Source organism: Lepisosteus platostomus, chromosome 9 (assembly GCF_059453375.1).
Source record: "Lepisosteus platostomus isolate fLepPlt1 chromosome 9, fLepPlt1.hap1, whole genome shotgun sequence".
Taxonomy (NCBI): Eukaryota; Metazoa; Chordata; class Actinopteri; order Semionotiformes; family Lepisosteidae; genus Lepisosteus; species Lepisosteus platostomus.
In genome coordinates, this window is record NC_142619.1 from 28,475,937 (window position 1) to 28,709,573 (window position 233,637).

The 233,637-nt window shown below is 41.0% G+C and overlaps 6 protein-coding genes and 2 long non-coding RNA genes across 16 annotated transcripts; 3 read left to right on the top strand and 5 right to left on the bottom strand.

Annotated features, from left to right (window-relative positions):
- Positions 1-7,853: 7,853 nt before the first annotated feature.
- cpm (carboxypeptidase M) lies at positions 7,854-49,422 on the top strand. 2 transcript variants are annotated; one of them, XR_015941121.1, is made up of 10 exons: positions 7,854-8,304; positions 12,727-12,911; positions 20,033-20,130; positions 31,368-31,537; positions 36,212-36,396; positions 38,643-38,813; positions 39,720-39,872; positions 40,304-40,452; positions 41,195-41,297; positions 45,152-45,291. XR_015941121.1 is itself a non-coding variant. In XM_088644597.1 (9 exons), exons 2-9 carry the CDS (start codon positions 12,746-12,748, stop codon positions 45,395-45,397), a joined length of 1,338 nt encoding a protein of 445 aa, XP_088500723.1. In that variant the 5' UTR covers positions 7,857-8,304; positions 12,727-12,745; the 3' UTR covers positions 45,398-49,422. The 2 variants fall into 2 exon arrangements, 1 of the variants encoding a protein (XP_088500723.1); XM_088644597.1 differs by lacking the exon at positions 41,195-41,297 and having other exon boundaries at positions 7,857-8,304; positions 45,152-49,422.
- A 7,690-nt stretch (positions 49,423-57,112) lies between these two features.
- On the bottom strand, positions 57,113-73,710 carry mdm2 (MDM2 proto-oncogene). 3 transcript variants are annotated; one of them, XM_088644599.1, is made up of 11 exons: positions 73,244-73,710; positions 71,754-71,825; positions 71,590-71,664; positions 70,040-70,173; positions 69,679-69,728; positions 69,168-69,226; positions 66,808-66,910; positions 64,855-65,009; positions 64,281-64,436; positions 62,914-62,988; positions 57,113-60,981 (listed from the first exon to the last, which is right to left on the bottom strand). In XM_088644599.1, exons 1-11 carry the CDS (start codon positions 73,283-73,285, stop codon positions 60,403-60,405), a joined length of 1,500 nt encoding a protein of 499 aa, XP_088500725.1. In that variant the 5' UTR covers positions 73,286-73,710; the 3' UTR covers positions 57,113-60,402. The 3 variants fall into 3 exon arrangements, with proteins under 3 accessions (XP_088500725.1, XP_088500727.1, XP_088500726.1); XM_088644601.1 differs by lacking the exon at positions 73,244-73,710 and adding an exon at positions 72,812-72,930; XM_088644600.1 differs by lacking the exon at positions 73,244-73,710 and adding an exon at positions 72,335-72,745.
- A 1,122-nt stretch (positions 73,711-74,832) lies between these two features.
- Positions 74,833-79,971, top strand: LOC148654719 (uncharacterized). The gene is made up of 3 exons (XR_015941123.1): positions 74,833-75,241; positions 75,620-75,761; positions 79,781-79,971. It is a non-coding gene; the product is annotated as an uncharacterized LOC148654719 (long non-coding RNA).
- A 13-nt stretch (positions 79,972-79,984) lies between these two features.
- On the bottom strand, positions 79,985-87,269 carry slc35e3 (solute carrier family 35 member E3). The gene is made up of 5 exons (XM_088644602.1): positions 86,584-87,269; positions 85,002-85,112; positions 84,678-84,836; positions 81,708-81,790; positions 79,985-80,575 (listed from the first exon to the last, which is right to left on the bottom strand). The coding sequence occupies exons 1-5, from the start codon at positions 86,983-86,985 to the stop codon at positions 80,389-80,391; spliced, it is 942 nt and encodes a 313-aa protein (XP_088500728.1). The 5' UTR covers positions 86,986-87,269; the 3' UTR covers positions 79,985-80,388.
- Positions 87,270-88,778: 1,509 nt separating this feature from the next.
- nup107 (nucleoporin 107) lies at positions 88,779-115,259 on the bottom strand. The gene is made up of 28 exons (XM_088644598.1): positions 114,969-115,259; positions 112,963-113,051; positions 111,368-111,469; positions 110,746-110,855; positions 110,176-110,308; positions 108,966-109,069; positions 107,631-107,758; positions 105,836-105,884; positions 104,902-104,973; positions 104,287-104,375; positions 103,751-103,829; positions 103,006-103,119; positions 101,967-102,057; positions 101,352-101,428; positions 100,369-100,428; positions 99,277-99,422; positions 98,738-98,786; positions 96,661-96,730; positions 95,971-96,089; positions 95,653-95,691; positions 95,380-95,530; positions 94,277-94,389; positions 93,754-93,856; positions 92,667-92,827; positions 91,596-91,721; positions 90,473-90,586; positions 89,922-90,089; positions 88,779-88,999 (listed from the first exon to the last, which is right to left on the bottom strand). The coding sequence occupies exons 1-28, from the start codon at positions 114,974-114,976 to the stop codon at positions 88,892-88,894; spliced, it is 2,772 nt and encodes a 923-aa protein (XP_088500724.1). The 5' UTR covers positions 114,977-115,259; the 3' UTR covers positions 88,779-88,891.
- A 6,615-nt stretch (positions 115,260-121,874) lies between these two features.
- Positions 121,875-181,388, bottom strand: LOC148654722 (ras-related protein Rap-1b). The gene is made up of 8 exons (XM_088644610.1): positions 181,233-181,388; positions 144,223-144,312; positions 131,976-132,044; positions 131,096-131,152; positions 130,023-130,163; positions 127,100-127,243; positions 124,356-124,471; positions 121,875-123,278 (listed from the first exon to the last, which is right to left on the bottom strand). The coding sequence occupies exons 2-7, from the start codon at positions 144,280-144,282 to the stop codon at positions 124,385-124,387; spliced, it is 558 nt and encodes a 185-aa protein (XP_088500736.1). The 5' UTR covers positions 144,283-144,312; positions 181,233-181,388; the 3' UTR covers positions 121,875-123,278; positions 124,356-124,384.
- A 22,415-nt stretch (positions 181,389-203,803) lies between these two features.
- On the bottom strand, positions 203,804-204,876 carry LOC148654723 (uncharacterized). The gene is made up of 2 exons (XR_015941130.1): positions 204,790-204,876; positions 203,804-204,205 (listed from the first exon to the last, which is right to left on the bottom strand). It is a non-coding gene; the product is annotated as an uncharacterized LOC148654723 (long non-coding RNA).
- Positions 204,877-205,157: 281 nt separating this feature from the next.
- On the top strand, positions 205,158-227,505 carry saxo6 (stabilizer of axonemal microtubules 6). 6 transcript variants are annotated; one of them, XM_088644604.1, is made up of 16 exons: positions 205,456-205,520; positions 205,950-206,024; positions 206,376-206,478; positions 207,754-208,079; positions 209,611-209,745; positions 213,528-213,713; positions 214,459-214,595; positions 215,165-215,261; positions 215,683-215,721; positions 217,361-217,539; positions 218,824-219,109; positions 219,422-219,566; positions 220,101-220,243; positions 220,608-220,842; positions 225,107-225,175; positions 226,605-227,505. In XM_088644604.1, exons 2-16 carry the CDS (start codon positions 205,950-205,952, stop codon positions 226,712-226,714), a joined length of 2,265 nt encoding a protein of 754 aa, XP_088500730.1. In that variant the 5' UTR covers positions 205,456-205,520; the 3' UTR covers positions 226,715-227,505. The 6 variants fall into 6 exon arrangements, with proteins under 6 accessions (XP_088500732.1, XP_088500734.1, XP_088500730.1 ...); XM_088644603.1 differs by having other exon boundaries at positions 205,459-205,520; positions 218,824-219,105; positions 219,403-219,566; XM_088644606.1 differs by lacking the exons at positions 205,456-205,520; positions 205,950-206,024 and adding an exon at positions 205,158-205,344 and having other exon boundaries at positions 218,824-219,105; positions 219,403-219,566.
- The last annotated feature ends 6,132 nt before the right edge of the window (positions 227,506-233,637 follow it).

Here is a 233,637-nt window from a genome sequence, read left to right on the forward strand (position 1 = left end):
CCCACATAATCAAATATACAAAATAAGGACCATTTTTAAATCAGTTTTACTAAAGCAATAATACCACAATGCACAGGGACAGATATTATTGTATACTGTATGTAATGGGCTCACGAATTCTCCAGCAGACCTAACAGTAAAATTCCACACAGTCGTATAAACACTATCGTGTGGTACAGTTCCTTTCTGGGGTACAATAGATGACGATTCTTAAAAAAAGGTTCGGTTATTTTAATGTTTCATAATACATGAGCGCAGTGGATTAAAATATTGATCGAATTGTTATGGAATATTGGTGTCAAGACTTTACAGGCAAATTTATAATAATCTATAATTATGCACAGCGGTGTGTAGTGAAGAGTGTCGTACAATCTTGTGTCCAGCGATTGTAGGATCGATTCTAAAAATACATCTTCAAAGAAGTAACGAGTTTAAGTAATTTTTCCACAAGGTGGTGCACGGTAATCGTGGACATCTACGGCCAACATTTTCACATTTGTTCGTATGTTCATAAACGGACCCCTTTCAGGGCTGTTTTTTATAGGATCACTTTATTAGCCATATACAATTTCTTGCATTACGAATTCATCTTTTCGCATACCCCAGCTTGCTTTCCATGAGACACACAGACAGGGAGAGAAGCGTGGGGTCAGGGCTTACTGTTTTAAACATGACAGAGCGAAACTCTTTGTATTTTGAAGACGGCTTTTGTACATTTCACCTAAAGAATTTATCGTGACCTAACTGCCCATGGTATAGTTTCACAGAGACTAGTTACAGAAGACCCTAAACCCTAAAAATTATGATCAAGAAATCCAGGAGTCGAGTTAATTTGCACCTGGGAAAATATCGGTAAATGTAGCACAAAACAAAAGAGGTGTAGTCCTGCTAGGAATCTCAGAGCAGTTCCCTGAAATAAGTGCCTCACTATTTGCAAAATGCAGATTTTGACAAGTGTGGGATTATCTGAATAATTTCTGCAATGGTGCTTTGTCTGTCATATACCGTCATTTGCTGCTGCAAAGCCAAAGATTTGTGCAGAAGGGGGTATCTGTATCTATATTAGATTGTAACAGAATCCACAGTCACACGAATGGGTTACAACAATACAAATGCACTAATTAAAGTGTAATACATAATATGTATAAGAATAGTGTCAATAGTTATTGACAATAACATTTCTTTCACGTTAATTAAATACTGTACTTCTTCATCCTGCCAAGGTTTCTTGTTAAATCAATCTAAAACTAATCTAAAATAGAGGGTGTGAAAACTTATTTCTTTTAATTCTATAGATGATTCTATAGATGCTCATGTACACCCTATATTTTAACTTGGGCTAGTAAATTAAATATAAAACTGTATTTTCTGGGATGACTGGTTATTTAGTATCTTTATAAAATATATTATAATCAAAAACTTTAAGAAATTTAATTTGATACACATAAACGATTAGCACTGAACACTGTTAAATAAGGTTAGTGCCAATACTATGTATTCTATTGAATACAACTGTAACTGTATTCTATATAGACCTACAATGTATCACTTGGAAATATCTGTTAATTTGACTATCCATTGTGAAAATCTCTTTGACGTCATACGGTACATCTGGGATTGAGATCATTAAGGTTTGATGCATTTTGCACTAACATCATGTAGAGCATTGGCTCAACAGTATAAAGAATAAAGCAAATTAACTAGATATAGAAGAAAGTGTTGAATTGGACGGCATGTAGTTTTTTTTACAATAGAGAAGCAGATGAGGTAGTCCAGATATCTAGATTGAATTCAATTCTGTCTCACACCAAGCAAAAATCGAATTCTGGTTAGGATGAGATTCAGATGGGTGATGTATCAAACCCACTAGCAGTTTTGAATTAAGAAAGTATAAGAAAACTGCCAGGAACATGAGTCATCCTATTACGGGAAACATTTAAACCACAGTGAGGGAGTGAAACTGGAATTATATCAAGAAATACATGACATGTAACGGGAACAAATTCACAATTACCAAGCAAATGACAAACCCCAGACATTAAATAATTTTTAAATAATATATATATAAGTGTATACACAGCATCCAAAGAGTCGCAACAAATTCAGAAAGTGTCAGTTAACTGATAATGTTTCTGTAGCAGCTGTACTAACATTTTATTGAATTTTATTGACAAGACAGGCAAATTCATTCTGCTGGTTAACACTGGGCATCAGCAGGACTGAACACCAGGAGGGTCCTATTGTGCATGTTGTAGTCTAGTAGAGTATGTAACCACTTCTGATGTGTGGCACATACACTGCAACAGGCTGCAGATGTTGTCTTGTGGAATCCTGTCCCATTCCTGTCCTAGAGCCTGAACAAGCGTGTACTTTGGTCTCTCTGCCCTAGACGCCCAATGTCATCTCTGTCATCATCCTGCAAACTGCCAGTGGGGCTCAAGTTGGCAGTAGGGCTCTGGAGCACAACGGTCACATTATGGTCAGGAAAGCCATTATCACAAGGAGCGTGGGAATATGTTCTGCTGGAAGTGCTGTCACTTTGGGATGAGCTAGCAGGAAAGGCAGCACGTGAGGACCCAGGACTTGATCAATATAGCGCCTTGCAGTCAGGTTGCCATCAACTACTGTGCCACACTCACAGACATCCATCAGACATTGTGCTCTACGTAGAACCTTGATTCATGTCTGAAGAGGTCTTGACTCCACAGCTGCTGAGTCCATCTGAGGCACAAAATCAGCTCATCACCTGTGTCCAATAAACTCTTTCACTGAAGAGGGGATTTAGTGATTATGTAACAAAGTCACTCAAAATAAGATCACTTTATTGGCCATATAAATTTCTTGTATTAGGAATTTGTCTTTTCGCACAACCCAACTTGCTCTCCATGAGACACACAGTACAATACAATACAGTACAAACTCAGTGAAAAACAGGTACACTAACACATCTCCAGAATGGAAACGAACCCAGGACTGCGCTTTCTTAAGGGTTTAATGGCTTAATGGTTTAAAAAATAATTGTATTAATATCCCCGTTAAAGATAGCACCTGTCTTTTTCAGTTCCCTTTTTTTCCTTTGTAAACAGACATGGTTCGCAAAAAGAAGCTTTTTTTCAAACAAGTTAAAGCACTTGACCAAATGCAATAACGTCCCACGGACAATAAATGTTTCTCCCTTGAAATAAGGTGACGTAGTGTCTGCCACTATCACTGCAGCCACCGTCATAAAGAAGTTCTTTTACAGGCTGTCGCAGACTGAAACATTAAATTAACCGGTGATGAATAATTCTAGCAAAGCAGTCTATGTGATTTTGGAAGACCGTCGCCTCTGGTACCGTGGCTGCAGATCTTTGCACATATACTCCACACAGACGTAACGTCAAACGTCCAGGACGTTTCTCATTTAATTGTTTAAAAGCAGAACAAAACTCAAATTTTTCTTCTCCAAAATGAACTTTTCTAAATCGTGTCCACTGCGCCCTCTAGTGGTGTTCCGCCTGTCACCACGCAGCACTACAACGGTCATTTTTAGAACGGGTATGAAAACAGCAAGACTTCAATTTACGGAAAAGACAAACATCAAGGAAATGGTAGAAACAAGCCCTTTCGTCGCGTGATTCCATTTGTATCACACCCTAAAAACAGTGTTCAGAAAATAACCTCATGTTAAGAGGACAGAACTGTAGAATTGAGTGCAAAGTTGGAACACTGAGTCTAGCCCATCCGAGGATCTCCTTCCAGCTGTTTCTTGTCTTCTGTTTTCAGTACACTTTCACCTAGTTTCTAAGCACCATGTAGAATAATGTGTGCATGTGTTCTGGTACAATTAATGAATTTTACTAATGCACTCTTCTTTTTTGTTGTTGTTGTTCTTTATTGCTATTTAGCTAGTCATCTTTGCTTTAGGAAATTCTATGCCATGTTCCTCCAAATACATTTTTTTCCAGAAACCAGGACTCGATGTTTAATGCAGCATGGGTACATTTTCATCTATAGCTGGAGAGGAGGTTGATACCCCAAACATCTGCTGGATAACATATGAAAATAACAAGGCATTAAACAAAGCCAGCTACATCACTGATGGAAATGACAGCACTCCAAAACCAAACACCAGACCTGAGACGGGACAGGCATGTCTACTTTCCCATAACAAGTAGAGTAATATTTCGATAATGCTTTACTAAATATCAGCGTCTACTGTAATTGAGTGCTTTGCTAAGAGGTATACTTGTCCTTGTGGTACAAACAGGCCTGTTAATTCACATAGCAGGTTGTCCAATGAATATACCCTCCCAAACAAAAAAGCAGAACAACAACAAACAGTTTCAAAAAGAGTCTCAGAGATGAGCTAACAATAACCGACATCACAACCTCAAGCAGCCTACTTCGAAGAACAATAGGATCTATGACTTTTCATAGCTTCAGCTGAATGACACACACAACTGTAGAAAAGTTTAACATTCATGAAATAAAAAAGAGGCTCATTCCCTTCCCATGTCCAGCATTTTAAATGTTATCTGCTCGATAACATACTAAAATAGCAAGGCATTTAACAAAGCCAGCCGTCGATTGTAAGACTGCAGTTGATCTGCTTCATCACCATTACAGTAAACTGGAGCCTTTCTTGGCAATCTAGGGTGGCAGTATGAACAGGACTGAGACCAAACGACTGCAACCCTTGTTTCACCCCATTCTAAATACCGCTGCTGTGTTAATGTTGATGGGACTGAACAAGTTCAACGCCACCACGCTAAATTCAGCCTCCTGGAACCTAAAACGAGCTTTTTCACTCACGAAGAACTAAGTCTTCTCTCCCGATTTACAATGATTACCTGATTTTTTAATCTCAAGTAAATTTTATAGTTGGCATCAAGAACAATTCTCTGTTTTTGCCTAAAAGCTTTCCTTAGCCTATAGCGATATCGGGAACTGTGTCATTCTTTAACTCAGGTTTGCTACCGAGATGTTTCTTTCCCTGTGAAGAGTCGATGAGCTCCTGAACCAGGGCCAAACCTGGATTATTTGAGAAAAATACGGACAAAGAAAGTCTTTGATGATCTCATGCATTATACATAATAGAAAACGTAATCTGAGAAATCAGCGACAGACTTTTGAGTTGCTCGGTTAATTTCCCTTGACTGTTATTATGGTTTCAGTTGGAATTTTTTTTTTTTGCGCAATGTTCTCTCTGACTCTTGAGATGTTCACGATTATTTTATCTGAAGATACGGTGTTTTCGAGAAAAAAATTGCGTCAAACATCTAACACACGTCCTGGTCATGTTTTGCAAGAATTTGTTCATTTTCAATCCTACCCCCCTCTCCCCCCAAGCAAAATTGTCATTGCATTGTATTGCCAGATTACGCATTTAGTAAATCCACTAATTGGTGGAAAGTAGTGATTCATGCTTGTTTCGTAAACGAATGTGGGACTTTTTTTTACAACGGAGGTCACTAATGACCAAAAACAGATTTGGTTCGGTGTCTATAAACACGTGGCAAACCCTACTTTTCTCTAGGAGGTGAGTTTGTCAAGACTTTATCCTGAATTCCTGGAGAGATTTCAATTCCCTGTCACCCCTAAGGAATATGCAATAGTTTTTGATGCCATTCCGGAAGGTGTAGTGAGCTTGTTAAAAGCAAATCAAAGCGCTATTAGGACTGACTTCCTTTCTGGTCCTACAACTGATTTATTCTTGGATGGCGTGGAAATAAAGGATAAGAAATGTAACAATACTCATATAAGGAATCTTTGTAAACCCCATCTTATCCCCTCTTGTTTATCTTTTTGGAATGCAATGTTTGAAAATATAAATTGGAAGTTAGTTTGGACAACTCCTGATAGATTTGGTATTACAAATAAAGTTAAAGAGATATCGTTTAAAAGTGTTCATAAGTTTTATCCAGTTAAATTAGTGCTCTCTAAATTTAAGCATGAGCAGGATGATCTGTGTGTATTTTGTCGGGCTGAAAGGGAATCTTTGGTACATTTATCTGTCGGTGTAGGTTTGTGAAGTTGTTTTGAGCGGACTTGCAGAGTTTTGTTTGCAGGCGGTTAAAGGTGTTTTTTAGATTTGAGGATTTTGATATTTTATTGTACTGTTTAATAGAAAATTTGGAAAAAGAGCGTTTATTTATAGTCAATTTATTAGTCATTCTGTGTAAATTTCACATCCATAAATCAAAATGATCTAATAATACTCCCCTTTTTAGTTCTTTTGAGGTGGAGCTGAAACACTATTTAAATTCTATAAAAAAATTGAGAAATAATAAAGCAAGGAAAACATATGATATATGTAAAAAATACAGTCTGATCACATAATTTACTTCATTACCTCTGACGGTTAAATGTTTTTTTTTCTGTTTGTGTTTTTTCTCTTGTACCTGTTTTTGATCCTCTGGTTGTATTTGTATTTATAAATTCTTTATACGTTTAATAAAATTTTTTTTAAAAAAAGTTTGTCAAGACTCGCTTACTTCCGCTTGTATCGGCAACGCAGTTTTCACCGATCATCAGAAGTGTAGCCGGATCGCACCCAGAGGTGCCTTAAGACGTTTGTGCCTAGACTTTGGGATTCAGAGCACTGGAATTTTAGGACCTGACCGTCAAACAAGTGACTCATCGAAGCCAGCGCCCGAAAAACAACGCTGCTACAGTAACAAATTGCTTGAACGTCTGCCAGATCAGATGCCCCAAAACTGTATCTCACACTCCATCAATCACAACGAATGAGCAGAAAGATTCGCTGGGTACCGTGTTTCAATGTAGGAGGTTGAGAGCAGGCTTTTAAAGAGGGAGGCTCTTTCCAGAAGGTAACCAAAGCAGCCAACCCCATTCGATAGTCTGTTGCCAGGTACTGTATCTCCTATAGGCAACCCCATGTTCAAAGCCTGGAAGTGTTTATTCTCTGTAACACAGCTAACAGTCTCTGGTGATAAAACAGAATGGCAGGAAAGAAAACTGCATTTAAAAGTCTTGGAAACAGTAACAGTAATAAACCTAATCATTTGGTTGTTATTTGCAATAAATGCGCGTCTCCTTACAGAAACGTCCTGGTGTTATTCGAAAATAAGGGAGGCATACCCTTCCTACTAAGATGATATGTGCAGTTGATAATGCACGTTCTGTTAGTGACCAATATAATATCAAGTTGATTTAATAGGTTCCTGCATATTTTTTTTTGCTACAGCTTTCCTGCCAGCTATCTTCTCTCGGTTTTTATCATTTGTGATGAAGAGGAATGGTTTCTTCTACGGTCTCAGTCCTGTTCAGGGGTCCGTATGCTTGTTGTCCAGGTTTTGTGACAACTCAATTGGATGTAAACCAGCCCAGCACAGTACAGTATTGGATTTATTTGGTCAATTTACCATTTTAACCCTCTTTTTAGATGTTGGTGCTTTTAAGAGACGTGGAAAAAGTTGAAAAATATAACAATATACATTCAATGCACAGGCGTGCTGGAGCGGAGAAACAATGCCCCTTATCGGTTATTTGTAATACTACCACTCCTTGTTTTAGTATTGCAATTATCCATCATAATTCATCATTGATTAGTTATATTGTGTGAACTATAGAATTTTATTGATATTATTGCACCTGCATATTTTATAATATCACGGTGCCACTGTATTATAGTCATTAGATACATACTTCGTTGAAAACACAAAACGTAAACTTCCTTTTTTATAAATGACAGTTCATGAGCTGCTGTGCTCTTATTTGCTGTTGCTCAGCGCGAGCCTCTCAGATTAAAGTTCCCGTTTCTCAGGAACAAACAAATGATGACGACAACATAGTGTAAAGTAAAAAAAAAACACTAGAATATTGCTCTGGCATGACAAAATGTTTACTAAACAGGAAAAGTTTCAAAAAAGCTTCGTGCTCTCCAGGGAGCGCCACTTAGTCGAGAAGATTTTGTGGGCGTTGGAGCTTTAACTTTTTAACGGATCGCCCGTTGGGCTTTCATAAACAGATTAAATCTCACAAAAATACGCGTCGGCTGCGTTTTCTCCAAGAGCCAGCGGAAGTGTCTGAGTGGTGTTAAGAGGAGTAACTGGCAGTTGTCGGGGCTCAGAGGCGGAGTCTACAGTACGTGGACACTGAACAACCCCGGTCTTTAAAGAAGACACTCGTCTTTCTCAAGAGCTGCGGCGTTGAGGCACCAGCCGAGAGCTTTGCGGTGCGCTGGAGTGTCACCGACAGTTGCCCCTTCGCTGAATGAAAGAACACAAACGACTTTGGAGTGTTTTAAAATTAAGGACCGAGAATTTTTTTTTGAAAAAAAAAAACGGCTGATTTGAGAAGGTAGGGATATATTACATTTAATATAGCACATATGTACCCTAAATTGGAAGAAGTGGTTAGGAGATGGATGTACAGTATAGCAATCCAGTGATTAAATTATAATGCTGTAAAAGTGTATCAATTTTGTGTAGAAGCTCATTATTGTCAAGAGAAAAGTTTGGAGACGCTTCCTCCTTTGGCATATGTCAGGGAAGTGGGAATATAATCGATATTTAGTTTTCTAGGTTTGTTCATACTTCTGAAAACCTATGGTTCTGAATCGCTTTTAGAACCAAGTCTGTAGTTTTTAATTAGTTTTGATTAAAACCTAATGATTATTTTTACTTTTTTATTAGTTTACCATCAACTACTAATAAGGAGATTTAAAGCATTTTATAGTGAATGTGCAAGCTGTATTCCACAACCCTAGCTCTTTCTGAGATGTCAAAAGGCTTTTTGTAGATTGTGTCTAGCCATGAATGATAAGGAATTTGACCATGTATATTTTTATTTTCTATTATTATCCGCACATTCCCATTAATTGTGGTGGAAACTGTCCCTGGGTGTATACAGTACATACACACCAGCACACAGAGATAATTTAGAAAAACAAAACGCTGAGAGAGGAGAACATGCAAAATCCACACAGAAGGTGCCTCAGTCCAGAATCAAACCCAGGGACAATATCTAGGACCAGATCGTACTTTTCTGCCACTGTATTCCCCACATTTTGATGCACTACAACAAACTAGAAATGCAATATTATCTTGATCTGCTAGTTTGGATCTCATATCATGATACTGAGTGCATAGTGCATAATCGTTCTTTACAGCCCAAATGCAGTAGAACAGCTGTGTCCATCCTGACTCCTATTAGTCTCACACACCCCTCGCAGATCCACTCTCCATTACAAACCACAAGCTGGGGCTCGTTCTCAGTCCCACCACAGCTGCTGCACTGCGCTTCCACTTGCTCCCAGCAAGTACTCCCAGATGTGATCACTCCAGGCTCCGCAAGGCAGGAGGTAGCATCTGCTTCGGCTAAAGGCTCCGCTCACCGAGTCCTTTCTTGGAGCCGCTGGAAACACTGGCCCGGCTGGGATCTTTGGAAGAGGTCTGGCCGTGTTCTTGCTGCTCGGCAGGCCCCCAAGTTACCTTCCTTCGGTTCTTTGGGAGGAGGCTGCTTCTGGGGGACGTTCCCTCTCACCTGGGCTCCAGTTCGCACAGAGCCACTGGGCCGCAGCTTTTGGGTGGTAGCAGGCCTTACCTCTCCTCCCCTTGCTGTGAGAGAGTGGGATAGTCTTCTCCCCCAAGAAGGAGTGTATCATCTCCTCGGGTCTAGTGAATCTCCTGTTACATGAGGGTCTTCATTGTCCAGACCAATCACACCCGCAAACAGAAATCCTGCTCCACCGTGTGACTGCCACTCAACTTGCAACAGTCCCCAGCTCATTATGAGTGTATCTGCCCTGTCACTGTCCTCAGCTTAACCCCTGATCCTGCCCAATGTCCGTGTTCTCCCTTTCTCTACTGACAAAGCAGAGAACTGATTAAGAGTCTCACAACACATTCCGTTGATACACTGGACATGAGGTCAGTTCCGCTGACCGTGACGATTAGCCTTCTGGTGCTGCTCCTGTTCTCACTTGGATGCAGGAGGCAACTGGGTTCCCAGAAAAAAACACCCCCCTGTCAGTCATCTCGCGCTCGTTTCCCTCCTCTTTCCAGCCACTGAAGATAGCCCAGCTTTCCAGATCTTCCCGGACGGCTGTCCCTTGATTGTCAGGTGGCAAGTCAGCTCACTCTCTGTCGCTTAGCTGAGCAGCCTTCTGCAAAGATGGCCTTGACTCACATGGCTTCCTTTCTTAGGGGTTCAGTCCTGCACATCTGCTGCAGAAGATTCTTGGCTTTCGGTCAGGCCTGCTTTGTTCAGTCAGGTGCTGGAGCCAACTTTCCGCGCTCAAGGGGTGGAACAGAACCTCAGCTGATTCGGTCTGTTTCGTGTCAAAGTCCAAGATCATCTGTTGTGTGTCACGACAACCAGGCAGTCAAGACCAACTCGTAAGCGAGCTAATCAGCCCCAGCAGCGGGTGATTATTAACAAACGCCGCCGCACGAGTTAAACCACCTGCTCACATTCCACCTGCTCGGTATTGAGTCTACTCCTTGAGAGCTCTACCTGGCGTTTTTTCCCGTACTTCGTTTTTTCTGGTTATTGGACTCCCCTTCTGCCTTTTCGACTTTGCACCTCGCCTCTCGCCTCGGACTGTTTGCTACCGGAGATCTCCCTGGATTACTATTTGCCTTTCGCCTTTTGACCACGACCTTGCCTCTCGTTTTTGGATTGTTCGCCTGCCTCATCTTTTACCCGTGCCTGCGTCTGCACAGGATCCTTGTTTCTTCCCACCAGGGATTCCTAACATTGTGCTGAGCGTGGTAGAAACTCATCTCAGAGCTCCAACCGTTGACACTTGCTGCCTGCTTGAACTACAGCTGGAAAGCACACACCCTCTGAAACTGAGCTGGTTGTCTCTCGCGAGCCAGAGTCCATCTCCTGAGAAGCAGCTCACTGGCCGCAGGGGCACTCACCTCTCCTTTCCTTGGCACCCCTGGGCCCAGGTCTGGGAATGGAAAGCAGCCACATACTCTACACATCTCTTTACAATCCACTGTAGACTTTGTGTTACTCAGGTCCTCTCGTGCTCCTGCTACCAGGAATTACTTAGGGTTCATTTGTCACCGTTAGGGGACGTCCACTGCTGATTCTGTCCCTCTAGGTGGTACCAAGTGTCAGTGTCTTCCACGAAGCTGAATATCATGCGTGTCCTTCCCTAACGGTGCCTCTAGGTTTACCCCAGCTGAGTGGTCCTTCTGCTTTAGAAGCACTCCACCAGCAGGAAAATGACCAGCTTCCACCTCTTGCTTTCTTGCAAAATGTCATTGCGGTTTATCTTGCAGCTCTGCCTCACAGTGGTTTGCTCAGACCAGATCACAACCACGGCGCTGCAATGATTCCCCCCTTTCAAAAAATCCAATTCCCAGCTCCCACCACCAGGCACACAGTATCCTCTAGCTCAGGGGTTCCCAAACGGGGGTTCGGTGAACCCCTAGGGGTTCGTGACGGTACTGCAGGGGGTTCGTGAGATTGTGATGGAAACGTCAATGTCAAATTAAATAGTCCTATGAATAAATAACAATATAAGAATAAGAATAAGAAAAAGGTGAAAAGATGCATGTTAAGAGGGTTGCTGTAGGATTTATCTACATTTATTGAAAGGTTTGATTTAGTTAAAATCTCAAGGGGGGACTTATTATTACCAAATAATTTAGGTTGAAGGGGTTCAGCAGACAAAAAAGGTTGGGAATCCCTGCCCGAGCTCAGTGGTCCCCAGCCCTGGTCCAGAAGGAACACAGTGTCTGCTGGGTTTCATTCCAGCTGCTAATTGACGACTTCATTAATTTGCTTGCTTGTTTAGATTCTTAGTTAACTTGTTTGTTCAGTCAGTCCTGAGTGTTTACAAATACCCAAGGGTTCTGCTTCCAACAACATCTGCGCTTGACACAGAACTTGACACAGCCTCTCGTCAATGCGCTTGCCATTATTTCTGATTCAACAGATCGAAACTAAACTGGTTGATGAGCAGACACAGGTGGGAATGACACGCTGTATCAGACATTCCCACGGCGAGTGTTTCTTCCTTCACAGAGGACTGATTAGTTACCTTTCATTAATCAATTAGAGGAGTTCTGAAAGTAAGAAATTATACAGGGTTGATACCAATTATATATACCATTCAACTTCTTAAGAGCTTAAAATTGACCAATATGCCTTCAATTAGAAAGCTGAAATCAATTAGCTTGTGATTAAGAACTTGTCTGGAGCAAAAAAGACAGAAGGCAGTGTGCCTCCAGGACTAGGGCTGAGAATGCCTGCTCTAGGTAAAGGCTCATATGGATAGAGGCGCACAAAATTAACACACACAGTACTGATGCAACACATCAACAATCAAACTAATTTATCAGTCCCTTACAGCTTCCAGCAAATAATTTGCCCTCATCTAAATAAGGTACTGAGTCCAAGGGCACCTCTTTACAGCTGTGTATCAGCTCCATGTGCTGGTACATTGCCACTTCACTACAATATAAACAAATTAGAAACAGATACACACAAGATGATCGATGCTTCTAAAGAACAGGCACAAGACTGTGGACAGCACACTGTGAGCATCTGTGAAAGCGTCGCTCACTGTCAAGAAGGACACTCCACATGTTTTGCAACAACATACAGCCATGCAAATACGACTGGGGATAATACTTCCTCCTTCAGAAGTCTGATGACCAATACTAGAGAAAATACATGACAGAAGAAGAAGTTTCCAAGCCATTTGTAGCACATTGTAAAATGCAAACACCTCCTTTTGATTACACTATTTAATGTTTCTAGGATTGCACGCATCTGGGTGATGTTTCTCCTCAGCGTGTGCCTGTTCTGTGGGACCTTGGTGTCATCGATCTGGGGGCTGGAATTCCGTTACCATGACAGTGCCGAAATCGAACAGTACCTGAAAGCAGTCAACAAAAACTATTCTTCCTTCACACACTTGCATAGTATTGGAAAATCTGTGGAAGGTAAGAATGATCACTGTTTGTTTCTTTCCCTGTCTTCTCCTTCAACTCCTGGGATTTATATATTTGACTGTTTAACAGCCAATGACTAAAGGAGTTTGAGGGATTTGCTTGCTTTTCATTTCAAGTACAGTGTCTTGCCGAAGTATTCAGACCCTTCCTATAGTTTCCCATTTTGTGAAATTCTAAAATGGTGCAAGCAGATTTTTAAATGTAATCTTCTGTTCAAAACCGGAATGACTTCTAGTGGTAAGATAAGAAACAAAAAAGTAAAAACTGAAGTACTTGGATTTCATAAGGATTGGCACCCATGAATCAACTCACCTTTGGCGGCAATTATAGCCATAAGTCCTTTAGGGTCAGTCTTAACCAGCTTTGCACACGAGATTGCTGCAATCACTACCAATTTGTTCAGTAGATTTGCTCAAGTTCTCTTGCATGGGGCTCATTTACTTTTATTTAAGTAACTGTCACTTATTTCTGGTATTTTTCAAGTGTTTCCACAGATTCTAAATATGAATAAAGTCACAACGTAGTAAAGTCAGGCCACTCAAGGACATTCTCTTTCTGATTTTTAAGCTACTCCTCTGTACTCTGTACTCCTCTACTACTCTGGCCTTCTGGTTTGGATCATTGTCCCACTGAAAGGTGAATTTTTGACCTTGTTGTTGGTACTTTACTCCATCTAGGTTCCCATCAGTCTTGACAAGCTTTCCAGTCCCTGGTGGTGAGCAGAGCTGTAACCTAGTGATGCTATCACCAAGCTTAACAGTAGAGATGATGCTGACTGAGTAATTCACTATATTGAGTTTGCATCAGATGTAATGCTTTGCATTTAGACCACAAAAAAAAAATGTCCGACCACAAAACCTTTTGCCTCACGGTTTGCAATGTCACTTAAATTCTTTGTTGCAAACTCCGTGCAGGATTTGGATTTTCCATTCTGTCATAGGCTAGCTTTGTAGAGTGACTGGGATACCGTTGACCCAGTGGGAACAGTGACTGACTTCACAAAGCTTGCTTTTATACACCTTTGTCCTTGAGTTGTTTTGAAAGCTCATTGGTCTTCACAATTGAACCTGCCTGACTGAGGAAGCTTACAGAGATGGGTGTAATTATTCTGAAATAATGTGAACCACTATTATTGCACACTGTCAAAGGCCACTCAATTGATTATGTGGCTCATTAAGGGAATGATGTGCAACTGGACTAAAGTAGGTTTGCCATGGCAAAAGCTTTAAATACTTTTGCATTCATAACTTGAAGTAGGTAATGTATATAACAAACATGAATTGCTGCTTTAGAGTGTCATGACTGCAGACTTTAAAGCAACAACATGTGAAAGATATGCAGGGGACTGAATACATTTGCAAGGTGCTGTAGGTGTACTCGACCTGTATTCAAATCCCCTCAGAACTGAAATACCCATTGCTTGCTTTGGGATTTAAGTGATTTGAGTATGAGGCTCAAAGACTATTGTCAGTTGTTGTGATGTATTCTATTTCCACTTATATCTTGGTTTTCTCTCTCTTTTTTTCAAATCCCATGTCTTTAATTTACAACTTCTTCTTCGGGAGGCAGGTTGTGAGTGATGGGCAGTGACACAAACGTGCATCTCCCAGCGTGTATCTTTCTAATCTGTGTTGCCAGGTGCTCCTGGATTCAGGTTTCACAGCCTTCTTCTCCAGTGTCACTAGAAACGTATTTCTCCATGGCAGACCTTTCAGACAACTTTATTCCAGACAACCCTGCCTTTATTGACCACTCTCCGACCACGCCACAGAGCCCTTTCTGTCTTTCTTTTCTATGATGCTGAGCCTCACCTAAACACCTTTTCATTTAGACACCTTTTCTGTTTTTATGGTTTCAAGAATGTGACAGTAATGCGTTGTCCCTAACTCCCCCAATCTCCTGCCTCCTGAGAGATACTACCCTGTATTTACACAGCAGGAAAGGGCACCTCTTTATAATTTCCCCAGTCAAGACAATTTGCAATGTTTTTCCTTTCTACATTTCAGATGTGAGATTTTTTTTTTGATGCGCTCAAAAGCAAAATCAAACAGATGAAGAAATTATTAAAAAATGACACATAATTTCTCTGAAAAACGAGGTGGCTCCTGCTCTCTGTAAGGTTGTGCTTGATTTCTGAATAGCGCACTGTATTGACAAGTTAGCCCAGCTAATGCTGTTTATTTTTAAAGATATTTGTGAAGACTGTGGGAGTGTGGTGCTGGGAAGCCTTTCACAAGGCAGGTCTGTAACTCATGAGTGAAGTCATTGTGAAACTTCCTGAGCTGCATTTACATTTGCTTACTGAAAGCAGCGAGCAAGGGAAAGGGAAGCCTTTAATATTATCCAGCTCATTCCACCAATTTTTTGACACTGACAAATGACCAGTTCAAAAGCAAGGCTTTTGGAGGCTTCATTCCAATCAGTGGCATTGTGAAACAGACTATTTAAAAAAGTTTTAAAAAGTAAATATTAAATATGACTAAATATCAGTAAATATATATAGTATGTATATATTAATATATATTATAAATATGAGTATATATACTAAATAAAAGTAAATATCAAACCACACTTAGTAAATATTTCTATCTTTTATCATTGAAGTATTGGATTACAACTGGGAAACTGCTACAATTAGCACCTTGACAAATGTGAAAAACACAACCATTTTATCACATGGAATTAGAAACAAGTTTTCAACAGCCCATCTCAACTTATTTTTTTAATGAAAAGAGTCGTTGTTTAATCAATTTCCAAAATACTGCATTGATATACCTCTGGGAGGAAAGGTGTTCTAAAATGCTTCCCTGGTGCTTTCCTGCCCACTAAGACTTCCAGTTGTTTTTTTTTTTCAAGCCCGGATGGGCTGCTGGGTTACGAAGCTAATGTTTCCACCTTTTCATAGTGAGCAACTATTGAAGTATTTAGACAGTTGCATGGAGATCTGTGATGCTTCCAGCATTCCAGATGGTTTAATTGATAAAAACAAACTGTCTACAAAGACAGTCGAAAATGGATAGGCTTTTTACGGTGAAACAATGGAAAACTACACCTACAGGTGGAAATGAAATAAAAAGCACCTTTGTCTTTCCTACTCAGGGGGATTATTCGCCTTTTAATAGAAATGGGTCACCATAAAGAATCTTTTTACTACTCATTTTACAGAAGCAAAACATTCCTTCACAAACATGTGCCACTGTAATGTACATTGTGTTGAACAGGCCCTTTCCTATCAGCTCATGTAAAGGGCCAGATTAACAATTTAAAGATTGGACTGTCTGTGCAGTATTTAACCTGTCCTGTGCTTGTAATTCAATACTATTTTTGTAATGAGATATTATCTTGCACACATCTTCCCAAGGAAGGTGTGAATGTTCAAAGAACAGGGCCTCAAATGTATTTTACATTTCAAATACTTTGGTAAAGATGCAAATACAAGTCATTTGCTTGGTATCTGAAGTTATCATTCTTTTCTGTCCTGGAGACTGTAGCAGGGCTCCCACACGGTCTCAAATCTACCTCTGTCTACATGAACAGTCTTATTTAACAACATATCCCCTTACTTAGAGAATTTCTGGGACATGGACATGAACACATAATGAAAAGCTGAAATGGTTAGTGAAATTAACCCTCCTTGACCAAACATCCCTCTTTGTTGCAATATTCAAAATAAATACTTAATACCTGCAAGGTGTTAAATTGCAATTCAGAAGTTATAAACCATGTTCTAAGTTTTCTGTTCTCCTTTTGTAGCTTGTTTGATCGCAAAGTGTGATAAATACAGTACATCAGTATCTCTCCTGTATTATGTATGGTATACAAAACAATGTGTACTACAGTACATTCAATTTGCTACTTTCCTATAAAAGTACCATCTTTACTTCTGGAAAAGTTTGGCTTTTGTTACATTTACAGACACAACTGCTGATAGAATATCTCCCGCCAGCATGAAACTGAACTCCAGCGAGCAGGAGAGCTATCGTACAGAACAATTTACATGGCAGTTTAGAGAAACAGCCACCATCGTAAAAAATACAGTTGATAAAAGCAGCCCATACCCACCTGTCCTCATACCGGTCTGTTTCTCATGTTCAGAATAACAGGTTCTTTAGCTGAATAAACTATGAATGAGCCAAATATAGCTAAACTGTGTTAATTTCAAGTTAGCTTACAGTGTGATAGCAACTGTCTTTCTCAAACGTCTAACCCCCACTATCCCACACAAACAAGTCATGCACACACTCACTGTAAAGCCCAGCCTTATGTACTGTACCAGTCACTATAATGGTAATATGCCATTCTTCAGTAGCGAGTGTTAATTAAAAAGAATGAATACCTTAAAAGATAGTACACGCCTCTTAGGTCTCCAGTTTGAAGTAGGAATTAATCACGGTGCTTCATTCGTGAGGTTCTCAGTGATTCAAGATTGTTAATCAAAGTAGTTGGGAAGAAGACTGGGTTAAATGATAAAGGTGAGAGGTATACGATTGTTAAATTTGTGATCCAAAGCTTATAATCCATACACAAAAAATACTTGTCTAATCGCCTATAGATCTACCAAGTTCCTATTGCTAAGCCTCAACTGACATAGGTGGAAGGTAGATGTCCTATATTTCTATGTTCATTCAGTTATCCTCAGGTTGTGGCTTTGGACAGATAATATTTAATTTAATACCCTTTTTCTTCCTGTAAAGGTTTGTTATAAAAAAATATATAGTTTGAAAGCTTTGAGACGGTAGTTTGCCAATACTCCCGTTGATTTAAACTTAAGGCTGTATGAGTGAAACACTAATGCGTCCAGCATTAATGGAAATGAATAAAGAAACATGATATCTTTACACATTTAAAGAAGGCTCCCCTGCCCAAAAACATTGTTTTTTTATTTTCTTTTTACTTTTCGGTGTGGAATTAACCCCCAATTTTTGCTTTGCAGCCTTCCCCTCGTCTGTTCCCCTCTTGGTAATTAGCAGTGCAAGTCTTAATAGATGAAAATAGAAAAAAAATGCCTTTTTTGCAATGCCTTTTAATTTTCACTGGAATTGAAGAAGTTAATTTACAGTTAGTCAGACATAATACCATTTCTGCCTTAATGCTTCATTTGTTTCTGTGTTATTATTTCTGCTTAAGATGGTTATCATTCCTATGTCAGTGTTAACCGGGACAGTCAGACACATACTGGACGAGACAGAACTGGTTAGACTATATTGCAGCAGCTGGATATTTCAGTTTTAACTAGATTTCTAAAGCCCACTCCAGCTCCTCCTGATTTTCTAATACAGATCGCACAGGGCCTGTAACATGAAACACATAGGTACTGTATGAGCAACGCCCTGCTGCTTGACACATTGCGTTAGGAGTTATTCTATAGAAAATTCCTGTTAAGCCAGCAGTTATACACGACTTCCAAGGCTCATGCGATCCCTATTTGGTAATCTGGCCTTCAGCTCCTGTTTGACAGGAAATGCAATTAGTGCAAATATTAGATATCATCTCCTGCTCTCCTGCCAGCTTGAACTGAAGAGTCACTAGCGTCCCGTCTCTGCCATCCTGTCTCTGGCTTGCCTATAAAGCTCTGCCAGATTGTGCACTTGTGAAATGGACCAATGTCCACTAGAGAGCTAAGCTAAGTACCATGTAATCTCCTTCAGGGCCCCCGTCGCCCGAGGTGAATGAGTATTAATCTGGGAACCACCTGTCCCTGTGCCTCTTCCTCTTGATTAAATGCCTCTCATTCTCTCTTCTCCATGTCAGGGAGCCCGGTATTCCACAAATTTCAGGTAGAGCTGGTACTTTAGATCTAAGAACAGTACTGGCTGTAGCTTAGAACATTACAAAGCTACTACTGCTTGCGAATGCTCCACCACAGTACCCAAACAAGGGCTGTACTTTAGTGGAGTCCCCTCCTGTAAGATGCTTTGAGAACATTTGGATCATACAAAATACAAGGGATTCTTACAATTATTTTCACAAATGTTTTTCTACTTACGATGTATTTAATAACCAATTTAACATTGCTGTTTTTGTCCTCAACAGAACCTTTTCTGTTCTAAGAAGCAATTGCTTCACAGAACTCCTGTCTGTTATGCAGTGTCCTTGTCTATAAAATATTATTTTTTCATTGGTTTCATGAGAGGGATTTTTTTTTTTAGTTGAGGCCAAGATTAGCTTCTCTAGGTTCCATTTTACATGATATTTTATGTGATTTGAATTCTGGTTTGCAGGTGAACGGTGGTCGTGTGGCTCAATGCTAATCCTCTTAATAATGGGAAAGAATGTGTGAAAATACTTGCATTTTACAAGCACATTTTTTATTCCATTCTGCCATTCTTATAGCTTATTTCAAGGGATGCTTCACAGTTTAGTTTAACACGCACTTCGGCACAATTTCAGGACCCCTGACACAGAAGTGTAAAATCTGTAGAAGTTTAAATTTAATGGCAAAAAACTGCCTCAGTTTATTTTTCTTTGGTCTAGAATTAGTGTTTTACAGTTCAAAAGTAAGAAGTCAGTAGGTTTCAAACAGCTTTCAAAACTCCTAAAACAACTCGTAAAAGGAACATGGACACATCCATGAACCTGAACCGAATAAAACACTGGCTATACTATCTTGTGGTATTGTTAAACTTCGACTAAAGTCTTTTTCCAGGTTGGAGGAAACAGTCATAGCTGTTGTTCCACACTTGTCAATTTAAATAATGAACAAGCAGAATAAGGTGCTTTTTCCCTTTGGCCAAGCATACCAGCATGTCTCCGAAATTACCTCCGGCTGACATACACAGTATAGCAAGCTCAGACTCGTCACGTTCAATTGAAGTGTACAGACATTCTTCACACAGTCTCAGGAGAGATGAGGATTGATGAAGTAGAGTGTTGGGTCTTGGCTCAGTTTTGGTGTGCAGATCATACCTAATTGCAAACATCACACAGTGCAGAGTCATCCAAAAGGAAGTGGTAAAAGACATTCTGGGTTCTGCATTCGCACGTCTAGAGAAATTCTTTTCAATATACTGTAGAGAATGAGACAATAATGTGTCAGTGTTTTCTAAATGAGTATCCTGACTATATCTTAAAGGGCAAGGTCCGATATCTGGGGTGTTTTTCTTGTTTTTCAGGAAGGGACCTCTGGGTTCTCGTTCTTGGAAGATTCCCAACCCAACACAAGATTGGGATCCCGGAGTTCAAGTACGTGGGTAACATGCATGGCAATGAGGTAGGCGCTGTGGACGTACTGAACATTTTTATAGAAAAGGTCAGAAGGAGACCAATGTTAAAATGTAAATGCTTACATTAACATTTCTGCAAAAGCATATGAACGGGCTTACAAACATCAAGAATACTAGCAATATGTTAACCAGAACATGGGACGAAAGACAACTATACAGCAACACATTTGTCAGAGACAGACTGTGTAAGGCATGCACCGGCACAGGATTTGTGAAGGGATGGCTGTGATAACAGTCTTATAAATTCTCAGTTAATCCTGAGAAGGACTGCTGTTGAGAACTGGTAATGCGATTACTAAACAACAGAGCACAACTCCATTTCTCTCATCGTCTGACACCTGTGAGGCTGCAGACCTTGTCTCTTGAAAAAATTGAATGAAGACGCATGTAAGATTGAGGCGGGCTATAATATTTTGGATATTTTGAGTTTTATTAGCTGTATCAAATATCAAAATAGCCACACTGAAGCTGAACACTTCCTCTTTAGAATTCTCAGCATTCAAAATAGGGTTGGAGAATCTAAAGGAGACAGAAATGATTTCCAAACTCCTAAAAAATGTGGAAACTCCACATCTGTGGTATAAGAAACACAATCTTTGTGCTGTGCTGGGATTAAAAGGATCACGCATTGGATTTTAAATAAATAAGACCCTGATCATACTTCCTTCCAACATACAGACCAGAATTAAAACTGTTGGAATGATCAAGGGCAAAAAATAATATCCCTGACACCAAGGAGTGAAAACAGACATACTATTTTTAACCTGCCAAGGTAAACTACTCTCCTCTGAAGTCTCCAGAGGGAGCATAGATACACAGGAAATTAATTTATTAAGAATTTGTGGAGCAATAATTTATGTATTACAACATCTATTATGTAATAGAATTAGCTAGATTGAGTTTACTCAATGATACATTTTTTGAGCTCTTATGATTTAAATTGGTTGCACACATGCATCTCTTACAATGTTATTTAAATGTATGTTACATTGAAATGGGCCTATTTTTCTTTTTCTGCCTTTTGTATAATGAACATAAAACTAATGTTTGTGTTTCTGGAGGCAAATATACTAACGGTAATAAGTAAGGTGTTTTAGAACTTTGATGTGGACTAGGCCAAGAGCAGTAAGAAAAACATAAAATCTTTTTTATTCTTTGTTTCAGTACACACATAGATGTAGTTCTAGGAGTCAGTCTGCCTAACAGGAAAAAACACAGTTAAATTAAAATTATCCAGCTCTGTGCGACCTTAAGATATGAAATTGAACACTGAATTCTAATACTCTTCCTTGGCATTACTGCAAGTTCGTTTATATTTGAGTCTGCAGCGTGATTCCAGAATTATTTTGTGTCCACTTTCTGAATGAACTGGAATCATTCTAAATGTGGATTAAGCTCTTTCTCAAAATAATGACTGCAGTTAACAGGTCAGGAGTGATAACTACTAGTGATAACTTGTGGAGACGAAATGCAGGACTTGGAAAAAAATACAGTCTGAACAGATGAAGGCATTTTGTTTTCTGTCTGAATAATCCTCTATATGACCTGAAGGAGAAATGTATTTCTGTCAGTTTTAACAACCCCTGTGCATAATCTTCTGTTGTAAGCATGATAATACCCGGCTTTTCAACTTTTTGTATAATAGTTACAGTTTGTTTTTTTAGTCAAATGCGTTACTTTTCAGGAGTTGCCTGCATAAGGGAGCTATTTGTCACGAAGAATAATCCTAGCTGGTGAGCACTTAGAGTGGTCAGTGTAGCTGGATTAGGAGTTCAAGGTGCTCTTAACCCTGACAGTAAGGAATGCCTTGAGTATGAGGGCATTTTCCCTTTACAAATCAAAAGGTGATCTGCCTTCTGGTGCAGACGCCTTAAGAATTTCAGACTCTCTGTGTATATTTCAACATATTTCAAAGTACTTCTTGCTATGAAACTTGCATTACAGTATATCATGCTTTTATACTTTTTTTGGCTTATAGTTACATTTTGTTACTAGTTTGAAAGTGAAATATATTAAGAACATCCTATTCATCCTATTTAGTGGCACTAGCCAGTAAATCACCATTATTTATTGTTTCATTTTTGTAAAATTAACCAAAACCATAATCTGATTTACAGCTTAATGTACACTAAATAAGACCAATACATCTTTACATGATTACAAAACACTAAAAGAACTTTACAGAGTGTTAATTTAAAGGTATAATGCCAAAAACAGTAACAAACACAGCAGTAAGAATAGAAACACCCACTTTATAAAAAGCTAAGCTATAAAAATAAATCTCGAGTCTAAACTTAAAATGCCCAGCAAAGTCTTTGAGTTTGTGCGTATGCACTAAAACTACATTATTCACCTCACCCTATGGAATTTGGAACACCACAAATCACAGGGGGGAGCCTCTTTTGTCATTAATTTGAGTACCATTCCATTAAATTCTTCAAAAGCAATCAGAATCTTAATCTCAGGCAGCCAGTCACCAGTGGAAGATGCCAGCATGAGAGTAAACTTTTTTTGTTCTAGCAAGGGCTCGAGAATTCTGTAGCACCTGCAGCCGATAGCGCGGCGTGGCTTACACACCCAGGGGCGAGTGGATTTCTAGGGACGTTCCACACACAGCCGTAAGGTAACAGCTTCCAGGGCCAGGGATCACCAACCACAAACCACAAAAGAAAACTTACACTTCTCAGAGTGTCACACTCCATAAAGGGCTGGACAGCTAAGCACCTTGAGGGCAAAGTCTCTTTTCCGGAAACGTCCGTGTCAAGTGGCCACAGGCTGGGCTGACCGTCCCCTCCTTGCTCTCCTCTCCCTCTGGTGTGGCACGTGACAGAGGCCCTGCTAGCAGAGGTCAACAGACAACCTGAAAGCCTCTGCCGGGTTTCAAATGGTTTCAGATCCCAGTTGAACATGATTCCTAAAGGATGTAGCTTTACTTAACCTTAACTCCCTTCAATCCTCTGTTCTTGAATGAAAACAGGAATAGTTCAATTTTTCCTTAACTGTGATAAAACCTCTCTTTGAGAAAACTTAACCTGGTTAGCCCTTACTGTACCTTTCTCGCTGAGGTACTGTATTTGAAAAATTTAGTGCTTAAATAATGGAGTATTTGGTAGCTGATAATATCCTTGAAAAAGTTCAATCTATAGCATAGAACCACCTAACAAATGGACTTACTGATGAATGCAGATTCAAAACTGCCTCCATCCTGGTTTTGTTGGATCTTAGTAGATCATGCTACTGTAATAATTCTTCTCAGAAAATTTAATTTAATTTTCTCGGGTGAGTCTGCATCATGTTTAGCAAATATTATCTGTGGTGTCCAGCAATATTCTTTTCTTGATCCAATTAATATTATTTATGTTACCTCTATGATCTATGATGGATTATCTAGACCAATGATATACAATATACAGGGGCTAGTTTGATCCAAATTCTATTCTAATACATCATAGATCTAAAACATTGTTATATCTTCAAGAAAATCTCAATAAAATACAAAGATAAACTGATTATAAATGTCTCACTAGATATTTTAACACAAAGGCGTATGATTCAATTCTAATAAGACAGAGCTTGATAGTAGGTTCTAGGCAACAAACTGACATGTCAGGAACGACGTACTGTAGGAGCCTTAACTGCCCATTGTAAAAAGTGAAGTTAGAAATTCAGAACTATTTTGCGACTTGCGTATTGATAAAATACAAAGCTATCATGTCAGGAAAGACATAGGAGCCTTAACTGCCCATTGTAAGAAGTGAAGTTAGAAATTCAGAACTATGTTGTGACTTGCATATTGATCAAATACAAAGTTATCCCTAATTACTTTGGCAATACTGTTAAAATGAGGTTTGTGTCACTGGCAGATGACATAAGCTTATACTTTTATTCAGCCTGGATTCTTGTAATAACCCTTTTACTGACCTGACACTGGTGGTAAGTGAAAACAAGATGGAGTCTCTTGTCTGAACCACATTCTCCCAGAGAGCAATGGAGAATAGCTTGCTGGTTGCTAGTAGCTAATTAGTTGGAGTATAAAGCTGTTCCTTGAATGAAGCCAGGGAATTGTCTTCAAATACTTCAATAATTCACAGTATTGTCTTCAAAAACATGGTAGCTTGTTCTAGAGTGCCTTAACCCTTTGTGTAAAAAAGCATCTCCGTTTTAAATGCATCCCCTCACTATTTCTACTCGTGCCCTCTGGTCTGTATTTCACAGAGCATACTGGAGACATTTGCTGGGTTGATGTCGTCAAAAGCCTTGGAGGACTTTGAGTACTTGAATCAGCCAGAACCCACATAGACTTCTGTGTCCAAGTCTAAAGTCATCCAGTTCTTTTAGCCTGTCAGTGTAGGACAGTCCTTTAGATTTCTTGTATTTGTAGTCTTGAAGCTCAACGTTTCTGCTGTTTTCTGACTTTCCCTTTTCATTTGACAGATAGATTCATTTATCCAAGGGGCATGTAACATCATCATGAAATCAACTATTTGATGATAGATGACATGATATTGTGAGGCCCCGTGTTCTTGGGGGGCATGAAGAAAACTTGCAAAAAATAAAAGTGATCAGAGACAGTAAAAGTAAAAGTGTGCACGTATAAACGTTACAGGTTTACTAGGTGTAAAATATGCACATTATTAACACTTTATTATAATTACGAGTGGACCTAATAACCACCACAAATCCAGAGATTCCAAAAAACCAATGCCCCTTGAATGTATATACCAAATTATAAATTCAAATCTCAAAGTAAAAGAATACTGTTGGAATTGTTATGACATAAAACAGGAAGGTATTCAGCAAATTCTTTTAGGACTAATTGACCAGACTTAGGTGAGCAGTAAATTATCATTGGAAGAAATAGCATTTGGTTTTTTTTTTAACAATAATGACATATGTTCAAACATAGAAAACTCTTCAATGTACACAAAGTCTGTTTAAAATTGTAGCAAAACAGAAGCTAGGAAATGCATAGAAATGAGCTCTTAGTGTGCCTGGAACTACTGCATGTATGAGGTTAGGCTTAGGGTTGGTGAATGACTGAAACCAGATGGCTGTAAAAAATGTGAATGCGTTTTTAGATCAAGGAGAACTATTTTTTTAATGGAACCTTTGAGTTTCTTTGACAATTTTATTTTTTGACTTTTCCTGTGACTGACATTAGGTATTAGGCTATGCAGAGTACTACAGAAAAAAAAAAAACTTTAGCAAAATGTTTCAATTGTGGCCAAAAAACCATTGAAACATGCTTATTTTGGCCATTTTAAAGAACTTGGTAAGCTTCTTTTCTTTTGAACTTTGATAGAAATTTTAACCCTAACCCTAGGCAGACTCCTTTTGGTCCCCTATATTCATTACTATAAAAATACTGATTTTGCCATATCAGGACATTTAATGTGTGAAATCTTGAAAAGTCTTGCTTCAACCATTCCAAAATCACCACAAAGTCACAATCTATTATCTTGATATTTTTCCTGTATGTGAGTTACTGATTGAATACATCCATTGAATTAAAGTGTACCTGAAGCGCTAGCAAGTTTTCAGCACTCATATGTACTGTATGGAGTTAGGGTTAGAGAAAGACTGAAACCAGATGACTGTAAACAACGTGAAAGCGTTTTTAGTTCAAGGATAATTGTTTTTTTTATGGAACCTTTGAGTTTCTTTGACATTTTTAGTTTTTTGCTTTTTCTGTCACTGGTCTTCACATATAGCAGATAATCACATTCTTATTCTTATTAGTAAAACGAATTTGCAGTTATTAAAATTATAGCAAAGTTTAGTTTCCAGTAACACCTTTGATATTGTTTAGCTAATTCTTTACTTTGTTTTGAGAAAAAGCACTCAGAAAAAGCTGTCTGACTAAAACTTGTTCTATGTCAGTGTGAACAGCCTCTGCCCTTATTGACCTCCCCTACTGTATGTATCACTTGCTGAACAAAGATCTGATAATATTCATAAGTGGTAGAGCTCCGAGACCATGCAAATACCTAATAAGAAGTCTAGCATAACATTACTTATCAGAATTGTATTTAATTGTCTGCTTACAAAGTTACCATGAAATGACCTCATTCTAAATAAAACCTTAGCACTGAGCTCTGTGTATTTGTAGGTCTCATTGTTTTTGTATATCCAAATGGAATGAATTGTAGATGTAGTGCCTCAGAATAATTTTTTCCTGCTTTATTCAAAAGTTCCCTATCATGAGAGGTTTGCTTCTGTCTGAGTGGTAACTGGAGCAAAGGACCAATGAAGTCTTCTTCAAGGGCACTCATGGCCATGAAAATCTGGTCAAACGTCAGTCAATTATGTTTGTGTGGATTTTTTAATCTAAGGGATGAGCAGTATAAATCTGCAATCTAATGCTGTGGAATGAGTTTGATACTCATTTCTACTGTGATTGGCGATGTCTAAAGTTAACTTGCCTGTTGATGATTTATTCCTGATCCTTGAGCTTGGAAAATAGGTTAAAAATTATTACATGTCCTTCAGTTAAGTCTTCAGATTGTTTAAACATAGTTTCATTTAGCTTTGCTGTCTTTCATTAATGTGCAACTCTGGGGCATGGCAGTTGGCACTGCTCGCTTGGAGTTCTTGAGTCAAGGGGTCCTGGCTGGACTGGAGCCGTGTCTGTCTGGACTGTACATGCTCTCCCCAGCTTTGCATGTGTTGTTGCTCTGAGTGACTCAATTTCCATTCACCTTCCAAAGATAGGGGAAGGTGACTCCTATAAATTACAGTTCATCAATGTCTGTAATTGCCCTTGTGTGCTTACAGTACAGTCTATGAGTAAGTATGTGTTCATTTACATTTGTTCCCCTAAAATGAGAGGACTATGTACACACAGTGCTGTGATTCCTATATGGTTCACCCAGTATAGATGTAAATACCCTCGTATTAACTGACATTCTGAACTTTAACCTCATTGTTTCATTTCAAATCCAATGTGCTGGAGTACAGAGCCAAAACAACAAAAAGTGTGTCACTGTCCAAATACTTACAGACTGCACTGTACAGTATGTGCCCTGTGATGGACTGGTAACCATCCCACTCTTAAACCTATACTTTTTGGACCCTTAGCAGAAAAAAAAGTGAGTTTGTGAAATGAACGATGGACATCATTCATGATATGTGTCCTGTGTAGGTAAACATCTTGTTTCAGACAAATTAAACTATTATTCATTTTATACTTTTGTAAGTCATACTTCCTTTTAATTTGCCTGTATAGATGTACAGTAGGAAGTGGCAATAGTGGCACCTTAATTCTGCTAATTTCATTCAGATGCCTGATTTTTTATTTGTAAGAGGGCCGAAGTTTCAGACAAAATGAACATCCTTGTCGGAATTACAATTCCCAGAAGGCTGTGGGGAATAAGATAATGGCCAAAGAATTGGTCAGGTGGTCATTGGAAAGCCAGAAAGCAGAAGCTTCCAGGGTCGGTCTGTCTGCTATCTGGGGACAGAGGGCAGGTCCTCTGCAGTGCAGATTCACCCAAAGAAAGAAGTCTGAAGAAGTGACTGACCAAATGACCACAAACTGAGCATAATCTCAGTAAACATCTTAGCAGCCTGGTAGTATTTTCAGAGATCGACTTCAAAGAAATCTAAGTACAAACTTAAAGACAGTCTCATGTTTTGATTTGTATTGGTTGTTTATTTTCCCGCTGTGTAGATGAAGGACTGTTTTTGTACCTTACAGAACTTGAGTGTTTATTTTCCTGATTCTGCCTATTTTAAAGATCCTGTTATGGCACTCCAACCCCTGGGTGTGTCACAGCTTATACTGAAAATTAACAGGCCTTCAAAGACATACAGTATAGTATGATTCCACACAGCCTCAGCTCAACAAAGGCACCTGAAGAGGTTTTCTTAAATGCTCATTTCTGATCGATTACTTAGCACTTTTCTAAAGATAACATGCGATTCAGTCTTAACAAACAAAAAACAGTGAATGTTTTTTTTTAGTTGTGTCTGAAGATCAAAAGGAATGTCTTTACATGAGACAGACACAGATAAGTACAGTATGTTCATTCAGGATGATCATATACCATTTCAGGTTTGTCTGTTAGTGTTTGTTTTTAATTTAAAACTAAAATAAAAGTGAACCTTCCTTTATGAGTCACTATCTGGTTAATGATTTTTCTGAAAGAGCATGTTATTTTCTTTGAACCTGGCTGCACATTTCAGTGTTGGGATGGGGAAGATGCAGAAGGTCAGTGGGATTCAGAACATTGTTTCTTGGCTGCTATGTCAAGAGCTACCAAGTAGGCCGGGAGGGTCTTGCAGATTTTAACCATGACCTACAAATTCAGAAGGACTCAAATTTAAGAGGAAGAAAAATGAATCCATAGAAAATCTGAAACAAAATGTCAAAGGACCAGGTAATTAAGTGCTTATGCACATAGAAGCTACTGGATTCACAGGAGACTGTGATATTGTAATGACTGAAACATGGCTAGCAGAGAGAGATGGTGATGAATACAGCTTTTGTGGATACAAAGCCTTCCAAAGAGACAGGAAAGATAGAAGAGGTGAAACACAGAATTATACCTAAAAACCTTTTACTCACTGGATTTCAACCAGGGGTCTCCAAATCTGTATGGATCAGACTTATAAAACAGTTCAAAGGGCTCTATGTAAGGAGTGTGCTACAGACCATTCAATCCACATATTAATATTACTGTAGTTTTACATAGTAAAATCAGGGATGCATATAGAAAGGAAATGTTATTTTTGATGTGTAGACGGGGAAAACCCATCAGGAATGTCAGCGGCTGAAAGTGAAATGGTAATGGCTACCATTTGCTTCCGCGCCTAATTTGTCAGTACACCTACAAGAGGGAATGATTGTATTGAAGTAGTTTATGTCAAAACGTCTAGACAGAGTAACCAATACTGTGGTGAGAACCACTGGGGAATTGTGACTGTGTGTTAGTAGTCTTTGAAGTGTATTCTGAAACGGTACAGTCAGGGTCCAAAACAACGGTTACACTTGCTAGTAAGTGGCAGACTATGAAGCACTGAGTTAAAACAACAGTACAACAGAATAGGATAGTAAAAATATGGTATATTTCTAGAGCAGAAAATGTATACTGATAATTTAAAGACATTCCTTGCAACAGGGAGCACATTTGTCCCAGGAGTAAGCAAATCAAAGAATAGGAAGCACAGGCACAAATGGTATAATAAATCATTTAAGACAAATGTACAGAGAAAGGGAATATAATGAACTATAAGCACAAGTCAAAAGTACAGTAGAAGGGCAGAGAGAGAGAAAAAATGTTGCATTGTGGCTAAAGTCAAAGTCAAGTTTAAAGGCTAGTTTTTTTTTTTTAACAAGTACACAAGCAAATGACCAGTAAAGGATTAGGTAAAGTGTCTCAATGATGATAAAGGGAAGTGGGTTTGACAATGAGAGGGAACTGGCAGGTGGATTACATCAATATTCACTCAGGAGTCCAGCTGACTGGACAGTTGCTATTGTTCTCATCCAAAATTGAACTCTTCCAAAAATGTAATTATAAATTGATAAATGTCACTTCTGGTAAATGTAACGTTATAGAAATGATAACTAGAAATAAACTAGAGGGTCATTTGTAGGTATAGGATTCTGGTCTGTGTGGATTGCCTAACTAATTTGTTATAGTCCTTTAAACAAGCAAAAGCGGGACCTGTAATGGGATAGGAGCACATGACTTGGTATATGTAGATTTTCAGAAGGCTTTGGACAGAGTTCCTTATAAAAGATTTATGCAAATTTTAAACATCGAACTAAATGCATGTATAGTAATCAGTCTAGAGACGAGTGGCTGGGTACATTCTTAGCTCAAAGAAATCTAGAAGGCTAAAAGAGGTAAATCTTTCTAGTCTTGAACAGAGAAGAATATGAGGCAACCTGATTCATGCTTTCAGAATCCTCAAAGGCCCTGCCGAAGTCAAGCCAGTGGACTGGAGCAGCAGTTAGACACCAAACAGAGGAATCAAATGAAAAGTACAGGGCAAGCCTATTTAAAACAGAGCAAGAGGCACTTCTTTACCCAAAGGGTTGTCTGCTATGGCATGGTAAATATGAGAAATTGCAAAGGAAGATGTTTAAGTTATAACTTGACAAAATGTGTTTATCATTTTTTCATTCCTTGTTGGACATTTTTCCATGATTCTTGGTTGTTTCTCCTTAAATTATCAGAACCCACTGTTCCAACACAAATACCACAGCAGACACATGGAAGTCCAATTGCTTTACACATAAGTACTCAGCTGTCCATGTGCTTGACCTTTATTTCTACAAAGGAACAGGTAATGGGTTTATTCCATGCTGAAAAGAAAAGAAAGGAAACATAATGTTTCAGCTATGGAGTCTTCTTCAGGTGTGAGCTAGACACACCTCACACCTCACACTTGAAGAAGGCTCCACAGCCCAAACGTTGTGTTTCTTTTCTTTTCAGCATGGAATAAACGTTTACTTGTTCCTTTGCAGCCTACACATGCTGACACAGCTCCCTTCTTGGAACTATTTATTTCTACATATTGCTACAGATTTCCGAGACCCTGTGAATCTGCAAGGCAGTTAAGAATCTAAGGAAAACATTAAAATAAGCATCAAATAAGAAGCAAAATAACCACAAGGATATGCAGTTAGACTACATGAAAACCTCTTCATTAACTTGGTCCATTGAACACATTAGCCCAGCATTTTCTTGGTGACCAGACCATGCTTGCTTGCGCTCAAGCAGAAGCAGAATATTGGTACAAATTAACTTGCTGGCAGAAGGAAGAGACAAATTTGTACCAGATCATGGTCGCATAGTGTCTTTTCCACTTGATTATCCATCTATCCATTTTCTAACCACTTCATCCAATTTGGGGTGGCAGGGGAGCCCATCCCTGCAATCAACGGGCACAAAATGGGGTACACCCTGGAAGCCACTTAACCTACCAGTATGTCTTTGGACTGTGGGAAGAAACCAGAGCGCCCATGGAGGAAACCCACGCTGACATGGGAAGAATATACAAACTCCACACTGATAGTACGACAGGAATTGAACTCAGGGCCCAATATTGCAAGGCAGCAATGCTAACCACTGCACTGCCATGCTGCACCGAAAGGATTACATGAATTAAAAAAAAACTAACAGCAGGTGATTGTACTTGGCTTTTGGCAGATGGCATGTATTGTATAGGCCTGTATTGTTCCCCCTCTAACAGCTCTGTGTGTGTGCGTGTTCAGGTGGTGGGGAGAGTGTTGCTGCTTCATTTGATAAACCATCTCACGTCGAACTACATGACAGACCCCATCGTCACCAAGCTCATTGACAGCAGCCGCATCCACATCCTGCCTTCCATGAACCCTGACGGGTTTGAGGCCTCCAGCCACGACTGCGTGTATTCTGTGGGAAGGTGAGAAACGCCATGTGCAGCGCGTAGCTTCCACTGAAAAGCTGCTTGGAAGATGCCGTGAAGTGGTCTACAGTGAAGTTCTATGGCTGTTACCAAGTGCCATTGGTTTGATTCTAAAGCCTTCCACTGGGTTCATGCCTGCTTCTGGACAGAGCACAAAAAATACTTTTACACTCACCAAACACACATCTTTTACACACTCTATAGTTATTATGAGCCATTATCTGAAGAAAGTACCTAGTAATAGTTTAAATGTCAAAATGCTCCTTGGAACAATTTGTTCTGATTTGGGGATCTCACTCAAGGCAAGAGCAATAGGGGGCTGGAGGGTGAAATGGTGGTGAGCAGTGAGCTCAGACGTTTCTGAAGAGCTGGGAACTGAAGGTACCACAAAGTCTGCCGGTGTTGTGATGGACTGAAACCAATTACCATCATACCTGTTTCTTTCGTGAACGTCATGGAAAACCTTAATTGAAGGAAAAATGTGGCCATGAAAAATGAAAGCACCTTTGGCTTTGATGATATATTGGATTTACTGGCATGATTTATGTACCCTACAGCACCCTACTCTGTGACAACAACACAAACTAGAGTTCTTTAGGTTATGAGAAAAGGCTCATCTTAAACTGAAGGCAGCTTACAGGTATAACACGGAAATAACAGAAATGAGAAGATTTAGCAAAACCAAGGCTGAAAACATAATGACATTGGATAAACAACTATTTTAAAAGTCTCTGGCTTTGTACTTTATGGTTTACGCTTTCTAGCTGTTAAAGAGCACATCAACACTATTCTGTTTTCATTGAAGTCAGCCAGCCATGACTTCAGCTCTTTGCATGAAAGCTATAGTAATAACAATGGTGACCCCAACACAAAAGTTTTTGTATTACCTTAAACACAGTGAATGCTAAAAGCTTTATGTAGGTGTGTGTCAAGGCCAGCTGCTGAGATCAACCTGTTTAGAAGCCTGATAAGAACTGACCTGATAAGAGGATGCTGTTTTTTGTCACATGCTGGTGTAAACTGTGCAATGTTTACATCTCATTGTTTATAATAGTCCTGTACTGGAACAAAAATGTCTTGGTTGGGATGCAACCATGTCTATCAGGATATTTCATTAGGAGTTGATAAGCTTTCTTGGACACGATACACAAATGATACAAAGAGAGCTGAAATTACATTTTCCCATTGTCCACACACACGTTTGTCAGGACATTTCTTATCCTGATGTGGGACAAAGCAGGCCAGAGTCTATCCCAGAAGGCAGGGCTGATAGCACCACAAAAGCTCTCCCACTGTTTACAACAGCAGCTGTAGCTAGCTGTTAGTTATTATTGAACACAAACCATCTTGTTCTTCCCACCTAGATCAGCCATTTGGTTTTCATGCTTCTCAGTGCTTGACCATCAAATCACAAACCTCATTTCGATTGTTTTCAGGCTGAAAACCGACAGTTAAGACTCCTTGTAGACAGAGACTAATCTGATTACAGAGTTAGTCAAAATGATTTGACATAGTCCTGCACAAATTCATTTGTGCATTACATGAACATTACGTTCGAGGCAGACATTACAATCTATACTCATCCCTATGTTTTGTTGCAGAACAATTTTTTTTTCAGCTAAATCCTAGACATTCAGGTTTTTATGTACAACTACTGATCACCTTGGAATGAAACTGGGATACAGTGTAACAGTGACTCTATAATGATTACATTTTGCTTCAGCATCAAATCTTGCACTTGAGCAGAAGCAGATTATTGTATAAGCAAAGGCTTATGCAAGTTCCAGTCTCTAGTCTTGCTAAAAAGACGTATCAAAAGTAAATAATGAGATTTGTATCCTGAAGAGCTGTTACAGTTTGAAGAAATGTCATCTTAACATCTTAAACCCGGCTTCAATCAATCACTTAATTAATCAATGACTAGTGCCAGCTTGCATCGTTCTGTTCGTCTGGTCCTGTTGACAGCTGTCATCCACAATGAAAAGGAGTGGTTACACTGAAAGGACACAGTGCACAACCCCACAGGTCAGGGCTGCTAACAGATGGGGCAACCCCAGAGGATCATGTACTGTTCTCAGTAGCAGCGCAACAAGGCTGTGTCCTCGCACCTGAGCTGCCCTTTGTGCTTCTGTGATGAGCCATTCAAACAGCTGCACACAGAAAAGCACATGGTCCTTTGGAAATGTTGGAATTTCTAAATGATTCTTCCTGTCACATACAGCCAAAGCCCTGACAACCTAATTTAGGGAATTTAGAATTACATGAAAAGAACTGTAAAAAAGTATAGGAAAAAGACTGACTGACGAAATGCAGAATACCACTTTCAGAAAATACTTTAATTCGGCAAAACCTCTTTCATAAAGTGATCTGGGGGAGTCAGGAAATATATTTTCTTCTCTTCTTCAAGTTCATTCAGTGAAATAGTCTTACCCTTCAATAAAGTCTTTTTGAATATAAGCAAGATATATAAGACATCTAAGATATGTAGAAAACAGAAAGCTGTAGGTTCTTGGTTTCTGCTATGAGGTACTTCACTTAGAATTTTGCTGAGCGGTTTTGATTTTTGATCTGAAAATGATGGTACCCTATAATTTGGAAGCACACAATAAACCTGCAACAGAACATGAAATTCACCACAACCACAAGAAGTGGGCTCACATGTGGTGGGTCAATTACAGTTTCTTGTGGAACATAAAATCTTCTAATAATCATTTAAACACACTATTTTATTTTTGTGCAATGTTGTCACTGGGGAAACAATCTCTCTCTCTAACCATGGAAAAACACATCAGGGAATAATTAGATAATAACTGTGAGTATGATATTGTCCCCTCTCTGTACGTAACTACTACACATGAGCTTCTGAACCACAAAAACACACCCAACAGCCTGCCACATAAATACAGAAATAGACATGCACACACCACACCCAGTCTCTTGAAATGGTTTAGGTTCTCCTGCTTAAAAGACACTGAACTGTCTAAGTAAAAAAGTTCTTCACCCTTTATTTCCTATTCAAGAGTTGGAGTTGATAATAATGATGATAATAACAGTGATGGTATTTAGGATAATAAGACCAATTTTCTAATCAAAACGTGAAACAGAAGTTCAAAAATATTGTATACTGACAAAATTAACACAGTTAACAGTAAAATGAAATTATATGTTAATAGCTGTAATAAAAAGATTATTAAGCAGGTTTTTAAATGTTTGCAACTGCAAAGACACACAAGAGAATGCTCTGATCATTGTGCAGAACATGTCTTAGGTAAAATAAGATGACCTGAAACAAAGAATCTCAGATTAAGTGCTGGACTATTCTGATGCAGTAAGTCCTTAGGGTTACATGGAGTTAATTAAAATGAGCTCTTAAATAATGTCATATGTTTAAGATTTACAGTGTTGATGTTTTCTTAATGGCACTGTCTATATTCATTTTGACATTCACTGCAGTAAATCAGTAGAATTTTGTCACTTTCTATAAACAAGCATTACTGAGCGTGAACACTTTATCACTCATCTGACTTCATAGTGTTTAATTCATCCATCTTCACATATACAGTATGTCTTAATAGAAATCTTAGCAGAGGGGCCTATGCCACATGAGAAGGATTTTAATTGTGGGCCTGTAAGAGATTTTAGTAAAGTTCAAACCTATAACATATTAGAAAGGAAAACTACCATAAAGCTGTTTATGGCAAACAATAAGTAATTTAAAGGACTACCTGTTTTCTATTTGTTTATTTCCATCTCCTCTAAAGAAATACCTGCTTGTGTCATTAATGATAATTGATATAAATTATGTAAATTGATCTTTTGCTCCTCTACTCAAGAAAAATGATGACATTTCCGAGACAGAGTACAAAACAAACAAAAAAAACGTCAGTCATTCATTTGGACAAATCTTTTAATTAAACAGACTTACATTTGTATTCTTTCATACTTCTGGTGGCTAAAGTATATATGTCACCAAAACCTGAGCAAGTACTTTGCTCAAGCGCACAACAGCAGTGCTCTGCCTGCAACCACAACCTTCTAGTTACAAATCCAGAGCTCTAACTACTCCTTAACGCAGCAAGTGCTGAAGTGAGACATACTGTCCACTACCTCCCCAGGAATTTGGGTGCAAGCTGCTCTGGTGAAGAATGAGCTGCTTGCTGATCCTGATTAATACAGATCCCTCTATTGTGTATTAACCTTGTCAGGCAGGAGCACTGAAATGGAACTAAGTGGAATGGAAATGGGTATTTACTGCTCTCATCTTTTACTCAGCACTGTCAACCTTTAAATATAATGGAAAACGTTCTTACTGCTTTCCTATACCTTCTGCTATCAAACCCCAACAATCTGAATTAGGTGAAAATAGTAGGGCACATATTTTATGCCATATTCATATCCACTTGGATACCAGGGACAGTTTAGGATTCCATAAAGAATTTCAAAATTATATTTAAATCCTTTTAACTGCTCAGTGTCACTCTGGTATTTCCAGCTTTGAATTTTGAGGTAGAGTTGTTGATGTCAGCATACCGACATAAACAAATTTAGGTCGGTGAGACATTCTTACGTTGGTATCGGTAAATTTTCGGTATATCGCCAAGCCCTACTCACCAGGCTTTTCAGCCCCAGTGCCAGTGTTGCTTATGCTCCTCTCCTTTGGCGTGCATGCAGGTTCAATAAGAATGGCATCGACCTGAACCGAAACTTTCCCGATGCCTTCATGGAGGACAGGCGACCCCGGGAGCCCGAGGTGCAGGCAGTGATGAACTGGGTACACTCGGAGCCATTCATCCTGTCGGCAAACCTGCATGGTGGAGCAGTGGTGGCCAGCTATCCCTACGACAACAGCAACGGAGGTACTGGTTAAAGTAGATAAAGACTCACACATCTGCCTAGGGGTGCGAGCTGCTGTGGAGGTACTAGCTAACACAGATCGAGACTTGCTAGTCTGTCTAGGGTTACAAGCTGCTCTGGAGATATTGGTTAGCATAGACTGAGACTCACTAGTCTGTCTAGGGGTACGAACTGCTTTGGAGATACTGGTTAGCACAGATCGAGACTCGCTAATCTAAGGGTACGAGCTGTCACAGATTGAGACTCGCTGGTCTGTCTAGGGGTACGAGCTGCATCAGAGGTACTGGCTAGCTCAGATCGAGATTCGCTAGTCTGTCTAGGGGTCAAGCTGCACCAGGGGTACTGGCTAACACAGATCGAGACTTGCTAGTCTGTCTAGGGGTACAAGCTGCTCTGGAGATACTGGTTAGCATAGACTGAGACTCACTAGTCTGTCTAGGGGTACGAGGTTCTTTGGAGATACTGGTTAGCACAGATCGAGACTCGCTAATCTAAGGGTACGAGCTGTCACAGATTGAGACTCGCTAGTCTGTCTAGGGGTACGAGCTGCATCAGAGGTACTGGCTAGCTCAGATTGTGACTCGCTAGTCTGTGTAAGGGTACGAACTGCACCAGAGGTACTGTTAGCACAGATCGAGACTCACTAGTCTGTCTAGGGGTACGAGCTGCACCAAGAGATACTGTTGACACAGTTTGAGACTCGCTAGTCTGTCTAGGACTACAAGCTGCACCAGAGATACTGGCTAGCTCAGATCGAGACTCGCTAGTCTGCCTAGGGATACGAGCTGCACCAGAGGTACTGGCTAGCACAGATCGAGACTCACTAGTCTGTCTAGGGTACGAGCTGCACCAAGAGATACTGTTGACACAGTTTGAGACTCGCTAGTCTGTCTAGGACTACAAGCTGCACCAGAGATACTGGCTAGCTCAGATCGAGACTCGCTAGTCTGTCTAGGGATACGAGCTGCACCAGAGGTACTGGCTAGCAAAGATCGAGACTCACTAGTCTGTCTAGGGTACGAGCTGCACTTGTTTTTGTTTGGATGTCTGACATTCTCTTCCACATTCAGAACACAGCTTTGTGTGGTTATGTACTTCCCCTCAACCATTGGTTCCCACCCCTGGCCCAGGGAGAGCCCTGCGGTGCCTCCGTTTCATTCCAGCTGAATCTTTGATCCGTTTGCTTGTTTAGAATTTTGTTGGAATATTCCTGCATGCAGTTCTTGCTTTCCAAAGTGCCCAACATATTGTTCTAGACTCGTACAAAACTTCATGCAGTCTCTCCTCAAAATGTTTTAGTTTTCCCCTTTAGCCCTGTCTTAACTGCTCTTAATGTGTTAAGTACAATGTACTGTATGATATAAGGGTACAGGTGGAAATGACAGTGGACTCAGACACTCCCACAGTGACCAGTTGGTTGCGTTAAAGCTAACACAAATAAATACAGGGATTTCTTAAACTCAGAAATTGGTCAAATAATACCAAGTATAAATCCCATTTAATGTTGTAAAACCTGAAAGCAAATCCAAAAGTATTTCTCAAATAGAAAATTAAAATCAATCAGCCTGCAATCAAGAAAACTTAAGAAACTTAAGAGAGAGGGATCCCTCAGGACTATGCTGGGACCCACTGTACTGTTCTGTGCCAAGAGGTTTTATACAGATGCATGGGAAATTTCTCAAGAGGGCTTTAGATTATATGAGTCTCAATAAATATATTGGGATCCTCATCCAGAGGTATACCTAAAACCCTGGAGGTGGGGATGAAAATATTTTTTTTTCAACAAAATTATTTTAAAACGGTGATTTATTTTGTGATTTAAAAAAAGACTTACATGTATTGATGACATGACACCATCTAGCAGCAGCTCCTGAACTCCATAGTGTTGATAACTGTACAGGACTGGAATATATACTCCCTATTTGAGTATAATTGACAAAAATATTTGTATGAAACCCAACTACTGAAGGTGTTTCATATGTCACACCTTGTAAAAGAATGTGCAAACTTTTTGAATTTGTACAATATCATCAATTATATTTTTAGGTTTCATATATAAGAAACTTTTGAGCATAAAAAAGGATGACCATAGCTTAATTTCTAGAATCAGGTTTCAGCGTTTCTGGAATTGGTATACTTGAATTGAACTATTAGACTTTGCTGACTGGTGTTGTAGACATGTTGTCATTCATGAAAAGTTCTGAACCAGTTCAAGGCTGAAGTTCTCTTTTGTTGCCGTTCAAATCAGGAGCTGAACTGCAGAAGGGGTTCAGTATATCGCCAGACAATGACATTTTTGTCCACCTTGCTAAAACCTACTCCTTTAACCACGCTTTGATGCACAAGGGCAACAACTGTGATCAGACGAAGGCTTTCAAAGACGGTATTACTAATGGATACTACTGGTACGCCTTACCAGGTCAGTGGTGATTTTCACATTTCAAAATCTTCACAGAAACCAAAACAGGGAGGTGCAGCATAAGCACCCTGATTTAGTACCCTGATCTTTGGATTTCTATGTAGTGTAAATATATATTGGTTAAATATAGATTTAGATATAGTCAATGAGAGATGGTTTCATTTGATATGCATCAGATTCTATAATGAAAGAAATAAGATAATAAAACATACTCAAACAGTGGCTTATACTCAAAAACAAGGACAATGATCAATTCTTTTCTTGATTAATAATATCCAACTATCATAGAAGGTCCAGCCTTTAGATAAAAATTTCACTTTTTCTTTGTTGTCTCCTCTTATGCTCTTTTCTTTCTGGTATCGTCTGTTACCATAGTGGGATAGAAGATACACATTATCTTCTTCATTTCTACTCTTTCTGAGAATTCTTGTTCCTAGCAGCTGACAAAACAGTAATTAAATGGAGACCAGGCTGCTTATTGAAAGTTGACACGCAAACTGTAATTTATCTAATTGCAGAGTCATGGGGTTGAATCCAGACTTGGTCCTCTTACATGGCACAGTTCCTATAGGTTGTCAAATAACCCATTTTGTGTAGTAACTGGTGAAGATATGTCTCAGTTTTCACCTGCTCTGCTCTCAAAGTCACCTCTATATCTCACAGGTCCTTCTATGAGATTGCAAGGAATTATTTTATTTTTTGACCTGTACTCAAACACTTCTAAATGTTAATATATAAGCACAGATCTCAGGATGAAGTTAGAATGTAATGACAGACAGTTATTTTTATTTTATGTATAATATTTAACAATTGTTTTAAAACCAAATAAAACAAATAAAGTACACCAGATACAAAAATGCCAAAACGTGGAGCTCAGAAGAAAGAACGCCCTTTTATATTGTATAGGGGGTATGCAGGATTACAACTACGTCTGGGGGCAGTGTCTGGAAATCACTCTGGAGGTATCATGTTGCAAGTATCCCCCCATAACAGAACTCCCAGGACTCTGGGCAGCCAACAAACCTGCACTGCTGGCCTACATGCAACAGGTCCACCTGGGTGAGTGTGTGTTTCCGCAACCAGGCAAAGATAGGGCACCAAAACCCCTATTAACCATGTGTTAATTCCTTGGCCTGATGTTTAGTTCTGGTTTTAAAGAGGAAACTGTCTTTTGGATGAGCAGTGACCAAGACTTTCTAAGCTGAAAGTACAACATGTAATAGTTGGACAGATTTCTGGCAGAAGTGGAACTTAGCATAAGAAACGAATACCTTGTAGACTCTGACATGGGGTAGCCGATTCAAATAACCCTTTCAATGTACAGACCTTCAGCAGACATTGTTAACGGCTCAGCCAGACTGGCCTCTGCATTAACTAATTAATAGTAATAACTAATGAATAGATGCTTACAAAGGCTCATGTGACGTGGTGATTAAAGAATAATATGCTAAAGATCCTTTTTGTCATGTTTTAAATCAAACTCTCAACAGGTGTGAAGGGGCAGGTATTTGACTCCAATGGATCTCCAATACAACATGCTTTGGTGGAAGTGGAAGGGAGGAACAACCTCTGCCCCTTCAAAACTGACAAGAATGGGGAGTACTACAGACTCCTCTTACCTGGGAATTACACACTGAAGGTAAGGAGACTACTACAGCAGGGAAGGATGCTGAGCTCAGATAAGAGCCATCGTTTGGGAAGAGCGTAGGATGCACGAATGCAGCAGTCAGTCGTGGTGGTAGACCCCGATAAAACAAGAGGAGGAGGGTGCAGCAGTATTTGCCTAACTTATGGATAGTATATCTGTTAAAAGAGACATCCCCAATCACTCTTTAGATGAAAGACAGGGAAATGAGACTCCGAAGGAGGGCTGAAGTGTGATTGGAAGCTCAATGCAGATACAATGTCGAAGCAGTTGTGCACCCTCTTGGGTGATGTCTGTCTGCTCCACCTGCATTGACTCATTGTATTTGAGTTTAACCACTAGAGAATATACAATAAGCCCACATTCAGCTGTGCGGATTTAAAAAGATTCCCAAAAACATCGCCTACAGTACCAGTAGCCAAAAGAAAACGCACAAATGACAGAATACCTGTTTAAACATTTATATAATTTCTCTGTAAAATCCATGAGTAAAAGAAAAACCACTAACAACATCCACCACCACATAATTTCTAAAACTTTGCATCCATCATCTCAAGGCCATTTGCAAGGGAAGTTTCCGTAACACATCAGTTGAACAGGAGGAAAACCACCGCCATAACTCTCTCATAAGCACCTTACAGCACAATATAAAGATATGTATAATCCTTTACAAATGACATACAGCCTTACACTTAATCATAATTCAGAACAAGTAATATTTTCATTTGAAATCTAGGAGCCAAACCCCAGGTAGTTAGAAGTCAGGTGAAAATGATGGAAGACACCATTAAAAACTTGAGATCTGACAAGGACTCTGACGTGCAGATATAGTAGTCCTGGTATGTTCATTTGAAATTCTATTTTGCTATGTTTTTTTATATATGTTGTTTTATTGTGTTGTAATTATGTCGTTTTTTTAGTCCTATTCAAGAAACAAAAACATTCTCAAGTTTTCCTCTCCCTTGTTCAGTCAATAGATTGTAACAGGCTTTTTTTTTCATGGTGACCGTTTCAGTCCACATACCTAACTCAATCACAAAATTGTAAAAGCTAAATTTTGCCCCAGAATACAATTTTGCAAAAATGGTTTTGTGAGGAAAAATACAAACATGCGTTTCTCCACATGCATTTTATAGAAATAAGAGGTTCTGTCACGGTGACAAAATAGGAGTCAATATTACATAAAGTCCAAGAATGGTGATATTGGTGACATTACAACTGTAAACCTTCTCAGTGCAAACAGAAGACTTATAGCTGTGTGTAGTGGAATGCTCTGTCAACTGATTTTTTAAGAAAAGAAGCCCAAACCTGCCAAGCCAGTTAAATGTTTCCAGTACTGACATACTCAAATCAACAGGTTTTCAGCTCGACAGTGGGGTGTCTTCCAGAGAGATTGCTGTTCTAAATGTTTCCTGCCGCCTTTTTGAGAGAAAGAGCACAGAACACAGCACAGATCATCATTTGGTTTCTTCCTTCTATATGTGGAAGAACTAGATCCTTAAAGACAGCTCATATTTACTACTATAGAAAAGTATCTATTTAAGGCCTCTTTTACAAAGTAGACAAATGTGTTACATATCGTTACAGTGGTCAGGCAGATTCAAGGCAGCAGCAGAACAAGTGGTTTATTCGTCTGACCCATGTCAGAGTGTACTGCAAATTTACCACATTTTATTTTGTGAAGTACAGAGGAGTGTATATTCAGCATGTTGTGATAAAAGGGTAAGAATTACCAATACCTGAAGACTGATTATTTGCTTTGTATTATTCCACTATTATAACCACGTTTAATGGATTAATTTCAGCATGTACAATACATGCCACTCACATTGCTGTATAGCCTACTGCAGCCTTATTTCTCCGCACAATTAACAACATGACCTGAAAAGACAGAAAAGAGAATTTCTTTAAATAATTCTATATAGAACAGAAGCACCATTTAAAGATTGGTGCATTTACATTTTTCAAAAACTGTTTCAAACAATATGAGGACAAGTGTTATGATTAAATGACTGAAAAATAGATGGAAAAAAAGACAAATGTCTTTTCAAAAATAAAAATAAATACATCTACCAGAATTCTGTAATAGCTATGAGGTACAATATATACTGTACATATGTGCTTGTTGTATTCCTACATATGTTATGAAATCAAAGCTTAAATGGAACATGTCCAATACATAACAAAGCCAATTTCATTTAACTAAATAAACAATTGCCTTGCCTGCTCCACTTTATTTACTATTAAAATAAGCAAAGCAGAGCATAATTATAAACAGTCTTGAAGCGGTCGCCTTAGTGTGCTGAAAACATTCACAAACAGTAAGCAGAGCACTTATGTGACCTACAGTGTAAATAACAGAAACAATGCATATATTGTCTAGCTCTTCTGACCTTTTTTTCCCTACATTGAGCCTGAGTTTTTATTGGGGACTGTGAGGCCCAGCTGTTAAACAAAATATTTTGTAAATCAGGGGCAGTCAAACACTAGACATTCCAGTATCCCAAACATTCTTCTAGGCTGTAACTACAGATAATTAAACAAATATTGATGTATGGAATTAAGGAGTTGCACCAAATAGCTCCATGGAAACAGATAAGAAGTAGAACATCGTTGTAAATAAATTAACCTTTTTTCATTCATGTGCTTTGCGTTATAAGGATGTAAGCATGAAACAAAGTTCTGTTTTAGGTTGAACTGTGCTTTTACCACTGCTGAATATCAGCTACAGGTGGTCCAGTCCGGAGTGTGGAAAATGCTGTTATTTTTAGAAGACGAAATATGATTTTTAAGAAAAAAAACTTTAGATAGATGAACTCCAGATGTCAATTAGTTTGCCTGTTTAAAGGTTAGCTAATAAACAAACTTAATAGTCATGAGATGTTAGTTTATTAGTATAATCGGAGACAGAGACTGCAGCTGTAGGACAAAAACAAAGATCAGACTGAATTAAAAGGGGTTCTGTTCTCATGTGTTGCTGCTGAGAGTTTCTAATGCCCCAGCAGTAATAAAACCTGAGACTGGCTGTACTTACCTTCAGGGTCTTCAGCAGTACCGTTTATATGTTCTTGATTAGACGTTTTCTGTGTTTTGCCACTTGCATAGTATTTGATTTCTTTATTTTTTCCTAGCAAGCTAGGATGTGTAATTGCACTATTTACACTACGCATAGTATTTTATTGAGACTAATCCTACATTTCATTTTGTAATTTATAAGTTTAACATGACTCTTTGACATGAGTATAATATAAATGGAGTACAAGTGGAAAGTGCAGATGACTGGAACCCTGGCAGACACTTCACAAGAAGCACATTCTTGTGTTTCACATTGGGCTTTCATTCCGAACTACATCCACTGGGCCACTAACAGAGACCTGCTCAATAATCCTGACTATGCCAGACACTACTGTCTTCAGTTCTGGTTTGGATCATTTTGCTACAATATTACACAAGAGATCATCCTGAATTTGCAATATTTATATGTTTTGAATTATTTAGTCTTTAAGACGGTTGTAGTCATCCTTATTTGTGTCATCCTAATTCATCCCCAAGTGCCGTAACTCTGAAAAAACTAAATTACGTTTTGGGGACACTGGAACTGGAATTAAGAATATATTCTCTGGATCTAAACTAGAAACTCCGAGTGGTGTTTGAAGATTATGCCCCTGCTTAGTTCATGTTATTACTGCACAGGAGCCCTTTTGGTATTTTGTATATTGTTTCTTTGCGCTTAATTTTTATTAGAATTTTGTAATTAGTTATTCATGTGGATACATTTAAGGCTTATAACTACTGCAATCCCCTAGTTTACCTCTCCAATATTACTAATATTGATTTACTTCTGCAAATAATATCAAATGAAGCACGGGTCAAATGTCATTAAAGGAAGAATAAAATAACTCTTGAGTTATTAAATCATAGGCTCTGCACAGTTGAACAATATACATATGGGCATAATTTTTCACCAGTGCTAAACAGTAGTCAGAACTTAAGAAAAAACAATTAAAAGCTTTGCAAATTAGAGAACTTCAGTATAGTCTGTTTATATTGAATTAATGTTCTACTTAACCTACAATAATACCGTTTTGCAATGTGACTGAGGGCTTTGGGGATTCACTGCTCCACACCCTCACCCTTACAGCTCCATCACTCAGTAGTCCTCACGCAGCCATAACAAATACCAGTGCTTAAAGAAAAAAACCTCCAGGAGTTCATTTCTCCTGTGTGGAAGAGTTCCCCTTTTCAATTTCCACAGTGAAATAAGCCAAGATAAGAGGGGTATTTGTGTCCCATAAAAGAAACTGAATGTTTCTTTTTCTTCACTATGTCATGTACTTACCCATGTGCCTTGAATTCATGAAGTATTTTTCTTTTCTGTTTTCTAAGTAAGTTTACTTTTCTGACCCCAAAGTTTCAGGTCGGGCAGTTTGAAAAATTAACAAGCACGACATCAGTTAGGTTTCTTTCATAATCCTAATTTTGGCTTGCTCATTTATTAAATCCTGTTTCACATCACAATTTCTTTGGACACTGAATTGGTCTTGCTAAATTTCAGTTACAAAAGGATGAAATCCCGACAGGATTCTAGACAAATTCTGTGGAACATTTTCAAGTAGATTTCAGTTCTGCTATTGCATAAGTCCCTAAAAAGAACAGGAAATATTTGACTAAACTCTTACTTTCTTACTTTCAGGTCACCGTCCCCGGCCAGGAGCCCATAAAGACGACGTTACACATCCCAGACGGGCCTGAGAAATTCTCGGCCCTGAGATATGATTTCATCGCTCCACGGCCTGTAGTCAGCGCTGACCCCTCTGACCCCACGAGAGCATGCACCTCCTGCATACGGAGGCTCCCTGACTGCAGCAGAGCTGCCGCGGGGCTGCACTCCGGCGGCCTCTTCTTGCTCATACTGGCACTCTGCAGACTCCTGCTGTGAGACATGCCCTGTTACCACGGTCTTTCCTGTGCTTCACTTTATCCGAGACCCTCCCACGTACAGAAATCACCTGCAGCACTCATACCTTAATTCATGCAGGTATAGGGTGCTAAAAGACTTCACTGTGGGAGCACGTCTTTAAAGTAACAGCCTAGGATCCACAGGAGCTAGACATCAAACCCCAACAACAGCACGAGTGTTAAGAGAGTTACCGGTCAGAACAGACTGAATAAGCTGCAGTAATATTCAGCTACTGCTTCTGACAACCTGCTCTTTGGAAACGTATTTCACCCCAAATCAAGGATAGTTTTCTAACAGGGCTTAATGGCTTCAGGCTACAGCGTTCTCCATGATGCGAGTGTGTGCGGTGCTATTCTTTTTTTCCCCCTGTGATCCTGGCTGTAGAAAATGCTGTGTTCAGCTAATTATTGCCACCAGCTGAAAAGGGCACTGAGGGCACTAGAGGACTATGGAAATACACAATAAAACACAGCGCAGATCCTTTGAGAACCTTGAAGAGTACAAATCTGAAACATCCCACCAATATGCAATGAACATACATTGGAATCAAGCAGGTTGCTTTTCAGTCATATTTATTTTAGTAGACATTATTAGAGACCTTCATTCTCGGATGCCAATGTGACTCGCAACCAGATATTTTAAATTTGACTTGTGTCACTTGAATCCCTGGTAATTCAGTGCTGAATTACTCAAGAATACTGGATTGAGAGCATGTTACCCCATGGTTAAGAATTTGTTAATAAGCTTTTCCACCTACTGCTGTTAATTACAATTATTTAAAATTTACTACCTGTTTTGCTTACATTTTGTCTAAAGAAAAATGAAAAATAGCATGAGCCTCACAATAAAATATTTGAACAGTTTTTAATAAGATGATGACAATGATTTTCGTGAATAGAAATAAATCTGAAATAGAATAATATGTAGTCCAGGTCTGGTTATAACATGGAGGCCAAACTGCAAATAGTCACCCCACAGGACTAAGCGGGAAAAAAACAGTAGATCCTTTTTGGAAAAAAAAGGAAGGAAAAAAAAAACAAATTCCTGAAGTGATTTGAATTTTAAAATCACAAACGGGGATCTCAGATTAAAATGCAATGCATTCCCAACAATATCTACGAGGTAAAGGCTCAGTGATGTGATAAGTATGATAAGGTTTTCATCTGCAATACCTCAAAACTAAAAATAAGGTCTGTGCTGATGTGTGGCACTTTACTAGCACTGTACGCAGTGCATTACGTTTAGAAATGAAATGAGCCCCTTAACAGTAGTATAGTGGTCAGCATTGCTGCCTTGCAGCACTGGGGCCCTGGGTTCGATTTTGGACACGGGGTGCTGTCTGTGTGGTGTTGCTGTGTTCTCCTGGTGTTCATGTGGGTTTCCTCCTACAGTCCAGAAGTGATTTGAAATTGGATGGCTGTCTTAAATCAAGATTCTTTGTGAAATGAAAGCCTTTTATATACCTGTTGTTCACATATGGATACAGTAAGAATGATGTATTCCCTTACATTAAGTATTAATTCTAAAAAAGCATCTAAATGTTATTCGTCTAAAATGCTGTGTAAAGATGACCAAATAATGCATCTTAATCATATCTGCCTTCATGTATTAAATATTTTGTAACCAACAAATTTCCATACCTTCAATGTCATCAAAGATTGCGGTGTTACAAACAAATAACTACCAAAAAGTGTGACTGGAGCACAGGTTCCCTCACCTCAGTTTAATTCCAGTACACACCAAATGTTGGTAAAAAATGACAGAATCTTAAATGGTCAGTTTTCTCTTTGCCAAATTTTTTCTACAGGTTTAGCCAGCAATGGGTCCGTACTTGGCTTTTCTGGGCCAAGAACCATGCTGACCGACTCCTAAGGTTTCTGGATTAGTGCAGAACAGGAGCTTCAGTCTGTCTGAATCCTGATCAGTTTGCACACAGAGTGCTTCCACTGGTAGTTTACCTATGTGCAGATAATTGTCCTCACTGTGGTACATGAACAGCAGTACAGTAAACTCTACTGAAAAATCCATTAGATAATCATTCAACAATTTATAGGATTATCATCAGATATTCACAAAAACAAAGGCCTGAGTAAATTATTTCCTTTAAAAGTTCCTTTATAGTCAAATAATTTGCTAAAGAACAGAATGATTCTTAAAACCATAAAATATGTAATAATTTGGGGTAGTACCAATTGGCAAATGACTTGATAATTCCTTGGGCATAGTGTATATAGCGCTTTTTAACTCAAAAGATGAATCAATCTCTGAAGGGTTGCAGCCACCAGGGTGATTATATGCCAACAGGCCCACTACTCAACCAATAAAGTGACAACCTGCTTCATCAACTGAATTAAGAGGGAACTTTGGAAAAGCAAGACTGGACAAACCCAGAGTAGAACTGAGCCAGGACACCTATTTTTTCTAAAACTGCAAAGGACCAAGGAGTCACAAACTTGGTTAATGTCTAATCTGGAAGACAGCGCCACCTACAGCATAGTGCCACTATACTGGGGGAAACTGAGAATGGTGGCCCAGAGGAAAGAGCACCACCTATTGGTCGTAACAGCACCAGCAGCAGTTCAGCTGTTGCAGTGGACTTGATTTAAGTTTTTAAAAGTTTTTCATTCATTTATATGTAATATTTCATCGTGATCATTTAAAACTGAGATATATATATAGTTTATATATGCAAAATGACTGGGAACATACCAGGTTTGCAGGCTTGATTCATTATGAACCATATCGAGGCCCTGATCAACATTACCTTGTTACAATCTCAGTATAATGAATGTAAAAAAAACAAGGATGAAGAACAGTTTGTTATCAGGAGCTACCTTTTAAAAAAAGAGGCAGTTAGGCCAAAATAATACTAGTAAACTCTTATTGGATGATTTGTTACATGTCTTTTAAAGTTAGAAGATAACACTTCATTCAGGGGCTACAGATAATAGTCTATACAAATATAGGGATATTATTTTGTTTTTGAATATTTTAAAATTAATACACACCTGTTAGCAAAACGTGATAAAGACTAAAGTGTGGGCGACATTACAGCCACATAGCAAAAATGTAAATCAATCGAGGGTCAATAAAAGCAACGCATGAGAATTACTGAGAAGCAGTTTTTTGCTTTCAAGTAATCTTTTCTGTGGAAAGCCTGCTGGAGAGCAGGATTATCCCCTGCATGTGCTGTAATGCAGTGATTATGGCAAGATAACAGTTGTATGATTTGTAAAGCATACACATGTGTTGTCTTTAAACATACCCAGATCTAAATCCAAGGACTGCAATGTAGACGATAAGAACATAAGAACAGCTACCAAGGAAAGGAGGCCATTCAGCCCATCTGGGTAGAAAGTAGCTAATTGATCCATTAATCTCATCTGCCATTTACTGCAAGAAGCCAGGGAATCGGTTTCAATAACACAGCGAGTTCCATTCTCCCACAACTCTCGGGGTAAAGTAGTGTCTTTCTGTTCTCAGTTTCAAAAGCACTGACGTGGTTTTCACTAGTTCATTTTTCACAGTTCATGCCGAAAATGATCATGAGTAATTTTTTTTTACCCATAACATATTTAGCCTATTCAATTTGGAGTTAAAAATACAAGCATTGTGAAACATGTTGGCTGGTAGTTTACGAGTTTCTGAAATAAGCTAGTCACTAAGTTTAATGCAATAAAGCAGTTGTTTTTGGCAATTTATAATTCAGTTCACAGGCGTTTTTACTTGCAATTTAAGCATATTAATCACTTTTATTTTGTAGTGTTTGTCACTGTCACTGTATCTGTCACCATTTAACATTTGTTTTTGTCACATTCACCAACGAAAAAAGCAAGAGCACTCTATAAATAGCACACTGAGAAAAACACATGCAAACAGTGCTCTACCAGCTGTATTTGTTTATGACTCTACCTCACCATGTCCTCAGATTGTAAAACTTCCCAATGTGCCTTAAGGACAGCATTAAACTGTTCAGAACAGAATAAACTCAGCTCCGGCTTCAACTTTTCTATGTTCGACTTTTGTATTCTAAGTTTGCATCCCAGGATTGTGTTAGAAAATATTTATTTTTTCTTTTCAGTTTCAATATTTAATTGAGATTTAAGATCACAAGATTCTGGATCACTGAACCCATCTCTGAATATTCCCCCTTTATTGTTTTCCGCCAAGACCCTCCAAATCTCTTCTTGAATTGCTTGAAACTCTTACTGACTTACACCTTTGAGTCCAACTGTTTTCAATCCAGACTTAAATATAGCAGTACCTTTCTTGCTGGTGTTTCCTGCTAATGTAATAAACTACAATTCGTACAGAATGTGTACTGTAACATGATCATCCAGACATCTGCACTCTTCTCTCTGCCCTAGTTCCCCTTCAGATTTATTTTTTGGCAGTGCACAAGGACCTGAATAGTTTGGCTTGATTCTATCCAAATGGACTTGATCTAGAGTTACAGTCCTCCATGTAGTCAACAATTTGCCCTCTGAACTAGACTTCAAAAATCCCTGTCTCTCGCTTCAGGTCTTCAGAATTACTTTCTCAAAGGGCTACAGAATACTCTTATTTTAACACTGATCGCTCTATCACTTTATTAGAACAAATATCTTGCGTCCATGTGCTTCGGTTATTGCATTCTGGAGTGCAGTTCGCAACAACTGAAGTCATAAAAATACCAGAAGATGCATCTCAACTTGGTCCAAGGAAAGGGGACATGGGTTGGCACTTTCTCAGTCTCTGCTGTCACCTGTAAGTGACTTCCTATTTCCCTCATGAACCTTCCCAAAGAAGCAAGCGGCACATCTCAGCGATAACACTGCAGATGTACAGACACACAGCAACCTGTAGGGGCTGCGACTACACAGCACGCCAGGAGCAAAATATGGTTACACTGCCAGAGTCCCGTAGTGTTCAGCCCCCTGGGTGCTATCCGCTGGGGAATTAGGATAGGATTCATCAGTCTCTTTGGTATCTAGATCTTAAATCTAAATTTTAAGAATTCGTTTCAGGTTAAACTAAACATTTCCTCAGTTTTAAAACTGTCCCCCTTCATATGCTATATGTCTTGTATATAATAACCTATTACTTGTTCATATGTTCATATGTCTTGTATGCCTACTAAACAAAACAACATTCAGAGACATTCTCCACAAGCTACTAAATGGAACGAGATTTCATCGCAGAGAATGTGTGGGAACAGTTTATAAATGTCGGTAGTGGTGAAATACAGACATGTTGCAATGTTCCACATTGAGCCAAACAAAACACCTGTAAAACATTTGAAACTCCCTTCTGTAATATAATCAAACAATACAATCTGTGCTCTCAGTTTATAACTAAAGATCAGAAAAGGCTTTAACCTCATTTTGTTTATGGGAAAGCTGTCAAAAGACAGATGTTCAATATTAAGTATGTCATCTTAAAAACTAAGCTTATTCATCTAAAAAAATGGGAGCCATTTTTTTTCTCTTCAGGTCAGTGTAAGACCTTTTGTTTAAAACTCTGCTCAACGTTGGGGGAGTGAAGGAACTATTGTTAAATATGCATGAATTCTTTTGATGGATCTGAAATATTGTGGTTTCTGCTTTATGCTCAAACAAAGATTGCATATGGAACCATGTCTGTGTAGTTTAGGTTAACACCACAAATCTAGAGTTGTCTTGACTAATGATTCCTAAACTGAACTACTATTGGACGTGTGAAATTAATTGCAATGTGTTTTCCTCAAGTATGTTTTTCTTGGTCGGTGCTGCTGCCTTACAGCTCCTGCGTCCTGGGTTTGATTCAGGACAGGGGTCTCGTCTATGGGGAGTTTGCATGTTTTGTATGTTCATGTGGGTTTCCCCAGGTGTTCTGCTTTCCTCTCATTTCCCTATGACTCTCAGATGAGGATTATCTGTCTCTGAGGAGTCCCCCTGTGAATGTACCCTGAGATTCTCCTGCGTCCTGATTTAGGCCTTGTGCTTTGTCCTACAGACTCCAGTCTTGATCCTTACTAGTAAAAAGTGTTTTGATAATGGATGGACAGATGTTTTTTGTTGTTTAAAGTTCACCTTCCTTCCTTGGTTGAAATACTTCCTGGTAACTTTCGCAATCTTTCCTCAAATGAGCTGTAGGCTAGGATACAATTCTCAATGAGACAGGGGGGTGACAATCTTATCCAGTCACTTTCAGGATGCTCATCTAGAAATCCTAAACTTGCACAAAAACAGGAAATAATAATTGCAGGGAAGTACAAAAAGCGCTTATAAAATATGTGGTATAAAAATGATTCCCCAACCTTTCCTTAATCATATTTGCTGCGGATGTGCTATCGCATCAAGTTATAACAACAGAATACTGACATCAGACCAGTACAACAACCATCTGCACTCTGGATATTTTAACAGCAGGAGCCCCAGAATAGATCCCTGAGGGACACCAGACACTTGAGAGCTGTTGTGAGATGTAAAACGTAAAGCAAAGTGGGTCTTACCAGGAGGATATACAGTGCATGAACACACAGCAGCTGTACAGCACTGCGGCATTTCTGCTTACACTCACAGTCCTGTTTATCAGGGATCCAGCGGGCTGCAGCAGAGATGCTGAAATCAGTCTACCATATCTCAATTAAACTTATCGGCATACTGTAGGCGTCTCACAAACGAAGAAAGGAAAAATCAAATGAAGAAAATAATGGGTTCAAATATTTTTTTACAGTTATACTGATAGAGGTTCAGTAATAAAATTAAATACTGCAAAGTTACAAGTGACTGAGACTTTTTAAAAATGTGTTCAGTTGGAAACATGGGGATTCAACATTTTAAGCGGTTAATATTGGTTAATATATACTAACTTGCAAAGCAGTTTGCTCCTTTTAAAATATTAAAAAACATCTTTATAAAAGAGATCCCTGGGGGAAAATGCAGTTTACTACTTCCAAGTTTATCATACACATTTTTACTATATTTAATAAACTGCAACACAGTATTATTGTCTTATTATTGCCTGTTATAAGAGAGATAATCTGAATTAGTTGTATCGTTGCCATCATATATTGCAAAATACCTTTTAACTAAACTGGAAAGTATTAAGCGTATGCAAAGTGTCCAAGTAACTGTTTTGTGTTCCGTGTGGAGAATACTTCACATTTCCACTTAGTCCAGTTATGCGTCACGTGTTCATATTCACTATGAAGTTGATTTTAATTTGCATTCTACAATACTTCGGAAAAATAAACTGGACCCAGTTCTCCATTCTCGCAGTTCACAAGAATTCACACCAACTTGCACCATACCAGCGGCTATCACAATAAACCATGAATTTGTCAAATCTCAGTCAGAAGTATCTCAGCAATGCCGGGCCTGGCCAGTACTTGGTTGGGGAGAACCAGCTCGCTGATTGAAGTGGACACTCTGCTGTAGGAGGTTCTTCTGTTTGATACGACACAACTTAATTGTCATTTAAGACCTTGCTTCGCACTGTTTGCACAAGTCCAGGGTGACATTTATGACATGTCTGTTCAGACAATCTGGTCTCCCCATCTAAAGTTTTCCACTTAGTTCAGCTGGTGATGCGGTTTCTCACTTTTCGAGTTTTTGTACTGTATAATGGGGCTGCTAGCGTATAGCGCTCACCCAGAAGGTTGCTGTGCTTCAGCTGTGGAATGGAGTGGGTCCCCTCCCCAACGAGAGGTGTTTTGAGTTCCTATATAATAATATAGACTAGGAGAATACTAACATTTCAGTGAATTTAAAACAAGCTCAAAAAGGCTAAACACTGAAGGATTCCACTATGAAACTATGTGTTTGGCAATGTTTTCTTAGCTACATAGATAAGCTAATTCACACTGAAGATGTATCCTAAGTATTACAGCCAAGGGCAACTGAGACTTTTGCTATTGCCTACTCTCTTTCTATACTTTCTTATCCCTGTTTTATTTTAGTTTGGTTTTCCTTTGATTTTTATCTCTGTTTCAGCTTCATCTTTATTGTTGGTCTTTTTTTAATTGATTAATTGTACTTTCAATGTTGTCTTTTGCCATATTAGTCTCTGTGGTTCGCAGGGTGGGGGGAGGTGATTTTAAGGTCAGTAACTTAGAGGATTTATAGCTTGGAAGCTTTGTTCAGCTGTTTATGTGGATGTTTTGCTCCCCTTGTAAAACTTCAATAAAAAGATTTTAATTAGTACGATGCAAAATGCCACAGTCAATAAAGGCAAAGATGTTCCTGTTCTTTTCAGTAGACACTGCCACCCAGTGTTCAGATAGTTGCAGATCCTCATTCAGTTAACTTTAATGCCAAGACGGTAATAACAATCAACAGTATACAACAGTATCTAAACCAGTATCTAAACCCATTCATCCTCCTATTTTTTAACTGCTGTTGTGGAGGAGCCAGAGCCTATCTAGCAAGCAAAGCAATAAGAACATTGCATGGCACACTTTGGACAGGATGTCCGTCTATTGCAGGGCACACAAGAGACACAGACACAAACACAAACACACACACTCACACCAGGGCCAGCTTGCCCAGAAGCAAATTCTCCTCGACTCACGCCTTCAGACTAACGGAGGAAACTGGAGCACCAGGAAGAAACCCACACGAACACTAGGAGAACATACAACATACTCCGCGCAGATAGCTCAGGGTCCCAGTGTTTCACCACCGTGCCCCGTATTTACAGTATATCACTACAAATATCAACTTTGCATGTTACAACTTGGCTTAAAAACTATTCTAGGCCATGAAATGTTAAAATCTTCCATTTAATTGAAACTAATAGAATACAAATAGAGGAGAGGCCCATATAGTAAGATTTGCCATATAATTCCCCACCTAATATTTCTATTTGAAATCCAGAGCCAAACAATTTACAAGGGAAGGATTCTAGCTCTTTCCCAGCTATACTAAAAGAATTGTGTTTTGGATGCCTCTTGCATGGCCAGTGGATGTGGGAAAAGACAGCAGCGCCAGCTGTTACATACCAAGAGATAGTGCCGCTTACTGGAGTTTCAGCTGAACTGCAGGTAGAGCAAGTTCCACAGCAGGTGTTTGAGCAAGCTGTAGAGAGGACATCTTTCCTGTTAACACAACGCCGTTTCAAGCAGGGGACCTTGAGGACAAAACCAACCAAACAAACATTACCAACAATAGGACACTTTGCACCACTTACCTGAGTAGATCCTACATCTTGAATTGAGAAAGTAGATTGTGGATAGTTATCTGAAAGTAGTTGGAAATCTAACAAGCCAGATGAATGTAGCAATGTTAAATACTTTTTTTACCCCTGGAAGCAGGCAACATACCATACAGAGTCAATACACAGAATATAAAGGGGTGGGAAAGGAGCTGTTTTAATGCTGTGTTTAATTTGGGCTTCAGCCTTTCAATATTGTAAAGCCTGGCATCATCCAACATCAATGCTTTCCCACCAACTGTACAATGTTTTTGCATTTCTTAAAATATAAATGTTGATCTCCAGACACTGTCGAGCATAATCCTCCAAATGGGATCCAAACATGATTTGGTTTTAACGTTAACGTAGTAGCGGGTGTTAAGTGTACTGACAGTGCTCAGTAAGGGAATACAACCTCAGGAAGATGCATAACAACACTCGATAGAAATTTAACAACCAGAAACTTAACTGTTTTGATTACAGCCATGCTTGAAAGTTTGTGAACCCATTACATAATTTGAGATTCTTTTGTTTTTTTTAACCACAAAATGCATATTTAATCAGAATTTGCCATTTCCCAATTGAAATAAAGTATAATTATTCACCAATTTGACTGTTTGGAAAGAAAATGTCCATGCAGCAAAATACACACAGTATGCAGAAATTGTGCAGGTGTAAAAATAAGTTCTATGACTTGCATCATAGGTAAAGCAGGATCAGGTGGGTCAATGACAGAGTGTTAACCAATTAACCAAGATAACCAATGAAACTGAAGATGTGAAATGATGTGTTAGGGAGGAGCAAACAAAAACAATTGCAAGAAAACAGGTCACTCTTCCTACAAATCTAGTATCATGCCTCGAACTAAGAAAACAAACAGAACTGAGGAAAAAAGTAATGGATGCTCATCAATCTGGACAAGGTTATAAAAACCATTTCAAAAAGATTCGGACTCCATAAATCCAGATAGGCAAAGAGTATACAAGTGGAGGGCATTTAAAACAATGGCAACCCTGCCAAGATGTGGACATTCTCCTGCACTTTCACCCAGGGCCACAAGGAGAATAATAAGAGAGGTAAAAGGTAATCCTAAAATAACATTCAGAGATCTACAAGCCATAGTGGCGCATATATCAACAATTAAGAAGAACCCTGAACAGAAATGCCATTTATGGAAGGGTCACTAGAGAGAAGCCTCTTCTGTCAAAAATGAACAAAGCTGCCCATGTGAAGTTTGCCAAAATTGAACTATTTGGGCACAACAAGAGGGCCCATGTTTGGCAAAGAGCCAACACAGCCTATCACCAACAAAACCTTACCCCTACTGTCAAGCATGGTGGTGGGAGTGTCCTTGTATGGGGCTGTTTTTCTTACTCTGGCCCTGGGCAACTTGACATCACTGAGGGAATCATGAATTCTGAGAAATATCAAGGAATTCTTGAGAAGAATGTCAGGCCATCAGTTCGAAAACCTCATGCTGGGCACCAAGTGGATGTTTCAACAAGACAACATGGAGGTTCCATGTCCTGGAATGGCCAAGCCAAAGCCCTGACATGAATCCTACTGAAATGCTGTGGCAGGACCTGCAGAGGGCTGCTCATGCAGGACATCCTTCAAACCTCACAGAGCTGGCGAAGTTTTGTAAAGAGTGAGAAAAAATATCTCCAGCAGCCATATCACTCTGCAACTCACAACTGGTAACCCACTGAATCTAAGCAGATGTGAGCTTGGTCAGTATCTGGGAGACCTGTACGCTGGAAGAAGTGTTGGTGGGGCCAGCAGGGGGTGCTCACCCTGTGGTCCATGTGGGTCCTAATGCCCCAGTATAGTGACGGGACACTATACTGTAAACAGGCGCCGTCCTTCGGATGAGATGTAAAACTGAGGTCCTGACTCTCTGTGGTCATTAAAAATCCCAGGGCATTTCTCGAAAAGAGTAGGGGTGTGACCCCGGCGTCCTGGCCAAAATTTCCCATTGGCCCTTACCAATCATGGCCTCCCAATAATCCCCATCTATGAATTGGCTTCATTACTCCCCCTTCATTACTTGCTCTCCTCCCCACTGATAGCTGATGTGTGGTGAGCGTTCTGGCGCACTATGGCTGCCGTCGCATCATCCAGGTGGGGCTGCACAGTGGTGGTGGTGGAGGGGAGTCCCCATTACCTGTTAAGTGCTTTGAGTGGAGTGTCCAGAAAAGCGCTATATAAGTGTAAGCAATTATTATGAATTATAATTGGTTATAGGAGGCGACTGTGTGAAGTTATTGCTGGTAAAAGAGGTGCCATAAGTTCTTGACCGAACATGGTTAATTTACTTTCGCACACAATATCTGGTGATTTGTTAAATATCACAGCCTAATTATCTGAGTTTTTATGTGTGGGAAGTCTTTATTTTAGAATATTAATTCCATATATTCATTAAGAGTTCAGGTTCGTATAATATCCCTATAATATCTAAAATAATGACTGCCCTGAAGGGTTCACAAACTTTCAAGCATAACTAACTACACCGCAGGTAAAAACACCATGTAGGAAAAAAGCTTCACATATAAATCAACTATTTTATTTAAGAATACAAATTTACATAAGAACATGTTTACATTAAAAACCAGTGAGGGTCATTCAATGTTTAACAGTAAACTATTTGACAATCTTTAGTTGAAAAGGACATCAGGCCTACACAAAGCAAGACTGAAGCCATCGTTAGCATTTCACGTGCTGCTACAGCGAGTACAGAAACGTCTGGCATACACACAGCAAGGCATCGTCCTTAACTACAGTGTTTAAGACCTCGCTTAGTTGCAGTGGAACAACTCGGGCACTGGAAAAAAGTGAGCATGTGTAATATTTGTATTTTTCCTGCCTCCTCACTGTCCTGACTTGGACAACGAACCACACATTTAGATTATTTATTATACTACATTGCAAATGTACAATATTTGTAATGACAATTAACATTCGTAAATAAAAACTAAGCCTATATGGGAGCCTCGTAAGAAAATGCAATTTGTCTACTTTTGCTTATAAACACAAAATTTAGGTCTAATTAGCTTTTTTTGCACTTAATGTGTAAACTTACTCTGATAGACAAAGAAGGTACAAAAAGTGAACTCTAGTGGAAGATTATGTATTGTTGATACCATTTCCTCATTGGCTAATTAAGCCTCTTAATGGAACTGTCCAACACTATTAAAAATATAAATATATTTTAGATTGTTACAAAATGAAGACTGTAAATGTGATTAAACTTTGTTCTTCTGATATGCACAACTCAGTTTTGCTTCTAATCTGGAATAAACATCACATTTAAACTGAACACTAGTATCTGGACAAATATTTTCAATTTTCCATTAGGTGGGAAAATGTCAGAAATACGAAGCCACAGACCACAGCCAGTTTGTACATGCTTAAAGAGTATGCTCACTTTCCAGGTGGCTTCGGGTGACTAAGTGCACGGGGAGTTACCATAACTAAAGGTAACATCCAACATCTGCCCTCAGATGACACTTCGCCACCTTCCCAGGTTTTTCCAGCATTTGTCCCATAACACAAATAAACAGAAACAGTTGGACGAGGGGTTCCCTTTGGGCACAATCTTAATTATCCATTCCCTTCACACAAAGGCCAAAAAAAAAATACAAACAGCTAAATAAATTAGAGGTATATCATATAATTAAATTAAATAATAGTTACCTAACTCCAACCTGATACACTGAATATACATTTATATATATATACACAATACTTTCAAATTAAGTTACATATAGTACACACACAGAATCAGAAATACATCTTAAAACCGTATTGCCTTGTACTTCACAAAGAACGCTGACAGAACTAAGGAGTGCGTAAAACTGAAAACATCAGGGGAAGTTTTTTTCAACATCAGCCACCTGCTACTTCTTCAAATATGCACATTTTCTCATACTGGGCTCATTTTCCTGCTACACATACATATAGTATATCCTACCACTGTGAAATGCCCAGTTCATATCCACGCTCCCCTCACCAAAAGCTATGGCCCTTTCCTTTGCCGACAGCATACTTTAATCAAGGAATGACAAGATGCCACACACAAGGATGTGAGATTTCAAACTCTCCCAGACATTCATAAACTTGAAATGAAATAAGAACGACAGCAGAGTGCCTCTTTACTAAAGGGAACGCCACCAGCTAGGTCTTCAAATGAAGGAAACTGTACGCAATAATACAACAAAGAAAAACCTCCTTGGTATTTAGAGAGTAAACATGCTCATTACCCAAGTACATTTCTTTTATATCTTTTTACACTTCTAGACGGCGGGCTTAAATATTCTCAGCATCTTACTTAGACCGATCCACTCCTCACCTATTTACATGAAGTCATCAGTTCAGTCTTCAGTTGTGCACCCTACTTCAAAGGCACAATTTGCTTAGTTTTCACACCATGTGTGAAAAAAGCATAAATTTTATAAAGTGCAGAGTTAATCTGAGAACAAAAGTAAGTGGCCTTCTTGGGCCACTAGGATTTTCATGTTGTTTTCTTACATGTATTTCAGTCAAGACATTTCTTGGGGGTCCATTCTGAAAACAGGCTGGAACATGGTGTTGCCCCTCTTCACTAATTGTGCGCTTTTCTTCCTGAGTAGATATTGTAAACTTACACAACTTTTTACACAAGATAAAGGTAAATCTGTATACTAGTTATAAACAATATATAGATTTCTAAGTTAAGAAAATCTTGACAGCAATGAATTTCCCTCTTAGGGGCCATCTAGTAGTGCCAGCAGCAAAATATCGTGGAGCAATGAGAAATCCAAACCCATAGGCTCAGCCTTTTGATTATGCGAGACTGCATATTGCTCTCTAATCAACTACAACTTCTGTCTGAAGGACAGCAAGCAAACAAGTCCACAAACACCACCACCACACAGTAAAAGGTGCTTAATTTTGTTTGGAATTGCTTTTCTTCTCCAACAACTGTTAGTGTTCTTTTGCTGTAGAAAACATTGATAAATTTGGCCGTGGGGCAACTTTAATACCCAAGTTTACTTATCTTGACTCCGATGGAAATTAAAAAGCAAATACCTTCTGTAATTTTTGCAATCTGTTGGGGAGAGTCATAAACACTTATCTGTAGCAAATTGACAACCAGCTTGAATCTTAGATGAATTAGAGAAACATGAAATTTCATTTAAATTTGCCTTTACAAATTAAAAGGTTTATTACAATATTAAGGCTAATCTGTAATATCCAGATCTTAGCTGAAAAGATCAGAAATGCAGTCGGACAGTAGATGCCACTTATTAGCAATTCTGAACCAGGCTATTTGCAAAATTTTACAATAAACAATCTATGAACTCCAATTTTACACAAATTCATTTAACAGAATATAAGCAGTCAAATTTGCTTTAAGGCTTAAGTGCACAGACAGATGCCTGACTACAAAACCTTAAGACATTTTCGCTGCACATGCTTTGTATTGTGATTTCAGAAAACAGTTTTCGCCTCTTAGTAACCCAGACTAGGAAAGTGAACAATGACGTGGACAATGAACTCTCACACAAAACGGCCCCACAGAAGACTTAACTCTGTGCTTCAGAAAATAAGTTCTTTAAGTACTCGTTTCTATTCCATACTAGTTTTGGAAGTCATAACTGGAATTTTACACCAACATAAAAATGTAGACTTCTATTCCATGTTCCTTCAACGTTGTCGACGTCTCTTCAACATCTGAAGGGAGGGGGATTCTTTGTCTCATTGATAACCTGAGTGGTCATTAGCAAGTAGCACCTACTGTATTTTAAAACTGCTGAGCTCTAACTTTGACTTGAAGGGACTGTGGCATCCTTTTAGCTGAAGTACGTCAAGACCACCGACTGGATGGGCTGCCTGCACACCGGACACTGCTTGTTGCGCTTCTTCAGTTTCTTGGCGCAGGTGTAGCAGGCCATGAGGTGGCCCGTCCGGCCGTGGACGATGCAGCCGTTCTTGGGTCTGCTCTGGCAGATGACACAGGGGTCCACGCAGCTCTGGGGGAGGCACGAATCCAGGCTGCTCTGACGCTCCAGCTCAGGAACCTCCTCCTGGCTGAGCGCAGTGCCGCTGCTCGAGGTGGAGGGCTGGGAGCACAGGGTTTCCTGGGATTCGCACATGGACGTCACGCAGCTCTTCATCACCAAGACCTCTTTGCAAGAGTCCTGCTTAGAGTCGCAGGGAGGCTCGGAGCAGGACCTCTTACCATCGGGGACATCCACGCCCTCCTCCCGAGAGCACTTATCCTCCGGTGCGTTAGCAGAAGATTTGGATTCCCAGGACTTGGGATCAGTGTCTGACTCTGGGAACCAGTCTTGACGGATACCCCAACACCTGTTGCAGTGGCGTGGGAGAGGAGGGTTCAGCTCATCACAGCGCGCGCACTTCCAGTAATCCTTCAACAAATAAAACACTAATTTGAGAAGAAAAATACCAGTGAGAAGAAAAACCTTAAGTACGACAGGCCTTGAAATGAAACGTGAGGTTATTAATGTTTCTGGTCATTTGGTTAGGAAATATTCAACATGGTTTACTCGTGCTTTTTTAAAGAAACAAACTCCAAAGTATAACATTTTTGTAATACCTTGTGAAGCAACCTAAGTCGGTTCAGAACACAAAAAAGAGTAGAGAGTTCTTGACCGATTATTAATACATTAAACCCTCAAGAACCATTTTACTGTTTTGTGCCTTTGCAGCTGGTCTAGGTTTCATCACTTGCTAATTTCATTCAAAATTAAGACCGCATACTATAAATATAGCCCATTTCCAATTTTGTATGTGCAATACCTATGCAAATTTTGTCATTAATATGATTTCAAGCCACCATAACTAATATCTGCAAAGGAACAAGTAATAGGTTTATTCCATGCTGAAAAAAAGAAGAGAGAAAACAACGTTTCGGCCATAGAGCCTTCTTCAGGTCTGAGAGAGACAAGGCAGTAGGCAAAGGTAATGTAGCAGGAGAACAAAGGCTGGGAGGGAGGAGGAGTGAGAGGCGGGAGCAGGGGACAGAAAGAGAGGCCAATCAAGAGGTGTGAAGTCGGAATGGGTATAGAGAGGTGTAAAATGAAACTTCCAGTGAATGGAGAAAATTTACAAGAAGAGTAGTCTGTCGTTAAGGAAGGTGGAAGGTGTGAATGAGAAACAATGGGCTTGGAGAGATCTTTAATCTTCAGAGCCCTGACGTGTTCTCTGAAGCAGTCTCCGAGTCTCCTTCCTGTTTCTCCAATGTAGATGGCTGGGCATTTACTGCAAGAGATATAGTAAATAAGGTTGCTGGAGGTACAAGATGCCTTCTGGGTGATCCGGAATTGTCCTGAGGGGCCTTGAATGAGTGTGGTGGTGGATGTGTACTTGCAGGTGATACAGCGAGCTCTGTTGCAAGGGAAAGTGCCTGGTGTGGATGGTTGCTGAGGGCGGTCAAGGGAGCTGTGAACAAGAAGGTTGCGCAGATTAGGTGATCGGCGATATGAAATGATGGGGCGGTCAGAAAAGAGGGCCCCAATGGAGGGATAATCGTGTAGGATGGAAAAGTTGTTATTAGTCCTGGGGATAGGAAGTGAGTTGGGGTGGTAGGGAAGCACCAAAGGAATGCGGTTGTTATGGCGGGAGTTCCCGATTGGGTTGATGGTCCGGGGGGTGTTTTTGGCTCGGGCAATGGCCCTGTCAATAACACTGCTGGGGTATCCTCTGTTGATGAAACCTCTCTAATCTCTCCGTCTGTGTTCTCAAAGACGGTTTTCTGAACTCATACATCAGAAAGACTACCAAAACCAAACTTATCCTGCAGCTAGGATCACACCTCCTACCTTCTCTTAACGACAGACTACTCTTCTTGTAAATTTTCTCCATTCATTGGAAGTTTCATTTCACACCTCTCTATACCCATTCTGACTTCACACCTCTTTCTGTCCCCTGCTCCCGCCTCTTACTCCTCCTCCCTCCCAGCCTCTGTTCTCCCGCTACATTTCCTTTGCCTACTGCCTTGTCTCTCTCACACCTGAAGAAGGCTCTACGGCCGAAACGTTGTGTTTTCTCTCTTCTTTTTTTCAGCATGGAATAAACCTATTATTTGTTCCTTTGCAGCCTACGATTGCTGACGCAGCTACCCACCCGAATAACTAATATCTGTATTTATATATCTGTATAAAGAAAAGGGTTTCTGTATGAATTACCACAGGCTGTAATTTTCTAAATTAAAAAAAAAACTGCACAGAAATAAAAACATACAGGCCATGCCCTCTATTAGCAAACCCAGACCACTTCAAGCCAGGAATTCAGATCAACCAACGTCTACAAATAGTCTATTTTATTGTAGGTCAACGTACTGCTTCAGATATTTCGGTGTCCTCGTCAAAGGAGTCATCGCCATTATCAGCTTCAAAAATGGTGACTTCATAAACCTAACAGAGAGACAATATGTAAATTTCCAGTCAAAATGTAGGGAATGACATCAGCATGCATCATGTCTATAAGACATCCAGACCACAGAATCACACAAAAACTTTCACTCACCCATCCACTGCATTTTAAAACCTGAATGCATATTTATTTTGCAAGTGTTTCTTGTTTCTACTCTATTCTAACCAGCCATGAACTACCAGATTTGATCTTTGCAAGTGGGTTAATTCATGTCATTAAACATATTTCCTTGTTTAAAACTGTAGAATTTGATCTTCCTCTCCCTGACCCTTGGAATTGAAGTGGTGGTATTGGTTAAATGAGGCACATCACATTTAATTTAAGCAAACAGCTTCCACACAGGTATGGCTTCTTCATTAAGCAAATAAATGCCCAGCATGCTTAGAGTAATTTATGAAACACCTAGTTGCCTATACGTCTGGCCATCACGGCTGCAAGAAGAGACTTAAGTGACTTTGAAGAGGGGTGACTGCTGGAATGAGCTTGGTATAAGCTTCAGTAGCCAAGACAGCTCAACTTGCTGATGTTTCACAAGCAGCACTGTCTAAGGCCAGGTCAGCATGGACCTCCCAGGGAATGACATCAGCAAATTGCAACAGTGTGCAGAAGGGCAGATTTGAGGAATGATATGTGCATTAATTCAAAGTGCAGAACAAGAGGTCAACTACAGCTCAACAGACCCCACATTCCATCCTGAATTTCACTGTGGGGCGCATTTCCCTGGCATGGTTTGGGTGCATTCCTCCAGAACGGTAATGATCCCATCCACAGAGCGCATGTGGTCACCCAGTGGTTTGATGAACTTGATACTGATGCTTTTGTCAGTCACGAGGTCTGAACCCAATCCAGCTCATAGGGGATATGCTGGAACAACACCCGTGACAGCGTTTTCCACACACATCAACCAGACTTTTTCATGGAAGAGTGGTGCCGCACCCCTGCTGCAGAATTCCAGATGCTGGCTGACTGTATTCCATGGCACGCAAAGGGTGCATGTGGTGGCTCAACACCCTATTAAGTCAGCTGTAGATTGCTGTTTCCATTTCCCATATACACTACATGTATATGGCCCTGATTATTACTTGAGATTTCCCTTAGTACTGTCAGAGGCAGTATTACTTTATATGCTTTTTCTAAACAGTGCACTAGTTATGTGCTGGACAATCTCTCATACCGGTACATCTACAGAAAAAAAATTAATTGTCCACATGTATGCCTAATTTTGGATCTCAGCAATTACAGGGCATCTCTCTTTAAGAAAATAATTAAAAACCTCATCATCTGCATCCGTCAGCTCTGAAGTCTCATCATTGAGGCTGTAGGTATCAGAGTATATCGATTCCACCTCAAACTCCACACTGAAGTTGTCTGAATCAGAATCGTGACTGAATGAACTTTCAGAGTCTTCACCTGTAGAAGTGTTTAAGTCCTGTAAGAAAAACAATGATCTTAAATAACAGGAAATCGTTTCTTTAGCATAAACAGGCCTACCAAGTTGGATTCTCCCTGATTTTGTAGTCACAGTAATGTTATTTTGTCAATAAAATTAAAAAGACCTGATCATAAAATTGCTTTGGTCAAGAAAAATTGGAATATCAATGGTTAATAAATCGAATAAAATCTCCTCCTTTTTTTTAATGAAGGATGAATAACTGAAAAATTGTAGGGATGAGTACTGAAACATGGTAGTTGAACCATCTCTTACTTCATTACTTAAAATTAAGTAATGTTTTAAGCTTTGCAAATTCTACATTACAAAAACAATTTTTCAGAAACACATTCTGACATTTCCAGTTCTATTTAAGACATTAACTCTAAAATGATTATAGTGAAAATACTTTACTTACAGCATTATCTCGAGAATCTGATGATTCACTGCTTACACTATCTCTACGCAAACCTCCAATGATGCACCAGGACAAGCTTTCATCAAACGTGAGAGAGATGCTGTCAGACTTGTGTCTTTTCCGTCGGTCACACAGCTCTTCATCAGTGGATGTTTCTTGTTAACAGAAAAAAAAATCACAACTTAAAGGCATACCTCCCAAAACAAAACAATTCCCGCTGCAAGCTTCAGAGATCGACTTTGATGTTTTGGACTTTCCAGCGAATTCCATTTGGATTTTAAAACACTTGACTTATTTTTCCTTCACATCTGTTGTTATTTGTTGAAATAAAGTGAGATTTTATACAAGCATTTTATCACTTCCTCCCAACTTTGATGACATCTCAAAGTGAAATAAACATTTGAAAAATTAACACTCAGCCTCATACAATACATTATATAAAAGCTAGCGTGTAATTTGAACTTTTAAGACAGGATTTCTGCAGAACCGAAAGCAGAAAGCTTTTCATGGTTTCAGTAAATTACTGGACTGTATAGGAAGATAACCGTAACTCATTATATAAGCCCTCAAAGGGGAACTGTAACACTTTTTACATTTTGGGGTTAGAAAGAACAGGCATTGGCGAAGGCATTTTAAACCACAGTGAAAGTAAAATGTACACAATAACATTTTAAATCTCCTATTCACATCACAAAATAGAGCAAATATCCAGGTATGTGCAAAACCATATTCTGCGATTCAGAACGAGGTAACAAAACCTCCAGAGACGGGAAGAGGGTCTTATTGCATTGTAAGCAAGCAGGCTTGTGACGAGTTAGCAGGAAAAGCCACTCCACTTCATAATCTGTGAATACTCTCGTTCCCACCTGAGGCGAGTACAACAAATTGAGGAAAATTCAGCATTTTCATAAAGTTAATGATTTTGTGCTTAATTCAGAATTAAAATTTGGCAAAACAGTCAATGTATTTTGTTACCGAGATCTAAAAACTAAATTGGAGAAATTGGTATTGCAGTTCCCTTTTAAAAGTGAGAAGGAGCTAATGTGGATTTCAGAGTAAAATCTGCATGAAGCCAGTTCAATGAAGCTAAAACAGGAGTAAAATCCTCATGCACTTTAGCTTTAGTTCAGATCTGAGCATCTAAGTTCTGAATATACTGCAGCTTGAACATGTTTGGATACATCAGGAAGCACTGCAATAATCAAGTCAAGAAAAGGCAAAACAAACACTAGCTTCTCTGCATATGACTGGCTTCAAACACAAGGCTCACATGAATGCCAACACCAAGATATCAGTGAAATCACCTGTATGAGAAACAGTTTCCACACACAGCGGATCACACAGAGAGTTGAAAAATCATTTCAACTCTTAAGGACAAAACTCAACATAGGCTGAACTATGCATGGTCAAAAATGGAACTTAACCACAGCATTCTGGTTAACTCCCCTGTTCTACAGAAAACTATATTAGGATATTTAACAATCAAGTAGGACGGTCCTTCTGTTACTGTCTCCTTACCTTCCAAAACATTTTAGCCCTCGTCACCAGCCCAAAACATCTCCCAACTGGTCTATGAACACCACTTAAGATGCTGCCTGATTTTCCTTACCAGCCTCCCCCATCCCAGTAACGAGCAGACAACCTTGACCAGCTTCTGAGAGAACTGTCAAGGGTGGGCTACAAGGTGGTAATGCTGCCTTCATTACAAGTGATCACAGCACTCCGGGGAATATCAGCAATGTAATTATTTGTGATAGGTACTAGTTTGATTACTGAACAACTTTATATGCTGGGACTAAAATCCAGTCCCTGCTAATATGTTTAGAAAGCCCCTACTTCACAAGCCCAGGATCACCCTGTGGGCATAGTATTAAGTTAACCAAGCAGAAAACTCCTTAATGCTAGTTTAAATAAGACGTAAAAAAAGAAAAAAAAACTGTCCGAGGTACCCACCAGGGTCACTACTTCTCCGCCTTCTTCGTCCAGCGGTATATGAACAGGAAGCATCGGCTGATGCTCTGTTACTTTCTCCTTTTGTGATTTCTGAATCAAATTCCTACAAAAGATACAAAATAGAACTGCTAAGAAAAATAATCAAAGTAGGCTACCCTACCTTACAATACATAAGATCTCTATCTGCAATGCTTTTAACCTCCTACAGTCTGAAAAAAAAAGGACTGCTGCAGATTATCACTGTAAAATGTACTGCAACAAAGGTTTCTGAATATGTTAAACATGCATACAATTTCACACAAACTAAAATTATACAAACCTTATTTAGAACTTGACTAACAAAATCCATTTCAGCAGTCTGAGGAATCAACCGAGGAATAGTGTACTATCATACTGCGCTACAGGTAACTGCCCAAATAAAAGAAACAAAGTATCTTAAAAGGGCACTGGACCACCAAAAGTCATCAGAAGAGCTTCAATGCACCTTGGCATATATTCTACAAGTGTCTGGAACTCTACAGGAGCGAAGCGACACTGTTCTTCCTTCAGACATTCCTTCACTTGGCGTTCTGTTGACTTTTATCCTGTGGATGGGCTTACCGTCATCCTGGAAGGTTCCAGTACCATCAGGATAGAAATGCTTCACCATAGGATGAACACAATCAGAATGCATCCATTTGCATTTGCCTTGCCCTCTAATGGGTCGAGTGGACCTAAACCACACCTTGAAAATACACCCCACACCATAACACAGAGGCCAGAACTCTTCATCTTGAAAAACTAGCACTCAAGCCTGTAGGCTTCTTCTGGTGTGCACCACGTACTCATCTGCATTTTGAGAACATGGTGGAGGATGACTCATTTGACCATGACTTTTTCCCCACTGCCTATATTCTCTTCACCACTTCACTCACAAAAGTGCATTTTTAGTTGTAACAAGGGGTTTATGCGCTGCAACTCAACTCAACCTCTTTTTCCGAGTGCTTTTTATGAAAATTCAATACTACAAAGGATGTGAATCGTTACCCACTTTAACAGAGTGGTGATAAGTTGAATAAAAAAAGCAACTTTGAAATTACTAAGCGAGATGAATAAAAATTGTGAAGCCTCCGCCAAATGTGGAGTGGAAAGGAAGGCGTCATCCAACTTGTTTTACATGCTGTGTACACATCACGCTTCATGACCCATGTTGTCGTTCAGTTTTCGTCCTGTACGTGTACGATTATGTAATGAGAGTGCAAAATCGGACGTCAATTTCAGTGTCCTTACTCACGTTTGTGCAGGAGCATTCCCTCAAAAGGCTCCCTTATTTTGTTTCTCGTTTTCCTAACCTCAAACACAATGCCGAAGTGAAAGTCTAAATTCACAGCAGAACTAAAAAATAAATTTCTGTTTTCTAAGCTAAATGGTTGGTGTGTAAGCCTGGCACTTTTGTCTTCATGGCAAATAAAGGTGTACTTGACTTGCAAGCTCATGTTGACTTAGACAAACACAAAAAGGCCCTCCGAGGAGAGAGTTCGTCAATCAAGTTAACAGATTCTTTTGTAAAATCTGGCAGCAAAACAGAAGATACTGTATTGCAGCAGAGGGGACTTATGCATTTCACAGTTAAACATTACAGTTACTTTACTAATGAACATAAAACATGGGATATTTTGAGAGCCCTCTCCATCCCGACCCCCTTCCCAGATAAGACAATAGGAAAGTTCCTCAGGGTGTACTCTTTTTTTGATGTTCAAATATGATAAAATCCTAGTGGAAAATATATAATCCTCCTCGTTCTCAATGGGTGACCGTGATCCACCGGTTCATAATACTTGATTTTCGAGGTATTCATTTTCGATCATTTTCGAATTTGGCCCCAAGGTGTCTTTCTCAATGGACGAGAGGAGTATGAACACTCAAGTATTAGAGCGCGCTGTATCAACGTAGCTAAGTATGTAGGCTGCGTATTTTACACAAACTAATTTGATTAAAATAGAAAACATGAAATCCTGTCTCAAGCTTTTTGAAACTGATTAAGTAAATTACATGTGAAAAATTTACATAATTTTTAATTATTCGATTTTTAATTCCCAATACTTCAGTGCCCACAACAAATTTCCAGGGTCATTTGGCGTACCGCAGTTTGAGAACCACTGGCTTAAGTAACTCGGGATCCACTGTAGAAGCACCCGTGTTCAATATTCCTCATTTACTTAAGTGTTTCCTTTATTTTGGCAGTTACCTGTACATACCAGCTATGAATTACTTTTGTTTTTGTGTCAGTAGGGCATAACTATATGACTACTGGCACCAATAATACTGTTCTTTGTATATTACTAAAAAGTCAATATTTGGAGTACTCTGAAGTTAATTACCTGAGGTCCTCTGTCAGGTTCGCTTTGACTTCTGAGTTCCGTGAATGCAGTCTGTGAATCTTCATAAAATAAACTGATATTAGGCATTTAATAACAGTATCAGAAAAGATCAGCTGGTGTTGCTTCATAAATATTCGGTCATTTCATTAATACAAGCCTTCCCTAGATAATGGCAAAGCAAGAATTTAGGACAGTATGTTGAGAATTATTGGTTACCATTAAAACAAAACACATTAGTTTGTCAGTTATCTCTTCATATACCTATATGTTGTTAATCTTTCTATATGCATCATCTATAGAAAAGGCAAGCTTTTTCCCTCACATTTATAGAATCAGAGTATAGGGGATACAAAAACTATATTGTTTTCAGATGACCATAATAGCACAGCACTACTGCATCTGCTAGTCCTTCGACACTTGCTGACCCCATATTTCACACAGCACACCCACTGCATACTTCAAGAGCCAGCAGAAAAAAAGTTGAAGGATGTTGAAAAACACACAAATATACCTTCATTTTTGACTGCAATCAGGTTCTTGGAAATCAAAGCGTAGAGATTCCTAAAAGAAAAAGAAAGTTACAGTCTATAGTATTGTGGAAGATTGGCCTAAGGTTTTGGGACATTCTGAAAAATGACTGGCACTTAAGGGGCAAACAGCAACAAATTCCTGACAAAGTCACAAATTTTCTACTCTGGACATTTATCCCAAATAAGACCATTTAAACATATTGTAATAGTTAACATCCCTGTGGGATTTGTTACTGCCCAAGGTGTCGCTGTAGCTTGCCTGAGACAGCTGCTAACTCTCATTGAAGGCCAGCAGCACTCCAGGAGAGTTATTTACTTACACTGAGGCAAAGTTACACGTACCGAGGCTCTTTAACTGAGAAGCTGTTCACTCCCAGAACGTCCCCCAGAAGGTCATTTGTACAATGGACTATGTGTTGCTGCTTCTTGTCATAAAGCTGCTTATCCATTATATACTGCCCGAGGTAAAACATGATCTAAAATGCAAAAATATTCATCAAAACATTGAGAAAACACTGTTTCTGAGCAACTGCAATATTATGTTAACATTAATTTGGAAAATATTTACAAAAGTTCTGTAGGCTATTCCAAACTGATGGGCTGCTAAACTTACCTGTAACAATACCTAACTGGTACTTTAAGTAGAACAGCTCACACGTCTCTGCATCAAGTCATGAAGATGAGGAAAGAAACATGCCCCAGCATTGTCACCACAACACTATTGACTTACTGCTTACAAAATCAGCTGCTTTCATAAGCAAACCTCTGAAGTATTATTAAAGTACACCCTCCCTCTCTCAGCTGACACTACAGTCAAAACAAAACCAGAAATATTCATGTTAATGACCTTTAAATTTGCTTTGAAGAAGAATTGGGTTTCAGGTGACCTGCAGTATCTACAGTATATCATGTGTCATTTGTAAGGTCTCTTTTCACATAGCGCTTAGAAACAAGTCTCTGTTGTGCATTACTATTATCATCACCACAGTCTGTGATCCAACTTCACCCAACAATGGAAGTTGTAAGGTTCCACTTAGTCTTAATCCTTTTTATTTTTTGACCCGTCATTTAAATGACATCAAGACCTGTTGTAGCTGACAAACCCCTGAACAAGATTTTTATTAAGATAAAGAGGCACTTTTACATCAAGGACAAGAGGCTCTAATTTTAACAAATTTACAAAGTAGTTTTACGGACAATGTGATATTTCATAAACTGAAACAAATACTGATTTTTCAAATGACAGTATAATATTTTCTTTTTTTTAGGTTAAATAAAACTTCAGATCACATGACCTCCACATTTTGTTTCCATGAGTAACCTGTAAGCAGACATTTTTAAAAAGTCTCAGGCCATATCCATTTGGTACTTCCCACCAGCAGTACATGAACTATAGAGCCAATATCCCTCTCTTTTCACTTCATTTGTAGAACTGTGATTTAAAAATGTAATGTCTTGCATTACAAATAAAGGTTCAGATTGATCACATCTGAAGAGGTTTATCTACTTTAGAAAAAAAGTCAGCTGTAAACAGGGTCAAGTCCCTGGTAAAAAGAATAATTTCATTCCGGGGAAAGGTAACACGCCAATTTAAATTGTACACTTTGATTAGGAAGCAGTTGTTTTAATGCAATGCAAGAGTCGATGGTAATGTGTTGAAAGCTCAACCCAGCCCAGGGAAGTGCAGCACATTTAACCAGTGGCTTCCCTGTGGCCACTCCCTTGTTACAGCAGAAACACAGCACAGGACTTCATAAAAACTGTCACTAACCACCTGGACTCTCTGGGTATTTCTGAGACTCAAAGAAGGCAAAACGCCACTCCCGTGTCTCCCTTGAAGAGATTCAGATGGAGAATGTTATCAAACTACATACCAGTAGACAAGTACTTACCTCCTTCATTGTGAAAATATCTTTATCGGCTCCAGCATGCTGTAGCAAAGCGTGCAGTTTTGTTTTTGGTTTAACCTGCATATAGAGCAATTCACATTTAGTTATTCCCCAGGGCTGGAACATTATTTCAAACTGTGTGACAAAAGGCCAAGGAAATGACTTACGAGCTTTTCATTATCTGTCCCATTTATCTGTGAACTGCTTAAGCAGTTAGCAGTTGCCATTCCGTCAGTCATCTGCAACGGAGAAGAAGAAGAAAACAGTAAAAACGATGGGAACAAGCTTTGGAAAGAGACGCAGCCCCGTCCACTTCAGCAAGGGTCGCCAATGCTGGCCTCGGTGTGCAGGTGTGGAAAGCCAGTCTCAGAACCAGCAGCAGCGGCACCTGGAGAGCTGGGAGAAGCGGTCTGACCCAGTTAAACCAGTAGCCGGCTAGTTAAGAGCCCAGATGGAATGAACATCGCAGACACACCGGCTCTGCAGGTCCTGGATTTGACAAGTCGCGCTTAGTATTTTCAAAGGTAACAACCGCACATATCAGGAATAATCGAACCAGAAACACGACAGAGCCGCGACATACGCTTCACCTATTGCAGCACACAAACTGAAATCAAACAGACACTAAAGTAACTTCTTTTATATTAAACCATCCACAGTACCCCCATCTCAAAGAGCCGTACAACAACCAGTGACGGTTTCCAACAACTGCTAAAAGCTAAAACAGGCCGGGCACAAATAACCGTACCTTTCCGATGCACGAAAAATAAATACGAATTTCATAGGAGTTATTCACAGTACATAAAGTGCTCAGTGGCTGGTCTCTCGGCGACGCGGAGGCGCTTCCCCGGTGGCGAGCGCATTTAAAAAGCCTGGCCGGGACATGTCGGGGCTAGACCCGCCGGCCTCGCTGATGCGGCTCCGAGAACAGCCTATGGGCGCCGAGGGCCGGACATGTCGCAGCATGACTGGCGCGCAAGTGCTGACTCACTCACTCACTCGCGGCCGCCGCGCAGCGGCCAGATGTGCCCCGACATGCCCCGGGCGCACGACCCTGGAGGCTAATCGCTCTTCTCCGCGTCTCGCCTCGCCTACGAGATTAAAAGGGCTTGAGACGCCACGGCGGTGTTCGTCAGATAAATAGCAAAAAAGAATAAAGGGGAGCCCTGACCTTTCTAAGTCAGGTATATGTACCTGACTTATAAAAAATGTTACAAGGCCATACCAAGTAAACGCTAAATGTCGTTGTTTCCCCCCGCTTTGGTGCAGCTTTTCCGACATTATTAAAGTTCCAAGTCGCCGAAACGTGAAATGTCGCTGTTCCGCGCTTGGTCACGTGGTCCTCCCCCACACGTGACGGGTTTCATAACCGCAACGTCATGTTATTAACGTTTAAAAACGAGTATGTATATTATAAAAGCGTGAGACGATCAAAATCAGCGCACAAGACGAGAAGAAGAAGAAGAAGAAGAAGAAGAAGCGGGCTCAGTGGTGCAAACGAGGCAAAACTTCTGTACACAACTTTTCAGCAGAACACACGCGGTTTTTTTTAAATGCACGGAGAGCAAGAATTGTTACACGGTCCTCGACAGGAAATAAAACCAGTGCGGAAAATTATATTGCACTTCACATTCGCTATGAAATCTCTCCTTATTACCTGCTCTTGCACTTCGTCGGTGTCAACTTCTGTCCCGGACATTGCCTTGCAGGAAACCCCCAGGCTTCGTAGGCCTGGGCTGTAGCACGTATAATACAACCGCCTCTTGTCAGAATGAAAGAGCTCACTTCACTCGAGTAGGTTATTTCCACCAGAAAGAGAAAAAAGATTAAATAACAATATCTGTAAACAACGTCCGGTACCACTACAACATCAGACTTTACTCTAGTGGTGGCGAAAAGCGCCACTATCAGCGCTCACAACTCAGAAAACCACAAAGACACCGTCAGGGTTTGCAGCATGGGCATCATGCTGAAATTGACGGCCGTTACTGTCGTCATTAAAAATGAGCACTAAATTTAGTTTTATATCCGAACCCCAAACTTCACTTTTTTGCACAACGCGTTTTTTTAAAAAACATCAGTTCCGCATGCGCACGCACGTCACAAAGCCGCGCTTCTCAGGGCAGTGACGTCACAAGTAGGCCAAGTCCAAGCGCAAATTGTGCGCGTGCGCTTCGTGCTTTGCGGTTCTCGGGAAGAGGGATGGTCTCTTCCTGAATATGCGACTTTTCGACTTGTTTAATAGTCTTAGTCTCTTCTTCCCTTCTTCACACCTTCGTCTTTTGGCGTCCTGCCTGTTTTTTTCCCCAATATTCCTATTTTAATATGCTTAAGTGTCTGAAACTGGAACAAGAGCAAAGCTAAAGACCATGGGGACCAACTATTAGGCTTGTAATCTTTCTTGTGTAAATGGAAAGCACTAGATTAATAACTTTTAAGAACGTTATTACATGAAAAACTAAAGTCTGGGGACCACAACTGAGGTTTCCTCCTACTAGTTGATTTTACAACAGAGTTCAGGCACTGAATTCACAGCAATCCTGTAATGTTCACACTGCAGGACACCTGCATATCTATGTAATATTGTAGGGGTTCGGAATCTGTAACCTCAGTTTAGCATGAACAGCATAATGGAAAAGCAAGCCTGACTTGTAATTTTTCCTCCTTGAGAATATAGCACATCACTGCTCAGCCCTCAGGTGAACACATGCCACTCTGTATATAGTTCCTTACTTCCAAAGAACAGTTCCAGTGCCTTTGAAAAAAAAAGCATGCTTCAGTTACAGTTGTGAGAGTCTTAATCTTAGGACATCGCTTTGATTAGTCTTAAATTTTTTAAAGTTCCACTGTATATAAAAATGAATCTCATCTCTAGCATATTGGCAAAGATCAGAACTGGTGATATGGTACCACCTCACAATGAATTCATCTTAACATAGATTTAGTGCAGAACGTTTGACGATATGCCATTCTTAAAAGCGATAAATCTACATTCTACATCTAAAACTCATTACATTTGTCCCTCTGAAACACAATAGCAGACTTGATTTCAATCAAACTTTGCTGGAACTTCTAATCCTAACCTTTGCTGCAGCATTTTTTAACATCCACTATTATATGTGCTGTTAACATAGAGTTTCACAAGAGGCCATTTTCAAACTCCAGTTACCAAAGTTTTCCATTCTGCATTTGCAAAGTTGTCTAAAGAGCAGTGATTTTCTATTTTAACACTGCAGTCAACAAAACGCTTCTCAATCCCATGCAGTCATATGGACTATTGCTGATTCTCCACTCGTTTCTCAGTATTAAAATGTATGGAGCTAGGGTTAGGGATGGAGGATAAGACAAAATGGACCTTTCTAAACATTATGAATGTGAGTTATTTACTCCTAGAACTAAACAATGGATTATATTTTTTCTGTTTTTTTATATTTTAGTGTTTTTTTAGGGGCAGTGCGGTGGCTAAGGATCTGTGCCTGTGGCTGGAAGGTTGCCGGTTCATATCCCGCGGCCAGCAGAGGAATCCTACTCTGTCGGGCCCCTGAGCAAGGCCCTTAACCCCAACTGCTCCAGGGGCGCCGTATAAATGGCTGACCCTGCGCTTTGACCCCAAGCGTCTCTCCCTGTCTGTGTGTCTCATGGAGAGCAAGTTGGGGTATGGGAAAAGACAAATTCCTAATACAAGAAATTGTATATGGCTAAGAAAGTGATCTTATTACACTAGGTGTTTGATGATGTGCCCATCTAAAAGGTGATAAATCAAAACTAACAAGCTGAGCCCATTCTACTTGTGTTACTGCATGTCTGAAGGCAAGGACACTTGTTGGCTCAGTAACAAAGAAGTTTTTATTTAGACTGACCAGGGAAGATAAGGCCAGTTCATATCACTAAACCTAGGAAAAATTAGGGACAACTGGACGTCACATGGTTTGTATTTCTGAGAATGAGAAGTATTATTACCACGCTGCTGTTTAAATATATATGTCGTTCCATATATATCCTTGTTTGAACACAGTGTTTTATTTTTTTATAGGGACACACAGGATGCTGTTCATGACTGTGTCTAACATATTAAAAGCACTCAGAAAAGGCCTGCACTGAGATTTCATGCCTCCCTACAGTTCTGGATCCTTCATAACTTCGAACACAAGAGACAGAAGGGCATTGTAATAGGGGTAAAAGCAAAAGAGACCCCTTTTGATACCTGACATTTTAAACAAGGCAGTTTCGGGGACTGAACCTACTGTATCGGAGCCATGGTTTCTCTGCTAACAATTTTGGCTGCTGGGGTTTGTTTGTTTTTGGGAAGGGGTGGGAAAGCAAATCGTCTGCCCTCCTTGGTTTTCTCCTGAAACTCGCCTGTTTGTTTTGTTTTACCAGGAAGCTGCTGGTAAAATAAAGCTAGCGCCGAAAATAGCTGCTAACAGAATTCTGAGTTTTGCAGCAGGCAATGAGTATTTTCCTTGACAGCTGCAGTCTGAGGCAGGAACTGTAGGATGTCACAGAGCATGTGTTGGTCAGTCGTCAAGTGTCGTGGTAAAAAAAAAAAGTAGGGAAGTTAAGTCATGTTTTCGAGGTCTGGTATTCAGTTCACACTTAATCACAGTTCACCTGTTCACAAATAAACATTTACAGTACATCTCTCCCTCTGTATGTTCTGGAGTATTTTTTTCGAACCCCTTTCAGAACTGTTCCAGGAAAGGAACTTCAGCAGGCGAGTCATGGGTCGTGAGTCAGTTTATTCCGGAAAACATAGTGCTTCATTTATGATTCTCAATGCTGAACATGTTTAGACATGTTCCATGGAGACAGCATCTCTGGTCAAGTCATGTGTTTTGGATAAAATTTACCTTCCTTAAGTTAAACACAGTCCTGACAGCCATGTGCATGCATTTGTACATCACTAGAACTATACAGAATTCCATATAAAGGTTATAATACTGTATATAGAAAAAAATGGTACTTTTAGTTTGGATTATTTTATTTAGGGCTACCATTTTGAACATTCAGACCAGAGGACACCCTGTTGACAGGTGTGTGTGGGGGGTGTCCTGGTGGTATTTGTATCAGTGGGTATTAAAGTGATTATCAGTTGAGGTGGAAAATGAATAGGGCAGTGAACTAGACACGTCTACGACTATCATCAACACATAGTCTCTGGGCAACGCTCTCTTAATCCCTAGAACTATTTTGAATCTAAAGTCTTTGGGGGGAAAAAAGAACAAGGTAAAAATCCTGAACATGTCAAGTTTTGAGATGGATGGAGATTCAAGAACTAAAGAGGACATGTCCGGAAACTACTGGATGTGTGGTAACCCTGATTAGAAAAGTCTGACTGGTCAAATGGATTTTGTAATTTCTACAGTTTTTAGGGCTTATCTGTCAGAGAAAGCAGACATAATTGTGAGCTACACTGATAGTGAGGTTTTTCAATGACACAACAGATTTTCTCCAAGGAATGCAGAAATATCACAGAAGACATGCACACAGTCTGGAACTTGAGTCAGTCTGGAATTTAGGTAAAACCCACTCTAAGGTGGGTGTTAAAGATGCTTTTCTCAATGAAATATGCCCCATTAGAAATCCAGTTAAGAAACATAAAATCCCCGGCCACAGATCTAATATTGTCCACCCTTGTCTCTGGGCAACGGACACATTTTCACTGAAATAGCATGCAAAAGCACAAATATGACATTACGAGGCATTTCAAATGTTCAAAATTGTTAAAAAGAACAAAAGAAAAACTAAAACCGTAACAGGAAAAAAAAAACCTTTTTTTTTTAAATGTTAGTTCCATTTGTTTATAATTGCTGAAATTATTAAAGAAATTAGTTCATGCTTTATTTTTAAAAAGACAAGTAACAGAACAACAGTACAGAATGGACTTCATTGTTGAGCTCGTCTCAGTCTGGCGTAGTGTGAATGAATTCATGTGAGGGAAACACTGGCCCAGTGTGAACAGACTCAGATCACAACAGCAACACTCTTCGTCTTTACCTGTGCCCCAAACCACAGCATTTCTCAAACCTCAGGGGAGAGTCAGCTACTCAAGAGCTAGGAACCAAGCAGGCCGAAGAAACAGCTACCCGACATAACAGTGCAGCCTCTATCTACTTGAACCAGTTCTTTTTTTTTTCCCTCAAGCCTCTACATTTCATGGGAAGTTCCAAATTCTTTACTGAAATTTCACTTTTCTAAAAAGCTTTGAGAGATTTACAAAATGGCTTAGAACATACTACAAAATACACCTCTCCCTTCAGGTACTATTCAAATTATACTCAATATTGTTTCTTCCATCCTTTTCAACTGCTTTTTCCAATACAGGAAGCAACACACAGAAAGGCAAGTCATTTATGGATCTTGAGTGCATTCTACTTTGTGGAAATACTGTATTTTGCCCTATACTTCAAGACTGATACTTGACAATATTCTTTTATCTTTAAATTTATGGAGTATAGCACGATAGTTGTATAGCACGATAATTTGAAAAAAAAAAAACATAACTTAAGATGCCATCTGGTTTAAATTGGACCTCAAAACCCACATCAAAACTTTTTTGTTCATTTTTTATGCTGGGGCTTTGTGACTGAAAACAACAGCAGTTTCTTTTTGGGACTTGTTTTCAAAGTAGTGAATTCAGCAACCCCTAAAATTCCAGCCCTACAGATAGATTGCGTAAGGTCCTACTTTGACGTGACTCGATTTCACCCCAGTTTACACAAAGACTACTTCAGACCAGTGGAGATCTGCTGGCATTTTTGACCATAGCAGCTAGGAGCGTTTCTCCAATTAAGAGGAATCAAAATCATATGACTCTGTGGCTCTGCTCCTCTTTGTGCGCAACTGGAGTTGGATGCTTGATAAATGGGCAAAAGTAAAGAAGACATTACATATTCAATGTACTGTAAATAGGAATGGAAAGGATATAACAGGCATTCAATCAGTTGAAAAATGGCTTAAACATTATACTGATAATAAATCAGAAGGGTTTAAACAAAATTTCAGACCCTGGAACATCTGACAATGGGGATGTTGAGTCTAAAAATGTGGATGGTTTATCAAACCATCCAGAAACTGCCTAGATCAGGCTTCCTCTCCAAACGTAGCAGCTGGCCGAGGAGGAATTTAAGTTTAAGAATGCTACAGCAGTGACTTTAAGAACTACAGGCTGAGATGAGAGAGTCAAAAATATCCTGGTTACTCCACAAAGCTGGCATGTCTAGCAGAGTGCAAAACGCACCACAGATCCCGTGTTTAGTCTTCAATGATGTATTGAAACAATACTGCAGATATATGCCAAAAATGTTTTTGGGTCTGAGAAATTTTAAAGAACTTTTTGGTTCTAAACACAAAAGTGTTGCTTAGCACAAAGCTAACAGTTTTCAGTTTTATCGAGAAGATGGATGGAGCAGGGCAGCGGTGTGGCACAGTGGTTAGCATTGCTACCTCACAGTGCTGGGGCCCTGGCCCAATTCCTGGGGTGTTCTCTGTGGGAAGTGTGTGTGTTATTTCCCCTTGTTTCCCTGTTTTTCCTCCCACTGTCCAAAGACATAGACTCATGGGTTAATTGGCCCTGGGGTGAATGGTGTGAGTGTGTTTGTGTCTGTCTGGCCTGCGATATGATTGCATCGTGCCCTTTGCTTACTGGAATAGGCCCCATCTCACCCACACCCTGTATTGCGTAAAGCTGCTAGAAAAATTGATGGATGGAGCAAAAGTACATGCAATTTTGCAGGGAAATCCTCCTTCAGCTTACTAAAAACATAAATGAAATGGGATGAAAATTCACCTTTTAGGAAGACAATGATCCAGAGCTGTAGGTATGGCATTACAAGAAGACTGGTCAAAACCCTACAAGAAGAGAGTGAATATCCAGTCATTAAGGACATTCACTTTCTTCTTGTAGGATTTCGACAATGTCCTTCAAAATTGTGACTTGAAATTCGAGAACATCTGTGGCAAGATCTGAAAACTGCTGTTTCATCCAAACCACTCTGTTAGCGCTTGAGCAAGTTTGCTGTGATGCATGGGTGGAAACAGCACCATTCTGGTAAGCAAAATTTGTAGTCTTCCCCCAAAAGCAACTACAGCTGTAAATTGCTGCCAAAGGTGCCTTCACTGGGTATTGACTTAGGTGCTCATTGACATAAGCAATTAAAATTACGTTTAACACTAATTGTTTCATTTTTTTCAGGCTTTTGCGGACATTCAACTTCTTCATCCATAAAAATGTTCAGTTTCACCGTTCAAATTTTGTGCTCTTTAACAACTGTGTAGATCATCTGTAAATCAGAACAGGACATCTTTGGTAACAGGATAAATGCTTGTGGAGGCCACTGTACATCTACTGTTTTCGAGCAATCCTAGAATATCTGAATAAAAAAAATGATATTTATTGAAAACCTTTTATTGTAGAATACACCATATGAAAAAGGCTTGCAAACATTAAATAATAAAAACAAATGTACATCTTGCTTTTATCTATTGTAATTATTCTGTTCGGATGCCTCTTTGTACTTGTACCATGTCTGCAAACAACAGAGTTTCAGTGAAGAATATTCTTTGATCATTAGAAATTCTACCACAAATTACATCCCTTCCACAGCTTCCTTTGGGCTGTAAAAATAAAGAATTGTGCTCATTTCCTTTATCGTCATTGGACTGCTGCTCAGTTTCAGATCAGCATATGAATCTATCGTTTCAGACTGTGTCACAGTTTCGCATTTCGGTTCCAGGAGTTGGTCAGTCTAGGCAGCTTCGCTTGCGGCATTTATACCCCTGACTGCTGGGCATGCAGAAAGGTCAGGGTCTCTGGACCAGCTTGCTCTTGCTCTCTTCCTGCTCCGTGATTTTAAAGTGTGTGTAGGACAGGATCCCCAGCAGGGTGCACATGATCCCAAAGCCCTGATTTAGGGACAAGGGATCCTGAAACAAAACGTAGCCTCCCAGCAAGGTAATGCAAAACTTAAAGTGTCCGAACATGTTGTAGCTGCAAAGATACGTTAAGGCTTAAAACCAGAGGATATGTGATCTGTGTTACATCCTGAGAATCAGACAGTTCTTATTTCTGTTTTAGATTGGTCTTTTATGGTGACTGTAGGTAATACAATTGTGTAGTCTTTTATATTGACAGACACATGTTTTTGCCCTTTGCACTGTAAAAACACTGACGTCTTGTGCTCCAAGCAACTGAAGATCTCTGAATAAACAAGAGATTCTAGTCATGGTCAATATGATCTCCTTTTTCTTGTGTCACGTTGCACTTAGCCATTATTAGGGTGATGTTCACCAGAACAAATGTCTTTTAATTAAAAGATGTAACATTCTGGAATTCTATTCCAGATGACAAGGGCACACATGATCTTCATTTTAGACCTTGTTTAAAATCTAACTAGGTCTCTGATCATAACTTGATAGCTTAAAAAAAGCAATGTCATGCCTTAAGCAATAGATTAGACAGTAACACATGACCAAATTTTAAAGATGACAGCTAAACTGATTATGCTTCAGGTATAGCAGAGTATTACGGCACATCAAGCTTACATTAAAATTATTTACATTAATATATACCTTTGGAATTAAGTAATATGACCAAACAAATACAGAGTTAACTTATTGAATTTCTGTATTTAACCTTTCCAGGTCTTTGCTGGCACAATGTTGGATATAACACTTTATGTAAAGTTTTACTTGTACACTCTCTCATCAGTAGTTAAAAATATTTCTTTGGAGGTCATTATATTTAGAATTAAGGACTCTATTATAAGCACAATTTCCGAATGCAACTGTGCACTGTTATTTTAACTGATTTTCATATTCTACACTTGTACCAGTATGTGCAGAAACAAAGTTTCAACACAGGTAAACTCAAAGGATCTTTTAAAAAAGGCACAGTTCTGAAGATAAATAACTAAAGGTTTTAAACGTGACAAAAAGAGGCCTGAAAGCTTATTGACTTTGTCCTGACACTTAACTGTTCACCCATTTGCTGCAGTGCTGTGCACGTCCTATTTCATTTTCAGAGCAGTGAAAACAGATAAAAGGTGTCAGTATGATGAAGCAGTTGCAAGACAAACATCTGATTTATTTCGCTTTCCCTGACATGAACGAGAGAAGGATACGTAACAGGTGAGGTGTTCCCAATGATCCAGTAAATGGACAAATTCACCAGAAAGGCAATGATTCCAGACAGCAGCACCATTCCCTGGAAAAAAAGCAAAAAGGCGCACAACACATCACTCCAACTAAAAAAAAAAAGAAATTGGACAGTTTCATTCATTGTTCAGGTTAAAACTCCGATCCCGCCAATAAGATGAAATGTCAGGCACAAAACAGCCGGAAAGATTGTGAGCTGATAGTGTTGAACATGTTCAGTCTGGACTCATGAAACAGGCAGCACATACAGGGCTGTGACACTACAGGGGTGGCAGGAGTTCACAAACACAATGAGCAACGAGCAAGGTTTTTAACTGTCCCACAGCCTTGTGCACACAAACCTCGGCAAGTGTCTAGACTTCTACACACTATAGGCTTCCTGACAGCAGAGTAATCTTTCAAAGAGGACCATGAGATTTACCTGTGATTGGAAGAGAGTGAGTTTCAAAATCTCCTAAAAGAGGAAATCGGACACAAAACAAAAAACAGACTACATCTTCAAGGAGTATTGTGTCGCAGTATCACATCTGCGTATTACAAGTCGCTGCCTTCCACGATAAAAAACACTGCTTATCTCAAAGACCAGTCATCTCAGTGTAGCCTTCTGGGCCTCAACGTGTTCCTTTCTCTTGTGCATGGAAGACGGGTACGTGTGTTGACGCATCACAAGCATGGCAGTGTCCGTTAACAAGAAACAAGGCAGGGGCAGTGTCTCGAAATAGGATTCCTGACAAGAACTGCAGATCCGTTAGGGTGCTCAGCTTTTCACGTGAAAGGACCTCGGACTCTGCCAGCAGCTCTGATCTCCCATCCCTCTAAACCTTCTAGGCTTCTACAGCGACAAGCTTGTGAACTTTCAACATAATGCAGGGCATTTAAATTACCATTAGCCAAAATGGCTCTTATTTTAAATAACCAAAAGGATTTGTGACCAATTCAATGTTTTTGATAGATAACGGTTTTTGAATAATTAAGAAGCAGTATGTCATATACTAAGTAAACCCCTATTTTATACAATAAAGGGGGTAATTTACACCCGGTGATTACACTTTTGGGTAACCAATAAACTAGCACTGAGGTGGGGCAGCCTTGTCCCATATAACGGTCCGAAATGTTGTGAGTTTGGTGATCACCTCACAGGTTGGTGGAAACACGTCACGCCAGAAAAGATGATGATGAGTAGCTGATGCTCATCAGTCTAGAGAGGGTTTCCATTTCTAAACATCCGGGGCTCCATCTGTCCCATGTCAGATAGTCTACAAAACGTATTCAAGACCACAGTTACTTTACCTTGGACCAGCATTTCTGTCATAATCTCCCAGGGAGTCATCCAGAACGGCACAAAGAACCTGAGAGTTAAATCTAAGGATCTGAAGGCCTCTCACTTAAAAAGAACTCCCACCTCCCACCTTAGGTTTACGAAATAGCATATAGGCAATCCACAGGACTACTGGAAGAATATTCTCTGGACAGACAGATCAAAACTGGACTTTTGGCCATAATAAGAACTGTTTTGTGTGGTGAAAACCAGACACTACTTTCCAGAAGTCAATCCCTACAGTCAAGCACGGTGCTGGGAGTGTCGCGCCTTGGCTCTGCTTTGCTGCCTCAGGATTCGGATGTCTTGCCAACCTAGATGCAATTATGAATTCAACATTGTATCAGCAAATTCTGGAGGAGAATGTCAGGCTATCTATCCTTCAGCTGCAGCTGTGCCAAAAGTGGGTCATGCAGCAAGACAATGATCCTAATCATATATGCAGATCTGTGACGGAATCGCTGAAGAAGACATTTTGTACTGGCCAAGTCCTTAACCCTAACCGCAATGTCATGGCATGTCCTGAAGCAAGCTGTTCATGCAGAGGAACCCTCACGTGTCAAATGTCGATTTGAAGCAATTCTATAAGGAAGAAGGGGTCGATGTGCGAGGCTGATAAACAGTTACAGGAAACATTCAGCTCAAATCACCGCTGTTCAGGAAGGAGCCAGCCGCCAGTCACTGAACCTACGAGTTCACATTGGTATTCACACAAGGATATTTACTGTTGCATCAACATTTGTTAATTAACACGTCTTTGTGTTATACGTTTAATCGGATCATGACCGAAACAGATATTACATTATAGGCTAAAATATATCAGAATATGTAACAAAACAGGGGATACACAAACTTGTTCTAAGAACTGTATCTGGCTGCTCAGAGCCAGTAACTCTTCTTAGCCCAGTCTTATGCAAGTATTTTTCTTCTTTGTGATTTCAGTATACTTGTGGATTCTACTAACTGCTTGGCTGCTGCTGATTCCTAAGGTACCATGGACTACTGCGTTTCAGTGTGACTTGCCATGGCAACTTTTCAAAACATAACTGTGGCCATGCACTGGACTCAGTTCATTCTTGGGCTTCTCCGACCTACAGTGACATGAAGTGTTCATTTCTGAACACTAACAGTTCCTAACATTAAACACACTGTGGTCCTCTGTCGACTGATTTGTTCCGTTCAACCAGATAAAAACACTTAATGCAACACAGCCTGTTTTGCTTCAGGATCCTGCTGCTCTTTACAGTCAGACCTAAACACGAGTTATTGATAGTCCAGCTTCCATGAAAACTCATCTCGTTTCTTTTGCTCATTTTCCCCCTCAGTACTCAAATGATACAAAAGTTCTCTGTGAAGGCAGCAGGATGAAGTCTTGGGAGTTTGCCGAGAAAGTTGGGGCTGACTATTCACCTGCGGGCTTATGGGCAACATCAGCAGCCTGCATTTCTGCTGTGAATGCTTCATTATTAGCAGCGGCAGGATTTCTAAGAGCTATAGCCTTCAATGTGATTTTCGGAATCAACTGGGGATATTCCACAGAGAGGCATTTGTTAGAAAAAAAAGTTCCAAACCCCCCCCGTCTACAAAATGAGGGGGGGGGGGTGAGGAGAGGACCTACCAGTGCAGTGAAGGACCACGGGCCGTATATACCCCCTGTCCCAGTCAGGGGTTCGAAGAAGGGCACCAGGGTGAGCAGGAAGAGCGACGACATGGGAGCCTGGTAATAGAGCAGCTGCATGGAGTTCACCTGCAGCTCCTGCTGCTTGGCGCCCACCCACTGCGAGAGACACAGGGAGAGACAGCCAGTGCCGAGGGGTGAGCGAGGGGTGAGCGAGGGGTGAGTGAGGGGCGGCGCGGCGCAGCGGGGACGGGCACGGGCAACAGGCCACCGCCCCCGTCTCCAAGTCACGCTGCCAGTACTGAAGGAGGACGGCGCGCTCACCACTTGATACAGGGAGGTAACCAGGACTCCCAGCGTAGCGAAGGCCATTCCCGGGACGTTGAACCTCACATCGTAATAGGAGTTCAGGATCACGCCGAGAGTGATGGGGATCTGCAACACCGAGAAGAAAGCAGTCGCCATGGCGTCCACCCCCCCCGCACGGATCTGTACGGGTGGGGCTGGGGGGGGGGGGGTAATTGGACTTCGAAGACCAGACACTCTCACAGCCCTCACTACCACTTCGCGAGCTGAGCACGGCTGGCTTAGGCCTAATTAAAAACCAGACTAGGACAGCAGAGACCACATTGGTTAAGTCACATTGCTTCTGTGCTTCAGCTTTAAGCGAAACTGGAAAAAACACAAACCCTCAAAACAGCTATTGTAAGTCCAGTGCTGCAGATGCTGGCTTTTAAGGCGATCTAGGTCAGGGGGTTAGCGAGGTTCCTATTTGGACCCTCAATTAAAAAAAATCCTAAACGATTTGCTAAATTAGGCATATACTGTATAGGATTTTACATTTAATTACTCAATACATTGGCCAGCAAAGGACCATTTACCTATAAAACAATACTTAGAAGTCTGGATGCAAGTATTACAATTGTGCAGTTAATTAGACCACCTATGGAACTGAGAGTTCAGGTGCACAAACACTAGAAGACACCAGCCTCTCCAGTAAGTGAATGTGAAACCCCTGATCTAGCTCCTGTTATTGGTTTGAAACGGCAGGTCATATTTCTTGGGTAATTCTCAATGTCCTGTCATAGGAAGGTAAGGCTTTGGAGACTAAACACTTTCTTGCAGTCAAGGTGCTCTTATGTACAGTATACAGGACTGGATGGGGCACTGGATTTAGTATATCTAACTCATGTTTGTCAGGTGGTCTTTAAGTCGTTTATTAATCTCCTGGCAGTAAAAGCTATTTTACAGTATTTAAAAGTGACAATCTTAATCACTCAGAACTAGTGTAATAATTAAAATATATTATTTTCTTATTTAAACGAACTGTCAAATTGATTCGAAATCAGATGTAAATCTAACAATACTGCCAATTTGAGTACTTGGACGCGGGCGAGGGTGTAACAACAAATTAAACGTTTAGAACATCACCCAAAATTAAGCCATGGTGCGACAAAAAGTACAATTATGTAACGGAGTGGTGTCAATGACTCACACTTTAAATATAGTGACTCGGTGTGTATGATGGCCGGCTCTGAGAGTGCCTGTCCCGATACCGAATTAAACTTCCTGCCGCAGAGGCTGGAACCTGCCATTCCAGAGTTCAGGCAACCTGCTACTATCACAGGAATACAGTTAAAAAATAAACCTCCTCGTTCAGTTAAAAACGAGATTTAACCTACTTCCTTATTTTGACAGCCGCTCTTATTTTCTTAACAAAGATAAAAGTCTTTAGCGAGTCATACGTCCGGGGAAATTGAATGCATATAACCAGACATGTGACTCGTAAGTTTTACAGTCCGACTAAATACTTAAAGATAAAAGGAAAACGCTAATGGCACTCCTACAGGTAGAGACCTCTTCGAGGCAGTTGGCTGCCGTCTGTTTGTGGATTTGTGGTACTTACCAAAGTCAACTTTATCTTAGTGGAAAATGTTTTCTTGTAATACACCGTTTGAATGACGATTATAACGGGTGTCGTCATGGCTTTGGCAAGCTGGTAAGTGCCTATGGTGTTGTTTTGAAGGGAAAGATTAGTGAAAACGACGAATCCACAAAAACTTAATGCCAGCAAGAGGATTTTGGTGGGCTGGAGACTTTTTGGAGCGAATATGTCCATTTTCTGGCACACGTAAAGCCCTAGCCATGTCACAACGAAATGAATTAACGTTAGAGTCATGTTTGGGAAACCATAATGCACATAAATCCATTTGTTGATGAATACGATGCAGATGGACGACAGCAGGTTGACCAGCAGTCCAGTCACGATCCGACCGTTTCCTAAAAGGCTTGAGAAACGAGTAGCCATCGTTGGGTCCTGTGCCTGGATACCACTAAATCAACACGTACAAATTTACTGAACATCCATGGTAGCGCAGAACATTTTTAAAAACGAAGCCGCTGGCCCTTTCATTGGGGGAAAAGGCGATTCTTCCCTTCACACCCCTACGTGCTCCAGTCCAAAGTTATCCCTTACACACCCGTACCGCAGCCCGGTCTGCATCGCCTCAGCCCCGCTACCTAAGCGAGCGCCGCGTTCAGAGACTCGGCTCGCCCCCAGCAAATGAGGCTCCCACACTCGGAGGTGACATCACACAAAGCGACGCTCGCTAGCAGCGACTGCGCCGCTCACAAGATCGCCACGTCAGTGCTCTCTGGCGCCCGCTAGCGCCCCGAGATTGGCAGTCAGAGAGTAAGAGCTCGGTATGGCAACTCGCGGTCTGCACAAACTCCGTATAACGTACCGAAACCATCATCAGCAGAGACGCACTGACATTGTTTTAATTTAAATGTTTCCTACGAACAAAATGCAAGAGAGCAAAAAGAAAAATGACACTGTCTCCACTCCACACAAACTCCCCTCACCTGTAGCCTTTATCCTTCAATGGTACAAGTTTCCTCGACAAGCTCCAACCTGAAGACCCTACAATGGAAGCCCCATGCAGCAAGGCTTTGACTGCATCAACAGCAGCACTCAAAGCCACCAACATCTCCCCAACGGCACCACGAACCCTGAAGATATTCCTCTCAGTCGGGACTCCAGGACCATCACTCAAGAGATTCTAACACAGAGACTTTTGTATTTCATGACACAAATGAATTATATATTCAGGTAAAGAGGAATGTAATGAAATAATAAGGGCCAAATATTACATAGTTTGTAATTCAACTATGACTACTACAATGTAATAGTAATATGTTATAATATGTAATGATGTAATTCGTAATTGAACAGTTGGGACAAATTTAAAGAGGTGAAGATAAGTGGCCTGGTGCATCTTTCCCATGTACTGTATGTTGTGTAAATCTAGTAATTTACCATTTATTTCAAATTCATTTTTTAACATGGATTCAAACAAGTACTCTTACAATAACTTTAAACCAGCTTGTAGGCTAACTTATCCTACTTAAAGGATAAGTTCGTTCCCAGCCCTTCCTTGGACGTTCAGCATTGACCAGGAGGGAAAAGCAAGCCGACTGTGAGGCTCGGTCACCGAGGTAGAGCTCAGGATGACTACTGAGACAGGGTGTTCTAGGGAAGGCCTCTGCTGTGCTGACTGGAGAAATACAGCCCTGAAGAGCCTGCTTGACTCCTGCACCCAGTCTGCTGAGAAAAGCCCACCGACAACCAATAAAAATCCAAAATCAATACCAAGAATCAGTCATACGACGTCTGCCTCGCTGTCTTATGGTGAACTCGAAGGATAGCACCAGGGTCATCAACCACTGTTCATGGAAAAGTTCTTAAAAACATTTTATCTCCCTTAATTAAAACAAATGGATCTTCTATGTAAATGAAAAAGAAGAAAAAAGCACAAAACCTAAAACTTTAAATATGTTACAAGGTGAAAAGCAGCAAATGCCATGAAGTATACATCTAAAAATGACCTGGTTAATAACCATCACACAAAGGCCTATACAGGTTACACAGGGAAAAATGAGCCTTTCAGAGTAGCAGAGCTGGGCTTATGTAATCTGGGGCTTTGTTTACAGAAAATACAGAAAACTAGATTCATGGTACCAAAACAAATGAAGCTGAAAATTAAAACATTGTGTGAGCATCTTAAACAATGGTTGTTTCAATCTCAGTAAATTACAGCCTTTTTACATTGGTTAACATCTTTATTCAATAGAAAATGAAGACATGGCTTGATGACTGGTTTTCATATAGTTCAAAAACATTAGCAAAAAAAAAAAAACTAAATGCAAACAATTTAAGACTGGATCTCGTATCCCAGCGGATCTAGGCCTTGGTCCAGCAGGAGCAGGGAAGATTCCCGCAACTTCTGTAAGAGCTTCTGCAGTTCTTCCTTGGAAAAGACCTGGCAGGGGGAAACAGAGACACGCAGCATGGCTCAGCGTCCCAGCACATCCAAGATAGAGAGGACACGAGGTCAATTAGCTTTCCACTACCACCTGTAGGGACCCCAATGCACCCACCTGCAAGGCAATGAGCTTTGCCTTCCAAAACACCACACACAGAAGCCTCTGCATCCTAATCACTTGATGAATTACTGAAAGACTGTAATAGTGGCACACAGTACAGTACCTGTTTAAACTGACGAGCAAGCTTGGGGCAACATTATGTGCAACACTGTGTTGCAAGAGGATGCTGTACGTTATCGGTTCAGTTTCTTGTACAAAGTACTGTACAGCCAATGCCTTTACTTAGATGACAGCGTGTAAGATTCAGCAAGGGTCTTTTATTTTTTTGCAAAGCAAGCCAAGACACTGTTCTGAGGTTTGCACTGCTGAAAGCAAGTCAGCTCACGTCCATGCTGTACAGTGGAAGCCAGATTAATAACATCATTTGAGCTGTGCTCCACTGAGCACCTCCTGCAGTTTACGGATTAACAAACCTAACTAAATAAATGAACCTGATGCTTACTGGGGCGAACTAGTGCAGTGGTTGCTATACCCCTTGGGATTGAACTTCAGTATTTCAAGAGAAAGAGGTGAGCTTGCAAATGCATTAAGGATGTCTGCCGGGTCTTAGTGGTGTTAAAGGGAGGTGGTTTACTCAGTACTGTCTCGTGTGCTCTTTGCAGTCAATGAAATAGTATTCATTCAGCTAAGTACAGGTAAAGGTCCTCAGCACAAGCTCATGAATGATCTGTTTTAAGGAGCAGAGGCTGAGCATACTAATTGCCTTAAATGCAGGGAACTGCATATCTAATAGCTTTATGAGTGTCTGGTTTATCCCCCGCAGCCCGAGGGCAGTCTGAGGGCGACGGGTCGGCTCACCTGGTACAGCCTGTGCTGCTCGGAGGCGATGATGTCGGCCAGGCGCAGGCTCTCCTGGTGCAGCTTGGTGCTGTGCAGGACGGTCTGCAGCAGGAAGCACATCATGGGCAGGCACAGCCGCCGCAGCAGAGTCATCTGGTGCGAGCGCTCGGGGTCCTCCTCGGCATCCTGCACACGCAAGAAGCCATCTCAAGCTCTCCCCCCGACAGGCAGCGCATCCCCGGGGTTACAGGCTGCCTCTACTACCACGTCTCCCCAGTCGCTCTCTCCATCTGTGGTGAGGCGCGGACTGCTTTTTTTTAATTAGAAGCTGCTGCAGCCTTTCACACAAACATCCCAAAACAACACCTGTCCGTGTGTCGGATGTTTAAGCAGGGCTGGGCGTCGCGGCCCCTCTAGAGAGAAGGATAGTCAATCCTCCTTTTTTTCTAACACGGTTGCAGAGAGTGCGACGTCTGCTCGGAAACGGCTTTAAAAGTACCTCACGGTTAACCGCATTAGAAGAGAAAAGGTGTCCGACCTGCCCCAGAAACGGAAAAGGAGTTACTCACCTCCCGGACATCCACCATCCAGCCCCCGTCGACAAACAGCAGCACGTTGTAGATTCGTTCTTTCACATCTTCTGTCAGCGCTTCCAGACACTCCTTCCAGTTCTTGTAATCCATCTGAAGTGAAGAAGATTTCATCAGTGCCTAAGGCTTTATGTCCTGCCCTGTACCACTCTGATGCTTTTCCATCCATCTCAAAGCAGCAAGCACTAGCTTTGTAACAATGAAAGATGAGCAGTATGAGAACAGGCATTTCTGTCTTCTTTAAAACTAGAGCTCACTATTTTTTTTCTTTTTACTGTCCCTTAAAACGTGATAGAATTGAATTTGTACTTCTTAGCATACCTGTTTTGAATCCCCCCCCCTCTAGTTTCCATGTAAGAGCTCCAGGCATCAGAAATAAGATGGATGGTGCTCTGACCAACAACTCTGTGAACTCAAGGATGGCCGGCAAGCCAAAGTGTTTACTGTTGATCCACCCCTATGGCTGACTGCTGGGGTTGGAAACTCACTCGGCTAATAATCAGAACCAGTGATGGGAGCTCTGCAGCCCAGCCTGAAGTCTGAACGGCCATCTGTGTGACTGAGCCACCCAAGCAAATACTCTACGTGCATCAGTCTGTAGACTGATTTTTCTGTTAAGTTCGTCTTGGCTTTATTCATACTAATTCTGTCATGTTTGCCTCTGCTGGAGCGCTGTAAAATGAGTTAGCATTGCCACAGCGACTTGTGGAGTCTGTACTCAGCCGAATCTCGTGGTTGTGTGATCATACAGGAAGCCTGCTCCACCTCTACTACATTTACGACCACAACCGTCTCAGGTGGAACAGGTTATATATGATCTGCCTTAGCTTTACTTGGAGCTCTTTGTTTTGACTGCTTCAGATTTTCTGCAGTGTCTTGGATTTGAATCTTGCTTGGCTGGATGATGACGACTCTGGATCGTATCTGCCTACTTGTATTTACCATATTGCCTGGTCCCCTTGACTGTGTTTCCCTAGCTTGCCATTGGGTTCACAAAAACAGACCACTGCTCTCTCTAGCATGTCCAGCAAGTGTCATTACAAATTATGTTTAACATAACTGGAAAAATCACTTAGCTGTCAAAATAAGAAAAAAAAATCACCTTGTATTCCGCCTCCTTCATCTCATGAGCCACGGTCTCTGTGTATTTGGCCTGTGAGGAGAGGGTGGGTTTCTGAGGTGGCGCGTTCATGTGTTTGAACCACTCATTGAATGCCTCGTGAGCTTCCTGAGGAAACAACACACAGCTAATATGAAACACCAAGGAAACTGAAGGCACAGCAGAGGGCGTTTAAATCATATGTTGCAGTCTTCATTCATGTTAGGCTGCACTGATACTTTTGTGAGCAGGCTGGGAATGTAATTAATAATAATAATAATTCCATTAATAATTTGGCCAGGACGCCAGGGTAACTCCCCTACTCATTTCGAGAAACGCACTGGGATTTTAACGATCACAGATAGTCAGGACCTTGGCTTTACAACTCATCCGAAGGATGGTGCTTTTGTACAGTATAGTGTCCGTGTCACTATACTGGGACATTAGACCCCACTCAGACCACATGTTGAACACCCACTACTGGCCCCACTAACACCTCTTCCAACAGGAACCTTAGCTTTCCCAGGAGGTCTTCCATCCAGGTTCTGACCAAACTCACACTTCAGCGGGTAGCCAGTTGTGAGTTGCAGGGCGATATCACTGCTGGCTAATTAAAGGTTCTTTGATTTTCTTCCCACAGATTTAAGACCACAGGTCAAAGGACTGCACAAAAGGGTCAGCCAGTCAAATGTGCCCATGGAAATGTCTCCTAAAAGGTCCCATTTGTAAGTCGACCAAGTTCTCATTTGAAACAGTTGTCTGACTAGACTCCGTATCTTAGATCAACAAAAGGTCAAGCTGTTGCCTTCTGATTTTGCATGCTGGCTGCTCATCAGATCAAGCAACTGTCAATTAGTTGTTGCAGCCTTAACAGACCACTGTGGATCTGAACATCTGCTATTTAACAATTCAGGCTGTCCAAAACGAGACCCTGAAATCAGACCAAGCTATACTGGACTGTGAGGCAGAAGCCCATGTGAGAATTTAAAAAAGGTCATCAAGCCACTAAAGAGAAAAGTCTCTGAGTGTCTCCAGAATGGACTCTTCAGAGTGATGAGGGGCCGGGCCTCTCACCAGGTAAGCACGTATGCACAGGTGCTCCCGAATGGCGTTCTCGTCCTCGGCAGGGAGGGGCATGTCCAGGCCTTGCTCTTCCCACTGCCTGTGGATTTCTCTGATGGAGTCCTCGGGGATCTTGGCAAATACCTCTTTGGCAGCGTCGTGCTTCTTTGAGCCTGTTAGGGAGAAAGGGGCATTAATGGGGAAAGACTTTCATCCTCTTTTCACACTTCCTTCTTTTACTTGGCTCCACGATCGTTAGCCTAGACTGATCCTGGAATATGTGGTTACAGGTAGAAAACCCGGCTCTGCCACAGTTTCAGAGAAAAGCAATTATACAAACTCTTTACAAGAATAAATAGAAATTAAATATGTATTTTCACTTATAATTATGAAAGACCAATTAACTTAAAGAGTATATTGCACGATATTAAGAGTTATTTCCTAAAGCAAAAAGTACATATGATGCTAAACAGGTACTGTACATGTAAGTTTTCATACAAACTTGAGGTACACTCATTTTAATACTACTCCAGCAACGCTCCTACTCAGTGACAAAGAAAGAGCACTCTGGGAATGCAGCTGGCAGGAACTAACATGACTTTGCCAGAGAATTCAGCATCAACCCATCCAACGTCATTAGAAAGACTAATTGAAAAGTTGTTGCAGCATGACAAAAACTATCTCTGTAAACAATCTGGTGCCATGAAAAACCCTTGACGTTACAGCTATCAGGCGAGTCAGAGAAAAGTAACACTGTCGTGGACTTCTGCCAGTTCCACAACAGCAAAAGAACCATTGTGGATGAAGTGAAATATCCTAAGTGAGCATTTCACTTTGGTGTTCAATAAGGAAGAAGTCAACAGTGTGTCAGAGGCAGTGGTAGGACAAAATTTTTCAAAGTTAAACAAGGAATACCATTTTTATCTTTAACAAAAAAATCTATCGTAATAAAAGGAACAAAAACTCTTGTGGGGATCGCCTTTAAAAGTGAAGAAGCGCGCAGAGTGATAAGGGGAAGCAGGTTCTCTTTGGGACGGCACTTTCCTTTCCCCTTGTCTCTGGTACCTCTGTCTACCCCTGTGCCGCACTCCGGACTCACCCAGGAACTTCCTCATGATGGCGTTGCTCTGCTTGAGCGCCTCGGCCCTCTGCGAGGAGTCAAACACCAGCCAGTCGATAACGTCAATCTTCCGCATGTCCTCCTGAACGACACGAGAGAGAGACACCCGGCTCAGCCCCTGCCTCGCCATGGCCTCGACTGCCCACTCCGAGCCCCCCCAGAGAAAACGACAGCGGGAAACGCGCTAGATCCAGCTCATACCAGAAAACCCTAAAACGCCACAGGAGAAATGACCTGTATGTGACAATCTTTTTGCATCGGACTCTATCGCTAAAAATCTCTTAAAAAAATAAATAAAAAGGTGTGAGTGAATAAGAGGGCTTAGTAATGGATTATGTGCGGACTGAATTCTTCCTTGAAAGAATCACCTCTGGTCTGTTGCTTTTCTATGCAAGGGGGTTTCCTGTTATGTCACCAGAAAAACCAGGTACCAGCTATGGTACTGTAACCTAGAAACAAAAACCCACACCCTTCGGGCAGTGAGCCAGCCGTCCTCACACACCTCAGAGGTGCCCGTGAACAGGGCGAGCGTCAGGTCGTGGTGAGCGAAGTCCTCCGTGTCTCTTTCACGAATGTTCTCCACCACAGTTTTGGTTACAGCTGCCACTTCGAGGCCTGTTAACAGTAAAGACATCAAATAGTCATACGGTGCAAGACAAATCAGTGATTTTTTTATAAGTGTATGTCAGAGTATATTTCATAATTTGCTGGCTGAGGCCAGAAAAAAACCTTAGTTTTTATTTTTTTCCTCCAAATTTCTGGTGATTTGAGATCAATGCAATTATACTGGATTAATTACTGAATCGACGTGGCACAAGAAAGCACAATAGAACAGGTGGGATGGCATTAATGCACCGAGGAACGGGCAAAGTAGTTTTCATTCACTGTACAAAAGCATTTACTGAAGTAAAGAAAATCAGTACAGGGCACTTAACAGAACAATGGGCACCTCAATATGAAAAGAACGAAGAACATCTCAATGACAAAACTCCAGGAGAGCAGAAATTAAGAAGTAATATATTGGTAAAGACATGACTATGGACAACAGAGAGCTTTATGTCCTGACCTTTATCAGTGTCTAAGTCCAAAACTACATCAGCTACAGTGCTAATCCCTGATGAGCACATACGTCAAGTGTACTTGGTGAGAATTAGCTGGAGATTGAATTTTCTTCTATCACTTTCTAAAACCTTCAGATTTATTTTAATCCATATGTCTAATAACCTAATTGTTGGTCTTGTTATCTGTGTAGTGAGGCCAACACAATCAAAGCTGATTTGTCTTTAGACTGCATTGATGCTAACATATAAAGAAGTAACTTTCAACAAAACGTCACAGTCAGAATGTTTTCCAGTTGGAATAAACATTGTGCTTATATGCTGAAACTGGCAGATACCACCATTATTTAAAAGAAGAAAAGAAAGACAACCAGAAATAGAACTCGCAATGGCAGAAGAGAGCTTTTAACTTGGTTAAAAACTCTACCAAGTCAGTGAGCTACACCTGGTGAAGTGTGTGAGTGTACACACAAAAGGAAAACTCCAGATGACAGAAAGCATGTCGGTCCACCCTGCTCACAGGCAGAAGAGCCTCCCCTCTCCTCACCTGCTTCCCTGGCCAGGTCCAAGCAGTGTTTACGCTGCTCCGTCTCGGTAACGGACTCCAGGAACTGAGCGTACTGAGCCACCGCCATATCCTGAGGCAAGTGACTGACATAGAAGGCAATCAGGTCAGTGTGTTTCTCTTTGATTAAAAGCTGGAGGGAGAAAGAGAACAAACAGTTTAGCACTCAACACAAAGAACCCACACAGCTGAATAGGAGTTGTGTCCTGTATGCTTCCCTTATAAGTCTATAGCTGGATTATTAATTTGACCTACCTGGATATAAGCCTTCAGGACCTCTATAGCAACCTCCTCCTACAAAACATGGAGATTAAAATGTTTACTTCTGGAACTCAAGAACCAGATGTAACACTTTGCTAATTCCTCGAGAGCTCAACCACACGAAGGCGTGAAAAAGTAAGACCTTCCATGAAACACTGGGGGAGATTTACCCTCAGTTCACCACGCACTGTGAAAGCAGGTTTAGACAAAAATGTGTTTTCCGACCCCAGAGAAGGAAGGAGAGGAGAACAGGGACAGGAGGAGGCAACATTTCCTGTGCTGAGGCGCATCGTTCCCTGGGTCTCGGCCTACCTTGAGCTGCATGCCCAGGCTGCGGTAGAAGAGGACCAGGTGACTCATGAAGCGCAGCAGATGTGAGGGCAGGGCTGGGCTCTCCCGACCAAGCCACTCACTCAACTCCTCGAGCAAACCTGCGCACAGCACACACGTCACATCCCGTTACTGCACACTCACGGAGCACAACGCGCTGTGGACTAAAAACCCCATTTTCGCACCAATTAACGATCTGACCTACACTGGTTTCCATTCAGGCTGCATCAATAAAGATAGGGTCTTGAGTAGTGAAGCTTAAGATCAGTTTACAAATGAACAGACATAAGACGTTTAAACAAATCATCTATTCAGAGAGACAACATTTTAATCTATCAACCTAGGGTGATGTGCAACCCAAGTATTCCAGCAAAGCAAAGTAAAAACATCTATAGTGAACTAGAATATTTGTTCTCTAAACGAGAGGTCGGTTTTCAATAATTTACTCTGCTGACATCCTCTCTCTTTCTGCTCAAGAGTGTGATGTAATGTAACCCCTCATTTCTGACTCTGATGGATGTGAATAACCACTGGTTATATCATTTAAAAGTAAAGCAAAAAGTCATCGTCCCAATGTTTGTTTGCTGTGATCCTTCTCTGTGCCCTCTGGGCATTCAGAAACGGGCCAGTTTCTTCTATACAACAAGGCTGAGAATTTAACCTTGAACGTACCGTCCAGATCTCCCAGGATGATGAACTTCTGAATGATGTGGTAGTGTTCTTTCGTTTCGTCCAGTACTCTCTGCAGATAACAACACCATTCACATTTGTACAAGAAGTACATCCTACATCTTAAGAATGTAAGAAGTGCATCTTAATAAAGAGTTAGATTAGACCAGTGGTTCTCAAACTTTTTGGACCAAGTACCACCCCTGATCAAACCAAAGCATCCAAGTACCACCTACTGTACAAGTCATCTTCTCATAGGAACCCCAGAAATTCTCATTGACCAATATGAGCATGCATGCGCGAACACACTCACATACACATATAATAAATATTATAAGAAACTTTAATTGATATAGTGTGATTATAGGTGGCTTCTCAAAGCACTTTACAGAAAAAAAAACAGGAACAACAATAATTAAAAATAAACAATAAAAAAGCACTATTCTGAGTGGGGTGAGCCTGTTTAGTCGAGCAAAGCAGATGTGAATTCATTTTTCAAGCCTTGATACAATTCACAACAGAGTCTAGCAGATTTTAAATCGTCAGGCATTTTCTTGACGACAAAGGTCTCGCGGTGGATGTTGCAATGCGTCCATTCATTTCTGGAGCAACCTCTCTAATTCGTGCAACTACACCGCTGTGTCGGCTTGTCATCTCAGCACCGTCTGTACAAACTCTGACGCACTTTATCCAGTCGACGCCATTCTCTTTGACAAATTCATTCAGAAGCTGAAATATGTGCTCTCCTGTAGTTCCTGTTGGTAGCGGCTTACAGAACAGAAAGTCCTCATGGGACGTACCCTCAAACTCGTATCCAACGTAAATGAGCAAATTGGCCAAATCGACAACATCTACAGACTTCTCTAATTGCAGTGAAAAGCATCTGCTCATCTTAACGCACTCTATCTGCGTACTTTTGACATCATCTGCCATATCAATAATTCTATGAGTGACAGTGTCTTTTGGAGGGGGCAGCAGGTCAAGCTGTTTAGCAGCTTTTTCTCCACACATAATACGTGTCAGCTCTTTTAAGCCATAATAATGCTCTTAAAAAAAAGTGTGGGGCTTACCTGCTTTAGCAATCCACAAGCTTGCATTTTTCCCCGTTTGCGTTTCAGAAGTCCATCTCAGAAGTTAAAAGAAGTTTTTATTTCATGTGCATGGGAGCGAAATAGAGACGCTTGGTGTATTTTTCTCAAATTAACCAAGAACAACATAAATATTTTTCTGTTATCTATCACTCTTTCCTGTGCTCACAAGATTGCCAGCGTTTGTAGCACGCATTTCTATGCTTTCCTGTACTTACAAGATTGGCGGTGTTCCAAAATCACGCATATTCACCTACATCCCTATTTGCTGGAGATAACTTTTTTTAAATACAACTGGTCACTTACATTCGTAGCACACATTCCTATGCAACGGTATAGAATTACATAGTAGCACTTGTGTCCACTCAAGTATTAGCGAGCGCTGTATCACAGTATGTAGGCTGCGTATTCGACACGTATTAAAACAGAAAATATGAAAACCCGTCCCGATTTTTCAGTGCACACAACAAAGTTCCAGGGTCATATGGCGTACCACCTGGCGGCGCGCCACGTAGTTTGAGAACCACTGGACTAGACAAACATTAAGCACACAAGGGGAACATATATACATGGAAGTTGATAGTACCATGTCTAATGTCTGAAGAGCTAACTTTCTAAAATACAAGGGACATTACTGGTCCTGAGGGTTGTCTTATGTCGGTGAAATCCACAAATACACACTCCATTCCTACTATGCTTTTCATAAGCACTTATAAAGTTATCCTCATGTTGCTATTCTGACATTAGTGTCAGTGACAAATTGGTTTGCTCTTCGTTATAGACCGCTATTCTCCGACAACATGCTAAAAGTTAGCCCTGTTGAGACTTTTCCCCACAGTGCAGCAGATAAGCAATGGAAAACATAACAGCACATTCACTTGGCTCAACAACTCCAAATTAACTGTACAGTATACTTCCAGCCAAAACCATCAGGAAGGATCTTCAATTCAGGCTTTATTTCATTACACCCTAATAAGAACAAGAGCACTCACCTTTGACTCTGTTGCCTGTAGCTCCTCAAACACCTTCTCCATGGTCCAACTACAAAATAAGATGTACCTTTACGATCGGTCTCTGGATGAAAAGGGAGAAATGTCTGACAGGTGGGCTTATTTCAGTTCCTTTATGTTTGATTTGCTAGCATGTGGCGTGAGAAGCTACCCTGTCTACACAACGGTTCACACTCAGACATGGTTACCAAGCTATCATCCGACTCCACACAGACTAACAGTCCTTGCACAGGAGGGGACTGTCAAGCAGAGAGAAGTGAAACCCACATTCCCAATTGCTCAGATGAAGAAGGTTAGAGAAGGGCAATGCTTGACGGCCATAACCGCCAAAGACAAGGAAAGGAGTTTAACCATCAGCCATGAGGCAGGGAGTTGAAATGGAAAAGGATTTCGACTGACGGTAAGACATCAAAGAATGACTGCCAGACCATACTTTCTTATATCTTTGCAGAACAGCCCCTGGACTGTGATCACTGTGCGCCCCAGGGCTGATGTCCTCCAGCAGGTGCAGGTGGTCTTACTTGGCCTCCAGGTACTCTCTGGGCAGCTCCTCCAGTTCGTCGCTGGACGTGCCCAAGGAGCGGATCTCCTGCTCCACCAGCGTGTCCACCATCACTCTGAAGTAGGCCCACACCATGTCCTCCCACGTCTCGCAGACGGGGAGCAGCTGCACAGCAGAGGGGGAGAGGCGGTCAAGTCAGCGGCACGCTTCCAGCAGCTTCGCGAAGACCAGCTCGGTGGATAAAATTACCGTCTTCTGTGAAAACCCCCCGAGTTTCCAGTAAAACACTTATTATAAAATGTGTCTTGAAAATTAAGTAGGACTCGGTGCTCTTGCTGGGCTGTATTCAAATAATTAACACCTTTTCTTAATTACAAAACAATGAACAATGAGGTTGTAAAGCATCGCATACATAATGTTTCAAGTTGCCAATTTAAGTCTCACGAGAGGCTGGTTTTTTACATTTTGGAACATTAGGACTTTTCACTTTGAACAGAAAGGACAGTAGAACAGCCCTGGCAGAAGGCTCTTTCTGAATTTGGCCCTGCTTCTTTACTGCCTACATCCTTTTAATCCTAAACCGCACGTCCAAGAATTTTTATTGTAACGTGTCACACGTGGAAGATGGTAGAAGCATTCTGTTGGGATTTGTATAGCAAGGTCTAAATGAAGAAATGCAAACTCCCACACACTCTACTTTAAAAGATTCATTTTACTGTTTAAAAGAAATTTCAGCCAACAGAGCTTCATCAAATAAAGGACTGTTGCTCCCTCAGTTGCTAAGACCACATATTATTTGTTCTTATAGGAAACATTCCCCTATATATATTGTTTCTCCATAAAACTGACAACTACCGGGGGAGAACATGTATAAATGTTTCAGTTAAGAGTACTCTTGGATTTCTTATGAAGGAACAAGGAATTTCACAGTCAGGAAAGTATAACAAGTCATTTTTTAATTGAGCTGGAATTCACTTTAAGAGCATGACCCCATTCTTAGAAACAAACAGAAATGGCAACAAACAGCAACATACGCGATGCATTTCAGTGGTCTAACAGCTATAAACAAAAATTTGTATAACTTGTGCCTGGGCTGAAAAAAAGAAAGTACCTGTTTAAGATTTCCACTCAGAGCAGCGTAGATCGCTCGTTCATATCTGTTGAATCTCTCCTGTGACAGATAACAGGGTGCAGACGACAAATTAAAAAATGCTAATGTGCCAAGTAAAAGATTACATGCAATTACACATTTACTGACTTAATACTGGACTCCTGGAAGGAGTCCCTCCAGGAGAGTCATTACAAGGACGAAATTAAGCAAAGTCTGTTATGCGGTGACACTCTAGGGAAAGATTGCAGTTAAAAATCAGATTGAGAAAAAATGTAAAATGTACAAAATACAGAATAACCTTTTACATTATCCATATAAAAGTAATTAAAGGGTATGGAAAAGGTGTTATTTAGAGAGAACGCTGAGAAAGTCAGTCTGACCTGGTGGTCCATCCCACAGGAGCAGAAGTTCCAGGGAGGCACAGAACATGTTATTATACACCGTTTACTCCACGCTGAAGTTCAGGTGTTTCTGAATATCTTAGCTATTAAATCGGCACTGCACCTCCTACTCCAACTGTGGAGATTCACCTGCAGGCAGTCCAGTCCAGAGGGGAGAGGTCAGTTCTGGGAGGAATACGGACAACATACTGCCTCCCAGACTCCTTTTACTGGGGGCAGGGCTAAGAATCTACGCTATGGTCCCTTGAGGTTCCAGTGCAAAAAACAAACGAACAAAAAAAAAAATCGACGCTTCTCTAAAAATTAAACTTCATGTCATCCCAATGCACAAAATACTGCGCACTGACTTGAGCGAAACGATAATGGCACCCTTCTTGCAGGGACCCGTCCAGAACGAAAAGTTTTGCCGACTTTTTACTCTTTACTCTTTCCCCTTTCTCACATGTCTGTTACTCTTTCACATATTGAGTCTGGTGGTGGTGGTGGGGGGAGACAAGCGTCTGAGACTGGGGACCCGGGGACACCCGTCCTCAAGCTCTGTGGCCGGTGGAACGGGGAGAGGACAGTGCGAGCAGGCCCTACCTCTTCGGCCATCCTCCAGCAGCAGGCCTTCCACACACAGCGCTGCGGGTTCCCCTCCACCGGCTGCAGCTCCAGCCCTGCGACACACACGCACACACGCCCGCACCCCGCGGGGCACGACGGATCAGGGATCGCACGGCAGCGGCCCACACCCGAATGTGACAGGGTGGGCTGCCGCCTCTGGAGCTCGCTTCATTTTCACATTCCCCCGAGAAACAACCTTATAAGTCTTCCTGCCCAACATCACCACTAAAATGTTAGCAACTGCTGCCATTTGAAATCGAGAGGCGTTAAAAACCCAGCAAAGGAGGTTTGAATCCAGCAGGATTACTAGCGTTGTAAATACTTCTTAGTACATTATACAAAATGTTTGATAGTCATGGAGTGGCTATGTACTAAAATGTCAAACTACAGGTGGACGAGCCTTCAGTTCTCATCTTAAATGTGTATCTGTTCTGCATAAAGCTTGAAAGTCACGAGAAGTAACAAGGTCTTTTGAGCTTTTAAAGGCTGGTCTGGTCAATGAAAGACCTCCCAGCAGGGATACCGAAGTTGATTAAAGAAACATGGATGTAATCCACATTTGGCGCAGGGAACATCGAGATCCGGTTATACCTCCACCGATGTTGGGATCATGGTAGAGTTTCCAGCCCTCCAGCGTGGCCGCTCTCCAGGCCTGACCGCAGCGCTTACACAGACGCTGTGCCTTCAAGCAAACCACACCACAGGGAACGTCAATACACAACCTCCTTTGTCCAGGGGTCACCCTGCCCTTTCCAAATGCCACCCACAGCAAGGAGAAGCTCAGCTTCACAGTCAAATGTCACAGATCGTTTGGGAAGATGGCTTAGGTTAGAGCAGTTCCCCTGTAAATATATATTATACCTGACGGATTTTGCTTTTGAGGAGTAACATTATCTTGTTGAGGTCCCCCTAGAATCAATCCTGAAAATAAATAAGGATGGTTTTACACCTGAATATGTTCCACAAACACACCAAATAATATGGAGGTGGTGAAAAATAAAGAGAACAGCATGTGGCTCATCCAGCAAAGGTACACGCCTGAGTGCAGGTTGAGCTCTGTGACCCTGGTGTTGCGGGTTCAAGCCTGGGTGATGTCACTAGCCAACTGTGACTGGGATTGCCCACACAGCAGTGTACAACCAATCACAGCTGAGGTTACAGAGGGACCTGGCCAGTAACACTGCGACTGCCTGTGGCGTCCCAGGCACTTGTAGACCCGAGGCGCTGCTGGTGAGGAATGCGCCCCTCCTCCGATCAGCGCTGAACCTCCAACACCGGTCCGTGGTGCCCATGCGTGTTAAAGACAAGCAGCTCGAAGGTGGGTGGGCCGGAGGAGTCTTCCTACACTTATTCTCCCTTGCGTGTGGTTGTGGGGTTTGTACAGTAACTGAGAACCGAGATGTGCGAGATGTGTAAAACACACAGTTGGCTATTGCGAAACATTGTAAAGTAAAAATAAGTGGCGTTTCTGAAATTATTTTTAAAAACCTGTGAAAAGACCGTGCCAAGTTTTTTTTACATCAAAGTAAAGCTTTGTGTAATCATGCAGAACAACACACTAATAAAAACTATTAAAAAGCTATTTTCTTACAGCTGCACAACAGTGTAAAGCGGAGCGGTGTGAACTCACCTCGTCGGTCATGCCAGCCCGCACCAGAGTGAAGAGGTACTTCAGCAGCCTGGCGTCGTCTTCGCGGTCAAGGTCCGCCAGGGGCCTCTTCTGTCTCAGTGGGGCATCTGGGTCCTTGAGACACACAACAGTAAGAAAAACTACCGTCGTCCTCTTCCAGCCCATGCCCCTCTGTCGTAAGATCAGTGCTGGGCTACTGAGTAATGGCACACTCAGGCAACGACTCCGGCAAGCAGGTCGGAGAAACCAGGCCAACTCAAATGCCAAAATGAGCAAAGAGGCTATATTAAAGCGAACGTAACTTTGCTCAGGTAAATAGTATGTAAAAACAACGTTGATAAATTGTCATGTTTCATTTGCGCAGCTTAGCAAAAAAGAAGTGTGCAATTTAACATTTACGGTAGAGAAATGTGCCAACATTTGAAAATATTCAGGTGGACTGAAATTTTATGAGAAGTCAAAAAACTGATCTTGATATCTCTTCATAAAAAAACAAAACTTAGCCGAAAACAGCAATCGATTCCTCTCTCACACATGGCGCAATGATGTTAAATCAGCATACAACAGAGAGGATTGGCCCGTTCCAGGGTTTGCTCGGCGCTCAATGCTAGCCACCAGAGCCCTTTCCGGTCTTTTGCGGGCTTAGTCAGCGCTCTTTCGGGGGGGGGGGGAGTTCTCTGATCTTCCTCCTCCCGGACAGCCTGAAGGCTCACAGAGACCCCTCTCTGTCCACAATGGGCCTCACCAGCTCGGTAACCAGGGGTCGGCTGAACCCAGTGTTGGCTGTTGTCCTCCTCAGCTTCAGCGTGTGCAAGGTATTCTCCCTGGGAGACAGGGACACAGATACCACTTGTGTGTTTCACGATGTCCACTGTTACCAAAATAAATCAAATCATTCAAGGCCCTTTCCACGGTCAACACATCGTGAGCTGAATACTAGCACCGCCACTCACTCAAGGGCTCAAGGGAGGAATCAGAGAACCAAAAGCTGCAGATTCCAGTCCGCTGACAGTGCAGATGCATAGACTGGGCTACGAGTTCAAAAAAGAACAAACCTTCTAATCTTTGAACAACATTCTCCAGTGTCCTGGAAACATCCTGTTTAGGAACACAAAAATGTTCTTGCTACACATTTTAAAATACACTCAGTGATATGGGAAAATTTCAATTCATCCCTCAACAAGAACGTCACTAAACACACGGATTGAGCTACTCAATAGGATTCGGCTCTTAGGCAGTGTGAGACACCGCGTGATGAAAATGAACGCAAGCGTCGCTTACCAATATACTGATTTTGCGTAGAACTCTATGTTATCGGAAAAATCCCCTATTTCATCTTTGGCGATACTCTCCAGCCAGTCCACGACAAGCTAGAAATAAAAACGTACAAAAATCATACATTTCCCCGGGATATGACAGACAGGCTTCATCCATGACTGTATAAATGACCAATGCCAGAATTTCCACATAATAGTGAAGAACACATCAAGCTACAAAACAACCAGCTATCACAAACTCTCAAATTCTATCACACATAGTTTCTCACACATTGGAACTGTGCACAAACATCTGGGACAGAAGCCAATATTATGACCCGGTTAATGAGAGGTTCCATGTGTCCTCTCCCATGACCTCAAGCACAGAGACAAAAAATATCTTATTCTGGGGACAAGGACAGGAGCACAGGCAGAACTGTTTGTGCTGTTGGGTGGAATCAGGAATAATGCTGTCCTATTTCTGCCCCATGCTGTACGCTTTACAGAGCTGAACTTTTAGAAGGATCTTGCTCACATTCTGTAATCATCAGCGGTTCTTTTACCAAGGCACTGATGAATCAAAAGCGCCGCTCATTTCAGTGAGAACTGTGTCAACCCAGGGACACAGGAGGACCAGTACCTGGCTCTGGCGCACCATAGAATCCCTCTGAAACAGATGTTCCATGAGCAGCTTCTCACTCTCGTTCGGAGCCTGGAACAAAACACATGCACACAGATGGGGGGCGAGAGACCCCACTCTTTAATAAGGTGACAACAGGGATCGGAACACACAAAAGCGATACTAGACAGTGCAGGAGGCTTTATTTTAGATATCTTGCAGGTTGTACCAGAAACACTTTTCTTAGGCAAGTTCCCAAAACTGCTACCAAACACCCAGCCACCACCCGGCACTGTGAGGCCCTTTGCAAACACACTCATCACACCCATGTGTGTGCATTTTGAGAGTAAGCATTTTTTAACACATCACCAATAAACTAATTATCATCCTGTGGCTCCATTTAAAATGACAGGTTGGCTGTTATTACAGTATCCACAAAGAGCAGCCTGTTACTTTCATCTCACGTCACACTGAAAGAAGGCAGGAGAAACTGAAGGTATTATGCTGGTAACGGCTCTTTAAGGAGCAGCATCAGGTAGTGTGTTAACAGTTGAAAAGGAGGGAAATCACTAAACACAGATTCCCGTCAACTCCTCTCATTAGTTGACTTTAAGAAGTCTTTTTCATATCTTCAGGGTCGAGACAAAATGACTGGACAGATGACTTCACAGACCTAAGCAAGGGTTATCATAACAGATTGTCTGCGCATCTTAAAAGGGATTTAGTCTGTGAGATTTTGCTTGGCCACAATACACTAAGTCGAAGCTTTGCTCATGAGAAAGGATCTTTTTAAAGTTAAAACATTAGCTAAACATCTAGACAATTAAACTTAACACAAATTTCCAATAAGCAGGAAACAGTAATTTTGAGCGCTGGCGACGTGGCTTTGGAAACTCCATCCTCTCCTAGTTGCAGAAGTCACACAAAAGTACAAATTCACTTGAGTTCCACTTACAGAAACATCAATCATGATATCATCCTCCAGAGCCGACTGGATTCTGTCCCTGAAGAAGGAGGCAAAAGACAGTACATTGGAGGCAGCTGCTGAGTCAAACACTGTTGGCCTTCAGAGGTACTCAATCTGAGGGCAAACAGCAAAGGCCAAGGACGTAGCCTTCAGCTAATCGCACACTGACCAGCTTCAGCTCCTTGACATAAACAAGCTGAAGCAGTATCACATGACTAAATGTATCATAGTAGTGCAGGGAGTGGAGAAAAAATGGAAACAGCAATGTCAAATTAATTAAGACGTCATTTAGCCACCATGTGCCGTCAGTGAGGCTTGTATGCACTGGGGTGTAAAGTTTGCCCGAGTCTAGGATATGTGTACTGCCAGCCAACGATGGCATCCCACTCTATGAAGTTCTCAGTGGACAGTTTTGGATGAAACGGGATGCTCGCGTCCCAGCTTGACATTTGCAGTCTGTGACTCTGCAGATGCTCGACTTGTGTTTTACTTTGAATTAACATACAGATACCAGGATCCTAGAGTGTGCCCTTTCCCTGGGAGTTCCTTAGACGCCGCTGCTCTTGAATCATCAGCAAGCTGAGCTGCTTCGGTCACTAAAGTTCTGTCAAACGCCAATAGTCCCCCTCTTTCTAAGTCACTGAAATGTCTCCTGCTCCTAACTTTGCACAGGTAATTCTGTGCACTTAAAGTATCGTCAGATGGATGTGTAAGCATGTGATGATTCGATGGCACAGGAGTCAGGAATAAGGCCCATGTTCAGGCGAGCTGTGAGATCCTGCAGCTTGCAGTGCTCCTGACCTGTGAGTACTTCTGGAAACCTTCCCATGATTTTTTCTAATTTCTGAAGTAAGACCAGTAAACCTGAAATAATAGGACTTTTAAATGCCTATAGTTTTATGTTTAGCAGTGTCACTGTCTCATTTTTAAAGGTTTAAGTGTTTATTTTTGTTTCAACTATGTAAAAGGTGTATTAAGGGGCTGTGCGGTGTCAGAGACAAACACTGAACTGTTAGCTAGATGTGCTAAGCTGATAGGTTAAAGGTGTATGTTTGCTGTGACTTAAGTACATTGTAATTGTGATGTAAAAAAATAAGTTTTGCCGTGCTTAGAGGTGTTGTAGTACATGTAAACGTTTTAAATGGGGGGAATGTACAAGGTGAGTGGTGGGACCCTTGCTAGCATCTTGCAGTACTCCCAGCCTGTAAATACATCTGGAAACTCTCCCATGTTTTTTTCTCATTTTTTAGACTTTTACAAAGAGACACCATGCGAGTTCCTCCTGCATCTGCCACCGACTATCTATGAAGCTGCCAGAACTGGAGGGACCAGCTAGACGTCACCACAGCCAGGAAGCATAGGGACTGTGACGTAGACGCTGTCAGGAAGTTGCCCAGTGTGTTTTATGGGAATTGTAGTTCTTAAAGCCAAACGCTGCTGCTGTGAGTGACCATAACCAGTTTTTACACCCAGCTCCCCAGTGATTATTGTTAACCCTTGGCAGGCAGTGTTAAAAATTAGCTACTGCCTGGCACGGATAAATATAGAGACAGGACAAAAAAAAATCACTGAGGACTTGTCACTAACAGATCTAAAGAAACTACTAACGGTACCCATAGCTTATGGAAAAAACAGCCAAAAAGAGCATCAATTACATAAACATCGTCAAGGACAATCTTCTGCTTTGGATAATGATTAAATTGAGTGCCAGTGTATGCGAAAACATTACCAGCCCAAAAAACCTCTGAAGCCATTGCTGGCTTTCTTCTCCAAACAGGCCTACCTGTAGAGCGAGGTTAACAGGCGCCAGGTCACCATCTCCTGCTGCAGCAGCCACAGCATGCTGGCCGTCTTGGAAAACTTGTTCTGCCCCGGTGCGGCTCTCAGGACGATCTTCTGCAGCATGCGCACCTGGAGAGAGCCCCCAGCTGTTAGCACCTCCCCTCCCGGCCACACTGGGCTCAACACAGCAGCCGGGCACTGTCCTCTCTCCGACTTCACAGCTCGTCCCCGGACTCTCCAACACTCTCAGCGTTACTCACCCAGGAGTCTCCAGCCCTGCTCCTGGAGAGCTCCTGTCCCGCAGGTTTGAGAGTTTGACACTAAACCAACCTAGAACAGCTTATGTACGATCAACTTAAATTGTTAAATTAAGCCAAGGAGCTACCTGAGCCCTCCAGGAGCAGAGCTGCAAGAAATTGCAAGTGTATATAATTCACAAATAACACTCAGGTGGTTTTAGGGTGACCCATCACGCTAACAGAGCGCAAGTCCCAGCGGAGATGGGGAACGCTGCTGTTACTGATCTTGGTCAGTTGCTGCACTTGACATTTTCCTTCAAAGAAACAACTATAAGATGCGTTATCTACAGTCACTAAGTCAATAAATAATAGAAAAGGGAACAGAAATATTAGTTTGTATTAACAGTAGTTAAATTACTTAATAGGGTAAATCATTTCCAGAGCTTAGTTATTTGGCAGTTTTTTAAAACAAGAAAAGTAGATCTCAACATTTTAGGTCCTCATATATTGTGCACAGCGAGAATGTTACACAGCACCTAATGGGGACGTCACCCGAGACTGCAGCACACAGCCTGCAATGAATTCTGAAGCAGGACGTCTGAAGAAGAAGGACTAACCAGATGGGCAGCATGTTGTGTAGTTTTAAAGGGCACCAATGGACTCCGACTAGTGACACTGATGACTTTACCAGAACACTTGAGTCTGGGGGTTGTGTTGAAATCAAACTGAGTCGTTTGTTTTGCTTTCCATGTTGCTACAAGTATATTCACTGAGCTTTGGCATCGTTTGGGAATCTTCTGCATGGAGGTATGTCAGCCTCCAAATTGTCTCGAGTTCAGGGTTCAAACCCAGATTGCAGTGCAACTATGTGGCATCTCCCTGCCTGACCCAAGTCAACCAAGGGTTTTCACCCAGGTGCGCCGGTTCCCTCCCACCCCCCAGAAACAGCAGCTGGCTATGTTCACTGACATCCCTAAATTGCGCCGGCGTGTGTGTGAGCCCAGAGGTGGACTGGCGCACTGTCAAGGCTGGGCTGGGTCTTCCTACTTCCCCTTCTAGGAATAAAAGACTCCCTGATCCTAGACGGATGGACGTACCTGCTCTCCGCAGATGGCCTCATACTCCTCCAGCAGGTCAAAGATGGCACTGGATGAGTGCCTCAGATACGACTGCAGGAAGTCAGGGAACAGGCTCATAGACGCTGTGTGAGACAGAGATAAAAAAAAGACAATACTTCCAAAGGTGGCAATAGGAGGAATTGTAGAAAAAATGGCGTAATACCCTGCTTTATTACCAATCACAATGTCAGCATTTGAATAAAACCAGGAGGCAGTTTTCAAAGATAAGACATTAATTGCTGAGAAAGATTTTCAGATTTCAGAACAAAAGAATACGCTGACCCGCTGACTAATAATTGAAAGAGAAAAACTGTGACAGGTTAACTGCTCTACACAAATCTAAGAGTGACTTTTTAGAAGCAAGTGCCTTATTCCAATACAAAGAAAAAGTAGTGATCGCAATACAATTTTGTCATTGATAGCACTTTAGCAGCAATTTAAAAAATAACTTTTGCACATGGCAAAATTGTACTTCAGTGTTGAACCCTTCCCATTACTTACTATTGCATGCCTCCCTCACTGCTCAGTGCAGAGAGACACAGTTCAGCACTAAGGAGAACACAAGGCTATGTTTATAAAAGCGTGTCAGTCCAACTTTAGACCAGCATCACACCATAAAGTCTAGCTTTAAAGATATAGCACTAGTGGGTAAACAGCACTCTGTAGATACAGCAACTGTATCTATGAGCATGGAAATGTTTAGGAGGTGCAGGATAAAAAGATTCATTCCATCCAACAAACCACAACTACAGGTAAGAGCTTGGATGGTGTTAAAACTAACAGGAACCTGCGACTTTCTGAGATCAAAGCTGCACACACCTGCCACAGGGGTGGCAGGGAGACAGTTTGACAGCTCAGAGTTGATTCTTCCTTGTCTCAGGGGTGTGGGGTGTCTTCAATCCAGTACACCCTGTAATCCCATGTTCACAGAGAGGTTCTAAAGATGGCTGGGCTCATCTCAACACATCTGTGCCACGGAGCAGAAGAAACCTGCCACGCTTACAGCTGAGATCATGGCTGACCTGCTCCCTGGAGAACACTAGACACTTTCATGCAGGGGTGGACCATGTCCTCATATGCTAACCATCAGGGACATAAACAGTGGATGGACATGGAGTTTTCAAAACACAGCTGAGCAAACAGTCCTCCTAATGTTCTAATCATCCTGGATAATCCCTGCTGTCCTCACCTGCCTCTCCAGGGTCTTCTTCCTTCAGCAGGACAGCACTCATGGTGACGTCCTCTGTGAAGCTCACCTCTCCTGTGGCGGTCTGCTGGGGGGACACGTACAGCGTGTTGGTCCAGTCGCTGTCGTCCAGGTTCTGCGTTTTAAAAGAGAGAGAGCTATGAGGACACCTTTTCACAGCTTCTGCTTCCAGGTCAGTAACTGGACATGTAACTATGACGCCCACTGGATGGAGCGTCATAGGAATGACGTTTTTTCTAGGCAGTTTTCACCTTCTCTTTGCAGGGCATCACAGCTTTCCCAAGTCCTCCTTTTTTCTTTATCTCCTTCAAAACTTAAAAGCGAACCACTTAATGTGCAAGCGTGCACCTTTTCAACCGAGTCATTACTTGTTTATGGACAAGAAAAAAACAATAACTAGCATGTGGGGGAAACATTTTTAAAAAAGCAGAAAAGTTTTCCTTTAACTGCTTTCAAAGGTACCCTGGGTCTGTTTGGCAGGAAGCAACAGAAGCTGAATTACTAAGAACTAAGACCCTTTGTCCAAAACGAAAAGTAACGGTGTCTCCTTACCCCCGCGAAGCTGCTGAGGCGACTCGGCGTCTGGATGTAACGAGGGGATCTCCCCCCGGTTCCCAAGATGGCGGACACGTCTGGATTCCTCAAAGCACTCCTGGGAGTGACTGCACAAACAGGACTGGTGTTATTGTCGTTGAATGGCGGGGCCGTTTCAGACTAACGATGCTTAAAACGGTAGAAGTTCCATCCTAGCAGCCCCGTTACTCTTCAGAATAAGAAGACACACACAGGCTGGAGACACGGAGAAGAGGCAGAACACTGTCTCAGACATCTGGGGCTTGAGTGTGGGATGTATTTGCTACTGACGACCCAGAGTCCCTTTCAACTTCGAGAAGAAAAGTGCAGATATTTGAGGACGATGTCCTTTTAAATTTGATCATGCTTCAGAATTTAAATGGCCTGAAACAGACACTAGAGTTTCCTTATGTTTCCTATGCCTCTCCTGCTTAGTATTTAGTTTAGCTTTCAACGTCAAATAAAACCTTATATTATTTTTTTTTTTTATATGAACTTGGGCAAGTAGGCAGCGAGCAGAGCATCGTCTCCCTACTCCAGACGCACACGATTGATGTCACCATTCTGGACGGAGGAGAGTGTGGAGGCTCGAGGGACTTACAGGATCTCTTGAGGAGGGAGCCTGGCGTGCGCAGGAGGGACCTGGCAGGGGTGGTGGTGACCATGGCGGCAGCGCTGGGGCTCTCGCTGCTGGGAGAGGGAACTGGAATCCCGAGTCAAGGAAAACCCAGTCTGGGCTGAGGGCCGGCCCTGCACAGCTGTGGAACCCTGCGTCGTCGTCCCTGCAGGACGTCCCACAGCTCGCAGGAGCGCGGCCAAGAAGAGGGCAGGCAGCGGACCCTGCCACTCCACTTCCCCTGGCCGTCAGTGCCGCACAGAGCTGCAGACCCTTGAGCTCCATTCCCGACCACCGTAGGCGTCTTCCAACCCAGTGCAGAGCCTTCCAGTGTAGTACAAAAGGTCTTTAAGAGTTATCGACCAATATACGGCAAATCCTTAGGATTTCCCTCAAAGTCTACACACTTCCACATAAGCGATTTCTACTGCTCCCTCATTAATACCTCAATTATTTTCGCTACCTCTCACCCTGCACTGAAAATGTACAATCCTGCCATCACCACCTAGCACTCCGAAACCACTTACCTTAAATTCCAAGTCAGGCATCTGTCTAAGTCAGGGGTGCCCCAACCAGTCGATCGATCGCAAGAATATCTGGCAAATAATAAATGGGCTATTTGACTATTTACTTTTTTTGATAGCCTACAAATTTATTCAGATCTGTGCACAGAATGTCATTCATTTGACTGCCCTTGTGTCTGTTTAACCCTTGTCGAATGGGTTGTAAAAGTCTCTTCCCTGAGTGCTGGCTGCCAGTGGGAGAAAAAGGCTATAGGAGCTCCGACTTGACTGAACTGCTGAATGAGCTGAACGTCGAGCTGCAGGGACAAAATAAAAATGTCATCGACATGATCAGCAGTGTCAACACGTTCCAAAAAAAAAGTACAAGGGTTCTCAAGAAAGCTTCTCAGCGCCAATGCTCTCATTAAGTTAGGAGATTTTTTTTCCCCCCAAAATGGGGAACATTACTTGTTCACTGTAGCGTGAGTCACTTGCTTTTGTTGGCTGCCATTTTAGCGATGGGTATCGTTATTGTACTGATGTGCCCACAGTCTGTTTTTCCTATATCAGAGCTTCAAATTCACACTGGTAGATCGCGCTGGACTGGCAAACGAAAAAGTAGATCTTACATTAAAAGAGGTTGGGCACCCCTGGTCTAAGTCCTTTGGTACCCCCTTACTGATTTGACATCATTCTCTGCTGCTCCTATTTTGGCGTCCCAGACAAACAAATCTGACAAGTCGACGCAGGACGCTTGTGCAGAACGAGCACACGGGTCCGAACTATGCTTCCTCTCCCTTCGTGATCCTATTTTCCGCTCACTAACAAGTTCTCCCATCATGCAGACCATGAACTATCTTGGATTCACACAGCTATCCATTGCATTTTTTATTCTCACGCAGGACGTCACAAAACAAGCTGGAGACAGCACACTGCTGACTCTGCCTGTATCCTCCACTCTAGGGTCCAGCAGGAAAAGGCAGCATCAGGGTGTTTATCGGCTGTCTCCCCGGGCCCACGCTGCGCGTTTCCCGCCAGCTGCAGGACAGGGGGCCGGGGGACACAGGGAAAGGATACAGGCCACCTTCTTCTTCAGGCTCCTCCGGCGGGCCGCGCGCGTCACCTCCAACTCCCGGACCACCGGCGACATCAGGTCATTGCAGCCCCTGAGACAGACAGAAATGTCAGCCCCCCTCGCTCTCCCTGAACCCCTGGCGGCAGATCCCCTTAGGCAACATGTCCATTTCCAACCGCATGCTGTCAGGTGTCTTTTTAAAGAAAAAGAGCTATGGTGTTTTATCTTGCTGTGGGTAACGGTAGGCAAGAACAGAACTGCATCTCCCGCCATTAAGAGCAAGTTATTGCTAGTTTACTTCCAACACCGCAGCTCGGGGAGGAGGGTCTTCGCTGGGGACAAGGAAGGGGTGTGACAAATGACATAAGGACATTAAGCCGGCCAACAAGGGAAGGTCATTGAGCCCATCCAGCACATCTGGTAGCTAGTAACTAACTGATCAGAGGATCATCCTGCTGTCTGGGCAGAAGCCACAGCAGGGATCAGCTTTACAGTATGTTCCAGGCTCCCACAACCCTCGGCGTACAGAAGTGTCTCCTGTTTTCCCCTTACGTTGTGCCCATTGATTCATTTCAGGACTTATTCTGAAGAGGCCCACAAGGCTGACTGTGGCTGTACCTCAGGGGATTCGGAATATCTCAATCAGGTCCCGTCGTAATCTTTTCTGTTCAAGACTAAAAAGATTTCGTTTGTTTAGCATGTCAGAAGAGGACATTAATACCAGGACTGTACTCCCAGAATATAGCTATTTTCTGAACAAAAACTGAGTGCTGTTCTAAAATGAGCTCTTATTTGTGCTCTGTAAAATTAAGATCCCTGATTTAAATTCTGCACTTAACTATATAACCTCTTTGATTTTTGGATTGCTTTCACACATTATAAAGAAATAAAAAGATGCTACCATAAGCACCCAATTATTTCTAAATTTGTGTTTCCCGTTTTGTACTTCGTGCTAGTTCTACAATCCGCACGTAACGCTCTGTCTAGATTAAATGTCATCTGGCAGGTGAGGTGTTTGCCCAGTCTGGAATTCTAAATCTTGAATTTACTTGGCTGCTTTCATAGTGTTTGTTCATCCTCATAAACTGGTAGCATCATATGAACTCGATTGTCCTCCACGCCAGAATCTAGATCACTGATAGAAATCCGGTAGAGCACAAGTCCCATGTCCCATGGCACACCACTAATTACATCACAACAGTTAGAGCATTCATCCCTTACCCATGTTTTCTATTCACTACCCTTTAAATTGCAACTCCTAATAATAAAACAAACATGTATTTGAATACTTATCACCTACAATGTTAGAATTAACCTTTTATAATTAACTTTATCGCGTTAATCTGCCGCCGGTGCTCTTGCGTGTTCGGAGAACTCTAGCAAGTGTGTTTGTTAAGCGAGAACTACCCTTTTCCAATCCATGCCGACTATTCCCTAACCTTTTTCTGCCATATGGAGGATCCTCTGCTTTCAACTGTCGTTTCCATAACCCCACATACTGTACATTGACAGTAGTAACCCTGAACTCCCTAGACATATTTTGTCCAGGCGTTCTCGGTCTGCTACTTTCCAACAGCAAAGTAAAAAGCTGATGTGCCGTTAAACGCATTATATAGTGGAATTGCTAAATACCTTCATATAATGTTCATTCTTCGAATTAACTCTGCCTACATCCTTAAATAAAGAGCCCAATATATCGATCTCAAAATGAAAAAATAACCGTTCAGTTCAATGTGTTCATATTACGGGCGCCTGGAGGGTCGAGTATCGAATCCATTTCCACTCATGTACATCACAAATGTTCACAAATCAACGTCGGGTACCCGTCCCACAGGCCACTGTAACAGGTGAGATGTGTTTCACTAGTGTTGTACCCCGCGGCCTACCCTCCAAAACTGGCATGCCACATGTCTCCACACTGCTACGGTACAGTGCAGAACACGGGTATAATAACCATTAAAAACGTGCCACAACTAGGTCGGGAAGAAGAGAATATGCAACATCTTACCACTCCATCGCTGCAGCATTTATATCGGAATAGTCAGTAGTGGACAGAGCGACTTCCCACTCCTTCTTCCCGCTCGGCCAGGGGACTTCTGTCGAGTCCAGAAGTAGTCGATTTCTAACTCAAGAACGGTTTACCCTCAAGACCAGGTCTTCCTTCTTAACTTAAGAAAGGATGGATTTATAGAACCATCTTTACTTTTCGTCCTCTATGGTCACAACAACACGGAATATCTCGAAAAAAGTTGCTGTCTGAATATTTTACCGGTGGGCTGGCCGATCGGTGAAATCGGAGAGCGTGTAGGATGCCTCGTCAGTTGTGGTAAAGAGGGTACACCGAGGAGTCCGCTAGGCCTGCAGACATCAGAGCGCCACCTAGTAGTTGAAACACGAACTACTACCCATCCATTTTCGCTCCTCTAGTGTCGTTGAGGGGCTCAGTAAAAAAAAGTAATTTCTTACATTATACTTACAAAATGAGTAATAGTGACAGTAATAATAAAGACCCAGAAACCTTATCCCAAAATTAAATTATTTAAGTCTTTAGTGATAAGTTTTAAGATTAATTAACTAATAAAAGTATTTAATGAGAAAGTGTAATGAGTTTTTTGGACCAGTAGGACTCTTTCCCCGATAGTGATGAACTGTTTAAAACATATGAATAAAAAATAATTCACAATACAAATACGGTTTATTATTTTTTTCCAGCTCAAATTGCTAAACTTCTTTTCGAGGGTTCGCACCAAATGGTGATAAATTCAAGAAACCGTATTCTGCACCTTTCATATCAAGCAATAACCGACTTAGGGAATGTCCCAGGAAGCTTTTTACAATTTGTACGGCATGTAGACTACATCCAGACTTCATGGTCAAAATCTAAGTTACTTCGTCTTATAATTAGGTTACTATTCGGTGATCAACAAATGTTAAAAAAGATCCAGAAGCGCTGGGAGAAAGAAGAAAATCCTGTTCTTGGTTTAAGGACAGAGGTGGGTGTCTGATTCAGAATACAGTAGACATTGGGTCCTACTGTAGAGATTCACAGCGGCCTTCTGTTACAATTTACTAGACCCCTTTCAGGACAGCTGTAGCCTTCAAATCATTGCTCGTGGCAAGTCAGCACGCACACAAGTTACACGATTGCCCTTGAAGTGCTGTCTTTTGGCCACAGTGCTTTAATGTGTAATAATAATAATAATAATAATAATAATAATAATAATAATAATAATAATAATAATAATAATAATAATAATAATAATAATAATAATTGCTTACACTTATATAGCACTTTTCAGGACACTCCACTCAAAGCGCTTTACAGGTAATGGGGACTCCCCTCCACCACCACCAATGGCAGCCCCACCTGGATGATACGACGGCAGCCAGAGTGCGCCAGAACGCTCACCACACATCAGCTATCAGTGGGGAGGAGAGCAGAGTGAGGAGAAGAGCAGAGTAATGAAGCCAATTCATAGATGTTATTAGGAGGCCATGATTGGTAAGGGCCAATGGGAAAATTGGCCAGGACGCCGGGGTACACCCCTAGGCTTTTCGAGGAACGCCCTGGGATTTTTAATGACCACAGAGAGTCAGGACATTGGTTTTATGTCTCATCCGAAGGTGTAGTTTTCTGTTAGACTTCAGTGCAGAAAAGCATGAGATTCAAGTGTTCCTATTGTCACAATAGGCACGAACGGTATGCAGAGTTATTTCTAAGAAACACATTTGTGCTGGCAAACTGCATGAAGTCCATGCACCACGCTGTCATGTTGTCCTCTGACACACACATGGGGTTTAGTCATTGTATGAAAAGGGTGGGTAGAAAGAAGTAATGTGAAACTTCTGTAGACGAAGCCAGCTCTACAACTAGGCAGGCACAACGTTGCATGTAGAGGCTAACGAAGACAATCTAATAAATAACACACACACACACAAAAACAAACAGAATTCATTAAAGCTCTGTAAAGTGAAAATAGAGAAGAAAAACTCAATGTTTCAGGTGTGGAGTCTTCCTGTGACATTTCGGGAGTTCTGTGCTTTTTTTTTAACCTTTTCAGCACGGACTCGTTCCTTCGCAGCTCCTAAGCCTATAGCTGCGCACGCATTAACACTACGTTTAACACTAACATGTCCAAAATTGTCTTGTTGTGCACTTGTCATTCCCCCTCTAGGAAGGTACCAATCCATTTTGACATTTCCATTTGGCTAATAATGGATGGGGGGAGGGGGGAGAGGGAATCTTTTTAAACTTCTGTAATGGCAGTTTTGAGAACATTTCTTCAGAAAATAAATATTTAGGCTACACTGAAATGCTGCTTTTCAACTTTTCCTCCACAAAATATTTATTCTGTAAACTTGCATAAGTTTATCTTGAAATGTGATGGTGAACGCGATGGTAAACGATACACTGAATGGCTGCATGAATGTAATAATGTTTATAAGCGTGTACCACTGTTTAGTAGAAAAGGTTAATACAGTATGTCACTCTTTGTGGGCACTTTTCTGAACAAGGCTATTGTCCTAGTTTAAAAACAAAACAAAATAACCCAGACGCAACCCTTTATTCTTCCAACTCAAAATAGAACACGACTCCTACGAGCAAAACCTATTTCAGGATGTCACGTTGCACAAGAAGTGTCCAGACATGCTTTAGCGGCCTTTTTGCTCTCTGTTTAGAGGGGGAGTAACACCCAGCCCAGCTCAGCTCGTCTTTGGGACCGATACACAGCAACAGGCTCTCCATCTCGTCTGAAGAGACACATCTGCTGTCTGCCAGCTATGCAGGCTCCAGCACACAGTTGCAGACTGTTTAATGAATTGATTTGTCAGCTCCGTGTTCTTAAGAGGATTCAGACTGATTAAGAATTTTTTCAATTAGATTCATTTGGCGACTCCAGCATTGCCAGAGGAATGAGATCGGGAAGGGTAATACCTAGGAATAAGCTACACGAAGTATCGAGTAAAGCAGAAATGGACATATGCATAGTTCGCAGTCCCTTATTACCAAACATCCAAGCCACACGCCACAGCAGTGCTGGGTGTATTTGATTTTCGGCTGAGTTTCACATATTTTTATGGTAGCAGCCTTCGGTAAAGGGATTACTAGACAAATCAAAGAGTGTTCCTCTTTGAGGAACGCTGAGTACGTTTTGCATTTTTGCAGTCCAATTTTGTTTACCTTACGCATTCCGAGATGCAAAGAAAGATTAAAGAGCGTTAAGAAAAGTAATTTTATAGGTGCAGAATAAGATACCAATCAACAGAGGGGTGGTTTGTGATTAAAATAATTGAATAGAACTAAAAATAGACCCCCCATCGAGAAAATAATGAGGAAAAAAGTAAGACACCAATTTACGTAAATCATTCGGTGTAGATCCAGATGGTGTAATTGACTGCAATAGCATCCAACTACATTTCACGGCTGTTTTTTTTTACATATAAATAAGCTTTAATTTCATTTCAGCATAAATTAAATCAATCTAAAACATTATGTATTAGGGAATTCGTGCTTTCTAAAGTAATTCTTGGTGGAAATACTCTACTCACTGGAAATGTTCCAAATGATATAAATTGAAAGAAACGTGTTTCCATACCAATACACAACTTTCAGGACTAGAGTCGGAATATTTGGCGAGGGGTTGAAGTAGGCTTCATGTATATTTAATATCTTCGATATTTTTCCCAAGTGCGCCTTATCCGTTACCACGGTGGTGGTGGGAGTAGATGGGTGGGGTATATGTGCAGTAAAATGAATTTCCCCAAATGGGACGATAAAGCTAGCATTGAAAACAGGCGACTGGCTCCTCCCAAAGGCTGAATGACAGAACTGCCAGTTGGGGGCACTACAACACCCGGAGACACTAAAGAAAGCCACCCGCTGAGTCGTCGAGGAGCGCTTGCTCAGCACGGGAAGAGCAGATCCCCATTGGAACCGAGTTTCAGACACGTCTGAGCTCACACAAGTCATGCGATCGGATTCCTTTTGAATCACATCTCAATACAAATATAACCAAGAGGAGGTTAATAAATTAAAACGGTCATTCACTGTATTTTAACAGCACCAGAACAGTCAAGGAAAAAGGAAAGTTCCTCACAAGGTGAAATGGACACCAATTAGACACTGAAGGGAAATGACTCATCTAATTAAACAAATGTTTCACTCAGGTATTCAGTGAGGAAGAATTTGACCTCATGCCTCAGGCTGAGCAAAGGAAGTCGCATGTTAAATGGTATTCACAAGAAGAGAGTGTAAGCAGTACTTAAAATCTCTGGGGCCTGAATGTATTCGATAAATTGTACTTTTGAAATGAGAGATGTGACTCACAGGCTGGTAACTCCTCCAACAGCCACAGAGGAAAGGGGCAATACCCACTGACTGGAAAATTGCTCACAAGGCCCATCCTGTCATCCTTAACAAGGTGACTAAACTGAGCTGAATAATTATAGACCAATAAGTCATACTTCTGTTATATGTATGGGTATGGAAACTAAAACTGAACTAGGTGATCTATACAGCAATAGGATTCTAGCTATTAAGCAGTGTAGATTAAGAAAAGATGGGTCATCACACAAGCCCTTTTCATATACTGTATAGCATATTTCAAACATAGGAGGGGTCCCTACATCCAGCACCAAAGTGCATCTCCCACCTACTTGACAGACGGCAGTTCCACCACACAGATCATTTGAAGAAGAGAGAAAGTGATTCACCATTTGAATTACAGGGGAACTTTAGGGAGGCTGTCTGTGCAAGTTCAGGGTGCCAAGACAGAAGGGTTTACACTCCTTTTCTGACAAGCTCTGCCACGGATTCTTCAATGACTAGTCAAGACATCAGTTTAATGTCCACAGTACCTTACAGCATTACATAGTGTCCCAATACTGGTCTAGAGGAAAGTGTGCCACCTACTGACCCCCACCCCCTGAAGCAGCAATCAGATGTCCCTTGAAGGTATTCCACCCCAATATTAAATATGTTCAGAAGAGTTCTGAAACAGATTCTGAAATTATAAGTAACAGGCATTCAAGAAAATGTGTGTATTTGGAATAAGAACTAGGCTGTGGATAGAAGAACTGTATCCAGACTTCCCACAACACTTTGTGAAACTAAGGTTGCTGCTGGAAGAGGTGTTAGTGGTGGCAGCAGGGGGCGCTCACCCTGCGGTCCATGTATAGTGACGGGGACACTATACTGTAAACAGGCACTGTCCTTTGGAAGAGACATAAAACCGAGGTCCTGACTCTCTGTGGTCATTAAAAATCCCAGGGCGTTTCTCGAAAAGAGTAGGGGTGTAACCCCAGCGTCCTGGCCAAAGTTCCCATTGGCCCTTACCAATCATGGCCTCCTAATAATCCCCCTCTATGAATTGGCTTCATTACTCTGCTCTCCTCCCCACTGATAGCTGATGTGTGGTGAGCGTTCGGGCGCACTATGGCTGCCGTCGCATCATCCAGGTGGATGCTGCACATTGGTGGTGGTGGACAGGAGTCCCCATTACCTGTCAAGCGCTTTGAGTGGAGTGTCCAGAAAAGTGCTATATAAGTGTAAGCAATTATTATTATTATTAAATAAGGATGCTCCATCTTTAGTAAAAGGTGAATGAGATCTTTGGATCAATTAGCTACTAGCAACCAGATTGTCTAGATGGGCTGAATGGTCTTATTTCAATTCTAACTTTTGTTTCTTAAAATCTAAATCTGTTGCCTGTTTTTACATGGATGACATTGGATGAGTCAGTGCCAGTTTAGTCAATCTTGGAAACAAAATGTAACATGTTTGTGTGACTATAAAGTTAAATTACCTCTGAAATAAATGTAAATTAAAAGGAATTATTTTGCTCTTCTGTTGTTAACAGAAAGATAGTAAACCATTTGTTATTCCGTACTTCGTTTTAATATTTTTACAAAGAATAACTGAGTCAAAGGAAAGAATGTAGTTGGAGTGAGAAAGGACAGAGGCATCAAAAACATACTCGCAGACAAACCCAGAAGTTTCGTTTTTAGCAGATTGATGCTAAGATCAGTGATGGTAAGTCACGTACTTCTAGGTTTTAAAACTACTAAAAATAGGAACTTATAATGACTTGCAATCATGACTTTAAAACCATCAAACATGAATGATAATTAAGTGATGGCTTAAGTCAACAAACATCAAAATGAAAAAAACATTTACATAATACTGGTTTTGGGCCTTATGTTCAAAGTCCTCATACCTCTAGTTCAAAATTATAAAACAAAAGACTTGGCTAGAACTGCCATAAAATATACACAACCACATCAAAAGGATTTGATACAGAACTAAGGCAAGGCAAGATAAAGCTTACCATAATACATTTTGTACATGACACATGTCTTTGCATTCTGACCTAAAAACACCATGTTCAAGATGAGATGGCAAACATAAAATACTTATAAGGAACAAGTCATAGGTTTAGTCCATGCTGAAAAGAGAAGAAAGGAAACACAAAGTTTCAGCTGTGGAGCCTTCTTTGGGTGTAAGCACTCCACACATGCTCCACAGCCGAAACATTGCGTTTCTTTTCTTTTCAGTATGGAATAAACCTGTTACTTGTTCCTTATAAGCTGCATCAGCAGCCTACGCCTGCTGATGCAGCTACCCACCATAAAATACTTATGGAACACTGTGGTGACATACTAGATTAATACATTAGTTCTATAATGCAAAATGGAACACTTAAGATCTTAACATTACTATTTATATTATTTTTGTGCGTAACTGGAAATTGTTCAGGACATGATAAATGAACCATGGAAAGGTTAAATCTGAAGAGGTTTTCAAACTTTTATTTACAGGATGACTCACTCTTACCTGTTCATGAGCAGCAAGATCTTGACTTATACTGAAGTGCCTGTTGGTCATTCCAGAATGCACACAAGCATTACATTTAAAAAAGTTAAACCAATATTTATTTACTAGCACTGTTAAAACAATACACAAAACATTCAAGTGGCAGATCATCTTTACTGCAAGCCCTTGCATGGCAATCCAATTTATTGAACTACAGATGCTAGGTTATACAAAATTGCACCACTTTAATTAAGGCTTTTTAGTTTACATTTGGCCACCCCAAAGCAGATGTTGCATTACAAATACTGTGGCTCTTGTATTGGACATATACACATGATCTTTACATCCAGGAGTTAATGCATACAAAGCAACAAGGCATTCTTAAATAAATCAGCAAAAGTTACGCATTGCAACTTGCGCCCTGTAACCAATTACACTTGATTAAAATTAGTTCCAACATTCACTACTGACATCCACAGTACTTGTCCACCAAGAAACATCTCAACCCAAATATTACACAGGTGAAAACAATCACTAACAGGCAATTTACTAACGGGATTGAATATTTGGTTGTTTTTTTTTCCTCAATTACAACATATGCATGAGCAAGCAAGGGGAATACAGTGAGAATCTACAGGGGCAGAAGCATGAAGAATGACTAACAAATGAAACGGTCATTTTTATTTCCTTAAAAAAAACCCTCATTTTAAAATATAGTCTTCCTGTTGTAGATCCCCACTGTACAAACATCTATTAACATTGTTCCCTATGTAAACAAACATACACAGAATAAAAGGTTGACATGGTTTCAGTTGGTTTCTCCTGAAAACTAACAGATATTTGAAGGCAACATCTTAGGCTAAAGACAATGTAATAGTGACAGAAAACCATTAGATATTTTTTCCATACACAGAAATCACTGCTTCCACAGGTTTTCCTAAGATAAAATCATATTAATAGCTGTTGCAATAAAGCATTTTGGTAGAACCAAACAATCTAGTAAATCTTTAAAAAAAAAAGAAAAAAAATAGAAGAAAATACAAGGGAAAAAAAGATACAAAATACCAAAGGAGCAAAGTTAACTGTATGAAATAGGTTATATGGGAGCTCTTTGGACTTTCTCTTTCTTTTGCTAAAATAGTGGTGCTTATAAATATTACATCGTTATACCTGCCAACGCAAATGCGGGCAATGTATACAGTATAGTTATACATCAGTTTCTTACATTTACAACATTGGTTGAAGGAGGGCGTCTCCGTTAGCAAATAATACTGTGTGTAGGCTCTGGATCTTTTTCAGTTGCATACAGTTAGAATATATATAAGAAAAAAATCTCTTTCTTGCGATACTGGAGAGTGATTACAGTTATCTATGTGCAAAAACTGACGTAGTAGCTTTTAATCCATTTTTGTTAAAGGGCATCACCACGCAGGAAAGTCCATTCGATGTTAGGTTTAGTAAAGTTGGAATGCTGGCACTGCTGCAAAAGACAGCAGTTTATCAGACCTGCAATGGAAGGCAAAGGAGAATTAATGTGGGGAGTTCATATCTGAGCATTGCAATGCTGATGAAGGCACATGATTGACCAAATATTATAAGCCGTATATGGATGTAATAGATAAGATTGGTAGAAGATTTTATTTCCAAGGAGGACTTCGTTGCACATCAATGTTTTTACTATGGTAAGCAAATGATGGCCCAAGGGTGACACTAGGCCCTTCAAAAAATTCTGATGCATTACTTTTCATGAATTGCGAAGAGAGGAGCTGTATAGGCTGCTGAGATGCCAGACGTTTTTCAGCGTCTCACCAAAACACTGCATCCTTAAAGGCTTGCAGGCCTAGAAGTGGGCAGGGATTTGTGTTCCATTTAAACAAACACTTGGGACTTAACTTTGGCAGCACATACAGGTCACCAGAGGCAAGAAAAACACAGGATGATTACTCTTAATAGGAGGAAACAGTTTCCCATTCTTAAAGTCGCCTGAGCAGAGATCTATCAAACTTGAAAGATTTGCTTTTAATCTGACAGAGCTTTAAAAAATTCCAATTCATTGACGAAAAAAATCAGCACGTTCAGCTATTGATGCCCTAAGGCCACATACAATCTGTCATAGAATTAGCATAGATGTACCACTTTTTATGCCAAGAAACAAAATGGAAATTCATGACAACCTTGTATCGCTGGGCTTTCTGGAGGGTGTAACGGGCTTTTAGTACACAGTATTTGACACACAATACTTAGGTTTCTCAGTAACCCTTCCAGAGTGGCAGTCCAGCACTGTGGTCACTTCCAGAACTGAAAATGACCGGACCAAAAAACATGCTCTGCAGGTATCAGGGGGCTCCCTGAACACATGGCATTGCAACCAGCAGAGGCAGAAAAGTGATCCTCAACTGTCAAAACACCTGCTGTAATATTAAGATTTACAATTCACAATTATGACTGTTACACTAAGTATTTTTGTAGACTCATTAGAGACATATGGCTATCTGCCATTCTAAAGGGTCTGGTGTGATGATGTGCCACATGCTCACATAGCACCTGCCTGACAGTACAGCAGCACAGTTATTCTGCACTCACCTGGCTCAGAGCTACAGTACACCTGTGTATTAAAGCAGCTGGCAATTTGACTTTTTGCGTGCTTTCCCAGGTGCTGGGGTTTTCCTGTTGATTTGTCGAACCAGGTCATAGAAGATCTGTAAACAAGAGCATTTATATTAAAATACTGCCGAGGTAAGAGATCTATAAAGATCTAAGAAGCGAATTCTCACTTAGGGTAAGGGCTTGCAATGCATATTTGTAATTACCCCCTCATGCAGCAAGTAATCCATAGTAAATAAGGATCTGTCCATTACCAAGTGGTCTTGTGTATTCTGAACAGCATCTGTGTTTAACCGACAATGTTGCCGACAGCCCGAAGTCCTCTTATCCCATTAAAGACTCTCAACAAAGCTACCATTACATTTTTATAGGCAAAAGAAAATTTCCTCATTTGCAGAAAATACACAAAGGTGCACATAGTTTGCATTTAATAGTTTTTCCCTACGCCAGAGTCTAGAGGCTCATCCCAGTTTCTTTAGTTAAGACTCAGTACTGTGTGCGACTCCTCACCAACTGGAATTCCAGTCTAGTGCAGGATTACTCTCCAGCAATACTAGTACCCATGTATACAGCTGGAAGGAAAAGTGCAATTCGGGACAAAGTTCTTTGCTCAAGTGGTGTCGTAGCATACATTTAAAGCAACAACCTCCCAGTTTAAAGTCCAGAGTCATAACAACTAATACACACACTGCCCCTGCAAATATAACCGTTGAATGAAAAATATGAGTGCAACAAATGTAACGAGATGTCAGTAAAAAATAAATGTATTTCGTTTACTAACATTTTATTGAACAAAGTTGATGTTGATTAACATTTGTCAGCAGCAGGGCCGATCCAACAGAGGTCTACTATGAAAGGTAAAGCCAACTAGTGTGTACGACCACCTCTGGAAGCAATACAGGCTGAACAGCCATGATGCACGTTTTACATCAGGTTGCATATGTGGTCTTGTGGGATTTTAAAAACCTTGTGCCTGTTCACCGATCTCTACTCGACTTTGCCATGTTGCTCCAGATCATCCCACACAAGCTCAACGGCACTTAAGTATGGCAAGCTGACTGCCACAGTGTAACGGTTACATTAGCAAGAAACTGGATGCTACGCAAGACACATAATGCCTTACAGTCTCTTCCTGGAATGGTTACATGTCTGCAGGAAGGCCAGCTAATGAGGTCCAGGTCAATACAGTGCTGTGCAGTCAGAATACTGTCAATCACTTGCTGCGATGGCGTTTCAGATGCAGTAGATCCCGTGGTGTGAAAATGATGACAAAAACAGAGCAACAGAGCATGATGATGTATTGAATCTCGTGAGGTACCTGGACCCGTGGTTTCCCAGATCACTGATGGGCTGTGGGCACCCCAGACTGTGAGTAGCAGGACGCTGGCTCAGTCCAGCCTTCAACACATCGGTGGCACTGAGACACCGTTTGACTGATAAACAGGCATATGGGTACCTTTCTGTGTTTTTTTCTTAATTTTCACCAAGCTTAACATTTAACAGGTTAAACCGCCTCATCAACAGTACCCAAATCTACTTTCACTAATTTGGTGATTTTATACTTATGCAGCAATGTAACTCAAGTGTATCATGGTCTGTTATAGATGATCAAATAATTTAAAGGATGCCAAAAAGAATTAAATCGTATCCCTGCTTTTTAAAAACACACATATAAAGTGAGGTTTCTTTTTCATGTTAGAGTGCATTACTGGCCTGAAATTCCACAAAGGGCAAAAATCATTGGCAAAAAAAAAGGAATGATCCCTTTGTTCCAGCTTAAAGGAACTTCAACTTGAGCAAAGGATATACTATTCCAGGAACCATTCACCTGAAGGTCTGAATTCACATAGAAGGTTTTATCACACAGAAATTACTCTGGGAGAGATTTTTTTCCTAGTCCTGGCAGATGTCAGAAGGAGATGAGACAACCTTAAGAGGCTTTTTGCTCTCTAATAACAGAGAGATCAGAACACAGCATGAACCTAGCTTAAGAACATTAACCTGGACTCAACAAAGTCTAAACCCCACATTCCCCGAGTTTCCAGATGGCCAACTACCTCCTGATACGCTGGTAGGGACAACACTCGTGAAGCCTGTGCTGATTGTATCTGGAGAAAGCAGGTCTCACAAGCAACGATGAATTATTTTTGACGTGCATCAGTATGATGTTAAACAGGTCAACAGAAATGATCAACTGACAAACTAGGGGGCAGTCAAATACATTGTTTTTTCATGTCGGGCTTGCAAACAGCAAGTGAAATGTTCCATAAGCCTTCCTCCCTTGCCAAACATATTCACAAACGAAAAGAATTGACAGTTCAGTCCTGCGGCATGAAACACGCCTTTATAACAAACGTCTTCTATGCGCGGACGAAGATGACTCAAGCTCGCTCAAGGGACGTCGCTGAGAGACAATGGAAGCCACACAGAACTGTAGGCCAGGCCCTGTGGTGCCACATGCAAACAATAGTGAGCCTTATTTTAACATGAACCTGATATGACCACAACTTGGTCCAATTTCAACCATCCACAAATCAGTCCAAAATCAAAAAGAACGTTCAGCCTCACGCAGAACAAAGTCGGAAGAGATAATGTGAAATGCAAAAACTTCTGTTACTGTACAATTTTACCAGTATCCTTGACAGAACTGTAAAACGCGCAAGCCTTTACTTTCTAGGCTCAAAAAGAAAATGATGGAGGAAACTATCTCAATCAGGCCTCACCTCATTAACATTAATCTTGGACTTTGCCGAAGATTCTAGGAAGGCGCAGTTGCTCCACTGTCGGGCCAGGTTTTGTCCCTGTTCCTTGCCCACCACTCGCTCGTCTTCCAAATCACACTTGTTGCCAACCAGGATCATTGGCACCTGAAACACCACCAAGAAATAACACTTGTGAGTACAACAGACATATAAAAGCATGTTATTCAACACCAAAGAAAAAATGAGACCGAAAGCACATGGAATAGAAAATAAGTCAAAGAGACATCATGGCAGCACTATAATACAGTATGGAAGTCCATACCAGACACTGTCCTAGTTCAACTTGCATTCTTTAATTTTCCTGTCATCTTGGTCTTAACCTTCCCCCGATATTCGTTGATGTATATCAAGCTATAAGATATACACAAACTGTAAAAAGAAAATCGAGATTGAATAAGCTCTTCTTTTGCTTCACCTCTGCATGAGCAGTCAGGATCTGATCACCATCTGGCACCCATTATTAGATAGGTAGAGTGCAAAATTGCAGTGGAGCAACTTAGTCAAGAGCAAAACTGCAATGACTGCACTGAAGCAGGAAACCCATGACCCCGTGGTGATCCAGATGCCTAACCAACATTCCCTGTTGCCTCCTGCTTTCAAATGAAAAAGGTGAGGATGCAGGACAATAGTACTAATTCTTAGGCCTTCACTGTCCATCGCAAGAAAGTTATTGTTAGCTGTGCAATTCAGTCAATCCAGGTGGTTCGCTTCAAAAGATTTTGCCTTAGCACAATAATTCATTAGCCACCCTGCTTGAAAACAGCCTCCTGCTATTTACCTCACTTTGTCAAGTGAAAATACAAGACGGTACGGAAACTGTGATCCCTAAACCACTGTACATGCAAAGTGGACTGTGTTGATTACAAGTTATCAAAGTAATAAAACAGAATTCTCCACTTCAAGTATAATTTACTTTTTCATTGATAGTACCCAACTAGTACAAGTGCTGCAAAAGATTCACTGAAATTATAAGCATATGGATTAAAACAGTGACTGTGATGTGAACAGATTTTAACCAGCAATTTTAATCTTCTGTCTTATGGCAGTGCAGAAGTGGTGTTATAATAGCCGATTACAACTGGCATTACGATTTTAATGATTACTTCGGTTTTGGATAGTTTCAGTTCGGATGCTGAATTAAGAACAGCAAACCAAATCCCTCTTTTCCTCTGAGCAGAAGGGTACAGAAAGTCATATTAGAGCAAACTAAGCATGGAAGCACTTCTGATTTAATAAAAAAAAAGACAACACAGACGTCTGTTACTCTAAACAGCAATATATAAGAAAAATGGGTACATTAACACAAGCTTAAACCAATTTTTTTTCCCTAAGTTTTTTTTATCTCCAGGTTTGACTATGTCTGTCTTGTAATTCAAAGAGACACTAGCCAATATTATCTTCAAAGCTGTACACAACTTGCCAGTGCGACTGCTTCCACAGTGTGCAGAACTCATTCAGAAATATCAGCATGTGTCAAAATGTCGGTTGTTCCGTTTCGAATATTTGTGCCACAAGATGTCTGCGTCACTGCCGTGTTTTAATATAGATTTTAAGAACTGTGCAAGATCCTGTTGAATACAACCCCTCCCATTTTGGGAAGCCATTTTGGAATTGCCGGAGAGCCAGGTCTTAAAACTGCTTGGTAGAGAACGAGATATGCAGACGTGCTGCTTCTACACGCCCAAGCAAGTCTTTTGCCATTTGACGCGCCGCAGGCCCCACAGCCCCCGACAGGAGGGTTAGTACTGACTGAAGAAGTGCGTCTCTGGGGGCGCCAGGCTCCTGGCAGTCACAGGAGTTACTGTTTACCTGAAGGCTGGCTAACCCCAGCCCTAACCTATCAGCCCTGCGCGGTCACATGAGGAATCCCAGTCGCAGTGGCTGAGTGACGTGTCCTAGGCTCAGCCTAGTGACCTCTGGGTCACGGGGCTCAATAGGCGCTCTGGGTTGATAGTGCCACCCAGGAGAGCCTCCCCTACGTTTATTTTGATGTTCTTTGGGTGTCAACCCAAGAAACAGAAAATCCCCTGAAAACAAATCAATAATAGTGCCTTTAAAGTGATAAAAGGTTTGTTGGCAAAACACACTCAATGGGTTCTATTTACTGGTACAGCTGATATGGGAAAGGAAACTCATGTGGTGAAAAATGTTCACAGTCATGCTGCACAGGACAACACCCACCACAAAGGAAATCAAATGCGAGGTTAAACTATGTAATATTCTGGCTCATCGTACAAAACATTTGATGTATATATGCTGCAATATCTAAGGGCGTGCACGTTATTGAACATGGTTAACCCACTTTATTGCTTTACCAGCAAAGTTCAATAACCATTAGGCAAACTGCAACCTAGTTTTCATCTTTACAGATGTCTTGATATCATTTGCTTTCAGTGAAAGGCATCTGTAAGAGGGAAGACAAAAATAGACTGAACTGAACTGACAACTATTCCACCCTCTTCCTGTTATGAAACATTTTCAGCTCATCTGCGTTTTAACCGGACAATGGGCAACGTTACAGCTTCACAAGGTCTATTTCTGTTGGCAACCACACAATAGACTTTACACATTAGTTAAAAAATACAAAGGAATGTTTAATTTGATTTTTTATTTTATGAGGCAAATATGCACTGCAAAATAAAAACTAAAAATTAAAATGAACCTAAAAAGAGTTCACAGTTTTCTTTTTTGATCAGAACTGCTGTTACTAGCTGTTGAACAGAGGGAATAATTATTTGCCTTTCTAAAAGGACTAGAATGGACTTGGCCACTGTGCTGGGAGATCAAACAGGAAGCCTCTTACAGAACATTAACCAGAATCACTTCTTCCTTTTCTCAGGTACTGAATAGCTTGAGGACAAGGCCTTTCCAGGCATTGACTCACATCGTCAGTGTCTTTGACTCGAAGGATCTGTTCTCTCAAGTCCTGTAGGTCATTAAACGTGGACTGTGCGGTTATAGAATATACTAATGCAAACCCTTGGCCATTCTTCATGTACAGGTCCCTCATCGCTGTGAATTGTTCCTGTGGAAGAAAGCAGAGAGTCAAGAGCAACCCAACGTCTGTGTGTAATAGAGAGCTTGCAGGGGTAGTGCAGCTCCCAAGGGAAGCATTCTGTTACTCAGCTTCATGCTGTTTGCCATACAGGCACAGACAGGCAAAATACACAGCTAATAAGATACTTCATTAGCAGAAGAGCACCTCAGCGTTCAGTGAATCTTGTTTTACAGATTTCAATGTTAACAGCCCACATAGGCCCACAACATTATTCTACTCATTACTAGTTACTGTAATTAGGGAGCGACAAACTAACACTTCTTAGAAAACATAGATCTGAAACTCCATTCCAGTTTATTAACCTCCTACTGAGTGACTAAAGGTAAAACATGGAATAAAGGACTTTAGTTTATGAGGAGCCGAGATTTAACAACAAAGACAGGCAGAATAAAAGTAATAAATCCTGTTTAGGTATCCTCATTTTTCAGTCAAAACTCATCATTATCTCCACCACTATGTCCTATTTGACAAATGTGCAGACCTGCCCTTATAACAGAGAGATCCCTTTTGTGCCAGTAGCAGAAATGCTCTGCCTTAATGACACTACTCAAAGCCTCAGTGCAGACATGATATACAGGTAATGTGCACTAGCTTTAATATCGCGCTCTACCATCTGACATGCTGTCTGTCCCCTTGCCAGGAAATGTCCATCAACAAAAGGGAACAGGATATGATCAGGACTTCTTCCTTCACAGTTCTACAGATCTCTGGCCAGGTTTCCTCTTCCGCCCACTGTCAGAAATGGCTCCCAGCGTCCCCAAGACATCTGCCAATTTCCAAACTTCATGCGCCTCGACTTCCACTTCAAAAACTCCGGCCCTGTGACTTTCTGGGCACTGCAGTCACTACAGCCTAATCCTATTTCCATCAGACCAGCAGCTCTTTTCCCTTTCTCTTACCGTTCCTGCTGTATCCAGAATTTCAAGCATACACTGCTGTCCATCTACTTCAACTTGCTAAAAGAGATGTAAAAAACAAAAGTTAGCAACAAACTAAGACAGTGTTGACATCTGATTAAAAGGTGTTTTTTGTCCTTCTCAAAACAAGCCATTAATCTATCTTTTAAGAACAAAGATCTGTTTAAAGCTAAATAAAGCTTCAATGAAGTGGCATATAATGAGGGTCAGTAGGAGTGATGGAGACAGGGCGGTTGTGAGTCAGTTGTCTGTTATTGCGACTAATGATGTCTCTCTGAGGGTAATAAAAGGCACAGCCTCTCACATACTGTTTGTCTGCTATGCAGCTCATTTTAAACTTGATTCTGGAGGCTTCATCTAATAAAGGCAAATAAAGGCCTGAGAGCAGGTTCGGGAAACTGTTTCAACATATAAGAGACCTGCTCCCCTAGAAATTCCACAAGAACTGTTTGGTCTACCCTCAATTGTTTTATTATATACACATTAACATACGCAGCAAAACAACAGTTAAAATACCCAATACCCTTTTGATTTCAGAACATGCTTATTAACTTCAATAGTAGGTAAAAATCAGTATCTTCTGTCACCAGACCACAAATACAGTGAAATCGTACAAATACAATTTCTTTGCAATTTCCTGTAACCATAGTTACGTTGTGCACAAAAGTGAAACAAATTGTATTAAATATTTGTATAAGATTCATCACTGCAGATTTAAAATATAAAGGTCGTTTTTTGTTTAGATGATTAGCTGTACTGCAACTGTGAATGTGGCAAGTTGACTAACCTTTGACCTTCCACCTTTGAGAATACTTGCAAATACAAACGACTGATACACAAACCGCACTTATATTGCACTTGCCTTTCTGTAGGAGTCTTCTATTGTGGGATCATATTTTTCAACAAAAATTCCTTGGACAAACTGTACAGTCTGAAAGGAAAACAAAAGAGAAGTTAAACAAAAAATAAAAAAAACAAAAGAATCTTTAAAATACATTCAAAACAGACAGAAAACTCCAGTCCATTACCGTTACCATACTCTTTTAAGGTATGCCACAGAACCCCCTGCTAGCAGCTAAAAACTTTCACAATGCAGAAATGCCCAATAAATGCTATATAAAAATTAAACATTGAAAACTGGGCTAATTAATTGTATAACTCATCTAATTTTGGAGTGGCATTTTAATTCACTTGGATTAGTAAAAGCAGCCCTTAAAAGAGGCAGATACAAATATGATGATCTGCAGATACAAATCTCATACTGTATGCTGATTTCATACAGTATGTGAATGCAAAGCTCAAAAAGACTATATGAAAAACAGCATATGGGACTGTTGTATATACTGTATTACACATCACAAAGAAAATGTGATTTATCAATGTAAAGCTGTAATAATTTTTCATTCTGTAAATTTACTCAGAATAAGATTCTGAAAAGATCTCTGATGAATAGTTACAGTATGTACCACTGAAAACAAGTTAATCAGACGAAACACCAGAATAATGCAGACAAACTGTTTATTCAGGTAGTTTATTAAGATATTTTAGCTGAAGTTAAAAACCCTTCTGTTGGTAAAGTCAGCAAAAGGACAGCTTGAACCTCGTACAGCAAGCTGCTACAAGTCACACTGTTGCTATAGAAACTTAGTTTAAGAAGCAGATGAGGAGGCTTCAGTTTTTACTTTCGCTGCCCTGAAAGGCCTTTAAATTAATTTTAAATTAACAATTCTGCTGAAAATGTTGTTGTTCTAATGGAAAACTATATAAAAATTAGAATGGGAATTAGTATTAATTTTTACCTGAAAACATTTAAAACCCTGACAAGGAACACTGCAAAACTGCTTGAAAAATACTTCAGAAAGAAATGCACTAGCTGGAATTATGGCAAAAGTTTGTGCAATTGAATGAGATTTATTAAGTAATGACAAAACCGCTGTTTCCCAGCACATAGGAAATGAAATCATTGAGGGTTTTTCATGCTTGCTAAGATTTAATGTTTATATGTTGTGGGTTCAGCAACTTAAAAACCTAGCTTTTTAAATTCATTGCTATAAGATGACTCTGACATTCTCACACTGACTGGAAAGCAGGAGCAGAACAGAAAACATGCCTTTATCTTTATTAAAAGGTTTTAATCCTTTAACAATATATACAGTACACAGAAAAACCTTCGGCGGCCAAACTGGGAGAGAGACTCAGACATAGGTTGTAGACTGGGATAAATCAAACACTAAAATTTGTTTCTACGAACCAGTGCTATAGTTTTAGTTTTAACAGATTATAAAATTAATTGCTTAGTGGTGATGAAGAGATTATCACTCAAACAGATGAAGACTTAAATGTCTTTAATAGTCATAATGTATTCTAAATCTTAAAATTTACACAGGAAAAAAAAAGTACACAGGAAAAATGCAACTTTTCTGTTTAAAAAATATTTGTGAGGTGAACTGCTACACTGGACCCAAAAAGTGCTGTTTTAAATATGTAAAATTAATCGTAACTCTTAAAAATCCTATCATTTTCCACATCACCAATGAAAGTTGCTGAAAGTTGACTTTGCTATCAGAGACCATAAAGTCTTTCCCAAAAGAATTAGTGGTTGGTGGTTGAGTGCCTTCAGTATCGATTCATGGCAACCCTCCGGACACTTCCCCCGTCACTTTCCTTTGAGTTTTCATGGCAGGAAGTAGATTGCCAGACCTTTCTTTCGCGAACCCACTACACTAAGATTATGAGTCTCATGCTCTACCAACAGAGCTAGTTGGGGGACAAAGGATTCGTACTTACACTCGGATCAAGTTTGGGAAAAAATGTGATTTTTCTAAAGCCATCCAATTTGTTATTGCCGGTTGTTCCAGATCACAGTTATGACTCCTCTATGCAAACTGTGAGAATGAGGACGAGCAGATGTACTCCTCTGAGCTAACGACCCATCAGAGCTACTTCTCCTAAGACAGGCCTCACAAAGCCTTTACAGGAGAGGTGGCACTGAATGGATGAGTGGTCTCTCTCCTGGATGTCACTGCAAGTCACTGTTTCACAAGACGAGTGAAGACCTTGGCCGATATCAGCGCTGAATTAGTGACATGACCTGGGCTGAAGCTCACAATGACCAGGCCGCGAAGCTCAACCAGTGTGAAACCCTTCCGTTGATCAGCCGTCCTGAATCTCTGTCCTGCGGTAGATTTAAACCGCAAGTTTCTTTGCCATCATGCAACAAGACTGCTAGATTTACACTTCAACAGATATTAATAAATGCAGGGACCGGAGAAGTGGATGTATACTACTTTACATTTTACCCAGAAAAAGTGGGAAAAGGCAACAGCACCTGAAAAAATATTTCAATGGTCTCTTGTTCAGGTTCGGTTTAAAATTCAGGCAGGAGCAGATCTGTACTCCGGAACATCTGGAGCAGTCTACACTGCGTTACGTACTCCTGACACCTAAACATGGGCTAGTCACAATGTAACAAATCAAAGGGGCAGAGGCTATCAGCTGGGAGCCAGGAATTAGTTTTTGGTCTGGTAAACGCAAGAAGATGACAGTTTTCCTGCATGGGGCTGGATTGGGAAACTATCTGGGTCAATTAGCTCATGTGATCATTCACAGGGATTCACTGTCATATGGATCTCATTGTCAAAAAAAGTCTGTGATCTGGAGTTTAAAAAAACAGGAACATAAAAGAAACCTTCAGACAAGAAACAGGGAGCCGACAACGTTCACAAACGAGGAGGCTGTTCTCGCAATACAGATCCCTTTAGGAGCCAGTCATTTCAGCTGTTGCAGATTAATATCCTTGTTCCATTAAGTGTCCTGCCTCAGTGATGTACCTTTTTTTAGAACAAATTTGACATGAACAGAATGCACAAAAAGATACAAAAACAGCCACTCACAAGAAAGGAAAAATGGAGGGAAAGAGGGCAGTGTGATACATCATTTGATCTGCTTAAAGTGGAAAAGTGGAACATTTTTTACATTCAGTTTTCTAAAAACATTGTTTACGATGGAAGTGGGTTATAATATAGATGTTTTATTACTTAACTTCAAGATGGGTAAGCAATTAATGTCATACGAAGATAAGAACAATTTAACAACCTGAGAAAGGCCATTAGACCCAGTCCTCCTCCACCCCAACTTAAAGAATCAGATTGTACTCGTCATCATATTTCCTCTTTAATCTGCATAGCGAGCAGAATAAAGATGGCATTTATTTCATATCCCACAGACTGCTTAAGGTGACAAACCCCGTTCTGCTACGTCTGTTCAGAGATTGTTCCATTATACCTGGTCATTTGTACTTTGGGGGTTTCTTCATAGCAATTTTGATGCAGGTTCTTAAACCTGTCGTTTCTTTCTTTGATTTTCCAGTTGTCCAGGTCCTTTGTGCAGTAACCATGGGTGTAAGCCTGATTACTGTGATAAGGTCTCAAACATGAACAAATTTGACCTAATCTAATCAGCCAGTGCCTGTCGTCAGGGTGTAATTTACAGTATAACATGGTGTACACTTAGATCAGAGCTATTGCAGTTACCAATGTGGTTTTAGAAGCCCTTAATACTAGGAGTCGGGCCTAGAATGCTTTTCTTTCTACATTATGCAGTCAAAGAAGAAAAACAAAACAATTTACAAACAACAGAATGATGAAAGCTAATGATTCATAAAGAAGAATCAAAGCAAGTAAGCTTTGATGAAGGAGAGTGGATGTGTTCTTTTCACGCCCTGAGCATGTTTCACATTCTCGAGAGACGCTTCGATGACACTTTCTGAAAAATCACAGCATCGTCTCTTAACTCCAAGGGAGACCCCCACACCACTCCCCACCTCGAAAAACCGACACTGTCACTGTAATTGATGAAGCCCACATATGAGCTTAAACTCCATCTGCTAACGAGCGGGGGCTACGTGAGTTTCAATGCAATTAGACACTGATGCGAAGTTGAAAATGTTAAACTGAAGTCTTCTAAGCCACAGACAACCACCGAGAATCACTTTAGCATATGGAGCAGCTAGTGCAACGTGTCAAAGAGCTACCATGGAAGAGCAATTGGATGGGTTACTGCTTACATTTGGGCACACAATCCTGCTTCCCCATCAAAACATGTTAATTCCTGTCTAAAAGACAAGAATAATGTGATGTCATTAGAGCAGGAGCAAAACCTGAGACTACAGCCCACACAATGAATGTGTGTGCTTCAGTCCTGAAGGCGGAACACAGTCGCCAACCCCCTGCTCTACCTACATTCTCCTCACAAACACTGGATACAAGGCGCAAAGTGGGACTATCTTAAGTTGCTGCACGTAGTTTTATCTGAACTTAAAAGCACTTCACATCTTAACCAGTCATCTTGCAATTATTTACTGCCACCACTGTCTTTTTGTGCCCTCGCCTGTAACACAGTTAATGCCACCCTCCTGGGCATGGCATATGTTTTTTCTGCAGTGCCTGACATACAATACATTTATATTAGCAGCACTGACATAGCTTCAATAATGTTAAAACTAAATTCAAAAGCTTAAACAATAAGAATCCATTATTCATATGCCCATCTTAAATATCTGAAAGGCTCTAATGCCTGGCATTAATCCCATTTAAATCTTCTGCCCTTCAAAAGGTGAGGAACAGTGTTAAGGGCTGTGGTTTGACTCAATACACAACAGGTGCTGTGGGAACGTCTGGGCTGTGCAGCAAACATTTACCACGCTGGAGACAGACTATTCTGTGTAGCTGTTTGCAGACCCACAATCCTGACTGGGACATCCCCAGACATTCAGGGCCAGACCCCCTTCACGTAAAACTGTCTTTATTTCTTATTAGCAAGTCAGTTATTTTTTATACTCTTTTTGCGCACGACACAAACATTTAATCTACTGAAAGTGGCCTGAGAATGTTTCAGAATAGTTATTCACAGAATTAAACAGCACAACAGTGACAACTACATGCTGAACGGCGAACGAGTCTGTTTCAGAGCTGCTTGAGGACCACAGAGTAGGAAAGAGCCTGCTCCAGACCGAAAACACAAGAACGCCTAACGGGTCATTCGAAGTGCAAGAGACAGATACCGCCAGGGAGAAAGAAAATAAGAACATAATCTTTTAACATTTCTGTTACGCTGAGATGTTAGGGAAAAAATACTTAGGTCAAAGTAAGAAAAGTTCATTTATTTTGGACCATCTCATATCCATAACATACTTTTTATAAAAAAAAATTTAAAAGTCATATTAAGCAGAATAAGAGGCATTATCATTGTACTAATCTTCACTGCTTTCCTGATATGTTGGAAGTTAACCAAGCTGTGTCAATTACCCATGTGTATAAAGAACCTGTCTGTGTGAAAGATCGAAGCATGAATTGTTAAAGAAATGCACAGATAACATGTTAAACTATATTACTAAAAGTAAGGTCACAAGTCACAGGAGACCATTCAGCCCACCTAGCATGTTTGACTGCTAGAAGCTAACTGATCCAAACATCACACCCCGCCATTTTCTGAAGGATCCTAGAGTATCAGCTTCAACAATATGGCTGGAAAGCTGATTGGGATTCTAATAACCATTTGTGTAAAGAAGTGACTCCTATTGTCCGTTCCAAAGTCAGCTCCCTTTAGTTTCCATTTGTGTTATTTCACGTTTAAGTAGTGGTACACAAAATGAGCAATGCATATTCCAAACCTTTTAAAAACGTATAAATAAGTAGGCTTAAACATTAAATCCATAAAGCAAAATCTAGTTATTTTCCCCCCATACATACACTTTCGGAAAGATAGCTGGAATTCATCTAGGGAAAAAAATGGGAAAAACACCGCTATGGGGCAAACGGCTCCGGCTGTCGTCCCGTTAGCAAAGTGATCGAGCTGCCCTGTGAAACGATCTCTCCTCTGAAATATTTATTGCCCTGCTACACGTGCCTGGCCGCCTGTCAGAACTACAACTCAGCAGCCTGCATCTGCTGGATAAGCCTCAGCTTGTGTGCAGAAGGGAACTTCGCGCCAGCCTTGTAAAAGATTCCTGCTGCCTTCGTCATCCATCAAGTGGCCTGCCACTGCAATAAAAACGGTTCGGGCCTTCGCTGCATCTTAAAAGTGTCCACTGCCAGGCACGCACTCAGCATACCTTTCTGCAAATGAGAACGACTGCATTTTAAATGACGTTCTGGAAGGCAGCCTGCTGCACATGGTCTTTCCTCTCCATGTACTATGCAACGGCCTAATAGCAAAATTTTAGAAACTCTCTTGCAACAGGCTAGCAAAAAAGAACAACTTTTAAAAGAAAAGATGTCCAGTTTTCTAAATCATCGCAGACTGCAATCAGGGCAGGGCATTATTAGTTTTACTGGAGAGGGCATGCTGTGTATTACAAATTTCTAACTGATGCTGTAGGCAGATCAAATAAAAGCCTGCTGTATTAGGAGTTAATTACAGAGGACATTTCTCTAACCTCTTTCCTTAATGGGTTAGCAATTATGTTTATTTTATTCACGAGGAATAAAATGTCTCTAAAATAAGCACGCAGCTGTTTCTTATATTTGTGGAGAAAAGAGCAAACTGGTAACATGTAGTACAAGGATTTAAGCTTAAAATAAATCTGCATGCTAGCTTAAAAGTAAAATATACAATACTCAGATATTCAATACGCATATCTAAACCTACTGTACATTTTGATTTACATCTCTTTTTCCAAATTTACAGTTTAATATAAAAAAGGTTTGCAGATTTCTACTAAAACGCTCAACCACTAAGTCGTGTACTGGTAATGAAATGGCAAGAATTAAGATATTGGTTTTATTTTTGCAGAAGTAACTTCTCTGAAAAAAACCCAAACAATTGACAATATTATTGCCACAAATGTAGATCAACCATGTTCATCTTCAACACAAGCACTTATGCATCTACTTACTACCGTGTTCATTTTGACACTGGACCAAATATTGTGGACCTTTTATTGCATCTGTCTGAACTATCACTCCATGTCAACCTTCCACCTCATATCCATACTTTAAATCTTCAAAGTCACATTCTGCAATTAAGACTGATCCATTTAATCACTGAAAGTCAGGTGCATTTTCTCCAGCTCCGAGATAGCTCAAAGTTAATTTATGACTCCATAGCCATTAGTGCCGTTTGGCATTGACTTGCAGAAAGCTGAATTTCTGAATGAGGGAAAAAAAAAATAATTTAAATGGAGAATTGCCTTTTCTTTCTAATAGCGCTCCGATTTCCCTTCATCACATGTCACAAGTTCAGCTTCAATGAACAATATCAGGGCAGCACAGACCCCTGTTTAACAATATTCTTTTCTATTGCTACAGTTGTGCAAATTCCCCAACACACATCTCAGAACTGTGTGTGCTGAAAGATAGAAAACAACAAGGCTGCAAGAGTTTTATTGCTTTGCTACACAGGTGTTTATTGTATTTTAATGACTTATCATACTCGATTATTATACCAGCAGATGTTGGTTCTGATAAGTGGAACACTACTCAATGGGATTCTGGAGAAGACTAAAATCATGGCTGCTCTGCTCTTCTCAATTCTCACATATTTAATACATCCATTGCAACAGATCTTGGGATAAGTGACTAACATAACAAATCCTAGTATTTCAGGTTGTGAGGATGCTGCAAATCCAGTGTCTTCAGCCATGCAGCACGGGGAGAGAGCACTGTTTCATATTTGAAAAAGATGAAAGAGATTCAAGCAAACTTAGAATTATAGAAGCCTTAAATAGCATTTTTTCAATTACTCTATATTTTATCATCAGCAGAACTGTAATGTAAAACAAACTCAAGTCAGACCCATGTCAAACATGTCAAAGTTTCACAAAGCATGCAGCAAAGGTGTGGGGGTGTCTTATAGGGACCAGATGTGAGAAAATGTCCACACAAAAGAGTAACTTCTGACAAACAGATCACATAGGGCTATCTACAGAATGAAAACATTCCTTTCTTAACTAAAAGTCATGATGTTTTTAATCTTGAAAGTGTGTAAACTGTTTTGGGTCTACTTCCAGCTTGCTTCAAGTTTCATTTTGGCAGGAGTAGAGGACAGTGAATAAAAAAAATTGACCACGCGTCAATATGGATTCCCCAGAACAATGGATTGCTGCTTTATTAATCTCAGTTTTCAGCTCTCACAGGTATGTAATCACACATACAATCATGTGCTTGTTTCTCTACCTCTTAGCTTTTCAGCTGCATATGAATCAGTTATACTAAGTTCATAGGCGCTTTATGTTGCTTTTCTGATTGATGTACTGAGAGTAACATGCTCCAGTGACGTTAGGAAGCATTTTTACCTTGCAGAAATTGTTTAACAGTTACCTAGCAACTTGAAAGGGGTTACCATGCTGCGCAGGGTAAGAAGAGATGAAGTAGCAGACTAAAGTTTGTAAGACTAAAATTAGCTAACTTGCTGGACATATTTCAACCTTTTCTTTTCCCTCGCAGGATGAAAAAAATGAAAGCAAGAGAACACAGTATCCTTTGATGTGGCTTTCAGGCTCTCCAGAGACACAAATCCCATGCATTATCAAGCATAGCAGTCTAATGCAAAAGGAGTTCCAGTGTTAATATTCTCGAATAACTTTAAAGCCTGACAAATGATCTTAGAAAAGCAATAAAACGCACCAAACATTTCCTGTAATAATACCAAATACCAAAATAAAAATACCAAAATGAGCCAAAATAAAAAAACCTTTCATATTTCAAAATTAATTTTGCACATGTACAGTATTTGCCTTTAGCACTAAATGAAATCAATCTTATGATGTGCAAAAAGTTTTGTCAGATTTTAACAGTGTCCATGTCACAAGGAGATATTCTTTGACACCCAAGGGCTTTCTGCCAAATCTGCCAAAGATTACATGTTCTATAAACAATCCTGACTTCTTATTGCAGTTTATTAGCTGGCATTATTATAGTCCTTATTCAACAGAGGCTGCCTGCCTCTACCAAAACAAGAGAGATAATTTGCTGCAGTAAAGTTGCTGTGTTTGAATGCGAATTAATTGTATTCACTGTGATCCGGTTAGTTAAAATCAACAATTCATCTGAAATACGGTATGTTAAAATGGTTACAGCCACATTCCAGTCATGCAAAGAGTTCATAGCACCAAAGAGGAGAAACGGTTTGTTGCTTTAAACCTCACTGGAGATTTGCCTGGAGGTCATTTCTTTTTCATATTTACAATCTCCAGTATCATTTGAAAATTAAACATGTCATATTAGAAAAACATTCATTATATGAAATAACAGAAAAACGGTCAGCAAAAACATTCACCATTGATTTTTGCAGTGCATAGACTGTTCAAATCTGGAGTACCGAGTTGCAAATGTTGTGAAGCTTTAGATTTTCTTGTCAAAAACATTTTAGACCTCAAAATACAAGGAAACACTATCATATTAGGTATAATTACATAGTGAAATGGGAATCTAGATTGTGTAGAATTAAACCAAGTATTCCACAGAACACTAAGCATCCATATTTTCCTTGAGCTGAACAGGATGTGGTCTCCACGAATGTATGTAATTTAGAATCGTTTCGATACCAGCACAGTATGTGGCTTCCGTTTAATGATAATATGGTGTGGTAACCATCACTGGTTATTTGACATTTTCATGAAGAACCATGCTACTGCATAAACTTGAAAAAAAAATTGTTTCATAAGGAGATCGAATGATAGCTAAAATATTTTGAGCTATTTAGCTTAACTATGAATATAAAAAAGTAATTACCTACAGGTTTCATAACTGAAAAGGAAGAACCCAATTTTTTTAGATTTTTGAAAAACATGCAGCTGCACATATCTGATATGAATATACTCAGACTGTTAATATAAACCTCACAATGAAAGCACACATCTGCATTGTCCAACAGGGTTATCTGCTACAGTAAATGTAATTGTTTCTGGATTTATCAAACCAGTTCTGGACACGCAGGGCTTTGGAGCTGCACAAAAACAGTGCAACACACTGCAGCGTGGGGAGAGAGGGGGAGCAGGTAAGGGGAACTGTTCTGTCTCACGCCTGCGACACGCCTTAAGACTGTCAGGGGAGACGTGAGAGCTTCCCTACTTTCAACAAAGCATTCTTGAACCCAGAATGTTGTTTTGATGAATGCTGGTTATGCAGCAGTTCGACAAAGCAAAGAAATGTAGTATCTGGACAATACCATCTCCTTTTCACACTGTACCAAACCTATATATCATGCACCAATTCTGAGGAGGCTAACCTGACTTTGATTCCACTTAACCAATAAACAGAGTACACTTGGTTATAGACAGAAGCATCCTACTGTCACTTTGATAATAATTGTAATGCTTGATTGACCCTGGGAAGCTATAGGAACTGACAGTTGTGCACGTGTACGCGTCCATCTGGTACTCACATCTGAGAACTACGAGAATTTACTAGAATTGCCTAGCAAACTAGTCATGCTTAAGTCTGGAAAACATTTGGCAAATAACACTTAATTTACACAAGTGCAGAATGCTGGCTTCATTCAAGAAAAGACGATATGAGATCACTGGATCAATTAGCTACTAGCAAATAACCTAGTTGTGCCAAATTACCTCTCTTTTGTAACCTTATAATTTAATGTGCTGTTAACGGGCTTAGATACATAATAGAAACATAATTCATTAAAATACTATTATGTTTGTTCACTACTGTTATATCTATGTTCAAATTTCTTTAGTAGGTTTCAAAGCATCAATACAGAAGATTGTAAATTAAAAGGATACAGTACACTTATCAAGTGCACCCAGTGATTTAAGAAGGGAAATGTCCACAGATCGTTTCCCTTACACTCAAAGGACAGAGAGCACACTCCTGTCATTTCTGAATATACCAAGAACACTTTCCGTTCAAACTGTTCATTCGCAACAGCACCGAGAACAGTTATTTTCTTATTTACTGTGACTGTATGATACTGAATGCAGGATAGGAAAAAACCTGCCACACCACTCCCACGTCCTATCAGGTATACAAGATTGGATCCACTAAAAATAAAACTAGGGCATCATTGGGTCCATCATTAAAGAAAAGGCCCAACATAATGAAATTATGAGGGAAGAAATAAAATGAAAAACGTTAAAAAGAATAAGGAAGTTAACACATATGGCCTCCTAATAATCCCCCTCTATGAATTGGCTACATTACTCTGCTCTCCTCCCCACTGATAGCTGATGTGTGGTGAGCGTTCTGGCGCACTGTGGCTGCCGTCGCATCATCCAGGTGGATGCTGCACATGGGTGGTGGTGGAGGGGAGTCCCCATTACCTGTAAAGCGCTTTGAGTGGAGTGTCCAGAAAATTGCTATATAAGTGTAAGCAATGATTATTATTATAACATATGGAGGAGTACTACATTTTTGTAATGCATTTCAACAACCAAGTATTGCTAATAGCAGGGTATAAAAATTTGGATATGCAGGATAACAAGGGGCGATGTACAAAAAGGTGTTGGCTTACTACATAACTGTTTTCAGCAGGAGTACATTTTCTCTCCAGCTGAAGCAAATAGGAGTGAAATGCACCCTGTTACGTAAGCATCTGCCCTGAGTGCATCTTGAGAACGGCCTCCACTGAGGTGTTTTCCCTGTGGTGTGATTTTTCCTGTCCTCTGCCATCAGGAAACTGAGTAGCAGCCCAGTGTGAAGGCGCCACAGAAGAAAAACTAGCATTTCCCTTGTGTGCTGGGAAGAGTGGAAGGGGTGGGGGGGAAGAAAAACAAATGTGTAAGATTCTCACAACCCTGTAGTGACCTCTGTGGAGCATCTCTCCAGAGGTCCCTGGGGACTTGAGGCTCCCAGACAGAAAAACGACGCTCGGCACAATCATGGCTTGTTTATTTTCCGAAGCTGAGGAAAACCCCGAAGCTCCCTACACAAACCTCTGAGAAACATTCTTCTTGAAAGGGCGTTTCTGGTTGCTAGACCACTATGACTGAATTCTCATTATGAGATCTGTACTATTGCCTGTGTATTTTCATTTCTCCTTCCCTCATTTTGAGCATCCAGTATCTACTAGTTGTTACCTCCATACAAGGCAGATCTGAGTCAGTACAATTCAGGGAAGAGCTTAAAAAAAAAAATCAGGTGTTAGAAAATACTTACCAGAGCAGATTTGCCAACACCTCCTGAACCAAGGACTACTAACTTGTATTCACGCATCATGCAGCACTTCAGTTATCAACGTCAACACAGCTGGAAAAAAAGAGAAAAAAATGGAAATATTAACAGGTAACCAATAATTGAACAAGCTGACACTTCACAAACAACCGACAGTCAACAGTCAACAGTCAACACTTAGACGACAATGTCTTTCTGGGGCCCTGGGTGCAATTCCTGGGGTGCTCTCTGTGTGGAGTTTGTGTGTTCCTCCTTCGTTTGCGCGGTTTCCTCTGGGTGCTCCGGTGTCCTCTCTCAGTGCAAAGACATTCTGGTAGGTTCACTGGCTTCTGGGAAAACTGGCCCTGGTGCAAGTGAGTGTGTGCATGTCTCTGATGGACTGGCGTGCCCCGTCCAGGGCGTGCTCTGCCTTGAACCCCTTGCTTGCCAGGATAGGGATCCCCTGTGACCCCGAATTGGACAAAGTGGTTTGAAAATGGATGAATGGACCTGCCATACAGAAACTAAAACCAGCTTCATGATCAATTCCAGCTCCAAGCTAGTGAGACACTGGAATTAAAGACTGTGGAAAACAGACATGCACATCAATAAATGTAACTAATTAATATTCGTTAAATGGAACTCTTAAAATGCTCTGATATGACTAATTTAAATCATACACCTTGCAAATGTAATTAATTTCTTGCACAGATACCACACGCTTTAGTAATAAGCTACTTATTATTTCACTCCTGTTCTATGCAATGCAATAAAATTTCTTCCAGCTGAAACCAACTTGTTTATTTTTTTTACGAATAAAATGGGAGAGTGGGTTACACGAGAATAGAAGCTAGAGAAGTGTTATACAGCTCGGCCAGGCTACTGAAGCATGGAAACAATCAGAAAATCTTAGATCAGAATGCACCCGAACTGAAGCCGTATGATCTGCCGGCTTCTGCAGGATAATGACAGTCAGATGTCCAACACCTCCACAGCTGCATTTCTTTTCAGATGGGTGTTGGTCTGTGTTTCACTGTTCCCCTCAGTAACTTCCTCTTTGCAAGTGCTTATTCTTTCAACTCTACAAAGATACTTATTGGTATTTAAACTTCCTACTAAATTTACCTAAACAAAAAGCATCAAGGTACCATTCCAAAAGAACCGAATTGAAAACCAGTGATGCCACCAGCCTTCAGTTGTAGAATTTAACATCCTCGCCCAGCTGGAATACTTGACACCCTAAACTGGTCACCAATGTGCATTTTGAGGAAGACAAACATTCCCAGAGCCCCGTTTCTTCATTCAATGGTGTAAAAGCACCTGAGCCTTAGAAATGGGCAAAGCATTAATGTATAGATGTTTGACTCTTGATAGTGACATTTTTCATACTGTTTTTACCACATACAGAAAAAGAACTAGAAAGTACTGCATCAGTACTCCAAAGAGTTGACAAAATCTGTGGGGTAACAACTCCACATAATACGCATTTTTCCTAATGGAACAATTCAATAAACCATCACCGTAAGAGAGGTTTCAGTACAAAAGACTCAACGTATTGGGACAGACCACACCAAGGCTGATCTCATACCTTACACGTAGCACACACCCCTCCATACTGCCCACACAGCCCTGAAACAGCCTGAACTCCAAAGCAACCTTCACTTCCTCTTTCATTCTGCTCATGATCATTAGGCTAACATCCAGATGAGTGGGGGGGGGGGGATATGATAACAGAAATTAAGAATCTTTTTTCTGCACCCCCCCCTCATTAATGGTAACCTAGCAGTTGGTTGTAGGTCGGGGGGGGGAGAATAAAAAGATCAAATGGATTTACAATAAAAAGGAAAAAGACTACATTTACATTCAGAAGGCCACCTCCTACATGGCAGCACCTTCTAAGCTGCGGCACAAAGTTAAAACCAGGAGAAGCTCAGAGAGCAAGCCATTCAGATACATCCTGTGAAGATGCAGTGCCGAACACTAAGACCCTGTATTAAACATAACACTGCTGCATCTACGAGACTTCAAGCGTCAGTCCCAGAGGAGCTCGGGGAAAGCTCTGGGAACAGACAGCGCATCCAGAGCACAGTCAGCACAGCACTCCTCACCCCACCCCAGATCTCGCACTCTGCAGTGCGCGAAAAGATCACCACCACTCTTCCGCAATCCAAAAGCATACAGCTACTGAAAGAGCTCAGTTTTAGCTACAATTAAGTGACTGAGCTTTCTGCGTGTATAAATTAGGGACAGTAACCATACAGTCTGCGACCATGTTTTTAGCTCTTGCATGGGATTGTGTTCATTCTGCTTAATAGCGTTGAATAGCTTTGAACCCCTTTCAGCTCATGAAACAGGTGTCACTCTAACAGGATATGGTGGGGTTTTCTCACAGAACGCAGATAATAGCAATTGGGGATTGCACCGACATGGACAAAACGTTTCAAGTCTTATAAATTAACAAAATTAAAAGATACAGGGTGGTATAAAGGAGGAACCTAAAGTAAGAAAAAATATTATTAGTAGCTCAATTTCAGGTTTAACACAGACTCAGATGACTGTCGAGGAAAGAGGCACCTTAAAACTGTCATTTACTGCAAGTGGTTTAAGTACATCTCAGGCAAGAGAGAAATAAAAAGTAATTGATTATTCACGAGGGAAAAAAATATTTAAGTAATCATAATGACCACAATTTATTAAAAGGCTTGGTAGGAACAGGTGTTCCATCATACAAGACTTTTCCGAACAGTGCAGGTTCATGATGCTGCCTGTCCTACAAGAGTCCAATACAGAATCCCAGTCATTTTGACACAACGCATGCAATCCAGTTCTTAATGCCACAGCATTCTACAGAGCTAGGGACTGTGGTGAAACTACCATTATTTTTTCTGCCCCTCCCACCCAGTTGCTAGGAAGCACCAGCAGCAGCGGTGTGCAGGTGTGTGATTCTGTGCATTTTACTGTGCCAGGAGTCTGCTTTAAAAAAAAAAAACACAAGGTGAAACATGACCTCCCCTTAGAGCCCATTTCTGCCATCTCCCAGTGCACCCCTGCGCGGGAGATCTTAACAAGGCTCAGCACTACGTCCACGACGAAAAAAAAAGAAAACCCTCCTCAACAGCACAGAAAGCAGAACTGAACAACCAAACAGTATGAACACACAAGAACTGAGACTTCAATTGCAATAAAAACAGAAGTACTCCTAACACAAAGACAACACACATGGGTAAAGGGCTGATACAAGTCAAAGGGAAAGCACGCTGAAAATATTTAGCTTATGATGCCGCCGCTTAACAAAAGTACCAAAAAAAATTACAACGTATGCACATATTCTAAAATAACACTGGCTTAAAACAACCAACCAACCAGCCGGCCACGCCTTGAGCTGCTGCATTTCTAACATCTTGGCTTTTCTAAAACCGTTCATCAGGAAGTGGCCCACTGAGCTGTGACACTGAGGTGTCTCGGGAGAGACAGGGCAGACTCGAGGTAAGGTGTCATCTTTCCACTTCAGTGAAATTAGCAATCTGCCTTGAGCAGGGGCGGTGGGCTCAGAAATGCCACTCTGGTATCGTGTTTCGCAGTCAAGAGCAGTTGATAGTGATGCAAGAACCCTGCTAGCCAGTTGTCATTTTCAGTACCCTGGGAAGGCTACTGCAGATCTGCTAAATATGTCTTCTCAAATAATTAGGGCAAATGATTGCACCATTGTTCGGCCTGAATCCACTGGTCTAATTGTTAAGAAGTAATTGGGAAATCGCTGCTCAAAACAGTTGCACCCACACTGGAGTTGCATACTCTTAAAGAAATAAAACACTACTAAGTAGGTCAACTATGTGACATCAGTGATTTACCTTTAGGGTGTGTTACAGACCAAAAAAAACCACAAATGTTTCAAAATCAGTCTCGCAGCAAAAAAAACTATTTTGATCAGTTAGCCCATAGCTTATTTTAAACTCCATTATAAAGAATCTTGGCGTTTTAGATAGTATAAATGTTTCAGAATTATACTGAAGCAACCTGTAAAGCTCCGTAGTGTTGGGACGGTTCTTAACTAACTTTTGAAACTCAGTCGACTCGTGTTTCTCACCGAGAAGGTGAAAAATAGCAGTCGCATTAATTAAAATTTCACTCTTTGGGACCATGTGTACAACTCTGCAAAATAAGAAAAATAAACAGAGTGATCGGGAAATCACTCAATTTATGAGGCATTTAACAGTCTAGTTGCACAATACCGATTAGTAACTCTGCAAGTTCCATTAACAAAACACAGATTAGCCCTTTCAGAAAAACCTAAAAACAGCTCTCAAAAGTATCAACTTCACTATCTTGCCAAAGGAAACTGTTTATAATACAGGTTGGCTTCGGTACACTGCAGAACACTTACGAAATGATTGCTCACCAGAGTCAGTTTCTTTCATTTCAGCTCGGAGTAAGAGGCCTAACATTAACACCTTAAGTGCTGCTTCAACCGAAGCAGGCAGGGAGCACCAAACACTGCAGCCTAGACGCACTGAGCTCTTGTACTGGTGAACTGCATATGAATTTTAGCACCTTGTTCTGTGCTTAATTCCAACAGTTCACCCTCATCTTTCCATTTAACTTCTGCTCTGCTTAAACAATCAGCAACAGTGCCCAGGTACAGCTTCTGAATACGGAAAGTTTTTTTCACTATCAACACTGCACTGGTACAGACGAAGTGAAACGGATTACTACCAGCTCACTGTCACTGTAACACTCGAAGTTTATTAAAAGAACAGAAGAAAGTGACCACGTGTAGAAATACATCCATAGCGGAAGTTCAAACGGCTTCTGTGTACTTTAGCTGCAAGTAATCTCAGTACCCTACACAATTCTAGAGGCAAACAACACAATAACATGCAAAACCCTCTGAACGTCAAGGTGCGTTTACAGCAGCTGCTGTTCCCCGAGCCCTCCCCTTCTTCATCCTGCTCCTCTCCGCTACAGTGAAGAGACCGGGCTTGGTGGAGATTTCTAAATGCAGAGGCTGTTGAGCTCTGGCAGGTTTTTGCTTTTATTACTAAGCTTACCAGCACAAAATAACTTGTGCACATAAATGCTTGGAAGCCTTCCCTTGCCACAAAGAAATGCATGGAAAAAGAGTGTGGAATTGATCAGCGCATTAGAAGCTCTTTAAAGACCTGACTAACCTGGCTGCCATGCATTGTCTGGCAGAACGTTTCCCTACGAGGACTGTAAGAAATGATCAACAGATGCATGAAAAAGGAGACCTAGTTATTTTTTTGGTCTTAAGTTAATACCAAGGGCAATATTGAGCAGCAAAGCCACGACATGCTGAATTGCAACCCTGAACATTTGCAGGGTACTGGGGAGAAAAGAGATTAGGGAGGGAAGGGCTTTCTCAAGCTTATCAGCAGATGGAACAAGGTTTGAGATTTCCTTACACAACTGCCAAGAGTAAAAAGCTCTGAAATGACTTTAATCAGTGGGAGGAAACCTGCCAGATTTTATAAAGTACAGACAGGGTTACATGCCGATTTAAAGAATGACTGCAGGAATAACATGCGCTACTTGATCTGGGATGCTTTTCCACTTGATGTCCTATTTCACCATATGCTTGAAAAAAGCTTTTAAAGCTTTTTTCAATGAATGAAAAAAAAAAATCAAATACATATAACAATAATAGAGCCTCATTTTATGAGAGCCCCTTACAAAAAACAAACTGCTAGAACTACATTCTGAAACCACCTGAAGTAAAGAAAAAATATTTAAATTCAATAAATCCAACTTGTTTTTTCCAGTGGACAACAATCTGCGCATGAACCCACAGAAAGGTCTCCTCCTACTAAAAGCTCCGGAAGGTTCTGTATACTCTTAAATGAGATGATCCACATCCTTCTGGGTTCCTTGAAATAAAAAAAAAGGTCTTCTTTTAAAGTGTTCTCTGTGGAACAAAAGCAGAAACATTTAAAGGTTCTGGAGAAAACGCGGCTGCTTTTCCTGTAGGGTCTCCCCTCTCCGAGCGGAGAAGGACACCTGCTCGCTCCCGCGTATCTTTACTCGGGGTGGAAAGCGCCACTTGTTTGCAAGAGGCTTTGCCTGCGGTCTTCACCAGAGCCGGCTTCTCCTAATGAATCCCTGCTCTGTCTTTGTCTCAGCGCTTTGCCGCAGACGCGGAGAGAGCATCCTTACTGCTGCTGTTCTTGGCATTGTGTTAGCCGAGGCTTGGTAGCCAAGAGAAAGAAATAAAAAAAAACCACACAAACATTCGAACAGAAGAGATGTCAATTGAGCAACGTGAATGCACTGTATTACAAATGCAGGTGATCTACAAAATACTGGGTGCAAGTTTTTTTTTCCCCACCTGAGCTCTGAACAAAGAACAAAGCAACTCATGTCTGAAGAACAGGAAGGTGACTGGAGGCTGGGGCAAAAATCCAAATGTTTCAATTGTAATGCAAATGCTGTTATCTTGTACTTCACCTACAGAAGGGTAAAATTAGATTGATACGACATTTAAATACTTTGATAACTGATCTGAAGATCTAATCCAGCCATTTCTTGAAAAAAGCTGGTAGCTTGTTCCAGACTCTCACTCCTATAAAGCAAAAATGTGCCACCCTTTCGTCTTTTTTAAAGCACCTCCCGTTTCAATTAAAGGTTTCAATTTATGTCTCACTGCCAATTCTGAAGAAGTTCACAAGACTGACGTTTTCAATGCGTTCAAGGCTAAAAAGACTTCTCTACCTGGAATCATCCATGTTCTGCACAAACTGGCATTGACAGGGATAGTTTTTATTAAAAAATAAAAAAGCTACATTTAAGAAGGTTAATTTTTTAAAAAGTCTCCTCAATTTTTAATGAACTTTTGTAAAATCACATCTTTGTGGCACGTTTAAATTAGTGCATCCTAAGTTTCTGTTAAAGAATTACTCAGCTTCCTTCAAATGTATTATGGTAACAAACAAGTGATCCATCAAACTTTTTTTGGCCGCAGTGTATTTGGAGATAAGACCTGACAGGAAGAAATGCTTCTGTTTCAAAACGTGGGTAATTGAGGAACTATGAGCCCCATTAACAGATCAGAAATAACGAAAAGCAAACAGTTCATGTGCTTGTGCAACTGACCAATAATTCTAGAACCACTGGTATTTACCGGTATCTTGACAGTCATGTCCAAGGGCCCCAGCTCAGCCTCATAAAAGGTCAGTGCATAAAAATCTTTTATTTTATGTCCGTGCCAATGTTACAGAAATTCCAATTAAACCTCCACACAAGACCAGTAGTAATTTTCAAACGAATCTGCTCTTCAACTCTGGAAAAAAAAGGGGGACTGCCCAGAGGTCATATTTCATATGCCAAGAACAATCAAGAACCACTCCAAGTTATGTTCCACAGAGCAACATTAAAATAGAAAACCTTTCTGCACTGGCTTCCAATAGAATAAAGGAAATAAGTGCACATGCCCTGTGGCTGCTGGCTGTCCCAGAATACCACTTAACACAGAAATGTAGGTCAGTTAACAAAAAAAAAAGGTCTATGGTCTTTGTTTAGACCCCTTTAAAGCATGACCCTCCTTAGGTTTAAAGCAGGAATTAACGTAGTTCCTCCTAAGATCCTCTTTCTCAAGTTGAGGACACGAGTCATGTAAGGTTAAGGAAAATGTAGTCTCCCTTAGTTAAGGGTTGGGGAAAAAAAAGACAGCAATTCAGGATCTTTGTGTTCCAAGTGAAGCAGCGCTACAGCTGGGCTATGAGGCGTTCAAAGGCAGTACAGTAGAGCCTTTTATCAGACATGGCATGAGCATCCAGTACACTGCAGCTGTGATCAAGCTGAACCTTGCAGTTGCCTCAGCCCGGCAGCAGAGGTGAAGAGATGCTGCTTCCCAATACGTCGGATAAATGATCCGAACAGGTTTATCTGTGCGAGAAGGTCAGGTGATTAATGATGCGTTTGAGAGAAGAAAAACACACGGCTAATCCAGTACTGGGTCTCTATTATACCCTAATAATGAGGGCTGTGAGATTATGGGTTGTCAGAGGGCGATACTCACTGTGGAAAAGGAGAAATGTTAAAATTACAAGCACAAACCACATGGAGCATTCTGATACTTTAGGAAAACAGAGAAGGCAGAGTGTAGCCAAAAAACGGCAGACTCACAGATCTGTCAATGTGGTGGCTTTTGACTTAAATGTAATCTGGAAGTAGATGGAAGATTCTTTTAATTAAAGCTGAAAAGCACATTGCTGTGAACTGCAGCGAGATCAGCGCGTTATCAAGTTAAAGCAAAGACGAAGCCAAGCTCTGCAGAGCTGGTGTTGCTACAGAAACTGTCAAACTCAGCTGACTCTTAGGTGTTCTGCTGAGCTTTGTGAAATGTGAGTGAAATACAGCCTTAACTAAGTGCGTTACAGAATGCCTTGGCATCAGCAGGTAACACTGTTATGAACCAGGCCAAAAGTACTTCAGGACAAGTTAGTTTAACCTTTACTGTTGTGGGGTACGCCAGAGCCCCAACCTTCCCAACTGGATGATCGCTGCCGAGGGCGGAATGGGATTAGTGGGCAAGGGCTCTACTGACGCCCTGTGACACAGTGACACCGGTAGCTATCTGGGCAATTGTAGGCTGTAGGTGAGGGATGCATTTCTCTGAATCTCTGCTGAACCTCTGGAACGCTGCTGCCAGGGCCGCGGTAAGGTTTCCAAGTCTTGAGCTGATGCATGAAAAACACACAACTGGGTGGCCATGTGAGATATAACCACAGATTCTCAATTGAGAAACAAAATTCAAATCACAGTACTATGATGATGATGAATAAAATAGTGTATATCTTTTTTTTTAGAAGTGGTGGTATTTTCTCTATATCGAACACTGCACATTCTGTCTGTACTATATTAACTGTAACCATACCAAACCTTTTATAGATAACTACTGCAAAAGGGACGGTTAGAAACAGAGGCCACAAAATTACAGAGAGAGCAAAATTTAGGGAGTTTTGCATTATATTCACACCTTTAATGCTACTTGATCTATTCAAAAAACAAAATGAATACCTTAGTTTGAAGAAATATGCTGAATGATAGCATGTGGGACATGAGAGTGTTATTTCAGCGTACAGTGCAGGACACAGGAAAATCTAATCATTGTTATACTCTGCCCAATGACATTAAGCTATGGAAAAACGAATTATCGTGTCCCTCTGGACTGTTTTTAAAGAGTTTCAGCCAACTTCTTAAAACATCCTCTGTTTTAGCCAAACACAGCACAAAGTAAGCTTCATCTTGACGTAACTGGATGAACTCCCTGATTTTGAAACATACATGATGCAAAATATCTAGATAAGAACAGAAAGACTCTGTTTAGCTTGCTCAAGGAAGATTAATTGCTTGATTTTCAATGTATTGGAAGTGTCTCTGTTCCCAGTCATAGAAGAGTTCCACAAAACACATGAAGCGTGAGATGTGGTTGCACTGTCCATATACCAGCTAAAAGAACATTTATGTTGAAGTCTGTCACCTCATTAGTCTCCAACATACCATAAACTGTAGGAAGCTGATTTTAAGGCAATCACTAAAGGAGGAGAACAACGTGATATTTATTGCAGAAAATGCTGTGTAAATCAAACCAGCATGTACATATAAAGCAGACTGATGGGCTTATTCCAGAACTAGGGAAAAATACTGCGCAGCAAGAGGCGTGTACATTTTCTAGAGCCCACAGAAGAAGATTTATACTTCATTAGCTGCCACACTGTGACATCTGTTATTGAATTCAGAAGAGTCAATGCATTTCTAAATTGTCAAAGGAGAACAGTGAGCACACGCTACCAAACACCCCCACACACAAATCCTCGCGCTAAGACTGGAAGCGCTAACCTATTCTTAGGGATTCAAGCAACCCTGCCTGGGGTTACTGCAGTACCAATTCTCGCAGCATACCCCTCACGCTGTTACAGTAGATTATGCCAGACTAGAAGATAAATTGTTCTGATTGAGCATCTCTGTGCCTTTCCTGAGCTGAAGAGCAGAGCCTGGAAAAGATTCCAGCTGTTGTACGGGAGCAATTTCCCTGCCAGGCTTCCAGTCACCTGGGTTGTAATCAATGCAGAACTGGCACACCCACAATGCTGTTGCAGAAGAAAGCATCTCGGATTATTCCTGCTTTTGGTCCTTCATTATTAATGCAGGAGCGGGCTCGGTTTTACTCCTACCCAACTCTCTATCTCCAGGTTGTACTGCAGTACACGACTGCCTGTCTACAAGTGAGGAAAGGGAAGCAAAGCTTTAAGACTTGGGTCTAGTGGCAAAGAGTACCATGAAGTAACTTAATATTTATATAATACTATGTTTTTTTTTATAATGACTTAAATAGGATAAACTACTCTCCTACACCCTTAAGCTCAAGGAAATCTTCAAGGGAAACAAAGGAGAAAAAGTTAAGTCTTTTGCACATAGGAGGACTATAATTAAACTCTTCTTCTGGGTGGAAGGAAAAATTCGCAGTCAAACAGAGGGAAAAAAACGGTTAGTATTAGAGAAGGGAGAGGGTTACTCAAAGCACGCCTACAAGACCTGCTTCCATTAAAGTTGCTTTAACGAAACTTCCGATTACCGTGGCACCACAGGCATCTTGGTCCCAAACGGACCGGGCATCACCTATTTGCAGTGCGGCCCCCTGCCTCTTCTGAGCACTCACCTGCAAGCTCAAGTTCTTTTTTTTTTTTTTTTTTATCGGCAAGGCAGAAAGGAACAGCTAAGGCACACTTTAACGGGTCTTCCTAACCAGGCAGGTAATGCAAAGGTCAGGCCGTGGAGCAGAAGACGCCAGAAACCCGTGTGGGGAAGAAAGGGCCGAGGGCAAAGTTGAGAGATCTTCAGTGGAGCACGCGGTGGGTCTACTACAAGGAGGTCTACCCTACTGTTAATGGATTAATACCCTCATACCGGCCTCGCTAATGAACGAGCCTCTCGCTGCTCGAGGCAGCTCATTACAGCCTGGCTGGGAGCTCAGCCTGAGAGAGCGGCATCTTGAGCTAAGCTCTCTCTCTCAGCTGCTCCGCCCGGCAGAGCCGTGCCAGCCTGACCTATGGACTCGCCTCCCCCTCCTGCGGTGGGCCCATCAATTTTTCATATCGGCGGAGGGGAATGAAACACGGAGCCCAGCAGCTTGTTGCTTTGCAAATAACGGGGGGGACTTCCTCTCCTCACAGAGGCGAGAAAGGCGCACGGAGCCGGAGAGAGCGAGCTGGAGACTAGCTCGCTTTAATTAAACGAGAGACAAATATCAAATAAATAACCCTGTAAGGCTTCATATGCAGCCGATCTCAACATGCGGTATGAAAAATAGAAGCAACAAAAAAAAAAAAATGGGGCCTAAATAATTGACAAAGTCAACAGCATATGCTGACGCTCAAAAACAAATCTACTGCTTTCTGCTGCGTTCTTAATCGAAAATAAGAATAGCATGGTCAAATGAGTTGATTTGAAAACTCAATGAATAATCCAAACGTGGTCACAAACCAACAACTACCAACCAGAAAGTGGGCAAAAGAATACATATTACATCAAATGATACGTTATTAACAACATTATGAGAGTTTAGACTTCTAAACTGCTTATCTTCTCAAGATAAGATGATACTGTACAAATCTTATTCTTTGCCATGAAGTAACAACTTTTTTTTAAGCACCACTTTCATTATTTGCAGACTTCTGGGGGCGACGGTAATAACATCTTCCGCAATAGTCTCCACCATTAAAGACAATTCATTTAGTCTCTCGGCAAGATTATTGCTCGTGCTCTCTGAACATACGATTAATCCCACACTGCTCCTGCAGCTGTCAACAAGCCCTTGAGTGGCTGAGGAAAAACAAATGCAGTTTTCGGTGAAGAAACGTGTGGTTCTATTAATCATCCATCACTACAACTTTTTTCACCCATACATTGATCTTTCCTACCTTAATTCTTTAATCCTTCACCACACCAAAAGGAGGTCAGGGAAGTCATGTGCTCCAATATAAAGAGTCACAAAAACTTCCTCTTCATGAAACATAATGAAGAGTAGGACAGCTATGGCTTTACTCCGTGTTTTCTGGTGATAATTTCATGCATCCTGTTAGGAAAAAATATAATTTTCCTTGGGTATTGCAACTGTTTAAAACTGTGAGAAAAACACTTTTTCCTAAAACTTAATTTGGCCTTTGATTCATGGTGGTGTAAACTACTTACGTGCCACAGCTATGCATGAGGATATATATGAATTAAGTTTTAACTCTAGTGTCCTAACAAGATGGCCTTAAGCATTTCAAGAACAGAAAAGGCTGTATTAATTAGAGGGTCTGGCCCCAACCTAACCCATAACGCAGTTATGGAAATATGCAACACAGCTGTGTCTGAACACCTAGCCATAGAAATATCTGGATATGGGCCACAAACCTGTGCCGAGTTTATTCGGGTTGTTATAAGCCTAGCTGGACAGAAAAACTGTGCACACACGGGCCCTCCAGGGCCAAGACTGGGGATCCCCAGTTTATTATCAAGGGTACTGCCTGTTCAAATTCTGCATGTGACAGCACAGCTAGGAAACCAAAGCACCAGACACACAGTAATCTGGAACTTACCATAAGGTGAATCTCTCTTCTATCCAGCGGTTTAAAATCTGCCTCTGTTGGTTTGGAAAGACTGATTCACAAGCAAAAAAAAACGCGTTTCGCCATTTACACCAGCGCCTTAATCAGAAATTGCTTCCTGGGTGGATACATGCATTGTTTAATTAAGAATTGCTCATTGTCAGTCTTTGAAATAAAACAGGAACTCCTACCATGGACTAATTACACACCTCGAATTAAGACTGGGACAATCAAGTAGTCCATCAAAACCATCTACTGTTGTGCACTACTGATAGGCAAAGCTCTCTGTTGATACAGATCAGGCTTTTGCCCAATACTCTTCATTGTGATACTAGACTCTGTGCTGAGAATCATGCCGACAGTTCAGCACTCTGCATTCAACGCTCCTTGGCACTTGACTCTTCCATTCTGAACATAAGCAGCCTAGGACATGTAGGCACTGCTTCACGTACAGGACAAACAGACAGGCCTTGAGCTAGTCAGTCATGGTCTCCTGATCAGGAGCAGCTGCGTCTCAACTCCCTTCACTTCTGCTATTGCACACAGCAACAGAACAACACTCGCGCCAAATAACAGCTGTCTGCTTATTATGACAGTTTGAGCAAAACAGTGATTTACAAAATTGTTTCTTCCTCTCTTAAATATGCTGTCAGCGAGTAGCTCCTCGTTTTCTTCTGAGCCACAGCTTGTCTGTTTGCCGGCCGTCAGTCCTGAGCCCACCTTTCAGTAAAATCAAGTTACTCCCACTAATACATGAAAGTAATGCAAACAACACTGTCTCCACGCTCTCTGAACACACTAGTATAGTTTTTTTTTTTAATACATTAGGAAAAGGATAGAGTATACTTCAAGCTATAAGACTGTGTGAATCTCAGTAGTCACTGTAAGGCTCTTATCATGGGATCAAAAAATCCACAACCGTAAACTCAGACCCAGGACAGTAACAATTAATACACCTTTGCACTGCATCTCCCACTGTAATGCCCTGTTAGTACAGTACTTGTTATTTGCTACAATTTTAAGTCTCTTCTCTTCCTACAGCCCTAGTTACACATATACTAATACAACCCATTTCTAGTAAATGTTATATTGAAAGTAAAAACAGTCTCTATTACCTCAGTTCTACAAATTACACAAAAACCCTCTCATGCTGAGATTACAGAGATGCGGCAGAGATCTATCCATCTCATGCCTAAAGTCCTAAAAAGCATAACATTTTCAAAACGGCCTAAAGCAGGATATGACAAATCATATTCTGCTAACAATACCTCAGCGAAAGTTTAGTTACCCCAGAACATAAATTTTAATCCGAAGATATTTAAAAAAAAAATGTACAGAAATTGGCCATATCATTTACAGTGCCCTGTGATAATTCAGCATTTTTATGTAACCAACTTGTAAATGACGGTTTCGGGAGTTGCACCATTTCAAGACACAATGCTGCTTTTGCAACCTGGGTGTGGATGTTAAGTGGCCTCAGCTGTATGACACCACTCTGGGCTCCCCCAGTAACGCTGCAGCAGGGGTACATGAACATCCCACTTGGCTTACCATGCAAGAATCAAGTGCAAGGTCAGACACAGTACTGCACGCCAGTAATTCCATTTCAATTAGAGCCACACAGAGCGTCTGGAACAAATATGAAGCAAACATCTGCTTTCCAAACATTACGTAACACCCCCTTTTCACAACAACCTTTAAACGGTTTGGAAAAACCCTCATTTGAGCTGATCCAACACCCCACTGACTCCGTAGATGGATGCAGGAAAAAAAAACCCCAAACAGGTCCAAATCCATCTTTCACCCCCCAGTACGTCCCGGCTCTGGAACGCGTGGCTCTTTGAACGACCGAGAAGAAAATGCCCAAGCTGGTTTCAGATTTTGTATGTGAGAACTTTAGAACAATTTAGAACAATTTGCACAAAGCAGGTTAGGAGGGAGAAGGGAGGCACGTCTCTGAAGAAGAGCGTCAGAGGAGCCGTTAAAGAAGGGACATATTCTATACACCGCACTGCGTTGCCACACTCTGGTCTCTTCGCAGAAACTGCCACCAACACTTTCATTCTGCGTTCGGAGCGATTCTCATAAGGCTGTTCTTGCATGTGCATGTTTTTCTTCTCACCGAAAAAAAAAAATACAACCACCCCCGATAACACAGCTCGCAAGTTTCCAAGCAATGAGTCAAACAATTACTCACTCGCACACAGCGCTCCTCTCCGCGCCGTCGCCCAGGGCCTGTCACTCAGGCTGACAGGCTCGGAAGGCTCTCCGGCCCCCGGTCCTCTCGCACGAGCCCCGCGGTGAAACTTGCCGATCGACGTTTTGGGGCTCCTGGAGCTCTCGTGAGGCGATCTGTCAATCCCGTCCCACCCCGAGCGCCCGCTCAGTGGCAGGGGGCCCTGACCTTTTCTCCGTTTAAAAAAACACACCAACCCAGCCGTCACGGAAAAGCGGCCGCGATCACGGTGGCCTTCAGATCGCGTTCAGCTCAGGTGTGACCAACGCTGGAGACGGAAAGATCTTTGGTTATGTTTTTTTTTAAAAAAAGAAGCCCTGCATGTTATAAAAACAACATCCAGGGGAGAGCAAAATCAGAGGAACTACTACATGGTCAGATTTTAGAAAGCAACAATACAACTGTATGAAGCATTTTGCTGTCGATCCACACAAAAGAGGTACTTAATTTATGACTGTGCATATCACATGGGACAATTCTGTATTTAGAAAAAAAAATCAGGCATTTATGTTTCGTGTCTACTCATAATTTGATAGTATATGGAGACTCTGCTACAGAAATAATATGTGCGGTTGCCTCAAAGGTATTTCAAAATCTTAACTTGGCAGGAGAAGGGAATTGTTACCATGGAGGGGAGTTTACTACTAGTATTTGGACTACTTGAACCGGGAGTGCATGGAGCTTATTTAAATAGAAACCATCACTCAGAAACCTTACAGCTGCTTTCCATTGTACTGCGTGTCCACTCAAATCTCTCCTTAGACCTCGCTCCCTATGACCACGCAGGTGGGGCCTCTCTTGCTTCAGTATGTTTTTCTTTTCTGCTGCCTGCTTTCAGTTAAAAGGAAACAATATCCCTAGTAACAAGACATTGTGCTTAAAGGCTTCAAAATAAGCTGGAACTGAGCGGTAGAGAATGTTCACAGAACAGCATGAGAAGAAATATGGGAGTAGCTGTTCCCGTCATAAAAGCTGAAGAAAAATCTCTAACAAACACGGTCTTGATATTTTCCATTATGGGCGATTTGGAACTTCTGTATTAATAAAGCCACAGTTTTAGAAGCTAGGATGTACTAAAATATGGCACATTAACCATTCGGAACTGTTCCCTTCTTTTTCACAGACATATCCAACCGTCTGTTTTCTAACCACTTCATGCCATTCAGTGCTGTAGGGTGGCTGGTGCCCACCCCAGCAAGCAACGGGTGAAGGCAGGGTACACCCTGGATTGGACAAAAGTCCACTGCCTGGCAGACACAGACACAAACATGTGCATACTAATTCCAGAGCCAGTTAACCTTCCGGTTTCCTCCCATACATAAACCTGAACAAACTCCAAAGAATACAAACAGCTTTTACTTTCTGCACACCTGAACAATTGAGGTTTTATGGTGCATATGTTCATCTGCCTGCCTGTCCTTTGCCTGTCTTTGATATTTGCTGTGAACAGAATCCTGATAATTAGAAAGAATGCAGTCCTCACATCTGTAAAGTCCTTAGGGTGGAATCTATTACACTATCTGATTTTATGGGTTTTTGCATTTGATGGAGAAAATGTTTAATGCTAAAACATGACACGGTATCTCTACAATAATACGATTATAGACAATAAGGATTTTATCCAAGCAAGGGAAAATAAAAAAACAACCTGAAGCTAGAGGCTGGGCAGACTTATTAGGTATTGGGCTTTCCTGATTGGTTTTCTCCAGAGTGTTTACACAGTCCCCCGAAGCATGTGGTCTTCTGTCAAACTGGCCCAGTCCCTGCGGAAGGGAGGGGGGCCTGCGAGAATGGAATTCCTCTTTGAAGAATGTTAGGCAGGCACCTGGGTCAACAGCTCCTGCCTCTGCTCAGCAGCTGCGGCGTGAATTTACACTGGCGCGGGGCGCGGGAGCCCTCGAGTTCCACACAGACTGCTCGCAGTTTAGCCTGCATTAAATGAAAACAAGCTGCAGAAGCATTCTGTCAAGTCTCGCACGCATACGTGCGCACTGAACGGCTGTGTGAGCCCACCTGGTACAGTCATTCCCCACCCTTAAAAAAAGTACAGGTCAGTGTCCCTCAACGGTGTATCAAATGGAATGGCTGCTATAAACCACTGTTCAATTATTTCAAAGTCCTATAAACAAAATTTCACAGAAAAAGAGTGCCTAAGTTCATCTGCACATTTACAGCTTAATCCTAGTCATTATATCTGTGCCTACTAGACCCTCGACTATACTGCCTACAACAACGCCAACCACACAAACATGGAGGAACTGATTTGACTTGATGGCAAGCACAAGGCCGCCACCTCTAACCCTCTCTCCCTGTGGTTTCCCATCTTTTCACAAACACTGACTGAACTGCCACTCGTTACTTGAGCTCAGGCATCCCTTGTCACCTAGACAGACTGTAATGATCATGGCTGGACAGCAGCAGGCCTCCGAGCTGCCTCGCCGAGTAAACACATTCTTACACGGTAATTAAGCTGCTTCCAGGGCTGGGTCAATCCTTGGTCCCTGCCTGTCCTCCGTGTTCCACAACGCAGAGCTCGTCACTGCCCGGTGACAACCTGCACCGAGTCTGCCGAATCGTGCGGAAGAAAAAGTGAAACAACCAAGTGAGTAAAAACGGTAGAATATAAAAGTTCACAGACTGCGCTACAGTCTGATTTTAACAAACCTTCTGAGGGTATCCCAGGTATCTTTTGCAAGGACAAAAGTGACAGGTGTAAAAACAACACTATTATTTCCTCTATAGGTCTCCCTGCTACTGCAGGAACAGAAAGAAAGCTCTGTACACAACTGCCGCATCAACGTAACGCATGAAGAAGTTCACACCGGCATCAGGTATCATGACATGTCAAACCGAAACGGAGATCTGATCTGGTTTTGAATGGGCTCGCCATGAAATGTCCTTGCTACAAAACTGCATAATTCATACAGCTTCTGTGACAAGACAATCACAGAGAAAGCCACATGAAAACAATCGACAATAGTGCAGTGTCACATCATAACTCAATATTATTAAGATTTTGAAAAGACGCTTGGAAGATGAAAGACTATAAAAGTTGGTATTCCCAATGATGCTTCTATAGCATCTGAGGGGGAAAAAAAATCTAGTCGTCTGGTTTTCTAAGGAATAGGAATCATTTCACAGGTAACAGAAAATGCAGTCACCACACTGTGACAAAGTACATGAGCATTCTTAAACGGTTCACTGGGATTCCAAGAAATATCAATTTACGGCAAATGAGTAATTTGATCGAAGAGAAAAGAGCATGGCAGCACCAATATAAGGCAATCTTTATATGGAAAGGATCAGAAAAAATAAGGGACATTCACGAGTGTTTCATGCAAAGGGCCCGCAATAAAACTGCAGTGAGTCACCCCTCCAAAGGAGCTCAAAAACGCATGAGGCAGGAACCAGGCTGCCATTCGTTATGACATCGGCCTCATCTGCCCACAGTGACAACAGGCATGGATTTATTTAAACAGAAAAAGAACTGTTAAATGAAAGGTTCATGTACTGCACACACCATTTGAAATAGCAGAGGCTGGATTACACTAACTCTGGAGAGGTTTCGATGGATATACACAATGACGACTTGTGTGTTTAAGTTTCAGCTATGGATTTTCTTTCCCTTTGTTACGCGTCAGAGTGTTTAATGCCTGCCTTTGCCAGGGAACCTGTGCAATACAGGAATGTAACTGAACAGCCTTCTGTAGGAAGGTTACCCATTATGAGCACAATTGTAAATAATAACACTACAGACTTGAAAACTTAGTGTTTGGAAAACTTCAGTTGACTGACTTCAGCTGAACTGGCTCTTCTAAATGAAAAAAAAATCAGGACTTTTCTTTGAGCAGGAAATGTAGGCAGCAAGAACACATGGTTACTGCTTTGTTTCAAAGAAACCAAAAATGAGATTTTAAATGTTCCTCTGGCTAGCCCTGAAGAATGAGGGATGTTTAATTTAAAGTTGTTAAACCCTAGATCACAAATGCATAGTTTTTGAAAGATTTGTTCCACCACTTAAAACAAGGGTGGTCATACAAAGCCCCAATCCAGTCGATTTAATGGGGCACCACATTTCTAGACACTGGGAAAAATCTGTATTGACCATTTAAAGAGGCAATGTCTTTGCTTACATACTTTGGAGACCTTAGGACCGAGAGTGGAGCATAATGATTTCAAATGCGTATACCACAAATGGTCTTTCCTGATTTAACTGTACCAATTGCCTAAGTGAACTGATCAAGGTTTAGGAGTTTCAGGTTTATACAAACTGGCGATTTCTGGGTGACTGTGGACTTTGGCTTTCCCAGACTAAGACTAACCTCCCCCAAATGAGAAACAAGAACGTGAATAATTCTATAAGGATGAAGGGCTTTTTCCCTGATTTGCATGAAGTTTTCAAAACCACTTTCTTTAAATATAACACCCTAGAGTTAACCCTGAATCTCTAAAACGCCTGTGCAGTAATTGTACACAATTAGTAATTGTAGTTGTTAAAACTGCTGTGGTAGGTGACCGTTTGCTATTTACTTGGCTTAAAATACTTTACCAGAGACTGTTCAAGCAAAAAACATGCCTAGTACTGCTGGAGAAGTGATTTTACTGATATCTTTAGCACAGTGCGATGTCACGCAGACGAGGGGTTTCTGAGGTAATGCCGGGATTACTTCAATCGTCTAGAAGTGCAAAAGGAAGGAGGCGCACAGTGGCTGAAGGAAGTGAAAATTACAGAATGGAAACTCACCCGGAAAGAAAAGTCTTTACAACCATCTCGGTCAGCAGTCCCTCTTACCCAGAGAGCCACCAGTCACATGAACCCCAATACACAGCGACTGCAAGATGTTAACACTGCCCATACAGACCCATACAAGAGCCCTTCACCATCATCACACCAATTACTTTGTCTTCCAACATCTAAAACCATTTTAAAAAGTCAGTTTTATGCAAATACCACTGGGTGTTGGCTATATTATTTTTTCTACAAATCAATAACTAATGTCAAGATGAATTTAAATGACTTCCGTTCCTTTTTGGAACTTGAACTCCATAATGATTACCATTTGATGAGATCCAGTAAAGACAACAGGACTTTTGTATTGTAAAAACAGCCCTATCCTGAACTGTCTGGGTGACGGTTCATAAAAGCACAATGCAAGGGATAGTCTACATACATCTGTCTCTTCCACAGTTTACTAGTTTATTCACGATGCTTAAATAGAAAATTAAGGACAAAATAACACAATACATTAATACGATGCTACTCCCAGACTTGGTGATGCCACAAGGTTCTGCACAATATATTTACTGACCCCCAAAAAACTCCAGATCTTCACTGCTAATCCAACTTGGCATTTTTACAATGTATACGGGCACAACTGTCCACAGAAGTCAACTCACAGGAGCTAGGAGGTGAAGCAGACTAATTTGTTATCTCTTTAGCTGTGAAGCAGACCCAGTCTGAAAACGTGAATGCTTGGGCATCTTTTAAAACAAGGGATTTCCAGCAAACGGAACTGCAAAACCAGTAAATTAACAGTCTGTCATTTCTTTATCTTGAATGTCGCTCTCTCCTCCTTTTAGAAAGGAATCTGCCAAGGGCGGGTCACCAGTGTATTTCACTTCTTGTTCAGACACACTGAATCATTAAAACCGATGTGCTGCTGCTCTCGTCAGGTTACTTCCTCAACAAGTCAGGGCAGTGCAGGCCACTCCAGCAGAGACTTGGAAGAAACAGGGAAGAGCAGTGTGCGGCAGACACACTGGAGCACTGGAATCAGAGCCGGAGGAGGAGAAGGCTCCTCGTCTTCTGTCTGTCGTGATGTCGGAGGAGTTTGGTTTCGTACAACTGAGTAAAATTAGACTTGGAGAGTAGAGCTATAGATACGCCTCTGACAAAATTATGACACGTTATGCAACTGCAACTACAGTGTAGTGGCTAATGAAAGCTGTAGCCAGACACTGACAGTTCAATGCGTTTCAGGAAGTCTCTTACACTGGTACAGCGTACTACATCAAGGATACACATAAAAAATATTCCACGTAAACCTTAATGCTTAAAGCATTAGAATTTCATGAGCTTGTTTCTTAAAACTTTCCTTCATGTCTTGAGATTTCCTACAAATAGCTTGTCCTGCTACAACACCAAACACAAGAGCTGGTCAAAACCAGAAAGAAACCTCAACATGTTAAAAGTTCAGTTATCCACATCTTCTTCCCTACCCAAGCTCAAGCAGATTAAAAAAAAAACAACAACAACAAACAACTTAGCTGGCCTTGACAACCAGATATATGTAGAACAGGAAGCGACGCAGTTCTGATGTCAGATGAACCCAGCGCTGCATTCTGCTGAGAAACCCGGCCAAAATGGGGACGAGGGGTCAGGCAGCAGGAAATGCTTGCTAGCTGCGATTCCCGCCCATGCCTCTGCACTACCGCGTTTCCCCACTGTGACGGTAATGAATGTCAGCGGTCTGTCTCCCTGAAGTCTCTAAAATAACACAGCTCTTCCGCATATTGTGGGTTAAGATCTACAGATGACGGTGTCCGAGTAGATCTTCGTATACAGTATACTCCTCCTTTTCAAATGCGTTCAATTCTGATAATGCCCTTCCACAGTAGAAGCATCACGTTAGTTCTAATAAAGAAACAGACTGCTCCCACAAGGCACCCATTGCTTCCGATTCATTATTTACTTCAAGCCTTCGTCGGGGGAGGGTGCCACATCAGATATACCGCATGTGACAAAAAACGACTTTGACTATGTGTACCTTACATAAGCAGGGCATATACACATTTGGGCTGCCAGCCTTGTTAATGCTATGAGTAATATTAAAGGATTCCCCGTTAGAAGACATCCTGAAAGTTGATTTTGCTTAACACAAGTGTGCTTTTAGTCCATGTTGTAGATCCTACAATTCCAAGGAGAATACCTTTCATAGCTGAGCTTGTGCGTACAAGACGGGTCCTGTACAGCCCGAATGTAATTCTTCCAGCCTCGCGGTCCCATTCCTCAAACAGCAATTTCTCTTTCAACAGCTCTGTGCTGCGCACAGTCTCGCCTTTGTGATCAATTTTGATTTTAACTACACAGATAACCAAACATTCAGATCAGTTGAACATTTGATAGTTGGCCACTTCTTTCACACATCTGACTGCACCCACAAGGCTGTGTAAGGATTAAAAGATCAAATATGCCTTGGAGAACTTCCTGATCAAGGTTGGTCAGGTTATGAGCCAAGCATCTCTTAACGAGGCGATACCCCGGGGGAATATAAATGTAAAAACCCTATAGGAATAATAGTGGTTTATCTCACAAACGCAGCTAGTAATTAGAGCGCAACAGCCACTGGAAGTGGTACTGGATTCACGTACTGTATTCAGTAAGTTATTAAGTTATTCAACCTTTACACTTCCATTTTCTTGGAACAACCAATTTAGTGGCCCTGGGTGACAGGTTTTTACATATTAACAACTCATCACATTGAGCTCTGCACTGTTGCAGCTCCTCACCTTCTACAAGGTTGACACAGAGATGCTTATCTGCAGGCTGAGCAGAAGGCTGGATGGGCCACCAATGATCAAGCATATGCTCACTATTATGTGTCTACCTGACAAATATCAAAAGTGGGACAAATAAATGCTGTATCTTTCAGCAGGTGTGCTCGGAAACTGTGTTTTGCAGAAAAAAAATATTCCTCCCATTTTGCTCAAATGAATTAAATTGAAAAAACCTGGTTTCGTAGTGTTGCTACTTACACAATTAAACAAGCTAGTTCATTCTACTTCTAAAATCCCTCAATTGCTTTATTTGGTACAATCAAGACGTTTCTGGCCTGTAACCACAAGAGCTGACACAGCTAATGCTAGTTTGCAAAAAGTAAATTCTAATTAGGAGTAATTGAAATACTCAGCACGCCAACACATCTCAAAGCCCAAAAAGAAAGTCTGGCATGACAGCTTTCAATAAATTCTGCAGAAGACTAATCCAATGCACAGTACCAAACTAAGCATCTCAAACCCTTTTTTCTTCATATTCTACCCTGATAATAGAAAATTTAAAACTAAGGACGCTTGAAATGTAATTTTCACAGAAAACAGGAGGAAGAATTGAGCTCTGAATGGGGATCAATACTGCATCTATGAACTAGAGGCCTTTGGCCTTCTGGTTAGTAAAATCAAGCTAGAGAGCGGAAGAGGAGGCCTTTTTACCAAAGCAGATCATAAACCCTGAATGTTTCTTGTCACTAAAACCTGTACCTGCTGCAGCAGGGCCACAGTATCCATTCCTCCGGAACAATGAGACAGCGATGCTGAAATAACCACGCGTGCAGCCATCCGAAAACTGCCAAGCAAGACATACACGTGCATCTTTTAAACTTTAACGTTTAAAACAAATCCATAAAAAGTCAGTTCCTAAAAAGAACTATTTACAGCAGTGGTTCTCAAACTTTTTGGACCAAGTACCACCCCTAATCCAACCAAAGCATCCAAGAACCACCTACAAGTCATCATCTCGTAGGAACCCCAGAAATTCTCAATGACCAACATGAGTGCACGTGCACACACACTCACACATACATATAATAAATATTATAATAATCAACTTTATTTGATATAGCGTCGTTAAAGGTGGCTTCTCAAACCGTTTTACAGAACAAAAACAGTAACAACAACAAATAAAAATAATAAAAAAGCACCATTTCAGCGTGAGGGGTGAGCCTGTTTAGTCGAGCAAAGTAGATGTGAATTAATTTTTCGAGCCTTGATACAATTCACAACAGAGTCTACCAGATTTTAAATCGTCAGGCATTTTCTTGACGACAAAGGTCTCGTGGTGGATGTTGCAATGCGTACATTAATTTCTGGACCAACCTCTCTAATTCGTGCAACTACACCACTGTCGGCTTGTCATTGCTCTAGCACCGTCTGTACAAACCCCGACATTTTATCCAGTCGAGGCCATTCTCTTCGATAAATTCATTCAGAAGCTGAAATATGTGCTCTCCTGTAGTTCCTATTGGTAGCGGCTTACAGAACAAAGTCCTCATGGGACGTACCCCCAAACTCGTATCTAATGTAAACGAGCAAATTGGCCAAATCGACTACAGATTCATGTAATTGCAGTGAAAAACATCTGCTCATCTTAATGCGCTCTATCAGTGTACTTTTAATATCATCCGCCATATCAATAATTCTATGAGTGACCGTGTCTTTCGGGGGGGGCAGCAGTTTGAGCTGTTCAGCAGCTTTTTCTCCACACATAATAGTTTGGGGCTTACCTGCTTTAGCAATCCCCAAGCTTGCATTTTTCAGCGTTTCCGTTTTTATTTCCGTATTTATTTTAAGTTTTTATTTCATGCGCATGGGAGCGAAACACAGAGACGCTCGGTGCATTTTTCTCAATTTAACTTAGAACAGTTCTTAAATATTTGTCTGTTATTTATCACGCTTTCTTGGGCTCGCAAGATTACCTGCGTTCGTAGCATGTATTTCTATGCATTCCCGTGCTTACAACATTGGCATTGTTCCAAAATCATGCACATTCTCCTACTGTACCTCCCTATTTGCTGGAGATAACTTTTGTTTTAAATACAATTGGTCACTTGCATACGTAGCACGCACTCCTATAGAGTGGCATAGAATCACATAGTAGCCCTGTGTCCACTGAAGTATTAGTGCGCACTGTATCCTAGTACGTAGGCTGCGTATTCGACACGTATTCAATTAGAAAATATGAAAACCCGTCCTGATTTTTCAGCGCACACAACAAAGTTCCAGGGTCATATGGCGGACCAGCTGGTGGCGCTCTGCGTACCACTGCTGGTACCTGTACCACAGTTTGAGAACCACTGATTTCCAGTACTACAGGACATGATTTTTAAGTGTTTATATTAACTGCATTTTAAAACCAGACCAAAGAAAGGCAGCCCCCAAAAAATCATTATGTATCAATGTATATTTTTATTTTCTTGCTTCAGACTCCCTTGGCTTTACAATCGAGGACTAACGAGATGTGTCCAAACAGACCCTAAGGAAAGTAAGGCACGTCGATTTAACTCCAGTACACCGGCAGAGAGGATGGACTTTTGGCATGTACGGTACCAGTTTTGGGGAGATATTTTCTCCTGCTTTCATATTGGGCTGCTAGCGCCTCCCTTTCCCGTTTGAAAGTCAGATGTATTTCTTCACCGCTCTGTGTAGCCTGGGGCTAGAGAGAAATTCAGCCCAAGCTTTCTCCGTTCTCCTTGTTTTTAGATTGCACTGCAGTCACACATCATCTGATATCATAAAGTCAGAAAGAAAGCAATGAAAATAAAAGTTTAGTAGACTGATCAGCAGGCACTGGAAGAACTAGGCTACTGCAACAGCTGTCTTTTTTCTTTAGAATCATTAACTTGGCACAGCAGACGAAAAACTACTTGTAAAGCAAAATACACTGCAGACATGATGACAGTGAAAAGAGTATCTTTAACCTTAAGTCTTTGGGCTTATATTGGGTATTCCAGTAAATGACTGTATACCACTTAAAACAGCTGCAATGCAAATGCATTGGAGCTACTTTAAAGACAAACTGAAAAATGAGACAGAAGATGCACTTTCAAAGAGTTAGATGTTTGAGTTAAAATGTAACGATTCTGTTGACATATGTCTACCGTGTGCTTAAAAGAAAGTTTAGTATATGTGCAGTCAGCAACAGGCGTGTCACTACTAGTTTGGGGAAAAAGGCATTCCCACTTTCAGCTGTGTGCTCCTAACATGACTATTTAAACTGCTTTGAAACCTGGACACAGGTTAAGTGTGGAAAATTTGGACATCTTTACTTCAATCCACCAAGTCTGCAGCTCTCTTAATGTCCGCAGACTCGTTCCTGAGTGGGGAATCGCACTCCTAGCTCACTAGACAACAGCAGATTAGCTTTAAATGATGGTTTACAGGAGAGCCCTGCTTTTCAGGGCTGTCAAATCTGATATCACAAACCCTCTGACAGGTAAAGAAGTGTTTCATTACAAAATATCGAACTACCACCATAAAACAATGGGACTTGGAAAAACTCTGACCCAGAGCGCCACACGGTATTCCTCTCCGAAGCTGCCCGACTCGTTCCGTCTTGCATTCTGCTACAGTTACAATGAACCGCGCTCTGCGGCCGCCTCATGCCGACTCACTGGAAACGGCCTGCGAGTGGCCCGGCTGCAGGCTGTGCTGTTCAGGGCCGCGGACGAGAGCCGCCCCTAACCGCTGGGCTGCCTGTGATGTGCGAGGAAAGCAGCGGCCCTGAGGCAGGCAGCCCGGCGGAGTCTGCCCACGCTTCCCCAGTGGGTGTGGCAGCAGGGTGCGTAGCTGCGAGCCGAGTTGTGAAAAGATGCACATTTCATGATTACAAATTGGGTGGGTATGTCATAGATAAAAGATAGGTGGAGACTCTAAAAGTAAAACCAAAACACTGTAAACAGCTCAACGGTTTCCTTTACAGTAAGAGCTGAAATAACCTGGCCTCTACGCAATATCGGTCGGTCCTCGAAAAATAAACGGAGACATTTCATCCCACGTTTCCACACACCAGCAAGGAACTGGGAAGAAGTCTGACTATTATGCGACTGAACCAGTGTTATCAAAAGCACTTTCTCGGCATGGATCACCACCGTATGAAGAAGCTGAAACAAAAAAAATCAAACATCACAGGTCGAGAGAGGTGATAGGACACAGCGGGACAGCTCTCCTCACCTCTCCTTCCCTCTCCCCCCACAGGACTGACCACGCTCTGCTGCTCCTCGAGGTGTGGCTCCTTCCAGACAACAGCAGATGCCCCCGGGGGGGGGAAATCGCACAGGTTTTAGAAGCTTCGGATCGGACAGAAACCTCTCCAGTGAAGCAAAAGAGAAACTCTTGGATGGTTTCTTTTTCTCAAAGCCCGTTTCCCCTCCCTCATTTCATCTGGCCCCTACAGCTGCACTAACCAAACAGCAGAAAAGAAAACAAAAATGAAGCTACCATCACCGATTGCATCATTAAAAAAACCCCACAAATGACCAGGGACAAGTGAAATCATTTGACTGGCCAGCTTTTAAGAGGAGCTGATGGATCAGACAGAGAAACAATGGTATAATCCAGCACTGCTCTTGCAAAACTCCTTCAGGGCAATATATCGTTCAGGAAGTATCATAACTCCTTTGTCTGCAGAATGAACTACATAACCTGTAACCGCCTTTGATATAGTTTTTAGTATTAGCAAAGCTTAGTCATTTAGCTATTTTACTTTCTGTGAACCACGGATAATGTAGGTTAAAGATTCTACTTCTTTTTCTCAATTCATCAAGCAGCACATGACCAAGTGCCACAGGAGAGTTTTTATGCGAGAGTTACTTGCACAGGAACAATGCAGAAGTTAATTTCACTCTAAAAAAGGTAAATAAAGAAAAAAGGATTACAATCTTTAATTACTTTCTGAAAAAAGTTTAGCCAGTCACTGTGAACTGCTAAAAGACAGTTCCGCATTTCATCATGAGTTTTTACTCCCTTAAGGAACTGTTCAGTAATATTCATTTCTCCCCATGAATTCTTTAAAAAGCAGCAGGTACAAGTTCTCTCATCTGCACTTCACTGTGGAGTTGAATAGCCTAATCAAATGTAACCAAGCACATGGCTACCGTCTAACACAAAATATGATTTTAATATTCTGACAACAGGCAGGGTTTACGGAACCTTTTACCCTTTTCTCCTAGGAAAAGTGAAAAAATGATTGCACATCTCCAAACAATTGTATTTTTCTTAATTCCATTTTTATAATTCCATGTTTTGACAAGTTTTTTTAACCAATGAATTCTAGGTGATGTAAATTGAACTCTTTCCCCCATAAGGAAGTCTCCGCGGGTAGGTGCTGATCCACAGTACAGTGTCCTCTGCAGTTGACGCGCAGTTGCTGGTAAACACTCAACACCTCAAAAACGACGGCCCTGCTATCATTTCACCAAAACGTCAGATGAGCGCAGGTGCTTTCAGATCAGGTCAGATGCATCAGACGTGCTCTTCGTTGGAACTGGGCAGCGAGCAAGCTCCCAGGTCCGGTGGGCAGGGAGCAGAGGGAGTGCCTCTTTCCACTGCCAGCTCTGAAGGAACCCTTAAGAGAGACGCCACACAAATGACTCTTGACTTATCAAGCTGTTCGGTTCTTGTGTTCTTTAACTTGTTAGACAAGTCACATCGGTAAACCCACATCACTTAAGGTTAACCACGTGGCCCTAGACAAATAATCCTGTTTGCTGTATGCATGAATTAAGAGAGAGAGGAGATACTACAGATGTTCACTCCTCGTCCACGGCACAGGGCGGACACACACAGCCTACAAGTATCACTGAAAGCGATACTAACAACTCTCTCAGTACCTGATCGACCTCTATTCCACCCGTAAACCAAGTCAGATGACATGCGGACTCCTTTCATAGTAAAGACTTCACAATTCTACACTGAAAAATGTAAGATTATGCTTAAAAGCTTACAAATGATATTAAAACAGTTTAACAAACATTAACAGCACATGATTTATGTGACCTATAAATGCTCAAAATCTAAATTTGAGATTTTATTGCAGCAAAGGCTTCTTATAATTGTCAAACAGAATTCTTGTATTAGATAGTTTAGGTCAAATAACCTGAAGGACTGTCATCAATATAAAAAATAATAATCCATCTTGCTGCATAGGTTTAACTCCAGTGGTCAATCTGTGACCAAAACAAAGAAATTTGTTAAAGCTTCCGAGCGTGGGGGAAATGTTCAAATCTCAGATAAAATTGCTGGGACACGCATGCTACAGCATTTTAGAGGGAGGAGAAGTTGCTCGTTCCAGCTCCTGATATTCCAGCAAGGATACTGGAAATGTAGTGGGTCTTAAACTTGTGCCAAATGAAAATCAGAGAACCACCCACTCATCACTCATCCTTCCAAATGCTTGCTAAAAACTGAACTAAGAGCATATGTCTTTTTGAATAACAAAAATGTTCTCAACTTCAGCAGAAGTTCAGATGCAACATCACTTTGGGAAATCCCTACTGACTGGAAAATGCTAAATGTTCCACCCATCCGTAGACATAGTGACAAAACTGAACTCCTAAAGTCCTATTCTTATTACATGGAGGGCTATGGAAAGAGTAGATCATCTTAACTGTAACCCTGAACAGAAGAAGTTATAAATGAATGAATGGAGCTCTTAACTTGTTGGAGGTGTTTGAATGAATAGATATTTAGATTTTCATAAGGTTACCGATGAAGGTCCGCAAGGCAGATTGTCAGTTACGAGGAGGCAGGCAACCAAGATATTGTATAGTATCTTTGGATGGAAATTATTCATTTAAACGGTTCAGATATGGGATGAATATTCAAGGTTGGGGTGACAATTAGTGGAGTACCACAGGGATCCGTATTAGTACCATTACTGCTTTTGTTTAATATCCATACTTTAGGTTCCGGTATAGCTAGTAGACTAGTAAAATTAGCAAAACAGGAGGGATAGCAAAACCTATAGATGCTGCAAAGTAAAAACAAAATGACAATTTAAGGCTGGGAAAACACCCTGACATAGGCCATTTGTGTGATAAAAGAGATAAAAGCCTGAGCTTAAAAAGCTGTCTCAAAAAGCCTGGTGTTTAAGTAAGCGTTTTCATTTTTTTAAGCCATTCTCAACAGAAGAACGAAATGTCCTACACTGACAAGCAGAAACAACTGAACCTTTTTAGTTTTAAACAGGGAAAACAATGAAGGAACATTATACAAGTAATCTGGATCCTCAAAAGCACTGACAAAAAGTCAACTCAATTGACTTCTCTCTAATTAACAGTGAAACATGGATCAATTAGCTACCTTCACACAAATGCGCTTTATTGGAAAAATGGCCTCCTCTTGTTTGTAACCTTGTGTATTCTTATCACTCAAGGCAGTCAGAGAGCTGGGGGAACACAGAGTGATCATCTCTCTCTATTCTAGCGAAATGCTAAAGTTAAGACACTCTTCCAAGCTCTAGTACACCAAAAGCAGTCAAGTACGTGTTTGGAAAACCTGTAAGTTTATTCTATACTTGAAGCTATATGATTCACAACAATTTGTGCCATCATCATTGCACGATAAAAAAAAAAAAAAATTATGATTGTTCTCCTTTCTATTTCTACTGAATTTCTAAATACAGTACAGTGGGCGAAGCAGGAAGTGAATATGATGCTTTTTTAAAAACAAAAAACTTCAATAGACCCTAATGTCCATACCAACAGGATTAACTACACTCATCTGTATACATCAGGGAATGTAACTGACTAAGTGTATCACAAAATAATTTGACTAAGGAATAGAAATGCCTTTTCTCATAGGTCAGAGGGCACAGAGAGGGAGAAATTCTGGTACCACAAATCATTTATAATCAAAAAGTAGTTTCACACTTTAATTGTTTAATTGTCTAAGCTCTGTAGCCCACTCCTTATAAGCACTAAAAACACCAGGTGCTTCATAATTACTCCAAAATATCCCATAGACATTCAACAGCACTTGGCGGGTGCTGTTCTCCACTGCCTGTATTGAATGGCTGTGTCCAGTAGGGAAATGGTGGCAGCGAGCTGTAGCAGTCTTTCATGAGAAGCTTGCCTGCTGATGTGGCTTTGAAGTCCACTTGCTGGGAATACAGCAGCTCCAACTCCTCAGTTCTTCCTTTCAGAGAATCCATTCCAGGAAAGCCCTGCGAGGAACAGAACTGGGGCTGTGTGCTGGTGCGTCAACACAGAAGCCATGTAGAACAGCGAAGGACAACAAAGAAGAACAAACAGTCGAGCAGAAGTGTTTTTTTTGTTTCCTTCTTGACAAGGAAAAAAAAAAAAGACGGGAAGAGAAGGGCTGGATTTCTTCAATCTTTCTGTTGCTGTTGGTGTGGGAGGTGAATCTGGGCACTGTGGTGGTGTATGCAAATCGGACGGCTCGCAGTGGAACGATGGCTTTGGCTCGGGCACCAGTTTTTTTTTTAATTTATTTGGTATTCGAGATGGAAACTCTTTGAACTTTCTGAGTTTGGTAACTGTTCAGGCAACATATACACACGCGTGACAGTTTTACGACAAACATGCCCTCTTATCTCTGACAGGCAGCAGACGCAGGAAAGGTTACTGAAATGCTGCCACTCTGTCAGTCAGCCCACGATGCCCTGGAGCTCAAGAAGAGTGTCATGGTATATTAGATTACTGACCAGCCATAAGAAATATCTTTATTAATACAGAGCCCACTGACAAAAGGAACTTCTTTTCTAAAGCACTGCAATCATGGGACAAATGGCAAGTGAGACCCACCCGGCAGGGCAGTAAAAAGCAAACAACTCTCGCTTTAGTAACAAGGTCATTCGCTGCCATTTAACAGAAGTATAGATAAAAATTGGAAAGGACTGATTACTAAATACCTGCGGGGAAAATTCCATTTTGAAGCCGCTAAAACATACACGCGACTATCTTTGGAAGAAGGCAAGGCAGGGTTAAAAAGAATGGCATGATTTGAAGATTTTCATACTGCGGGCCTTAAAGACGTACGAGAGGAAGCCTTTCTTTCTCTTCTCAGCCTGAAAGAAATGGGGTGTATTGCGGGTTAGTTACTGTAAAGCCTTCGCTCTTCAGCCTCCATGTCATTTTGTATCCTACACCCCGCTACTCCGATGTCAAAGCTCCTGAACATCGGCACTCTTTAAAATGCAAATGCGCTGCTTATTTGCTTCATTATGCTCTGATCTGATGCACTGTAACAGGAGCCTGAAAGACAACCAGGAAGATAAAAGGTACTTCTCTAAAAGTGTTACCCTGGCAGCACTAAATATATTTGGAATTTTATATCTTTGAGGTTGAATACATTTCCACGGACCATCACTGCCGACAAAACCCACTCATTTACCAATCTATATTCGATTTTGTTTCGGACTACCTGCTTGAGGGAACTAACTCTGTTTTAAGAAAAGATAGCTTGAGTGAAGCACAACTTTAGGTACAGCAGGCAAAGCTAAATCTAAACTTGCTACCTAATGCAAACCCTTATGATGAATCCTTTGCAATTGATTAGCAATGTCCCCCATTTCAGAACTGGAACTGATATATGCTAATTCAAGGAGCTGCTCCCACAGAAAAGCCAGAGGAACTAAAAGCAATAATTAATCAGCACTTGATAGAAAATAAATACTTCTCGTAGACCAGCTCCCACTTAACTGCAATTCTAAAGACATGACAGATGTTGTCTTTATAGGAATCATACCCATCAATGGTTTTTACTGGCAGAAGCACTAGAGAGGCAGAGAGAAACATGTTTTTGAACCAAAATACATCTGAACCTTAACTTTATTATGGATATTTGCAAAAAAAAACAGACTGGGTAGGGGGGGTGTGAAGCTCAAACTACTCTGAGGATCTCAAGATAAGAGGGAAAGACACAGAAGACCTCAATTAGGTGAATCTGCGTTGAAGCAGATACATACTTCACCACGTCCGTTCTCACATCTGCAGTTAGCGCTGTACAAAACACTGAGGCGACGTGATCTCTTCCTGGGCCTGTCTGCGTCAAACCTACTTGTTATCTATAAGAAAAGTCCAACATGCACACCACAGTAAAATCCTTAAGATGGATTGCAAGAATCGCTCCAAACAAAAGTGGATATTTGCCACTCGTGTCGAGTGTAATCACCAGTTTTGCTTAAGTTTGTTTTTTTGTCTGTACCTAAAAAGACTCAACATCATTTGTCAAGTGCGACCTTCACATGGAAAGGTCATATTTGCAGTCATATTTGCATACGGCTCACCATTATCTGTAAAGGACAGCGATGACGCTGCACCCTACTCTTTAGTTCTGGCACACAAAAAAAAATCTGTTTCACAGCTGCCTGGGAGACATAGATAAACAACCCCAAAAATCCCTAAAGAAAGAAAGAGTGGAGAGAATGAGCTGTGAAGGTATACTGCACAGTCACTGAGCCTGCAATCCTATTGTATTTATTTAAGCTGAGGAGCCAGAATCTTTCAGCTGTTACTAGGTTCCCCTTATTGTACACAGAGTTCCACAGAGAGCATGGTCACACACAGGAAAGAGATCACAGTCTCAAATACAACAGCGCACGTCCCTTCCGCTGTCTTCATCACATGAGCTCGAGTGATTCCAGTGGGTTCCCAAATGTAACAACACCCAGCATGGGAGGAAACACCCAAGACTGCTTTTTTTGTATTTTAATATTGTGATCAAAGGCACATCAAGAAAGAAATGGTCATATTCTCTGCGAGTCACTATGTCTCATGTTTCTGACTCCTTCTGTAAGGAAGTACAGTACAATACAATTCCCCCCAGGTTCCTGATGTGACATGCAGTACTGTAAAGAAAAACTGAACCTTTTGATGAGTAATCTGAGCAATATGAGAAAGAATTAAGAACTATTTTTCAGCCTTCCAACTTCTTAGCAGGTATTTATATAAAGCACCCTTTAACAGTGTCCAACAAAAACGTATTTCAGAATCTTATGCCTCCTACACTGAATATATTCTGTGCCCCGCACTCAAGAGTTCACGACAAACACATAGAGACAAAATAATCAAGATTAAAAATGTTTCACTTCTGCAATCTTATTAAAGAAACTAGTATTGGATTTGCAGCGCCATGGGAACACACAGGGACAAAAAAACAAAACATCCGCAAAACTGAGATTACTGATATTTCAAACTTGAAGTCAGATGGAGAAAGAACAGAATTATAAATCGGCTTTATTGAAGGTGGCTGTGAAATGCATTGGCGTAAAAAGTCTTGCACAGAAATGTGCATGCCCCTTAAAGAGGAAGTGCTGTACGAGCGAAAAATTCAATAAGACAGTCCCTGTGAGATGCAACAGCTAAGGCCATATTCCTGCTCTCTTCAGCAACAGGAATTCAGAATTTCTGTACCGGGCCTGGACTTCACACGTTTAGGTAATCTTAGATGTTTCCCTTGCTTAAATCACCACTTCTCGTTAGAAGCCCTTCATTAAGTAGTCCTTAATCTAGCACATTGCATAAATTTTAATATGATCAGGTCTCACAAGAGTTTACTGGCCAGTACCATGATGTCCTTTGAGACTTGAAAAGACAAAACTATTAATCTTAATCAGTACAGAGAACATTTATCTACGTCATGGCAGTTTCAGTGCTTTATGTCTGGTTATTTAAGTAACAACCACCCAGGGCTTCTCAGAGGTGAGTTCCGCTAGGTGCAGTGGATCTTACTATAATAACGCACAGCACACTGCTCAAATATATTCTTAGATACACTATGTCCCAACCATCTTCATCTTGAATATGTGGACCATTCCATTACCATTCCCCTGGGCTACAGGTTCCTTTACAATCAGTTGCTGAGCAGGCAGTGCGGAATGATCCCTAAATTGTTTCTTAATGACTTTAATAGTAAATCGCATTTCAAAAAGGGGTTCAAACCCAAACAAGACACCGCTTCCCCATCTAGTCAAACAGCTCCGCAAAGCAGTCCCATTGGCGGCATTCTGCGGAAAGCAAAGAGACATGCGGACACGCCAAAGCACAGAGTTCCTTCCTGAACCTCGTACAGGACACGAGGAGGTCACACTGGCACGGTGTGCTCACTCAGTGACGTCCTTTTACACGGAAGGTGGGACAGACTGCAGGGTAACATTCCACTGGGCCATCAGCCAGCAAACGCGCCACAATGTGCTCTCCTAAGCCTTTTAAGAGAATAAAGACGAATCAATAATTCTTTTTTTTCCTTTCTACGCTTCAATCGGTACTAAGGGCCCCACTCAAGCTGCCGCCGCATTTCTTCACGGACAAAGGAGAACCACAGACACGCGTGTGCCAAACGACACGCTGACTTGCTTGTGCAAACGACAGCCCAAATTGCTCAAGGTGCCCTTATGTAATCCAACGCATCCAACCTACCCCGATTCTGCTGAAGGCCGGGAGATGCCTTCTGCACTCGCAGTATAGAGTTTCATGAGACGGGACACTCGGACGTCCCAAAGACCTGCTGAATCCCGATCGGTTTGTTTTATTGCTCTCCAAGGAGGACGCCCGGCTCTTCAGCAGATTCTCTTTAAAACCGGAGGGGGAGCTTGCTGTGCACCTTTATAGATCAGTCCCACTTGTTGCAGAGTGGTATGCTATCCCACAGCTGTTGCTTCTTGATTGCTATCTGCACTGCTGACTGAGTGTCCTAACCTAAATGGCATCTGATATGTCTTCCCAATGCCGAACTACAGGAAGAGACAAGGGAAATTGCATGTGTGCTGCATTACGGAGGCAAATATTAATTTGCGCTCCCTGCACATTTCCTGGTACTGGATTTTGAGAAAAGCAGCTCAGTGCAGGAGTGTCACAAAACATCAGACAAGCTGACAGAGAATTACTAGCATGCATGCAGACAGCAGCAGATCCCCGAGTGGAGAAATAAAGACGAGGACCATTTCCTTTCCCAAAGGCAAGACCTGAGCATGCTTTCTGTTGCAACGCATGGAGAAAGCAGACCATGGAGAAATGGAGATGGTAACCAGCGATGCCATTTTCATGGTCAGACACAAAGACAATCCATGCGCAGATCTGAATTTTAACACCACCAAACTTCTGGGACTTGGGAAAATTGTAATGGCGCGGGTAACATTTCAAGGAAAACCTTGCTCACCAATACATCAAAATATATCAGCAGACTTTATCCAACATCAATCGTACCCACACAACAAAAACAGTTCACTTAGAGAGAGGTTAGACAGTATTTTGCATTCTCCATCAGCCAGAATCAGTATGCTGGGGGAAAAGAGAGTACATGCTCAACATATAACGTAGGGGGTGTTCAAAATCCAAGACTGACAAAGAGTGGTAATTGTAATATCTCTTCTTCGATGTCTGCACATACTTGTACAGATGCATACGATAAAACTCAAATTCAAGAAACTCAATTTGCTCGGTGGGATTAAGCACAGCGTGCTGTCCAGCGAAAATGGAAGTGTAACAAAAGTTTGGTCACAGCTCCATGAAACTCGTGTAAAACAAACTTAACGGGAAACTATACTCCTACGAACACTAAGGCCTATTAAATTCAGGGTACGAGTCTGCTGATGGCTTAAAGCTGGGCCACATGGGACTAAATTGTTCTACGATGCATAAACTCCTGACGACCACCCAAGATGTTTAATCGAATCAGAAAATGACAAACCGTGCATACATTTAGCGCAATATTCTTTCATGCCACACATCACAGCATTCATCGGGTAAAGGAAAAACGCCTCTTTGTGTCAGAAAAAAAAACCGGAATCGACGATTTTAAGGAAATGCATCCAACTGATAAAAGATTTCGCCCTTTTCAAGATATCGCGTTTGTTCGAGGCTCCTTGCCAGTTTTAATTTAAGTCCTAAAATGACTATTTCTTCGTACGTGTGTCTTCGTGAGGGCTAATCAAGTGACATTTGGACGAAAAACTCAAAGATCCCCCTTGAGGACGCCTCGCCTTATCCCCACTCAGTTCTGAACTAGGCGGGGCACGTTATCAGGAACATCACACCAAATGAGTGCTTTGCTAACAACAAGCCTGCAAAACGCGCACCCCGGTAAAATAACGCTTCATCTGCCACTAGTTCGCTTTCCTCCGATTCACAAAGCTAGCAATCAGATCTTCCAACTCTAAAACGGGCCTGCTTAGCTGGGTTTTATTGTGACTAGAAACCGGAGACACCAAAAGAATTCGTAATGTGAACTACAATCTCGACAACTTTTCCATTTCCGTTTGAACTTCTCCGCTGTCACAGGCTAAAACACAACACAACGCCATTTCCCCAAGCCTCCTGCCACCCAGGCGGGGGTTCATCTTCACGTTTTCAGAGCTCAGAAGTTCAGTATGCGGCCACGGCAGCCCCGGAGAAACGCTGTGAAGTAAAACATTAGGAGTTGGGGGCTCTTCCACTCCAGCTCCGCCATATTTTAGAGACATTTGACCTGCTCTTCCGCAAACCGTGTTTTAATGCGTTTTTTTTAAACCGGTTCCCGTATTCAACGGCGCAGAGGCTATCGCGCCGCCGCCTCGCCGGCATTTCGTGTCAACATTAAAAAGCCTCGGAAACGCGCTCCCAACGGCTTCTCTTTTCCAGATAACGTAGAAAAGTTACAATAAAAGCAGATACAGTACTTACAGTTTTGTCCTCTCCGCCGCTCCAATCTGTTTGCGCCTCTCGCCCTGCTCTCTCGATCTCTCCTATCTGGGTGAGGTTTTGAGTTTTTGCATGACGTTGCAGCCTCGGTTTCAGCACCAGTCACAAACTGAATTTACAACTGGACAGAGAGAAAGGCGAGACTGCCGATGGCTGGATGTTCCTGTTTAGCATCCATACAGGTTGAAAAGAAAGCAAAATACTACGTCTTCACGCTACGCAATTACACACACCAGCCGTCGTATAATATTTAAAGTCTTACTACGTTTAAGTATGTAAAATGTGCTGTATTCAATATGTGCTTTAATTGCAAAACCTTTGTTATAAAAATGTATGGTGGGACGTTATGCACCATACTTACGCATTACATTTGTGTAAACAGATGAGGTGCGTTTTCCAGTCGTCTTTCTCTTTTTGCCATCGTAAATCAAATAAATGTCCTTATAAAAACAAGATGCAGCACGGTTTCCAATGTTTTCGTTTTCTGCATATCGGCTTCACATCCTAGCAGAAGAAATTCCTGGCATTTAGCCACAAAGAGTCCTGCAAATTGCAGGAGTACATTAAAGAATTAAACGGCCTTTAGAAACAATGAGATAATTGGATTATTAAGATAAGTAATATTTATAACAATCATTTATTATTATGTTAAAAATGTTTTTAAATTAACTTACAACTTTATGTTAATATGATGAGAGGTCATCTGCTATATCTGCAATACCATTTCTGAGTGTGGAATCAATATCGGATGGAAAGCTTTTTATAATAGAGTGTAGAGCATCCCCGAACAGGAGATGTGACGTAAAAAAAGAATCCTCTCCGATTTTGTGAGGACTTCATTTTTTACTTTATTTTAGCCCAAATTCTTTTATGCCCAATTTTAAAAAAAGACTCACAAATTCCAGGTGCAAGCAATGAGCATAGCCGCAATCATTTGGGATCCTTAAAAACCCATTTTTGTAGACATAATTTTATGACGGTGAAATGGAAGAGCTGCATTGGCAACCCCTAAGACTGGAGAATGTCACCTTTTTCTGTTCTGTCTGGTCCCTGACAATTTCAATCATCAGAGCACTTTTCTCTAAGCCAAGAAATAAAGTTCTCCTCCACCACACACAATAGAACCAGATACAGGCAACATCCAGAACAGGCAAAAAAGATGTTGGTAAACGTTACAATTTTGTAATATTTGTCCCAAAACAAAAAAATATTTTTATTTTTTAGTAAACAAAATAGCTAAAATTATTATAGGAATTATAGTGATAATTGAACCATTTCTTTTTTACGTATGCTGAGCATAAATGACCACTGATTGCTGTTGTAAACCAAGAACAAACAGCCTATGGAAAAGTCAGTCCTTTGTAAATAACAGCTAAGTGTTCAATCAGATGGTCAGCTTTTACTCTTGAAAATTTTCCATTTATCTGTGTTCTAAGGTCCCTATCATGCTGTAAGGCAGTAGACAAATGTTTAGGAACAAGTAAAGGTTTATTCCATGCTGAAAAGAGAAGAAAAGAAACACGTTTTGGCATTCAGGTTTTAATCCAGCTGTCCTGGAAGGGTCCACAGCCTGAACGTTGTTTTTATTTTCTTCTCTTTACAGCATGGAATAAACCTGTATTTGTTCCTTCGCAGCCTACACATGCTGATGCAGCCGCCTACTTGAACTTCGACAAATGTTTATATACCTTATATTCAAATTCAGAGTCTCTGGGAAAGATCAGTTGACATGGTAATTTAATTCTGGGCTGTCTGTTTGCTATGATGCTGTGCTGTAGTCTACCTTTCCGTTCCTTTTACCTGTTCAAAAATCATATCTTTTTTATAACCAGCATGGTGAAGACACAACCCTTAAACAGTCATTGCTGAGGAAAAAGTAGACACCCTGTATATCTGCTCACCTGTCGAGTGCCAGTCATCATATTTTTGTGTGCGTTTCAAAGTGTAGTGGGACTGAGCAGCAGGCATTTTGACTGTGTTGACCGTCTCAACTTTTTATAGCTCACAGCTCTTCGCTATATTTTTCAATATATAATATTTCAATTATCATTTCTATATGTTTCATTTAAAAACACAGAGGTTGAAGAAGTTCTATCATTTTCTCCTATATAGTAAATAATAAGGATAAACAGCATTTATACTCCATTCAGTCATATACTGACCAAAGTCAGCTGCTGTGAAATTTGTGACTGAAGATTTGCTTAGGTTTGTTGTAAAGCTGAGGGGGGTGTCTCATCTGCAAAAGCATCGCACCCCTGAGTGACCCCAGGTGTGCTACAGATTTTGTAACTGCGCGATTAAGAACGCCGAAGAACCTGCAAAGGCAGAAAACAGCTCACGACAACCAAGCAGACAATTTTGCACATAAACTGTAGCAGGAGACAACTATGAACGTTGAAGGTTAAATAGAGTTGTCTACATGAATATAGCTTTTCTACTGGGGTCATCTAGGACCTACTGCATGATTTGAAACAAAGAATTAAAAGAAGACATCTTTTTATGCAGCTAAGAAGAAGACAAAACCCTTGAACTGTCTAACTCTTCTATTGCCTATAAGTGGACCCCTGTGTCTAGCCTGGCCCAGAAGAAAATCAAATGACTCATTCATAGTGACCATGAGAGCTGGGGAATGTCAAACATTCTCTGCACCATAAGGAATGCTGGCCCACACTTTGCACCCAACCCTTCAGAGTATTAATGACAATGTGGTTTTTAAGAAGGCCAGGCTCCAGGGTGATGCCTACCAAGGGTTAGTTATTTGGAGTTCAATTCCCTTCTGTGCATCCCCAAAACCTAGCAGCACAGCCTAATTCCACAACTCAAATCCCTGCCAGTCTGCTCCCTCAAGAAGGTTTATTGTGCACTGAGGTAATGTGTGTACTTGAGAGCTGTTGTTTGCATTCAGTTGTCCTCCAGTACATGTCATGAAATGTATAGGGCATAAATAACAGAAGAAATGTGCCTTCAGTACATTAACAATACTGATTAACTCTTCACAGGAGAAGGGATATGTTTACTTAGAATATGTATACACCTAGTCTCCTTTGTGAATCACATCACACTCAACTTGTGTGTCAGTTCACAGAGTCAGGTCTCCTTACACATTTCCCTACCCAGAACTGCTTTGTCTCCTGATCCAGTGTTGTCAGAATCCCAGCTGTATCTGAGGTGTTACAGGGATTTGTTCCCATTACAGTCACCAGCCAATTGGAGCCAATAAATGCAAGTTCAGACACTGGCTAAGCAGAGTATTACTGTACTAAACAAACTAGCCCACAGAAGATCTGCTTTGGTATGATGATGTATTTGACCATTGCTCAAGAGCTCTGTTTCCTCAGTAAGATTAATCATAGCTCAGCTGGGTGAGAGCACTCTCGGGCCACCTCCCAGCCCTCCGGCCTCCTCTCGTTGAGCTTTAAAAGATTGTTCATGTCCTTGTTTGAAAGCCTCATGACACACAATCCACTTCTTAGGTCTTTCTACTAGACAAGTGTTGTAGAGGCCTTTTATTCTGAGTGTTCATATAGCAAAATAGCAAAATGGCCAAACTTCCTCTAAACTTCATAATGCCTGAGCTATTTGTGATTTTCTTCTTTTTTGCTTTTATACAGTAATATGCACCAGCAGCAGAAAAGAAGACGAAAAAACTTTTTTTCTTTTTTGTTTGGTGAGAATCATCTTTAATTTCTTGGCTTCTTTATGAGGGGGGTAGTAATGTGAACAGTAAAATTACAGGCATATCTGCAGGTTCTTGCTTTTCCAACATCCATCCATCTGTTTTCTAACTCTTCTATCCACTTCAGAGTTGAAGGGGAGCAGGAGCCTATCCCAGAAAGCAACAGGCACAAGGTGGGATACATACTGTATGGGAGGCTAGTCCATCAGAGGGCACACACAGACACACACACTCACAACAGGGCCACTTTTCCCAGAATCCAATGAACCTACCAGTGTGTCTTTAAACTGTGGGAGGAATTTGAAGCAGCAGGGGAACATATACAGTGTAAACTCCACACAGACAGCACCCCGAGTCTTGAATTTAACTCAGGCTCCCAGCACTACAAGGCAGTAACGCTGACCACTACACCACCACAACGCTCACTTTCCTAACATTTCTGACTCAAATAGAAGGGACAAATGGCACCTGTAGAGAAAAGGAGGAGAGTTCAAGATGAACAGAAAAGATACGTTAGGTACCATATTCATGATGGACACTTTGAATGAAGCATTAAGTAAGGTGGGAGTTAAACTCCATTAGTAAGGCCACATGTAGATTGTTGTGTGCTGTTTTGGTCACCCTGCTGCAAAAAATATTAATTCCCAGGCATACAACAATGTTCTACCCCGGCAAACTAGAGAAACTGTAGCTATTTAGCCCTGAACAGGTAATATCATACCACAGAAAAACAAAAAAAACAAAGACAGTAGTGCTTTTAGGACTAAGAACTAGACTTCTTTAAATAAAAGAGATTGTGAGTTAGGAACAAAGGTGTTCAGCAAAGGTGTTGATCTTTCAAGAAACAGCTGGATAAAACAGTCAGATCAATTGGCACCTAGAAACCAACAAATCAGTATAGTCTAAGTGGGTGTTTCCTTTACCTTTCTTATGGTCTAATACCTTGAGAGGCATCGTTTCTTAAAATTCCTTGAGTTATGACGCCCCTCCCCTCTGTAGATTCCTGTGGGAGGACTCGTTTTTTGCTGGTGCAGTGCGGCTTCTTAAAAAAAATCACGTCTAAAATAAGCGCAAAGGAAGTTGAGTGTGAACTCTGCTTGACCTGATAAGTGTGATGGGTTGACAACGTTCCTCCCACTTATGATTGTTCTCTTGTTATTGTGCAAGTTCACAAAACTCTACACAGCTCGGTCTGTGCACAGCAAGGCTGTGTTATGAAATACATGGCCCAGGTCTGTACAGCGGGACATCTCAAATGACTTAGTCAAGTTTAAGAAGCCACTCCACCCAGTACTGTGTAAATACTGTAGGTTTTAAATAGCCTCACCTCTTTAACAAACTTTCAATCAAGACAGAACAGCTGTTAAAAAAGTTCACCCAGGTGCTGACAAGCTTATTTCTTTGGGAGAGGAGAATTCCTACTGTATATTAAAAGCCTTTTAGCTAAAGTCACTCCAAGGGTTCCAAACAAAACAAATGTAACACAACATTATACAATATAAAATGGACACCAATATGTAAATGATGGGAAATCAGGTGGTATGTCCCATCCGGGAGACAGTAATATGATCTAAGGCGTTTCATCTGTGCTCTGTGGTTCAATGCTGATTTTCATGTTTCATTATCAGTAATTGAAATGCTCAACCTCACAGAAACGAAGAGCCCAGCTGCGGTAACTGAACTCTAATTTATCCAAGTTAATGAATGATGAAGGCCCAGGCAGATTTTTCAATCTGAAACCTCCTGTATGAAAGGGACTGGATCTGATTTGCTCAGATGGATTTTTTGTTTTTCACATTCTAAGAGGACGCTGTCCTACATTTGCTCCTGAGTCGTGGAATAATAATGAAAAGAACAGGAATAGATACATCCCCCATTCGCTGTTGTCTGTGGGAATGAGCTCCACCGAGGGCCGAGGGTTTCACGCCAACCGCAGAACCTGTCCAGACACAATTCGGCTCTTGACCTCACTGTAGAATTATTTTTAAATATTCTTTTGGCATGACCAGTTATTTTTGTTAGACCCCCCCCACCTCGTTTTTGGAATCACTGATTGGTACGGTGCTATATAGCCCTTGTACCACTGAGAGAGGGAAGCGCACAGTGCACACGTGTCCTCTGAAACAAGTGCGCCCAAAATTTGCCTCTTCTCGCGCATGCAGGCCAAGCTGATTGAAGAAGAGGCAAGGGGCTCTCGATGAAGACACGATAACAGGCACAGGGCACAGCACAGTGCTGGCCGCTGTGTGGCCACCAGTCTAGTCAGCTTGTGTCCATTAGGTTTCTTGTGAACTGGCACTTGGGAGTGGGCTACTGTCAGTCAGCTAGTCCTGTAATCCCACTTGTCAAGCATGGGTACGTATGCGTTCCAGTAGGACCAGCCTATGAGGCTCAATTACTGGATTCCTATATACTGTAGATATGGGTCTGAACATGTAAATATACAATTTGATTCTTATATACTGTAGAAATGTGTCTAAATCTGTAAATCTACAGTATGGGATTCTTATATACTGTAGATATGTGTCTGAATCTGTAAATATACAGTATGATTCTTATATACTGTAGAAATGTGTGCGCATCTGTAAATATACAGTATGTGATTCTTATATACTGTATATATGAACATGTACTAGGTTTATTCCATGCTGAAAAGAGAAGAGAGAAAACACAACGTTTCAGCTGTGGAATCTGCTTCAGGTGTGTATATATGTTTGTGCATCTGTAAATATATACACTGTATCTCTAAAATACACTATATATACATGGGACGTCACATTGCAGCTCAGTGGAATTTCGAAATTAGTTAAATCTTATAGAAGTTTTTTTTTCGGAGAGCAAAATGAGGTTACAAATGTATCTTCCGCTGCTACTCTCAAAAGCCTTTTTATAATCCACGTACCGCCCACATAGGATGCACAGAAGCAGGAGGATTCAGGGAGTCATAGACAAGGTTGTAAAGGATAGTGGTTTCCACCCTTGGTCCTGGAGAAACTCTGGATCTGTTAGCTTATAATTATAATTTGAGCTCTACATCACCAGGGCTAACTGATGACTTCATTGATCTGCTTTTGTATATCTGTGTGTAGGTCTGCTTTAGACTTGTATTTAACTTGTTTCTTCAGTCAGTCCTGAGTGTCACAAATGCCCAACTTCAAGGCTACTGACTCCTCAACTTGTTGGCCATTGGCTGGACTTGCTCTGTATCAGACACTCCAGCAATGAGCTTTTTTCCTTCTGCGGAAGTCCGATTGGTTGTTCCAAGCAACATAATAAAAAATAATTGCTTATACTTATTTAGTTCTTTTGTGGACACTCCACTCACTTACAGGTGAATGAAAGATAAAACGTGAATGAAAGATAAAAATTGGTACAGGGCTGATACCGATTACAAATCCCACTGGCCCTTTTCAGAGCTGATAGAAAATGTACAGTACAAATTTGCAACAAAACTGGAAGCAGTCAACCTGGGATTTAGAACTGGGCTGGACCAAAAACCAGATCTTAACACAGTGTTAAGAACGGAAGAAAAGTTAGAATGGACACGAGGCCATCTAGCCCATCTCGCCTGTTCGGTCTTTAGTAGCTAACTGATACAGGGATTTGATCCGATTGGTTCTTGAAAAGAAACCAGGGTGCAGGCTTCAACAACATGCCTGGGTAGATTGTTCCACACTCCCATCACCCTTTGGGAAAACACATGTATCCTGGTCAACCATTTTTGCTTGCTGTTTAATTTGCTTCCCCACACAAAATGTAAATAATGTGTCAACATAAGTTCTAGCTTCGTTGATGTCAGAGATGCCCATTTTGTGTTTTGTAGATGATGTTTTTACTGTTTGCATGTAGTATTCTGCACTTGTCTACACTACATATAATCTGCCATGTCTTTGCCCATTCTTACATTTTATCTAAAGCCTTTTGACTTTCAGTTACTGCTTCTGCTGTGGTTATTTTTATATGAGAAGCAAGACATACCTTTTCTAAATGCATGCTGTCACTTTCCTCATTTTTCCATATAGATTATCCTTTAATTTAGTTCTAATTGTTTCATTTGTAACATGAATCAGAAGTATTCATGTGTAATTACTTGGTTCTGTCACCTTTCTTATATGAACAAATCTCCAGCCCATGGGTACTACCTCTGTCTTGAGCGACTGTTGGAAGAGTTACATCACTGACGTGTGGATAACATCTCATTTCCTGGTGTACAACTAGCAAGATACCAGCTAGTTTTTTATTACATTTGGAAAGATACAATATCTATTCCTCCAAGGCCAGGGTTAGGAACAACTGGTTAAGGGTAAGTGAAAACCAAATTTCAGTGGTTCTACAGGCTGTGGTGATTTATTGATTACCTAAAAATACAGAGCGAAGTAAGTTTGCCTTTCATAACTTATTTCAAACGATGTTAACGGTAATAAGCAAATAATAATTTGAATCACCACCTAGTTGTTGTTGAACTTCACTTCTTTTAGGTCGTTTATTTAAATATCTTTCTGAAATAACGCAGTGACCAGATCATTTCTGAGGACTTTTAGCTTTCAACGTTAAACGAAATGAAAAATTAAAACCAAGCTGCCTGAATGCCTCCCAACAACCCTCCTGAATCAAAACGTGTTTGCTTCTTTTTCTCGTTGGCGCAAGCGAATGGCATGAAACGTGCGCGTAACATTTGTCATCCTGACTGTTCTTGGAATGGAGAGGAGACGTCGTTTCTTTTTGCTTTGCAGCGCGCTTCACCGCCCCCGGGGAGGTCTGTCTGCTCTATTATAGAGTCTGCAGTTCCAAACCCTAAAGTCACCCAGGCAGGCCTTGGCTTGCTGCGTATTCTGCACCATGCTCTCGAAATAATTGCTGAAATAACCGACTGCTGCTTGGATCACATTGCGGCGATCATTTCCTGCCGAAGCGCACGGAGAAAAGGGAAGTGTGGCAGAGGGAGTTCATACACGACTGGGAGGCTGCAGCCGATATGACCGCCAGCTGAGCTCAGATAAGGCCTGCCGGAGAAGGTGGTGCTCTACTGGCGCTCGATTGGGCAATCGAAGACAGGAGGGAGTGCTTCTGCTTCTGGGAGGGTAAAAAAGACAGCATCTCTATAAAAAGCACAACTGGCAAAAACAGCAACAATTACTATGCAAAAGTAAATATTTTGTTTCCAAGATGTTCCATTTCAACTTTCGAACTCGCTTTCAAACTAGGCAAAGGTGAAAATCACCTTTTTTTTTGCTTTTAAAGCACGGTTTGTATTTTGTTCAAAAAACACGCCAGTCAAATTATAAATAAGACAAAAAAGAACACAATCAGAAATTCAAAAAGACCATTTCAATCCCAAAATAACAAAGCCTATTGATAAGATTGAATTCTAAATTTCTGTCATTAGTGAGTGGTTTATTTTTGGGAGGGAGAAACAATAATGAAGGTCAGAAGACACGTGTATTAGCAATAGAATAACAACCTAATTTTGGTGATGTCACTTTATTGCAAGACTATTTAGTCAAGACAAAAAAATCTTTGGAATTTCTTTCACACCACCATTTCTGATTTACCTGGAATGAGAATAGGAGTAAGATAAGAGACAATGATCTAATCTGAATATTTTTGGTGTGATGTTTTTTTGTGCTGCAGTGTGTGCACCGTCCTTTTGAGAAATAATCAAACGAACCCTCGTTGCCTTCCTTTTTTTTTAATGTATTCTAATTTTAACGCCCTCTGCACTATTTCTCTTTCAAACTTTATTAACGGTTTAATGAAATTATCTTTTGAATAAAGAAAGACAGCAGGCTGTGAACAGAAGACAGCAGAACAACTCAGACCCTTTGACTGAGCCCATCAGTGCAGTTCCAGTAACGCACACGTCCATTAATTCAGAACCACTTCTCTCTTTTACAAGGCTCTGCCAGTAATTAGCCGTGCTTCGGCATCAAATTAAAAGTACCATGCTGAAATGAAACATACTCATGATAATAGATTTACGGGTCATCTGCACAGGCTGCAAAGGAAGTGCGCCACACTTTTAGTTCCCCTTTTAAAAAGCCACAAAACATCAGGGCAGGCCCTGAATAATCGATCCAACGTTATCTCCAGCCATTTTCATTTTATAACAAATTGTTCTAGTGCAACGGGCGGCATGGGGGCAGCACTGCGGCCCTCGGGTGCCGTCTGTGTGGAGTCTGTATGTTCTCCCTGTTCGTGTGGGTTTCCTCCGGGTGCTCTGGTTTCCTCCCACAGTCTGAAGAAGTGCTGGTGGGTTAATTGGCTCCTGGGAAAACTGGCCCTGGTGGGAGCATGTTGGTGTCTATGTGTGCCATGCGATGGACTGGCGTCCTGTCCAGGATGTACCCTGCCTTGTGCCCGTTGCTCTTACTCGACTCTGAACTGGGAGAAGTGATAAGAAGGTGGATGTTCTAGTATGTACTGGAGGGTTGGCAGTAAACAGTGCTCATGGATTCTGTAATAGAATCCTATGTGCTTTTACACAGGCTGATCGTGTCCCTTGAATATCGGGCCGCTGCTGTAGGATATTGTCATCCAAACAACATTGTGATCGCCTTTCTGTTGCACATTTTATTCAGTGACTGTGGACCATCTCTGTTACACTCACTTTCCTCCCTAGCTAATATTTGCATTCGTACCTGGTCTCGTTGTTTTAAGCTGGTAGATAATGCACAGCTCAATTATTTTCTCATCAGTGCATTAACTCCTCTGCTTTCTCCTTCTGTACCTTTGCTGTCTTTCATTTCAAAACGTTTTCTACATTTGTATGCAGCGGCAGTGTCAGAGCTCCCCTTCCATCAGACACTTCTTCACTGGGCTGAGCAGCGTCTGTGTACATTGCCTTCTGTACAAATACAGGCAAGTTAGTGAGCAGTATAACCCAGTATTGCAAAATGATTTAAGCTAACCGTAAGCTGTTAAATACTTCTCCAGCCGTAACTTTCCAAGACATGTTAAACACAAGGCCGCCATGCTGTATAGTATTATTCAGGCAACTTTGTGGCACAAAGTGAAGAGAAAAATGATCTAATCTGAATAGATCTTTTTTTTTTTTGCAGTGGGTCAAGTTCATGTGAGACCTCTAGAAGAATAGTGTTCAGGCACCATGCGTGGCTGTGGGATGCTGGCTAAAGACCCATTGAATTTTAATAAGCGACTTGCTTCGGCAGGGCTCTCCACTACCCCGTGGGCCGCCTTTATTCTCTGAATGAGAAAAGAAAGACAAAAGCAAGTTCAATTATTGTCCCATGGCATAGTAAATAAGCAGAGAAATGAGCCGTGTTGCCATTAGCAAGCTGCACTTTTGCTGTCCGTTAGAACTCAAATATTCACTCCAGCTCAATACATATTTTAATGAGGCTTTGTGTACAAGTGGTGTGTTTTTTTGCGTTCTGTTTTCTCCCTCCTATTGAATATACAAATATAATTTTATTCTGCGCCGAGCCTTTTCTTCCCTGTCAGCTTCGTCTGCTCAACAGATAATGAAATTAATCATGTTAAGCGGCGATGGACCACTAAAGACCACTGACTTGTTTCACAGATCATTGAAACAGATGATACAAGTACAAATCTCTTGCAACACCAAGAAAAGACCAAGCTGCGTATGAATTTAGGTATAGCTAAAAGCTGCAGCCATGCTACAGGAATTCATGATAAGTAAGTAAAACTTACAACAGAAGTGGGCACTGTCTGTTACTGGCCCTGGTCTGAATTTGTTTTGATACACAAAACTGAAGAGCGAATCATTACGCCCTTTGTTTTCAGTGAGTAGGCTTTGCATGTACAGAAGAGAGCTTTGTTGTGATTGAATGGGACAATACGAATGGACCATGTTTCTGATTAAAACAGTCCCCTCTTTGTGGTCAATTTAAAGGTTTCGTGGCTCCCCTTCAATTCATTTCTCTTTGGAGAGAAAAATAAAAGGTACAAGATGCGGACATTTTCTGACAACTGTATCGGGGTCAGCAATATTCATTTGTTTATTTGGCAGGATTTACAGTATTTTACAAACCCACATAGGTTTGTATCCACTTAGACTAGATGGCATTTTCCCAAAACAACCTTATGGAAATATTTTTCTCAAGAAGGAGCAATAGCAGTGTGCTATATGGAGTTTGAACCTACAACCTTCTAGAGGGAAGGCCAGAGCAGTAATCACTTATCCATTTTTTTATCTCTGCTGTGGATTCTCAACTGAAAGGTTGTGGGTTTAAGTATCTGCTGTTGACAATGTTGTGTCACACTTGAACATGGTGTTTCTTTTTGTATCCAAGACCATCAGCTCATTGGGCTTATTGTGGTGTCTGTGGACTACAGAGCACATTACTCCCCCTTCCTTCCTGGATAGGATACCTGTCCATCGCAGGAATTACCCCCCATCATAAAAGGGCTGGTCCCCATTTCCACATGGACTGGAAAAACTGAGGTAAAATACTGCACAGCTGGGACTTGAATCTCCAACCCACCTATTAATGAACCCAAAGACCAATCCTCTATGCTATGCCACTACCCTGTGGGCTGCCTTTATTCTCTGAATGAGAATAGCAAGTTCAATTATTGTCCCATGGCATAGTAATTAAGTGCAGAATGAGCTATGTTGCGTTTAGCAAGCTGCACTTTTCCTGTCTGTTAGAACTCACCTATTATAAACCCAAAGACCAATCCTCTATGCTATACCTCTACCCTTTGGGCTGTGGGCTGCCTCTATGCTATGCTGCTCCCATTGAGCAAGATACTCCAGTCAACCAAACTGAAGGAATGCATACTAGCAATCCTGGACCTGTGACAGACTCAAGGGACAAGTCTGAAAATGTGATAAACTCAGGTCCAGTAAACTTGAATATGGATTCAACTTACTTTGTATCTTTTTCTTTTTACAAGGCCGGACCTTTGTGTCCGACCTTTCTCCTGGAGACCCAGTGCAGCAGGTGTAATAGGAGCTATTTCTAAAGAAATGCAAAATTATATTCAATTAAGCAGGGATTTGTTGAATTAAGTTTTATAGAAATAAAATAGGACCACAGTCCGAGTCCCATTCAGCCAACGAGGACTAGAACGTTCCTAATTTAGAAATGAACAAGTTATGTGTCGACTTGCTCCATATCCCGCAGTGATTCTGATTTTCAAGAAATGAGAGATTTCAGATTAACTGGACTTGGGGCTTCAGCAGAAGGACTGGAGAAACTGGTACAAGGCGAATGTGCAAGACATTTGAAATAATGCAGAACTGGGAATGGCAAAATATGCAACATACAACAGCAAAACAAGAGCATTCAAACAAGAGCATTCAAACCAGCAGCCATATCACCCTGCAACTCACAACTGGCAACCCACTGAAGCTAAGCAGGTGTGAGCCTGGTCAGTACCTGGATGGGAGACCTCCTGGGAAAAACTAAGGGTGCTGCTGGAAGAGGTGTTAGTGGGGCCAAGGGGGGGGGCGCTCACCCTGCGGTCCATGTGGGTCCTAATGCCCCAGTATAGTGATGGGGACACTATACTGTAAACAGGCGCTGTCCTTCGGATGAGATGTAAAACCGAGGTCCTGACTCTCTGTGGTCATTAAAAATCCCAGGGCGCTTCTCGAAAAGAGTAGGGGTGTAACCCTGGTATCCTGGCCAAATTTCCAATTGGCCCTTACTAATCATGGCCTCCTAATAATCCCCCTCTATGAATTGGCTACATTACTCTGCTCTCCTCCCCACTGATAGCTGATGTGTGGTGAGCGTTCTGGCGCACTATGGCTGCCGTTGCATCATCCAGGTGGATGCTGCACATTGGTGGTGGTGGAGGGGAGTCCCCATTACCTGTAAAGCGCTTTGAGTGGAGTGTCCAGAAAAGCGCTATATAAGTGTAAGCAATTATTATTATTATTATTATTATTATTAATGAAAATGAATTACTGTACATGCTCACATTTTCTAACCACTTTATTTTTCCAGGAGCAAATTAACCTACCAGTATGTTTTGGACTGTAGGAATAAAGCAGAGCACCATAAAACCTACATAAACATGGGGAGAACATACAAACTCCACACAGATGGCACCCAAGGAATCAAACCCAGGGCCCCAGTGCTGCAAGGCAACAAAGCTAACCACCCCCATTCCGTCCACAAAATAGATACATCCACTAATTGCTAAATAAATCTCTAATAAGCACTGCATAAATGAACACATTTAGAAACAAAGCAACTCTATCCACAGGAACAGCAAGATTGAGGAGTCCAGATAGCCTCTCTGGAGGAGAGGTACCAGATAAGTGTTGAGGTCACCCTCAAACACTGTGTGCCCAGTGTGTTCTGCTCCTGAACCAGCTGCGCCCGCTGGCATCATTGGCGCAGAGCAGCCTGCCTCGTGCTCAGTCCTGCTCTGGAGAGCAATTGTCCTCTTTGTCACAAACAAATAAAGCAACCCGCGACCCCCCCCTCGCCCCCCTCTCCGCTCCCCCCAGCTCCCCCTCTGTCGGTTCTTGTAAGGGATACTCACATGTGCCAGGACAGAATATGTGGCACCACCAGCGTACCAGCTCAAAATAGCCGGAGAAGAATGCCAACCTGTGTCAGATCAATGCAGAGTCTTTTTCGGAGTCCCAGCACCTCCTTTTGTTTAAATAAAAAGAACAGCTATAAATTTTTCGCATTTTCTGTGCAAATAATATGTCACATATGTCCTAGAATATGAAGCAGGTGACTGCAAATAAAACAAATTAAAATTAATTTGATTTGAACAAAGACTGTTTCTAGATACATGGCCTAACATTTGCCTTTTGTCCCCAGATGAGAAGGGCATTATGGATGAGCAAAACTGTTCAATCTTTCCTTCATAGAAAAAAAATAAAACAGATGTGCGCAGAACTACTGACGAATTTCCCCAAATGTGTGTTTATCATTTAATTTTATTTAATTCCAAAGCTGTCATTTAATAAGCAGAAAAGTGTGCTTGTTCAGCATGTGGTTCTTGTTCAATGTTCTGCTTTCCACTCGCATTCCTTGAGCTACTTCAATTTCTTTGAACACCTGTGTGGCAGCAGTTCAGGAATTAGATCTGTAAATCCCGCCTGGGTTTCTGTACAGTAGAGTCACATCCCTTTTCATGAGAAACATTGAAAAGCTTTGTTAAAAGAGTACATCTCTGGGTTTTTTTTGTGAGCTATGAATGCGGTATTCCACGGAATTCTCTGTTGCTGCTTCATTGTAAACTATCTACCACACAGATAAACACATCCCCAAAAAAAGCTAGTGTTTAATGGGACGGAAACACTCCGAACTGTGGTGTTCTGAAACATTGTACCCGGAATGTGGAGAGGAAGGCAGTCTGAGCCAAGGATCGCACCTAAATCACTTTCTTCCCATTCACCCCTCTCGGTCTGAGTGAATTTGTTAGACAAAGAATGTGCCAAAGATATACAACTAAAAGAAATATACTGCATAAAAACTGTTCTTGGATATGGAGAAAACACGAAACACAAAAAAACACAAAATTATAGGTGAAAGCTTAACCCTAATCCTAACCAATCCAATCCATCCAATTGCAGTGGCTCTGTGGCCAAAGCCAAGAAATTAATCCCTGAAATAATTAAGTGAAGATCTCTTGTACCGGGCCAGGGAATGAGAGAACACATGCATGTTAACCATTAGGATTGTGCAATGATTGTTTGAACACACACAGTCTGGGTTTGTTGGAATTCTACAACTGTAAATGAGTGTAAAATCCAGAGATGCAATTTTGCAGGACCCAATGGCTAACACAGTTCTTCAATTAGCAATACATTTTCCACCTGAAACGCTCTCAAGCCACATGTAGCAGTTGCTAACGATACATTTCTTTAAGCGACAAGCAGGAGACATGCAAACTCAAGAGACATATGTGCAACATGAAGCACTGCAAGACTTCTTTATAAGAGCAGGTGGCTACTCTGCACTCAGCTGCACTTAGCTTAGTCTCCAGTTTTAGAAGAAAGTTAAGAATGATTACAGATGAGAGGAAGTCATTCTGCTTATCTGGTCCATTTGGTAGTTATAGCTTCTCATTGAATCCCAGATCCAGCTGTTTTCTGAAGGAAGCCAGTGTCGGCTTCAACAGCATGACAGAGCGGCTTGTTCCATGCTCCCACAACCCTGGGAGTCCGTGTGTTTTAATATTGCTTGGTGGGAGCAGTGAGACAGTGTGCCACAGTCCCTGGTATCACAATATCATGTGATCTAGGGGATCTCAGCACAGAAGTCATGTTTTGTGTTGTCCACAAACATTAAAATCCAGCCCCTGACACAAAATCCTTCTCTAAAAACAGAGAAAATGTATAAATGGTAATGAAATTGCAATTTACAGTGAATGAACAAATAAGGTCTGCATTGAATTCTATTGGTCAACGCAAACCTTTTTAAAAACTATGCCTTGCACTCTGCTTTTTAAGGACAGTGAAATTCTTCAAGACGGGGAAATCTTCAACTCCTGGTTGAAAGTTTGTCCATGGTTTTGTAGAGGGTCAACACACCAATGTGCCAAGGGACTGAAACTTAGCGTTGAAGTAAATGCTGTATAGAACTGAGATTCGCCGGAAACATCAGTGACAAAATCAAGCACTGTTTGTGGATTGAGCTAACAGTCACCTTTCACCATTTTGTGTTTGGCACAATTTGTGTCGTCAGAAATTTCCCGAAACTTCTGGATCTTCTATGCAAACTTTGGACTCTCAACACACCTGGCACTTTTATGCTGATGTTTTGGGAGGTTTAAACAGAGGTTAATCGTACTTGAGGTCACCTGATATCTGTATTGTATCAGAATGATTGGAAGAAACATTCCACTGGATCCAGCCATGCCACTGCTTAATGAGAGCTCACGATGTCAGATAAAGGGGTGTCAAAGGAAACTTTACCTCACTGGCAAAATGATTGCACAGCGCCGGCACCCTCATCATAGCCTGCTGACACAGCAACAGTCGTCATTACAGTGGACATAGTGATGCTAGAACTTTCTACTGCCAGAGCAAATATTCAGATTCTCCTCAGGAGAGACGTTGTGATTAGAATAAATGAAAGACTGGCTGGGGTTTGATTATCTTGGGGTCTGGGGAGGGATGAAGAGACCACTGTGGGGGAGAAGAGAGGGAGGGAGTAACATTTTTTGATGTTCTTCAGGAGTTTGTAACTTCCGTTCTGATGTTCTTCTTTTCAATATAAGATATAATATTGATATTCATATCGATGAATATGAAAAATCTGATCTCAAAAAAGAAATATTACCTGAAACATCCTAAATTCTACCAAAGATCTTCAGTCATATGTGATTTTACACATTCATTTAATGTCTCCCTTTAAAAGAAATGTGCAAATAAGCAGAGGGAGAAGGAAATGTGGGTAGTGCTCATAACGAAAGCACTAAGGTCCCATTGTCCACTGGAGTCTGCCTCGCAGATATCTTCTCCTCTATGCATAGGGGAACTATCTGAGACAGCGCCAGTTTCACAATTCTCCTAGTTTCAATTTTTCACCAGCCTTCTGAGTGATGCAGTCTTTCCACTCCTACTTCCTTAGCCGTCACCTCACCTCATGCATGGGTCTGGGCTAATGAGATTATTGCTGCCCAGAGTCCATCACAGAGCAGAGCAGTTGTCACCAATCCTTCCAGGTGTAAGTGACTGTTTCCTGGCCTCTATCCATCTGGAGACATCCAGGCATTGTTGGTTTAAGTAGTTCAAGTAGGCAGGAGCATCAGCATGGGTAGGCTGCAAAGGAACGAGTCAAGGTTGGTTCCACGATGAAAAGAAAAACACAATGTTTCAGTTGTTGGTTTAAGGTGTGCAGTACTCCAGAATATGTGAGGCTCCCATTCACACTGATTGGAGAACATTTTCAGACAAGCTAAAATGAATAACAAAAGAACAGTTACAGTGCACACAAGAGACCATTCAGCCCATCAAGCCCGAAAGAAGTCAGGATATTGGCAGGTTGTTCACTACACCCACAACTTTCAGGTGCTTCCTGCTATTGATTTTAAATGCACTTCCCTGTCTTTGTGTCATCTAGTGCTTGTTTCATTATTTATTCTTAAAACGTGCCCTGGGTGGACATTGTCAATCCCTGTGGGGATTCTGACATCCCTAATCAGGTCTTCTCATAGTTTTCTTTAATACTAAAAAATTAATCTCCTCCAGTCTGTCAGTGCAGGACATGCCTTTGAGCCTATGCGTTTTGCCACATCATCGTGCTGAATCTATATGGGGATTTAGATGTTGCGTTGGATCACCCCTCTTTTAATTAGATATATATAGATGTCTCCAGCAAACTCTGGAAATAATAAGTCTAATTGTTAAAAACAAGACTGTTATTTGGTCCTTTACCATTATTAGATGCCCAGACTATGAATGTGGTATCCTTTTAGTCTGATGGACATGAATGATAAAATACACTGCTACTCTCATCTCCAATAATAATAATAATAATAAAAAATGATAAATGATCATTATTAATTATTATTATTATTACCTTTCAATGCTGGTTAGCTTAATCAATGTTCTAAACTCTCAATTTTAGGTCCAAGCAGGACTCCAGCTTGCTGTCTCTCTTACTAGGAAAATATGCCTTTATGGATCTACTCACATTACAATTGTGAATGATTCATGTACTGTTTTAGAAGCATCTTGGTCTGAACAGTATAAAAAAAACAGAGCTTTGAGAAAAAGGAATACTGGTACTTAGGTTGAAAGGAACATTTGTGGTTATTTTTATGTAACACTATATAACTGTCTCTTTCTGTTTAGAAATGTGTATAATTAGTATAATGCTCATGAGTATGAATAGGAGTTGCTATTTTCTGATCAACAAAGTTTTTTAAAAAAATTTGTCTCCCCCTACAGTCCAAGAGGTTGATTCTTTCAAACTAGCAGACCATGAAAAATGAATGAACCCTCTTCCGAAGGGAGGTTACAGTACAGTATTGTCCCTTTATCACTCCTCCTCTACCCCATGAGCCGTGCTTTTCTGGAAACTCCACTCAAAGCGCTTTACACATAATAGGGACTACCCTCCACCACCACCTAGATGATACGACAGCAACAATAGTGCGCCAGAACCATCAGCTATCAGCCTGGAGGAGAACAGAGTGATGAAGCCGGTTCATAGATGGGGATTATTAGGAGGCCATGATGGGTAAGGACCAGTGGGACATTTGGCCAGAACATCGGGATAACACCCCTACTCTTTTAGAGAGTTTTTAATGACCACAGAGAGTCAGGACCTTGGTTTTATGTTTCATCCAAACGACAGCACCTTTTTACAGTCACTATACTGGGGCATTAGGACCAGCCCAGACCGCAGGGTGAGCGCCCCCTGCTGGCCCCACTAATACCTCTTCAAGCAGCAACCTTAGTTTTTCCCAGGAGGTCTCCCATCCAGGTACTGACCAGGCTCACACCTGCTTAGCTACAGTGGGCTGCCAGTTGCGAGTTGCAGGGTAATATGGCTGCTGCTATTAATAGAATGTGCGTTGATTTGAAATGCACATTCTATTATGTACCAGATGCTTTGACATATTGTATTTGACATATTGTATATATATGTATTTAGGTTAAAAGTGAAAATTCTAAGGCAAACTGTCACTGTAACAAATACCAATATATAGGACTTGTGAATTATTCTTTCAATTAAATTTTCTGCGTAACAAACTCTTAATCAGGTTCGTGTTTTTCAGCCACTTTGAGTGGTTAGAGGAGCCTACGCATACTGTGATTGCAAGAGAGGTTTGTAGCTCCGAGCTGAAACGTGAAAGAAACGCTAAAGGCTATTAAAAAGGTATAACAAAAATAATGGGCGATTCTAATTAAAAAACATTGTCATCTTATCTGTTAAATTCTGTAGTTGCATTTCCCACAGCTTTTTGTCTTTTCTATCTCATATTTGTTAACCTGGATATTTTACAGAAATGTGTGTTAATATGGTCTTAAAGAGAAGATGGACTTGATACAAATATTCTAAACTTTGTCAACTGAATTGACAAGGTAAAGCCAGTGAAATTCTTCAGAATAAAAAGTGACACATTAACCAGAGCACACAGGTGGAGACTACATGGAAGTGAATTTAAAACCAGAAACCGGAGACGTGTTTACACAAAGGGGTGTGGTGGTGTGGAACAGGCTATAAAGCCAGGTGATTGAAACTGAAACCCCGGCTCCTTCAAGAAACGGCTGGATGAGATCCTTGGATCAATTAACTACTTACTATCACACAAGCTAGATGAGCTGAATGACCTACTGTATTGTTTGTATCCTTTCTTATCTTCTTATGTACTGTTACACCTTAAGGCAGACATCAGAACTTGCTGGGAATGCTGTGTTTACTTCTCAGGTATTTTCATTATCCTACTTTCTAAAGTGCAGTATAGAGGTCATATGAACTGGGTAGGCTTAGCAGAGACTTTTTCTTCCTCATGTACAGCATCCTACAAAAACAACTCAAGCCTCTCGGCTCTATAATCCATGAGCCAGTAGATATCTGGCAAAAAATATCCACAGCGCGCTTAGAAATTGTTACTGAAAGGCATCGTGGAATTAATTATGTTTCTCTTTTGCCAAATTGATTTGGGTTTTTAGCAAGACAGAAATGACTGTGCTGTCAGCGTTACAGTGCACTCTAAAGACACCGACTGAAGTTGTCATTTCTGATGCTGCGCAGCTGTCTGTGGAGAACTCCTATGAGTGCAGCTTTTGCAGACTGTGGAATAGAGTTGTGACCATGTGACAAATGTCAGTGAAAGGGTTGTGCAAAAACACACCTGCAATTGCCTCTGTTCCCATGGTTTTATTATAGGGGAAAATAAACTGGGACTTTAGTGCTCCAGCACAGCCAAAAAATAACAGATGCCTTCAGGCACTGGTTTCTCATAAGGTTCAGATTCAGGTTCAGGACAGCAGTGGATCACACTCTGTCATTTCATGCATTACAATGGCTATCACAAGTATCACCACATCCCCCAGACTTTTTTTTATATTTTATTGTGTTACAATACAGAATCATGATGTATTTAACTGGGCGTTTTTGCCATTGATTAACACAAAACACTCTAGAATGTCAAAGTGGAGACAAAATTCTACAGATCTTCCTGCATTCATTATAAATTTAAAACAGAAAATAACTGATTACATACTGTTATTTACCCACACCCGAAGAAGGCTCCACAGCTGAAGTGTTGTGTTTCTTTTCTTCTCTTTTTAGCATGGAATAGACCATTACTTGTTCCTTTGCAGCCTAGGCATGCTGACACAGCTATCTTCTTGAACTTCTAGTAGTTAGTAGTTCAATATGTAGTAGTTCAATATGTGGTAGAGGCACATTTGGCAGAAATTACAGTCATGAGTCTTCCTGGATAAGTTTCTACCGGCTTTGCACAATTGGACACTGCAATTCTTGCCCATTCTTCTTCACAAAATTGCTGAAACTCTCTCAGGTTGGATGGCAGAAGTTGGTGAACAGCAATTTTAAAATTGTTTCACAACTGTGCCATATTTTCTACATTTCTTTATAGTGGCCTTTACTGTGCTTTGGGGGATAGGTGATGCCTTGGACATTTTCTTACAACCTTCCCTTGATAGCAGAAACACCCAAATGTATACTGTACATTGTGATTCTATACTGTAACACAGTGAAATGTGATAAATTCCAAGGGGGGTGAACACTTTTGATAGCCATTATAAAATGTGAGTGTAGTTATGCTGACTCCAATATAAGACGAGTGTTATCATTAATATAATTCCTTGCATTTCTGTACCACTTTTCATCTCAAAAGATCCCAAAGCATTATATATACAGAACAGAGGAGAAACTCATTGACCCCACATCTACTGTAGCACTGAAGGGCAGCATCCACCTGGATGATGCACAACAGGCCCATTGCTCAATAGATCAGGCAGGGAAGTGTGAAATTGCTTCTTCATTTGAATTAAGGGGGAACTTAAGGCTAGATTTTGCAATCCCAGAGTATATTGTACTTTACAGCAGTGGGGTTAACACATCCCCAGGTAGGGTTTTGATAAGTTAACATTCTATCAAAAAGGGCCAAGGGATCTTTAATAACCAAGTAGTTAAGGCCTTGGTATAACAGCTCATCCAAAGGATGGCACCTCCTACAGCACAGTGTCCTCATGTCACCCCAGACAGCATATTGGGCCATTGATTTGGAAATTCTGGTCCAGATGGACCACCTATCACACTACACACATTCAACATGATTAACTTAAAGAAGATAACACCAGCTAGGCACAGTTTGGCCTTATTTGCTTTGAAAAGAAGACAACGATACCTATTCTTACTACTAATAAAATGTATATAGGTGGGAGTTAAACTAGATGATTATTTATGTAAAAATGTAAAATTTATTTAGAATAAATCAAAGTCCTCTTTTAATAATCTTCTAGAATAATTTAATTTATAATTCAATCTAAATTTGCGTTTTTGGCTGCTATTTTCATGAAACCTAAAGCTAGAAGTGTTGAGGATTACAATAATAACAGACATTGAATTATCAATATGTTAATCTCCCCAATTCTTTACACCAAATTTATAAAATGATACAACCTGTGAGGGACGAATGTCCAATTAGACCTATTATTAGCGTAGTAGTGTCGCTAATTTTGTTGCCTCACACTTTGTAGTAATGCAGTGTTTTCAAGTTCAAATCAGTAGGACTTGTAACTTGTGTATTTTTCTTTATGTATGTTTCAAAGATGAATCAAACAGAATATTGCATGTGGTTTTGCTCACCATGTTACAGAAAAGCTGCTGTTTCTAAGGTATCTGTCCAGCAAAAAGCAACCTGATACATTCTTGGGCTTAGATGATTGTTTTATACTGACAGGATAAAAGAACTGAATCTTTTTAGTCTGGAATAAAGAGTACAATGAGGGATGTAATTTAAGAATTCAGCATCCTCAAAGGCACTGACTCATCAACCATGAAGACTTCTTCAGAATCAAAGACGTAATTAACATGTCCTTACAGACTTGAAAAATCCCTACATCATTAATTTCAACTGGCCGTCTTTAAGTAGTGCAGCTCTGGGGTCGTGGCTTCAATTCCTGGGATGGTGTCTGCGTGGAGTTTGGAAGTTCTTCCCGCCTTGTGTGTGTTTCCTCTCACAGTCCAAAGACATACTGGTAGGCTAACTGGCTTGACCCTGGTGTGCGTGCTTGCATATTTGTCCTGTGAGGGACAGGCATCCTGTCCAGGGTGGACCCTACATGGTGCCAGTTGCTTGCCAGGATAGGCTCTGGCTCCTCCATGACCCTGAACTGGTTGAAGTGGTAAGTATGGGTGGATACACGTCTTTGGGCATAAATGTAACAAAAAAAAACGGACATTATAAACCTCCATACGGACAAACGTAATTTTTATACTTTATTCTGAGCTGGTCAGCTAACTTGCGCTAGTTGTCTGCACAATGTATCAACAACCAATTTTCCCTTTAACGATCAATAAAAAATTACAGGAAATTCCTCTTCATAGGAGGAATGAAGAATAAACACGCGGTATACGAATATTAAACTGGCTCGAGGAGGGTGCGTTAACACCCTGTCATCGTAACGTCTCTCGAGTCAATTAGCAAGACAGGAGATCTTAGTCAGAGCTTTCTGTTTAGTGTTTATTTTACCTCATGAGCTCAGGTTAAATAGCTTTTACATAAAATATCAACTGGGTGTTTTTAAAACAAGTATTTAAAACACTTGTTATAATGAATACATTGTTAAGACCTACTCGAGCGCACAAGTGCATTTTGTAACAGGTTATTTATTGGCTATTTGATTTTTTGCGGTGCTCAGAGTAAGATCACGATCATTTTCGATCGCGTACAGGTTTCACTCTCTCTTGAGATTACAGAGTCACGTGAAACTTGATCCGTCACAACTGAAATATAGTGCATATTCAATGTTTCCTTACAGGAAGAGAATGCCGCCGTAATACTTTTTAAAATTATTGCTCAAACTCGGCTTTGCAACCTTAGCCTTCACTTTTCAGTCCGACGCACCGCGCAGATCCTGCTGTTTTTGATTGTCTTCGCTTGCCGAAAAAAAAAAGAACATCTCTAACGATCACCTCGAATCTCCTACTTGTAGGTGTGTGAAACACGATATCAAAACAATGAACCGACTGAATGCTCACAGAACATTGGCTCCCAGTCATCCACGTGGTGCACGGCCACTACAACAGGAAGTCGTGGATTAGAAGTGGGTCCTCCTACCGTCTGCGCTTGATCAAGCTTTCGCTGGGCTTGTTGAAGGACGCGATGAGTTTGCTAAGGCAACGCAACACGGTTACCAGTGGCAGCTTTGGCTTGGTTTTTGGGTGGTCTTTGCCGACAGCACAAATCCATTGCAGGTTGTTCTGCTGAGTTAACGAAACATTCTGCATGAAAATGCCAGTCAGATTTAAGGTAATCTTTCTTTTTCTGTACTGTTTAAAACAGCCGATTGCTCGACAGCTCAGCAGGGAAGTGCAGAACTGCAGAACAATTTCTTTTGAACACAGATCGCGCGTTACGTCAGCAGAGTGATGTTGTTCAACTGGAGGAGGTTACTTTTTGGGTAGTTTTCTCGGTTTCACCGTCAGGTAACCTGTGCGCACCCTCTCAGTCGAATATGGGCAGACCAGGACTAAATTAAATCCTGTACACACACAAAAAATCTTCTTCTGCGTCTTTAGTGTTTCGTTTTTGTTTCATGTTCACATCACTTCAGTTTAAACTGCGACGGTTGCTCTCATACGCTGAAGTGTGTAGAATTCAGGAAAGCTGCGTCTGGTTTTGGATCAAAACATTAAAATTACACCACTGACGATCAAAACCTTTCTTTGAGGCTAGCAATATCATTTAGACACTACGTATCTGTCACTTTCGCAGAACAGGACCTCTATATGAATTTAAATACTGCAGAGCGACATTGACCATCGAAAAGGACAATACGGTATTAGTATAATCTGGTTATGGACTGCACAGATTAATTTTTCAGTGATTAAGCAAAAACCTCACCTACCTTACAGATGGACAGGAATGACGCTGAGCGAAGAAAACGTGACAGTCTTGAGCAGTGCTTTAGTGATGTGCACGAATCCAAGGCAAGATACAGTATCCCCTGCTTGTACTATACTTTATATATGATGTAGGAAGTTTACAGTTGTGTAGAAAATGCAACCTGCATGGTTTATCAGTACTTTAGAGAGAATGAAAGATTTATCATCTGGACTGCTTCTGTTGACGCGAACTGTAAATTTGCGCTTCATCCTGACTTGTCCTCCGTATACCCCAGTCGTGTGAAAAACAAGTACCACCAGTGTTCCTTACAGGGATAACAGCAGCAGCCGCAGCAGCAATGGGAACGTACAGTAAGACGAGAAAGCAGTGGTAATGCAGAAACACTAGTTAAGGAGTATCTTCAGCAGTGGGGTAACGTGTCTGTGTCCGTGCAGGGAGTCACCGAGTACAAGAAGAGATACGGGTGGAAGGACTCGGGGTCTCCTGTCTCTCCGGACCTCAGGGCGCCCGGTGCGGGGCTGCGCTCAGACCAGCTGGGTAAGGAAGGCAGGAAGGGAACCTCCAGATCACAACTCTCTGTCATTTGATGCACAGTCTTTCCTATTTGTAATTTAAGTTTTAGACCCAATATAATCCTTTTTTGACTTTAAACTGTCACTATTAAATTGTCTTCCATGGGTGTAGAGCCGTGAATCCACAGTTAACAACAACATCAGTGCTGGTTTTGTTGTTTTTAGCTAGGTTCTTTTAAAGGTTTTACTTTCACTTGGAATAATAATAATAATAATACAATCCCTAATTAACATATAGCTTTGCTCCCCTCCCCTCCACCACCACCAATGTGTAACTCACATTTGAATGATATAATACTAGCCAAAGTGCACCAGCACTCTCACACACATCAGCTATCAATGGGGAGGAGAATAGCACAATAATGAAGCCATTTCAAAGATGGGGATTATTAGGAAGCCATAACTGATTAAGGCCAAGGGGAGATGTAGCCAAGACACCAGGGTAACACCCCTACTCTTTTTGAGAAACATCCTGGAATTTTTAATGACTGCAGAGAATCGGGATCTTGGTTTTAGATCTCATCCAAAGGACAGCACATTTTTTACAGTATAGTGTCTCCATGACTATAGTGGGGCATTAGGACCCACACAGACTGCAGGGTGAGCACCCTCTACTGGTCCAGTCCCAATCTTGGCTTTCCCAGCAGGTCTCCCTTCCAGGTACTGGCCAGGCTCCCACCAGTTTAGCTCTGAGCTCTGAGTTGCGAGTTGCAGGGTGATATAATTACTTTTTTATACACAGCTCATGCTGTATCACTGTTTACTCCATCGACGGGCACACAGACACCAACTTGCTCCCACAAGGGCCAATTTTCCCTTAAGCCAATTTAATTTGTTGGTGTTATTTTAATATATTACGACTTAAGGCTGGTGAACACCGTGTCTCCAAAGAGCTTGTAATTTGACTGAATACATCATGAAGCAGATTCTTCCTGGGAGCGTAAGGACTTTCAGCTGTGCTCCTGGGTTTTAGAATATTTCAGAATTTTGAAAGGTGCCAGGAATAACATCGGCAAAAGAGTAAAATCCAATTACTGTTTAGCTGGGACATTCCAATTTGAGGACAAGCAGAGATTAACTTTAAAATTACTGCTATAAAGCAGATCTGATTATACGTGAAATTTCTTTTCCATTTTGAGATGAGAAATGGTGTGGGAGTTAAAGTTATTAGTTGAATTACTGCTCGTCTTTCACATGGGTGGTGTTGGTACTAGCCTGTTGTCTCTCTTGTCTGTTTTAGGAATTACGAAGGAGCCCAGTTTCACCTCCAAGAAGAGGGTGCCTTTCTACCGTCCACTGATCTCCAGGTCTTTCCAGTGGGAGCAAGGCGACGGCTCTGAGAGATCCCAACCAGCTGCCGCAGAGGAGAGGCCGCTGTCTCCCGAAAGAACGGAGACTCCACCAGCTCCACGGGTGCCCAGACTTCCCAGATCTCCGTCGGAGGATTTAAATCCACAGCCTTTCCCAGTGGCAAATGGCAAAAACTTGCCTTCCTCTGATCCAGATAAGCATTGCCCTACTCGCACAGCAGCAGCAGCTGAGAGATCAGACGCTGGGCTCAATGGAGTAAGTGTTATCTGATTTGGGGTGTCCACAATTAACCTCTTTTCAGCTAGTTAGTTGTCACACTCTAATGTTGTAAAAAAAAACAGTACAGTAATAATAATAATTGCTTACACTTATATAGTGCTTTTCTGGACACTCCACTCAAAGCGCTTTACAGGTAATGGGGACTCCCCTCCACCACCACCAATGTGCAGCCCCACCTGGATGATGCGACGGCAGCCATAGTGCGCCAGAACGCTCACCACACATCAGCTCTCAGTGGGGAGCAGAGTAATTAAAGCAGTTCATAGATGGGGATTATTTGGAGGCCATGATTGGTAAGGGCCAATGGGAAATTATGGCCAGGATTCAGGATTACTGCAGGAGTCAGGACTTCGGTTTTACGTCTCATTCGAAGGATGGTGCTTGTTTACAGTATAGGGTCCCCGTTATACAATTTCAGTTGGATAACTAAGATGAGGCAGGCATTTCTTACTATTTCTGTGTACTCCTGTTTGTAACAAGTTGCATTTACATCTAAAAAAAGATGGATTATTCTTTGTGCCAAGGTCTCTTTGCCTGCCTTGTTTGCTGCTGTGAAACTCGAGCATCCTGTGCTGCCTAACATACTGTAGCTGGCTCTGTGACTTAGTCAAAAAAGGCTGAGAACATGGCAGATCAAGAAAGAGTGAGAGTATAACAGCTCTGCTTTGTGATTGAACCTTTTAAGGTTCAGTAACAGAACAAACACAATTTGGATTTGGAATACTTTTTATCCATTACTTTCAACTTCCAACAATATTGTTTTTTAATTTGCAGGTTAATATGGGTACTTTTTTCACATGTCTTTAATAGACTGATGTATCCCAGTTTTCCCTATAATTATCATTTTTTGGTCAAGCTATGCATAAGCTCTCATGTACCAGGATCTCAACAATGAGCTGTCCCCCAGATAACACCATTTCTTCCAGCACAACTGTCAGGATGTAAACTAATGTAGGACTGGGATTTGTTATGTCTGTTGGGGACCACTCTAGGTGGTCATGCGTTTTTTTTCTATATACTAATATATCATTGTTTACTTATTTACTGTAAGTAGAACTGGGACATTTCCTAAATAGAGGGGGTTATATGTAGGACAGGGTTTTGGAATGTATGTAGGTTGATTTCTTGCTTGTGTCTGAAACTTTAGGTTTAAAAAATAAACTCAGGATAAGCTCTCGTGTGAGTGGCGGTAAGAGAGGAGAGAGTGAAAGGAGAGCCATGGTCCTTGTTCGTATTTTGTAGTTTTGATATTATATGTTTTTTTTTTTCACGATTGAGAAGAAATAAATTTAACACAGGAACCCAGTGTCTTAAGAATTTGAGAATACTCACTCTCCGAGTCTTCAAAGCCACGAAAGCATACAGTATCTTCTTGAAAGATCAGGGTGTCCACTCACTTGGCTTTTCTGACACATTTGGTGCTTAGACAGTTTCAGCGTGGAGCTAGCTTCATGTGTGTAAGTGTTCTGAATGCTTCATGGTGTTGTAAAAAGCCATCTTGTTTCAGGTTCACCGGGTCATGCAGAAGAAAGCTGGTCTGAAATCAACTGTACGTCGCAGTGCAGCACAAAACTCTGAGTATCAGAGACAGTTCTCTTGGAAAACGGCACCAGTTAGCTCCCCTCTCTTGGCTGCTGAACAGGTATTCTGTTTGCTCTTGTCTGTTATTCTACAGGGGGACAGTTGTGAATATTAAATGTTCTGCATTACTGGCAAGTAATGGGCACAAGGCACGATGCCTGTCCATTGCAGGGCACGCACGCAGGCGCATACACCAGGGCAGTTTTCCCAGAAGCCAATTAACCTAACAGTATGTTTTTGGACTGTGGGAGGAAAACAGAGCACCAGGAGGAAGCTCACACCAACATGGAGAGAACACACAAAACTCCATCGTCTAGTAACTGCCTTAATCAGACTAATGATTAAGCCTCTTCCAGATCTTCAGGTGCTGCTGCTTAATAGAAATCTGGGACATTCGGGACCAGGGTTGGAGGAAGAGGAAGGGAAGCCAACAGTGAAATTAAAAAATGTGTAGTGTTATAGTCAGCATGTGCAGTGGTTGCTTCAGACACACTAAATCATGACATTTAGAGTGACTAAAAGGCTTGTATACTCAGCAAAAGAAACAACTCACTGTGGTTTAGCAGGTATATTTTTGGAAGAAATAGATTATGTATTTGAGGTATTTACATTTTATTGGGGTCATTTTGATTAGTTGATCATTTATGACTGATTACGCTTGAGTAACTTTAACTGTTGCATAAGCCAGAAATCACCTGTTAAGCAGAGCTGTTTAGGCACAGGGTATACAATAGGTGAAAATCAAGGTAGAAAGATTACAATTACTGCTTATCAAGAGGACATCACCTTGTAGGATGTCAAGAGGTGTCTTGCAGATGTGCAGAATGATATAATAATTGTAGTGATGTTCCAGCAGGACAATGCATGTTCTCTTGTAGAAATGGCTTTCTTACAAGGTGAGAATGTAAATGCTGTGGCCATGTTATTTACATCTGTGGGATGAACAAGGATGACATCCCAGAGCTGGCATCCTGGGCTCAGTGACCAGTGAACAGGCCTGTGCTTGTCTGGGCTGTGTGAGACGAATAGGATAGAATTTCACAAGAGAGTGTCCGCATGGTGGTGCAGAGTATGTGTCAGTTGTACAGCTTGGATTGCCTCCAGACAAGCTACCAGCCTCGGACTTTAAAGTGGACCCCCTGTTGATCAATCCTGTTGGTGATAAGCGTTAATGGGTATAATGAACTAACATGGGGAACTGTGTCAAATCTGGTCAAAGAAAAGTCGCTGCGAAAACATTGTCATTTTATATTAGTGCCTTAGTGAATTATCTTCAGTTATAAATGGTTTCTTTTGATTTTCTGTGTATAGTAGAAAAAACCAAATCTGCTTTGCATATCATATAGGAGGAAAGTGCTGCCATTAAGCTGCTAACTACTGTATTATTATTTCTGTCAGCATGATTTGCCTTTGTTGGCAAGAAAACTAGAACAACAATGCTGGTCTGAGATCTCCACATCACCTGGGATTCTCCTTCGAGCAGTGCCAATAGCTGATTTTCACTGATTGATTCATGAAATATACCAAGGGAATCCAACTGGGCAGCTTGCATTAAAATACGCTGTATTTAATATTTTAAAATTTTACTCGCCAGTTATGTGCTGTACCCACTCAATTTGAAATTGCCACCTCTGTCTTGTTCCCCATATCAGCCTGTGAGTACAAACCCTGCACCCGCAGAAAGTGTAGGCAGATTTCTCCAATACACCCTCTACAGCCAATTGTCTTTTGACACATCACAGTTTGCGCAACCCTGTACCGAAGGTTCAGTGCTGATTGGAGGAGAGGCGTGTCTCTCACAGCACACTACACTATAAGTCTGAAAGCTCCAGAAAAGGAGCAGGAGTGTCTATATCGCTCAGAGCCGAGAGAGCCCTGGCCATTCAATCCCAATCCCAACCCTGCTGCTGGGTGTGTTTTGTGCACTTGGGGAATCTTGGTTACAGTCAGCTAGTAACATGGTCACAAAGCCTGGACCTCAACTGTGCTCTCGTGCAAGTCTTTACTGAGCCCCACAAATAAAGCTTTGTAGGAAGCCAAGGCTGCCAGTATCACATTGTTGTCCTCTTTTGATGAATGGGTGAAATGGGTGTTTGAATTATTCTCGTATTCATGGGAACACAAAAGAATGCTTCACTCCCCTTCAGATGAATATTCCATGCCAGTAGCAAGAAGTGTCAGCTATAAATATGAAGTAGAAACGGGTGAGCTTGAAGCTGCATATGAAAAAGATAATTGTTTATACTAACAGGTTTCATCTTCTGGATAATGCAGGTAAGGCCAAAAAATACTTGGATATATAATTGAAAGCACAGAAATTACATCAAGCAATGCTATTTCACGATGCATTAATAAGACCTTCAGAAGACTGTGACTACCACAATACAAAAAAGACCTTGCACCTCTGGGATAAGAAGAGACACCAGAAACAGACCAAACCTCAAAGGAAAACCATAGCTGAACCTTTTTAAGCAAAGAAGATTACAAGGATTCCTGATTCTAGTGTACTTAGTCCTTGGGGTATGAATGTTCAAGATATGGTCAGCTTACAAGCTGGTTACCATAAGAAATAATAAGAACTTCAGATGGTGGAAGAGCGAATGCACTCAGGGAACTGAGGCTCACTCACTTGCATCACAAGGGGATCAGACCCAAGGCCACTGGGTACAGTGAATCACTCAGTCATGGTGTGTTTTATTTACTTGGCTTTGTTCGGCGTATTTTAGTGGTTATTTCGAAGGTTAATAGCCCTTAAAAATGACAGAGGAAGAGAAAACTGACAAAAACACGTGAAGTCTTATAAAAAGAACAGCAAAAACCTTTTTAATCGAACGTGGAGATTTCAACAAGTTATGAAGTATTTGAGTCTAACCCAACTGTACTTGGAGGACTGAGTGTATTCAGAATCTCTCAATGGCACTGACAGTCAACCCAGGAAACTTGTACAGAATAATTAGTGAAACACAAGTGGAAGCTGGGGGAAAGTACACTTAAAATTGAAAGATCACCTTTTACCATAAAAGATTGTGAGAGTCTGGAACCAGCTACCCAGTCATATTGTCAAAGTCTTTGACCTGCCTTCTCTTAAGAAACAGGTGGATGAGGGCCTTGGATCAGTTGTCTTTTAGCAGCCAGGCACTTTAGATGAGCACAATAGCTTTCTCTTGTCTGTAATCATTTACAGTATCTAAGAAACATATTCTGTGGTGTTTCCTTTTTGTTTGTTCTCTACGGTCACAAGAATAAAGGAGAAAAGAGTCACCGGTGGCTGCATAATTAAACTTATCGCCAGCAGGTGGCAGCAAAGTCTCATGTTGGTTTTAAAAGCAGGTTTTCAAACATTTTATAGTTGACGAATACTGGTAGACGTGAGTAGGTAGCGGCGTCAAAGTTTATTCCATGCTGAAAAGTGAAGAAAGGAAACACGACGTTTCGCCTTCTTCGAATCTCACAGAGGTTCTCACTAAAGAAAATGCAGTCATTGACTATTTTAGTGCTATCGGTTTAGGTCATGTGTGCACAATTGTGACATTTCTAAATTAAGGGACATGCAGTGATACCAGGAACTCTGTATGAAAACAGTGGTTCATCACAATGTTAAGCACAATGATGGAAAGTAGACATAAAGTGTTTCTGTGTGTAGTTAGAGGTTTAAAACATTTGTGTTATTCAGTATTTCTGTTGTTTTCTGTACAATTGTTCTGTTAATTATTCACATATTACTCTTCACCAAGTGACAAAGAAATACATTGCAAAAAATCCTTTGCCATCACTGTTAATAATGACCAAGTTACGAAGACCAAGAGCTGACCAGGCTTGTTCGTTTTCTCTCCCTCCGACAAGGTGATTTACAACAGAAACAGGGATGTTCCCCCATTCAAGTCGGATGCTGTGGTGTTGGAGAGCGAGTACAAGAAAAACTTCAAGGGCTTAGTCCTGCCCAAAGGCCCCAGGCTGCGCAGGGACGTGGAGGAGAGAGAGGCTGTGCTGTACGAGCCAGAGAATATCTCCCCAGACAAAACCCCCAAGGTACAGCTCACCTCCCAGCCCTTGGAGTTGGTAATAAAAGAAAGCAATGAACAGTAAAACACTGGAACCTTCTTCTGTAGGGTAATGCGAATGTTTCGTTTTAGGAAATGGCCTAAATGAGACTGGTCTTTTCAATGGTGGTGTCTAGTTCCTTTATTTAGTGATTTTATTTCAAACCTGAGGAGAGCTAAAGGTGAGTCAATGTACTTTTACATTGGTGCCTCCATGGTTTTTACAGACTCTTCACATCCAGTTAGTGATCGTAATCAGTGTTAATTGCAAAGAATACAGTCTAGCAGTAATGTCCTGTATTTGTACTGCCGTTCAGCCCATGAGAGCTGATTTTTCTCAGGATAGTCGAGATCACTTCTGCATTCCATAGGCTCTGCTAGAGACACATCTCGCAAAGTTTCCAGATCTTTATCTTTTGGGTTTGTACGCAGAAGTTTTTATAGTTCCTGCATACAATAGAATTCTGACACCTGAAACATGCAAATAAGAAGGCTTACAGTGTTATGTCCCTGACACACACACACAAGCTGGATCAACCTGAGAAACACACGAGGATTTTCCCAGCGGAACACGTTGGATAGCACTTTTTCATTATGAACTACATTCAAATACTAGAGTATGTCGATGTGACAAAAGACACTCTCTGTACATGAATGAATTAGAGTATTTCTGGCTCATTGTAGTGGCCAATTCTGGCCTAGTGAGACCTGACTCCCCTTCTTTTCTGTTCCAGAGTAAGAAGAATAAAAAAGGGGGATCCACAAAGCACAACAATACTTCCAGCGTTCCACATCCCAGGAGAGAGCGGGAGAGGCAGGTCTCGAGGAAACAGAACCCAAACAGGCCCTTCTTCCCTCACCGAGGGTGTGGGTGAGCTGCAGCAGGGGCACAAGGCAGACTCTGGTTTTCTGTGGTTCATAGACATGGTGGCTTTTGCTGGCTTTGCATTCTTAGTTGTTACCGATCCTCGGTCTTGTCTCTATAGCAGTATCGTGTGTGAACCCTCATCCTTTTTGGTTAAATCTGTGTGCGGTAACTGGGTATTGGAACACTTGATGGAAATACATTTTTTTACCAAAAGGGCTGAGAAAGGGGCTTTTAAAATAGTTTTACTTAATATCTGCCCATAAAAAGAGAGAATACAATTGTTTTTGTTCTAGTACTCATGATTTCTCAATATAGCTATTTAACAGAATAAAAGTAAATTGTGCATCATCAGTATTGCTGTTTTGGCAAGCAACTTTTGGCAACCCTCTTTGAATGAAATGTAAATGAGACTACAGGAACCTGGTCATTCCAGTAGTTGTTGATTGAGATTTTATTGCCTATCGGTTACCTCAGGTTCACGTCTGGGGCTCGGTTAATGGCATCAGTTTTTTTTTATTCAATTCTTTACATCTCCCTGACCTTTTGAGTTTATCTCCCTTTGTTTCCCCCAGGAAACAGAAGTCGGAGTACAGTGCGAATTTCCGTTCCCCTCTGCTGTACAGGTACAAAGACGGCGCATGGATAAAAAGCCCCTGCGTGGGGGAAGAGGTAAGGATTGAAATTCAACTCCAGACTCAGACATGCTTCTTTCAACAGGAGAAATCAAGACTTTACTGAAGAACTTACACAGGATTAAAAAAGCCTGCCTTTGATTTAGTTGGGGGTAAAAAGAGGAAGATGACAATAATGCTTTTTGGGGAACATTACAGGTCTTTTACTCAATAAGTAGTTAGGCTTTTCTAAAGTAGTTTTCTACTTTATTTTCTGTGAGGGATGGACAGTATGATACATATTTTCATCTTTTCCCTGACAGCAAAATGGTCATCTGAACAATGACTTGCAGTACTTTATTTATAGGTTTTGTTGTTCTAATACATCATGTCAGAAACTAAATTATTGTATGAGCCTAATTAATTTCATTTGTGTACACTGCTCAAGGTAATGGTGAATTTTACCTTCATCCTTGCAGGGATCTCAAAGAACCCTTAATCACATGTGGTATAATGAGGTAATACGGATTGTCTGGTGTCCCTTTGAAATTTGTTGTCTTTGTGCTGTCTGTGCTGGTAACCCCACCCTAGTACTGTTCATAAACAGAGTGGTATGCCTCACTTCTGCAGGTGTTTGTCTAGCGATTTTAGTGTTGCAGTTCTGGTTTTTCATACATCTCGCCTGTCGACAGGCTGTCAAGAACCTGCTCACGTGCCCATTGAAGCGTTTCTTTCACTTTTTAATGGAATTTTACATGGACGTCCAGGAGGAGGAGAAGGGAAGCCCCAGACCTTGCCCACTCGGCCTCGTCTCGGCACAAGCGTCAGGTTTCTGAAACCTAACCGCACGTTTGACACTGAGCATCCCTTATCTCCATTTCACCTTTGCAGAGGTTACTATGGGGATGGAGTCCCCAGTACTCGTGTACTTGCAATATGTCTGTTGTTTCGTCAGTCTAACGGGTTAAAAATCAGACTGATTTTATTACTCCTTCATTCCATCTTACTCCAGGCTGTCAGAACCAGTGGTTCCAAACCCTAATTCTGAGGGGGCCCCTCTATCTTTTGGCTTTGTGTTCCAGTTGAATTCTGTCTTAAGTCTTAATTGATGTTCATTTTCTGTTTGAGGCATGTGTCTGAATTTGCTTTCAGCTCTAAAAAGGTCTGAAGGGATTTGTAATTTCTGACTGTCAGAAGGGCTCTCATTAATGTCTGTTGCCAGGAATGGGTCCTCCGTAGCACGCGAGAGCTTCCTGCGGCAGTGTCTGAGACACTGTCGTCTCCACCTGCGCCTGATCGACACGTCGAGGAGTGATTGCAGAGAGTTACGTTTTGGCTGAAAGAGAGAGTATTGTTCATGCATTTTTCGAATTCTGTACTCTTTCAACAAGTGCAAACAGCTCAATTAAAGGCATAAATAAGACCCAGTGATTACCGGCTCAGTTGGAATGAAAAACCACAGACACAGGGATCTCCGAGGACCAAGATGCGGAACTAGTCTAAATTATTGAACCCTCAGGGAATTCTGCTCGTACAGTATGTGTCTTTGTAGGGTTACCTGCCTTGTTCTTTGCCGTGTTCTCTGTGCTTCAGTGGTTTGTGCTTGCTAGTGCCAGACCCCATAGGGACTGGTTTCCGCCTTGTGGCAAAGAGGCATCACTTGGAATCCATACCACAGCTCAGGTTTCCATAGTTACCATTGTCTCCAGAAATCTTGCATGAGATCCCAAACACTCTCTTCTCATGTCTCCTCCTCTTAATAATATGAATCTCCCACCCTTTCCATCATCCTTCTGCAAATAACTGCATGTCTTGCAAATTTATAAAGCAGAGTTATGGCTTTAAAAAGCAGGGTTATGGCTTCAGCCAAGCGGTTTTTGTGTCACTTGTAAACACTAGATAGAAGCTGTGGCTTTGGCTGACAGTTAATGATGTTGTATTGTAATGAAGTGCCACACTATAGGAAAGTCACCCTCCAAGTAGATTTAGCAATCTACTTACTAGTGCTGTTGACACAAGAACAGGTGTAATGCATTCTTTCAGTCCCCTCTTATTTTTAATTTGGTAGATGGTCATTTTGAGTGTGTTGAGGCCTTACTGGCTGGAATGGAGGGCAGGGCTCTTTGGGCATTGTGTGGAACTCACTTGTTTCCTCAGGTGAAAGAGCTACGGGAGAGAGCCGAAGCCTACAAGAAGAGAGCGTGGGGGACCCACTTCTCTCGGGAACACCTCAGCCAGATCCTCTCGGAACAGAATCGCCTGTGGGAGGTGAACTCGTCTTCCACTGTCACTGAGGACACCGTCAGCGACACGGTGAACGCCCTGGACCTGGCCAGGTAAAAGCAGCTTCACAGTACGCAACCCGCCAAACAAACATTCAGCACAGCCAGCGCGCACATTTCATTCAGATCACTGGAATTTGTTTGAACCCAGAGTGCCTTCCACAGCTCAGAATTATTGATCTGCTGCACATTATTAGCAATTAGTGTTGATGAAAATAGAGTATAATGGTAATAAAATGGTGATAAAAATGTCTATATTGTCAATATTTGAACTGGTTAGGTTGTTTGTACAAAATGAAGACAGTATGGATTGTTAATGGAACACAATATAACATTGCCTTAAAATAAATTTAACAAGTATGCACATGAAAAAAACATCAAAAGCTGTGGTAAATGGGAGTGCAGGTAGGTGTTTGTGTTATGAAAAGAACCGTTTGAAAAGTATATAGGGATATATACTTTTTTCTGGCATCACTGAACCGAGAGGCAAATGCTTTTTCATAAACGTACCATAAACAACTTTGGCAATGATCTTAAACAAAGGCCTCAGTTTATTCCTGGGTATAACTCTAAATGCTTCATACTGTACAAGCTCTTCATTGATGAATTCAAATGGATTTGTCCCTCACGCGGTCAATAATAGCACAATGAGCCATTGATGTTTGATGTCCCAATAACAGGCAATAATAAAAACAGCTTTACAGATTAACCCATCCACATACTGTATCTGCTTGCCGGCTGCTTACTGGTTCCCTCCTTCACACTCATTGAGTAAGATTCATGAAGCTTGTTGCAATACTAGTGTATGTCCTAGTCTTACACAGCAAAGTTACGCTACAGGTATATTACACTGTGCAATTCAAGCTATAACACACCATAGCTGTTTGAATTGTAAAGTTGTAAAAATGTATTCTGTATCTGTTTTTGTGGGTTCCTTTAAGGTGAACTTCCACAGTATTAATCGATTACCTCCTAGATAATAGATAATAGAATCAATGTAAAGGTTCAGTCATGTTGTAAACCAAATGAGCGAGATAGGCTTAATGGCTTCCTTTGGTTTGAACCATTCTTATGTTCTTGTGTTGAAATCACTGTGAGAAGCCCTCAGTGATTCAGACTCAAACACACTCTTTGAACTCTTTGAACGTAACTTCTTAGAAGGGCTGCAACAAGAGGGTATAAGTTTACAATAAAAATTGTGTGCCAGCCTCTCATAACCGAGAAACATGACATCGGTCAAACTCAGTTTGGTAACTTTAGCTCACTAAAAATAGGTTTGAATAATGATACAGTAATTGTATCAGGTTGTCCCTCTAGCTGTTTCCTGTGTGTGTCCAGGGCACGAGACGTGAAGAGGAGCCCCAGTCCAGTGAGCCCTGGCTCCCTGTCTCCTGTGGGTAATGCAAAGAGCTGCACAGAGGAGACAGAGCAGGCCGGGCTGCACAGCAGGCCTACACTCCCAGTGCAGAGGAGGCTGGCCTGGGAGCAGGAGGACCGTGGGCCTGAGAGCAAGGGAGAGGAGCAAGGAGAGCACACTGGAGACCTGGGAAGACAGGAAGAGGAGCAGGCTGATGGGAACAAAAAGGGAGATGATGCCCAGGCAGGACAACAGCAGAAGGAGTATGTCAGGAGTCACTGGGATAATTATTTTGAAAGATAATAACATTGTATGCTCAGAAGTTGAGTGCCAGGCCTAAAGGGATTCTAGAAGTATCATTCTAGAATGATAGACCCTTAAGAAGCTTGCAATGCAGAAAAAAGGTCAGAATTAATATCAATACTGTATGAAATCATAACAGGCCTGTGTGCGACCAGAGATTCAACTTCATTGTCTTTCATGAATGTCTTGATTCATCTTGACTTTGTTGTTTTTTAGTTTTAGAGTAAAAACAAATTCTGCTGTCCTTTTCCTTGCAGGGTTAAGGCCACTGAGCAGCGTTCCTCCTCCAGGTCGAGCTCTGACGTGACTGCGGGATCTTCGGAGACTAGCAGTGATGGGGGAGGCCGGCTGCCCACCCCCAAGATGAAGACCTCAGGAGTGGCCCAGAGGACACACCACGACCTCACCACACCAGCCACCGGTAACCGGGGCCCTTTTCTTCAAGGCTTTGTGAACAGTTATTTTACCATCCATCCATTTTATTACCATGTGATCTGGTTCAGGGTCGGGGGGGAACTGGAGCCTATCCCAGCAGGCAAAGTGTGGAAGACGGGATACACCCTGGTTGGGATGCCTATCACAGAGGATGCACAGACACAAACACAGACATGCACTCACTCACGCTAGGGCCAGTTTTCCCAGAAGCCAGTTAACCTGCCAGTATGTCTTTGGACTGTGGGAGGAAACGGGAACACCTGGAGGAAATCCATGGGAACACAGGGAAAACATGCAAACTCCACACATATAGCACCTGCCCCATTTATTTTTCACTTTTTTGTAGTGCTACATGAAGTAAAAGACAATTGCAAGTTGTGGCTTGGTCATCACGTCTTTCATATCTTTATGTCAAGCCAATGTATACCATTGTGATACCTAAACCTGCTATACAGAGTGTTTACTAAAGCCAACAAGAAAGTGGCTCCAGATGCAGTCATGCTGTCTTGTCGTCCACTAGGTGGTGCTATTTTAGTTTCCCCTCCGAAGCAGAAGCCCTCCCCTCAGAGAGTGCCGAGGAAGAGTGAGCCCCCTTTGGGCAAGCCCTACTCTCCCTACAAGCACCTGGCCAGGGACTCTTCACCGCCCCAGAACCCCTCGAAGGTCAGCTCCGTATGGCCCACTCCTCGCTTTTAAACACAGGCGCATTGCCAGGGAAAAGTGTCCCATTCCTTCTGTTTCCTAACAGGGCATGAAATGCGAATGGCTGATTTGATTAGCAGGAGGAATGTTTGCGCTAACAGGGACTTTCAGAGTGCCTTTACTCTTCTGATCGATACGAAGAACTTTGGTAGCAGCAAGACTTGTGGGATACGAGATTCTTGGCTTTTTTTACTTTACTTGAATAAGTAGAGCCTGTTAACAATGCACGGGACTTGAACTGCACTCTAGTGCCCAAATGTAGGCGCCTGCTCATGTGTGAACTTCTCCTGGACATGCAGTGATGCGCGGGCTCTGTGCTCTACAGGCCGAGGAGCGCTGCTCCTCACAGTCTCCTCCAGCTGCAGGACTGAAGACCACCGACCCCATACCCCTGCGAGTGGACAGCTGGCCCTCTGACTCCCCACACAAGGCCCAGACCAGCCCTGCGGCTGCCAAACCCTTCCGGAAACACGGCGCCTCCCTCGCCCCAGTACCCGCGGGCCGAACCCCTGCCTGCCGTATCCAGGGTGCACTGAGGGACCCCGAGTTCCAGCACAACGGTAAGTGTGGGTTGGCGGTAGGGAACACCAGGACAGGGTGGTAGTCCTTAACGTTCACCAGCTGTTTGAGGCACACTGGAACATGTGTTGTCGTTTTTTATTGCACTTTAAATTGTCATTTCTTTTTCTTTACACCCCTTCCCTAATTTGTAATCAGGCTTTGTCAATGAAATAGCTGTACAGTTAAAACCCTGAAACCATAGAAGGCATGAGGACAGACCAGGCTTTCCTCCGATACATGCAAAGGCAAACCATCAAGCTTTCTTGGTGCTGTGAGAATGTGGTGCCTGCAACACGAGTAGCATTAAACGGAGGACTGATAACACTGCAAGCTCATACAGTAGGTGCTCTGCAAGCCACAGGAATCGCTTCAGGCAGAATGTGGCCCAGCTTCCACTTATGTTCTGCTGCTTAGGGAAAGCCGGTCATAGTTAACTCAGTCCGCAATTGTTTGATACTATAGAGCTCAATATCGTTTCAAAGAAGCACCTTTAGTGGTTGAGCGGCTGAGATGTATGCTGCCCATTTTGGCTGGTGGACTCCAAGGAAGCAGCTGTTTTTTCAGAGATATCAAATTAAAATTTCCTAACGTTGCAGGCTATATGACAGTAAATATGTTTCTAACAGTACAGCTCAGTTAGCTCACTCAGTTATAGATTAAGTTGAATAACAAGTCCAGAGGTTTGAATAACACATTAAAGCCACTGTATTTTTATGCCCTGAATGCAATTTTAAAAGCCATTTTCCAGCTAGCATCTAGTAGGTTGTGTTGAAGGCTCTACAGAAGACCAGGCAAGATTACAATGGTGGTCACTGTCCCTCAGTGACATTCCCTCTCAAGTGTGGAATGATTCTAAGCGGAAGACTGAGTCATACCTCCAGACATAGCGTACGAGGAAAAGAAGAAAGAAAGGGACATTTTCTTCTTCAAGCGTGTTTTGCTTCTGCATTTTTTCGTGTCTTTTTACTGAATGATCCTGGTCTCTCCCTGTGATGGTGGAAAAAGTTGACAGAACCATTGATGTACCGTCGGCATAAACGACAGAACTATGCCGAAACCCAAGCCGTCTCGGATCGAAGAGGTCTGCTGCAAAAAAGCCTTTTCCCACACGTGCGTTTTCTTTCACGGAGCCCTGTACTGCTGCTTTGTGAGGTCGGAAAAGCTGCAGAACGCCGGGGAAACAAAACACTTGCAAAACTGGAGAGTCTACGACAGTAAAAGGAGAACATGAGGTACTCTGAAATGGAAGTTTAACCCCAAAGTTGAGTCAGCCAGATTTACCGCACGGCCTCTTACAGCACAGACTAATGACGGTATGTAGGTCACCCTTGCAGGGGCAAAGCCAGTTTAAGAAGAGGAGGCTACCTCAGCAGTTCTGATGTGCATGATATAATTTCCTTTCCACCGTAAATTCACCTTTGTGTGTGGCTGTTACCTGGCAGGCCGGGGGGAGGCCTGACGTATCGCCCCTGGAGTTCCGCTCACTGCACGGGCACTTGTGACGAGGCTTCTGCTTTTTCAGCAGCTAGTTTCCACGTCAGATACTCCTTTCGCTGGGATTTCCCAACCTGGAGGTCCCAACCTCTTTAATTCAACCTCTATTTCTCAGCACAGCCTGGACTCGAAACCTGGATGACGTTTTCCTTCTGTTTTTGCTAAAGGGCTTTTGATTTATGAAGAGTTTGCACAGGTATTCTTGTCCTGCTTGATACGGAGTCTGTTGTATAGTTGGTGCTGCCGCTGTGTTTTTGTAATGAGATTTAAATTCTTTTTGTTAAGGTATAGTCTTTGCAGTATGTGTAACCTCACGTTTAAGGTGGTTCAGTAATGTGTACTGTACAAAAGCACATTGGAGGGTGTCTCTTGCTTGAAGGGACTGATGAGTGAATTGTAATAATGGAAGAAGAGCATGAAGAAATAGCTGGGTCTTTCCTTTAATACAGCCGTCCATCTGGCAACAATGCAGAAAACCTGCAATTAATTTTAAAAATGATCTTGGGCTTTTGCTGCTATAATATCTTTACCAACCCAAAAATTTTTCACTTCTTATTTCTGTTACCTGCAAATTAATCTCTTTAGTGATTTGGGGGAAATTACACTTTGCTGATATGGAGTGGTTAATTTCGTTTTATTCTGCTTTCTGTAACAGTAATGTATATTACAACATAGGCAAAAAAACTAACAGTCCACATTAGTGAGAAAATCCTTGAAGTGAAAAGTGCAGAGTTTCCAGAATGTCTTTGCCCTTTCAGGTATTATTGTTTGAGGTATAAAAGAGATGATCAGTCTGTAGTGTCTGAAATACCTTTGGTCTAAGACATTCCGATGTCTGATTTTCAAGTGTATTTTTAACATATATTTTCGCTCTCAGGTAGCAAAATCATCTCATTTTGTATTTTGCTTTTCAAATACTTGTGTGAAAGCTATACAAAGGCATTGTAGTGTTATTCTGGCCTGATTAATGAAAATACTTCTCAGTGCTGGTTTTATCAGGCGCATGTCTTTCTCTGTCCTGCTACAGTACGTGTATAAAATGATTTTGTGGGTTTTGAAAGGGAGTTTTTTTTTTGGCTTCCTCCAAGCAAGAAGTACAGTAACTAGCAAAGTGCTGATTTGTTCATGAAGAGGGACTTTTAATTGTATAGCTTTACTTACTGGTATATTGCTTGTGGGCATTGAAATAGAACACTTACTGTTCTAAGTGATAAATTGCATTTTTGTATTAGTAAATGCCTTGTAATAAATAGTTGGGATTACCGAACGCGTTGTCTGTATTGCCCTGACTTCCTTTGCGTTTCTTTGAGTTTTGAACTTGCTGAGTTCAGTTCCAGAAATCCCTTGTTGAATGTAAGCTTTTTTTTTTTTTAAGGCCAAAGTGCATAATGTCACCTCTGTGTATTCTGAGTTTGTACTCATTGAAATAAACTCAGCCCACAGAGGCTTGAAGTCATTTCTTGGAATTTGTATGACATAATGCTAAAATTTAATTTTTATATAGAACAGTGCAGTACTGGTCAGTATACTAGAAGAGTTCCTGGGTTTCCTGACTGAGACAATATATGCATAAGAGACTGACATTCTGGGATAAAACATATATTGCCATTGTTAAATATGCATTTTTTCGTTAAATATATAGTGGATTACCAAATCCACAATTAAAGATGCTTTTTTTCTAATGCTGTATTGAGCTGAATGAGAAACAAAGCCAACTAAGCTTGTTTAAGTGATCTTTTTTAAACTGAAGAAGTGTTTAATTTTTCCTTCTTATGTCACATATGATCAGCTATGTACTTGTAATTATATTATTTAATTTATGAGTGCTTTCAGGAAATTAAAGACACTGTACAGACGTGCACACAATACACAACAGAGGCAAAATGAAAGTAAAAAAAGGGTAAAAATTGTCGTAGTGAAACCAGAAGATAAAGTGATACGTTAAAGGCTTTAGTGAAAAAAAAGTGAGGTCTTTAAGTGAGTTTTGACCATATATTGTAAACAGCTGCATCTTCTCTAGATCAGTAGTTCTTAACTTAAAAAAAAGCCCTTTCTTGGGTATGAGACATGCCAGAAATATTTTAGAAAGTAAATCGCAACAAACAAAATTACTTCAACGGTTTTTGATAAGGTGAGCCAAACATATTTTGAGAACCCAAGGGGTGAAGGAGCAGTAAAGTTTGAGAGTCACTGCGCTGGTAATTCTGTGCATTGAGCTCCATAGGTCCAAGTCCCCCAGCTAGGTCTGCGACCGATTAAGAAGATCACATACAGTAGGTCGAAGGTTCAGATCTGGACTCAACACTCATGTAGTAAATCCTTAAGAATAAATTCAAGAATTAATCTGTAGCTTGATTATCCATTGTCTGACATGAGAAGGATAAACCTTAGAGCCTAGTTTAAATTTCCCAAGGAACCAGTGCAGTTTACTGAAGACGAGAGTTACGTGCAGTTGCAGAGTACTTAGTATGTGAGTCATTTAGGGATCTCAATTTAGATCCTTAAACATCTTGAGTAAATGCAATGTTAGTCTTTACATCTTACATGTAAATATTAGAGGAACTACAGATGAGTGGATGCCATTAATCTAGATTTACCTTAATGAAAATACTGTCTGATTTGCCCCATGTAGGAATGTTGTCTGTTTTTTGTTGAACATGACTTAGAAGTGGACTTAAGCACCTAACTACATCGCATCTCTAAATAGCACTACTGTAAGTGCAAAAGTGAAATTAACAAGTATTTGTTGTTTCTGTTTTGTTTTCCAAGGTAACCTTGGAGACTTGAGGCCTGGACTCTTTGCTTTCTCGTCCAATGACTCTGATATCTCTGACAATGGTAAAGTGTTTTGCTCTGAGCAGAAACTGCACCGCCTTTTGCTGCTGGAACTGGGCTTTTCATTGTAGTCAAGTCCAGGAATGTAGTGGATAAGATGCAGTATGTTAATTGATCTCTTTATTAAAATGTTGCCTCCAATCACAGTTCTGACAAATGATCTGAACTTGATTCTCAAATATGTGTCTCTTCGTTGTTTAAAAGTGAAGTTAGGGTCAGGGCTTTTTAAGGATTTTAATTAATGTGTGAAAACTTCAAAAAGTCCAACTTTTTTCTGAGCTCAAGAGATTCACGAGTTTAATTCTAACTGCATGTGACATTTTATTGTATTGATTTCTTTCTTTGTTTTTTACTGGATCTGTTTAATGGTTTCTCTAGAATTGACAAAACCTGATATTTAATATTAAAAATGAAAACAACATGCCGCTTAAAAACTGCTGAATATCTGAGATGTCTGATATTAACAATATTTGACTTCAAAATTCAATACATTCGCATATTAACATTAAGATAATTGGTGACAATAACCGAAAGTAGTTCTGAACAAAAATCCTAGCTTACTATAAGAATTTATATTATTTTGTTTAAACATGAAGCAGTTTCTTTACTATTAAGGAAATTTAACATTTAACTGGTCTTACTCCAGTTGAATTGATCATTCCGATCACTGCATCATTATATGTAATATGTATTTTATTTCCAATTCTGAGGCAGTTTGATTTTGCATGTTCTTGCTTTGGGAGTGAAGTTACAATGAATCCAATGTAATTCAGTTTAGTTTGACCACTTCCCTTCAGAGAAATGGTCAAGCTGTCGAGTTCTTCTATGAATTTTGTTTTTAGGGTCTGCAAAATTCCATATGGAAATCCTCTACAACTTGCAGGAGATAAACAGAATATTCTGATTGTTAATAACACGGTAGTAACTGATACTAATGTTTCATTTGAAGGTTATTTACAATGGTGAGATTGTGTACAAATACATAATCAATACATAACAGTTACAAATGCTGAATCATCAACAAATCGTTATTATGCAGCCTCTAATTTAATGTGCTGCAGTTCCAAGAAACATGCAGTTATTCTTTTGGGAAAACAGGGTATGTGAATGCAGAAATGGTCATTTTTTTTTCCTATGGGTGAAATCAGACTTACTGTAGAAAACCAGTTAGAAATTGTAGTAAGAGTGGAGAACGGAATTTGTGATAATTGTTAGAATGTGCTACTAAGACCAAAACCAGTTGAGTGGCATACGTTACATATCACAGTAAAAACCTAAATTAATCACAAAGCAAAAACCTCTTTTTCTGTAGGCTTATTTTGAGCATAATGGAAAATGCTTTTTGTAGTATTTATGTGTATGACGTGTGGGAAAATTGCCTTAACAGCACCTTTTTTGCAGCACTAATCAAGCTGATGTTCTCTGTGTTCAGATGACAGGATGTCACAGATCTCCTCCCGGTCAGCAGCCTCGAGCTCCCTGGCTTCCGAGATTCTAGAACGAGCTCAGAGGAGAAAAGAGAACTTCTGGGGAAAGAGCTGATGGTCACCTACTGCGCCTCTGCCTGCTCCCTCCATTTGAAAACAGACTTATTTTTAAAATCGTGTGTATTGTTTTTTTTTTAACAGATCTTTTTAAATTTGAAAACAAGTTTTTAGCGTTGTGTGATTTTTACAAATTATGTATTTTATGAATTTCTGTTTTTTAAAAAAAAAACAATTTTGGCTTTGTTTTTTTCTGAATCGAATTTGCAGATAGGTGTTAGTACACTGTGAAAGAAGTGAATTAATTGGTGAAGTTCTCCAATTGTTAAGTCTAAAGTTTCTTAAACAGTTCTTATTTTCATACAGTTTAAAAATGTGTGGGATGTACTTTCATCCTAGCAAATGGTATTTGTCTATGTATGTGGATTACAGTATTGGAACTGTGTTTTTAAATTAATTTAATTCAGTTACACTGGTGCCAAGATGAGACTTCAAGAAATGTTGGGCAACTGTAATACAAATATTTCACTTAAAATTGCAAATAAACTTTTCTTAGATGATACCAGTAACCATATGTGGGATAGCTTATTGAAAGGACTCTCCTACAAATGTAAATGACTTTCTTTTATAAACAGATGGCATCTTTTTTTAAATCTAAAAGTGACAAAATACTCTTCAGGTCTATTTTCATCCTGTTACCTATGAGTGGAGTTTTGAATAGTAATTGTGGACAAGAGTCAATAGGAAGTCCTAAAAATGTGTGGATGCTGTTTATAATATTTGTTCAGTGTTCTTTTCTGTGTTTAGTGTAAAATATTGTAAGGAATTAAACTTAATTTGTATAATGTGGATATACTTGAATGTTTTCACAACTAGTAAATACAAAACGTTTGTAACTTTTTCTTTACAGCTATTTGGATTCAACACAAAAGTTTCTTTCCTAGTGAAAATGAGGACACTCCTTGACTGTGTCACAGAACCTGAACAGCTTGGAGGAGGGTGAATTGTTGCATGTGTTCAGTTAAATATTTTGATGTTTACTGACCACCATGCAGGCATGTCTCCCTTTCACTTATGCTTTAAGTCAAAATTTTAGTTTGATGTTTTTTTTAAATACCAAGGACCAGCTTTTAAGAACGGTAAAAAAGGCCAAGCTTACACTGCAAAGTAAGCATATGGAAAGAACAACTTTTGGAAATATTTAGTTGGTCATATGGAAAGAACTACAGTACCAAGGAATAGGCAATATTAAAGCTGACATATTTCTTTTAGTTCATGCACATTAAATATTTTGTACACAAAGTTGTCACTAGTATTTATACACCTAGTGTTGGAATCCATATTAGCACCACAGTAGATCAATAAACGTAAAATTTAGTCATCTGATTCATTTGGGCCTTGAATATTCCTCTACAACAGGGGACGCAGTCTCTGGTTTTGAAGCAGGTGTTGTAGGTCTCTTTAAATCTCCAGTTTCTCAAGAGGAATGACTTCCACTTCTCCAAGGGCCCAGGTTAAATGAAAACCAGAAGCATTTTGTCCCAGCAGAACTGCAGTTGTATACTCCTATTTTACAGAGTGAAAAGCACAAAAGAAAAATCTTCTATAGCCCATGTAGCGGCATGACCTGATGAGCTGGGAGAAGCTGTTAAATTGGTTCCATTAAGCCAAAAGTGAGTTTATTAAGCTTTTTTAAAGGCCGAGTTGGAATGAATACCTGCCGACACACAGGTTCTCCAGAGCCAGGTTTGCTCACTGCTGACTTGGCAGCTATGACAAATTGGTTATTTGATTGTTACAGTAGATTCTGGACAGCATCAATATGGAAGAACAAGGGTTACCAGCTGCTCTTAAGGGAACTCAAATGGTGTACTCAGCAAGAAAAGCCTCCTTGATTCTCAAAACGGCAGGAGAAATTCTACAATGACCTTGGATTTACTGCAGTTTAAATAGTACAACTTGTCATTCACAAACCTAATACTCTTTAAAAGTAAATGAATCACACCAAAATTCCTTAGAAATTCAGGTTGCTGATAAAAAAACACCTTCAATATCTCTTAGTGACATCTTTTCTGGAATTGAGGAGAGTTTTCTGCTTTGGGTTCGCCCTGTTTTTTGCCACTTCAGTCTTAATATGAATGTAATCACTGACAAACCTATGGTAGTTCAACGTTTATCTCACTTCTACTCAAGATTAGCGTAATGTCCCTAATGTCTATCTACTAACATACTGTATCTCACAGTTGAATGATTTTAATTCTAGATGTTAGGCAAAAATTACAAAATTTGAAAAGTTAATGAAGGCAAAACAATATATAAACTATACTTTTCTGAAGTCTGGAGTTCACATAAATATAATGCATATAAGAGTCGAACACTTTTTTCAACCTCCACTTCTTCATAAATCAAAGTAAAACCATTGCTGAAACTGTCTCAGCATAGTATGAAATACCACACCATATACAGTACAGGTATATATAGTAAATGTCATTTTTCCAATATGTAGTAAAAGTAATCTGTATATTTATTGCTTAGTATTACGTTTCTTTATAACAAATAAGACAGTGTCCTGGTGCTACAAGGAAAGAAATAAAAATTCAAAACTCATCCGTAGGGCTGTTGGAGTTTTTAGTGGACTGAGTTCATACTGATAATATTTTCATCCTCCCGTGTCTGAATGCGAATTAGCTTGTGTCCTCATAGAGGTTTCATATTACACTGCAGTTATAGACGACAATGAACATTTCTGCAAAACATGAGACAATTTGGTAGTTGTGGCAAACGTTCACAGTTGCACATTAAATGCCAAAGAGTCTGTGAGAAATCAAACCAAGCAAAAACAGTTTTTTTGCTTATTCAACAAAATAAAAACTCATGAGCCTATTTTCTCCCTAACATATGCATTACAGTTTCACCACTGGGGAAAAAAGCACTTAAAAATATTCTTTTTTAAATTAACAATGGCTTATAGTGCAAGAAAGGAATGTTATAAGTAGGGTATGTGTTATAAGTTATAACTTATGCCACATTATAAGTATGCTTTCAAAACATTATTAAATTCCATGACATGTTGAGTATAACTGGTATAACGTTGTAACATGGCTTCATTTGCCTTAATTTTGTAATGTACAGTTGTTTATTACCTGTATGATTATTTTGTTATATGAAGTTACTCCACATAGACAGATTATGTTCCTTGCTTGATTTTTTAATACAATTACATTAAACAATTTTAATAAAACATCACTTGATTTAAATTCTACACTCTTAACTATATCCTAATATTTTTTGCCTTTTTAATTCCTTTCCTGCTTTGTTTAGAACTGTGATTCTTAAACTTTTTTGATGACAGAACCCTTTTCTGTCGATGATACTGTCACGGATCCCCAGCAACCTTTTTTCTAACTTTTCAGGATTAGCTATGGCAGTGTTCTCCAAAAGGCATTCCAGGACTGCTATTCAGAGGCAATTTAGTCAATAATTAAGGAAGAAACGATTGCTTTTGTTTTAACTGTAAGCATTGTATGAACCCATTGAGTTTATTTCACTCATTTATAATCATATGAGGCTAGCAGCCATATCACCCTGCAACTCACAACTGGCAACCCATTGAAGCAAAGCAGGGCTGAGCCTAGTCAGTACCTGGTTAAGAGAACTCCTGGGAGAACCTATGGTTGCTGCTGGAAGAGGTGTTAGTGGGACCTGTGGGGTTTCTTTTTTTAAGAGGACTGATCATTTTTAATCAACATTTACTTCAAACCAGCAGAAACAGAACAATCTCAGTGGAATGAATGAGTTTGCCTCTTACTTCTACAATTTTTTTTATATTTGGAGTTATGGATGTGAGTTGCAGTCAGAGAGCTTTCTCTGATAATACTGGATATTCGTTTTTGGTGCTGCACCAAAAACTGCCAACTGCGCTTCATTAAAAGCTGATTGTAAGGAAGAGTCTGAAATTAGGTTAATGAACTTCTCATATTCTTGTGACGTGAAGCTAGATGTTTTTTTTATTGTTTTTCACATTTTTTTTCCTCTCGTGGTTGCAGTAATTTCTAAGCGATCTTTCTAAATAATAAACCGCTTTTTTCTCTCATTGCGAATGTTTTTTAGATTTGCCGGATAGCGAAATGGCGAACATTTTATCTCCAAACAAGATAGAAGAGCAGATGGAAGTGGGAATTTCATCCGACACCTTTGAGGTACCTTCTGGCTCTGGCAGCGAAAGTACAGAAATTTATTCAGAGAGTGAATTTGAAGAAGACTTCTTGGAGCCACGCAAAGCCATTGTAACACATTTGTTATTGATAGCAAATCATGATTTTTCTTGTAGCCTATGTAAGCGCTCACGGAACCCCTGCGGACGTCCCGGGCGGAACAGTTTGAGAACCACTGGTTTAGAAGACGTAAATGATGCATCAACATAAGCACTTATGTCTTTTGCATTAATTAAACTTTTCTATCTCAGCGTTTCTCATTTTGAAGCATGTGTACTGTAGGCTGTAAAGGTTTATTCCTGAAAAGAGAAGAAAAGAAACATTGTTTCAGCTGTAGAGCCTTTTTTAAGTGTCAGGTGTCATCACAGCCGAAATATTGTTTCTTCTCTTTTCTTTTCAGCATGGAATAAACATTTACTTGCTTCTCATTTTGTATTTATACTTTATCCTTTTGCTACCTGCTTACAAAATCTGTGCTTGTCTACATTAAACTACATTAAACATCTGCCAAGAGTGCCCAGTCTTGAATTTTAACAAACTTTTTAATTTAATTTTCTGCTTATACAGCTTGCAAATCCTCCTGATGTGGTATCATTTGAAAACATGACTAGTCTTAGTACAGATTAGTGTACTCTACTCCACTAATTACATCACTCCAATTTCACCTCTTATCTGTTTTCTGGTTTAAATTTAATAGTCCACTCTCAATCAAAACAATTGCATTTCCCTGATTTCCTGCCTCCTGCACTTGGGGAATTAATCATTTAAGAGGAACTTTATCAAAAGCCTTCACAAAATCTAAATACTATATATCTTATGCCGTATGTTCATACATTGTTGTTGCTTGTTCAGAGAATTCAGTCAGTTAGGTAATATAGTACGTACATTTCTTAAATCAATGCTAACTATTCCTTACTATATATCCATATACTGTAGGTGATCCTGTAACTCAGTTCTTATTATTGTTTTCATGATCTTACATGTTACAGAAGATAGACATAATTGTCAATAATTACAGTTTCTTGCCCCTTTTCATGGATGGGTACTACATTAACAGTTCTCTAATCATCAATCCAAAAATTGACTAATTTTTGCAATCTTCATTTGCCAAACTGTAACCCCGAGCTAGCATGTCAGCAGATTACACCTGTACGTTTAAGTGGTCTGTCACTGTTGGCATGCAGAATACCTCCAGGTTCCTAGGATGTAGCAGTGGTCCCCTTTTAGAAAAGGCTGTTCAGTCCCCCGCCCAAAAAAACAGTTAATCACAGAGGTATTAGTCAGCGAAAAGATCTACAGTTCCTCTTCTCCTGTGGAAGGACTCTACAGTCCTCTATTCCACTGGAAGTGCCGGAACAGACAAACTCTTCTTTGTTCTCCATTTCTCTGCCTTGTAAAAGAAGTTCTTCATTTTCATTCCCTGGAACCCCTGACACATTCAGCTGACCTGTCCCATCCACAGCCAGTCTTCCCTTAACTGGGAGAAACATTTCCCCATCTCATTCAAGACTTGCTGTTACACCATATCAGACTTAACCACTGACTCCCAGTTCCCAACTACAAACACTAGTCTATTATTAAATAGAGACCACAGGAAATTCAACTGAGACCAGGAATACAGTACAAACTAGAAAAACAAATGCTAAATTCTCTCCGGATCCATCTTTCTTTACTAAATCCAATCCACAAGCCCTTGCAAGTCTTCATCAACTCTTTAACTTTTCAAACCTAAAACTGGTGTTAGGGCTGCAGTCTGGCAGCTGATGTTAAGACACAGGAGTTGAATAAACACTCCTGTGCTATCTAAACTCCCTACAATTGAGAATATCACTCAAACACTCTCCCACACATCAACTGCAGGAGCTATCACTATGGAGAGCTCCCTGCCCTTTGCCCCTGACTGCTGTTATATTGACTGCGCCTGCTCCTGAGGAATGTCCAATTAAGCACAGGGCCAATCAACTAAAATTACCACCCTTTTCTGCCTGGTCAGCCAATCAAGGCAGGTGTTAATCTAAGCTTGTTCCAACACAATGTGTGTTGTCAGTGCTCTCCAATATTTTTCACAGCACAAACCCCACAGCTGCCTACAGCACTGTTAGAGTGTGGAGTGGAGCAGTTGCATTTGCCTGGTATCTAGGGGGACTCTGTGATATTGAAGCACAAGTGGACCATCACAGTTACTGGTGTTTGTGCTGGTTTATGCATAAATGGGATTACATAAATAAATGTGTCCTAGAATAGAAAGGGTTTAGCATTTTAACTCTTCAGTACTCTTGAATGAAGCACGGTTCGCAGTTGTTGATCGTGCAAATGCATTCATCCACTCCAGTCATCAACCCAGGAGGCTCCTGGGGCAAGATGAGGAGGAGCCAAGGAAGTGTGTGGAAAGGCACAATTGTGAAACTCTAACAAATAAAACGTGAACGTTGTGGCAGCCTGGGGCTCGTGACTAGCCTGCGACTGTAAGTGCATTCTTTATTCTTGAGGGCTCAGGCAAGTGCAAGAGCTCAGTTAGCAGCCCAAAGCCCTCAGGGAAACATAGTTTCAGTCTGTTTTGGGGTTGAGTTTACGTGTTGCTGAACTTGAAGGCTAAAGATGAGTTGCAGCTTTGCTTCCCACCCATGTGTATGTGTCTCCCACCATGGTACCACAAATAAAACCCCCATTCTGACGGCTGTGTTCTCCTTGGGCTGCACTGCCATCCACCTACCTATGAGTTAGAAAGACCTGTGAAATATCAAACAAGACGAGCCTGATGAGTCTC

Excerpts from the sequence above, each read along its gene's own strand:
- slc35e3 (XM_088644602.1), bottom strand. The coding sequence starts at position 86,985 with ATGGCTACTCGTTTCTCAAGCCTTTTAGGAAACGGTCGGATCGTGACT. Across the intron at positions 84,837-85,001 it reads TTACCTCCCTGTATCAAGTG|TGGGTGGGCGCCAAGCAGCA; the intron begins GTGAGCGCGCCG and ends TGTCTCTCGCAG. Across the intron at positions 81,791-84,677 it reads CGTGGTCCTTCACTGCACTG|GGAATGGTGCTGCTGTCTGG; the intron begins GTAGGTCCTCTC and ends CTTTTTTTCCAG.
- mdm2 (XM_088644599.1), bottom strand. The coding sequence starts at position 73,285 with ATGTCCGGGACAGAAGTTGACACCGACGAAGTGCAAGAGCAG. Across the intron at positions 65,010-66,807 it reads GCGGAGAAGTAGTGACCCTG|AAACATCCACTGATGAAGAG; the intron begins GTGGGTACCTCG and ends TCTGTTAACAAG. Across the intron at positions 62,989-64,280 it reads TGACGGATGCAGATGATGAG|GTTTATGAAGTCACCATTTT; the intron begins GTTTTTAATTAT and ends TCTCTCTGTTAG.
- cpm (XM_088644597.1), top strand. The coding sequence starts at position 12,746 with ATGTTTCTCCTCAGCGTGTGCCTGTTCTGTGGGACCTTGGTGTCATCG. Across the intron at positions 31,538-36,211 it reads TGCGTGTATTCTGTGGGAAG|GTTCAATAAGAATGGCATCG; the intron begins GTGAGAAACGCC and ends GCGTGCATGCAG. Across the intron at positions 39,873-40,303 it reads CATGCAACAGGTCCACCTGG|GTGTGAAGGGGCAGGTATTT; the intron begins GTGAGTGTGTGT and ends AACTCTCAACAG.
- LOC148654722 (XM_088644610.1), bottom strand. The coding sequence starts at position 144,282 with ATGATGCGTGAATACAAGTTAGTAGTCCTTGGTTCAGGAGGTGTTGGC. Across the intron at positions 127,244-130,022 it reads GAGTCAAAGACACTGACGAT|GTGCCAATGATCCTGGTTGG; the intron begins GTGAGTCAATGC and ends GTGGTGTTTCAG. Across the intron at positions 124,472-127,099 it reads CCAAGATTAATGTTAATGAG|ATCTTCTATGACCTGGTTCG; the intron begins GTGAGGCCTGAT and ends TCTTGTTTACAG.
- nup107 (XM_088644598.1), bottom strand. Across the intron at positions 104,376-104,901 it reads CTATGGTGCGCCAGAGCCAG|CTTGTCGTGGACTGGCTGGA; the intron begins GTACTGGTCCTC and ends TTTTATTTCTAG. Across the intron at positions 90,090-90,472 it reads GGATGGTGGATGTCCGGGAG|GATGCCGAGGAGGACCCCGA; the intron begins GTGAGTAACTCC and ends TTGCGTGTGCAG.
- saxo6 (XM_088644603.1), top strand. The coding sequence starts at position 205,950 with ATGGACAGGAATGACGCTGAGCGAAGAAAACGTGACAGTCTTGAGCAG. Across the intron at positions 206,025-206,375 it reads GTGATGTGCACGAATCCAAG|GGAGTCACCGAGTACAAGAA; the intron begins GCAAGATACAGT and ends GTGTCCGTGCAG. Across the intron at positions 215,262-215,682 it reads GCCCCTGCGTGGGGGAAGAG|GGATCTCAAAGAACCCTTAA; the intron begins GTAAGGATTGAA and ends TCATCCTTGCAG.